Source organism: Rutidosis leptorrhynchoides, chromosome 10 (genome assembly GCF_046630445.1).
Source record: "Rutidosis leptorrhynchoides isolate AG116_Rl617_1_P2 chromosome 10, CSIRO_AGI_Rlap_v1, whole genome shotgun sequence".
In the NCBI taxonomy this organism is placed as follows: Eukaryota; Viridiplantae; Streptophyta; class Magnoliopsida; order Asterales; family Asteraceae; genus Rutidosis; species Rutidosis leptorrhynchoides.
Genome location: NC_092342.1, coordinates 267,924,172 through 268,212,529, shown reverse-complemented (window position 1 = coordinate 268,212,529; position 288,358 = coordinate 267,924,172). Strand labels below are relative to the sequence as shown.

Here is a 288,358-nt window from a genome sequence, read left to right as displayed (position 1 = left end):
GGTAAAATATCTGGCCTGCCTTTAAAAGTCCATCGAAGTCTGACTTCTTCATTCTTTAAACAACACACACACGCATACTGAACACATATAAACATAAATTTAATTACTCCATATTATCTTTTCGTATCAAATTAATTATTTAAGATATTATTATTATTATTATTATTAATACTAATATTATTATTATTATTATGAGTAAGATTTAGATTAATACCATTAATCTAAGAATTTGGAGTATTATCGGTATAAAATTTATACAAAATACTACGACGAGGTTCTGCTCAAATGTTCTCAAAACTGGTTTCATGAATGGGATAAGATTAAGGAGATTATGGGTCAAATTTATGAAAGTTATGGGTATGGATCGGGGGTTTTGCTCGTAAATTAAACTAGTGTTTGTCAACTCCGTTTTGTCCAAATGCTATCCTGCAATATTGAATCTCAATATTGATACGTGAGCACTCTAAACTTAACTTTTATTTACTTTTTGTATGTCCCTGACTAGTGCTCGAGAAATTAGAATTGTGTATATTTTTATATCTATTTTTGTTAAAATATATTTTTAGGATAGAATCTGAATTTGCTACTCATGCGGTTAAGATAAGGTATATGAATAATATGTTTTTGGAAAGGTGGCGAAAAACTATAAACTTTTCATTTAGATGTCGAATGGATTCGACGGATGGATTTGAAGTTATAGTCAATTGAACTTTTGTACAAATTATCAAAAATGAATATTTTAACATTACGTCGATGTTATAAATTTCTATTATTATTGATATTATGATTTTTATGGGAAAACTAATATTTTTATTAACAACTGTAAAATTATTATTTTAATTGTCATTGTTATTATTAAAACTATTAAATATTATTTTACTAAAAATATTATTTTTACGATTATTATGATTGTTGTTATTAATATTTCAAAGAAAATAATATTTTTATCAAAATTATAAGGTTATTATTTTTATTGTAATTAAAAATATTATTGATACTAAAACTATAAAATTATTATTAACAATAATATTAATATTAAAATTATTATTTAAAAATATTGTTTAAAAGTAAAAAGTATCTTTATATCAAAATTTGGTATAATTTTAAGATATTATAAAAGGAATTATATTATTATTTACCTTAATAAGTATTGTAAAAATATTTGAGGATATAAAACAGTGATATATAGTTATGTTTAGAATTTTTGGAAATCTTTTTGTGTCAAACGAATTTTTATTAACTTTTACATACTGGTCTCGAGCATTAGGATTGTGGAACACTGTAAATTGACTTTAGTTTGTTAATAAGTTATTAACCAATATATAAATATATAATTAATTAGGTTCGTGAATCGAAGGCCAACCTTATAAGTTATCAATGGTGTTATATGTATTTTTACTACAAAATACATTAGGTGAGTATATAGTCCCACTTTTAAACTCTAAATATTTCGGGATGAGAATACATGTATTTTATGTTTTACGATATGGACACAAGTAACTGAAAAATATATTCTACGTTGAGTTGTACCACTGGCATACTTCCCTGTAGCTTGGTAACTGTTATTTACAGCGGTATTGTAAACGCGAATCCTGTTGATAGATCTATCGGGCCTGACAACCCCAACCGGACTGGACGACCAGTAATCAACGGTTGCACAGTACTTCGTTTCGTGACTACACCTTGGTACGGTGTAGTAAGATTTCATAATAAAGGGAATATGCGACGTGATTAAATGTTAAGTATGGTTACCAAGTGCTCAACCACTTAGAATATTTTTATTAAAATGTTTATATATGAAATCTTGTGTTCCATTGTTATAACGCTGCTAGCATCAAACCTATATATCTCACCAACTTTATGTTGACGTTTTAAAGCATGTTATTCTCAGGTATGAATTAAGTCTTCCGCTGTGCATTAGCTCATGTTAAGGATACTACTTGGGACCTTTTAAGCCATGATACCAAGACGTTGCATTCGAGTCATTGGAGTTCAATAGAGAATATAAATAAGTAAATGACAGATTAGGTCATTTGGATATTATGAAATGTTAGACGAAAATGTCAAATATTGATGTAATGATAGTTTGCCTTTTAAGAATAAATGCAACGTTTGTAAAATGTATCATATAGAGGTCAAGTACCTCGCGATGTTATCAAATGTTATTGTATTCGTCCCTATGGATTGGGTCGGGTCGTCTCATGTGGTATCAGAGCGTTGGTCTTAGCGAACCAGGCCTTGCATTAGTGTGTCTAACTGGTAGTTGTTAGGATACATTAGTGAGTCTGGACTTTGACCGTATCTACCTGCTAAAAAGTTTTGCTTATCATTTCTAGTCGGAAACCATCTGCTTATCATCCTTAGGGAATTGCCTGCCTATCATTCTCTAGTATAGACACGTCTTACTGCATTTAGTGCATCGATAGTGTATAGACGAAATTCATATCTTAACGCATCTTAGATTTGCTTGACATATGCTGTAAATTCCTCTGAAGTCTATAAAATCTTTGGTAATATATATAGATATTCTATAAAGTTAGAATATCATATGACATCCGAAAATCATTTCACATCGAGGATCCTTTTCATCCATTAAATTGTTCTTTTGGCGACAAACCTGAAACACTTACCGACGAACCTGTTCGAAAAACCATTTCTTTTTCCCTTTTTTTTTTTTTTTTTTTGGATATCTCATCATAAATTACATACCATCTCATATTTCGAATCTTATACATCCTCTCGCTTCAATCGTCGATCATCCCGGTGTACAAGCATAAGTTAACAAACCTCGCGCTCGTGTGACGGCTATGGAAAATATGGTGCGACGGTTACAAACATCAGCAGCAGCCGCAACCGCGTTGTAAACCTCAACGTCATAAACTATACCTTGAGTATAGTCACCGTTCTATGTATCGTTCTATCTACTAAATTTTCGTTTGACATATCATTCTAAATCGATTACCTTCGCTTTACGTTTTACCTCATATATCTTCGTTCGACATGGCAATCATATAATCTCTAATGTTTTAGAGATCATGTAATCCGGTGCTAACGATAAAACAAATGAGTTTAATATCTTATTGACTCATTAAATCCATAATTACATCCGATGAAAATATATATGCAAGTATATTTTCATAAAGAATGTAATTAAAAATTCTCTCGTACAAACTGTTAATGATGAAAATATTTTAACGGGTGGGTAGTACCCGAGGAATATTTAGAATTCACATTAATAAGTTACACTGTACATCCTTTGAATCTGATTCAACGATTATCTATTATCCTACTTACAATCACCGATAATCGTATCCGCTCACCTCAGAATAACCATTTTCATTCAAATTTCATATTTGGATTTTTTTTTTTTTTTTTACCTATCAGAAACCAACAAGTGGCATAACGAAGAAAACATTGGATATGATAAAATTTGTTAGAAACAGACGAATTAACTAATTGAAATATTGTTAGGAATCCACGCTAACTGTTCCTAGCTAACTGTTCCCGGCTAACATTTAATTTATTGCAATTTACATTCTCGCAATTTTATTTATTGTCATTTAATTTTCGCACTGTACATACTGTCGGGACACATGTACGCAATATGTCGGATTAATTCTGAGACAACACGGTGCATGGGTCATGATATATATTTATTTATTTTACGCACTTTAAATAAACGGGACACGTATACAAGGTTTCGACTTATCATATTGACCCATCTATATATATATTTCGGAACAACCGTAGACACTCTATATGTGAAGAAGGGAGTTGGCTATACAGGGTCGGAGTTGATTCCAAAATATATATATACTTTGAGTTGTGATCGACACCGAGACCGGTACACGGGTCACGATACGTATTATTTAATTCGAATATTATATATATCTAACTTATATATGAGTCTATTGAACCATTGGACATTCGGGCTATTGAACTGCTAACTTTGGACAATTAAAATGAATTAAAATATTGATTATAATATATGAAACTAAACGATTCTTCAAGTTTGCCACTTGATTTCAACTTCAACCTCATTTGAACCTCGACAATTGCAATCCGCGTTCAAACCTTTCATGATTCTTGAAAACATCTCGATCGAGAAGTTGAACCAGCCGCACCTCGTCTATGGAAGAGAGATTCATGCATACAGTTATGCATCTGAAAAACTTTCGAAACCAAAGTTATAGTTAAATTATATCCGCGTCGAATTCCTTATCATTCATTGGCAAAAACAACCCTACAATTCCTTGTCAAGAAGCTAATTTTGTCACAGCTCCACTTCGATAAGATTACTCCTAGTATAACCTCAATATATATTCGTCATACTTTCGCCATCATTATCGGAGAACCTTTTATGTCCCATCATATTATCATCAGCGTTTAATCATCTAAAAATACAATTTTCCTGAAACCACCTCGGTTAGAAAACCAATGACCCAGATCCGTTAACTTTGAGAATGCTGACGAAGCAGCATGTCGTAGATGGTCTTAATGACCAAAAGGTTGATAATAAAAGGAGGAAGTGTTAGGAACGCTCGATAGAAAATTTGGTACTGAAAACCGGATTGAGCAAATCGTGAAGAAGACTCTGAACAAATTTCAAGGACTAAACTTGTACATAAAGAATCATGACGATTCTGTAACAAACACCTTGCTTCTGAATCTAAACCCTGACGAGTCAATCTTCATCATCATCCTTTGACATTAGAAAATTCCAAGATATTATCATATCTTTCATTATAAATATCCTCAATATTTCTGAAGATATTTTCACAACTATTCTTATTTGGGATCATTTATCTCTCCGTAACATCTGCGTTACAACATAAAAGAAACTGTGTTAGTTTCTAAGTTCCAAATAGGAATGTTTTGAAGTAGTGTTGGGAACTGATGCATGAATTAGTATAATATAATGAAACTTGATCAACTTCATTATATTACAGTAAGTCATGTTAAGTTTCTAATGGAATGTGATGATTCACGGTACCGTCATCATATGCCATGTTACACGGCTCTTACATTCTATCAAGTCTCCAAACATGTTAGAATATATCACCTTGATAGTTCTATTTTTCCAGAATACTCGAGTAATTTAACGAATTAAGATCGTGCCATTACAATTTCATTCTAAAACCAATAGCTAGGTTCAATCCAAATTTCCTACCTACGAATTTCGTACCATTGTTTGCTTGGCTCGAGGACGGGAAAAAGGAACAAAGGGACAAAAACCCAGAATAGAAATAGGAACATAAACCACAGCAAATAAAAGAGAGCATTAACTGTGAATGACAGTGATTTTAAGGGACAGGAGTAGGAACATCGGAATATAAGGGAAGATATAAAACTTAACAACAACCCTGAAACTACAAACCGTGCATATCAATACGTATTGCAACGTAAAGGCACGGAAGAATTAAAAACATTATAATTCCAAGGAAAGGATAAAAGAGAATAGATTCTTCTGGTGATAGATGAAAAAGAAGAATGAAAGATATGAAAGTTAGAAATATAACAAGGATTAGAATGGGATGGAACATATTAGCGAATGTCCTAAAGTAGGAACTAAAGAGAAAGAATAGAAGATGTAGGATATGAAAATAAGGAAACAAAGGAGGTAGTTTTATAGTGAAATATCCGACAAAGAAATCAAAACAGATTACCGCATTAAATCAAAGGAGATCCTGTTTTCTAAATCACCGAAGAACCAAATCTTATTACGTAAGATTTTCTTTAAATTCCTTAAATTCTGAAAATCAATCCTAATCACGTCATCGGTTAAAACGATACCATATTACTCATTTCACTCTCTTTTGTGATAGCTTCGCTCGTACGCTTCACATGATCGAAATGTTTTATCCATATCTATCAATAATGATAAAACTTCATTTTCACCTCATAATCGTCATGAAAACCTTTCCTATTGTTATTTATAACAACCTCTACCAAATTTCGGGGACGAAATTTCTTTAACGGGTGGGTACTGTAACGACCCGGAAATTTCTGACCAAAGTTAAACCTTAAACTTTATATGTTTCCGAAACGATAAGCAAAAACCCTAATGTTGAGCCTAGAAAGTCTGAAATCTATAATTGAATGACTAGTTATCCCTTTTGACCAAGCCTGACGATTCACGAACGTCTATGTGTTTATGTGTTATATATTTATTTAATGTTAATGATAACAAAGTATTAGATATAATAGGTTTCGATATAAGAATATTATATTTAACGGTGAGAGTAAAAGATAATAAGATTTTACAAATATCTGAATCTATCTTTGTCAAAATATTAACGAGTCGTTTCAATAAAATAAAGGTTTTAAACGTTACTCTAAAAGTCGTAATTTTCTTGAAACCTTTTGTTAAACGATAAATGTAACGGTCCGTGATTTTATAAAAACAAATATTTAATAAAACGTGTTCATTAAATATATATATATATATATATATTACAAAACAATATTAAACGTTTTCAATTTAAAAATATATTTTGACAAATAATTAAACTTTGATTTATACGAGTAAATGACCACAACATTCCAAAGGTTAAATTACATTTTTGGTGGAATTGTTTTTATATTTTAAATCTATTAATTTTGATAAAGGTACGTGTCATGAAATGAAAAGTGTCAGTTTTCTCTGTGTACGAAACCTTATTTGAAAAACCGGGACCGGGACATTAGTTAAGTGATAACGTAAAAAGTAATTTTGTAAAAATTATATTTTTACCATATACATAAATATTATATAATATATAATTAAATATATTAATTAAATATAATATATATATAATAATATAAACACATGTCGGTAGGATAAAACAAATGTGAGCTGGCAGACTTGATCATGCGACTCGCATGATATGAGAGGGGTAAAATATCTGGCCTGCCTTTAAAAGTCCATCGAAGTCTGACTTCTTCATTCTTTAAACAACACACACACGCATACTGAACACATATAAACATAAATTTAATTACTCCATATTATCTTTTCGTATCAAATTAATTATTTAAGATATTATTATTATTATTATTATTAATACTAATATTATTATTATTATTATGAGTAAGATTTAGATTAATACCATTAATCTAAGAATTTGGAGTATTATCGGTATAAAATTTATACAAAATACTACGACGAGGTTCTGCTCAAATGTTCTCAAAACTGGTTTCATGAATGGGATAAGATTAAGGAGATTATGGGTCAAATTTATGAAAGTTATGGGTATGGATCGGGGGTTTTGCTTGTAAATTAAACTAGTGTTTGTCAACTCCGTTTTGTCCAAATGCTATCCTGCAATATTGAATCTCAATATTGATACGTGAGCACTCTAAACTTAACTTTTATTTACTTTTTGTATGTCCCTGACTAGTGCTCGAGAAATTAGAATTGTGTATATTTTTATATCTATTTTTGTTAAAATATATTTTTAGGATAGAATCTGAATTTGCTACTCATGCGGTTAAGATAAGGTATATGAATAATATGTTTTTGGAAAGGTGGCGAAAAACTATAAACTTTTCATTTAGATGTCGAATGGATTCGACGGATGGATTTGAAGTTATAGTCAATTGAACTTTTGTACAAATTATCAAAAATGAATATTTTAACATTACGTCGATGTTATAAATTTCTATTATTATTGATATTATGATTTTTATGGGAAAACTAATATTTTTATTAACAACTGTAAAATTATTATTTTAATTGTCATTGTTATTATTAAAACTATTAAATATCATTTTACTAAAAATATTATTTTTACGATTATTATGATTGTTGTTATTAATATTTCAAAGAAAATAATATTTTTATCAAAATTATAAGGTTATTATTTTTATTGTAATTAAAAATATTATTGATACTAAAACTATAAAATTATTATTAACAATAATATTAATATTAAAATTATTATTTAAAAATATTGTTTAAAAGTAAAAAGTATCTTTATATCAAAATTTGGTATAATTTTAAGATATTATAAAAGGAATTATATTATTATTTACCTTAATAAGTATTGTAAAAATATTTGAGGATATAAAACAGTGATATATAGTTATGTTTAGAATTTTTGGAAATCTTTTTGTGTCAAACGAATTTTTATTAACTTTTACATACTGGTCTCGAGCATTAGGATTGTGGAACACTGTAAATTGACTTTAGTTTGTTAATAAGTTATTAACCAATATATAAATATATAATTAATTAGGTTCGTGAATCGAAGGCCAACCTTATAAGTTATCAATGGTGTTATATGTATTTTTACTACAAAATACATTAGGTGAGTATATAGTCCCACTTTTAAACTCTAAATATTTCGGGATGAGAATACATGTATTTTATGTTTTACGATATGGACACAAGTAACTGAAAAATATATTCTACGTTGAGTTGTACCACTGGCATACTTCCCTGTAGCTTGGTAACTGTTATTTACAGCGGTATTGTAAACGCGAATCCTGTTGATAGATCTATCGGGCCTGACAACCCCAACCGGACTGGACGACCAGTAATCAACGGTTGCACAGTACTTCGTTTCGTGACTACACCTTGGTACGGTGTAGTAAGATTTCATAATAAAGGGAATATGCGACGTGATTAAATGTTAAGTATGGTTACCAAGTGCTCAACCACTTAGAATATTTTTATTAAAATGTTTATATATGAAATCTTGTGTTCCATTGTTATAACGCTGCTAGCATCAAACCTATATATCTCACCAACTTTATGTTGACGTTTTAAAGCATGTTATTCTCAGGTATGAATTAAGTCTTCCGCTGTGCATTAGCTCATGTTAAGGATACTACTTGGGACCTTTTAAGCCATGATACCAAGACGTTGCATTCGAGTCATTGGAGTTCAATAGAGAATATAAATAAGTAAATGACAGATTAGGTCATTTGGATATTATGAAATGTTAGACGAAAATGTCAAATATTGATGTAATGATAGTTTGCCTTTTAAGAATAAATGCAATGTTTGTAAAATGTATCATATAGAGGTCAAGTACCTCGCGATGTTATCAAATGTTATTGTATTCGTCCCTATGGATTGGGTCGGGTCGTCTCATTTACCAACCCCTTCGGCTTTGCCTTTGTTTTTGAGTTACACTTGGACTTTTGTTTACCTTCAGAAAGATCATAATGTGCGGTGCAAGTTGATCTAGTATGTCCATATTCCAAGCAACGACTGCATTTTCTTTTAGATTTGAAATTGTCTTTGTCCTCTCCTTGGGACGGTATACGAGCAGTACTCTTCGGTCTACCCGATTGTCGCTTTGTAACCAATGGCGGTAGGACGGTTTGTAGGTGTCCTGGATCTATCCATTCAGAAATATGATCTAGCGGGTTAATATCTTCCATGTATGCCGACTTGTACGTTTCAGTGTGGAAATACTTCTGAACGTGTGTAGTAACGTTACGTAGGACAAAATACCTTGCTATTGCCATTACATGTCCACAGGGTATACCGAAAAACTGCCATTGTTTACATGTGCAAGTTTTATCTTGTAGATTGACTTTACCGCCTTTTTTCATATCCAATACCTCAAACTTAACTTGTGATATCGGTTTGACAGTCCAACTAATAGACTTACGATTTCTTTTACCAAGCTTACGCTCTGCATATGGTGTGACAGGTGTTGTTAAACCATCAGCAGTGTTTCGGTGTTCCCAAAACCATTCTTGAACTGAAGCTCTAAAGAATTCAAGAAGCATTGTAATCGGGAGTTTCCTCGCATGAACTGACAGTGCGTTCATTGACTCTGCACTATTAGAAGTTAGGTAAGCATACCGAACACGATCGGCATGATGTCTAGACCATCTGTTGAGGCCAACAGTAGTGAGTGTACGCGCACTGTCTGGGATACGTCGTGCTAGTATAGCATAGTGGTGATCAAAATCAGATTTTCTATACGCTTTGCACATTTTCCAGTAGTGCCACTCGTAACTTTTAACCCTTTTAGACACACTTTTGAGGTTTCCCAACAAATGTCTAGCACATAGTGCATGAAATACTTCTGGAAATACGTTTGATATGCCAGCAGCTATTGCAGGTGCCCTGTCAGATATAATGGTAAGATTAACAATACAACACCCCGAAGACTGTAGAGAGTCTCTTAGATTACCAAAAAACCATGTCCAATGATCGGTGGTCTCTCCTGCTCCAATACCGTAGGCTAATGGAAGGATTCCATTGTTAGCATCCATAGCGACAGCAATCAAGTTAGTCCCTAAGTAACGACTTTTTAAATGAGCCCCATCGACTATGATTACTGGTCGTGCATAGTTAACAAACGAACGTGTCTGCATATTAAAGTATTGAAACATTATTTTTAAATACGAGTTAAATTAATAAGCAAATAAAGAGAGCAATAAACATACCGCTGCACCAATGGACATGTAACTCATAACAAATCTGCCTTTGTTGTCCGTTCAAATGTTAGTTACACTACCTGGGTTAGACAATCTAAGATTATATAGATAATTAGGTAGTATTTGAAAGGAATCTTCAAGACTACCCCTCAACATCTCAATTGCGTAACATTTGGCTTTCCATGCTTGGTGGTATGATAGACTTATTTTAAATCGCGCCGACATATCAGTCCTTATATCATTCGGTCGATAGACACGACCTTCTTGTTTCATCACCTCTTTCAGTATATTACCTAGGACCTTCTTGTTGGCATGCTTATTGTTCGAAAGAATTTGGGTATTTGAGCACGTGTGTAGATCATTCAACTTCCGTACTTGAAAGTTGTTGCTATCTTGTATACACCTAGCAGTAATTTGCCATGAACAATTTGGTGATATGCATGTAGCTGTATACCTTGACTTGTCTGAGTACTTTGGTTTTATTTGGAACCCTTCAGTAACACACTTTGTACGTAATTGCATAAGAAAATCTTCCTTGTTTTCGAAAGTCTGATTCAATTTAACTAGATCTGAGGTTTCATATATTGTCATTGATCTAGGTTTCATTTCGGGTTGGGTGTTCGACAGTAACGGTGGCATGTTCTAAAATATATCATCTGGTTGGGGATTATACTTAATTGGCTGGTCATAAGTTTGTGTTTGGTCGACGTGTTCATCTTCGTATTCATCATCACTATCAGGAACATCATCCTCATCAACTATGTAGTTAGAAAAAGGGTGTTTTGTTGGTTTGATTGGATTCACATTTTCCATATCATCATGCTCAAATCCGCTTTGATCAGATGTAGGTAGGTCAACGATGTAAGGATCTTCATTACCTTCAAACGGTGGTTGTTTATCATTCAACAAATTGGTGTATTGTATTTGTTGGTTGATTTCATCTGTGGTTTGAGTTTGTAAGTTGAACTGATTTACAGATTGATTTTGTAGGTTCGAATTATTTGTGTATGGATGTGGTTGGTTGTACTGATCAGTGTATGGGTGGTGTAGGTTGAACTGATTGTTACTTTGGTGTTCTAGGTCGTACTGATTGATGGTTGACTGTTGTAGGTTGAACTGATTGATGGATGACTGTTGTTGGTTGAACTGATTATTGTATGGATGATGTAGGTTGAACTGATTATTGGATTGCTGAGGTAGGTTGAACTGATTATTGGATGGATGATTAAGGTTGTACTGATTATTGTAAGGATTTTGTAGGTTGAACTGATTATTGGTCGGATGTTGTAGGTTTAACCGATTATTGTATTGTTGTTGTAGGTTGAACTGATCATTAGGATTAGTAAGGTTTCGGCCTAAAACATGCATTGAATTCGTAATATCTTCTAGATACATGTGAACGGGTTGATTTGAGATGGCGAAATTCATAAAATCATTAAAATCATCTTCATCATCAGTGATATCCAAGACACAGTTATCGACAACGTATTTCATAGATATAACTAAATCTTGTGAAACATCGATTTTTTTTAACACATATTTTAACAAAAGCATACGATTTAAGGGTTTGTTTGGCGCGATTGTAAGTTTCAAAGGTACTCTGGGATAATTAAATGGCATATAAACTATATGATTATTGACATGTTCAAAATAACCTCCTGAACAAATATATATCTTTAACTTACTCATCACTATATATGTAAAGACATATAAAAGTAGGGATTACTCACCAATAAGTGATGACCTCAAACTGCGCAAAGAGTTAACTTCAACTACTAAGTTGTTGTGAATATGAATCTGGTGTGTTTGAATATCGATCAAGAGTTGGAATTTATTAAGTATGGGAATTACCTATTGGTCTATGATTACTTATAGAGTACAAATGGATAACACGAATAAAAGGATCTACCGTTATCCAATTAAATTCATGAAAGGTGGATTTCCTATCCGTAGCTAATAAGGATAAGAAATGTTATCTAAATGTGGGACCTAGGTTGCCTTTTTAATCATGAAAGTCCACTGTGGTCGACTACTTCATAGATTGTGGTCCACTAAGTCATTTTTATTAAGTGGTCGACCCACATTAGGGTCAACCACAGTGTATTTAAGCAGTGGTCGACCACATTTTACACCAGTGGTCGACCAGGCATTTGGTGACTGTCAAAAGATTACAGTGGAGCATGTTCAACCTGCTGACCTAATATGCCAACACAAACATTAGAGCTACCTTTTACAGTGGAGCCTGTTCAAAATACAATACCAACACAAACATTAGAGCTACCTTTTACGTACTTCAATTCGAGATCTAAAGAATGTCTTCCCCATCCTATGTCGGTATTCTAATGCAACCTTCGCAGTATCTTTCTCGAATGGGTAGGTTAGCTCACAAAATACACACTCCATGTTTATGCAAACCCATACACCACAGTCACTGTAATATCCTGACTGCTGAGGTGAGTCGATATACGTAAATGTAGATTTCATCGAGACGTGTGGTGGAGGAGTGTAGTTAATTGCCCTCAAAAACTCTGGCAGACACTTACCCAACTCGGAAACATAATAAGCGCGGTGGTCAATTGAGCTGTGCTTGACAAAAATATTGTAAATGACGACGGTGAAGTCCTTAAGATCAAGCAAAATAAGCACCCAGTGATCCGCATCTTCCAAACATGTTGGGAATAGGACCTACAATTAACGTTAGAAAGTTATACAGATAACTTTAATCTGAATGTATATGTCTATGTATATTTAAACTGTATATGTATATGTATTTGATATTGTAACCTTCTGACACTTCGACCAATGTGGGAAAGGGAGTCTCGATCCGTCTGCATAACAAGTAATATTGGGATTGGTGTAATTCGGGTCAAGTGTTACACCCGTTTTAAAAAACCACATCCACTTAATCATGTCGACCGGCATGATCGTACATCTTTGGCGGTCCTTTAGTGGCTGAAAATCCATTTGATCTAAACGGTAGCTCCACCACAACAACATAGATCCCTAACCATTAATATTCTGAAATTAACAACCACTTAGTCAATCTCAAGTTAGCGAAGTTAAATGTCGACCACTTTAATAATAAGTTTATAAAACACTTACAAAGTTATCTAAGTAACCGCCTTCAAATTTGTTGTAGATCCGCTCCCAAAACTCGTCAGTGATGAATATAAATCCGTCAGATAGGCCCCGAACAAATACCGATAAGCACTCGTAATGTAGAGTCATCATCTCTTCCGGTGTCTTAGGGCCGTCCAGATTCCTTTCATCATCATATAATGTGGAAGGGCCGGGATAGATAAGTCCAGACTTATGAATCAAATCGTCAATGATTTCTAGAATAACATTATCAGGCACTACCAGAGCACTCAGTCTCCCCGTCTTCTGTTGTTTTATCGGGATTTCTTTCTCTGGCATGTCAGGCTTTCTTTTAGCACCCTTTTTGATCATTTGTGACGGTGTAACGAAGGGTGACATCCTTGCCCGTGCAACCCGACGGTCCCTTTTGCTTCTCCTCATATAAACCGGTGAAGCAACCTTCACATTATTAAACATATCTTTCTTGGTTGTCTGAACTTCAACATCTGACACATATCCACCAATGAAACCACCATCATCCTGTCACAGAAACACACAGCAGTAAGTCGACCGAAGGTAAGATATGTAGTCGACCTTGACAAGGGTCGACTATAGTATAAATTTAATATAGTCGACCTAGATAATGGTCGACTACAATGTAAACATGGTGATAGTCGATCAAATGAAGGGTCGACTACTCATCTGCACACTGGACAGTTTATATAACTTACCAACTTGCATAAATGAATTATATAATAAGAAATTACCTGCTCTTGTTGACGGATATGTTGTTGTAGGTTTTGTATCATAGAATGGAGTTTTAAAATCATTGTCTTGTGGTAGTCTCTAGAAACATATAAACTCTGCACTATCTTTAGTGTCTCACGTGTAACACGGATGCCAGCCTTAACCCGATCACTCATCTCCTTAATCTCCTTGGCATGTTTGTTTTCCTGGTCATCTAATCTCTTTGTCAAATTCTTAATCATATTGGTCAACTCCTTCTTCGTCTCATCATCAAATTTCTTCGGAACAGCAACTTTCTTCACCGGTACTTTAGCATCGGGGTCCTTGAAATAGTTTACACTAGCAACCCACCACTCACACTTAACCTCTGTCTTGGTGGGCCTCAAACGATTGAGAGGTCATTCTTCGTCCGGGATATCATCCTGTCATACACATATTCATATACATATACATATACATATACATATACATATACATATACATATACATATACATATACATATACATATACATATACATATACATATACATATACATATACATATACATATACATATACAGATACATATACATATACATATACATATACATATACAGATACATATACATATACATATACATATACAGTTACATATACACATACAAATACAGTTACATATACCTATAGATATACACATACATATAAACATAACACATACATAAATATTTTGGTATAATTATACTCACCGGGAGTTGCATCAACTCAACATACTCATTCCAGCCCATGACTTTCTTCTTCCGTTTCCAGTGGATTCCACGAGGTATTCCTTCACTTTCCGGCTTGAAAGCATATGCTTCTATTCGGTGTTTGTATTCCTCCCATATCCACATCTACAAACAAAAACCAAATTTGGTTAAATATGAAACATGTTAATTGCTTAAAATTTATAAGTACGGATTACTACCTTAAACGCCCAAGTGAAGCCGTTCAAATGGTATGTCATTACCCCCTTCCGGGTTTTATCTGCTACCCTCTCTTTATAAGGTACTAACACGTGATGCAAACTATTGTAAAGTTTGGTCCATAAGAAAGAACCCCACGGATACTTGTTCATCAACTCAAAGTCCTCTAATAAAAGAAGCATGTCATCGTTTACGCTATCCCGCAACTGCTTCCCAAGGAAGCATAAGTTAATTATCAACGCAATGGCGACTATGACCTTATCCTTGTCAGTTCCTTTCAACTCATCTTTAAAAAAGGCGTCGTGAAACTCCGAAATATGACGTTGACCACTATGTCGTTTAATAAAAACACGAGATGAAACCAAGTGGTCAAAATCCGACCTCTCTTGACCTATCCTATCTATAAAAGATGTAACTGGACCAAACCGCATCCCGGTAACCAAGCAAAACTCACGTCTACCACACCTAATGACATGGTCTCAGGTAACTCGAAACCATAGCTCTTCTGGCTCCTCACATATTTCGCGTCCGTTGATTACAAACTTTTTCGGACGGTCAGTCTGATTCATTAATAAGCAATGTATGTATCCTGGATCATTGTCATCACACTTTATATCTAACCAATGACCGAAACACGTCTCTCTGAAAATCTTTGTCTGATCCGGAGTGAGTTTGTTCTTAATCTCCCTTATAAGAGACATCTTGCTTCGAATGGTGACCTTGGCCTCGAACCAAACCTGTAATCAGACAATGATAATGTCATTATACATAAATGTTAATATACATACACATACATACAGGTACATACAATTGAAAAGCAAATACACTATAGTCGACCTTCTTTTTGGTCGACTACAGTTTTATTCAACTATAGGCGACCCAAAATGGGGTCGACTATAGTGTATGTTTTTGGCAGTCGACCCTTTGAATGGTCGAGTATGCAAGTGATCTTCTGACCTAAGGCATCCCCATAACCATATACAGATATATACACTTTAGCAAAAACAATGGGAGAATTGTATATCTATAGTTACATATACATATACATTTACATATACATATACAATTATAGATACCTATCATATACTGACATGTACACACATAAAAATACATCCATACACAAATAGATATAAATACAGGGACCCATACATAGATATACATATATACACATATATACACATACAGATAAACTAACATATACATACAACAACGAAATAGGTTTTACCTCAATATCTGTCATCTTTGAAGGGAACTCTTGATTGAATCTAGGGACGAAATAGATACACTGACGATGGAATTAGGGTTTATCTACAAACTATTGAAGTGATCTCTTGATTGAATCGGCAATGAATGAGGGTTTATGAATCAGGGTTCGTAACTAGGGCTTGTGGAGCGAATTTTTGTTAGAGTTGAAATTTGAATTTTGTTATCCCAACTCGCTATTTCAGTGTCTTTTTGTATACTCGACCATCATTAAGGTCGCTCGTGTTTTTTGGGGTCGAATATAGTGGTCGACCGATAGCCAACAGAAATCGACCTTTCCAGTTATGAACGGTGGTCGACCACATTTAAATTTGGTGTGGTCGACTGGGTATATAGGTAGTCGACCCAACTGGTGGTCAACTTAATGGTGTAAATAGACAATTTTTTTTTCTAAAAGTGTATTTTGGAATAAAACTTTTTTAAAAATGTATTTTGGGGAATTTCCCAAAAAAAAAAGAGAGAAGGAAATGAGTGACCATCTAATGATCAAGTTATCAAAATACATTCATCATATCGTACACATGGGCTTTGGCCCGATTTTATTTTTCTTACATATTGGACATATAAAAGCTGAGCCCATTTATGCTTTTATGCCATACAACTATCTTTAGTCCAATAAAGATTTATGCCTGAATTGTTAACCCAATCTCCATGAGAAAAAAAATATAGTGTGCTCAACAAAGATTTATTTACTTCAAGAATTCCTCTTGTTTTTTGTGCACATGGAGAATTTGTCAATGATACATATGAAAAGCTTAATGAGATATCCCTGATTTTAAGTCCTTTTCGTATAAAACTTAATCGGTTGTTATCTAAATTCGTACTGGAATACATCATGCATTCAACATAATTAAGCCAATTTATAGGCTTAATATATTAGTGAATGTTATAATTCAGTAGGCTTATAACTACCTTTAGTGGTTTGATTCTTGATGTTATAATTCAGTAGGCTTATAACTACCTTTAGTGATTTGATTCTTGATTAAGAATACTAATAATGAAGTGTAAGAACAAAGATGATAATGGAGAGAAAGAAAGAAATACTTTGTAAGTGTGAGAAATGGTGCAAGTTTAATGCTTGCATTCATGGCTATTTATAGGAAAAATATCACAAGTTTAGGTAATACAATAATATTACTTTTGTGTATCAATAATTGACTATCCATTTATATATATATATATATATATTTATATATTATAACACTCCCCCTTAGATAGCAATTTTGTTTGTTGAAGATCAACTGTAAGTTACTGCCTCTTTAAAAACCTTGCTAAAGAAAACCCAGTGGGAAAAACTTTAGCTAAGGGAAAAAGAGTGCAGTATGGAGTTGACTCCCCCTCAAGTAGACATCGCTTCGGTTGTTACATCTTTTGAACATGTCTCATGCCAATGTTATGAACGTGTGTTCTGAAAATAGCAGTTGGAAGTGCTTCCGTGAAAAGATCAGCAGAGTTTTTACTGGATTAAACATATCTCATTTCAATCTCGTTGTCCTTAATGAGATTTTGAGTGTATGAGAAGAATCTAGGAGGTATGTGTTTGGTTCGGTCACTTTTGATATACCCTTCTTTCATCTGTGCTATGCAAGCTGCATTATCTTCATAGATAATTGTTGGACTTTTATCGCGTTCTAGTCCACAAGAATCAGTAATGATTTGTGTCATTGATCTCAACCAAAAACATTCCCGAGTAGCTTCATGTAATGCAATCACTTCGGCATGATTTGATGATGTAGCAACAAGTGTTTGTTTTTGAGAATGCCATGATATTGCAGTACCTCCATTTAGGAATACATATCCAGTTTGAGATTTAGCTTTATGTGGATTAGATAAATAACCTGCATTAGCATAACCAACCAAATCTTGTTTTGATTTGTTAGAATAAAATAATCCTAAATCAGTAGTTCCTCGAAGGTATCGAAATATGTGTTTGATCCCATTCCAGTGTCTTTTGGTAGGAGCAGAGCTGAACCTTGCCAACAAATTAACTGCAAAAGAAATGTCAGGTCTTGTACAATTTTTAAGATACATAAGAGCTCCAATTGCACTAAGATATGGTACTTCTGGTCCAAGAATATCTTCATGATCTTCACATGGACGAAATGGATCAATTTCAACATTGAGTGATCTAACAACCATAGGAGTACTTAATGGTTTTGCCTTGTCCATATTGAAACGTTTCAAAATCTTTTCAGTATATGTTGTTTGATGTACAAGTAAACCATTATGCATATGCTCAATTTGTAAACCAAGGCAATACTTGGTTTTTCCGAGATCTTTCATTTCAAATTCTTTCTTTAGAAGTTGAATGGCTTCATAGATCTCTTTATTTGTACCTATGATGTTAAGTTCATCAACATAAACAGCTATGATCACATATTCGGATGTTGTTTTCTTAATGAAAACACAAGGGCAAGTAAGGTTATTTGTATACCCTTTGCTTATCAAGTAATCACTTAATTGGTTATACCACATACGTCCCCGATTGTTTTAACCCATATAAAGATCTTTATAATTTAATCGAATACATTTCTTTGGGTTTTGCATTTGATGCTTCTGGTACCTTAAATCCTTCAGGTATCTTCATATATATATCACTATCAAGTGATCCATATAGGTAAGCAGTCACAACATCCATGAGATGCATTTCTAAATTTTTAGAAACTGCCAGGCTGATTAAGTACCTAAAAGTAATTGCATCCATAACAGGGGAATAAGTTTCTTCATAATCAATTCCCGGTCTTTAAGAAAAACCTTGAGCTACAAGTCTAGCTTTATACCTTGTAACTTCATTTTTCTCATTTCTTTTTCGGACAAAAATCCATCTGTATCCTATAGGTTTCACATCTTTAGGAGTGAGAATGATGGATCCGAAAACTTTTCTTTTATTGAGTGATTCTAATTCAGCTCATATTGCTTCTTTCCATTGAGCCCAATCATGTCTATTTTGACATTCAACCATAGATGTTGGTTCTGGATCATCATCATTATTCATGATGTCATATGCAACATTAAATGAAAATTTCTCATCAAGATTTTTCATTTCATTTCGGTTCCATAATATTTTTGAATATGCATAATTGATTGCAATTTCTGTATTGACATCATCAATCTCCTCTGCAGTAGGAGTACTGATTTGTGGTTTTTCTTGAACACTTTCATTTACTTCATTATCAGCTGATTTTCTTTTTCGAGGATTTTTATCCTTTGAACCAATTGGTCTTCCACGTTTCTAACGTGGCAAAGATTCATGAGTGACGTTATTGCCAGCTTTTGGAATTTCAATTCGAGCTGGAGTATTTACTACTAGTATATATGATTTTGTCACCGTTTTTGTATCTGTAAATGCATCAGGCAATTGATTTGCAAGTTCTTGTATATGCATTATCTTTTGAACTTCTGTCTCGCATTCTTTTGTGCGAGGATCAAGATACTTTAATTGAGGTTCACACCATGAAACATCATTTTCTTTATTTTTCATTTCTCCCCCTAATCTAGGGAACAATGTTTCATTAAAATGACAATCAGCAAAACGTGCTGTAAAAACGTCACCTGTCATAGGTTCAATATACCTTAATATTGAAGATGTTTCATATCCAACATATATTCCCAACCTCCTTTGTGGACCCATTTTTGTACGTTGTGGTGTCGCAATTGGAACATACACTGCACAACCAAATGTTCTAAGATAGGAAATATTTGGCTCTTGACCAAAAGCAAGTTGTAGGGGGGAATATTTATGACTTGCACTTGGTCTGATGCGAATCAATGCAGCATCATGTAAAATTGCATGACCTCATATAGATACAGGGAGTTTTGTTCTCATTATCAATGGTCTAGCGATTAACTGTAAATGTTTAATCAATGACTCGGCTAAACCATTTTGTGTATGCACATGAGCAACAGAATGTTCAACAATAATTCCTATAGACATGCAATAGTCATTAAATGCTTGAGATGTAAATTCACCAGCATTATCAAGTCTCACCCTTTTAATGGTGTAATCAGGAAAATGAGCTCTCAATTTAATAATTTGGGCAAGAAATTTTGCAAATGCCACATTACGGCTTGATAACAGACAAACATGAGACCATCTACTAGATGTGTCTATTAGAACCATGAAATATCTAAATGGTCCACATGGTGGATGAATTGGTCCACATATATCACCTTGAATTCTTTCAAGAAACATTGGTGATTCTTTCTCAACCTTAAGTGGTGAGGGTCTAGTTATCAATTTTCCAAGAGAGCAAGATGTACATGGAACCATTGTATCATGATGGATTTTTCCATCCTTTAGTGGATGTCCATGAGTACATTCAATAATCTTTTTCATCATTGTTGATCCTGGATGGCCTAATCTATTATGCCATAAACTGAATACACCAGGATCAATATATTTTTCGTTAACTACCATATGTATTTCTGGTACATTTATATGTGTATAATGTAATCCAGAACTAAGTCTTGGCAGTTTTTCAACCACATGACTCTTGTCAGTGATACTTAAATATTTCTCATTTTCTGTTGTCACTGACTGATAATCATACCCGTTAAGGTATATGTCGGAGAAACTCAATAAATTTCTGCTTGACTTGGGAGAAAATAAGGCATCATTTATTAAAAATTTTGTACCATTTGGTAGTATGAAATTTGCCTTTCCTATCCCTTTTATCAAGTTAGCAGGTCCTGATATTGTATGTATAGTTCCTTCCGTTGGTTTTAGATCAATAAAATATTTCTCGGATTTAAGTATAGTGTGTGTAGTTCCACTGTCTGCTATACAGAGATCTCCACCACTTGATTGATGTTGTATTCCAGCAATATTCATATTGAACTTCATATATAAGAAATAAATAGTGAGTACATTAATATTACACAATATTTTACACGCAAATAGATAGTACTGAAACATTTAGCAAACATAATGACAAAGACAGACGATATTAAATCGTTTATTTTTCGAAAGACACACAACTTAAACATTCAAGAAATCTTCATATAAATCAGATGGTTTCTCAGTTACTGTTGGATCGACGTTATCCACAAAGTTTACTTCCTTTTCTTTATCTTTCAGCGAATCCTGATACATCTTAACAAGATGTTTAGATGTTCGGAAAGTATTAGCCCAGTGGCCCATTCTACCACATCTGTAGCAAGATTCTTCAGAATTTTTAGAAGAATTTTCTTCAACATCTTGTTTAGTGGGCTTATTTTGTGGTTGATATTTATATTTTCGTGGATTATTATTTCTTTGACCACCACGGCCATGACCACGACCACGTCCTCGCCCATTACCATTACCATAAGGATGGTTTCTACCATAGTTATGGCTTTTGGCATGATGATGGTGATGGTTATTATAACCACGACCTTGCCCGCGTCCTTGTCCCTGTTTATAATTATTTGCAGTATTTGCTTCAGGGATTGCAAGTGTACCAGTAAGACGGGATTGCTGATTTTTCATTAATAGCTCATCATTTTGCTCTGCAACTAAGAGATATGAATTAAGTTCAGGATATGTTTTGAACTTTAGCATTCTCAAATTTCTTTGCACTGTGATGTTTGCAGCATTCATTGTGGAGAAAGTTTTCTCCATCATGTCTGCATCACTTATTTCATGTCCACAGAATTTAAGTTGTGAACATGTATTATACAGAGCTGAGCTTTATTCATTTACTTTCTTAAAGTCTTGGAACCTTAATGTTCTCCATTGTTCCATAGCAGCTGGAAGTAAAATTTCTCTTTGATTATTGAATCTGCTTTTGAGACCTTCCCATAAAACATGGGGATCTTCTACAGTCACATAATTATTTTGTAAGCATTCATCAATATGTTGATGAATAAAGCAACATGCCATTGCTTGTTCTTTTTTAGAACAAGTGTTGTTTTCATTTATCGCTTCAAGAATGCCCATTGATTTAAGATGCATTTTTACTTTTATAACCCATGGCATGTAGTTGTTTTCAGTTGATTCTAAAGGAGTAAATTTAAACTTTTCCAGATTCGACATTTTCTATTAAAACAAACAACATGGTAAATTATAGTCACTTTATATTCATAAGTATATAAACATTAAACATAAATTTAATATAACATAAATGATAAGTAGGTGACAGTGTCGACCATATGTAAGCAATCATTAATAAATGTTATATAACATAAATATAAATATTAGTAAACATAAATGATAATTAGGCGACAGTGTCGGCCATATAAATGTTAGATAATAGAAATATAAATGTTAGTAACATAAATGATAATTAGGCGACAGTGTCGGCCATATAAATGTTAGATAATTGAAATATAAATGTTAGTAACATAAATGATAATTAGACGACAGTGTCGACCATATATTATTCAGGTGGTATAACCGACCATATATCATTTAGGTGGCAGAGCCAACCATAATTAGTATTAAGATTATCGTGCTGATAACGTGTTATAATTCAGTAGGCTTATAACTACCTTTAGTGGTTTGATTCTTGATGTTATAATTCAGTAGGCTTATAACTACCTTTAGTGATTTGATTCTTGATTAAGAATACTAATAATGAAGTGTAAGAACAAAGATGATAATGGAGAGAAAGAAAGAAATACTTTGTAAGTGTGAGAAATGGTGCAAGTTTAATGCTTGCATTCATGGCTATTTATAGCAAAAATATCACAAGTTTAGGTAATACAATAATATTACTTTTGTGTATCAATAATTGACTATCCATTTATATATATATTTATATATTATAACAGTGAAAATTTTTATAAATTATATGTGAAGATTAATAACTTCCAACACAAGTTGGGCTAACCTTTGCATGATCTCCGCACATGGACCATCATTATTAAAAAAAAAAAAAAAAAAAAAAAAAAAACATTGCTTGTAATGCATACCACATGCAATATATTTAACTTGTACATTTTGTAATTCACAAATGACTAACCCAATTTAAATTATTAACCATTATTATTATTTACGTTACTGAAAAATATATGGATTTGAGGAATAGTCATTAGTTAAAACTTATAAAAGTTCAAGACAAAATTGCTGAAATGGTCCCCGTGGTTTGTACCAAAAAGCTGGTTTCGTCCCTAGGCTTTTTTTTGATGGATTTCGTCCCCGACTTATGTCCCTTCTGCTGGTTTGGTCCTTATTTTTGACGGTCGTCTGTTTTAGACGTTAAATGGAAGCACATGCCAAAAAACGTGATGGGTAATTTCGGAATTACATTTTAAGGGACCGTTTGAGAAGTTTTTAAACTTAAATGATATTAATAGCTTCACCTAACTCAATCGTTGTCTCTTTAAATTCAGATGCAAAATCCATCTTCTACCTCTCGCTATCTGAAAAAATCAACACAAATTCGTTCAATTTAGGGCTTCATTACTCACGTGTCTTCAAGATGGTTAATTGTTATTGTGGTTTGATAGCTGCACGCAAATGTTCCTGGACCGACAGAAACCCAGGTCGACATTTTTATTGTTGCCCAAATCAGGTAATTGATGAACTGAATAACGAATTGGATTTTTTTCTATGTTGTAGTGACCCGAACTTTTCCATGTTTATATATATTAATTGAGATTGATATTTACATGATTAAATGTTTCCAACATGTTAAGCAATCAAACTTGTTAAGACTTGATTAATTGAAATATGTTTCATATAGACAATTGACCACCCAAGTTGACCGGCGATTCACGAACGTTAAAACTTGTAAAAACGACATGACGATATATATATGGATATACATATGGTTAACATGAGATTATGATAAGTAAGTATCTCCATAAGTATATTAACAATGAGTTATATACATATAAACAAGACTACTAACTTAAGGATTTCGAAACGAGACATATATGTAACGATTATCGTTGTAACGACATTTAAATGTATATATATAATATTAAGATATATTAATATATCATAATATCATGATAATATAATAATTTAACATCTCATTAGATATAATAAACAATGGGTTAACAACATTAATTGAGATCGTTAACTTAAAGGTTTCAAAACAACACTTACATGTAACGAATAACGATGACTTAACGACTCAGTTAAAATGTATATACATGTAGTGTATTTAGATGTATTAAAATACTTTTGGAAGACTTCAAGACATATATCAAAACACTCATACTTAACGAAAATGGTTACAGTTACTTTCCCATTCTTTTCTTTCATCAAGAATTCTAGTCGTATTCTTACCCGTATTATACACAGCTTCAAAACGTACTTACTATGGGTATATACCAATAGGAACTAGCATGGGATTCCACTCTTGATTATGTCATGTATGACTAATCAATTTTAACTTCTACCATGAGCTAGTCAACTAACTAGAACTCCTTTTAACCCCACTCACCACTCACCAATTACCACTCATCATTCACTCCATTTCACTTCCAATTCTCTTTCTAATTCTCTCTCAACACACACACACACACTATTATGAACGTATTTTTCCAGTAGTTAATCATCATCTTCATCAAAAATCACTTCAAGAATCAAGCTATAATCATCATAGGAAGAACACTTCAAAAATCCCTTCAAGTTTACTAATTTACTTCCAAGCTTTCTAATCCATTCCAAGTAATCATCTAAGATCAAGAAACCTTTGTTATATACAGTAGGTTATCTTTCTTATTCAAGGTAATATTCATATTCAAACTTTGATTCAATTTCTATAACTATAAACTATCTTAATTCGAGTAAAAATCTTACTTGAACTTGTTTTTGTGTCATGATCCTACTTCAAGAACTTTCAAGCTATCCAAGATCCTTTGAAGCTAGATCATTTCTTGTCACTTCCAGTAGGTTTACCTACTAAACTTGAGGTAGTAATGATGTTCATAACATCATTCGATTCATATATATAAAACTATCTTATTCGAAGGTTTAAACTCGTAATCACTAGAACATAGTTTAGTTAATTCTAAACTTGTTCGCAAACAAAAGTTAATCCTTCTAACTTGACTTTTAAAATTAACTAAACACATGTTCTATATCTATATGATATGCTAACTTAATGATTTAAAACCTGGAAACACGAAAAACACCGTAAAACCGGATTTACGCCGTCGTAGTAACACCGCGGGCTGTTTTGGGTTAGTTAATTAAAAACTATGATAAACTTTGATTTAAAAGTTGTTATTCTGAGAAAATGATTTTTATTATGAACATGAAACTATATCCAAAAATTATGGTTAAACTAAAAGTGGAAGTATGTTTTCTAAAATGGTCATCTAGACGTCGTTCTTTCGACTGAAATGACTACCTTTACAAAAACAACTTGTAACTTATTTTTTCGACTATAAACCTATACTTTTTCTGTTTAGATTCATAAAATAGAGTTCAATATGAAACCATAGCAATTTGATTCACTCAAAACGGATTTAAAATGAAGAAGTTATGGGTAAAACAAGATTGAATAATTTTTCTCATTTTAGCTACGTGAAAATTGGTAACAAATCTATTCCAACCATAACTTAATCAACTTGTATTGTATATTATGTAATCTTGAGATACCATAGACACGTATACAATGTTTCGACCTATCATGTCGACACATCTATATATATTTCGGAACAACTATAGACACTCTATATGTGAATGTTGGAGTTAGCTATACAGGGTTGAGGTTGATTCCAAAATATATACAGTTTGAGTTGTGATCAATACTGAGATATGTATACACTGGGTCGTGGATTGATTCAAGATAATATTTATCGATTTATTTCTGTACATCTAACTGTGGACAACTAGTTGTAGGTTATTAACGAGGACAGCTGACTTAATAAACTTAAAACATCAAAATATATTAAAAGTGTTGTAAATATATTTTGAACATACTTTGATATATATGTATATATTGTTATAGGTTCGTGAATCAACCAGTGGCCAAGTCTTACTTCCCGACGAAGTAAAAATCTGTGAAAGTGAGTTATAGTCCCACTTTTAAAATCTAATATTTTTGGGATGAGAATACATGCAGGTTTTATAAATGATTTACAAAAAAGACACAAGTATGTGAAACTACATTCTATGGTTGAATTATCGAAATTGAATATGCCCCTTTTTATTAAGTCTGGTAATCTAAGAATTAGGGAACAGACACCCTAATTGACGCGAATCCTAAAGATAGATCTATTGGGCCTAACACACCCCATCCAAAGTACCGGATGCTTTAGTACTTCGAAATTTATATCATATCCGAAGGGTGTCCCGGAATGATAGGGATATTCTTATATATGCATCTTGTTAATGTCGGTTACCAGGTGTTCATCATATGAATGATTTTTATCTCTATGTATGGGATGTGTATTGAAATATGAAATCTTGTGGTCTATTATTATGATTTGATATATATAGGTTAAACCTATAACGCACCAACATTTTTGTTGACGTTTTAAACATGTTTATTCTCAGGTGATTATTAAGAGCTTCCGCTGTCGCATACTTAAATAAGGAAGAGATTTGGAGTAAATGCTTGTATGATATTGTGTAAAAACTGCATTCAAGAAACTTATTTTGTTGTAACATATTTGTATTGTAAACCATTATGTAATGGTCGTGTGTAAACAAGATATTTTAGATTATCATTATTTGATAATCTACGTAAAGCTTTTTAAACCTTTATTGATGAAATAAAGGTTATGGTTTGTTTTAAAATGAATGCAGTCTTTGAAAAACGTCTCATATAGAGGTCAAAACCTCGCAACGAAATCAATTAATATGGAACGTTTTTAATTAATAAGAACGGGACATTTCAGTTGGTATCCGAGCGTTGGTCTTAGAGAACCAGAATTTTGCATTAGTGTGTCTTATCTAGTTTGTTAGGATGCATTAGTGAGTCTGGACTTCGACCGTGTTTACTTGAAAAATGATTGCTTAACAAATTTTGTTGGAAACTATATATTTTTAACATGTGAATATTATGTGATATATTAATCTCTTAACGCGTTTGATATTATGTGATAGATGTCTACCTCTAGAACAAGTCCCATTGACTCACCTACTAATAATGAAGAGTCAAATGTAAATTGGAATGATTCGTGGACTGATTCACAAGTTCCCGAAGAGGAACCGGAAGAAGAGTCGGAACCGGAAGAAGAATCGGAACATGATGAAGAAATAGAACCGGTGGGGGGAAATAATAAAACGGTTAAGTAAAAGAAAATCCTCAACCAACCGACCAAGGTTAATTATGGTCAATGGTGTTTCCGCCAAGGAAGCAAAATATTGGGAGGATTACCAATTCTCCGATGAATCGGATTCCGACGAGAATTCCGATGATGTTATAGAAATTACCCCAACTGAATTTAAAAAGGCAAAAGAAAATAATAAGGGAAAGGGCATAAAAATAGAGAAATCTAATTCCAACCCCGATGAACTTTATATGTATCGTCAACCCCCGAAGTCCTTAAGTTGTAACAATGACCCGGGAACCTCTAAACCACCAGGTTTTTCTAAACCAATGTGGATAACGACGGCTCGTATTAGGGGAACATCATATATCCCTAGAAACTTGGCAAAACGAACCAAAACCGAAGAAGAAGAAACAAGCGAGTCGGAATAAGATAGTTGTATTTGTGTGGTGTAATATAAGTAATATAGTGTGCTTATGCTTTATGATATATGTAAAAATTGCTTGTATTAATAAGTATTTTTTTTATGAATCTAACTCTTGTCTATTTTACAGTATAAAAACACAAAATGGATAGACAACCCAATATTTTAAGAGACCTACCCGGAGACATGATTGATGAAATCTTGTCTAGAGTCGGTCAGAATTCTTCGGCACAACTATTTAAGGCGAGATCAGTTTGTAAGAAATTCGAAGAACGTTCCAAGAATGCCTTGGTTTATAAAAGGCTTTCGTTCGAAAGATGGGGGATATCACATTGGGAAATCCATAAGTTACGATGTGTTTACTTTGACGCATATATTGCGGGGAACCCAAATGCTATTTTATGCAATGGGTTAAGAAATTATTTTGACTCAATATATCCGAATATTGGACTTCGTGATTTAGAAAAAGCGGCTAACATGCAACATAAAGAAGCATGTTATGCTTACGGATTAGTAATGTTCGCTTCTCACCAAAGTGAGAACAAGAACATCGGGCTACAACTATTAAACAAAACGTTCCCACAAGTGACGGAGTCGGTAATTGGGGTAAGAAATGAGGTTTTTAGATTGTTACGGGACTGTTGGACATTACGTAACCCTCGTCCCTTTGACGACGTTACAACACGATGTCTTATCAACGGCCATAACGGTTATGTTCCACAAGACCAAGGATGGGAAGTAATCCTAGTAAAACCAGAATGCATGACTTGTTTCCGGACGTATGAATTACGTGTCTTTAGTGCCTTTGCTGAACGACTTGTGTACTAGCTAGAATTATCTTCACAACCATCTTGTATCAAATTTATTGTGTGCTATATTTCATGCTATATGTAAAATAAGCGGTATTGTAAGTTTGTAAAATATTGTGTAAAAGTTTGAACGCGAAATATTATTATAATCAGTTTTTCATATAGAATTGTAGTAGTTGAATTGTATATTAGCTACTAAGTATGAACTTAACGGGTAGGTACTACCCGAATTTAAACTTATAAAACGCTAATATGAAGAAAAAGCTTTTATAAATGAGTTCATATTATGCTACGAAATACTATTAACTACTCTTAATATTCTGTATGATTAACTTGTTCCATTTGACTATTTTGAAGGAAATGGCACCGACTACTCGACACACCGTGAATATGAATGAAGAGGAATTCCGTACTTTCTAGCTTCAAACATAGCCGCAGTACAGGCTGCGCTACATACCAACAATAACCTTGGATCTAGCAGTACAGGAAATCGTGTAGGATGCACCTACAAAGAATTCACTGCCTACAAACCTTTGGAATTTAATGGAACCGAAGGACCGATCGGATTGAAACGGTGGACCGAGAAGGTCGAATCGGTGTTTGCCATAAGTAAGTGTACTGAAGAGGACAAAGTGAAGTACGCTACGCATACCTTCACAGGTTCTACGTTAACATGGTGGAATACCTATCTAGAGCAAGTGGGACAAGACGATGCGTACGCACTACCGTGGTCAGTATTCAAGCACTTGATGAACGAGAAGTACCGTCCCAGAACCGAGGTCAATAAGCTCAAGACAGAACTTAGAGGGTTACGAACCCAAGGATTTGATATTACCACGTACGAAAGACGATTCACAGAATTGTGCCTATTGTGTCCGGGAGCATTCGAAGATGAGGAAGAGAAGATCGACGTGTTTGTGAAAGGATTACCGGAAAGAATCCAAGAAGATATAAGTTCACACGAGCCCGCCTCCATACAACAGGCATGTAGAATGGCTCACAAACTAGTGAACCAGATTGAAGAAAGAATTAAAGAACAGACTGCTGAAGAGGACAATGTGAAGCAAGTCAAAAGAAAGTGGGAGGAAAACGGTGATAAGAATCACCAATACAACAACAACAGCAATTACAAAAATAATCGCAATAATTATCCCAACAATCGCAACATCAATCGCAACTACAACAAATGGCCCAACAACAACAACAACAACAACAACAACAGCAACTACAACAATCATCCCAACAACAATAATAACCGTAACAACAACAACAATCAGAAGCAGCTATGCCAAAGGTGTGAAAAGTATCACTCGGGGTTCTGCACCAAATTTTGCAACAAGTGTAAAAGAAATGGTCATAGCGCGGCGAAGTGTGAGGTCTACGGACCAGGGGTTAATAGAGCGAAAGGAACAAATGGTGTCGGAACGAGTAATGGCGGAGCAAGTAGTGTCGGAGCAAGTTATGCCAATGTAGTTTGTTAAAAATGTGGAAAACTGGGCCACATTATTAGAAATTGCCCGAACCAGGAGAACATGAATGGACAAGGCCGCGGAAGAGTTTTCAATATTAATGCGGCAGAGGCACAGGAAGACCCGGAGCTTGTTACGGGTACGTTTCTTATTGACAATAAATCTGATTACGTTTTATTTGATTCGGGTGCGGATAGAAGCTATATGAGTAGAGATTTTTGTGCTAAATTAAGTTGTCCATTGACGCCTTTGGATAGTAAATTTTTACTCGAATTAGCAAATGGTAAATTAATTTCAGCAGATAATATATGTCGGAATCGAGAAATTAAACTGGTTAGCGAAACATTTAAGATTGATTTGATACCTGTAGAGTTAGGGAGTTTTGATGTGATAATCGGTATGGACTGGTTGAAAGAAGTGAAAGCAGAGATCGTTTGTTACAAAAATGCAATTCGCATTATACGAGAAAAAGGAAAACCCTTAATGGTGTACGGAGAAAAGGGCAACACGAAGCTACATCTTATTAGTAATTTGAAGGCACAAAAACTAATAAGAAAAGGTTGCTATGCTGTTCTAGCACACGTCAAAAAAGTACAAACTGAAGAAAAGAGCATCAATGATGTTCCCATTGCAAAAGAATTTCCCGATGTATTTCTGAAAGAATTACCGGGATTACCCCCACATCGATCCGTTGAATTTCAAATAGATCTTGTAACAGGAGCTGCACCAATAGCTCGTGCTCCTTACAGACTCGCACCCAGCGAGATGAAAGAACAACAATGCCAATTACAAGAACTTTTAGAGCATGGTTTCATTCGACCAAGCACATTACCGTGGGGAGCTCCTGTTTTGTTTGTCAAGAAGAAAGATGGTACATTCAGGTTGTGTATCGACTACCGAGAGTTGAACAAACTTACCATCAAGAACCGCTACCCACTACCGAGAATCACTTATTTGATCAACTACAAGGCTCGTCTGTTTATTCAAAGATTGACTTACATTTCGGGTATCATCAAATGCGGGTGAAAGAAGATGATATTCCAAAGACTGCTTTCAGAACTCGTTACGGTCATTACGAGTTTATGGTCATGCCGTTTGGTTTAACTAATGCACCAGCTGTGTGTAATGGACCTTATGAACCGAGTGTGTGGACCATACCTTGACAAGTTTGTCATTGTTTTCATTGATGACATACTTATTTACTCAAAGAATGACCAAGAACACGGTGAACATTTGAGAAAGGTGTTAGAAGTATTGAGGAAGGAAGAATTGTACGCTAAGTTTTCAAAGTGTGCATTTTGGTTGGAAGAAGTTCAATTCCTCGGTCACATAGTGAACAAAGAAGGTATTAAGGTGGATCCGGCAAAGATAGAAACTGTTGAAAAGTGGGAAACCCCGAAAACTCCGAAACACATACGCCAGTTTTTAGGACTAGCTGGTTACTACAGAAGGTTCATCCAAGACTTTTCCAGAATAGCAAAACCCTTGACTGCATTAACGCATAAAGGGAAGAAATTTGAATGGAATGATGAACAAGAGAAAGCGTTTCAGTTATTGAAGAAAAAGCTAACTACGGCACCGATATTGTCATTACTTGAAGGGAATGATGATTTTGTGATTTATTGTGATGCATCAAAGCAAGGTCTCGGTTGTGTATTAATGCAACGAACGAAGGTGATTGCTTATGCGTCTAGACAATTGAAGATTCACGAACAAAATTATACGACGCATGATTTGGAATTAGGCGCGGTTGTTTTTGCATTAAAGACTTGGAGGCACTACTTATATGGGGTCAAAAGTATTATATATACCGACCACAAAAGTCTTCAACACATATTTAATCAGAAACAACTAAATATGAGGCAGCGTAGGTGGATTGAATTATTGAATGATTACGACTTTGAGATTCGTTACCACCCGGAAAAGGCAAATGTGGTAGCCGATGCCTTGAGCAGGAAGGACAGAGAACCCATTCGAGTAAAATCTATGAATATAATGATTCATAATAACATTACTACTCAAATAAAGGAGGCGCAACAAGGAGTTTTAAAAGAGGGAAATTTAAAGGATGAAATACCCAAAGGATCGGAGAAGCATCTTAATATTCGGGAAGACGGAACCCGGTATAGGGCTGAAAGGATTTGGGTACCAAAATTTGGAGATATGAGAGAAATGGTACTTAGAGAAGCTCATAAAACCAGATACTCAATACATCCTGGAACGGGGAAGATGTACAAGGATCTCAAGAAACATTTTTGGTGGCTGGGTATGAAATCCGATGTTGCTAAATACGTAGGAGAATGTTTGACGTGTTCTAAGGTCAAAGCTGAGCATCAGAAACCATCAGGTCTACTTCAACAACCCGAAATCCCGGAATGGAAATGGGAAAACATTACCATGGATTTCATCACTAAATTGCCAAGGACTGCAAGTGGTTTTGATACTATTTGGGTAATAGTTGATCGTCTCACCAAATCAGCACACTTCCTACCAATAAGAGAAGATGACAAGATGGAGAAGTTAGCACGACTGTATTTGAAGGAAGTCATCTCCAGACATGGAATACCAATCTCTATTATCTCTGATAGGGATGGCAGATTTATTTCAAGATTCTGGCAGACATTACAGCAAGCATTAGGAACTCGTCTAGACATGAGTACTGCCTATCATCCACAAACTGATGGGCAGAGCGAAAGGACGATACAAACGCTTGAAGACATGCTACGAGCATGTGTTATTGATTTCGGAAACAGTTGGGATCGACATCTACCGTTAGCAGAATTTTCCTACAACAACAGCTACCATTCAAGCATTGAGATGGCGCCGTTTGAAGCACTTTATGGTAGAAAGTGCAGGTCTCCGATTTGTTGGAGTGCAGTGGGGGATAGACAGATTACGGGTCCGGAGATTATACAAGAAACTACCGAGAAGATCATCCAAATTCAACAACGGTTGAAAACCGCCGAAAGTCGACAAAAGAGCTACGCTGACATTAAAAGAAAAGATATAGAATTTGAAATTGGAGAGATGGTCATGCTTAAAGTTGCACCTTGGAAAGGCATTGTTCGATTTAGTAAATGAGAGAAATTAAATCCAAGGTATATTAGACCATTCAAGATTATTGATCGTGTCGGACCAGTAGCTTACCGACTTAAGTTACCTCAACAACTCGCGGCTGTACATAACACTTTCCACGTCTCGAATTTGAAAAAATGTTTTGCTAAAGAAGATCTCACTATTCCGTTAGATGAAATCCAAATCAACGAAAAACTTCAATTCATCGAAGAACCCGTCGAAATAATGGATCGTGAGGTTAAAAGACTTAAGCAAAACAAGATACCAATTGTTAAGGTTCGATGGAATGCTCGTAGAGGACCCGAGTTCACCTGGGAGCGTGAAGATCAGATGAAGAAGAAATACCCGCATCTATTTCCAGAAGATTCGTCAACACCTTTAACAACTTAAAATTTCGGGACGAAATTTATTTAACGGGTAGGTACTGTAGTGACCCGAACTTTTCCATGTTTATATATATTAATTGAGATTGATATTTACATGATTAAATGTTTCCAATAGGTTAAGCAATCAAACTTGTTAAGACTTGATTAATTGAAATATGTTTCATATAGACAATTGACCACCCAAGTTGACCGGCGATTCACGAACGTTAAAACTTGTAAAAACGACATGACGATATATATATGGATATACATATGGTGAACATGAGATTATGATAAGTAAGTATCTCCATAAGTATATTAACAATGAGTTATATACATATAAACAAGACTACTAACTTAAGGATTTCGAAACGAGACATATATGTAACGATTATTGTTGTAACGACATTTAAATGTATATATATCATATTAAGATATATTAATATATCATAATATCATAATAATATAATAATTTAACATCTCATTAGATATAATAAACAATGGGTTAACAACATTAATTGAGATCGTTAACTTAAAGGTTTCAAAACAACACTTACATGTAACGACTAACGATGACTTAACGACTCAGTTAAAATGTATATACATGTAGTGTATTTAGATATATAAAAATACTTTTGGAAGACTTCAAGACATATATCAAAACACTCATACTTAACGAAAATGGTTACAGTTACTTTCCCATTCTTTTCTTTCATCAAGAATTCTAGTCGTATTCTTACCCGTATTATACACAGCTTCAAAACATACTTACTATGGGTATATACCAATAGGAACTAGCATGGGATTCCACTCTTGATTATGTCATGTATGACTAATCAATTTTAACTTCTACCATGAGCTAGTCAACTAACTAGAACTCCTTTTAACCCCACTCACCACTCACCAATTACCACTCATCATTCACTCCATTTCACTTCCAATTCTCTTTCTAATTCTCTCTCAACACACACACACACTATTATGAACGTATTTTTCCAGTAGTTAATCATCATCTTCATCAAAAATCACATCAAGAATCAAGCTATAATCATCATAGGAAGAACACTTCAAGAACACTTCAAAAATCCCTTCAAGTTTACTAATTTACTTCCAAGCTTTCTAATCCATTCCAAGTAATCATATAAGATCAAGAAACCTTTGTTATATACAGTAGGTTATATTTCTTATTCAAGGTAACATTCATATTCAAACTTTGATTCAATTTCTATAACTATAAACTATCTTAATTCGAGTAAAAATCTTACTTGAACTTGTTTTTGTGTCATGATCCTACTTCAAGAACTTTCAAGCCATCCAAGATCCTTTGAAGCTAGATCATTTCTTGTCACTTCCAGTAGGTTTACCTACTAAACTTGAGGTAGTAATGATGTTCATAACATCATTCGATTCATATATATAAAACTATCTTATTCGAAGGTTTAAACTCGTAATCACTAGAACATAGTTTAGTTAATTCTAAACTTGTTCGCAAACAAAAGTTAATCCTTATAACTTGACTTTTAAAATTAACTAAACACATGTTCTATATCTATATGATATGCTAACTTAATGATTTAAAACCTGGAAACACGAAAAACACCGTAAAACCGGATTTACGCCGTCGTAGTAACACCGCGGGCTGTTTTGGGTTAGTTAATTAAAAACTATGATAAACTTTGATTTAAAAGTTGTTATTCTGAGAAAATGATTTTTATTATGAACATGAAACTATATCCAAAAATTATGGTTAAACTCAAAGTGGAAGTATGTTTTCTAAAATGGTCATCTAGACGTCGTTCTTTCGACTGAAATGACTACCTTTACAAAAATGACTTGTAACTTATTTTTCCGACTATAAACCTATACTTTTTCTGTTTAGATTCATAAAATAGAGTTCAATATGAAATCATAGCAATTTGATTCACTCAAAACGGATTTAAAATGAAGAAGTTATGGGTAAAACAAGATTGGATAATTTTTCTCATTTTAGCTACGTGAAAATTGATAACAAATCTATTCCAACCATAACTTAATCAATTTGTATTGTATATTATGTAATCTTGAGATACCATAGACACGTATACAATGTTTCGACCTATCATGTCGACACATCTATATATATTTCGGAACAACCATAGACACTCTATATGTGAATGTTGGAGTTAGCTATACAGGGTTGAGGTTGATTCCAAAATATATATAGTTTGAGTTGTGATCAATACTGAGATAGGTATACACTGGGTCGTGGATTGATTCAAGATAATATTTATCGATTTATTTCTGTACATCTAACTGTGGACAACTAGTTGTAGGTTATTAACGAGGACAGCTGACTTAATAAACTTAAAACATCAAAATATATTAAAAGTGTTGTAAATATATTTTGAACATACTTTGATATATATGTATATATTGTTATAGGTTCGTGAATCAACCAGTGGCCAAGTCTTACTTCCCGACGAAGTAAAAATCTGTGAAAGTGAGTTATAGTCCCACTTTTAAAATCTAATATTTTTGGGATGAGAATACATGCAGGTTTTATAAATGATTTACAAAAAAGACACAAGTATGTGAAACTACATTCTATGGTTGAATTATCGAAATCGAATATGCCCCTTTTTATTAAGTCTGGTAATCTAAGAATTAGGGAACAGACACCCTAATTGACGCGAATCCTAAAGATAGATCTATTGGGCCTAACAAACCCCATCCAAAGTACCGGATGCTTTAGTACTTCGAAATTTATATCATATCCGAAGGGTGTCCCGGAATGATGGGGATATTCTTATATATGCATCTTGTTAATGTCGGTTACCAGGTGTTCACCATATGAATGATTTTTATCTCTATGTATGGGATGTGTATTGAAATATGAAATCTTGTGGTCTATTATTATGATTTGATATATATAGGTTAAACCTATAACTCACCAACATTTTTGTTGACGTTTTAAGCATGTTTATTCTCAGGTGATTATTAAGAGCTTCCGCTGTCGCATACTTAAATAAGGACGAGATTTGGAGTCCATGCTTGTATGATATTGTGTAAAAACTGCATTCAAGAAACTTATTTTGTTGTAACATATTTGTATTGTAAACCATTATGTAATGGTCGTGTGTAAACAGGATATTTTAGATTATCATTATTTGATAATCTACGTAAAGCTTTTTAAACCTTTATTGATGAAATAAAGGTTATGGTTTGTTTTAAAATGAATACAGTCTTTGAAAAACGTCTCATATAGAGGTCAAAACCTCGCAACGAAATCAATTAATATGGAACGTTTTTAATCAATAAGAACGGGACATTTCATATGTTTTGTAGGTATTATTAATCGTTACATTTAATCAATTTTGGTCCTTTTGCTTCAGTCTTCAGATTGCCATTTTTTCTTGTGGTTTGACCCACCAATGGGTGCACGTGCTGTTGCAATCATTCCAGGATTATTGAACAGGATAAACAAGCTGGAGAAGATAGTTAAAACGTTGAAGATGATGTTGATGCTTAGTTGGTTTTTCTTTGCTGTTTATGTTGTGCTAAACTAGTAGGTTGTTGTTAGTCATTGTCTTGTAGTTTGGTTAGTAATTTTGTGGTAATTTATTGGTTAGGTTCAATGAAATGGTCATTGTATTTAGTTTTGGTTGTGTAACTCATTCTACTGTCTTTTGGTTCAATGTAATGTGCAATGAAATGGTCAAAAAAGAGTGTTTTGGTATTATGTAATGAAATGGTTCAATGTAATGTTCAAAGAAATGGTATCATAACAACTACTTTAACAAACCAACATCTAACATAAAACTACCATTACAATAAACCTGGAATAATTGGCAACATCAAACAACATGTCCAAAATACATGATCAATACACTGATAATCAAACAAGTTCACAAGACATTAATCAAACAAGTTCAAAAGACATAAACCACTACAAGTTCAAAAGACATAAACCATTACAAGTTCAAAAGACAATAAAAAACAAGACATCACCAACTACACAACATGCCCTTTCCCTTTCTTCTTGCTAGCAGCTTCACTTGACATCTTCCTTTTCTTCCCATCATTGCCATCATCTCCACAACCCCTTGAGTTATGCCCATACAATTCACACTTACCACATTGCACAGTCTTCCCTTTTCTTGTCAATTTCCCCCTGTTATTAGCATCTTCCTTCTCATCCATTAATTTCCTCCTTGATTTCTTAGGCCTGCCTGCAATCTTGATCTTTTTTGGTGGTAACAGTTTTACAGGTACTGAAGACTTCACCCACAACTCTCTCCCATTAACAGGTTGAATGCTAAAAGCATAGGCTTGTTTCCAAGTTTCTAGTCTATAAACACGATGAACCCAGTCTTCAACATGCCCTACTTCCATTGAATTCTCAGTCATGTTATATAAACATGCAACAACATGCTTACATGGCATGCCTGTTATCTCCCATTTTCTACAAGCACATGTCCTATTCTGCATATCCACCACAACTTGGTCACCATGAGGACCATTCACCTGATATTGCCCAGTACCATTCCACAATACACCACAACTGTTAGCTTCTCTCTTCACCACATCATATAACTTAGTAGTAGTAGGAGTTAAAGGTCCATCAATTTTGGCAGCCACATTCAACACATTAGGAATCCTTTTCATCAAATACTCTCTTATATACTCCAATGCAGTCACTATTGGCTTGTCCCTAGCATCACACCACCACTTATTTAAAACCTCACACATGTTGTTTAGCAAAACATCAGACACTGCCCTATGTGAGAAATGGCTTCTAGCCCAATGTTTTGGTGGAATGTCAACTATATATTTGTGACATCTTGCATCCAATTTTTTCATCTCCAACATAGCCCTTTCAAACTGTGGTACAGTTGTTGCCCTAACACAGTTCCACAAGTGATTTTTAAAAGCATGTCCTCTCCACCCTTTTGTCTTCATATTCTCATGAATATGTCTTAGACAAAATCGATGCTCAGCACAAGGAAATTGCTGTTGAATAGCAGGAAGGAGACCCTGTACATTCAAAAGCATATTGCACAATGTAATAATAGTACATCATATTAACATAAAAATTATTGACCAAATAAATCATACCTTTTGCCTGTCACTTATGAAAGTGAAGTTTGACATAGGTGTAATCTCCAAATCTTCAGCTGTAATACCCCGTTTTCCCGTACGTATCGAAAGGTACTTACTTAATCATTTGTACGTTTATAACTCGTTAGCTTATGCGTAAATGTATGAATATATGTGTATATATATATATATATATATATATACACATACATTTATGTATACTTGATAATGTGTGCATGTATAAGTTAAAACATGGGTTTGGTTAGCGTTAAGTCTTGTGAGACTATTGTTGAAGGCTAGGTGAATATAGGAAGCGGGTTTGGAATGTACAAATTAAATAAAATCGAAAATTGTTTAAGTTGGTCGAGCTGTTCAGATACAGCCTTAGGTCGCGACGCGACAATTGGGTCCGCGCCGCGACCTATCAAGCAAATCTGGATCAGAAGTTGGGTTAAAAGGGGTCGTTTTTCCTTCGATAAGTCGCGCCGCGACAAACGGGCCGCGCCGCGACATCTCTGCTGTTCTGACTCCGATTCCTACTCAATTTAAAAGGGTTTTAGGGGTAATTTGGTCTTTTTGCGTGTAGATCAGATTGGAGCATTAAATCACAGCCACTTATCCATTTATTTCATTTCCTTTTCTCTTTTCTTTCCAATTTCTCTCCCAAAACACAAAACCCACTTAGATTAATCTTGGGATTTGAATGTGAAGATTTGTGAATCAAACCTAGGAGCAAGAATTAAAGTTGTTCTCCTTGTTGTTAGCTACAAGAGGATAGTCTTGGTAAGTTCTAACTTTATGTTTTAAGTTTTAATTGGGTAATGGCTAGGGTTTTGGTTACTAGAGATTTGTAAGACCTATTTGGGGGTAAAATGGGTGAATTTGGGTTATGTTGTTGTAATAAAACCCTAATAGCCACAATCTAGGGTTTTAGCCTTGTGATTTAAGGTTGTAAGTGTCAAATGGTGTTGTTAGTCACTAATGCACTTTTAGATTTATGAAAGAAGTGTTAATGGGTAAGTTTGACTTGATTGTGAGTCTAAGTAATATAAAATGGGTCAAAATGTACTAGTTGACCTAATTAGATGAAATGGGTATGGATTACCCTAAGTTTGTGTTAATTGAAGTTAGTAGACTTTAATTCACTAGCCTTAGTGATTAAAGTCGAGTCTTGGCCATTTAAGGGCGGTTTTGGGTGTGGTTGAGTCATTTAATGCGAATTGGGTCATTAAATGCTCAAAGTGTAAGTAATGTGGTAAATGCCATTAGTTGTGTATTGAATGTGTACCTATGTATTAGGTACTTTTCTCGAGGTATACGGAAGCATTTAAATCACCACCGAAGTGTTAATGTGAGTGGAATTATTATATATGCATGTATATAATTTATTTGCTTGTGGTGTATGGGTTGAAGTTCGTTGTTGACGATACCATACCCTAGAGTATATTATGTTGTTGACGAGGGTTTAAAGTTCGCTGTTGACGATACCTCACACGTATGGACTTAAAGTTCGATGTTGACGATGCCATACGATTATTATAGTGACGTTGATGAGGGTTTAAAGTTTGTTGTTAACGATACCTCATATGTGGGTTTAAAGTTCGGTGTTGACGATACCACATTAATATAGGCGAATGGGATTTAAGTTCGATGTTGACGATACCATTCGTTGGGCTAGCCTTGAGATCTTGAGTACTATGGATGTTGTGAACATCATCGTTATACTTGTGTTGTAGCATATTGTATTGTTGTGTTATATGCTATTGTTATACTAGCCTTGTTATCGTGGTACTTAGCGTTATACATGTGAAAGGTATGCTAATTATGTAACTAGTATGTATGCAGATTTGGTAAGTGTTTGCATGTAAGTAAGTTATATATGTGTATGTATAATTGTTGCACTCACTAAGCCTTGCTTACCCTCTCGTTGTTTACCATTTTATAGGTTCCGGCTTGGACAAGGGTAAGGGCATACGGTTGGATTAGTTGTCTCCCGCTTATTTTGACAGGGGGTGCTTTTGGGTTAGCTTTTGAAGTTGTCCTAACGTTTTGGGTAGTTTAGCCCCAAACCATGCTCGAGTGTCATTTGGATTATAAACTATCATTGTAGTGGGTTGAACTTGTATTAAACTTAATTAATGGCCTTCGTGCCTTTTGCAAACATTTAAATTGTTGTACGTTTAAATGGAACTTGTGAAATGGTCTACATATTTAATTGGCGCGTAAATGTGTATTATAAAAAAAAAATTTATTGTATGGAATACGGGTTGGGTCGTTTCATCAGCTAATAATTTTAAAAACCATTCCCATGATGAAAAACACTCCTGCTCAACTATAGCATATGCTACTGGGTAAATACCATTGTTGCAATCTATACCAACAGCAGTCAACATGTGTCCAGTTGCAGGCTCCTTCATAAAAGCACCATCAACACCAAGCAAGTCTCTTCCAATTGTTTTAAAACCTTGTTTCAACACTCCTAAACAGATGTACACCCTTTTAAACACATGTGTTTTAGCTTTTGGATTATTATTCTCAGTTTGAACCCTCACAGTTGTTCCTGGGTTACACCTAACTAGCTCTTCAAGGTAATCCCTCAGATCTGCATACTGATCAATGTAATCACCTTTCAAAATTTGTTTTGCCTTACTCAGTGCCCTATAAGCCTTGAATTTAGAAACTTGTAACTCATGCTTTGCTTCCATTTGAGCCTTAACAGCTTTTGTTGGAAGGTTAGGGTTAGATGCTAACTGGTCAACCAATTGTTTAGAAAGGAAAGTATAGGTACAGTGCTTGTTAACCCTTGAATGCAAACATGTATGATGAGGTTTGTAGGTTTTTACTTGCCAAGTTTCTAGATTTGGGAGTTTAGATGTTTGAAGAACCCACTCACACTTTTTAGGTTTCCCCTCTTTATTGTCTGGTAGCTCACATGACTTTAAAGCGTCTTTATTATTTTTTTTTTTTATTCTCCACCCCACATGAGGTACTCTCTTCTGGACCACTTTTCAAACATTGACTAGTCTTATCCACTACTCCCAAACATATTGCTCTAACCCTTAATTTGTCATTCTTTTTAATAAACAAGTGCCTTCTAGTTTCTACTGCATGTACTCTGATTGCCTCTTTTACCTCTGCTGCACTTGAAAACTTTTGGCCCAACTGAAAACGAGTCTTTGTTAAATCTGTATTTTCTCTTTGTTGCTTTTTCAACTCCTTTATCTTCTTCCTCTTTACTGGATCATCCCCAAGATCGGCATCATCACCACTAGAAAACTCATCAAAGTCCATTATTTCTAAATCATCCCCCATTCCATCAGTGTTTTCAGTGACATCAGTGTTGATGGGCACCTTTGAAAACTTACACTTGAACTCTTTCATATCAACATGCACATCAACTACTTTGTGTGCTTCATCTTCCACCAAGTCATCCTCATTTTCCACCATCACATCCTCAGTTTCATCTTCCACCAAGTCATCCTCATCTTCCACCATCACATCCTCAGTTTCAGCTACTTTTTGTGCTTCATCTTCCACCAACACATCATCATTTTCATCTAAATTATCCCCAATTCCCTATTATCTACTTGAACATCATCACACATATGGTGCAATACATCTTCAGTTTCCTTATCATTCAATACTTCACTTTGTTGGGTGTTAACAAAATCATCTACTTGCTTCTGAGAACATTCACCATATTCTAATGCAAGATTCCTACATAAACTACCATGTTTTACATTGTGTTTTTTACTTGCACTTGGTTTTGAGACAACTGGAACATCTTCTTCAAGGTCTTCTACGATAATTTTTGGTCTACCTAATGGACTCAGCTGTGCATATACATTACTGAAATCATGTTCACTATACATCTATATTTCTTTATGATCAGTCACATACGACATCAAGTTCAAAACATCCTGGTCAATACCAAAATCTTGTAATCCATAATCCAAATGAGTATTAGGTTTCAAAAAGTGGAACAAAATCAAACTTCTACCATCGTACCCAAGTGACTCAATAATATCATTCATCATAATTACAGACCATGTATCAATGTCAATAAGATCAATATAAGTGACCCTACCATTGACGTATTCTCTTCCAGGCTTGTCTGTAAAATGACCCCCATGATGAAGCTTTATTGAGAAATAGTTCGGATACAAACCTGAAAGAGCAAAAAAAAAAATTCCATTAATTTCAATTTTTTTGAAAAAAAACGCTACTTTTACAGTAAATTAGGGCTAACAATGTAGACTAGATACATATTGTATACGTCAACAAGATCGTAATCTTCTCCTTCTTCTCTTATCCTGTAATAATCGTCAGACATTGTTGTTCGAATTAGGTTTTGAACCGATTTCACTGTAGGGGTTTTTTGTGTTCTAGGGTTTGTGAGTGTCGATTATTTGGTAGGAGTGTATAAAAGGTCCTTGAGGTTTGTTGTTACTCATTTAAGTTTAAAAGCTGCTCAAACGGTCCCTTAAAATGTAATTCCGAAATTACCCATCACGTTTTTGGCACGTGCTTCCATTTAACGTCTAAAACAGACGACCGTCAGAAATAAGGACCAAACCAGCATAAGGGACATAAGTTGGGGATGAAATCCATCAAAAAAAAGCCTAGGGACGAAACCAGCTTTTTGGTATAAACCACAGGGACCATTTCAGCAATTTTGTCAAAGTTCAAATGATAACAACATAGGAAGTTTGGGTCAAATTGGTTGTACATAGGACAAGCAAGTTAAATAATTAAGATCTAATTGTATGGGATTTGACCCAAACTTCCATATGTTGTTATCATTTGAACTTTCGTTGTACGTTACACACGACCACATTGAACTAACTTAGAAGTAAATCTTGCACGGATTAAGCTTTGAAATCAAGATAGTGGCTTATAATCATACAAGGTGGATCCACGTAGTTTTAGTGGTACATGCCAAATTTTTTAACGACAAAAATATTATATTAAAAACTAACAAGGAGTTTACATAAAAATCAAAAAAGTTTTGTAGCTACGGAGACCAATCTATTCTAGCTTTCTTGAATCTACTAAAATTAAAATCAAAAGAGTTAAAAGTAATACAAACAATAATATTACTTATCCTAAAATTTGACTAATTTTTCTCAAAAAGAAATGATTTTATTAATGGTGCTACGAAATAATCACATGAAATCTAATAATAACACGGAATCCTATTTTTCAATAATATTCCACGATTAATACAATTGACTGAATTTCTTGAACGGTTCCAAACAAATTGTGCTACCGGTTCAATAAAAGATTAACCCAATTTGTATGTTCATGATTTAAAATCTGTTAATTAGATCAAATGAAAATGAAATCGTATATGTTCATATAAAGTCAATGTACTTAATACCATGAAATGAATCATGCTACGGCTCACAATAACATTTAACATGTTGAATTGTTAAGTATCACATATATAATATATAATAATAATAATAATAAATAATAAATGATCATCTATTTATTTAATATCATGAAAAGAATCATGCTAAAGAAAACTAATTATATATATTTGATATAAAATAGTTTAAGCGTATGATTAGTCAATAGTCATAGTCAATAATAATAATAATATAAATCTTCAAGAGCATGAATTATAGCGCAAGACTTTGTAACGTAAACAATGATCATAATCATAATCATAATCAAAATCAGAATATATAATATAAAATTAGCATATCATATCATATATCATATAATATAATATTGGATTAAAAGCTTTAAAAAGTCTAGGCGTGATAAGCAATTGAAGATTTTGGTGATTAACCAATAAACCAGGCCATGTTAGGCTTCACATGAAATACTCCCACAACTTAACTAATACAACTTGCTAATCGTCATTCCCATCTATAAAATGTATTCATATCCATACTATAAATACAAGCATCCAACTAAATTTATACACATCATAACACAATTCTCATACAATTACATTTCCAAATGGGTATGATAAGTCTGCCTTGTTTAAAAGGCTGTTTTGCAGTCTATGTTGGTGAGATTCATAAAACTCGATTCGTCATCCCAATATCGTTCTTGCAACAACCTTTATTTCAAAGCCTGTTGCGCCAATCAGAAGAAGAGTTTGGGTTTAAACATTCAATGGGAGGTGTAACAATTTCTTGTCCTGAAGATGTATTTATCGACATTATTTCGAGATTATTAGTCTCGTGACATTATTATATATTACTCAATATAATAAATCAATAGAATATGGTTGTAGGTCATCTACACCTTGTATGAGAAATGTACCCGTTGTTGAAAAGGGTGGAAATTCTTGTAAACATGTGTGATCTTATATTTTCAATAGATTCACACATGAGTTTGTAAATGTGTTTATATAACGTTACAATAATTATTAATTTTTTTTTTATTTACTATTTTTTTGGTATGGAATGTTTGAATGTATAATAATGGTCATTTTTTCTTGTTTGAGTTTCTGTTATCAACAAGTCATGTGCGGTCAATCCTAGCCATGGTGGTAAAAGTCCCAGACTAGTCGGTATTTTGAAGTAGTCCGAATCGTCTCCGTATATTTGGTGATAGTTGTTGAACTTAAATTCAGTCAGTCGGAGTCAAATTTATTAGTTCAAAATCGGATTTATTCGGTCAAAATTGGTCAAATACAGTCAAAGTTGTCAGCGTCCGACTAGTTTCCGGTTAGTCTTCAACTTCGCCGATTAGTCCCTGTAAGGTCCCGCCTAAATAGTCCGCGAATGCCACCTGGATACTTAGGTTTCATATACATTTTACCTATGGGATTTTAATTAGATGGCACTGGATATAATATTAATAGGTGATTTGAAGTTTCCGGGCTGAATTTGAATGATTACCGTACAAGAAATTACAACTCTTTTGACACCAACCTAAAACAATCAGATGCCAAATTACAACCTACTTCAACGTTGCGTTACTAACCTCTGAGTGAAACAATCATATAAGGAGCTAATGAGTGAAACTGTTCAACTTACAAACTTATTTATAAGACAAGTTGCCACTTTGAATGGCGCGTTGTTAATTGCTTATTCCTTTACCCATGTTAACAATTGATATGCGGAAATATGTAATTGATTATTGATATTGGATGAATGTTTACTGATCTAATTAATAAATTAAAAGAAGATAAAAAGAGTACAAGAGACTTTAAACTTCAAGGACTACATTGTGACTAGATTGCTAGTTTGTACATGAGATGGCTAGACTATTTATACAAACAAGTGTTAACAGCTACTTCTAAATCTAGCATGGAGCCTTTCATGAAATGTAACCAAAAGAGAATCATCTCTATTTTGAGTATGCCTTGTTTCTTGTGGCTGCCATTATATCCGTTGCTAAGTAAGTTGACATGTAATCTCCCATTTATGGAAATGATGAGGATTACTTTTCTCTGATCCAAGGTTGAGTTACCATTTAAGGTAATATTCCTTTGACTTTAATATTTATACTTTAACACTCCCCCTCAAGTTGAATAGTGGGATTTCCACAATTCAACTTGCACAACACATCGTTGAGGAGTCTTCCGTTGACAAATTCCTGGGACTAGCTGCAAGCTAGTCATCAATCGTGTTTAGTCTATTCTCGACTTGAACTTCTTTGATTTTTCTCCCGACATGAACCCAATTCAATCTTGAATCTTCACTGGTTCACCTGGAGTATTCAACTTCCCGACATGAACCCAGTCCAACTTGGACCTTCACTGATTTGTCAAGAAATATTCAACTTTTCTAGACATGAACCCAGTCTAACTTGGACCTTGTTTGGTTCGCCTAGTATATTTAGATTCCAAACATGAACCCAGTTTATTTTTAAACCTTGTTTGGTTCGCTTGGAATATTTAAGTTTTCTTTTCCTGACATGAACCCAGTTCAACGTGACGTGAACCTTGTTTGGTTCGCCAGAAGTATTTAAGTTTCCCGTCATGAACCCAGCTCCACTTGAACCTTGTTTGGCTCGCCCGACATGAACCCAGTTCTATCTTGAACCTTGTTTGGCTCGCCTGATATGAACCCAGTTCAACATAAGCCTTGTTTGGTTCGTCCGGAGTGTTTTGCTTTATTCCGTTAGATGCGGTTGAAATGTCCCGTTCTTATTGATTAAAAACGTTCCATATTAATTGATTTCGTTGCGAGGTTTTGACCTCTATATGAGACGTTTTTCAAAGACTGCATTCATTTTTAAAACAAACCATAACCTTTATTTCATAAATAAAGGTTTAAAAAGCTTTACGTAGATTATCAAATAATGATAATCTAAAATATCCTGTTTACACACGACCATTACATAATGGTTTACAATACAAATATGTTACATCGAAATCAGTTTCTTGAATGCAGTTTTTATACAATATCATACAAACATGGACTCCAAATCTTGTCCTTATTTTAGTATGCAACAGCGGAAGCTCTTAGTATTCACCTGAGAATAAACATGCTTTAAACGTCAACAAAAATGTTGGTGAGTTATAGGTTTAACCTATATATATCAAATCGTAACAATAGACCACAAGATTTCATATTTCAATACACATCCCATACATAGAGATAAAAATCATTCATATGGTGAACACCTGGTAACCGACATTAACAAGATGCATATATAAGAATATCCCCATCATTCCGGGACACCCTTCGGATATGATATAAATTTCGAAGTACTAAAGCATCCGGTACTTTGGATGGGGTTTGTTAGGCCCAATAGATCTATCTTTAGGATTCACGTCAATTAGGGTGTCTGTTCCCTAATTCTTAGATTACCAGACTTAATAAAAAGGGGCATATTCGATTTCGATAATTCAACCATAGAATGTAGTTTCACGTACTTGTGTCTATTTTGTAAATCATTTATAAAACCTGCATGTATTCTCATCCCAAAAATATTAGATTTTAAAAGTGGGACTATAACTCACTTTCACAGATTTTTACTTCGTCGGGAAGTAAGACTTGGCCACTGGTTGATTCACGAACCTATAACAATATATACATATATATCAAAGTATGTTTAAAATATATTTACAACACTTTTAATATATTTTGATGTTTTAAGTTTATTAAGTCAGCTGTCCTCGTTAGTAACCTACAACTAGTTGTCCACAGTTAGATGTACAGAAATAAATCGATAAATATTATCTTGAATCAATCCACGACCCAGTGTATACGTATCTCAGTATTGATCACAACTCAAACTATATATATTTTAGAATCAACCTCAACCCTGTATAGCTAACTCCAACATTCACATATAGAGTGTCTATGGTTGTTCCGAAATATATATAGATGTGTCGACATGATAGGTCGAAACATTGTATACGTGTCTATGGTATCTCAAGATTACATAATATACAATACAAGTTAATTAAGTTATGGTTGGAATAGATTTGTTACCAATTTTCACGTAGCTAAAATGAGAAAAATTATCCAATCTTGTTTTACCCATAACTTCTTCATTTTAAATCCGTTTTGAGTGAATCAAATTGCTATGGTTTCATATTGAACTCTATTTTATGAATCTAAACAGAAAAGTATAGGTTTATAGTCGGAAAAATAAGTTACAAGTCATTTTTATAAAGGTAGTCATTTCAGTCGAAAGAACGACGTCTAGATGACCATTTTAGAAAACATACTTCCACTTTGAGTTTAACCATAATTTTTGGATATAGTTTCATGTTCATAATAAAAATCATTTTCTCAGAATAACAACTTTTAAATCAAAGTTTATCATAGTTTTTAATTAACTAACCCAAAACAGCCCGCGGTGTTATTACGACGGCGTAAATCCGGTTTTACGGTGTTTTTCGTGTTTCCAGGTTTTAAATCATTAAGTTAGCATATCATATAGATATAGAACATGTGTGTAGTTAATTTTAAAAGTCAAGTTAGAAGGATTAAATTTTGTTTGCGAACAAGTTTAGAATTAACTAAACTATGTTCTAGTGATTACAAGTTTAAACCTTCGAATAAGATAGTTTTATATATATGAATCGAATGATGTTATGAACATCATTACTACTTCAAGTTTAGTAGGTAAACCTACTGGAAGTGACAAGAAATGATCTAGCTTCAAAGGATCTTGGATGGCTTGAAAGTTCTTGAAGTAGGATCATGACACAAAAACAAGTTCAAGTAAGATTTTTACTCGAATTAAGATAGTTTATAGTTATAGAAATTGAATCAAAGTTTGAATATGAATATTACCTTGAATAAGAAAGATAACCTACTGTATATAACAAAGGTTTCTTGATCTTAGATGATTACTTGGAATGGATTAGAAAGCTTGGAAGTAAATTAGTAAACTTGAAGGGATTTTTGAAGTGTTCTTGAAGTGTTCTTCCTATGATGATTATAGCTTGATTCTTGAAGTGATTTTTGATGAAGATGATGATTAACTACTGGAAAAATATGTTCATAATAGTGTGTGTGTGTTGAGAGAGAATTAGAAAGAGAATTGGAAGTGAAAGGGAGTGAATGATGAGTGGTAATTGGTGAGTGGTGAGTGGGGTTAAAAGGAGTTCTAGTTAGTTGACTAGCTCATGGTAGAAGTTAAAATTGATTAGTCATACATGACATAATCAAGAGTGGAATCCCATGCTAGTTCCTATTGGTATATACTCATAGTAAGTACGTTTTGAAGCTGTGTATAATACGGGTAAGAATACGACTAGAATTCTTGATGAAAGAAAAGAATGGAAAAGTAACTGTAACCATTTTCGTTAAGTATGAGTGTTTTGATATATGTCTTGAAGTCTTCCAAAAGTATTTTAATACATCTAAATACACTACATGTATATACATTTTAACTGAGTCGTTAAGTCATCGTTAGTCGTTACATGTAAGTGTTGTTTTGAAACCTTTAAGTTAATGATCTCAATTAATGTTGTTAACCCATTGTTTATTATATCTAATGAGATGTTTAAATTATTATATTATCATGATATTATGATATATTAATATATCTTAATATGATATATATACATTTAAATGTCGTTACAACGATAATCGTTACATATATGTCTCGTTTCGAAATCCTTAAGTTAGTAGTCTTGTTTATATGTATATAACTCATTGTTAATATACTTATGGAGATACTTACTTATCATAATCTCATGTTAACCATATGTATATCCATATATATATCGTCATGTCGTTTTTACAAGTTTTAACGTTCGTGAATCGCCGGTCAACTTGGGTGGTCAATTGTCTATATGAAACATATTTCAATTAATCAAGTCTTAACAAGTTTGATTGCTTAACATGTTGGAAACATTTAATCATGTAAATATCAATCTCAATTAATAAATATAAACATGGAAAAGTTCGGGTCACTACAGTACCTACGCGTTAAATAAATTTCGTCCCGAAATTTTAAGCTGTTGAAGGTGTTGACGAATCTTCTGGAAATAGATGCGGGTATTTCTTCTTCATCTGATCTTCACGCTCCCAGGTGAACTCGGGTCCCCTACGACCATTCCATCAAACCTTAACAATTGGTATCTTGTTTTGCTTAAGTCTTTTAACCTCACGATCCATTATTTCGACGGGTTCTTCGATGAATTGGAGTTTTTCGTTGATTTGGATTTCATCTAACAGAATAGTGAGATCTTCTTTAGCAAAACATTTCTTCAAATTCGAGACGTGGAAAGTGTTATGTACAGCCACGAGTTGTTGAGGTAACTCAAGTCGGTAAGCTACTGGTCCGACACGATCAATAATCTTGAATGATCCAATATACCTTGGATTTAATTTCCCTCGTTTACCAAATCGAACAACGCCTTTCCAAGGTGCAACTTTAAGCATGACCATCTCTCCAATTTCAAATTCTATATCTTTTCTTTTAATGTCAGCGTAGCTCTTTTGTCGACTTTGGGCGGTTTTCAACCGTTGTTGAATTTGGATGATCTTCTCGGTAGTTTCTTGTATAATCTCCGGACCCGTAATCTGTCTATCCCCCACTTCACTCCAACAAATCGGAGACCTGCACTTTCTACCATAAAGTGCTTCAAACGGCGCCATCTCAATGCTTGAATGGTAGCTGTTGTTGTAGGAAAATTCTGCTAATGGTAGATGTCGATCCCAACTGTTTCCGAAATCAATAACACATGCTCGTAGCATGTCTTCAAGCGTTTGTATCGTGCTTTCGCTCTGCCCATCAGTTTGTGGATGATAGGCAGTACTCATGTCTAGACGAGTTCCTAATGCTTGCTGTAATGTCTGCCAGAATCTTGAAATAAATCTGCCATCCCTATCAGAGATAATAGAGATTGGTATTCCATGTCTGGAGATGACTTCCTTCAAATACAGTCGTGCTAACTTCTCCATCTTGTCATCTTCTCTTATTGGCAGGAAATGTGCTGATTTGGTGAGACGATCAACTATTACCCAAATAGTATCAAAACCACTTGCAGTCCTTGGCAATTTAGTGATGAAATCCATGGTAATGTTTTCCCATTTCCATTCCGGGATTTCGGGTTATTGAAGTAGACCTGATGGTTTCTGATGCTCAGCTTTGACCTTAGAACACGTCAAACATTCTCCTACGTATTTAGCAACATCGGCTTTCATACCCGGCCACCAAAAATATTTCCTGAGATCCTTGTACATCTTCCCCGTTCCAAGATGTATTGAGTATCTGGTTTTATGAGCTTCTCTAAGTACCATTTCTCTCATATCTCCAAATTTTGGTACCCAAATCCTTTCAGCCCTATATCGGGTTCCGTCTTCCCGAAATATTAAGATGTTTCTCCGATCCTTTGGGTATTTCATCCGTTAAATTTCCCTCTTTTAAAACTCCTTGTTGCGCCTCCTTTATTTGAGTAGTAAGGTTATTATGAATCATTATATTCATAGATTTTACTCGAATGGGTTCTCTGTCCTTCCTGCTCAAGGCATCGGCTACCACATTTGCCTTCCCCGGGTGGTAACGAATCTCAAAGTCGTAATCATTCAATAATTCAATCCACCTACGCTGCCTCATATTCAGTTGTTTCTGATTAAATATGTGTTGAAGACTTTTGTGGTCGGTATATATAATACTTTTGACCCCATATAAGTAGTGCCTCCAAGTCTTTAATGCAAAAACAACCGCGCCTAATTCCAAATCATGTGTCGTATAATTTTGTTCGTAAATCTTCAATTGTCTAGACGCATAAGCAATCACCTTCGTTCGTTGAATTAATACACAACCGAGACCTTGCTTTGATGCGTCACAATAAATCACAAAATCATCATTCCCTTCAGGCAATGACAATATAGGTGCCGTAGTTAGCTTTTTCTTCAATAACTGAAACGCTTTCTCTTGTTCATCATTCCATTCAAATTTCTTCCCTTTATGCGTTAATGCAGTCAAGGGTTTTGCTATTCTGGAAAAGTCTTGGATGAACCTTCTGTAGTAACCAGCTAGTCCTAAAAACTGGCGTATGTGTTTCGGAGTTTTCGGGGTTTCCCACTTTTCAACAGTTTCTATCTTTGCCGGATCCACCTTAATACCTTCTTTGTTCACTATGTGACCGAGGAATTGAACTTCTTCCAACCAAAATGCACACTTTGAAAACTTAGCGTACAATTCTTCCTTCCTCAATACTTCTAACACCTTTCTCAAATGTTCACCGTGTTCTTGGTCATTCTTTGAGTAAATAAGTATGTCATCAATGAAAACAATGACAAACTTGTCAAGGTATGGTCCACACACTCGGTTCATAAGGTTCATGAACACAGCTGGTGCATTAGTTAAACCAAACGGCATGACCATAAACTCGTAATGACCGTAACGTGTTCTGAAAGCAGTCTTTGGAATATCATCTTCTTTCACCCGCATTTGATGATACCCGGAACGTAAGTCAATCTTTGAATAAACAGACGAGCCTTGTAGTTGATCAAATAAGTCGTCGATTCTCGGTAGTGGGTAGCGGTTCTTGATGGTAAGTTTGTTCAACTCTCGGTAGTCGATACACAACCTGAATGTACCATCTTTCTTCTTGACAAACAAAACAGGAGCTCCCCACGGTGATGTGCTTGGTCGAATGAAACCACGCTCTAAAAGTTCTTGTAATTGGCTTTGCAGTTCTTTCATCTCGCTGGGTGCGAGTCTGTAAGGAGCACGAGCTATTGGTGCAGCTCCTGGTACAAGATCTATTTGAAATTCAACGGATCGCTGTGGGGGTAATCCCGGTAATTCTTTCGGAAATACATCGGGAAATTCTTTTGCAATGGGAACATCATTGATGCTCTTTTCTTCAGTTTGTACTTTCTCGATATGTGCTAGAACAGCATAGTAACCTTTTCTTATTAGTTTTTGTGCCTTCAAATTACTAATAATATGTAGCTTCGTGTTGCCCTTTTCTCCGTACACCATTAAGGGTTTTCCTTTTTCTCGTATAATGCGAATTGCATTTTTGTAACAAACGATCTCTGCTTTCACTTCTTTCAACCAGTCCATACCGATTATCACATCAAAACTCCCTAACTCTACTGGTATTAAATCAATCTTAAATGTTTCGCTAACCAGTTTAATTTCTCGATTCCGACATATATTATCTGCTGAAATTAATTTACCATTTGCTAATTCGAGTAAAAATTTACTATTCAAAGGCGTCAATGGACAACTTAATTTAGCACAAAAATCTCTACTCATATAGCTTCTATCCGCACCCGAATCAAATAAAACGTAAGCAGATTTATTGTCAATAAGAAACGTACCCGTAACAATCTCCGGGTCTTCCTGTGCCTCTGCCGCATTAATATTGAAAACTCTTCCGCGGCCTTGTCCATTCGTGTTCTCCTGGTTCGGGCAATTTCTAATAATGTGGCCCGGTTTTCCACATTTATAACAAACTACATTGGCATAACTTGCTCCGACACTACTTGCTCCGCCATTACTCGTTCCGACACCATTTGTTCCTTTCGTTCTATTAACCCCTGGTCCGTAGACCTCATACTTCGTCGCGCTATGACCATTTCTTTTACACTTGTTGCAAAATTTGGTGCAGAACCCCGAGTGATACTTTTCACACCTTTGGCATAGCTGCTTCTGATTGTTGTTGTTGTTGTTGTTGTTGTTGTGGTTATTATTGTTGTTGGGATGATTGTTGTAGTTGCTGTTGTTGTTGTTATTGTTGTTGGGCCGTTTGTTGTAGTTGCGATTGATGTTGCGATTGTTGGGATAATTGTTGCGATTATTGTTGTAATTGCTGCTGTTGTTGTATTGGTGATTCTTATCACCGTTTTCCTCCCACTTTCTTTTGACTTGCTTCACATTGGCCTCTTCAGCAGTCTGTTCTTTAATTCTTTCTTCAATCTGGTTCACTAGTTTGTGAGCCATTCTACATGCCTGTTGTATGGAGGCGGGCTCGTGTGAACTTATATCTTCTTGGATTCTTTCCGGTAATCCTTTCACAAACGCGTCGATCTTCTCTTCCTCATCTTCGAATGCTCCCGGACACAATAGGCACAATTCTATGAATCGTCTTTCATACGTGGTAATATCAAATCCTTGGGTTCGTAACCCTCTAAGTTCTGTCTTGAGCTTATTGATCTCGGTTCTGGGACGGTACTTCTCGTTCATCAAGTGCTTGAATGCTGACCACGGTAGTGCGTACGCATCATCTTGTCCCACTTGCTCTAGATAGGTATTCCACCATGTTAACGCAGAACCTGTGAAGGTATGCGTAGCGTACTTCACTTTGTCCTCTTCAGTACACTTACTTATGGCAAACACCGATTCGACCTTCTCGGTCCACCGTTTCAATCCGATCGGTCCTTCGGTTCCATCAAATTCCAAAGGTTTGCAGGCAGTGAATTCTTTGTAGGTCCATCCTACACGATTTCCTGTACTACCAGATCCAAGGTTATTGTTGGTATGTAGCGCAGCCTGTACTACGGCTATGTTTGAAGCTAGAAAAGTACGGAATTCCTCTTCATTCATATTCACGGTGTGTCGAGTAGTCGGTGCCATTTCCTTCAAAATAGTCAAATGGAACAAGTTAATCATACAGAATATTAAGAGTAGTTAATAGTATTTCGTAGCATAATATGAACTCATTTATAAAAGCTTTTTCTTCATATTAGCATTTTATAAGTTTAAATTCGGGTAGTACCTACCCGTTAAGTTCATACTTAGTAGCTAATATACAATTCAACTACTACAATTCTATATGAAAAACTGATTGTAATAATATTTCGCGTTCAAACTTTTATACAATATTTTACAAACTTACAATACCGCTTATTTTACATAAAGCATGAAATATAGCACACAATAACTTTGATACAAGATAGTTGTGAAGATAATTCTAGCTAGTACACAAGTCGTTCAGCAAAGGCAATAAAGACACGTAATTCATACGTCCAGAAACAAGTCATGCATTCTGGTTTTACTAGGACTACTTCCCATCCTTGGTCTTGTGGAACATAACCGTTATGGCCATTGATAAGACAGCGTGTTGTAACGTCGTCAAAGGGACGAGGGTTACGTAATGACCAACAGTCTCGTAATAACCTAAAAACCTCATTTCTTACCCCAATTACCGACTCCGTCACTTGTGGGAACGTTTTGTTTAATAGTTGTAGCCCGATGTTCTTGTTCTCACTTTGGTGAGAAGCGAACATTACTAACCCGTAAGCATAACATGCTTCTTTATGTTGCATGTTAGCCGCTTTTTCTAAATCACGAAGTCCTATATTCGAATATACTGAGTCAAAATAATTTCTTAACCCGTTGCGTAAAATAGCATTTGGGTTCCCCGCAATATATGCGTCAAAGTAAACACATCGTAACTTATGGATTTCCCAATGTGATATCCCCCATCTTTCGAACGAAAGCCTTTTATAAACCAAGGCATTCTTGGAACGTTCTTCGAATGTCTTACAAACTGATCTCGCCTTAAATAGTTGTGCCGAGGAATTCTGACCGACTCTAGACAAGATTTCATCAATCATGTCTCCGGGTAGGTCTCTTAAAATATTGGGTTGTCTATTCATTTTGTGTTTTTATACTGTAAAATAGACAAGAGTTAGATTCATAAAAAAAAAATACTTATTAATACAAGCAATTTTTACATATATCATAAAGCATAAGCACACTATATTACATATATTACACCACACGAATACAACTATCTTATTCCGACTCGCTCGTTTCTTCTTGTTCGGTTTTGGTTCGTTTTTCCAAGTTTCTAGGGATATATGATGTTCCCCTAATACGAGCCGTCGTTGTCCACATTGGTTTAGAAAAACCTGGTGGTTTAGAGGTTACCGGGTCATTGTTACAACTTAAGGACTTCGGGGGTTGACGATACATATAAAGTTCATCGGGGTTGGAATTAGATTTCTCTATTTTTATGCCCTTTCCCTTATTATTTTCTTTTGCCTTTTTAAATTCATTTGGGGTAATTTCTATAACATCATCGGAATTCTCGTCGGAATCCGATTCATCGGAGAATTGGTAATCCTCCCAATATTTTGCTTCCTTGGCGGAAACACCATTGACCATAATTAACCTTGGTCAGTTGGTTGAGGATTCTCTTTTACTTAACTGTTTTATTATTTCTCCCACCGGTTCTATTTTTTTTTCCGGTTCCGATTCTTCTTCCGGTTCCGATTCTTCTTCCGGTTCCGACTCTTCTTCTGGTTCCTCTTCGGGAACTTGTGAATCAGTCCACGAATCATTCCAATTTACATTTGACTCTTCATTATTATTAGGTGAGTCAATGGGACTTGTTCTAGAGGTAGACATCTATCACATAATATCAAACACGTTAAGAGATTAATATATCACATAATATTCATATGTTAAAAATATATAGTTTCCAACAAAAATGTTAAGCAATCATTTTTAAAGAAAATACGGTCGAAGTCCAGACTCACTAATGCATCCTAACAAACTCGATAAGACACACTAATGCAAATTTTCTGGTTCTCTAAGACCAACGCTCGGATACCAACTGAAATGTCCTGTTCTTATTGATTAAAAACGTTCCATATTAATTGATTTCGTTGCGAGGTTTTGACCTCTATATGAGACGTTTTTCAAAGACTGCATTCATTTTTAAAACAAACCATAACCTTTATTTCATAAATAAAGGTTTAAAAAGCTTTACGTAGATTATCAAATAATGATAATCTAAAATATCCTGTTTACACACGACCATTACATAATGGTTTACAATACAAATATGTTACATCGAAATCGGTTTCTTGAATGCAGTTTTTATACAATATCATACAAACATGGACTCCAAATCTTGTCCTTATTTTAGTATGCAACATCGAAAGCTCTTAGTATTCACCTGAGAATAAACATGCTTTAAACGTCAACAAAAATGTTGGTGAGTTATAGGTTTAACCTATATATATCAAATCGTAACAATAGACCACAAGATTTCATATTTCAATACACATCCCATACATAGAGATAAAAATCATTCATATGGTGAACACCTGGTAACCGACATTAACAAGATGCATATATAAGAATATCCCCATCATTCCGGGACACCCTTCGGATATGATATAAATTTTGAAGTACTAAAGCATCCGGTACTTTGGATGGGGTTTGTTAGGCCCAATAGATCTATCTTTAGGATTCACGTCAATTAGGGTGTCTGTTCCCTAATTCTTAGATTACCAGACTTAATAAAAAGGGGCATATTCGATTTCGATAATTCAACCATAGAATGTAGTTTCATGTACTTGTGTCTATTTTGTAAATCATTTATAAAACCTGCATGTATTCTCATCCCAAAAATATTAGATTTTAAAAGTGGGACTATAACTCACTTTCACAGATTTTTACTTCGTCGGGAAGTAAAACTTGGCCACTGGTTGATTCACGAACCTATAACAATATATACATATATATCAAAGTATGTTTAAAATATATTTGCAACACTTTTAATATATTTTGATGTTTTAAGTTTATTAAGTCAGCTGTCCTCGTTAGTAACCTACAACTAGTTGTCCACAGTTAGATGTACAGAAATAAATCGATAAATATTATCTTGAATCAATCCACGACCCAGTGTATACGTATCTCAGTATTGATCACAATTCAAACTATATATATTTTAGAATCAACCTCAACCCTGTATAGCTAACTCCAACATTCACATATAGAGTGTCTATGGTTGTTCCGAAATATATATAGATGTGTCGACATGATAGGTCGAAACATTGTATACGTGTCTATGGTATCTCAAGATTACATAATATACAATACAAGTTGATTAAGTTACGGTTGGAATAGATTTGTTACCAATTTTCACGTAGCTAAAATGAGAAAAATTATCCAATCTTGTTTTACCCATAACTTCTTCATTTTAAATCCGTTTTGAGTGAATCAAATTTCTATGGTTTCATATTGAACTCTATTTTATGAATCTAAATAGAAAAGTATAGGTTTATAGTCGGAAAAATAAGTTACAAGTCGTTTTTGTAAAGGTAGTCATTTCAGTCGAAAGAACGACGTCTAGATGACCATTTTAGAGAACATACTTCCACTTTGAGTTTAACCATAATTTTTGGATATAGTTTCATGTTCATAATAAAAATCATTTTCTCAGAATATCAACTTTTAAATCAAAGTTTATCATAGTTTTTAATTAACTAACCCAAAACAGCCCGCGGTGTTACTACGACGGCGTAAATCCGGTTTTACGGTGTTTTTCGTGTTTCCAGGTTTTAAATCATTAAGTTAGCATATCATATAGATATAGAACATGTGTGTAGTTAATTTTAAAAGTCAAGTTAGAAGGATTAACTTTTGTTTGCGAACAAGTTTAGAATTAACTAAACTATGTTCTAGTGATTACGAGTTTAAACCTTCGAATAAGATAGTTTTATATATATGAATCGAATGATGTTATGAACATCATTACTACCTCAAGTTTAGTAGGTAAACCTACTGGAAGTGACAAGAAATTATCTAGCTTCAAAGGATCTTGGATGGCTTGAAAGTTCTTGAAGTAGGATCATGACACAAAAACAAGTTCAAGTAAGATTTTTACTCGAATTAAGATAGTTTATAGTTATAGAAATTGAATCAAAGTTTGAATATGAATATTACCTTGAATAAGAAAGATAACCTACTATATATAACAAAGGTTTCTTGATCTTAGATGATTACTTGGAATGGATTAGAAAGCTTGGAAGTAAATTAGTAAACTTGAAGGGATTTTTGAAGTGTTCTTGAAGTGTTCTTCCTATGATGATTATAGCTTGATTCTTGAAGTGATTTTTGATGAAGATGATGATTAACTACTGGAAAAATACATTCATAATAGTATGTGTGTGTTGAGAGAGAATTAGAAAGAGAATTGGAAGTGAAATGGAGTGAATGATGAGTGGTAATTGGTGAGTGGTGAGTGGGGTTAAAAGGAGTTTTAGTTAGTTGACTAGCTCATGGTAGAAGTTAAAATTGATTAGTCATACATGACATAATCATGAGTGGACTCCCATGCTAGTTCCTATTGGTATATACTCATAGTAAGTACGTTTTGAAGCTGTGTATAATACGGGTAAGAATACGACTAGAATTCTTGATGAAAGAAAAGAATGGAAAAGTAACTGTAACCATTTTCGTTAAGTATGAGTGTTTTGATATATGTCTTGAAGTCTTCCAAAAGTATTTTAATACATCTAAATACACTACATGTATATACATTTTAACTGAGTCGTTAAGTCATCGTTAGTCGTTACATGTAAGTGTTGTTTTGAAACCTTTAAGTTAACGATCTCAATTAATGTTGTTAACCCATTGTTTATTATATCTAATGAGATGTTTAAATTATTATATTATCATGATATTATAATATATTAATATATCTTAATATGATATATATACATTTAAATGTCGTTACAACGATAATCGTTACATATATGTCTCGTTTCGAAATCCTTAAGTTAGTAGTCTTGTTTATATGTATATAACTCATTGTTAATATACTTATGGAGATACTTACTTATCATAATCTCATGTTAACCATATGTATATCCATATATATATCGTCATGTCGTTTTTACAAGTTTTAACGTTCGTGAATCGCCGGTCAACTTGGGTGGTCAATTGTCTATATGAAACATATTTCAATTAATCAAGTCTTAACAAGTTTGATTGCTTAACATGTTGGAAACATTTAATCTTGTAAATATCAATCTCAATTAATATATATAAACATGGAAAAGTTCGGGTCACTACAGCGGTAATCAACTCACGGTGTCGCTAGAATTAATCTCCCCCTCACCGTGTGTTGGATATGTACCGGAAACATCATAAAAGCAAGGATTAATTACATAACAAAATCACTCATAATCACATTTCTTTTCCACCAACTCACGATGATATTTAGAATTAAACTCCTCTCACTTGTGCGTTGAGAAATAATAATATTCGGGGGAAAAATTGGTCCATAATGTTTTTTTTCGTTTGTGGCCAACAACCCAAAATGGCCCCTCCCTCCTTTTACGTGAACAACATAGAAACTACACAAATTACTCCTTTTTTCAACAAAGTATGTGACCATCCTTTCTTTTTCAAAACAAAAACAACAGTTTTCAATCAATTGCCCATAAAGTAGGTCCACCCCACTCCTTTTCCTCTTGTTTTCTCGTGGGAGCATACCTTAGCTAAAAAATCAGTGGGTCTTTTAAATGAGAGTTAAAAGAAAAAATTGTCCATTTATTTTAAAATAATTTTCTTTTTATTCCATTAAAAAAAGAGTAAAAAATTGGACTAGAAAAACTATGACCAAATTGTCTCGGAAGGATACAACGAGGGAAGATTTTGTTTTGTAAATTAGTAAAGAGAATCTTTGACTATTCTTTTTTCTTTTTGACTTCACAGAAAAGTTTGTAAATCAATAAAACTATAATTTTTTTTTTGTATATGCAAAATATTTTGAAATACGGTGTAAAAATTTGTCCATTTAAAAATAATTTTGTGAACCTGACTCTTCAACATCACCAAGGAACATCCGACCAACTTTTTAACTTTATACCGAGTAATATTTAATTAAACTTTTGACTTTTTTTTTTTTTTATTTTTACATGAAAGCCTATATGATGGAGTCTTTTAACAATAGTGTAAGAGCATTCTCAACAATCATGTTAATGTAATGTCAATGTTTAGCCAATGTCATGTTAATGTTATGCACCTGATGGGAGTACATTGCCAATCTCTAGCCAATGTCATATTGTCTTTCATATTGTGAATCTCTAGCATTTTCATTCACGAGATTTTAGAGTTGAAGTGTATTTACTATTAATAGAAAAAGATTTGTTATTGGTTAGTGATGAGAAGTGGGTCCATGTTATGGTATGTCATGGTTGGGAGTAAATTGTGATGGGAAGGAAATGGTGATGTGGCGATGATATGGCAGTATGTTAATATGAAGAAGGCTGTCATGAATGGAAATGCTCACAAAGCAAGGGGTTTATCATCATTCCAACCTTTTCTTCCTTCGGTATCTTTCATCCCAAACCCACTTCTCCATAGATGATTAACAGTATGGTTCAATTAAACAAAAAAGGTACTGAGTTAAACACTGATCGATTGTTTTAATTCAGGGTTTGAGGGTTTTTCCCTCACCCATTTGGCCAATTTGAACATAATTTTTAAACATAACAAAGAGACCAGTCGTAAAGGGATTAAACAAGGGTTTATATTTTTTTTCATCCCAACCTTCTCCTCCCTAAAATCAGTCATGACAAAATTAGGGTTTGATTCAAACCCTAACCCTTTACTTTCTATCGACGATTTTCTAGATGAATATGAAATTAAAAGAACAAGTTTTGAGAAGAGAAGGGGTTGAGGTGTTAACCCCAAACCCTTTACCTGATTGCAGATTTTCGAAGCATTAAATTGAAGCATTTGTGGTGTCGTTGCGGGTAGCTTCATGGTTGCCGCCGACCACCGCTGCTGCTCCCTTCGTTGTCATTCAGGTTTTTTGATTTCTTTTCTCTTTTCGGTGCCAGGTAACCGCCTATGGTCGTCGTTAACTATTGATGGTTGGTGGTGGCCACCATTGTTGGTAGCCTCTTCGTTACCCACGGCTGCAAATCCAACCCTTTCTTTTTCTGAAACTGTAATATAATCACCTTGGCAACTACAACTATTGGTTGTTGTTGTATGGCCGATGATTTTAAGGCTTCACTTGCTGTTTTCAGTTGATTAATGAGTCAAGCTACAGTCTTTTTTGACATGGCAGCTTAATTTAAGGTAGATGATTGAAACTAAAAACGATTGTATTAATCCCTCGATCTACACCTTTAGCTCTGATACCATGTTAACAATCGATATGACGAAATATGTAATTGATTATTGATATTGGATGAATGTTTACGGATCTAATTAATAAATTAAAAGAAGATAAAAAGAGTACAAGAGACTTTAAACTTCAAGGACCACATTGTGACTAGATTGCTAGTTTGCACATGAGATGGCTATACTATTTATACAAACAAGTGTTAACAGCTACTTCTAAATTTAGCATGGAGCCTTTCATGAAATGTAAACAAAAGAGAATCATCTCTTGTAACACCCCGTTTTCTTCATACGTATCTTAAGGTACTTATTTAATCGTTAGAACGTTATAATTCGCTTGTTTATGTGATTAAACGATTTAGAGTGTTAACTTGATGTATGCGATATATATATATATATATATATATATATATATATATATATATATATATATATATATATATATATATATATATATACATATACATATATGTTTGAGAATGTATGCATGTATAAGTATATGCATGGGTTTTGATAGCGTTAAGTCATGTGAGACTTAAAGACGAAGTTTAAATGTATATAGGAAGCGTGAACGAGGTGTACAAGTCGAATAAATCGATAGTTGTGTTAAGTTGTCAAAATGGCCAGTTGTAGGCTATTGCCGCGCCGCGAGGTTCTTGGGCGCGCCGAGACAAATAAAGCAAATCAAATTCAGGAGTGGATTAAGACAGCTCGAAAAATCAGTTAATTGCCACGCCGTGACAAAATGGGTCGCGCCGCGACCCACTGGGTGAACTGGTTCCGATTTTGGCTTTTAAAAAGAGTGAATCAAGGGTATTTTCATCTTTTTGCATGTAGATCTGATTGAGACTTTAAGTCTCAGCCACTTATCTCATTTATTTCATTTCATTTCTCTTTTCTTTTGCTATTTTCTCTCAAAACACTAAACCCATTTAAATCCAAAGTGAGATTTGAGAGTGAAGATTTGAGATTTGATCTTTGGAGCAAGAAGTAAAGTTGTTCTCCTTGTTCATAGCTTTGACTTGATAGTGTTGGTAAGTCTTAACTCCATGTTTTAAGTTTTAGTTAATTTATGGCTAGGGTTTGGGCCATTTGAGACTTGTAAGACCCATTTGGGGAATTAATGGGTGAATTTGTGTTATAGTAATGTAAGGAAAACCCTAATGGCTATAATCTGGAGTTTGGTCATGAAAATTGGGATTTGTAAGTGTTAAAACTGTTGTTAGTCACTAATACACTTGTTTAATGATGAAAGATTTGTTAATGGGTTTAAGTTTGACCCATGTCAAAACCCGACCTTAACCATAAGGACGAATACAATAACATATGATTTCATCGCGAGGTATTGACCTCTATATGCAACATTTTTCAAAAACTGCATTCGTTTTTACAATACAAACCATAGCTTTTATTACAAATACAAGGTTTAAACAACTTAATAATGATTATCGTTTAGCAATAATCTTAGACTTACAAACTTTACATGTGATAATAACAATACGACCTCCAACATATTTTACATTACAAATCCTCCGATATGCAGTTTTATTTTTGACACAAATATGCATACTCAAGATCTTGCTTAAATTCAACATGTTGCAGCGGAAGCTTTTAGTTATCACCTGAGAATAAACATGCTTAAAACGTCAACATAAAGTTGGTGAGATATAGGTTTAATGCCGGCAACGTTATAAATATAGACCACAAGATTTCATATATAAACGTTTTAATAAAAATATTCTAAGTTGTTGAGCACTTGATAACCATACTTAACATTTAATCAACGTCGCATATTCCCTTTATTATGAAATCTTACTACACCGTACCAAGTGTAGTTACCGAAACGAAGTACTGTGCAACCGTTGAATACTGGTCGTCCAGTCCGGTTGGGGTTGTCAGGCCCGATAGATCTATCAACAGGATTCGCGTTTACAATACCTCATGTAAATAATAGTTACCAAGTTACAGGGAAGTATGCCAGTGGTACAACTCAACGTAGAATATATATTTTTAATCACTTGTGTCCATAACGTAAATCATAAAATGCATGTATTCTCATCCCGAAATATTTAGAGTTTAAAAGTGGGACTATATACTCACCTTTTCCTTGAAGGTATTTAACTCGACTTGGTCTCCGATAGATATCACGAACCTAACCATATATATAATATATCAACATATTTCCTTTTCAAGTAATCGTTACATATATATATATATATATATATACTTATAATACTTTTAATATTTTCTTAGTCCGTAGTTAGCAGTCTGTTGTTAATGGTCCATAATTAGTTGCTCAATAAAATAAATAAAGACCCCATCATATTCGTATTGATCAGAATTAATCTCGACCCATGGTACCATGTTGTCAAATGACGTGTTGCGTACATAAAGTACCGTGTTGTCAGATGACGTGTTGCGTACAATCATGAGGTCTTATGATTAATCTTCTCGTGTTGTTTACGGGTGGTCCTGGAATATATAAAATCAAATCATAAGTAAATATATATTAAATATTATGTTAATTAGCCAAGATATGATTAATCCGATTTTGTCATAATATGATATATTACAGGTTTTGAAGTGTTTTAAAAATCAAATTAGAAGGATCTATTTAGTTTGCGAACAGGTTTGAAATCATTCAAACTATGTTCTTGTTGTTAAAAATTTTATAACACAAAATAAGATAGCTATATAAATATGAATCGAATAAGATTATGAATAAGGTTACTACCTCAAGTTACTTGGATAAAGCTACTGGAAAAGATAGAAAATAATCTTGATCAAACTTTCTTATGATGATTATAGGTTGTTCATGAAGCTAGTTCTTCATGAGTATTTGCTGAGATTGTGAAGAACACTTAGAGTTCCTAAGAGTGTGTTTTTTTTTTGGTTAGAGAAAGATGGTTGTAAGAATGAAATGAAAAACCAAGGTGATGGTGATACTTATAGGACAGTCTGGTTGTTGAGGGAACAAGGACAAATTATTGTGTTGAATTTTTGAGTAATAATGTATGCTAGCTTACAAATAATATTCCCTCTTATCTAGGGCAGATCTAAAGCTGATAAGGATATTGATTTGATGTGTATTTACCAATAGTAAATACGTATGGATGATGGGTATGATACGGTAAAAGAAGCTCAAAATCGGGCTTTTATTTTGGGTCCAACCGGGCCAAAAATAAAATTTTAAGACATTTTTAATAAAGCAATGTTAGCCCAAAAAAAAATTTCCAAGCTGACCTGGCAGCTCGACCCCAGCCAGGGGCTCTGCCCCTTGGACCCCGCTTATCGGGGGCGCTGCCCCCGAACCCCCGTCATAATCAAGATAAGTTCAAACAAGTGTGCACTCCACACTTCCCCAAACTTGTTCGATATTTATCAAGATTATTTTGGTTACAAATTAATCCCGTTACACTTAAATCATATTGGTGACATAAATCACAACACATTATAGATTGTAAGTATATATGTCAAAGAACGTTACATATAGTTATCGTTTTGAAAACTTAAGTTAGTGGTCTCAAAGTATACTTATAACTCATTGTTGTTAGTTCACAATGAAATGTTAAACCATCCTTAAATCATGTTAAATATGTATAGATATGTACATATACATAATCGTATAATTATCGTGTGTTATATAGTTCGTGATATCATCGGTCAAATTGGACGGTCAAACGTTGTGTAAAACTCTTTTCAAAAATATAAGTCTCAACAGTTTGGATTGCTTATCATGTTGGTAAGGTTCAATTTATGTAAATATTAATCTCATAAGTATAGAACAATCGGAAAATTCTGGGTCGTTACAGTTGAAAGTCTATGGGTTAAAATGGGTCAAATGGGCAATTGTTGACCTAGTCGGGTGAGATAGGTATTAAATACTCTAAGTTTGTGTTAGTTGGAGTTAGTAGACTCTAATCACTAGCTTTTAGTGATTTATGACGAGTCATGGCCATAAATGGGCGGTTTTGAGTGGATGTGAGTCATTTAATGCATTAGGTCATTAAATGCTCATGAGTAAGTGTTGGTGGTAAATTCCACTAGTTTGTATGTTAATTAAATGCATAATGTGATAGGTGCATTACATTGAAGGTTGCGAGCTTAATTTCCTAGTTCACCAAAGACGATAAGGTGAGTGGAGTAATTATACGTATGTGTATATGGCGTATTTATTTGTGAATGTTATGGTATGAACCATCGAGCCGGTAGTGCCATAACATGGATGTGCCAAGTGTCAAAGTGTGAACCATCGAGCCGGTAGCACTATAAAATAAGGCGTGAACCATCGAGCCGGTAGCGCCGAAGTGTGAACCAAAGAGCCGGTATATAAAATCATGATGTGAACCATCGAGCCGGTAGCATCGAGTGTGAACCATCGAGCCGGTAGCACTATAAAACAAAGTGTGAACCACGAGCCGGTGGCACTATAAGAGAGTATGACTCAAATGCGTATGGTGTGAACCATCGAGCCGGTAGCACCATAGCGTTTATGGTTAACCATATCGGGGTTTGTTGATTGTTAGCATATTATATAAAGATTGTGTTGAGTATATGCTAATGCGGTTTTGTGATATTGTACAACTTGTTAGTATTACTAGTATGATGACTTGCTATTTGAGTTACAAGTTTGTATACGATATTGAAAGGATCCGAAACTAATCATCCGGACATCGTCCATATAGATTAAAAACGAATTACAATAGTTGATAACATCGCGAGGTACTTGACCTCTATATGATACATTTTACAAACGTTGCATTTATTTCTTAAAGGCAATCTATTATTACATCGAGAGTTGACATAATAGCCTAACATTTTATAACAACCAAATGATCTAATCTGCCATTTGCATAACAATAGTCTTTAATGAACTTCAATGACTCGAATGCAACGTCCTTGTATCATAGCTTAAATGGTCCCAAACAATATCCTTAATATGAGCTAATGCACAGCGGAAGACTTAATTCGTACCTGAGAATAACATGCTTTAAAACGTCAACATAAAGTTGGTGAGATATATAGGTTTGTTGCTAGCAGCGTTATAACAATGGACCACAAGATTTCGTATATAATCATTTCAATAAAAATATTCTAAGTGGTTGAGCACTTGGTAACCATACTTAACATTTAATCACGTCGCATATTCCCTTTAATATGAAATCTTACTACACCGTACCAAGGTGTAGTCGCAAAACGAAGTACTGTGCAACCGTTGAATACTGGTCGTCCAGTCCGGTTGGGGTTGTCAGGCCCGATAGATCTATCAACAGGATTCGCGTTTACAATACCGCTGTAAATATTAGTTACCAAGCTACAGGGAAGTATGCCAGTGGTACAACTCAACGTAGAATATATTTTTCAGTTACTTGTGTCCATAACGTAAATCATTTATAAAAACAGCGCATGTATTCTCAGCCCAAAAATATTTAGAGTTTAAAAGGGACTATATACTCACTGTTGTCTTGAAGATATGTAATTTGACTCGGTCTCCGATTGATATCACGAACCTATCCATATATAATATATCAATATGTTTTCATTTTTAAACAAACGTTATAAATATATACTTGTTATACTTTTAATACTTTGAATAATTCCTTAGTCCGTAGTTAGCAGTCCGATGTTAGTAATTCAATTTTAATGGTTCATTTTTAGATGTTTAATATACCCGCAATGAAATAAATAAAACCCCCAACGAAATCAATAAAACCCCATCGTATATGTGTTGGTCGAGATTAATCTTGACCCATGGTACCGGTGTTGTCAAATGACGTGTTGCGTACATAAAGTACCGGTGTTGTCAAATGACGTGTTGCGTACAATCATGGGATCTTATGATTAATCTTCTCGTGTTGTTTACGGGTGATCCTGAACCATATAAAATTGAATTATAAGTACATATATATAAAATATCATGTTATCTTAGAAATATGTGATTTATATAATTTTTTTCCAATTGATCCCGTAATTGAAATGATCTAGGATAACCAATTTTGTTTCGGTCATAGTTTCTTCGTTACAAATCCGTTTTCGTTGATTCAAATTGCCATCTTCTTGGATCGAGTTCTTCTTTAAGACTATGAACTGTAAATACCTTGGTTTGTATTCAAAATCATACGGCATAGGTGAGACTTTAGTGAAACATATGAAGTTAAACATTTTTGTTACAACAAAATCATTTAATGACCATTTTTCTAAAAATACTTATACTTTGAAAAACCAAGTTTTACCTTGTTAAATTAACATATACATAAGTTATATTACAGGTCTTGAAGTATTTTAAAAGTTAAGTTAGAAGGATCTATTTAGTTTGCAAACAAGTTTGAAAACATTCAAACTATGTTCTTGTTGTTAAACTTTTGTACCACAAAATAAGATAGCTATATATATATGAATCAAATAAGGTTATGAACATAGATTCTACCTCAAGTTCCTTGGATAAGATTGCTGTAAAAGAGGAGTAAGAAGCTAGAATCAAAAGGGTGTTGGAAGTGGATGAAAGATTGGAAGTAAGTTGGTGTTCTTGGAAGGTTTTCTTGAAGTGTTTTTGTATGATTTTCTTATGGTGTTTTAGTATGGTTTTTGAAGCTAGATCTTCTTGAAAACTTTGCTGAATTGATTAAGGGTTTTAAGGCTTCAAAGTATGTGTGTGTTTTGGCTAAAATATTGAAGTAAAATGAAACAAAAATGCTCATGTATTTATACTAAAAAAAACGTGTATAATGGGAGTATATGGACAAAATTTTCAAGTAATCATTTTATGTATCTAGTCCTAATTGCTTCCAAATACAATTACCTAGCCCTAAGGGCATGTACAATGGCTGGTTAGGTGGTGATTTGACATGTATTTACTATTAGTAAATACATATAGAAGCTATGTATGATACGAGTACAAATACTCTAGGTATACGTATAGAATTTTGTGAAAAATGGAATGAGGATTCAAATATAGCTATCTTTTGTGAATACACTTATATGGTTTTATGTATTTAAGTCTTTAAAAGTGATTAAATACATTACTTATACGATATATGTATAAACATTATAGGTTGTAAGTATTTATGTCAAATAACGTTACGTATAGTTATCGTTTTGAAAGCTTAAGTTAGTAGTTTCAAAATATACTTATAACTTATTGTTATTAATACAAAATGAGATATTTAAACATCCTTAAATCATGTTAAATATGTAAATATACATATATATACACAAACGTATAATTAACATATATTGTATAGTTCGTGATATCATCGGTCAAACTAGACGGTCAAACGTTGTGTAAAACTCTTTTCGAAAATATAAGTCTCAACAATTTGGATTGCTTATCATGTTGGTAAGGTTTAATTTATGTAAATATTAATCTTATAAGTATAGAAAGATTGAAAAGGTGCGGGTCAACTTTACGGTTTTTGCTTATCGTGTCGGAACCATATAGAGATTAGAGTTTAAATTTGGTCGGAAATTTCCGGGTCGTTACAGTACCCATCCGTTAAAGAAATTTCGTCCTCGAAATTTGGTAGAGGTTGTCATAAATAACCATAGGAATGTTTTCATGACGAATATGAGATGATAATGAAGTTTTATCATTATTGAGAGATATAGATAAAACGATTTGATCATTTGAAGCGTACGGGTGAAGCTATCATAAAATAGTGAAATGAGTAAATATGGAATCGTTTTTAATCGATGACGTGGTTTAGAATTGATTTCCGGGATTTAAGGGATTTAGGGAAAATCTTACGTAATAAGATTTGGTTCTTCGGCGATCAGAATCTTCTTTGATTTAATGCGGTAATCTGTTTCGATTTCTCTGTCGGATATTTCACTATAAATCCACTCCTTCGTTTCCTTATTTTTCACAACTCGCATCTTCTACTCTTTCTCCTTAATTCCTACTTTAAGGTATCCTTTGAAATGCTTCATCCCGTTCTGATTTTTGTTATACTTCTAACTTTTATATCTTTCATTCTTCTCTTCCATCTACCGCCAGAAGAATCTATTCACTTTTATGATTTTCTTGGAATTATAATGTTTCTAATTCTCCCGTGTCTTTACGTCGCCATACGTATTGATATACACGGTTTGTAGTTTCTGGGTGGTTGTTGGGTTTGATATCTTTCCTCATACTTCGATGCTCCTGCTTCTGTTTTCCATAATCATTGTCATCCATAGTTAATATTCTCTCCTATTTGCTGTGATCTATACCCCAATTTCTATTTTGGGACTTTGTCCCTTCGTTTCTTCTTCCCGTCCTTGAGTCAAGCGATCAATAGTTCGGAATTCGTAGGTATAAAATTTGGAATGAACCTAGCTTTTGGTTTTAGAATGAAATTGTAATGGCACGATCTTGATTCGTTAAATTACTCGAATATTCCGGAAAAATAGAACTATCAAGGTGATACGTTCTAATATGTTTGGAGACTTGATAGAATGTAAGAGCCGTGTAACATGGCACATGATGACGGTACTGTGAATCATCACATTCCATTAAAAACTTAACATGACTTACTGTAATATAATGAAGTTGATCAAGTTTCATTATATTATACTTATTCATGCATCAGTTCCCAACACTGCTTCAGAACATTCCTATTTTAAACTTGAAGGTTTTAGAACTTAGAAACTAACACAGTTTCTTTTATGTTGTAACGCAGATATTACGGAGAGATAAATATTCTCAGATAAGAATATTTGTGAAAATATCTCCAGAAATATGGAGAATATGTATAACGGAAGATATGAAGATATCTTATAATATCTAAGATAAGATGATGATGAAGAATATCATCGGGAAAGGTTTAGGATAAGGGGTAGGGTTTTTACTAATGGTTTCAGCAGGCACTGAATCGTTTGAATCCTTTGAAAGCAGATTCAGTTCTTGTGATTTATCTACATCCTCCTTCATACTTTGCTCAATCCATTTTCCAGTTCCAACTCTCCTCTTTTTCTAAGCTTTACCAACACAATGTACTTCATCATTAAACTTTTGACTGTTAAAGTCGTTTACAGTTTTTGCTGCTTCTTTAGCATTTCAAGAACTACTTCATAGTCCAGGATGTTTTTTTTTTTTTTTCAGATCTTCACATTCGAAATATGTAATTCTTAGGGGTAGTCGTTCTTGGTATAACTGGGAGAATTTCTACGAGATTTTCAAAATACTGATTGCGGATTTCGCCAAAGAGATAACGAGTTGCTGGTACGTCTGCTGATGATGTTGTGAAAAAGGTTCTCCGGTAACAACGGCGAAAGGTCAAAGTATAAATATCGAGATTATAATAGGAGTAGTCTCACTGAGAAGTCAAAGTGGAGCTGTGACAAACTTAGCTTCTTGAAAAGGAATTGTAGGGTTGTTCTTGCTAATAAATGGCAAAGGATTCAATACGTTATGTGTTAAATTATGAATTTGGGTTCGAGAGTTCTTCAGGTGTATAACTGTATGTATAAATCTTCATTCCGTAGGCGAGGTGCGGCGGGTTCAACTTCTCGGTCGAGGTGTTTTCAGGAATCATGAAAAGATTTAAATGAGGATTATAATTGTCGAAGTACAAATGAGGTTTAGGATGAAATCAAGTGGCAAACTTGAAGAATTGTTTAGTTTCATATGTTATAATCAACATTTTATTTCATTTTAATTGTCCAATGTTTCTTCTTTATGCCACTTGTTGGATTTGGATAGGTAAAAAAAAAATTCAAATATGAAATTTAAATGGAAATGGTTATTCTGGGGTGAACGGATACGTATATCGATGGTTGTAAGTAGAATAACAAATGACCGTTGAATCAGATTCAAGAATGTACAGTGTAACTTGTTAATGTGAATTCTAAATATTCCTTGGGTACTACCCACCCGTTAAAATATTTTCATCATTAACAGTTTGTACGAAAGAAATTTTTAATTACAATCTTTATGAAAATATATTTGCATATATATTTTCTTCGGATGTAACTATGAATTTAATGAGTCAATAAAATATTCAACTCATTTGATTTATCGTTATTACTAGATTACATAATCTCCAAAACATTAGAGATTACATAATCGTCATGTCGAACGAAGAACGATACGTAAAGAAGAGGTAATCGGTGTAGAATGATATGTAGAACAAAGATCATATTCGAAGTTCAGATGATGATGTTGAGGTACGTGGTGCGGATGTGATTGTTGGTGGTGGTAATGATACGGTTGGTGTTGATGCTGATGATGTCGTTGACGTCGATGATGCTACTGGTACTGAAGATTGCGAGGTTGATGTTGTTAACGGTACTGGTTATGCTGCTGGTGCTGCTGCTGGTGTTTGTAACCTTCGCACCGTGTTCTCCAAAGCCGTCACACGAGCGCGAAGTTCGTTAATTTCTGCTAGTACACCAGGATGATTGGCGGTTGGAGTGAGCGAATGAACAAGATCCGAAATATGGGATAGGATATAATCGTGACGAGATACTCGAGAAATGAGAGAGAAAATGGTTTCTCGAACAGGTTCGCCGGTAAGTGCTTCAGGTTCGTCGCCAATGGGGCAATTCGGTGGGTGAAAGGGATCACCTTCTTCTTGTCTCCAATAATTTAGTATACTACGAACCCATCCCCAATTCATCCAGAATAGATGATGAGAAATTGGTTGATCCATTCCAGTGACGCTGCCTTCGGAGCCCGAATGGAAATCCATATCAGCGTAGCTGTCGGAGTCGGAGGAATTCGAACTGGACGCGGAGTTCATCTTGTACAGTCGGGGAAATGAATTTTTGGTTTGGAATAGATTATAGGAGTTGGGTTTGGTACTCTTCAATACATAATTTACATATGTATATATATAATATCAAAATCCCATGAATTACGGAGAATCTTTGAAATACGTCAGACAATGTCTATAATAACAGATACGCTAGGATATGAATTTTGTCTATACACTATCGATGCACTAAGTGTAGTAAGACGTGTCTAGACTTAAGAATGATAAGCAGGAAGTTCCCTAAGAAAGATAAGCAGATGATTTCCGACTAGATATGATAAGCAAAACTTTTGACATGTAGACACGGTCAAAGTCCAGACTCACTAATGCATCCTAACAACTACCAGTTAGACACACTAATGCAAGGCCTGGTTCGCTAAGACCAACGCTCTGATACCAACTGAAAGGATCCGAAACTAATCATCCGGACATCGTCCATATAGATTAAAAACGAATTACAATAGTTGATAACATCGCGAGGTACTTGACCTCTATATGATACATTTTACAAACGTTGCATTTATTTCTTAAAGGCAATCTATTATTACATCGAGAGTTGACATAATAGCCTAACATTTTATAACAACCAAATGATCTAATCTGCCATTTGCATAACAATAGTCTTTAATGAACTTCAATGACTCGAATGCAACGTCCTTGTATCATAGCTTAAATGGTCCCAAACAATATCCTTAATATGAGCTAATGCACAGCGGAAGACTTAATTCGTACCTGAGAATAACATGCTTTAAAACGTCAACATAAAGTTGGTGAGATATATAGGTTTGTTGCTAGCAGCGTTATAACAATGGACCACAAGATTTCGTATATAATCATTTCAATAAAAATATTCTAAGTGGTTGAGCACTTGGTAACCATACTTAACATTTAATCACGTCGCATATTCCCTTTAATATGAAATCTTACTACACCGTACCAAGGTGTAGTCGCAAAACGAAGTACTGTGCAACCGTTGAATACTGGTCGTCCAGTCCGGTTGGGGTTGTCAGGCCCGATAGATCTATCAACAGGATTCGCGTTTACAATACCGCTGTAAATATTAGTTACCAAGCTACAGGGAAGTATGCCAGTGGTACAACTCAACGTAGAATATATTTTTCAGTTACTTGTGTCCATAACGTAAATCATTTATAAAAACAGCGCATGTATTCTCAGCCCAAAAATATTTAGAGTTTAAAAGGGACTATATACTCACTGTTGTCTTGAAGATATGTAATTTGACTCGGTCTCCGATTGATATCACGAACCTATCCATATATAATATATCAATATGTTTTCATTTTTAAACAAACGTTATAAATATATACTTGTTATACTTTTAATACTTTGAATAATTCCTTAGTCCGTAGTTAGCAGTCCGATGTTAGTAATTCAATTTTAATGGTTCATTTTTAGATGTTTAATATACCCGCAATGAAATAAATAAAACCCCCAACGAAATCAATAAAACCCCATCGTATATGTGTTGGTCGAGATTAATCTTGACCCATGGTACCGGTGTTGTCAAATGACGTGTTGCGTACATAAAGTACCGGTGTTGTCAAATGACGTGTTGCGTACAATCATGGGATCTTATGATTAATCTTCTCGTGTTGTTTACGGGTGATCCTGAACCATATAAAATTGAATTATAAGTACATATATATAAAATATCATGTTATCTTAGAAATATGTGATTTATATAATTTTTTTCCAATTGATCCCGTAATTGAAATGATCTAGGATAACCAATTTTGTTTCGGTCATAGTTTCTTCGTTACAAATCCGTTTTCGTTGATTCAAATTGCCATCTTCTTGGATCGAGTTCTTCTTTAAGACTATGAACTGTAAATACCTTGGTTTGTATTCAAAATCATACGGCATAGGTGAGACTTTAGTGAAACATATGAAGTTAAACATTTTTGTTACAACAAAATCATTTAATGACCATTTTTCTAAAAATACTTATACTTTGAAAAACCAAGTTTTACCTTGTTAAATTAACATATACATAAGTTATATTACAGGTCTTGAAGTATTTTAAAAGTTAAGTTAGAAGGATCTATTTAGTTTGCAAACAAGTTTGAAAACATTCAAACTATGTTCTTGTTGTTAAACTTTTGTACCACAAAATAAGATAGCTATATATATATGAATCAAATAAGGTTATGAACATAGATTCTACCTCAAGTTCCTTGGATAAGATTGCTGTAAAAGAGGAGTAAGAAGCTAGAATCAAAAGGGTGTTGGAAGTGGATGAAAGATTGGAAGTAAGTTGGTGTTCTTGGAAGGTTTTCTTGAAGTGTTTTTGTATGATTTTCTTATGGTGTTTTAGTATGGTTTTTGAAGCTAGATCTTCTTGAAAACTTTGCTGAATTGATTAAGGGTTTTAAGGCTTCAAAGTATGTGTGTGTTTTGGCTAAAATATTGAAGTAAAATGAAACAAAAATGCTCATGTATTTATACTAAAAAAAACGTGTATAATGGGAGTATATGGACAAAATTTTCAAGTAATCATTTTATGTATCTAGTCCTAATTGCTTCCAAATACAATTACCTAGCCCTAAGGGCATGTACAATGGCTGGTTAGGTGGTGATTTGACATGTATTTACTATTAGTAAATACATATAGAAGCTATGTATGATACGAGTACAAATACTCTAGGTATACGTATAGAATTTTGTGAAAAATGGAATGAGGATTCAAATATAGCTATCTTTTGTGAATACACTTATATGGTTTTATGTATTTAAGTCTTTAAAAGTGATTAAATACATTACTTATACGATATATGTATAAACATTATAGGTTGTAAGTATTTATGTCAAATAACGTTACGTATAGTTATCGTTTTGAAAGCTTAAGTTAGTAGTTTCAAAATATACTTATAACTTATTGTTATTAATACAAAATGAGATATTTAAACATCCTTAAATCATGTTAAATATGTAAATATACATATATATACACAAACGTATAATTAACATATATTGTATAGTTCGTGATATCATCGGTCAAACTAGACGGTCAAACGTTGTGTAAAACTCTTTTCGAAAATATAAGTCTCAACAATTTGGATTGCTTATCATGTTGGTAAGGTTTAATTTATGTAAATATTAATCTTATAAGTATAGAAAGATTGAAAAGGTGCGGGTCAACTTTACGGTTTTTGCTTATCGTGTCGGAACCATATAGAGATTAGAGTTTAAATTTGGTCGGAAATTTCCGGGTCGTTACAGATATTGTGTAAGTGGTTGCAAGTAAGTAGGTTATATATGTATATGTATAACTATTGCACTCACTAAGCTTTAGCTTACCCTCTCGTTGTTTACATTTTTAGGTGTGAACTCGGAGAAAGGAAAAGGGGTTATTGGGCATTAGATTCCCATGATGCGTGCTAGTTAAAGCTTTTGGAAGATGACCTAATGCTTTTGGGTAGTTTAGCCCGAAACCATGATCGGGTGTAGTTTGGATTAAAACTATCATTTCAAATGAGTCGAACTTGTATTACATTTGATTAATGGCCTTAGTGCCTTTTGTAAACATTAAACTTGTTGTACAATTTAATGGGTTGTATGGAATGGTTTATATCATTCCAATGGCACGTTAATGTTCGTTACGAAATAAAAAAAAATTATCCGGTTGAATACGGGTTGGGTTGTTTCAAGTGGTATCAGAGCATGGTCTAAGGGATTTAGGCGACTTGAGATAGGTGCCTAGACTTAGACTTTATTATGTATGCGCTTAATGCGGGACTTGTAGGAGACTGGTCGGACCGGGTGTGGTTAGTGCCTAGGTTATGTGATCTAACCTTGTACTAATTGTTTTGTGTTGTGTTTTTAAATCATCAAGCGAGATAGACGTTGTACTAGCGAGTTAATACGACCTGCTCGCATAACAATGATTAGCTACCATTGTTACGGGTTCAAGTCGTGTCAAGCAAGCGATGTACAACTATTGTTGAGCAAGATGGAGCGGTGTGGTATATTTATGACTTGTCCTTCGTTTCGTTGTTTAACCTATTCCGTTTTGTAGAATGAAGATGAGAAATGGTTATGATACCGAAAATGGAGGCCCGAGCGAGGACTCCGAGTTCACGGCCAAAGTTGAGGCCATCATTAAAAATCAAAGAGCGGAATTCCTTGAGGATGTCCGAAAGGTTTTCCAAGAATCGGTTGACGGGCAAGTAATCGAGTTAATAAACGAACGAATGAATGCCGCGATCGAAGAGGCATTAGAAGCTAGAAATATTCATCCTCGGGGCGAAGGGGGTGATGGAAATGGTGGATATGGGAGGCGAGACTTCCATTACAAAAATTTCAAGGATGCTCAACCTCCTATATTTAATGGAGTGAGAGATCCATTGAAAAGCACATGTTGGATCTCCGACATCGAGGGGGCTTTTCGTACCGCCGAATGTCCTCCCGAGAAGAAGACGAGATACGGTTCTAGTATGTTGCGTGAAGATGCTAAGTTGTGGTGGGACGATAAAATTAAGTTTTATGGTGAAGAGCAATGCATGAGCTTGACATGGAAAGAGTTTAAAAAGGCATTTTTCAAATCCGGGACGAGTTGCACAATTTGCGACAAGGCTCAATGGACTTGGTTACCCTCAAGTCGACCTTTTTGGCAAAGACTCGTTTTTGCCCGGAATATGTTGGCGATGATCACAAGTTGATGCTAGATTTTTATCGTACACTAAGCGGTGAGTTAAAGCGTAAGATTAGTCGGGGAATGGCTAAGTCTTTTGAGGAATTGTTTGAGTTAGCCCGGGGCTTCGAATCGAAAGTCCCAAAGCAAAGTGATTTCTCTTTCTCTAAGAGAAAATTTAAAGGTTCGAGTCATTCGAACTTTTCGAACAAAAAGAGCAAGAAGGGTTCCGAAAGTGCTAATAGCGTGAAGAAAGGTGGTTCTTTGAGCTATGGACCCACGTGTTTCAATTGTAATCAAAGGGGGCACTTGGCCCGTGATTGTACCAAGGCGCCGAGCAAACTTACTTGTTATAATTGTGGTAAAGAAGGGCACCGAAGGCCGGAATTTCCCGATTTGAACAACGATCATGTTAAACGCTTAGAAAAGGCGGCGGGTATGGCTAGGGGACACAATTATTTGATGACTAATGATGAGGCCAAGCAATCAAACGAAGTTGTCTCAGGTACTTTCATGGTTAACTCTAATCCGGCTAGGATACTATTTGATAGCGGTGCAAATTTATCGTTTGTGTCTCCGCGTTTTGTATCTAAGCTTGATAAACTGCTAGCTAAGTTAAGTCATCCGGTAGAAGTCGAAATAGCGGATGGTAAGGAGGTGCTAGGGTTTGATGTTTGTAACGATTGTGATATTGTGTTCGGTTCCGAAACGTTTAAAATTGATCTCATTTCGATGACTTTGGGTGAGTTTGATGTTGTCGTTGGTATGGATTGGCTCGATCGTTATAGAGCCGATATTAAATGCCATGAAAAGTCTATTAGGGTAAAGACCCCAAGTGGGGGAGAACTAATTATTCATGGCGAGAGACGGAGAAGACTTGCGCCGATATGCACTTTTGCACGGGCACGTCGTTTTCTTAATAGTGGTGGTATGGCTTTTCTTACCCATGTAGTTGATACTCGTGAAGAGCCACCATCCATTCATGAAATTCCGGTGGTTAGTGAATTCGAAGACGTTTTTCCGGACGAATTACCGGGTGTTCCGGCGGAAAGACAAGTTGAAATTTGCATTGAGTTGGTTCCGGGTGCTACTCCCATTGCTAAAACTCCTTATCGTTTAGCGCCAACCGAAATGCAAGAATTGTTAAATCAAACCCAAGAGTTACTTGAGAAGGGTTTTATTCAACCGAGTGCTTCGCCATGGGGCGCTCCGGTTTTATTCGTGAAAAAGAAGGACGGTAGTATGCGGATGTGCATCGATTATCGGGAGTTGAATAAAGTGACGATAAAGAATCGTTATCTATTGCCTCAGATTGACGATTTGTTTGACCAACTCCAAGGTGAAACCTATTTCTCTAAGATCGACCTACGGTCCGGCTATCACCAAATGCGGGTCCGTGAGGAAGATATTGAGAAAACGGCCTTTCGAACTCGTTATGGGCATTTTGAGTTTCTAGTTATGCCTTTTGGTCTTACGAATGCACATGCGGCATTCATGGATCTTATGAACCGAGCATGCCAACCTATGTTGGACAAGTCGGTAATTGTGTTCATTGACGACATACTTGTCTATTCGAAGAGTATGAAAGAACATGAACATCATTTGCGTGGTGTGTTGAAGACGTTGCGGAAGGAGAAGTTGTATGCAAAATTCTCCAAAGGTGAATTTTGGCAAAGGGAAGTTCAATTCCTTGGCCATATTGTGAACAAAGATGGTATTCAAGTAGATCCGGGGAAGATTGAGACGGTGAAAAGTTGGGAACGACTGACTACGCCTACGAAAATTCGAAGTTTTCTCGGATTGGCCGGTTATTACCGTCTGTTTATCCAAGACTTTTCTAAGATCACCTCTCCATTGACGAAGTTGACGAGGAAGAATGCGAGATTTAATTGGGAAAACGAGCAAGAAATTGCTTTTCAATTATTAAAAGAGAAGTTTTGTCAAGCTCCGGTGTTAGTGTTGCCAGAAGGTGTAGAAGACATGACGGTCTATTGTGATGCTTCATTAAATGGGCTCGGTTGTGTTCTAATGCAAAGAGGTAAAGTCATCGCTTACGCCTCTCGACAATTAAAGGAACACGAAACGACATATCCGACTCATGATCTTGAGTTGGTGGCGGTGGTACACGCGTTGAAAATTTGGCGCCATTACTTGTATGGTGTCAAGTGTACGATTTATTCGGATCACAAGAGCTTAAAACATCTTTTTGATCAACGAGATTTGAATTATCGTTAACGTAGATGGATGGATGTGGTAAAAGACTATGATTGTGAAATACTTTATCATCCGGGTAAAGCGAACGTGTTCGCGGATGTGTTGAGTCGAAAGAGTCAATATCCGGCAATATGAGTAGGATCGTTACGCATGATTATTATGAACGATTTCCTTGTAAAGCTCGGTGAGATTCAAATTGAAGCTTATGTTAATAATAAGCATGAAGAACGAATCGTGGGACAAACGGAGTCTATTACCTTAGGTCCGCATGGTTTGTTATCCTTTCAAGGACGGGTGTGGGTGCCTAAAATGGGTGATAATCGGCGAGTGCTACTTGATGAAGTGCATAAGTCAAAGTATTCCATTCACCCGGGCGCGACGAAAATGTATCTTGATTTGAGGAAAGAGTGATAATGCTAAAAACGAATATATATTTCATAGCATTATCCTACAAGAAAGACAAGATTTTGGTTGCAATTGTTCTATTTACAAGTGATATTCGTTTAAATAATAAAAGGTGAAGACAAAAGACATATTCGACAATTTGAAGACGCAAATGACCAAAACGCTAAAAAGTACAAAGTACAATCCACGAGGTTCAATTTATTGATGAGAAACGTCTAAAAGTTACAAGAGTACGAGCCGCAAAATGCAAAGTACAAGATATTAAATAGTACGAAAGGAGGTTCGAAAATCTGAAACCGGGACATGAACCAACTTTCAACGCACGACGCAACGGAGCGAAAATTACAAGTCAACTATGCACATAAATATAATATAATATATAAATAATTCTTAAAATTATATATATATATATATATATATATATATATATATATATATATATATATATATATATATATATATATATATATATATATATATATATTTAATAAAACCGTCGGCAACAAGAAAACAAGCGAATGTGAGCTGTCCCAAGGGGCCATGCGATTGCATGGCCAGTAAGCACAAAATCCATGCGATCGCATGGATCACTGTAGCAGTTCACATTCTATAAATTGCAACGTTTTCGGCCGATTTATGTACTCCTTTATCTATCTCTCACTCTTCTCAATTTATATTTATATTTATATTTTAATTATAATTTTAATTTTAAGTTAATAATAATAAGGTTATAGTGGCGAATGTTTTAAGTTTGTAAGTCGAAATTCTGTTCGTATAACGCTACGCTATTATTAATCATTGCAAGTTATGTTCAACCTTTTTAAATTAATGTCTCGTAGCTAAGTTATTATTATGCTTATTTAAATCGAAGTAATCGTGATGTTGGGCTAAATATTAAAGATTGGGTAATTGGGTTTTGGACCATAATTGGGGTTTGGACAAAAGACCGACACTTGTAGAAATTGGACTATGGACTATTAATGGGCTTTATATTTATTTAACTGAATGATAGTTCATTAATTTAATATAGAGATTTACAATTTGACGTATCTATAAATAACCATATACACTCGATCGGACACGATGGGCGGGATATTTATAAATACTAATAATCGTTCATTTAACCGGACACGGGAATGGATTAATAGTCAATGGACTCATTAAAACAGGGGTGAATTATGTACAAGGATACTTGGCGTAATTGTTAACAAAGTATTAAGACCTTGTTACAGTTTAAGTCCCCAATTAGTTGGAATATTTGACTTCGGATATAATGATAATTTGACGAGGACACTCGCACTTTATATTTATGACTGATGGACTGTTATGGACAAAAACCAGATGGACATATCAAATAAACCAGGACAAAGGACAATTAACCCATGGTAATAAATTAAAATCAACACGTCGAACATCATGATTACGGAAGTTTAAATAAGCATAATTCCTTTATTTTATATCTTATCGCACTTTTAATTATCGTACTTTTTAATTATCGCAATTTTATTTACTGTCATTTTATTTATCGCACTTTTATCGCAATTTTATTTATCGTCATTTACTTTACGCTTTAAATTAAGTTATATATATATATATATATATATATATATATATATATATATATATATATATATATATATATATATATATATATATATATATATATATATATATATATATTTACATTAGGTTTTAATTGCGACTTAAGACATAAAATCGACAAACCGGTCATTAAACGGTAAAAACCCCCTTTTATAATAATAATACTGCTTATATATATATATATATATATATATATATATATATATATATATACTTTTATATTTTTACAATTATATGTTAAAATAATTATAGCGTTAAACTTGTTTACTGTATCCCTGTGGAACGAACCGGACTTACTAAAAACTACACTACTGTACGATTAGTTACACTGTCTATAAGTGTTGTAGCAAGGTTTAGGTATATCCACTCTATAAATAAATAAATAACTTGTGTAAAATTGTATCGTATTTAATAGTATTTTGTAATAAAAATATAACTATTCCGTATACGCTGCTGCACACATCAAAGAGTATTGGTGGCCGGGCATGAAACGTGATGTTGTTAAATATGTTGAACAATGCGTCACGTGTTTGCAAGTTAAAGCGGAACACCAAAAGCTGTATGGTACATTACAACCTTTGGAAATCCCGAAATAGAAATGGGAGTACATTACCATGGATTTCATCACAAAGTTACCAAGGACGGCGAGAACCCAAATTGACTCGATTTGGGTAATAGTTGATCGATTGACGAAGAGTGCCTTGTTTCTTCCCATTTGGGAACCGATATCATCGGAGACTTTAGCTAAGTTGTTTATCAAGGAAGTGATATCAAGGCATGGGGTTCCTATATCTATTATTTCGGATCCAGATACTCGTTTCACATCTCGGTTTTGGGAAAAGTTTCATGAAGATATGGGTACACAATTGAAATTGAGCACGGCGTACCATCCTCAAACGGACGGTCAAACCAAACGTACGAATCAAACATTGGAGGATATGTTACGGGCGTGTATTATTGAAACGACCCACCAAAGTACACTTGACGACCATTGTTATCTTGGTCCCACAGCTTGATCATAACTCTATATGAATTTGATAAATAACCTTGCATTCTTTATTTAAAAATGATTTCCTATAAAGGAAACCTACCAAAATATGTAAGTTTAGAAAAATCATACATTATTACTTAACCAAAAGTTGACTAAAACAAAGTCAACAACATCCACTATTAAATGTATCAAAATAGAATGCAAGTTAATGTTTAACAAAAGCTGTCATCATAAATATGCAGACTCTCTAAGCACAGCGGAAGCAATCAATCAAGAACCTGAGAATAAAACAAGCGAGTAACTGTCAACAAAAATGTTGAGTGAATTATAGGTTTAATATTGCAAACAATATTTAATTTAAACCATAAAAATTTATGTTTGAAAACATAAAAACTCCTTTTTGGACCACAAAATTATATGCTAGAAAACATATAAAAACATTATTCCATTTTCCGTGAGCCACCTGGTAACCACTTAACCATTTATTTACCCTTGCCATACACAATAAATAATATACACCGAACAAGTGTATCTTCAACTAAATACGAAGTACTAAACATTCCGATTATAAATTGCTAGCGCGACTAGCTCGAAATGGGGTTGTCAAACCCGATAGATCTATCCGTAGGATTCACGTTCACCAGTAGAGACCAGAGATTACAGTTACCAGACTAGGGAATATTTTCGTTCAACTCACAATGAATAACTTAAACCAATTTCCACTTGTGTCCAATATGAAACATAAAATGCATGTATTCTCATCCCAAAAGATATAAAACAGAAAAATGGGACTATAACTCACCTTAAAGCAAATGAAGTAACCAAACAAAAAGCGAACATCAAACGAAGTAAAGTGATCAAGAATGATCACAATACCGACCTATAAATAAAGCAGGTCGATATAAATAACTAACTTAGGTCAAGTCTTAGTATGACAGCTATAGTACTTGTTGAAAGTAAACATAGAACAACACTTAACATGCATCGGTTTGATCAGAACAGCGTACGGACACACACTTTCTATTTTTAGAAAGTTTCTATTTGAGCAGGTTTCCATTTTTGGAAAGTTTCTATTTTTGGAAAGTTTCTATTTTAGGAAAGTTTCTATTTTAGGAAAGTTTCTATTTTTGAAAAGTTTCTATTTTTAGAAAGTTTCCAAATTTAGAAAGTTTCCATATTTAGAAAGTTGCTATTTTTGGAAAGTTTATAAGTTAGGAAAGTTTCCTTAATTAGAAGTCAACAAAAGTCAACTGAAAGTCAAAGTCAACCGAAAGTCAACTCAAAAGTCAACCTTGGTCAAACATAGTCAACATTAATTTTAAAAGTGTAAGTTATATTAATAATATAGGTTATAATGTTAATTAAAGTCATATATGTATAATTATGTCATAACATAAGTTTAATTAAATTATATTGAATTATTAAAGTTAACATAAGTTTAAATGATATAATTAATATAACATAAGTATTTAATTAAGTAATTAAATATTAATCATAATATAAGTATTATTAATTAATAATAAATTTTAAATCATATCATAAGTATTATTAATTAATAATGAATTATTAATCATATCATAAGTTTCTAATTATAATTATTAAATCATAAATATCTAATAATTAAATTATAATTAAATAATAACTAAGCCTTATAATAATTAAATAATTAATTAATCCTTATTATAAGTCTTATTATAATAATCTCATAATATAAGTTTAATACTTACCATAAGTATTTTTCATTAATAATAAAATTTTCATTAATCATAAGTTTGATTAAATGTTTAATTAAATCATAATTAATTAATAAATGATATAATAAATATATATATCATAAGTCTTAAATTAAATAATTACTTTTTATATCATAAGTAATTTATTAATGATGAAAATCATTATTTATATCATAAGTCATAATTAATAAGCATAAGTTTTAATGAAAAGTTCATCGGGTCATAACTTGAGTCCCGGGAATCAGTTTTCGGCGAGCCTTATATATATTTTCGCCTAAACATGAAAGGATCCGTTCATATACATTATAAATGATTCACAATAGTTGATTACATCGTGAGGTATTTGATCTCTATATGATACGTTTTACAAACATTGCATTCGTTTTTAAAAGACAAACTTTCTTTACATCAAAAATTGACGGCATGCATACCATTTCATATTACATCCAACTATAATTGACTTAATATTAATCTTGATGAACTCAACGACTCAAATGCAATGTCTTTCAAAGTATGTCATGAATGACTCCAAGTAATATCCTTAAAATGAGCTAATGCACAGCGGAAGATTTCTTTAATACCTGAGAATAAACATGCTTTAAAGTGTCAACCAAAAGGTTGGTGAGTTCATTAGTTTATCATAATCAATCATTTCCGTAATAGTAATAGACCACAAGATTTCAGTTTCTATAAATATCCGTACACTCGCGAGTGTATAAAAGTATTCTATAAGTTGTAGGCACCCGGTAACAAGCCTTAACGTTCATGTTTTACCCTCTGAAGTACACCAGATCAGGTGTGTTTAAAATAACCTCGAAGTACTAAAGCATCCCATAGTCAGGATGGGGTTTGTCAGGCCCAATAGATTTATAAAACATTTTATAAAATTTTTCTACATTGAGGTGTAACAAAAATATTTAAAGATACAACTCAGATTATAATTCGTAATTCATAATCCATACTAAATAGCATATAATAATCAATGCTAAACAGCATATAATAATCAATAGTCCTATTCCACAACCTGAGGTGTAACCAAAAATATTTGTTGATACAACTCAACATAGAATTTATTTTTGACATAACTATTTAGTAAATCAAAAAGTTCATTTATTTATCCCAAAAACATTTAAAGAGTTTTAAAAATGGGATCAAATGAAACTCACGCAAAATCAGTTTTAGTATTTGTATTCATTTCATAAAACAGTTATAAAACAGTGCATGTATTCTCAGCCCAAAAATGTAAATTGCAAAGCAATTAAAAAGGGAGTAATGAAACTCACCATACTGTATTTCGTAGTAAAAATACATATAACGTCATTTAACAAGTGCAAGGTTGGCCTCGGATTCACAAACCTATATTAATTATATATATTTATATGTTGGTCAATATTTGTCTAACAATTTTTGGTCAAGTCATAGTGTACCACAATCCTAATGCTCGAGACTAATATGCAAAAGTCAACAAAAGTCAACTTAACCCAAAATGACTTCTAAAATTTATACGTGTTTATTATATAACTTAACTATAGTCATTTTATATATTTAAATATATTTATTAGATTTTATAATAATAAAAGTCATTTATTAATAAAAATTTATATTAACGTTTATATATGATAAAATATACTTTTATATATCTTAAGTAGTAAAATTTATAAAGTTCACTTAATATCGTAAAACTATAGTGGTAAGTATTATTAATGTAATTATATTACGCGTGGTGAAAAATATCTTTGTATCCCCTATTTATTTGATAAAATAATATTGATCATAATAATAATAAGTAAAAGTTGTATTATTTTGTAATAATAATTATTATTATTCTAAAAAAAATAACAATATTTATATTTACTAAAAATGTTATTATGATAAAATGATAATACTAACATAATAGTAATAATGATATTTTATAATAACAATGATATTTCTATTAAAATAATAACGACGATAGTAATAATAATCATTTTAACAATAATACTAAAATTCAGTTGACTATAACTTCTAATCCGTTCATCGAAACCATTCGATATCTAAATGAAAAGTTCTTAATTTTTCGCTAGCTTTCCAGTGACATGCATATCATATACCCTATCTCAGTAGCATATGTATCTAATTCAGGATTCAACAAACCTATCTAAGGACAATATCGAATGTACAAGCATGCATAATCCTATATACTCGAGCACTAGTCAGGGATACACTTTTGAAATATAAAAGTTAAGTTATGAGTGCTCACGTATCAATATTGAGATTCAATATTGCAGGAAAGTACGTAGACGAAACGAAAATGATAAACGTTAGGTTGACCTCACGAGCAATACCATCGATCAATACCCATAACCTCCATAGCTATAATCCATAATTTCCTTAGCTCTATCCCGTTTGAAAACTAATTTTAAAATCGTCTGAATATAACTCCGTCGTAGTATTTTATGTATACTAATAATATCTTGAAATAATACAAAAAAATATATATATGTGTAATTCGATTGAGAGAGTTTAGAGAAATATATTTTCAAGTTTCTATGAAATAATAAAACCTATTGAATTCTATTTATAATAGATTTTTGAATTATTAAAGTGAATTATTAAAGTATGAATTATTAAAGTGAATTATTAAAGTATGAATTATTAAAGTGAATAATTAAAGTGAATTATTAAAGTATGAATTATTAAAGTGAATTATTAAAGTATGAATTATTAAAATGAATTATTAAAGTATGAATTATTAAAGTTAAAGTAAAGTAAAAGTAAAGTAAAGGTAAAGTTAAAGTATAGTAAAAGTATAAAACTATGTACGTATAATACGCGTATAAATATATATAATATTAATTTAAATCGTTATATATATTTGATAAAATAAAATATAAATATCGTTATTTTATCATACTAGTTAAGTAATGAGTGGTCAAAAAGAATAGATTTCTTAAATCACAGTGGACCTCATAACATAGGCCCGTAATCATATCATAATGTATCTGATAATTCAATCATTTGATATTATCTCTTAATTCTGTCAATAAATATATCGAAATAAATACGTTCATGTAAAGTATCATATATCTAATACTTTGTTAATGTTTTCAGTTAATATTATATATTATATATACATATCTATATACACATAATTGTTCGTGAATCGTCGAACACGGTCAAAGGATAATTGATTACATGAATGTAGTTCCAAACTTTTTGAGATTCAACATTACAAATTCTGCTTATCGTGTCAGAAACATATAAAGGTTAAGTTTAAATTTGGTCGGAAATTTTCGGATCGTCACAGTACCTACCCGTTAAAGAAATTTCTTCCCGAAATTTGATCGAGGTCGTCATGGCTAACTATAAAAATGTTTTCATGATGAATATGAGTTGATAAATAGAGTTTTATCATCATTGAGTAATATAGATAAAACAATTTGATTACGCGAAGAGTATAAGTGAAGCTATCGCAAGAGAGTGAAATGAGTAAACGTATATTTATTTAAACCGATGACGTAGTTATGATTGATTTCCAGAATTCATTGGATTTAAAGAAAATCTTTGCAATAAGATTTGGTTCTTCGGCGATTAAGAAAATCATGACCTTCTTTGATTAAATGCGATAATCTGTCTCGATTTCTCTGTCTGATATTTTACTATAAATCCACCCCCTTCGTTTCTTTATTTCCACAGCTCACACCTTCTAGTCTTTCTCCCTAATTCATACTTTAAAGCATTCGTTAATATGCTTCATCCAGTATTGATTCTTGATATACTCTTAACTTTCATATCTGTCATTCTTCTTTTTCATCTACCACCGGAGGAAGTTATTTTCTTCTACCATTACCTTGGGGTTATTGTGTTTTTCATTCTCCTGTGTCTTTATATTGCTATACGCATTGATATACACGGTTTGTAATTTCGAGGTTGTTATCGGGCTTTATATTTTCCATTATATTTCGGAGCTTCATGCTTTCATTTTCTCTTCCCAGCCTTAAGTCAAGCGGATAATGGTCCAGAATTCGTAGATATGAATTTTTGGATGGACATAGTTAATGTTCCAAGAAGAAAATCGTAATGGCACGATCTTAATTTGGTAACTTACCAGAATATCTAAAAATATAGAGCTATCAAGATGATATGTTCTTAATATGTTTGGAAATTGGGTAGAATGTAAGAGTCGTGTAAATAGTACATGATGACGGTATGTTCTATGAATCATCACGTTCCATTAGAAACTCAGCATGACTTACTGTAATATAATCACGTTGATCAAGTGTCATTATATTATACTAACTCATGTTTCAGTTCCCAACACTGCTTTAAAAACATTCCTATTTTAAATTCGAATTTTTTTTTTCTTCAGAATTTAGAAACTAACACAGTTTCTTTTTATGTTGTAACGCAGATATTGTGAAGAGATAAAAGATTTCGGATAAGAATAGTTGTGAAAATATCTTCAGGGATATCGAAGATATTTATAATAAAAGATACGATAATATCTTAGAATTCTTAACATAGATGGATGATGAAGAAGATTTGTCTGTGAAGGTTTAGAATAAGAAGTAAGGTGTTTGCTAACGATTTCAGTAGATACTGAAACATTTTGATCCTTTGAAGGCAGGTTTAGTCTTTGTGATTTATCCACAGCCTCCTTCATGGTCTGCTCAATCCATTTTCCAGTTTTAAACCTTCTTTTTTTCTCAACTTTACCACCATACTATTCTTTATCATCAAACTTTTGACTGTTAAAGTCGTTTACAGTTTTTGCTGCTTCATCAGCATTTTTCCAATTTCGGAGAACTAGTTCATAGTTTGGGATGTTTTTCAGAAAATTCACATTCGAAGTATGTAAGTCTAGGAGATAGACGTTATATGTATACATATAACTTTTAACGTAAAATTTTCGCGAAATTCAAAATACTGATTACTAATTCCCAGTAGTTGGTGTGACAATTATTGTTACAGGATGTAGGTGAGTACATGATGGGGTTTTAATGAATAAGTATAGTAGATTTTCGGAGAGGCTCAAGTCGAAGGTTAATGAAGTTGTTGATAAGTTTACTGCTAATGTGACGAGATATGAAAGGTTCCCTGGTAACCATGATGAAGGGTTTATTCGTATAAACAAATGAAGGTAATTTGCTGGAGCTGTGACAAAACTGTCTATTTTGGAAAGACATTGAAAAATTATATTTGATAATAAATATCAAAGGATCTGACATGGATACATGTTAAACTATAACTTTGGTTTCGAGAGCTTTTCAGGTGCATGACAGTGGGTAATGTGTGGTTGGATAATCATCTCGCATATCTTTAGGAATTTCGAAGTGTTTGAACACATATTGTAATTGTTAATATACATATGATGTTCTAAGATTTTGAATGATACAAATATTTTTGTGAGTTCCATGAATAGAAATGAGGTTCTAGGTCAGTTTTGAAGTCAAAATATAGTTTTGAAAGATGTAGGAATCTAAGAGTGATGATTTCGGTTATATCTTGAATCGAATTCTGAGATTTTAAAATCAGAATATGTAATTAGATTTTGAATGAGTATGGTTGTTTTGATTTCTATAAAAGAATGTATATTGTTGTGAAAGTAGGGAGTATAATGGATGACTTGCTGAATCAGATTCGAAGAATGTAACATATTAATTGTGAATTTATATATCTCTCGGGTATTACCTACCCGTTAAAAAAAAATTCACAATTAATATTTTGTACAAAAGAATTTTTTTACAGTCTTTATGGAAATATATATGTGTATATTTCTTCAGATGTAATATAGATTTAATGAGTTAATATTAAATTAAACTCATTTAATTTATGGTTAAGGCTAGGATAGATAATTTCTAAACTTTAGAAATTACATAATCGCCGTAGAATGTTTCCCCAATGAAGTTATGAATCAATACTTAATCGTTGGTGTATTCCTTGGTATCTACATGGCGTATGACGTCGATGCTCGTGGGACAGATTGTGAAGTTGAGGTTTGCGATGCGGTTGTTGTTGGTGGTGGTAATGGTACTGTTAATGTTGTTGATGGTGGTACTGGTTATGCTGATGGTGCTGCTGCTGGTGTTTGTAACCTTTGCACCATATTCTCCAAAGCCACTACCCGAGCGCGAAGCTCGTTGACTTCTTCTATTACACCGGGGTGATTGTCGGTTCGGACGAGCGGATAAATAAGATCTAGAATTTGGTGTAGTATATAATCATGACGAGATACTCTAGAAATGAGAGAGAAAATGGTGTTTCGGACAGGTTCGCCAGTAAGTGCTTCAGGTTCATTGCCAAGAGGGCAATGTGGTGGATGAAAGGGATCACCTTCTTCTTGTCTCCAATGGTTAAGTAGATTACGAACCCATCCCCAATTCATCCAGAATAGATGATGGCTAATTGGTTGATCCATTTCGGTCACGCTGCTTTCGGAGCTCATGTGGAAATCCATATCGGCATAGCTGTCGGAATTCGAGGAACTCAAACTGGTTGAGGGATCCATCTTGTATGATCAGGGAAAGAATTTTTTTGTATGAAATAGATTGTAGAATTTAGATTTGGTATTCTTCAATACATAATTTACATATGTATATATAATACCAAAATCCCATAAATTACGGAGGAATCTTTGAAAGATGTCAGTCAAAGTTCATAGTAACAGATATGCTAAGATAAGAATTCGTCTATACACTATTATGCAATAAATGTAGGAAAACGCGTCTAGACTTAAGAATGATAAGCAGGTGATTTCCTAAGGGTGGTAAGTAGATGATTTCAGACTAAAAATGATAAGCAAAACTTTTGACATGCAGACACGGTCGAAGTCCAGACTCACTGATGCATCTTAACAAGTATCAGTTAGACACACTAATGCAAGACCTGGTTCGCTAAGACCACCGCTCTGATACCAACTGAAAGGATCCGTTCATATACATTATAAACGATTCACAATAGTTGATTACATCGCGAGGTATTTGACCTCTATATGATACGTTTTACAAACATTGCATTCGTTTTTAAAAGACAAACTTTCTTTACATCAAAAATTGACGGCATGCATACCATTTCATATTACATCTAACTATAATTGACTTAATATTAATCTTGATGAACTCAACGACTCGAATGCAATGTCTTTCAAAGTATGTCATGAATGACTCCAAGTAATATCCTTAAAATGAGCTAATGCACAGCGAAAGATTTCTTTAATACCTGAGAATAAACATGCTTTAAAGTGTCAACCAAAAGGTTGGTGAGTTCATTAGTTTATCATAATCAATCATTTCCGTAATAGTAATAGACCACAAGATTTTAGTTTCTATAAATATCCGTACACTCGCGAGTGTATAAAAGTATTCTATAAGTTGTAGGCACCCGGTAACAAGCCTTAACGTTCATATTTTAAACTCTGAAGTACACCAGATCAGGTGTGTTTAAAATAACCTCGAAGTACTAAAGCATCCCATAGTCAGGATGGGGTTTGTCAGGCCCAATAGATTTATAAAACATTTTATAAAATTTTTCTACATTGAGGTGTAACAAAAATATTTAAAGATACAACTCAGATTATAATTTGTAATTCATAATCCATGCTAAACAGCATATAATAATCCATGCTAAACAGCATATAATAATCAATAGTCCTATTCCACAACCTGAGGTGTAACCAAAAATATTTGTTGATACAACTCAACATAGAATTTATTTTTGACATAACTATTTAGTAAATCAAAAAGTTCATTTATTTATCCCAAAAACATTTAAAGAGTTTTAAAAATGGGATCAAATGAAACTCACGCAAAATCAGTTTTAGTATTTGTATTCATTTCATAAAACAGTTATAAAACAGCGCATGTATTCTCAGCCCAAAAATGTAAATTGCAAAGCAATTAAAAAGGGAGTAATGAAACTCACCATACTGTATTTCGTAGTAAAAATACATATAACGTCATTTAACAAGTGCAAGGTTGGCCTCGGATTCACAAACCTATATTAATTATATATATTTATATGTTGGTCAATATTTGTCTAACAATTTTTGGTCAAGTCATAGTGTACCACAATCCTAATGCTCGAGACTAATATGCAAAAGTCAACAAAAGTCAACTTAACCCAAAATGACTTCTAAAATTTATACGTGTTTATTATATAACTTAACTATAGTCATTTTATATATTTAAATATATTTATTAGATTTTATAATAATAAAAGTCATTTATTAATAAAAATTTATATTAACGTTTATATATGATAAAATATACTTTTATATATCTTAAGTAGTAAAATTTATAAAGTTCACTTAATATCGTAAAACTATAGTGGTAAGTATTATTAATGTAATTATATTACGCGTGGTGAAAAATATCTTTGTATCCCCTATTTATTTGATAAAATAATATTGATCATAATAATAATAAGTAAAAGTTGTATTATTTTGTAATAATAATTATTATTATTCTAAAAAAAATAACAATATTTATATTTACTAAAAATGTTATTATGATAAAATGATAATACTAACATAATAGTAATAATGATATTTTATAATAACAATGATATTTCTATTAAAATAATAACGACGATAGTAATAATAATCATTTTAACAATAATACTAAAATTCAGTTGACTATAACTTCTAATCCGTTCATCGAAACTATTCGATATCTAAATGAAAAGTTCTTAATTTTTCGCTAGCTTTCCAATGACATGCATATCATATACCCTATCTCAGCAGCATATGTATCTAATTCAGGATTCAACAAACCTATCTAAGGACAATATCAAATGTACAAGCATGCATAATCCTATATACTCGAGCACTAGTCAGGGATACACTATTGAAATATAAAAGTTAAGTTATGAGTGCTCACGTATCAATATTGAGATTCAATATTGCAGGAAAGTACGTAGACGAAACGAAAATGATAAACGTTAGGTTGACCTCACGAGCAATACCCTCGATCAATACCCATAACCTCCATCGCTATAATCCATAATTTCCTTAGCTCTATCCCGTTTGAAAACTTATTTTAAAATCGTTTGAATATAACTCCGTCGTAGTATTTTATGTATACTAATAATATCTTGAAATAATACAAAAAAAATATATATATGTGTAATTCGATTGAGAGAGTTTAGAGAAATATATTTTCAAGTTTCTATGAAATAATAAAACCTATTGAATTCTATTTATAATAGATTTTTGAATTATTAAAGTGAATTATTAAAGTATGAATTATTAAAGTGAATTATTAAAGTATGAATTATTAAAGTGAATTATTAAAGTATGAATTATTAAAGTGAATTATTAAAGTGAATTATTAAAGTATGAATTATTAAAGTGAATTATTAAAGTATGAATTATTAAAGTGAATTATTAAAGTATGAATTATTAAAGTTAAAGTAAAGTAAAAGTAAAGTAAAGGTAAAGTTAAAGTATAGTAAAAGTATAAAACTATGTACGTATAATACGCGTATAAATATATATAATATTAATTTAAATTGTTATATATATTTGATAAAATAAAATATAAATATCGTTATTTTATCATACTAGTTAAGTAATGAGTGGTCAAAAAGAATAGATTTCTTAAATCACAGTGGACCTCATAACATAGGCCCGTAATCATATCATAATGTATCTGATAATTCAATCATTTGATATTATCTCTTAATTCTGTCAATAAATATATCGAAACAAATACGTTCATGTAAAGTATCATATATCTAATACTTTGTTAATGTTTTCAGTTAATATTATATATTATATATACATATCTATATACACATAATTGTTCGTGAATCGTCAAACACGGTCAAAGGATAATTGATTACATGAATGTAGTTCCAAACTTTTTGAGATTCAACATTACAAATTCTGCTTATCGTGTCGGAAACATATAAAGGTTAAGTTTAAATTTGGTCGGAAATTTTCGGGTCGTCACAGTACCTACCCGTTAAAGAAATTTCTTCCCGAAATTTGATCGAGGTCGTCATGGCTAACTATAAAAATGTTTTCATGACGAATATGAGTTGATAAATAGAGTTTTATCATCATTGAGTAATATAGATAAAATAATTTGATTACGCGAAGAGTATAAGTGAAGCTATCGCAAGAGAGTGAAATGAGTAAACGTATATTTATTTTAACCGATGACGTAGTTATGATTGATTTCCAGAATTCATTGGATTTAAAGAAAATCTTTGCAATAAGATTTGGTTCTTCGGCGATTAAGAAAATCATGACCTTCTTTGATTAAATGCGATAATCTGTCTCGATTTCTCTGTCTGATATTTTACTATAAATCCACCCCCTTCGTTTCTTTATTTCCACAGCTCACACCTTCTAGTCTTTCTCCCTAATTCATACTTTAAAGCATTCGTTAATATGCTTCATCCAGTATTGATTCTTGATATACTCTTAACTTTCATATCTGTCATTCTTCTTTTTCATCTACCACCGGAGGAAGTTATTTTCTTCTACCATTACCTTGGGGTTATTGTGTTTTTCATTCTCCCGTGTCTTTATATTGCTATACGCATTGATATACACGGTTTGTAATTTCGAGGTTGTTATCGGGCTTTATATTTTCCATTATATTTCGGAGCTTCATGCTTTCATTTTCTCTTCCCAGCCTTAAGTCAAGCGGATAATGGTCCAGAATTCGTAGATATGAATTTTTGGATGAACATAGTTAATGTTCCAAGAAGAAAATCGTAATGGCACGATCTTAATTTGGTAACTTACCAGAATATCTGAAAATATAGAGCTATCAAGATGATATGTTCTTAATATGTTTGGAAATTGGGTAGAATGTAAGAGTCGTGTAAATAGTACATGATGACGGTATGTTCTATGAATCATCACGTTCGATTAGAAACTCAGCATGACTTACTGTAATATAATCACGTTGATCAAGTATCATTATATTATACTAACTCATGTTTCAGTTCCCAACACTGCTTTAAAAACATTCCTATTTTAAATTCGAATTTTTTTTTTCTTCAGAATTTAGAAACTAACACAGTTTCTTTTTATGTTGTAACGCAGATATTGTGAAGAGATAAAAGATTTCGGAAAAGAATATTTGTGAAAATATCTTCAGGAATATCGAAGATATTTATAATAAAAGATACGATAATATCTTAGAATTCTTAACATAGATGGATGATGAAGAAGATTTGTCTGTGAAGGTTTAGAATAAGAAGTAAGGTGTTTGCTAACGATTTCAGTAGATACTGAAACATTTGGATCCTTTGAAGGCAGGTTTAGTCTTTGTGATTTATCCACAGCCTCCTTCATGGTCTGCTCAATCCATTTTCCAGTTTTAAACCTTCTCTTTTTCTCAGCTTTACCACCATACTATTCTTTATCATCAAACTTTTGACTGTTAAAGTCGTTTACAGTTTTTGCTGCTTCATCAGCATTTTTCCAATTTCGGAGAACTAGTTCATAGTTTGGGATGTTTTTCAGAAAATTCACATTCGAAGTATGTAAGTCTAGGAGATAGACGTTATATGTATACATATAACTTTTAACGTAAAATTGTCTCGAAATTCAAAATACTGATTGCTAATTCCCAGTAGTTGGTGTGACAATTATTGTTACAGGATGTAGGTGAGTACATGATGGGGTTTTAATGAATAAGTATAGTGGATTTTCGGAGAGGCTTAAGTCGAAGGTTAATGAAGTTGTTGATAAGTTTACTGCTAATGTGACGAGATATGAAAGGTTCCCCGGTAACCATGATGAAGGGTTTATTCGTATAAACAAATGAAGGTGATTTGCTGGAGCTGTGACAAAACTGTCTATTTTGGAAAGACATTGAAAAATTATATTTGATAATAAATATCAAAGGATCTGACATGGATACATGTTAAACTATAACTTTGGTTTCGAGAGCTTTTCAGGTGCATGACAGTGGGTAATGTGTGGTTGGATAATCATCTCGCATATCTTTAGGAATTTCGAAGTGTTTGAACACATATTGTAATTGTTAATATACATATGATGTTCTAAGATTTTGAATGATACAAATATTTTTGTGAGTTCCATGAATAGAAATGAGGTTCTAGGTCAGTTTTGAAGTCAAAGTATAGTTTTGAAAGATGTAGGAATCTAAGAGTGATGATTTCGGTTATATCTTGAATCGAATTCTGAGATTTTAAAATCAGAATATGTAATTAGATTTTGAATGAGTATGGTTGTTTTGATTTCTATAAAAGAATGTATATTGTTGTGAAAGTAGGGAGTATAATGGATGACTTGCTGAATCAGATTCGAAGAATGTAACATATTAATTGTGAATTTATATATCTCTCGGGTATTACCTACCCGTTAAAAAAAAATTCACAAATAATATTTTGTACAAAAGAATTTTTTTACAGTCTTTATGGAAATATATATGTGTATATTTCTTCAGATGTAATATAGATTTAATGAGTTAATATTAAATTAAACTCATTTGATTTATGGTTAAGGCTAGGATAGATAATTTCTAAACTTTAGAAATTACATAATCGCCGTAGAATGTTTCCTCAATGAAGTTATGAATCAATACTTAATCGTTGTGGTATTCCTTAGTATCTACATGGCGTATGACGTCGATGCTCGTGGGACAGATTGTGAAGTTGAGGTTTGCGATGCGGTTGTTGTTGGTGGTGGTAATGGTACTGTTGATGTTGTTGATGGTGGTACTAGTTATGCTGCTGGTGCTGCTGCTGGTGTTTGTAACCTTTGCACCATATTCTCCAAAGCCACTACCCGAGCGCGAAGCTCGTTGACTTCTTCTATTACACCGGGGTGATTGTCGGTTCGGACGAGCGGATAAATAAGATCTAGAATTTGGTGTAGTATATAATCATGACGAGATACTCTAGAAATGAGAGAGAAAATGGTGTTTCGGACAGGTTCGCCAGTAAGTGCTTCAGGTTCATTGCCAAGAGGGCAATGTGGTGGATGAAAGGGATCACCTTCTTCTTGTCTCCAATGGTTAAGTAGATTACGAACCCATCCCCAATTCATCCAGAATAGATGATGGCTAATTGGTTGATCCATTTCGGTCACGCTGCTTTCGGAGCTCATGTGGAAATCCATATCGGCATAGCTGTCGGAATCCGAGGAACTCAAACTGGTTGAGGGATCCATCTTGTATGATCAGGGAAAGAATTTTTTTGTATGAAATAGATTGTAGAATTTAGATTTGGTATTCTTCAATACATAATTTACATATGTATATATAATACCAAAATCCCATAAATTACGGAGGAATCTTTGAAAGATGTCAGTCAAAGTTCACAGTAACAGATATGCTAAGATAAGAATTCGTCTATACACTATTATGCAATAAATGTAGGAAAACGCGTCTAGACTTAAGAATGATAAGCAGGTGATTTCCTAAGGGTGGTAAGTAGATGATTTCAGACTAAAAATGATAAGCAAAACTTTTGACATGCAGACACGGTCGAAGTCCAGACTCACTGATGCATCTTAACAAGTATCAGTTAGACACACTATTGCAAGACCTGGTTCGCTAAGACCACCGCTCTGATACCAACTGAAAGGATCCGTTCATATACATTATAAACGATTCACAATAGTTGATTACATCGCGAGGTATTTGACCTCTATATGATACGTTTTACAAACATTGCATTCGTTTTTAAAAGACAAACTTTCTTTACATCAAAAATTGACGGCATGCATACCATTTCATATTACATCCAACTATAATTGACTTAATATTAATCTTGATGAACTCAACGACTCGAATGCAACGTCTTTCAAAGTATGTCATGAATGACTCCAAGTAATATCCTTAAAATGAGCTCATGCACAGCGGAAGATTTCTTTAATACCTGAGAATAAACATGCTTTAAAGTGTCAACCAAAAGGTTGGTGAGTTCATTAGTTTATCATAATCAATCATTTCCGTAATAGTAATAGACCACAAGATTTCAGTTTCTATAAATATCCGTACACTCGCGAGTGTATAAAAGTATTCTATAAGTTGTAGGCACCCGGTAACAAGCCTTAACGTTCATGTTTTACCCTCTGAAGTACACCAGATCAGGTGTGTTTAAAATAACCTCGAAGTACTAAAGCATCCCATAGTCAGGATGGGGTTTGTCAGGCCCAATAGATTTATAAAACATTTTATAAAAATTTTCTACATTGAGGTGTAACAAAAATATTTAAAGATACAACTCAGATTATAATTTGTAATTCATAATCCATGCTAAACAGCATATAATAATCCATGCTAAACAGCATATAATAATCAATAGTCCTATTCCACAACCTGAGGTGTAACCAAAAATATTTGTTGATACAACTCAACATAGAATTTATTTTTGACATAACTATTTAGTAAATCAAAAAGTTCATTTATTTATCCTAAAAACATTTAAAGAGTTTTAAAAATGGGATCAAATGAAACTCACGCAAAATCAATTTTAGTATTTGTATTCATTTCATAAAACAGTTATAAAACAGCGCATGTATTCTCAGCCTAAAAATGTAAATTGCAAAGCAATTAAAAAGGGAGTAATGAAACTCACCATACTGTATTTCGTAGTAAAAATACATATAACGTCATTTAACAAGTGCAAGGTTGGCCTCGGATTCACAAACCTATATTAATTATATATATTTATATGTTGGTCAATATTTGTCTAACAATTTTTGGTCAAGTCATAGTATACCACAATCCTAATGCTCGAGACTAATATGCAAAAGTCAACAAAAGTCAACTTAACCCAAAATGACTTCTAAAATTTATACGTGTTTATTATATAACTTAACTATAGTCATTTTATATATTTAAATATATTTATTAGATTTTATAATAATAAAAGTCATTTATTAATAAAAATTTATATTAACGTTTATATATGATAAAATATACTTTTATATATCTTAAGTAGTAAAATTTATAAAGTTCACTTAATATCGTAAAACTATAGTGGTAAGTATTATTAATGTAATTATATTACGCGTGGTGAAAAATATCTTTGTATCCCCTATTTATTTGATAAAATAATATTGATCATAATAATAATAAGTAAAAGTTGTATTATTTTGTAATAATAATTATTATTATTCTAAAAAAATAACAATATTTATATTTACTAAAAATGTTATTATGATAAAATGATAATACTAACATAATAGTAATAATGATATTTTATAATAACAATGATATTTCTATTAAAATAATAACGACGATAGTAATAATAATCATTTTAACAATAATACTAAAATTCAGTTGACTATAACTTCTAATCCGTTCATCGAAACCATTCGATATCTAAATGAAAAGTTCTTAATTTTTTGCTAGCTTTCCAATGACATGCATATCATATACCCTATCTCAGTAGCATATGTATCTAATTCAGGATTCAACAAACCTATCTAAGGACAATATCGAATGTACAAGCATGCATAATCCTATATACTCGAGCACTAGTCAGGGATACACTATTGAAATATAAAAGTTAAGTTATGAGTGCTCACGTATCAATATTGAGATTCAATATTGCAGGAAAGTACGTAGACGAAACGAAAATGATAAACGTTAGGTTGACCTCACGAGCAATACCCTCGATCAATACCCATAACCTCCATAGCTATAATCCATAATTTCCTTAGCTCTATCCTGTTTGAAAATTTATTTTAAAATCGTCTGAATATAACTCCGTCGTAGTATTTTATGTATACTAATAATATCTTGAAATAATACAAAAAATATATATATATATATATGTGTAATTCGATTGAGAGAGTTTAGAGAAATATATTTTCATGTTTCTATGAAATAATAAAACCTATTGAATTCTATTTATAATAGATTTTTGAATTATTAAAGTGAATTATTAAAGTATGAATTATTAAAGTGAATTATTAAAGTATGAATTATTAAAGTGAATTATTAAAGTATGAATTATTAAAGTGAATTATTAAAGTGAATTATTAAAGTATGAATTATTAAAGTGAATTATTAAAGTATGAATTATTAAAGTGAATTATTAAAGTATGAATTATTAAAGTTAAAGTAAAGTAAAAGTAAAGTAAAGGTAAAGTTAAAGTATAGTAAAAGTATAAAACTATGTACGTATAATACGCGTATAAATATATATAATATTAATTTAAATTGTTATATATATTTGATAAAATAAAATATAAATATCGTTATTTTATCATACTAGTTAAGTAATGAGTGGTCAAAAAGAATAGATTTCTTAAATCACAGTGGACCTCATAACATAGGCCCGTAATCATATCATAATGTATCTGATAATTCAATCATTTGATATTATCTCTTAATTCTGTCAATAAATATATCGAAACAAATACGTTCATGTAAAGTATCATATATCTAATACTTTGTTAATGTTTTCAGTTAATATTATATATTATATATACATATCTATATACACATAATTGTTCGTGAATCGTCGAACACGGTCAAAGGATAATTGATTACATGAATGTAGTTCCAAACTTTTTGAGATTCAACATTACAAATTCTGCTTATCGTGTCGGAAACATATAAAGGTTAAGTTTAAATTTGGTCGGAAATTTTCGGGTCGTCACAAAACAACCCACCCGAAACATTAGTGTGCTCAAGAACATCCCAAGAACAGCCAACAAGTCGTGAATTACAGCCCTAAATCAACTTGTAGCTTTAATCCGTTCAAAAACATGTTTTAGTCATAACGGGTGATCCGTGGCTTGGATTTCGATGACCCGAACATGAAAATTCATCCCATCATCAATACTAACACACTAGTACACCCTAAAGACTCTAAAAATGATCACAAAGTCGGACACCATCTGCTCATACATGCTTTTACATTTTAATTTCATCAAAACCCTAAATCGGGCATAACTTTTGATCCGAAACTCAAAACAACATGAATCCAAAGCCTAAAATTATAGTGTTGATGAGAGAAACTCATATATACATTTTATTTAACCAAAAAAATCTGTTAAATTTACTGATTTTAAACAAATAGCTGCTGTCCACTTTTAATCATACCGAAAACATAGTAAATCGAGCAATTCTACGCATAATAACAACAATACAATCACATACAAGTACTATAACATCATCATACACAAAAAAATCAGTAAAAATAATTGAAATTGAAAAATCTAGGGTTAGAGTTTATACCATAATCAAAAATCAAGAAGAAGGATGTTGAAGATCGCGAGATGGAGAACCCGTATGTGCAATTTATCTTTATAGATGATGAATAATTGATATGTTGATGAAGAAAACCAAAAATGATGATGATGGGGCTATAGGGGTCGTTCAATATGAGAGGAGAGGAGAAGAAGCCTTTAGGTTTTGATTAAAATGAAAGTAGTAGTGAATTTTTGACTAAAAAGGCACTAGTATGCAAAAATTGCACCAAACACCCCTCCCTTTAAGGAGTTCGACCGAAGTATAGCATGGGGGTGCGCCCCATTAGCCCAAATTTGATAAATGTCCAATAGCTTGTGGCCCGAATGCCCGAACGAAGCCCAAAACGCGAAAACACGACTACGCGATTGAAAAATTCGGAGAGATAACAAATACGCGATGAAAAATATATATAAACACTATATATAAATATATGACATTAAAATATCATATTTAAAATATTTAGGACTTAAAAATCCCAAAAGCTCAACCGTTGGTTGGAAAACCGAAAAGTTTTGCCGGATAGAAATTCGCGATACGTAGAAGCGTATAACTTAAGATATGAATAAAACTATTCATTTAACACATAATAATTAATATATTATTACAAAAATAATATAGGTCATAGAAATGACGTGGCACGAATAACAATTAACGGTCGTTAAATAATTAACGGTAAAAGATAACGGAAAAAGTAGGGTCGTTACAATTATCGATTTCGGTGGTAGTTGGGATGAGCACTTACCCTTGGTGGAATTCTCATACAATAATAGCTATCATGCTAGTATTGGAATGCCACCGTACGAGATGCTTTATGGGCGTAGGTGTCGAACCCCGATTTGTTGGGGTGAAGTGGGTCAAAGAGAAATCGGGAGTACCGATTTGGTTTTAGAGACGAATAGTAAGATCGATATGATTCGGGCTCATTTGAAAAGGCTCAAGATACACAAAAGTCGTATGCCGATAAACGAAGGTGACCGATTGAGTTTCTAGAAGGCGACATGGTGATGCTTAAAGTTTCGCCATGGAAGGGTGTTATACGGTTTCGAAAATGACGAAAGTTAGCTCCTCAGTTTATTGGTCCATTGTAGATTTTAGCTCATGTTGGTGAAGTTGTGTACCTTTTGGAATTACCCGAAGAGCTTGCAGAGATCCATAATACATTTCATGTTTCCCATCTCCGTAAGTGTCTTGCGGATGATTCCTCATAGGTACCATTAGACGAGATTGAGCTAAACAACAAGTTAGAGTATGTTGAGAAGTCGATTGCTATACTCGATGAAAATGTAAAGAGGTTGAGACATAAAGAAGTGAAAACTTTTAAAGTTCAATGGAGTCGTAGTAAGGGTTCCGAGTTTACGTGGGAACCCGAAGAGTTTGTATTGGTGTATCTTCCGGCTTGTCATGCGGCTTGGATCGCGAGGACGCGCTCCGATTCAAGTGGGGGAGAGTTGTAACACCCCGTTTTCTTCATACGTGTCTTAAGGTACTTATTTAATCGTTAGAACGTTATAATTCGCTTGTTTATGTGATTAAACGATTTAGAGTGTTAACTTGATGTATGAGATATATATATATATATATATATATATATATATATATATATATATATATATATATATATATATATATATATATATATATATATATATATATATGTTTGAGAATGTATGCATGTATAAGTATATGCATGGGTTTTGATAGCGTTAAGTCATGTGAGACTTAAAGACGAAGTTTAAACGTATATAGGAAGCGTGAACGAGGTGTACAAGTCAAATAAATTGATAGTTGTGTTAAGTTGTCAAAATGGCCAGTTGTAGGCTATTGCCGCGCCGCGAGGTTCTTGGGCGCGCCGCAACAAATAAAGCAAATCAAAGTCAGGAGTGGATTAAGACAGCTCGAAAAATCAGTTAATTGCCGCGCCGCGACAAAAGGGGTCGCGCCGCGACCCACTGGGTGAACTGGTTCCGATTTTCACTTTTAAAAAGAGTGAATCAAGGGTATTATCATCTTTTCGCGTGTAGATCTGATTGAGACTTTAAGTCTCAGCCACTTATCTCATTTATTTCATTTCATTTCTCTTTTCTTTTGCTATTTTCTCAAAACACTAAACCCATTTAAATCCAAAGTGAGATTTGAGAGTGAAGATTTGAGATTTGATCTTTGGAGCAAGAAGTAAAGTTGTTATCCTTGTTCATAGCTACGACTTGATAGTGTTGGTAAGTCTTAACTCCATGTTTTAAGTTTTAGTTAATTTATGGCTAGGGTTTGGGCCATTTGAGACTTGTAAGACCCATTTGGGGAATTAATGGGTGAATTTGTGTTATATTGATGTAAGGAAAACCCTAATGGCTATAATCTAGGGTTTGATCATGAAAAATGGGATTAGTAAGTGTTAAAAGTGTTGTTAGTCACTAATACACTTGTTTAATGATGAAAGATTTGTTAATGGGTTTAAGTTTGACCAAAGTTGAAAGTCTATGGGTTAAGATGGGTCAAATGGGCAATTGTTGACCTAGTCGGGTGAGATGGGTATGAAATACTCTAAGTTTGTGTTAGTTGGAGTTAGTAGACTCTAATCACTAGCTTTTAGTGATTTATGACTAGTCATGGCCATAAATAGGCGGTTTTTGGTGGATGTGAGTCATTTAATGCATTAGGTCATTAAATGCTCAAGAGTAAGTGTTGGTGGTTAATTCCACTAGTTTGTATGTTAATTAAATGCATAATGTGATGGTGCATTGCATTGAAGGTTGCGAGCTTGATTTCCTAGTTCACCAAAGATGATAAGGTGAGTGGAGTAATTATACGTATGTGTATATGGCGTATTTATTTGTGAATGTTATGGTATGAACCATCGAGCCGGTAGTGCCATAACATGGATGTGCCAAGTGTCAAAGTGTGAACCATCGAGCTGGTAGCACTATAAAATAAGGCGTGAACCATCGAGCCGGTAGCGCCGAAGTGTGAACCAAAGAGCCGGTAGCACTATAAAATCATGATGAGAACCATCGAGCCGGTAGCATCGAGTGCGAACCATCGAGCCGGTAGCACTATAAAACAAAGTGTGAACCACGAGCCGGTAGCACTATAAAAGAGTATGACTCAAATGCGTATGGTGTGAACCATCTAGCCGGTAGCACCATAGCGTTTATGGTTAACCATATGGGGGTTTGTTGATTGTTAGCATATTATATATAGATTGTGTTGAGTATATGCTAATGCAGTTTTGTTCTTCGCCAAGAGGTGAATTCGGTTGATGGAAAGGATCATCTTCTTTTTGTCTCCAATGATTAAATAGACTACGAACCCATCAGATGAATTGGTTAATTCATTCTGGTGACACTGCTTTCGAAGCTTAGGTGAAACTCCATATCAGAATAGCTGTCGGAATTCGATGAATTCGAACTGGTTGAGGGATTCATCTCGTACGATCAGATGAAGGATTTTCGATAAGAAATAGATTATAGGATGTAGATTAGTACCCTGCAATACATAGTTTACATATGCATATATAATACTAAAATCCCATGAGTTACGGAGAAATCTACGGAAGCTGTCAGGCAAAGGTAACAATAATAGATACGCTAAGATATGAATTTATCTATACACTGACTATGCAATAGAGGCAATAAGATGTGTCTAGACTTTAGATGATAAGCAAATAATTTTCGACACTAAATGATAAGCAAAACTTTTGATATGCAGACACGGTCGAAGTCCAGACTCACTAATGCATCTAAACAACTACTAGTTAGACACACTAATGCAAGACCTGGTTCGCTATGACCACCGCTCTGATACCAACTGTGAAGACTCGTCCTAATCCATCCGGACGAATTCCATATCGATTATAAACGATTCCCAACAGTTGATTACATCGCGAGGTACTTGACCTCTATATGATACATTTTACAAACATTGCATTCGTTTTTAAAAGACAAACTTTCGTTTACATCGACAGTTGACAGACATGCATACCATTTCATGATATATCCAAATATAATTGACTTAATAATTATCTTGATGAACTCAATGACTCGAATGCAACGTCTTTTGAAATATGTCATGAATGACTCCAAGTAATATCTCTAAGATGAGCAAATGCACAGCGAAAGATTTCTTTCATACCTGAGAATAAACATGCTTTAAAGTGTCAACCAAAAGGTTGGTGAGTTCATTAGTTAAATAGAAATAATCATTCCATAATTTTAATAGACCACAAGATTTCATATTTTCATTTCTCATAAACATACGTCCCATGCATAGAGACAAAAATATCATTCATATGGATTGAACACCTGGTAACTGACATTCACAATATGCATATAAGAATATCCCCATCATTCCGGGATCCTCCTTCGGACATGATATAAATTTCGAAGTACTAAAGCATCCGGTACTTTGGATGGGGCTTGTTGTGCCCGATAGATCTATCTTTAGAGTTCGCGTCAATTAGGGTGTCTGTTCCCTAATTCTTAGATTACCAGACTTAATAAAAAAGGGCATATTCGATTTCGATAATTCAACCATATAATGTAATTTTGATTACTTGTGTCTATTTCGTAAAACAGTTATAAAAGCAGCGCATGTATTCTCAGTCCCAAAAATTATATATTGCAAAAGCATTTAAAAAGGGAGTAATGAAACTCACCATACTGTATTTTGTAGTAAAAATACATATAACGTCATTTAACAAGTGTAGGGTTGACCTCTGATTCACGAACCTATATCAATTATATATATTAACACATTGAAATATTAATCAACTAAGTATATATATATTCTGTAATATATATACATTAACATCCTTATATATAACTATATTAATCCTTATAATTTGCTATAATACATATATGATATATATACTTTAATAAATGTTATATTAATATGAATAATGTTATATTAGTTAATACATTAAAAATCTAATATTAATATATATTTTTATATAAATATCTTTTGTTTGTAAAAGTAATAATAATAATGATAATAATAATAATAATAATAATAATAATAATAATAATAATAATAATAATAATAATAATAATAATAATAATAATAATAATAATAATAATAATAAAAATAATAATAATCAGGTTTGAAAATAATAATAATAATAATAATAATAATAATAATAATAATAATAATAATAATAATAATAATAATAATAATAATAATAATAATAATAATAATAATAATGATAGTTTTTAATATTAATAAAAATGATAATTAATCTTAAACATAATAACGATAGAATTAATAATAATGTTAATAATAATAATAATAAAGATAATAATAGTAATAACAATACTTAATAATATTAATGATAATAATAATGATAATAATAATAATATCAAATAATACCTTAGGAGCATTGAAAATAAATTAAAATGTCCAATACGAGACTCGAACCCGTGACCTCCTGCCCACTCACAAACACTCTAAGCCATTCCTCCATTTCCATTTTTCCTAAATTATATTATACCCAATTATCTTTAACCCGTTTTATTTCGGCCCAACTGGACATCATTAAATTTTCAGCCCAACAGGAAATAAATCTTGGCTTATTCGATTACAGCAAGTCCATAAACAAACCCCTATAATATCACGGCCCAAATTGATATATCTGTCATAACCCGTCCTTAACCATAAGAACGTGTTAGATAACGTATGATTTCATTGCGAGGTATTGACCTCTATATGCGACATTTTTAAAAGAACAACTGCATATATTTTACATTACAAACCATAATTCTTATTTTGATACAAGCTTTAGACAAAATAAAGATGATTATCGTTTAGCGATAATCTTAGACTTACAAACTTTACATGTGATGATAACAATACGATTTCTAGCATATTTTACATTACAAATCCTCCGATATGCAGTTTTATTTTTGACACAAATATGCATACTCAAGATCTTGTTTAAATTCAACATGTTGCAGCGGAAGCTTCTAATTATCACCTGAGAATAGACATGTTTAAAACGTCAACATAAAGTTGGTGAGATATAGGTTTAATGCCGGCAGCAATATATATATAGACCACAAGATTTCATATATAAACGTTTTTAATAAAAATATTCTAAGTGATTGAGCACTTGGTAACCATACTTAACATTTAATCACGTCGCATATTCCCTTTATTATGAAATCTTACTACACCGTACCAAGTGTAGTCACGAAACGAAGTACTGTGCAACCGTTGAATACTGGTCGTCCAGTCCGGTTGGGGTTGTCAGGCCCGATAGATCTATCAACAGGATTCGCGTTTACAATACCGCTGTAAATAACAGTTACCAAGCTACAGGGAAGTATGCCAGTGGTACAACTCAACGTAGAATATATTTTTCAGTTACTTGTGTCCATAACGTAAAACATAAAATACATGTATTCTCATCCCGAAATACTTAGAGTTTAAAAGTGGGACTATATACTCACTTTCGTCTTGAAGATATGTAATTTCGACTTGGTCTCCGATTGATATCACGAACCTATCCATATATAGTTTATCAATATATTTCTATTTTAAACAATCGTCACATATATATACTTTTTATACTTTTAATAGTTTTAATAATTTCTTAGTCCGTAGTTAGCAGTCCGATGTTAGTAATTCAATTTTAATGGTTCATTTTTAGGTGTTTAATAAACCCCCAATGAAATAAATAAAAACCCCCATCGTATATGTATTGGTCGAGATTAATCTTGACCCATGGTACCGGTGTTGTCAAATGACGTGTTGCGTACATAAAGTACCGGTGTTGTCAAATGACGTGTTGCGTACAATCATGGGATCTTATGATTAATCTTCTCGTATTGTTTACGGGTGATCCTGAACCATATAAAATTAAATTATGAGTACATATATATAAAATATCATGTTATTTTAAAAAGATGTGATTTATTTAATTTTCTCCAATTATTTTCGTAGCCAAACTAGTCTTAGATATCCGATCTCGTTTTGGTCATAGTTTCTTCGTTACAACTCCGTTTTCGTTGATTCAACTTGCCACTTCCTTGGATCGAGTCCCTCTTTAAGACTATGAACTGTAAATACCTTATTTTGTATTCGAAATCACAGGTCATAGGTCAAACTTTAGTGAAACTTATGAAGTTAATCATTTTCCATCATGTAAACAACCTTAAATGATTATTTTTCTAAAAATACTTATACTTTGAGTTAAATCATGAAATTTTTATGTGTTATCATATTCATAGTAAAAATCATTTTTCCAGAAAATAAACCTCCAATTCAATGTTTAAGATGGTTTTTAATTATCCAACCCAAAACAGCCCCCGGTTGCACTCCGACGTCGTAAAAACAGTTTTTAAGGTGTTCTTTGAAAAACCAAGTTATACCTTGTTAAATTAGCATATTTTTAAGTTATATTACAGGTCTTGAAGTATTTTAAAAGTTAAGTTATAAGGATCTATTTAGTTTGCAAACAAGTTTGAAAACATTCAAACTATGTTCTTGTTGTTAAAATTTTATACCACAAAATAAGATAGCTATATATATATATGAATCGAATAAGGTTATGAACATAGTTACTACCTCAAGTTCCTTGGACAAGGTTGCTGTAAAAGAGGAGTAAAAAGCTAGAACCAAAAGGGTGATGGAATTGAATGAAAGATTGGAAGTAAGTTTGTGTTCTTGGAAGGATTTCTTGAAGTGTTTTTGTAAGGTTTTCTTATGAGGTTTAAGTGTTGTTTTTGAAGCTAAATGATGGGGAAAATGCTTAGAGATGATCAAGTATGAAGTTAAGAGTATTTTGAGAGAGAAATGGAAGTGTAAGTATGAGAAAATGGGGTGAAGAAATGGTGTGCATGCATAAAAACGTTTTTAGGTTATAAAGGAAAAAAAAAATACCTAACTTTGTTTTCTTGCTAAATAATTCATGCTACTTGACAAATGGTTGGTTCCACATGTTTCTTAATCATTTAAGGCTGCTAAGGAGCAGATTTTTATTGGTATATACCAATAGTAAATACATCTAGAAGCTGCGTATGATACGGGTACATATACCCTAGGTATACGTATAGAAATCTTTGAGAAAACGGAACGAGGATTCAAATATAGCTATCTTTTGTAAATATACTTATATTGTTTTATGTATTTAAGTCTTTAAAAGTGATTAAATACATTACTTATACGATATATGTATAAACATTATAGGTCATAAGTATTTAAGTCAAATAACGTTACGTATGGTTATCGTTTTGAAAACTTAAGTTAGTAGTTTCAAAATATACTTATAACTTATTGTTATTAATACAAAATGAGATATTAAAACATTCTTAGATCATGTTAAATATGTATATATACATATATATACACAAACGTATAATTATCATATATTGTATAGTTCGTGATATCATCGGTCAAACTAGACGGTCAAACGTTGTGTAAAACTCTTTTCGAAAACATAAGTCTCAACAATTTGGATTGCTTATCATGTTGGTAAGGTTTAATTCATATAAATATTAATCTTATAAGTATAGAACGATCGAAAAAGTGCGGGTCATTACAGTACCTACCCGTTAAATAAATTTCGTCCCGAAATTTTAAAATTGTACCTATTTTGCGTCATCGAAAAACAAGTGTGGATATTTTTGTTTCATTTGATCCTCTCGTTCCCAAGTAAACTCGGGACCCCTTCGAGCATTCCAACAAACCTTAACGATCGGTATGTTGCTCTGCTTGAGCCGTTTAACTTCACGATCCATGATTTCGATTGGTTCTTCGATGAATTGTAGTTTCTCGTCGACATGAATTTCTTCAAGAGGAATGGTGAGATCTTCCTTTGCAAGACACTTCTTAAGGTTTGAGACGTGAAATGTATTATGTACTCCGGCGAGTTGTTGTGGTAACTCGAGTCGATAAGCTACCGGTCCAATGCGTTCGATAATCTTGAACGGGCCTACATATCTTCGGTTCAGTTTACCCCTTTTTCCGAAGCGTATTACACCTTTCCACGGTGACACCTTTAACATAACCATGTCACCGATCTGAAACTCTAATGGTTTCCTTCGAACATCGGCGTAGCTCTTTTGGCGACTACGGGCTGTTTTCAATCTCTCCTTGATTTGTACTATCTTCTCAGTCGTTTCGTGTATGATCTCGGGACCAGTTAATTGTCGATCTCCTACTTCATTCCAGCAAATAGGAGATCTACACTTCCTTCCGTACAATGCTTCGAATGGCGCAGCTTTAATGCTCGCATGATAACTATTATTATACGAGAATTCTGCTAATGGTAGATATTTATCCCATCCGTTTCCAAAATCGATCACACATGCCCTGAGCATGTCTTCAAGAGTCTGAATCGTTCTTTCACTCTGCCCGTCGGTTTGCGGATGATACGCGGTACTCATATCCAAACGAGTTCCTAGGGCCTCCTGTAGTGATTGCCAGAACTTTGATGTAAATCTACTATCACGATCGGATATAATGGAAATAGGTATTCCATGCCTTGAAACAACTTCCTTTATATACAATCGTAATAGTTTCTCCATTCTATCCGTTTCCTTTATAGGCAAGAAATGTGCAGACTTGGTGAGACGATCAACAATCACCCAAATGGTGTCGTATCCCCAGGCAGTCTTTGGTAACTTCGTGATGAAATCCATGGTAATACCATCCCATTTCCATTCTGGGATTTCTGGTTGTTGAAGTAACCCTGACGGCTTCTGGTGTTCTGCTTTGACCTTGGAACAAGTTAAACACTCCCCAACATATGTTGCAACGTCTGTCTTTAAGTTAGGCCACCAATAATGCGTCTTAAGATCTTGATACATCTTTCCGACTCCATGATGTATTGAGTATCTTGTCTTATGTGCCTCGTTCAATATCAACTTCCTTAATCCACCCAACTTCGGTACCCAAATACGGTTTGCAAAATATCGAATTCTATCTTCCCGTATAACGAGTTGCTTCTCATACTTCTTCATTATTTCATTTCCTATATTTTCTTTAGTAAGTGCTTCTCGTTGAACTTCTTTGATTTGTGAGTTGAGATTCATGCGAATTTTTATGTTCATCGCTCGTACTCGAATTGGTTCTCGTTCCTTTCTGCTTAGAGCGTCGGCCACCACGTTCGCTTTCCCGGGATGATAACGAATTTCACAATCATAGTCATTTATTAACTCAACCCACCTACGTTGCCTCATGTTCAGCTGTTTTTGATCGAAAATATGTTGAAGGCTTTTATGATCAGTAAACACAGTGCATTTAACCCCATACAAGTAGTGTCTCCATATCTTCAATGCAAACACGACTGCTCCCAGTTCTAGATCATGCGTCGTATAATTCCGCTCGTGAATCTTCAATTGTCGGGATGCGTATGCAATAACTTTCTTCCGTTGCATAAGAACGCAACCAAAACCTTGTCGCGAAGCGTCACAATATATTTCAAAATCATCGCTCCCTTCTGGTAACGATAAAATAGGCGCCGTAGTCAACTTCTTTTTCAGTAACTGAAATGCACTCTCCTGCTCAGAAGTCCATTCATATTTCTTCCCTTTTTGCGTTAACGCTGTCAACGGCTTAGCTATTCGGGAAAAATCTTGAATAAACCTTCTATAATAACCGGCTAAACCCAAAAATTGGCGTATCTGCATTGGTGTCTTAGGAGTCTCCCATTTTTCAATGGCTTCAATTTTTGCTGGATCAACCTGAATTCCTTTGCTACTAACAACGTGGCCAAGAAATTGCACTTCTTTCAACCAGAAAGCACATTTAGAAAATTTAGCATATAGCTGTTCTTTTCTTAACAACTCTAATATCAACCTTAAATGCTGCTCATGCTCTTGCTCACTCTTGGAATAGATAAGAATATCATCAATGAAAACGATAACAAACTTATCTAGATATGGACTACAAACTCGATTCATGCGGTCAATGAATACAGCTGGCGCATTCGTCAATCCAAACGGCATGACCAAAAATTCGTAATGACCGTAGCTTGTCCGAAAAGCAGTTTTCGGTATATCTTCTTCTTTGACACGTAATTGATGATAGCCCGATCTTAGGTCAATTTTCGAGTACACACATGATCCTTGGAGTTGATCAAATAAGTCGTCAATTCTCGGTAGTGGATACCGATTCTTGATAGTTAACTTATTTAATTCACGATAATCTATACACATTCGGAAAGATCCGTCTTTCTTCTTGACGAATAAAATTGGAGCTCCCCACGGTGAAGTACTTGGTCGTATGAATCCACGATCCAGTAATTCTTTTAACTGACTCTGAAGTTCTTTTAACTCGGACGGTGCAAGTCTATATGGAGCACGAGCCACTGGTGCAGCTCCTGGTACTAAATCTATTTGAAATTCTACAGATCTAAATGGAGGTAATCCCGGCAACTCTTCCGGAAATACTTCAGGAAAATCTCTTGCCACAGGCACGTCATTGATGCACTTCTCTTTTTCTTTCTTTTCGACTTTATTAACATGTGCTAAGATAGCATAGCACCCTTTCTTCAAGCACTTTTGAGCTTTCAAATAACTAATGAGTTTTAGCTTTGAGTTACCCTTCTCTCCATAAATCATTACTGGCGTTTTATCCTTACGAGGAATGCGAATTGCCTTCTTGGCGCACACAACTTCAGCTCCTATTTTGGACATCCAGTCCATGCCGACTATTACATCAAAACTTCCTAATTCTACGGGTATCAAGTCAATTTTAAACGTTTCTCCGGCTAAATTTATTTTACAATCACGACAAATTTTATCGGCTTTAATTAGTTTACCATTAGCTAACTCAATCATGTACTTAGCATCTAGAGGTAATGATGAACAATTCAATTTAGCGTGAAAGTCTCTACACACGTAACTTCTATCAGTACCAGTATCAAATATAATAGATGCGGATAAGTTATTAATGGTAAACGTACCCGTAACAAGCTCCGGGTCTTCACATGCCTCTCTAGTATTAATAACAAATGCTCTCCCACGTGCAGGTCCGATATTCTTCTCTGGATTCGGGCACTGGCTTTTATAGTGACCTTGTTTTCCACACCCAAAACAAGTAATGGTAGCCAAAGCAGTTCTATTTGCATTGGTGGTAGGAGTCTTGGTACCATTTGTATTTGTAACGAGAGCCCTACAATCTTCAGCAAGATGACCCTTTTGATTACATTTGTTGCATACCACATTACAGTAACCAGAGTGATGTTTGTGGCATCGGTTGCATAAAGGATTTTGTCCTTTATAACCAAAGCTTAAACCACTACCCGCACCTTGCGTGTTTTCTTGTTTCTTAAAAGATTGTTGTTGGTTACCTCGATCATAATTTCCATTCCACTTTCTTTTGTTACCTGATACCTTCACATCAGTATTGGATACTTTCTTATCCATGATGACCTGATCCATTAGCTCGTTTGCCATAGTTATAGCTTCATGAATTGTCTTAGGTTTCGATGCTGTAACATTTGCCTTGACCTTTTTGGGCAAACCATCTTTGTACATTTCAATCTTCCGTTCTTCGGTTGGGACCAATTCAGGACATAGCAAAACTAATTCCATGAATCGCTGATTGTAGTTGGTGATTTCAGTACCAATAACCTTCAGACTTCGTAACTCATCTTCCAACTTCCTAACCTCGTTCCTTGGACAATATTCGTTGATTAACATTGTTTTGAATTCTTCCCACGGAGTATCATAAGCTACATCTCCTCCTACAGCCTTCACATAATTTTTCCACCACGTGAGTGCACTATCTTGTAAAGTGCACGATGCATACTTGGTCATGTCCTTTTCAACACAACCACTGATTTTAAACACAGTCTCCATCTTTTCTATCCACCGGGTTAAACCGATCGGTCCTTCTGTTCCACTGAATGATGAGGGCTTGCAAGCTTGAAAAGTTTTGTAAGTGCACCCCACACGAGGATTTGGGTTAACTGCAGCACCTCTTGCAGCCTTGACCCATAACATTCTGTCGTTCACTCGCTGATTGATGAGTTCCTGGATTTCTTGTTCCGTCATTCGGTTTAATCGCGCCATATTCTTCTATAAGAATGAAAAGAAAATAATTATTCACATGGAATATTATAGATGTAGTGTATATTTACAGTACATTATAGCTTATTAATAATATGAACCAGGTATTATTATAAAAGTCTTTTCTTCTTATTAGCGTTTTATAATTATATCTAGGGTATTACCTACCCGTTAATGTCCATACTTAATAGCTTAGTACAGAATCAATTACTACCATCTAAATAATACTTAACCATGGAAAATTATTGCATTTCACACTTCACTATTTTACATATGCTTATCTTACATCGAACATTAAGCAAACCACACTAATAATATTATACAAAACATTATATGATCCCATGGTTTAATACGGCAGCGTATCGTTTGGTCTATTTTCTAGGACGTTTAGGTTCAAAGAATCGCTTAACGCTTATCCTGGCTGTCTGCCTATATTTTGGCTGTGGGACTGAAGAACTGGATGCCGGAATAGAACGAATAGGAATAGCGGGAATAGGGGTGGTAGTGTCTAGTGGAGTTGGTGCCACATCATCCTTACTAAACTCGGGATTTGAATTTTCTAATTCATTAGCCTTTCGTTTCTTTCCTAGTTCGAACTCGTCTTTTGTAATTTCCTGTATTTCTTCCTCGGGTTCACTTTCCTCCTCGGGTTCACTTTCCTCCTCGGGTTCACTTTCCGGGTTCTCTATAGTCGGTTCATCCGGAATTTGTGAGTCTTCCCCAAAGATATTATTTTCGTCATCGGATAGGTTAATGACTGGAACACCATCTGAAGATTCTGGTTCGGAGTCGCTGAATGTGATAACAAGTTTTGAGCCCGACATCTATCACACAACAACTAACCCATTAGTACTACATAATATTTACATATAAATTTTAACCAACAATGATAAGCAATGGTTTTTAAATCAGACCCGGTCAAAGTCCAGACTTACTAATGTATCCTAACGACTTCTCGGTTAGACACACTAATGTAAACCTGGTTCGCTAAGACCACCGCTCTGATACCACATGTCATAACCCGTCCTTAACCATAAGAACGTGTTAGATAACGTATGATTTCATTGCGAGGTATTGACCTCTATATGCGACATTTTTAAAAGAACAACTGCATATATTTTACATTACAAACCATAATTCTTATTTTGATACAAGCTTTAGACAAAATAAAGATGATTATCGTTTAGCGATAATCTTAGACTTACAAACTTTACATGTGATGATAACAATACGATTTCTAGCAAATTTTACATTACAAATCCTCCGATATGCAGTTTTATTTTTGACACAAATATGCATACTCAAGATCTTGTTTAAATTCAACATGTTGCAGCGGAAGCTTCTAATTATCACCTGAGAATAGACATGTTTAAAACGTCAACATAAAGTTGGTGAGATATAGGTTTAATGCCGGCAGCAATATATATATAGACCACAAGATTTCATATATAAACGTTTTTAATAAAAATATTCTAAGTGATTGAGCACTTGGTAACCATACTTAACATTTAATCACGTCGCATATTCCCTTTATTATGAAATCTTACTACACCGTACCAAGTGTAGTCACGAAACGAAGTACTGTGCAACCGTTGAATACTGGTCGTCCAGTCCGGTTGGGGTTGTCAGGCCCGATAGATCTATCAACAGGATTCGCGTTTACAATACCGCTGTAAATAACAGTTACCAAGCTACAGGGAAGTATGCCAGTGGTACAACTCAACGTAGAATATATTTTTCAGTTACTTGTGTCCATAACGTAAAACATAAAATACATGTATTCTCATCCCGAAATACTTAGAGTTTAAAAGTGGGACTATATACTCACTTTCGTCTTGAAGATATGTAATTTCGACTTGGTCTCCGATTGATATCACGAACCTATCCATATATAGTTTATCAATATATTTCTATTTTAAACAATCGTCACATATATATACTTTTTATACTTTTAATAGTTTTAATAATTTCTTAGTCCGTAGTTAGCAGTCCGATGTTAGTAATTCAATTTTAATGGTTCATTTTTAGGTGTTTAATAAACCCCCAATGAAATAAATAAAAACCCCCATCGTATATGTATTGGTCGAGATTAATCTTGACCCATGGTACCGGTGTTGTCAAATGACGTGTTGCGTACATAAAGTACCGGTGTTGTCAAATGACGTGTTGCGTACAATCATGGGATCTTATGATTAATCTTCTCGTATTATTTACGGGTGATCCTGAACCATATAAAATTAAATTATGAGTACATATATATAAAATATCATGTTATTTTAAAAAGATGTGATTTATTTAATTTTCTCCAATTATTTTCGTAGCCAAACTAGTCTTAGATATCCGATCTCGTTTTGGTCATAGTTTCTTCGTTACAACTCCGTTTTCGTTGATTCAACTTGCCACTTCCTTGGATCGAGTCCCTCTTTAAGACTATGAACTGTAAATACCTTATTTTGTATTCGAAATCACAGGTCATAGGTCAAACTTTAGTGAAACTTATGAAGTTAATCATTTTCCATCATGTAAACAACCTTAAATGATTATTTTTCTAAAAATACTTATACTTTGAGTTAAATCATGAAATTTTTATGTGTTATCATATTCATAGTAAAAATCATTTTTCCAGAAAATAAACCTCCAATTCAATGTTTAAGATGGTTTTTAATTATCCAACCCAAAACAGCCCCCGGTTGCACTCCGACGTCGTAAAAACAGTTTTTAAGGTGTTCTTTGAAAAACCAAGTTATACCTTGTTAAATTAGCATATTTTTAAGTTATATTACAGGTCTTGAAGTATTTTAAAAGTTAAGTTATAAGGATCTATTTAGTTTGCAAACAAGTTTGAAAACATTCAAACTATGTTCTTGTTGTTAAAATTTTATACCACAAAATAAGATAGCTATATATATATGAATCGAATAAGGTTATGAACATAGTTACTACCTCAAGTTCCTTGGACAAGGTTGCTGTAAAAGAGGAGTAAAAAGCTAGAACCAAAAGGGTGATGGAATTGAATGAAAGATTGGAAGTAAGTTTGTGTTCTTGGAAGGATTTCTTGAAGTGTTTTTGTAAGATTTTCTTATGAGGTTTAAGTGTTGTTTTTGAAGCTAAATGATGGGGAAAATGCTTAGAGATGATCAAGTATGAAGTTAAGAGTATTTTGAGAGAGAAATGGAAGTGTAAGTATGAGAAAATGGGGTGAAGAAATGGTGTGCATGCATAAAAACGTTTTTAGGTTATAAAGGAAAAAAAAAATACCTAACTTTGTTTTCTTGCTAAATAATTCATGCTACTTGACAAATGGTTGGTTCCACATGTTTCTTAATCATTTAAGGCTGCTAAGGAGCAGATTTTTATTGGTATATACCAATAGTAAATACATCTAGAAGCTGCGTATGATACGGGTACATATACCCTAGGTATACGTATAGAAATCTTTGAGAAAACGGAACGAGGATTCAAATATAGCTATCTTTTGTAAATATACTTATATTGTTTTATGTATTTAAGTCTTTAAAAGTGATTAAATACATTACTTATACGATATATGTATAAACATTATAGGTCATAAGTATTTAAGTCAAATAACGTTACGTATGGTTATCGTTTTGAAAACTTAAGTTAGTAGTTTCAAAATATACTTATAACTTATTGTTATTAATACAAAATGAGATATTAAAACATTCTTAGATCATGTTAAATATGTATATATACATATATATACACAAACGTATAATTATCATATATTGTATAGTTCGTGATATCATCGGTCAAACGTTGTGTAAAACTCTTTTCGAAAACATAAGTCTCAACAATTTGGATTGCTTATCATGTTGGTAAGGTTTAATTTATATAAATATTAATCTTATAAGTATAGAACGATCGAAAAAGTGCGGGTCATTACAATATCCCATAAACTGATTTTCACATAAAAAAAATACTAGTGGCCGTAAACAATAATAACAAATGGCGTCTTCTTTTCATTGTCTGAACTCATCCATCATTTATCAAGTAACATAACAATATTGCTTTTTATTCCTCATCACCATGATCATATCGTTATCATTTAATGTGGACCGTGATATTCCATTAAATTAATGCAAACCTCTTATCATTTGATTAATCACTTTATAAAACCCAAAACAAAAGATTTTGTTATAAGCCTACCAAAACATGGTGGATCCCATAACAGTCTGATCTAAAACGATTTCATGGCCCCAAATGAAATATTGTAATGGCAATTTACAATAAACAACGATTGTGGAAAATAGGATCCAACTTTGTGTCTGTGTCTCCAACTTGATCGATCACCATGTCCTACGAGCAATATATTAAATCCAATAACAATTGTTTATGTTTTCTGTAGACCTCCTCGCCACATCAAAACATTGCAGCAATAATATCTTATATATTTAAACTTAAAGGAATCCTAGGCGACCCATTATTGTATCCTTTTTCGTCATCATTTTTGCTTTCCATGTCACTACCATAATTTTCGAATTAGGTGATGTTATTATAATCCTACACCAATTGATATTGTCGGCCCTCACAATTCTTATTGTAATCCTATTTAAACGACCCAAACTAATAATCTAGATCACATATGACCCAATAATAAGGAATGGTATATGGTCCATATTATTGTTTTTGATAAAAAGCATAAACCGAGAAAAAAAAATATCTACTCACCTTATCATGTGGGGTTATTTTGATTGGAACATGTCGGCCATAAAGAAAAGAAAAGGAGGTTTCAAATCATTGACCTTAACATCTATCAAGATAAAATGGAACAAAAGTGTGTATCAAGAGGATTAAACCATAACCGGAAGCAAGAATTTGATTAATGAGGTTTCAGTTTGAAAAACAGAAGCAGCAGGTAATGTATAAAATAGAAGTATATAGTATTAGCTTCGAAAGGTTTCTTTGTCGAAATTGATAAGAACAATGGCCTTCAGATAACAGCAGTAGATTCATATGGTTTCGATGGTTGTTGATGGCGTATAATATTCGAATGAAAATAACAACAGTAATTGGTTTTGGCGAGTTCATGATGTTGGAGTTGTGAGATTTTAAAATCCAAACAGATAACAGAAAAAAGATTAAACGTGAATGGTGTGTCGTGTTGTGATGCTTACCTTCATTCAGGAATAGAATAATAGTAGGAATATGGAGGTTTTGGTGGTTCTTTTTTTTGTTCGGGCAAAAACAAAAAAAAAATAAAAATTATAAGCACATGTAGTGCAGCAGTGGCTATCGTGGAGCTGCAAAACAAAAACAGTAGGCACAAGATAATAGTCGCAGGTTTTATATGGTTCGATCAGTGGATGTAGCAGTGGTTGTAAGCATTTTTGGTTGAGGTTTGTTTTTGTGGTTTCGGCTGTAAAACAGTAGAAACAAAGGATGAGAGGTGGTGTCAGTTTACAAAGTTTGTAGATGATAATATGTATCATATTTCATGTAGGAACATGGATATTATATCATATAAATATGATATGTGATATAGTGGGTGAAGGGAACAAAAGCAAGCAGTATTAATACGTGATTGATTGACAAAATGTAAAGTAATCTCCTTTCTTTTAATATGTCGATATATATATATGATTATAATATAAAAAATTTTTGAAGGAAAACAATTGATTCGGTTGATTGCAGAGAGAAAGAGGGAAAGTAATAAGTTATGGTGGGTTCCTTATAACTCATATGTTTAATTAATAATGGAGTCTCTTTCCTTGATATATGATAATACAGCTCACAAATTTAACAGTCCGTGATTACATTTTGTTTTTAATATATTGACACTTCCATCATGGATAGTTGTGACAAAAACACAAGTCAGATAGTGGAGACAGGAATAACAACTCCGATGATATGTAACTGATTGAATGAGTAATTCTTTATTTTATCTATGTTATCTTTATTATTAATAATTAATAAATATATGTATATGATTAATAATAATAATGATACTGTTAATAATATTAATAATAATAATAATAATAATAATAATAATCATAATAATAATAATCATAATAATAATAATCATAATAACAGTAATAATAATGTTAATAACAATGATAATAATTATTAATAATAATGTTAATAATGATATTAATAATAATAATATTAAATAAATAATTTAATATTAATACATAATTATTTTTAACAACAATTTCATACAATATATTAATATCGTTTTAAGTTATTATATATATATATATATATATATATATATATATATATATATATATATATATATATATATATATATATATATATATATATATATATGTATGTATATATATATATATATATACATATCTGCTTACAATTAGCTGTTCGTGAATCGTCGGGAACAGTCGAAGGTTAAATGCTTGTATGAAAACAATTCAAATATTTTGAGACTCAATATTATAGACTTTGCTTATCGTGTCAAAATTATATAAAGATTAAGTTTAAATTTGATCAAAAATTTCCGGGTCGTCACAGTACCTACCCGTTAAAGAAATTTCGTCCCGAAATTTGAGTGAGGTGGTCATGGCTAACAATAAAAATGTTTTCATGACGAATATGAGTTGATAAATAGAGTTTTATCATTGTAGATAAAATGATTCGATTATGTGAAGCGTACGAGTGAAGCTGTCACAAAAGAACGAAATGAGAAAATGAAGTCTTGTCATATCTTTTGACGTAGACATGATTTATTTCTGGAATTTAAGGGATTCAACAGAAAATCTTGAAAATCTATAAGATCTGATTCTTCGAGATTTAAGGAGATTAGGATCTCTTTAATTCAATGCAGTCATCTATCTCGATTGCTCTGTCGGATATTTCTATTTTAAATTAACTTCTTCTGTTTCCATTATTTTTACCAATTCTATACTTTTCTTTCTTATTTCATATTTCCAAAGATTTTGAAAATGCTTAATCCAGTTCTGATCCTTGTTCTTATTCTGACTATCGTATCTGTCATTCTTCTTTTTCAATTACCACCGGAGGAATCTATTCACTTCAATTATTACCTTGGGGTTATAGTATTTCTAATTCTCCCGTGTCTTTATACGGCTATACGCATTGATGTACACGGTTTGTAATTTCTGTGTTGTTGTCGAGTTTTATATCTTCCCTTACGTTTCGGAGCTCTTTGCCTTTTTATTCTCTTCTCGACCTCTAGTGAAGCGAGTAATGGTCCAGAATTCATAAGTATGGAGTTTCGAATGATTATAATATAATAAGAAGAAAGGAACGGTAATAGCATGAATTGTTTTGTCAAATTACCAGAATCGCTGAGAATAGAACTATCAAGAATATATTTTCTTGATATGTTTAGAGGTTGAATAGAATGAAAGAGTTATGTAACATTACACATGATGAGGGTGAGATCTGTGAACCATCATCACATTCCATTAGAAATTCAGCATGACTTACTGTAATATAATCACGTTGGCCGGGCATCATTATATTATACTAACCCATGCTTCAATTCCCAACACTTCTCCGCAATTCTTTCATAATTTATACTTAGATTTTACAGAAGTTTTCAATATAATGGAATACAGAAAACACAAAGAGGTAGATAATTTCGGACAAGAATATTTATGAAAATATCCTCAGAAATATCGAAGATATTTATGATGATATTTTGGAATTTCTAAGTTCGAAGGTTGATGAAAAAAAATTTTTCGCAAGATTTTAATAAGACTTCAGAGCAAGATATTCTCTAAAGATTTCATCGGATCCAGAATTACTTGGATTCTTTGAATATAGGGTTTGGTCCTTGTATTTTTCCTTGGTTTCCTTCATGGTTAGCTCAATCCGTTTTTCAGTACCAAATTTTCTATCGAGTGTTCCCAACACTCCATTCTTTATCATTAAACTCTTGACCATTTAGGTCATCTACAATTTTACTGTTTCCTCTGCATTTAATGCAGCCATATCTGAATCGTTGGTTATCAATCCGAGGTGGTTTCAGGAGAATTGTGGTTTTAGATGATTAAACGCTCATGGTAATATGGTGGAATATAAAAGGTTCTCCGGTAACAATAAAAGGGCACGCATATATATCAAGGTTTTAATAAGGTCGTTTCGAACGAAAAGTAGAAATTAACTTGCTGGAGCAGTGACAAAATTGGCTAATTTGAAAAGAAATTGCATTGTTATTTTCGGAAATAACAATGCCAAAGGAGCTAGCACAGATATGTGTTAAACGGTTACTCAGGTTCTAAGTGTTTTCAGGTGCATAACTATATGCATAAATCTTTTCTTCCGTAGATGCAGTGCGGTTGATTCATCCACTCAATTGAGGTGTTTTCAAGAATCATGAAAGGTTTGAACGCAGATTGTAATCGTCAAGGTATAATGAGATTTAAGATGAAATCAAGTGGATGTAAGTAGGATAGTGAATGTTCGTTGAATCGGATTCGAAGAATGTACAGTATAACTTATTAATGTGAAATCTAATTATTCTTCGGGCATTACCTACCCGTTAAAATATTTTCACCATTAACGGTTTGTACAAAAGAATTTTTAATTACAATCTTTATGAAAACATATATACGTATATATTTTCTTCAGATGTAATCATGGATTTAATGAGTTAATATGATATTAAACTCATTTGGTTTACGTTTAGAACTAGAGTACATAATCTCTAAAACATTAGAGGTTACATAACCATCATGTTGAACGAAGATAAATGATGTAGAACGTCATGTAGAACGATGATTATTCTCGAGGTACGTAATGAGATGTTGAGGCATGTGATGTTGAAACTTGGGTTGTTGGTGGTACTGTTGATGCCGGTGATGTTGCTGAAGCTGGTAAGTTTTGCACCATATTCTCCAAATTTATTTTTCGAGCGCGAAGTTTGTTGACTTCTTCTATTATTCCGGGATGATTGTCGGTTGGAACGAGCGAATGAATAAGGTTTAAAATTCTGAGATATTATGTAATCATGACAAGATATTTGAGAAATGAGGGTGAAAATGATATTTCGGACTGGTTCACCGGTAAGTGCTTCAGGTTCTTCGCCAAGAGGTGAATTCGGTTGATGGAAAGGATCATCTTCTTTTTGTCTCCAATGATTAAGTAGACTACGAACCCATCAGATGAATTGGTTAATTCATTCTGGTGACACTGCTTTCGGAGCTTAGGTGAAACTCCATATCGGAATAGCTGTCAGAATTCGATGAATTCAAACTGGTTAAGGGATTCATCTCGTATGATCAGATGAAGGATTTTCGATAAGAAATAGATTATAGGATGTAGATTAGTACCCTGCAATACATAGTTTACATATGCATATATAATACTAAAATCCCATGAGTTACGGAGAAATCTACGGAAGCTGTCAGGCAAAGGTAACAATAATAGATATGCTAAGATATGAATTTATCTATACACTGTCTATGCAATAGAGGCAATAAGACGTGTCTAGACTTTAGATGATAAGCAAATAATTTTCGACACTAAATGATAAGCAAAACTTTTGATATGCAGACACGGTCGAAGTCCAGACTCACTAATGCATCTAAACAACTACTAGTTAGACACACTAATGCAAGACCTGGTTCGCTATGACCACCGCTCTGATACCAACTATGAAGACCCGTCCTAATCCATCCGGACGAAGTCCATATCGATTATAAACGATTCCCAACAGTTGATTACATCGCGAGGTACTTGACCTCTATATGATACATTTTACAAACATTGCATTCGTTTTTAAAAGACAAACTTTCGTTTACATCGACAGTTTACAGACATGCATACCATTTCATGATATATCCAAATATAATTGACTTAATAAGTATCTTGATGAACTCAATGACTCGAATGCAACGTCTTTTGAAATATGTCATGAATGACTCCAAGTAATATCTCTAAGATGAGCAAATGTACAGCGGAAGATTTCTTTCATACCTGAGAATAAACATGCTTTAAAGTGTCAACCAAAAGGTTGGTGAGTTCATTAGTTTAACAGAAATAATCATTCCATAATTTTAATAGACCACAAGATTTCATATTTTCATTTCTCATAAACATACGTCCCATGCATAGAGACAAAAATATCATTCATATGGATTGAACACCTGGTAACCGACATTCACAATATGCATATAAGAATATCCCCATCATTCCGGGATCCTCCTTCGGACATGATATAAATTTCGAAGTACTAAAGCATCCGGTACTTTGGATGGGGCTTGTTGTGCCCGATAGATCTATCTTTAGAGTTCGCGTCAATTAGGGTGTCTGTTCCCTAATTCTTAGATTACCAGACTTAATAAAAAGGGGCATATTTGATTTCGATAATTCAACCATATAATGTAATTTCGATTACTTGTGTCTATTTCGTAAAACAGTTATAAAAGCAGCGCATGTATTCTCAGTCCCAAATATATATATTGCAAAAGCATTTAAAAAGGGAGTAATGAAACTCACCATACTGTATTTTGTAGTAAAAATACATATAACGTCATTTAACAAGTGTAGGGTTGACCTCTGATTCACGAACCTATATCAATTATATATATTAACACATTGAAATATTAATCAACTAAGTATATATATATTCTGTAATATATATACATTAATATCCTTATATATAATTATATTAATCCTTATAATTTGCTATAATACTTATATGATATATATACTTTAATAAATGTTATATTAATATGAATAATGTTATATTAGTTAATACATTAAAAATCTAATATTAATATATATTTTTATATAAATATCTTTTGTTTGTAAAAGTAATAATAATAATGATGATAATAATAATAATAATAATAATAATAATAATAATAATAATAATAATAATAATAATAATAATAATAATAATAATAATAATAATAATAAATATAATAATAATAATAATAATAATAATCAGGTTTGAAAATAATAATAATAATAATAATAATAATAATAATAATAATAATAATAATAATAATAATAATAATAATGATAGTTTTTAATATTAATGAAAATGATAATTAATCTTAAACATAATAACAATAGAATTAATAATAATGTTAATAATAATAATAAAGATAATAATAGTAATAACAATACTTAATAATATTAATGATAATAATAATGATAATAATAATAATATCAAATAATACCTTAGGAGCATTAAAAAGAAATAAACTGTCCAATACGAGACTCGAACCCGCGACCTCCTACCCACTCACAAACACTCTAAGCCATTCCTCCATTTCCATTTTTCCTAAATTATATTATACCCAATTATCTTTAACCCATTTTATTTCGGCCCAACTGGACATCATTAAATTTTCAGCCCAACAGGAAATAAATCTTGGCTTATTCGATTACAGCAAGTCCATAAACAAACCCCTATAATATCACGGCCCAAATTGATATATCCCATAAACTGATTTTCGCATAAAAAAAATACTAGTGGCCGTAAACAATAATAACAAATGGCGTCTTCTTTTCATTGTCTGAACTCATCCATCATTTATCAAGTAACATAACAATATTGCTTTTTATTCCTCATCACCATGATCATATCGTTATCATTTAATGTGGACCGTGATATTCCATTAAATTAATGCAAACCTCTTATCATTTGATTAATCACTTTATAAAACCCAAAACAAAAGATTTTGTTATAAGCCTACCAAAACATGGTGGATCCCATAACAGTCTGATCTAAAACGATTTCATGGCCCCAAATGAAATATTGTATTGGCAATTTACAATAAACAACGATTGTGGAAAATAGGATCCAACTTTGTGTCTGTGTCTCCAACTTGATCGATCACCATGTCCTACGAGCAATATATTAAATCCAATAACAATTGTTTATGTTTTCTGTAGACCTCCTCGCCACATCAAAACATTGCAGCAATAATATCTTATATATTTAAACTTAAAGGAATCCTAGGCGACCCATTATTGTATCCTTTTTCGTCATCATTTTTGCTTTCCATGTCACTACCATAATTTTCGAATTAGGTGATGTTATTATAATCCTACACTAATTGATATTGTCGGCCCTCACAATTCTTATTGTAATCCTATATAAACGACCCAAACTAATAATCTAGATCACATATGACCCAATAATAAGGAATGGTATATGGTCCATATTATTGTTTTTGATAAAAAGCATAAACCGAGAAAAAAAAATATCTACTCACCTTATCATGTGGGGTTATTTTGATTGGAACATGTCGGCCATAAAGAAAAGAAAAGGAGGTTTCAAATCATTGACCTTAACATCTATCAAGATAAAATGGAACAAAAGTGTGTATCAAGAGGATTAAACCATAACCGGAAGCAAGAATTTGATTAATGAGGTTTCAGTTTGAAAAACAGAAGCAGCAGGTAATGTATAAAACAGAAGTATATAGTATTAGCTTCGAAGGGTTTCTTTGTTGAAATTGATAAGAACAATGGCCTTCAGATAACAGTAGTAGATTCATATGGTTTCGATGGTTGTTGATGGCGTATAATATTCGAATGAAAATAACAACAGTAATTGGTTTTGGCGAGTTCATGATGTTGGAGTTGTGAGATTTTAAAATCCTAACAGAAAAGAGAAAAAAGATTAAACGTGAATGGTGTGTCGTGTTGTGATGCTTACCTTCATTCAGGAATAGAATAATAGTAGGAATATGGAGGTTTTGGTGGTTCTTTTTTTTGTTCGGGCAAAAACAAAAAAAAAAAAAAATTATAAGCACATGTAGTGCAGCAGTGGCTATCGTGGAGCTGCAAAACAAAAACAGTAGGCATAAGATAATAGTCGCAGGTTTTATGTGGTTCGATCAGTGGGTGTAGCAGTGGTTGTAAGCATTTTTGGTTGAGGTTTGTTTTTGTGGTTTCGGCTGTAAAACAGTAGCAACAAAGGATGAGAGGTGGTGTCAGTTTACAAAGTTTGTAGATGATAATATGTATCATATTTCATGTAGGAACATGGATATTATATCATATAAATATGATATGTGATATAGTGGGTGAAGGGAACAAAAGCAAACAGTATTAATATGTGATTGATTGACAAAATGTAAAGTAATCTCCTTTCTTTTAATATGTCAATATATATATATATATATATATATATATATATATATATATATATATATATATATATATATATATATATATATATATGATTATAATATAAAAAAGTTATGAAGGAAAACAATTGATTCGGTTGATTGCAGAGAGAAAGAGGGAAAGTAATAAGTTATGGTGGGTTCCTTATAACTCATAGGTTTAATTAATAATGGAGTCTCTTTCCTTGATATATGATAATACAGCTCACAAATTTAACAGTCCGTGATTACATTTTGTTTTTAATATATTGACACTTCCATCATGGATAGTTGTGACAAAAACACAAGTAAGATAGTGGAGACAGGAATAACAACTCCGATGATATGTAACTGATTGAACGAGTAATTCTTTATTTTATCTATGTTATCTTTATTATTAATAATTAATAAATATATGTATATGATTAATAATAATAATGATACTGTTAATAATAATAATAATAATAATAATAATAATAATAATAATAATAATAATAATAATAATAATAATAATAATAATAATAATAATAATAATAATAATAATAATCATAATCATAATCATAATAATAATAATCATAATAACAGTAATTATAATGTTAATAACAATGATAATAATTAATAATAATTATTAATAATAATGTTAATAATGATATTAATAATAATAATATTAAATAAATAATTTAATATTAATACATAATTATTTTTAACAACAATTTCATACAATATATTAATATCGTTTTAAGTTATTATATATATATATATATATATATATATATATATATATATATATATATATATATATATACATATCTGCTTACAATTAGCTGTTCGTGAATCGTCTGGAACAGTCGAAGGTTAAATGCTTGTATGAAAACAGTTCAAATATTTTGAGACTCAATATTATAGACTTTGCTTATCGTGTCGAAATTATATAAAGATTAAGTTTAAATTTGATCAAAAATTTCCGGGTCGTCACATTAGATTCCCATGATGCGTGTTAGTTAATGCTTTTGGAAGATGACCTAATGCTTTTGGGTAGTTTAGCCCCAAACCATATTCGGGTGTAGTTTAGATTAAAACTATCATTTCAAATGGGTCGAACTTGTATTACATTTGATTAATGGCCTTAGTGCCTTTTGTAAACATTAAACTTGTTGTACATTTTAATGGGTTGTATGAAATGGTTTATATCATTCCAATGGCACGTTAATGTTCGTTACTAAATAATAATAAAAATTATCCGGTTGAATACAGGTTGGGTTGTTTCATCTCTATTTTGAGTATGCCTTGTTTCTTGTGGCTGCCATTATACCCGTTGCTAAGTAAGTTGACATGTAATCTCCCATTTATGGAAATGATGAGGATTAGTTTTCTCTAATCCAAGGTTGAGTTACCATTTAAGGTAATATTCCTTTGACTTTAATATTTATACTTTAACAACCCAAATGATTGCCACTGCGAATATCATGTTGCTGATTTTTTTACCCAAATGCAATGAAACGACCACGACTCATGACCGAAAAACGACATTTTTTTATTTGTGTTGAAGCGATGCGGCGCATCATCAGCACAATGCGATGCATCCTCAATTTTCTGCCCACTTTCAGTCATATTTGACAAATCTCGACCCGTTTCAATTATCCATTTTGACACCAACAATAAATGATACTAATACCATATGTTTTAACTTTAAATACTATATTTCATAACTGTTACATGAACATGACGCTAGCACCAACAACGGCTGATGTTATGCGAGGTGTATATAAAATAGTTTATATTTTACTAGGAAAAACTATTAAATACGATACAATTTTACACAAGATATTTATTTATTTATAGAATGGATATACTTAAACCTTGCTACAACACTTATAGGCAGTGTACCTAATCGTACAGTAGTGTAGTTTTTAGTAAGTCCGGTTCGTTCCACAGGGAAATCTTTAAACAAAGTTCAACGCTATATTAGTTTACTTTTATAAAAATACAAATATATATATAAGTAATATTATTATTATAAAGGGGGGTTTTTACCGTTTAATGACAAGTTTGTCGATTTTAAAACTTTAGTCGCAGTTAAAACCTAATGTAAAATATAAAATAAATACAAGACTTAAATTAAAGCATAAAGTAAATAACGATAATGAAATTGCAATAATTAAAAAGTACGATAATTAAAAGTGCGATTAAAAAACAATAAATAAAAGTGCGATAATTAGAAGTGCAATTAAATATAAAATAAAGGAAATTAAATATGAAATAAAAGAATTATGCTTATTTAAACTTCTGTAATCATGATGTTTGACGTGTTGATTTTAGTTTTATGCCCATGGGTTAATTGTCCTTTGTCCTGGATTATTCAATATGTCCATCTGGTTTTTGTCCATAACAGTCCATCAGTCATAAATATAAAGTGCGAGTGTCCTCGTCAAATTATTATTATACCCGAAGTTAAATATTCCAACTAATTGGGGATTCGAATTGTAACAAGGTTTTAATACTTTGTTTAATGAATACACCAGGTTATCGACTGCGTGTAAACCAAGGTTTTACTACTTTGTTAACAATTACACCAATTACCCTTGAATGTAATTTCACCCCTATTTTAATTATTCTAGTGGCTATTAATCCATTCCCGTGTCTGGTTAAATGAACGATTATTCGTACATATAAATACCCCGCCCATCGTGTCCGATCGAGTGTATATGGTAATTTATAGGGACGCCCAATTGTAAATCTTTATATTAACATTAACAAACTTTCATTTAGTTAAACAAATATAAAGCCCATTAATAGCCCATAGTCTAATTTCCACAAGTGTCGTTCTTTTGTCCAAACCCCAATTATGGTACAAAGCCCAATTACCCAATTTTAGTAATTAGCCCAACATCATGATTAATTCGTTTTAAATAAGCATAATAATAACTTAGCTACGAGACATTAATATAAAAAGGTTGAACATAACTTACAATGATAAAAAATAGCGTAGCGTTACACGGACAGAATTTCGACTTACACCTTTACAACATTCGCTAACATACCCTTATTATTAGGATTTAAAATTAAAATAAAAATTAAAATATAAATTATATATATATATTACGTATATATTGAGAGAGAGATAGAAATAGAATATGAAATTTGATCAGAATTCGGTTTGCTTTATAGCCAGAGTAGAATTTTGGGGCTCCGCGACTCGCGGCAAAAACCCCTTCAAACTCCGCGAGTCGCGGAGGATGTATTTACAGCTCACACCCTTGGAGTTTCTCTGCCGACGGTTTTATATATATAAATATAATATATATATAATTAATATAATTAATTATATATTATATTATATTTATATACATAGTTAACTTGTAATTTTTAGTCCGTTGCGTCGAGCGTTAAGAGTTGACTCTGGTCCCGGTTCCGGATTTTCGAACGTCCTTGCGTACAATTTTATATTTTGTACTTTGCGTTTTGAATCTTGTACTCTTGTAATTTCGAGACGTTTCTTATCAATAATTGGAACCTTTTTGATTGTCTTTTGTACTTTTGAGCTTTTTGGTCGTTTGCGTCTTCAAATCGTCGAATCTGTCTTTTGTCTTCACCTTTTATTATTTAAACGAATATCACTTGTAAATAGAACATTTGCAACTAAAAGCTTGTCTTTCTTGAGGAATAATGTTATGAAATATATGTTCGTTTTTAGCATTATCAAATATTCCCACACTTGAGCGTTGCTTGTCCTCAAGCAATATTGTCTTGAAATACTAGAATCACTTCTTTATTCTTCACACTTTGTACATCAGTGATTTCTATACGGCGGTATAAACAATGGTAGTAACGATATGGTTTACAGTCCCACATGACTATAAAAATTTAGATCCATTAAGGAAATTGGATCTTTATGAAAACATTTGATCATTTGAAAATTAAATCTAGTTTTTTACCCTAGATAAGTTTTCCGGAATAACCCTTTACCGGTGTTTGCAAAATATTTTTGTGGGTTTGGTGGGTTTCAGATTTGAAAATTTTAGCTCAAAACTTGCGGTTTTGTGTCACCCACTTGCTAACCTTGTATTTGGAAAGCAACACGTCCAGTTTACTTGTTCCGTATATTACCTTTCGGCAAACTACCGTCCGGTTGTAAAGGAAAGCGTTGAACAAGCAACTGTTAAGGCAATGTCCCGTGACATGCTTTTGATTATGGTCTATAACGTGTCGGACGCAATTACTATCCTTGGTAGGAGCAATAGTAAAGCTCACCCTTATAATTTGTCGGTTTGGCACAAAGTCCTGTCTTTGACCATGTTATGCAACCACCGTTCTTACGGTTGACACCCGATTTAGTTCAGTTGACCTAATGAATTCCAGGTGAATTCCTAGGATTTTACGTTCAATGGTAATGAACGCATTGAAAATAGGGTTTTCAGAAAACAAATCGGTTTGTAGTTTTGATCAAAATATTTTCTCGTTTAAGCTCGAGTTTAGATATCATTGAATTCCATGAGTTTGAATTCTCAATCTTTAAGGTCAATCTCTAGGATTGAGTAATATCAGTCTTAAAAGCTGATTTTTAATCTTTAAGGAGATTATCCTTTCTGGGGATCTGATTCATTAGTCTTATCCAGCTAATTTGCATGGTGCCCCCCCATTGTACGAGATAAATCCTTCTCATGGTTAGGATAAATCTAACCACTTGGCGACCCTGTTTAATGCTGAGGTCCGTGGATTTCCTGCTGATTTTAGTGATGACTTTTCTAGATTTTTCGTCAACCTACAGCTGGTCTGGACGACAACTTCATGACCTAAATCAAGAAGCGCGTGTCTTTTTCGGAAGACTTTACTTCCTTTTAATGATGGAATTGATTCATCGTGTAGATCCATCTTTTCTTTTCTTTCATTGGGTAAAACAGTTTAGTTTAGTCCAAAGCAAAAGTATTTTCAGTTATTTGTTACAGATATATGTGACATATGTTTAAGATAACTTGGTAAATTTTCCCACACTTGGCTTTTATTTTCCTTTTTATCGTCCTCTATTCCATTTTAAATGAATTTTGACATTTTAGTTTGTTTCTCAATTTATGTCCTTTCCGAGGTAACAATAATTTCGGTGTTAAAACCTAGTTTTATCGTTCATAAATATGTATAAACATGATTTTGAATTCATTTAATTGAAAATTTTGAAAAATTTTACTAGAATTGGGTAGTCAGTATATAAGACTAGGGCTGTTCTTTTTTATCAGAGAGCACTAGATTCTAATACAACTACTGCTTTACTAGTATTTTTAATGGTAACCAAGTGTATAAAGTAAAAAATGTTAAAATCCGAAAGAATTTAACCCCTTCCCACACTTAAGATCTGGCAATGCCCTCATTTGCAAGAAATCAGTAACAATTTAAATTATTGAGGGTTATTTGTGTGAAAATGATTAAATTTTTACCAAAGTTTCCAAATATATTGGCGTTTGTTTGCTGAATGATAAATGGTGCACATCATTTGTTCATTCCGTCTTGTTGTTATTTCACATATATTTTGCATCTTGTCGTCAAAATTACTTGCTTTTGCTGAACTTAATGCCAGTCTTTGAAAATGCGTTGTTTTACCCTGTTGTGTACATAAGATAAACTGCAAACATATATACATATTTTTGAAGTTTGGTATATTACCCCACATTCAAAAATTATTAAAATCTAAGAATAAAAGTTAGATAATTATAAAAATGATTACAATATTAACAAAAATATTAAATGTATCAATAATTACAAATTACAAAAAAAAAAAAAAAAATAAGTAAACTAAGGATGATATTGGTACCAATAGGGGTTCCAGGCATAACCATAAGTGCTATAGAATGCTTCGGTAGGGTCATACGTAGGATATGGTGGCTGCATCTCTATAGACCAAGGAGGGAAGACGGGTTTCGGTGTAGGAATATAGTTTCTACCTATGTGTTGGCAATGAGCTATGATCTGGTTCTGATGAACTTGCCAATCTTCAAATGCTCTCTGTCTAGCATTTTCGTATTCCTGAGAAGCTATAAACCTATGCATTTCTTGCATCTCATTCCCCCCTCCTACATTACCTTGCTGCTGGTTTCTCTCCACCTGTGGATGTCTACCATGGTATCGTACTGCGGCGTTATTTTGCCTCTTCAAAACTTTCGCACCATGGTATACATTTAAACCTATAGTGTCGCGGGGTTCCGGCTCTTCTAGTAATAATCCCCCCCGACTTATGTCCACACCGAGATATTCACCAATAAAAGTAATAAAAATACCACCTCCTATTATGCTATGTGGTCGCATCCCCCGAACCATAGCTGATAAATAATAACCCACACAATATGGTATACTTACAGCGCTCTGTGGGTCTCGAATACACATATGGTAAAACAAATCTTGTTCATTTACCTTTTCTTTGTTTTTACCCCTTTGTGTAATCGAATTAGCTAAAAACCTATGTATTACTCTTAATTCGGCTCTATCTATATCCAAATAAGAGTAGTTTCCCCCTTTGAAAAGGTGATGGCTTGTCATTTGACTCCACACACCGTGTGTATCAAAATTCTCATCTATCTTTCTACCGTTTAGTATCAATCCTCTACAATCGGCAGACGCTAACTCCTCAGGCGTATATATACGTAAAGCCTGAGCCATGTCCAGTAAAGACATGTGGCGCATCGAACCGCCTAACAAAAATCTAATAAAAGAACGATCGGTTAAACTAGCTACCCGATCATTCAATTCTATACTACATAACAACTCTTCACACCATACTTTATATACAGGTCTGCGTATGGTGAATAAACATATCCAGTCATTAAAAGAAGAATTACCATACCTCTGTACAAGTAATTCCCTAATTGGCCCGGCCAATTCTACAGCTTCTAAGGGTCCCCATTCTATGACCCTCGGTACCTCAACAACCTTGGAATGAAGAGTATGCAAACCCCGTTGATATTTTGGATAATCTATCCAAAGTCTGTCAAATCTCAGGTTCGGGTGCAACTCTTCCAAATGCATATCGGAAAAGGTCATGACTGGATGAGGTACATCCTGCTTGTAGTAGTTATCTACCTCCTGTTGTTCCAAATTCTCAGCAGGAGCATTGCGGGCTTGGGATGAAGATTCACCCCTTTCATTCTGCAAAACACATCAAACACAAATTTTGTGCATCCAAATATGCATTAGTGTCAGCAAAATCATCAATCAAAATAATTACAATGACATTATCAATTTATATCAAACTTAAGCTTATTTTCACATTTTTATCAAATCTACACTTTTTCAAATAAGCATATACGAAAATTTTCGCCAAGTTCATAAGCATTCAACTCAAATAACATGTCAAAATAATCATTACTAGCAATCAAACAAGTCTCAAATGGCATTATCTTTCAAAAATCAAGTTCATGAATTTTAGACTTGAAAAAGTCCACTTTAATTCTCAAAATCATGTTTAGGCTCAAAGTTTGGATCATTTAACTACCTAGACATGTTACACTACTCAATTTAGCAACAATTCATGACAAAAATCGGCCATAACCTGTTTATATCAAAAAGCCCCAAATTTGCTCAAGAACACAAACCCTAGATTATTCAAAATTTGAAGTTTAAGGCTTCTAATCATGTTAAACAGCATCAATCTAGGTTATACAAGCATAATACATAAACAATTTAAGTCTAATTACACTAAAAAGCATTAAAATCAAATTGGGGAAAAAAATAGCTCAAGAACACCTAATTTCGAATTAAATGGTGTTTAGGTGTAGAAATTTACCGTTTTTCTTGAGTAATTCTTAGATAGCATCCTTCTCAACATGATTTTAGCAAAAAATTTGGTGATTAACGGTTAAAAATTGGGGTTTTTGGGTGGTTTTTCGGGGTTTTTCGCAGCAGAATTCGAGTTGTTTTTGTGTGGTGGAGTGTAATGATCGTGCAGCTCTTTTATTTTTTTTCTGGGTTTTTATCCCTCCGCGAGTCGCGGGGATTTACCCTCCAAACTCCGCGACTCGCGGAGTTTGGTAATTTTTGTTTTTTTTTTTTTATAATCATTAACTTTTGAAAACAATTAAGAAATTAATTTTAAAATTTTGTTTCCCTTGTTATTTAGGACGAGGTCGTTTCGGATCGATGTCCTAGTCCGTCCCTCGACAAAATTTTAAAATTTGTCTTTTTGTAGCGATTGTTTTAAAAGCTAAGATTTTTGGGTTTTTTAAATTTTTTTTGGCATACTTTAAATCAATAAGATTAAAAATAATGATAATAAAAGTTCTCGTCCCTCCCTCGGGTAAAGCAATTTCGGTTCAAAGACCTAGTCTTCAACTTACGACGAATTTTAAAAATCATATTCTTAACTTAATGAGATAAAGTAAATTTTTGTTTTTAAATTCACACAACTTAAATATAAAATTCAAAATTATTAAAAATTCAAAATTAAAAATTCACACCAAACTTAAAATTTGAAATGCATACAATTAAAATTTCATATTTTAAAAATTAAAAATTCACACCAAACTTAATTTTTTAAAAATTCATATTATAAATTCATACCAAATTTATATTAATTTTTCAAATATTTACAATTTTAAATATATTGTTTTTACAAAGTTTACAATATTAATTTAAGATTTAAATATTAATTTTAAAAACATGGTAAAAATAAAATTAAAAATCTTTTTTTTTTTTTTTTTCACTTTAATCAATCAAATATTATCAAAAATATGCGCCCCTCTTTTCGGTAAAGTAATTTCGGTTCCAAGACCTAATTTAACTCTTGACGAATTTTTGAAATATTTTGGGTTGATTGTTTAAAGATATTTATACCTTAAGAATAAACGTTAAATTTCGCAGTGATGTAATAAATTTTTGAATGATATCAATAATTTCGGTCGCCAAACCTAATTTTATTTAATACCAATTTAATACTTTTTAGCGAACAAATTAGCGTTTATTATCAAAAGGTTAAAAATAAAAATAAAAACTGTACAGACATACCTGTGAAATAGATTTCTTAGTTATATGATCTATTCCATTCATAAGATAGTCGGTTTAATTGATTTTCCATGGCTGCATAGGCGTAACCTCGAGCATTCAGTGTCTTTTCTTCTAAACATATGAACGGTCCGTCTCTGCATAAAGTAACAAATTCGGTATTTGAATAGGTTTGATTATTTGAACATTTACCTCCATGTGACCATTTTCCGCATTTGTGACATCTTTCTAGGTGTCGTGCTCTTCTTTTTGCTGCGGATTTTGATTTTCCTTTACCAAATTGTAAATTATTATCTTCGCATCTGGATTCTTTTCTAACTCCGTCCATTCTTTCTCTGATTACTGATACTAATTCGCTCGGTAGTATGTCATTATTACGTTTAGTGATCAAAGCGTGTAGCATTAGACCATGGTTTAGTTCACAGGCAGTCTTCATTTTGTAAAAACCTAAAAAAAATAAAAATTCAGAATGGGGGGAGAAGACTAGTTCTTTAGGGTCTGCTAGGGAAAGACCATACGTGTTCCATTTTCGAGAACTACACGAAAACAGACAATCTAACTCTAACAGAAATACATATTATCCTTTAAAGACTTGATTCTCCCCACACTTAGTTAGCTGTGGTATCGAAATTGTGATTAACTTCGTTGTCGACTTCCATCGGACCATGTATGTAATGTTTAACTCTGTGACCATTAACTTTAAATTCTATCCCATTTGAATTTATTAATTCTATCGTTCCGTATGGGAAAACTCTTTTGACTATGAATGGTCCAGACCATCTTGATTTCAATTTTCCAGAAAATAGCTTGAATCGTGAATTGAAAAGAAGAACTCTGTCTCCTTCTTTAAATTCTTTTGAACTTCTGATTCTTTTATCATGCCATTTCTTCGTTCTTTCTTTATAGATTAACGAATTTTCGTATGCTTCATGTCTTAATTCTTCTAATTCGTTTAGTTGACTTAATCGTAGACGTCCGGCTTCATGTAAATCAAGATTACATGTCTTCAAAGCCCAAAATGCTTTGTGTTCAATTTCTACTGGAAGATGACATGCTTTTCCATAAACAAGTCTAAAAGGTGTGGTTCCAATTGGAGTTTTGTAGGCTGTTCTAAAAGCCCAGAGTGCATCCTCCAATTTAATGGACCATTCCTTCGGATTTGATCCTACGGTTTTCTCTAGAATACGTTTTAAAGCTCGGTTGGTATTTTCAACTTGTCCACTTGTTTGTGGATGATATGCGGTGGAGATTTTATGAGTTACTCCATATCTTTTAAGAACTTTCTCAAGTTGATTATTACAGAAATGAGTACCCCGATCACTTATTAAAGCTTTCGGTGTTCCAAACCTTGCAAAAAGACGTTTTAAAAAGTTAACTACAACTCGTGCATCGTTAGTTGGGAGAGCTTGTGCTTCCGCCCATTTAGATACATAATCAATGGCTACGAGTATATATAGATTATTATGAGATTTTGGAAATGGACCCATAAAGTCAATACCCCAAATGTCAAATACTTCACATACTTGGATGACATTTTGTGGCATTTCATCACGTTGACTTATTTTTCCGGCCCTTTGACATGCATCACAGGATTTGCAAAGAAGGTGTGCGTCTTTGTAAATTGTAGGCCAATAGAATCCAGCTTCATAAACTTTTCTTGCTGTTAGTTGAGGCCCATAATGCCCTCCTGTTGGTCCTGTGTAACAATGGTTTAAAATTTTACTAGCTTCATCTCCAAATACACATCGGCGTATTATTCCATCGGGACAACTTTTAAACAAATGTGGATCTTCCCAGAAATAGTGTTTTATATCACTGAAGAATTTCTTTCGTCTTTGGTACGATAATCCTTTTTCAAGGAATCCACAAACTAAGTAGTTTGCATAGTCTGCAAACCATGGAATTTCTTTATAATCTATCTTCAATAGATATTCATCAGGAAAGTTGTCTTGTATGGCCGATTCATTCAGAACTTCTAATTCGGGATTTTCAAGACGAGAAAGATGATCAGCGGCGAGATTTTCTGCTCCTCTTTTATCTCGGATTTCAATATCAAACTCTTGTAAGAGTAAGATCCAACGGATTAATCTTGGTTTAGCATCTTGTTTTGAAAATAGGTATCTAAGAGCAGAATGGTCGGTATAGACCACCGTTTTTGCTAAAACGAGATATGATCGGAATTTGTCAAAAGCAAAGACAATAGCAAGGAGTTCTTTTTCAGTAGTTGTATAGTTCGTTTGTGCTCCTTGTAACGTCTTACTAGCATAGTATATAGGTTGAAATCGTTTTTCAATCCTTTGTCCTAAAACGGCTCCCATTGCAAAATCACTTGCATCGCACATTAGTTCAAATGGTAGATTCCAATTTGGTGTTATCATGATTGGTGCATTAGTGAGTTTTTCTTTAAGAATATTAAAAGATTTGATACATTCATCTGAAAAGATGAATGGCGCATCCTTTTCTAGGAGTTTATTCATAGGAGTGGCAATTTTAGAAAAATCTTTTATGAAACGTCGGTAAAAACCGGCATGCCCTAGCAAACTCCTAACTCCTCTAACATTGGTGGGATATGGAAGTTTAGCAATTACATCTACTTTAGCTCTATCCACTTCAATTCCTTCTTTTGAAATGGCATTACGATGCCTTCTTTAACCATGAAATGGCATTTCTCCCAATTAAGTACTAGATTTGATTTTTCGCATCTAATTAGCATTCGTTCCAGATTAACTAGACATGATTTAAATGTATCACCGAAGACTGAAAAGTCATCCATGAAAACTTCCATGCATTCTTCTATCATGTCATGAAAAATCGCCATCATACACCTTTGAAAGGTTGCAGGGGCGTTGCAAAGTCCAAATGGCATGCGTTTGTAAGCAAAAGTACCATAAGGGCACGTGAATGTGGTTTTCTCTTGATCTTCGGGTGCTATTGGAATTTGAAAATATCCGGAAAATCCATCTAGAAAACAATAGTAACTATTTCCGGCTAATCTTTCCAACATTTGATCTATGAAAGGTAAGGGAAAGTGATCTTTTCTGGTGGCGTCATTTAATTTTCTATAATCAATACATACACGCCATCCTGTTACAGTCCTAGTAGGAATAAGCTCATTTTTCTCATTTATAATGACAGTCATGCCACTCTTCTTAGGTACGCATTGAACTGGGCTTACCCATGGACTATCAGAAATTGGATATATCAAACCTGCATCTAGCAGTTTAATAATTTCCTTTTTAACAACATCTTGCATATTAGGATTTAGTCTTCGTTGACGTTGCACATACGTTTTATGACCTTCTTCCATAAGGATTTTATGTGTGCAATACGAAGGACTTATTCCTTTAATATCATGAATTTTCCATGCAATGGCTGGTTTATGAGCTTTCAACACAGAAATGAGTTGTGTTTTCTCATTTTCAGTAAGAGAAGACGATATTATTACAGGTAATTCAGATTCACCATGTAAATAAGCGTATTCCAAATGGTTTGGAAGTGGCTTTAACTCTAATTTCGGAGGTTCTTCTATTGATGATTTATATCGATATCTGTCTTCTTCTTTTAGAATTTGAATTTCTTCTGTTGTTGGTTCATATCCATTAGCTATAAGTGTAGCTAACATTTCAGCTTCATCAATTGGTTCATTACCTTCTCCTAAAGAACATTCTCCTGTTCCTTGTAATTCTGGAAATTCTTCTAACAATTCTGCATGTGCATCTATAGTTTGAATATAATAACATGTATCATCTGCAGATTGCGGTTGTTGCATTGCTCTATCAACTGAAAAGGTAACACTCTCATCCTCTATACTTAGGGTCAGTTTCTTACCGAACACGTCTATCATTGCTTTAGCCGTGTTTAAGAATGGTCTTCCTAATATGAGAGGAACTTGAGAATCTTCTTCCATGTCCAAAACAACAAAATCTACTGGAAATACTAAAGTACCAACTTTAACTAGCATGTTCTCCATTATCCCTCTAGGATATTTTATTGATCTATCGGCTAGTTGTATGCTTATTCTGGTTGGTTTCAATTCTCGAAGGTCTAGTTTAGCGTATAGTGAATACGGCATTAGATTTATACTAGCACCTAAGTCTGCCAATGCTTCTATTGAACTAAGACTACCCAGAAAACATGGAATTGTGAAACTTCCTGGATCAGATAATTTTTCTGGTATCTTATTCAACAGCACTGCTGAACAATTTGCATTCATAGTGACAGCCGAGAGTTCTTCCATTTTCTTTCTATTTGTGATTAGATCTTTCAAGAATTTAGCATATCTAGGCATTCCTGAAATCACATCAATGAAAGGAAGATTTACATTTATCTGTTTAAACATATCCAAGAATTTGGATTGCTCGGCTTCAAGTTTCTCTTTCTTCATTTTACTCGGATAAGGAAGTGGTGGTTGGTATGGTTTAACATAAGGTTTATCCTTAACTGTGTTATCTTCATTAACCTTTTCAACTACCGGTTCTTTTTCCTTATCTTGATCAGGTTGTGGTTCTTGTGGAGTAGGAATAGTTTCATCAGAAGTTACAGGTTTTTCAGGTGGTTTAAGTGTTGTACCACTTCTTGTGGTAATAGCTTTAGCTGTTTCATTTCGTGGGTTAGCATTTGTATCACTAGGTAGACTTCCCGGTTTTCTTTCACCTATTAATCTTGCTAGGTTACTCACTTCTTGTTCCAGATTTTGAATAGAAGCTTGTTGATTTCTAAATGCTTGAGCATTTTGTTCATTAGTTTGTTTTTGAGATGTGAAAAACTGCGTTTGAGTTTCAACTAGCTTCGTCATCATATCTTCTAAATTCGGCTTTTTATCATCGGTTTGTTGTGGTGGTTTGTTTTGAAAATTCGGTCTTTGCTGATTGTAAGTATTATTGGATACTTGTTGATTGCTAGGACCTTGTTGGTTGTTGTATGGAATATTTCGGTTATAATTCTGGTTTTGATTGTAAATTGGTCTTGGCGGTTGATAATTATTCTGATAATTATTTCCAGGCCTTTGGTTTATGTATGAAATATTCTCTCTTTGTTCCATTGTTAATTCAATACTGAGACAATCTTTTGTCAAATGTGGTCCTCCACACTGCTCACAACTAATTCGTATTGAGTGAATATCCTTAGTCATCTTTTCCATTCGTCTCTCCACAGCATCTATCTTTGCGGAAATGGAATCTAAGTCATGGCTAGAATCGGCTCGAGCTGCTTTAGATGATCTAATGATATCTTTTTCTTGGTGCCACTCATGTGAGTGGGAAGCAGTGTTATCAATAATTTTGTAAGCATCAGTTTCGGTTTTCTTCATAATAGAACCACCAGCTGCTATATCTATGTCTTTTCTTGTAGTGATGTCGCATCCTTGGTAGAATATTTGTACTATTTGACAGGTGTCTAAACCATGTTGCGGACATCCTCTTAACAACTTTCCATATCTTGTCCACGCCTCATATAGAGTTTCATTTGGTTTCTGTGTGAACGTAACAATTTCTGCTTGAAGTCTTACGGCTTTAGATGCAGGAAAGAATTGTTTAAGAAATTTGTCAACTAAAACATCCCATGTATCAATCGCCCCTTCAGGTAACGATTCCAACCAATCTTTGGCTTCTCCCTTTAAAGTCCAGGGAAATAACATGAGATATATCTGTTCATCCTCCACTTCTCGGATTTTAAATAGTGTGCAGATCCTATTAAAGGTACGTAGATGTTCATTTGGATCTTCCTTCGGCGCACCACTAAACTGGCATTGATTAGTCACCATGTGTAGAATTTGTCCTTTGATTTCATAATCTGGCACATTAATGTCTGGATGAGTAATTGCGTGACCTTGGCCAGTGCGTTTAGCTCTCATTCGGTCTTCCATACTTAAAGGTTCCAGATTCTCCATAATTGAATTTGTTGAATCGGTATCACTAGATGCTTCAGATTTAATGGTTCGTTCCTCAACAATCTCTGTTTGAATGATTGGTGGTTCCGGAGGAAAGTTTAGTGGTTCAGGATCTATGAACCGTTCCTGAATATTTTCCGGATTCTCAATTGTGAGGTTGGGTTCAAAAAATGGATTATCGGAAATTTGAACTGAAGTACTTGGTTGACTGGATGACGATTCTAAAGAAAAATCAACGGCGGTTATATTCGCTAAATGTCTTGATCTAGTTACAGGTGGTGAACGTACAAAAGGTGATGAACGTCTTGCTCGGTGCATTCACTGAATATCCTATTAGTTTTAAAAAGGAAAGAAAAATTATAATAAGTTATCCAATCAATAGACTTTTCTGATTTTGCCCACGTTTCGAATAGCCAAAAGATGCAGCAGAGGGGCAGGATTCGTTTGGTCTCAATATAATTGAGGACTGTTTGGCTCCAATAACCCGGTCCACGTACAAATCCAACTATTACTACGAACCAGAAAATTTTGATGTCTATTAATTTAACCACTCAAAATAAATTTTCGTAATTTTAAGAAATTTAGATAAGAAGTAGAAAAAATTCTAAGTCCTAAAACTAGAATAGCGAGAAATAAGAAAGAAAAAGAGTTCGTCGCAAAAGGTCGAAAAAGAAAAAGTGATTGAAAAATAAAAGGTGACGGAAAAATAAAAGAAACTTAAAAATACTTAACTAACCTAACCTTATTACTACAACTAACTTAAAATTATAATCGCAAATTGATATTACTAATTGGAATGATAATTGATACATAGTAAAAGGTCTAAAAATATTAAAGCTTACAGGAAAAACTAAATCCCAAATGGAAATAACTTAAAAAGAAACTAAAACTTAAAAAGGCGTCGCAAAATTCTAAAGCACCTAAATCTTAGTCTAAAGAAAAAGCACTTAAGGAATTCTACGGCAAAGCCTAAAAATCTAGGAGTAAAAATAACTATAGCAAAAACTAAGTTTAAAATTAAATATGAGCTAAAAATACAAAAATTACGCTTCAACGATTAAAAAGGGACAAAATATAAAAATATACAAAAAGTTGTACAAAGTACAATTTTAATAAAAATATTATTTTTATATTATTTATTTTATAAAACTATTAATTTTACAATTTTAATAAAACTAATTAAACAAAATACATAAATTAAATAAAAAGTAAAAATAAAACTAAAACTAAAACTAATAATAATAATAATAATAATAATAATAATTAGGTAATAATAATAATAATAATTAATTAAAATAACCCGTAATTAATGCAGTTTTAGGGTTTCTGTTCGCGTGTCAGAAAGGCTCCGCGACTTGCGGTATTCAAGGCTTCAAACCCCGCGACTCGCGGGGTTCAGAAATTCAGTTGACAGCTTAGAATTTTTACGCGTTTTTCTTTATTTTTTTTTTTTTATGTTTTCTGTTTTTTTAAATAAATAAAAGATTTTAAAATAAAACTTATATTTTTATAAACTAAAATAGAAATAAAGAAACTTATAAAACTTAAATATTTAACAAAATCTTAAAAATACTTATATTTTTTTTTTCTTTTTATATTTTTAAAACGTATTTTTACAAAAACGAATTTTAATAAAAGTAAACTAAAAAATCTTTTTTTTTTTTTATTATTAGCGTTGCGCTTCCGGCTTTTAAGATAGATTCCCCGGCAGCGGCGCCAAAAATACTTGATGTTATGCGAGGTGTATATAAAATAGTTTATATTTTACTAGGAAAAACTATTAAATACGATACAATTTTACACAAGATATTTATTTATTTATAGAATGGATATACTTAAACCTTGCTACAACACTTATAGGCAGTGTACCTAATCGTACAGTAGTGTAGTTTTTAGTAAGTCCGGTTCGTTCCACAGGGAAATCTTTAAACAAAGTTCAACGCTATATTAGTTTACTTTTATAAAAATACAAATATATATATAAGTAATATTATTATTATAAAGGGGGGTTTTTACCGTTTAATGACCAGTTTGTCGATTTTAAAACTTTAGTCGCAGTTAAAACCTAATGTAAAATATAAAATAAATACAAGACTTAAATTAAAGCATAAAGTAAATAACGATAATGAAATTGCAATAATTAAAAAGTACGATAATTAAAAGTGCGATTAAATAACAATAAATAAAAGTGCGATAATTAGAAGTGCAATTAAATATAAAATAAAGGAAATTAAATATGAAATAAAAGAATTATGCTTATTTAAACTTCCGTAATCATGATGTTTGACGTGTTGATTTTAGTTTTATGCCCATGGGTTAATTGTCCTTTGTCCTGGATTATTCAATATGTCCATCTGGTTTTTGTCCATAACAGTCCATCAGTCATAAATATAAAGTGCGAGTGTCCTCGTCAAATTATTATTATACCTGAAGTTAAATATTCCAACTAATTGGGGATTCGAATTGTAACAAGGTTTTAATACTTTGTTTAATGAATACACCAGGTTATCGACTGCGTGTAAACCAAGGTTTTACTACTTTGTTAACAATTACACCAATTACCCTTGAATGTAATTTCACCCCTGTTTTAATTATTCTAGTGGCTATTAATCCATTCCCGTGTCTGGTTAAATGAACGATTATTCGTACATATAAATACCCCGCCCATCGTGTCCGATCGAGTGTATATGGTAATTTATAGGGACGCCCAATTGTAAATCTTTATATTAACATTAACAAACTTTCATTTAGTTAAACAAATATAAAGCCCATTAATAGCCCATAGTCTAATTTCCACAAGTGTCGTTCTTTTGTCCAAACCCCAATTATGGTACAAAGCCCAATTACCCAATTTTAGTAATTAGCCCAACATCATGATTAATTCGTTTTAAATAAGCATAATAATAACTTAGCTACGAGACATTAATATAAAAAGGTTGAACATAACTTACAATGATAAAAAATAGCGTAGCGTTACACGGACAGAATTTCGACTTACACCTTTACAACATTCGCTAACATACCCTTATTATTAGGATTTAAAATTAAAATAAAAATTAAAATATAAATTATATATATATTACGTATATATTGAGAGAGAGATAGAAATAGAATATGAAATTTGATCAGAATTCGGTTTGCTTTATAGCCAGAGTAGAATTTTGGGGCTCCGCGACTCGCGGCAAAAACCCCTTCAAACTCCGCGAGTCGCGGAGGATGTATTTACAGCTCACACCCTTGGAGTTTCTCTGCCGACGGTTTTATATATATAAATATAATATATATATATAATTAATATAATTAATTATATATTATATTATATTTATATACATAGTTAACTTGTAATTTTTAGTCCGTTGCGTCGAGCGTTAAGAGTTGACTCTGGTCCCGGTTCCGGATTTTCGAACGTCCTTGCGTACAATTTTATATTTTGTACTTTGCGTTTTGAATCTTGTACTCTTGTAATTTCGAGACGTTTCTTATCAATAATTGGAACCTTTTTGATTGTCTTTTGTACTTTTGAGCTTTTTGGTCGTTTGCGTCTTCAAATCGTCGAATCTGTCTTTTGTCTTCACCTTTTATTATTTAAACGAATATCACTTGTAAATAGAACATTTGCAACTAAAAGCTTGTCTTTCTTGAGGAATAATGTTATGAAATATATGTTCGTTTTTAGCATTATCAACGGCCCGTTATTAAAAGAGGTAATTTTGACCCATTACAAGTTATCGACTCATAATTAGCGCATATCAAAAGCATGGGTCCATGGATAGTTCTACACAATCAAAAACTACAAGCCATCCACAAATCAAATCCAAAAGCTAACAATTGCATCATTACCATGGATTTCATTACTAAATTCCCAAGGACTGCAAGTGGTTATGATACTATTTGGGTAATAGTTAATCATCTCACCAAGTCAGCACACTTTCTGTCAATAAGAGAAGATGACAAGATGGAGAAGTTAGCACGACTGTATTTGAAGGAAGTCGTCTCCAGACATGGAATACCAATCTCTATTATCTCTGATAGGGATGGCAGATTTTTTTCAAGATTCTGGCAGACATTACAGCAAGCATTAGGAACTCGTCTAGACATGAGTACTGCCTATCATCCACAAACTGATGGGTAGAGTGAAAGGATGATACAAATGCTTGAAGACATGCTACGATCATGTGTTATTGATTTCGGAAACAGTTGGGATCGACATCTACCGTTAGCAGAATTTTCCTATAACAACAGCTATGTAACGACCCGGAAATTACCGACCAAATTTAAACTTTATTCTTTATATGTCTCCGACACGATAAGCAAAAACCCTAATGTTGAGTCTAGAAAGTCTGAAATCTATATTTGGATAATTAGTTACCCTTTTGACCATGCCTGACGATTCACGAACAACTAGTTGTAAATAGATACATATATATTTATATATATATATATATATATATATATATATATATATATATATATATATATATATATATACAATAATAATTTAAAATATTATTTGTTATAATATATGATTAAATTTTAGGAAATAAATAAAATATTTTTACATTGTTAAGCCTAAATATTGGTACACCGTACATACAAATTGGAACAAAAATTAAATAATTATTGACCCCTTTTGAGCAGGTTTCAAACAATTAATGAGTGAAATGATTAAATACATTTAATCTAAAAATTTGGAATTTTTAGGAACACTTTCACACGTCAACTGTTTAGCAATGGACACGACGTAGCACTCCGTGATGTAAAAAAAATAAAAATAATAATAATAATATCTGAAGTCGGTAGGATACTTACAACTAAGTATCACGAGAATTACTATTTCAAATTAGTTGCTTTTTCTTTTCATTTTACTGTGTATAATTGAATATATGTAATTATGCTATCCATCTCATCTCTTATTATATATACATTACGTATGCATACTAGATAGAGATATATATAGACATATTCCCTCATTTATTTTTGTAAATCACCACCACTACAACCCATTTACTAGATACATAGATTTGAGAATTCACAACCTTTCATCTCATCACCTTCTTTGAGCTTCCACCACACCCATTTGCATATTTATACTTCTGTATGTATTGGACGAAAACAACCCTTATAGCCGTTATTTTGGTACGTTTTCTGTTTCAGCTCAAAACCCATCACCACCATCGACCACCTCGTCGACACCCAATCTTCCATCACCTACAAGAACCACCACCGTCTCTCTCTTAATCATATTCGATGAATCAATCAACAAACAACATCGGGTCATCACCTTCTCGTTCAACATATACAACCACCATGGTGTCACCATCTCTTTTCTTTGCTTCTGCTTCTAATTAACATCCTTTGAAACCACCACAAACGGCTACCACCTCCCATCACCGACGAACCATCGAGTACCTTCGTTTTCTTTTATTTTCGGATCATCCCACACCATCACTATTATCGTTTTTCCATCACTTTCTTAAGCAACCATCACCACCTCCGGCCCCCATAACCACCTTGCACCACCACGAACCACCACCTCCACCATAACCGCCACTCACCTCACCAACCTTCTCCTGTTTTGTTACGATACAAGAACACCCACCACCACCCGCAATATTTTTTTTCTTTCCTTTTCTTTCTTATTCTGTTCATCCCCATCGTGGTATACAGTGCATATCCGAATTTTTTTTTATTTATTTAAGATAAATGATTAATGATAATCTTAAAAAGGTGATGGGTACAAATAATAAAGAAGGAGGACACAGTGTTTTGTTTTCTTTTATTTGATTGATAAAGAAATGTGGGACAACATAGATGATCAATATTACAAAATTCAACCGTTGAATTATGGATTTTAATAAGGCTGTTGGGTTGTGCATTATAAACCGAATGGATAAGATTAAACTGGGCCGAGACCCTTTAAATACTCTATATTGGGTCATTAGGTTTATTGGGCCGAAATTTTATTCTTGTTGTTGGGCCGAGGGTTGAGGTATACACGATGAAGTCACATGAAATATTCGGGTATACGTTTTCAATATCATTGCAAAATAAATATGTATATGATGAAGTATTGGTGATGAATAAGATGGTGATGATGACAGATTAAGTAATTAAATGTACTATTTAACACAAGAAAGTAACAAGTGGAGGAGTGGTCTAGGAAGTAAATGAGTAGCGGGAGGTCGTAGGTTCGAGTCCCGGCTTGGGCGATTTGTTATCTTTTTGAGCCTTTAAGGTTCGTGAAATCGAAGGCCAACCTTGCACATGTTAAATGATGTTATATGTATTTTTACTACAAAATACATTAGGTGAGTATATAGTCCCTTTTAAACTCTAAATATTTTTGGGCTGAGAATACATGCGCTACTTTTATACATGATTTACGTTATGGACACAAGTGACAAAAATATATATTCTACGTTGAGTTGTACCACTGGCATATTTCCCTGTAGCTTGGTAACTACAATTTACATGGATATTGTAAACGCGAATCCTGTTGATAGATCTATCTGGCCTGACAACCCCAACCGGACTGGACGACCAGTATTTAACGGTTGCACAGTACTTCGTTTCGTTACTACACTTGGTACGGTGTAGGGAGATTTCATAATAAAGGGAATATACGACGTTGATTAAATGTTAAGTATGGTTACCAAGTGCTCAACAACTTAGAATATTTTTATTAAAATGTTTACATATGAAATCTTGTGGTCCATAGTTATAACGCTGCTAGCATCAAACCTATATATCTCACCAACTTTATGTTGACGTTTTAAAGCATGTTTATTCTCAGGTACGTATAGAATCTTCCGCTGTGCATTTGCTCATGTTAAGGACATTACTTGGAGTCGATCATCGCAATGGAACCAAATGTTGATGATTTCGTCCAGGGGATAAGGACGGGTCCTCACAGGTGGTATCAGAGCGGTGGTCTTAGCGAACCAGGCCTTGCATTAGTGTGTCTGACTAGTAGTTGTTAGGATACATTAGTGAGTCTGGAATTTGACCGTGCCTACATGTCAAAAAGTTTTGCTTATCATTTCTAGTCGGAAACCATCTGCTTATCATCCTTAGGGAATTGCCTGCTTATCATTCATAAGTCTAGACACGTCTTACTGCAGTTACTGCATCGATAGTGTATAGACAAAATTCATATCTTAGCGTATCTGATAATTCCTATCTTAGCGCATCTGTAGATTTGCCTGACATATGCCGTAAATTCCTCCGTAGCCTACAAAATCTTTAGTACTATATACATAGATATTCTATGAAGTTAGAATATCATCCTATATTCGAAAATCATTTCACGACGAAGATCCTTTCCACCCACCGAATTGCTCTTTTGTCGATGAACCTGAAGCGCTTACCGGCGAACCTGTTTGAGAAACCATTTTCTCTCCCCTTTTCTGAGTACCTCGTCACGAATACATATTTCATCCTCTCGCTCCAACCGCCAATCATCCAGATGTACTAGCAAAAGTTAACGAACTTCGCGCTCGCGTGACGGCTTTGGAGAACATGATGCGAAGGTTGCAAACACCAGCAGCAGCACCAGCAGCATAATTCGTATCACCGTCATCAACGCCAACAGTACCCTCATCACCCTTAACCACAACCGCGTCGTAAACCGCAACATTACAATCTGTACCTCGGATATCAACATCACACGCCTCAATATTACCATCTGTACTTTGAGTATGATCTTCGTTCTACATATCGTTCTACATCGATTATCTTCGCTTTACGTATCATCCTACCTCATTTATCTTCGCTCGACATGACAATTATGTAATCTCTAATGCTTTAGAGATTATGTAATCTAGTATTAACGATAAACCAAATGAGTTTAATATCTTATTGACTCATTAAATCTATGATTACATCTGAAGAAAATATATATGCAAGTATATTTTCATAAGGATTGTAATTTAAAAATCCTTTCGTACAAACTGTTGATGATGAAAAATATTTTAACGGGTAGGTAGTACCCGAGGAATATTTAGATTTCACATTAACAAGTTACATTGTACATTCTTCGAATCTGATTCAACGGTCATCTATTATCCTATTTACAATCACCGATATACGTATCCGTTCACCACAGAATAACCATTTCCGTTCAAATTTCATATTTGGATTTTGACCTATCATAATCCAACAAGTGGCATAATGAAGAAAACATTAGACAAATTAAAAATTTGTTAGAAACAAACGGATTAACTAATTGAAATATTGTTAAGATTCCACGCTAACTGTTCCTAGCTAACTGTTCCCAGCTAACTGATTAACATTTAATTTATCGCAATTTACATTCTTGCAATTTTATTTATTGTTATTTAATTTCTGCACTTTACATACCGTCGGGACACATGTACAACAATACGTCGGATTAATTCTGAGACAACACGTTGTATAATGGGTCATGATATATATTTATTTATTTTACGCACTTTAAATAACGGGACACGTATACAAGGTTTCGACCTATCATATCGACCCATCTATATATATATTTCGGAACGACCATAGACACTCTATAGTTGGCTATACAGGGTTGAGGTGGATTCCAAAATATATATATACTTTGAGTTGTGATCGACACTGAGACCGGTACACGGGTCACGATAAGTATTAATTAATTCGGATATTATATATTTAATTTATATATGAATTCATTGGACTATTGGACTATCGGACTATTGGACTGCTAACTTTGGACAATTAAAATGAATTAAAATGTTGATTATAACATATGAAACTAAACAATTCTTCAAGCTTGCCACTTGATTTCATCTTAAACCTCATTTGTACTTCGACAGTCACAATTCATGATTCTTGAAAACACCTCAATTGAGAGGTTGAACCAACCGCACCTCATCTCTGGAAGAAAAGATCATTGCATAAAATTTATGCACCTGAAAACTCTCGAAAACTGAGTAAACGTTTAACCCATATCTGTGTTAGCTCCTTTGGCGCTGTTATTATCAAAAATAACTTTGCAGTTCCTCTCCAAAGTAGTCAATTTTGTCACAGCTCCACTTCGACTTCTCAGTAAGATTACTCTTAGTATAACCTCGATATATATACGTTGTTCTTTCGCCATTATTACCGGAGAACCTTTTATATCCCATCATATTACCATCAGCGTTTAATCATCTAAAAATACAATTCTCCTGAAACCATCTTGGTTTGATAACCGATGACCCAGATCCGATAACTTTGAAAATGCTGACGAAGCAGCAGGTTGTAGATGGTCTTAATGACCAAAAGTTGATGGTAAAAGAAGGAAGTGTTAGGAACGCTCGATAGAAAATTTGGTACTAAAAACCGGATTGAGCAAACCGTGAAGGAGACTCTGAACAAATTTCAAGGACTAAACTTGTACATAAAGAATCATGACGATTCTGTAGCAAACACCTTGCTTCTGAATCTAAACCCTTGCGGGTCAATCTTCATCATCATCCTTCGACATTAGAAATTCCAAGATATTATCATATCTTTCATTATAAATATCCTCAATATTTCTGAAGATACTTTCACAACTATCCTTATCTGAAATCATTTATTCCTCCGTAATATCTGCGTTACAATATAAAAGAAACTGTGTTAGTTTCTAAGTTCTAAAACCTTCGAGTTTAAAATAGGAATGTTCTGAAGCAGTGTTGGGAACTGATGCATGAATTAGTATAATATAATGAAACTTGATCAACTTCATTATATTACAGTAAGTCATGTTGAGTTTCTAATGGAATGTGATGATTCACAGTACCATCATCATATGTCATGTTACACGGCTCTTAAATTCTATTCAATCTCCAAACATATTAGGAACATATCCTCTTGATAGTTCTATCTTTTCCAGGATATTCTGGTAATTTGGTAAATCAAAATTTTGCCATTACCATTTCTTTCTGAGAACATTAAATATGTTCATTTCGAATTTCATACCTACGAATTCCGGATAATTGCTCGCTTGACTGGAGGACGGGAAGAAGAAACGAAGGGACAAAGCCCCGAAATAGAAATTGGGGTATAAATCGCAGCAAATAAAAGAAAGCATTAACTGTGGATGACAATGATTGTGGAAGACAGAAGTAGAGACATCGAAGTATAAGGGAAGATATAAAACTCAATAACAAACCCGAAATTACAAACCGTGTATATCAATACGTATTGCAACGTAAAGACACGGGAGAATTAAAAACATTATATTCCAAGAAAATGATAGAAGTAAATAGATTCTTCTGACGGCAGATGAAAGAGAAGAATAAAAGATATGAAAATTAGAAGTATAACAAGAATCAAAACGGGAGGGAGCATATTGGCGAATGTCTTAAAGTGGGAATTAAGGAGAAAGAGTAGAAGATGTAGGTTGTGGAAAATAAGGAAAACGAAGGAGTGGATTTATAGTGAAGTATCCGACAGAGAAATCGAAACAGATTGCCGCATTAAATCAAAGAAGATCCTGATCGCCGAAGAACCAAATCTTGTTACGTAAATTTTTCTTTAAATCCCTTAAATCCCGGAAATCAATAGTAGCCACGTTATCGATTAAAACAATTCCATATTTACTCATTTCACTCTTTTGTGATAGCTTCACTCGTGCGCTTCACATGACTGAATCGTTTTATCTATATCTTTCAATAATGATAAAACTCCATTATTATCTCATATTTGTCATGAAAACATTCATATTGTTACCCATGACGACCTCTATCAAATTTCGGGGACGAAATTTCTTTAACGGGTGGGTACTGTAACGACCCGGAAATTACCGACCAAATTTAAACTTTATTCTTTATATGTCTCCGACACGATAAGCAAAAACCCTAATGTTGAGTCTAGAAAGTCTGAAATCTATATTTGGATAATTAGTTACCCTTTTGACCATGCCTGACGATTCACGAACAACTAGTTGTAAATAGATACATATATATTTAAATATATATATATATATATATATATATATATATATATATATATATACAATAATAATTTAAAATATTATTTGTTATAATATATGATTAAATTTTAGGAAATAAATAAAATATTTTTACATTGTTAAGCCTAAATATTGGTACACCGTACATACAAATTGGAACAAAAATTAAATAATTATTGACCCCTTTTGAGCAGGTTTCAAACAATTAATGAGTGAAATGATTAAATACATTTAATCTAAAAATTTGGAATTTTTAGGAACACTTTCACACGTCAACTGTTTAGCAATGGACACGACGTAGCACTCCGTGATGTAAAAAAAATAAAAATAATAATAATAATATCTGAAGTCGGTAGGATACTTACAACTAAGTATCACGAGAATTACTATTTCAAATTAGTTGCTTTTTCTTTTCATTTTACTGTGTATAATTGAATATATGTAATTATGCTATCCATCTCATCTCTTATTATATATACATTACGTATGCATACTAGATAGAGATATATATAGACATATTCCCTCATTTATTTTTGTAAATCACCACCACTACAACCCATTTACTAGATACATAGATTTGAGAATTCACAACCTTTCATCTCATCACCTTCTTTGAGCTTCCACCACACCCATTTGCATATTTATACTTCTGTATGTATTGGACGAAAACAACCCTTATAGCCGTTATTTTGGTACGTTTTCTGTTTCAGCTCAAAACCCATCACCACCATCGACCACCTCGTCGACACCCAATCTTCCATCACCTACAAGAACCACCACCGTCTCTCTCTTAATCATATTCGATGAATCAATCAACAAACAACATCGGGTCATCACCTTCTCGTTCAACATATACAACCACCATGGTGTCACCATCTCTTTTCTTTGCTTCTGCTTCTAATTAACATCCTTTGAAACCACCACAAACGGCTACCACCTCCCATCACCGACGAACCATCGAGTACCTTCGTTTTCTTTTATTTTCGGATCATCCCACACCATCACTATTATCGTTTTTCCATCACTTTCTTAAGCAACCATCACCACCTCCGGCCCCCATAACCACCTTGCACCACCACGAACCACCACCTCCACCATAACCGCCACTCACCTCACCAACCTTCTCCTGTTTTGTTACGATACAAGAACACCCACCACCACCCGCAATATTTTTTTTCTTTCCTTTTCTTTCTTATTCTGTTCATCCCCATCGTGGTATACAGTGCATATCCGAATTTTTTTTTATTTATTTAAGATAAATGATTAATGATAATCTTAAAAAGGTGATGGGTACAAATAATAAAGAAGGAGGACACAGTGTTTTGTTTTCTTTTATTTGATTGATAAAGAAATGTGGGACAACATAGATGATCAATATTACAAAATTCAACCGTCGAATTATGGATTTTAATAAGGCTGTTGGGTTGTGCATTATAAACCGAATGGATAAGATTAAACTGGGCCGAGACCCTTTAAATACTCTATATTGGGTCATTAGGTTTATTGGGCCGAAATTTTATTCTTGTTGTTGGGCCGAGGGTTGAGGTATACACGATGAAGTCACATGAAATATTCGGGTATACGTTTTCAATATCATTGCAAAATAAATATGTATATGATGAAGTATTGGTGATGAATAAGATGGTGATGATGACAGATTAAGTAATTAAATGTACTATTTAACACAAGAAAGTAACAAGTGGAGGAGTGGTCTAGGAAGTAAATTAGTAGCGGGAGGTCGTAGGTTCGAGTCCCGGCTTGGGCGATTTGTTATCTTTTTGAGCCTTTAAGGTTCGTGAAATCGAAGGCCAACCTTGCACATGTTAAATGATGTTATATGTATTTTTACTACAAAATACATTAGGTGAGTATATAGTCCCTTTTAAACTCTAAATATTTTTGGGCTGAGAATACATGCGCTACTTTTATACATGATTTACGTTATGGACACAAGTGACAAAAATATATATTCTACGTTGAGTTGTACCACTGGCATATTTCCCTGTAGCTTGGTAACTACAATTTACATGGGTATTGTAAACGCGAATCCTGTTGATAGATCTATCGGGCCTGACAACCCCAACCGGACTGGACGACCAGTATTTAACGGTTGCACAGTACTTCGTTTCGTTACTACACTTGGTACGGTGTAGGGAGATTTCATAATAAATGGAATATGCGACGTTGATTAAATGTTAAGTATGGTTACCAAGTGCTCAACAACTTAGAATATTTTTATTAAAATGTTTACATATGAAATCTTGTGGTCCATAGTTATAACGCTGCTAGCATCAAACCTATATATCTCACCAACTTTATGTTGACGTTTTAAAGCATGTTTATTCTCAGGTACGTATAGAATCTTCCGCTGTGCATTTGCTCATGTTAAGAACATTACTTGGAGTCGATCATCGCAATGGAACCAAATGTTGATGATTTCGTCCAGGGGATAAGGACGGGTCCTCACAAGGTATCATTCAAGCATTGAGATGGCGCCGTTTGAAGCACTTTATGGTAGAAAGTGTAGGTCTCCGATTTGTTGGAGTGAAGTAGGGGATAGACAGATTACGAGTCCGGAGATAATACAAGAAACTACCGAGAAGATCATCCAAATTCAACAACGGTTGAAAACCGCCCAAAGTCGACAAAAGAGCTACGCCGACATTAAAAGAAAAGACATAGAATTTGAAATTAGAGAGATGGTCATGCTTAAGGTTGCACCTTGGAAAGGTGTTGTTCGATTTGGTAAATGAGGGAAATTAAATCCAAGGTATATTGGACCATTCAAGATTATTGATCGTGTCGAACCAGTAGCTTACCGACTTGAGTTACCTCAACAACTTGCGAATGTACATAACACTTTCCATGTCTTGAATTTGAAGAAATGTTTTGCTAAAGAAGATCTCACTATTCCGTTGGACGAAATCCAAATCAATGAAAAACTTCAATTCATTGAAGAACTCGTCGAAATAATGGATCGTGAGTTTAAGAGACTTAAACAAAACAAGATACCGATTGTTAAGGTTCGATGGAATGCTCGTAGAGGACCCGAGTTCACCTGGGAGCGTGAAGATCAGATGAAGAAGAAATACCCGCATTTATTTCCAGAAGATACGTCAACACCTCCAACTGCTTAAAATTTCGGGACGAAATTTATTTAACGGGTAGGTACTGTAGTGACCCGAACTTTTCCATGTTTATATATATATTAAATGAAATTGTTATTTACATGATTAAGTGTTTCCAACATGTTAAGCAATCAAACTTGTTAAGACTTGATTAATTGAAATAGGTTTCATATAGACAATTGACCACCCAAGTTGACCGGTGATTCACGAACGTTAAAACTTGTAAAAACTATATGATGACATATATATGGATATATATATATATATATATATATATAGTTAGCATGATATTATGATAAGTAAACATATCATTAAGTATATTAACAATGAACTACATATGTAAAAGCAAGACTACTAACTTAATGATTTTGAAACGAGACATATATGTAACGATTATCGTTGTAACGACATTTAATGTATATATATCATATTAAGAGATATTCATACATCATATTATCATGATAATATAATAATTTAAAATCTCATTTGATATTATAAACATTGGGTTAACAACATTTAACAAGATCGTTAACCTAAAGGTTTCAAAACAACACTTACATGTAACGACTAACGATGACTTAACGACTCAGTTAAAATGTATATACATGTAGTGTTTTAATATGTATTCATACACTTTTAAAAGAATTCAATACACTTATCAAAATAATTCTACTTAACAAAAATGCTTACAATTACATCCTCGTTCAGTTTCATCAACAATTCTACTCGTATGCACCATTATTCGTACTCGTACAATACACAGCTTTTATATGTATGTACTATTACTACAATGATCAGCTCTTAGCAACCCATGTGAGTCACCTAACACATGTGGGAACCATTATTTGGCAACTAGCATGAAATATCTCATAAAATTACAAAAATATGAGTAATCATTCATGACTTATTTACATGAAAACAAAATTACATATCCTTTATATCTAATCCATACATCAACGACCAAAAACACCTAAAAACACTTTCATTCTTCAATTTTCTTCATCTAATTAATCTCTCTCAAGTTATATCTTCAAGTTCTAAGTGTTCTTCATAAATTCTACAAGTTCTAGTTTCATAAAATCAAGAATACTTCTAAGTTTGCTAGCTTACTTCCAATCTTGTAGAGTGATCATCCAACCTCAAGAAATCTTTCTTATTTATAGTAAAATATCTTTTTAATACAAGGTAATACTCATATTCAAACTTTGATTCAATTTCTATAACTATAACAATCTTATTTCGAGTGGAAATCTTACTTGAACTTGTTTTTCGTGTCATGATTCTGCTTCAAGAACTTTCAAGCCATCCAAGGATCCTTTGAAGCTAGATCCATTTTTCTCATTTTCAGTAGCTTTATCCAGAAAAATTGAGGTAGTAATGATGTTCATAACATCATTCGATTCATACATATAAAGCTATCTTATTCGAAGGTTTAAACTTGTAATCACTAGAACATAGTTTAGTTAATTCTAAACTTGTTCGCAAACAAAAGTTAATCCTTCTAACTTGACTTTTAAAATCAACTAAACACATGTTCTATATCTATATGATATGCTAACTTAATGATTTAAAACCTAGAAACACGAAGAACACTGTAAAACCGAACATACGCCGTCGTAGTAACACCTCGGGCTGTTTTGAGTTAGTTAATTAAAAACTATGATAAACTTTGATTTAAAAGTTGTTCTTCTGGAAAAATGATTTTTCTTATGAAAATGAAACTATATCCAAAAATCATGGTTAAACTCAAAGTGGAAGTATGTTTTCTAAAATGGTCATCTAGACGTCGTTCTTTCGACTGAAATGACTACCTTTACAAAAACGACTTGTAACTTATATTTCTGACTATAAACCTATACTTTTGCTGTTTATATTCATAAAATAGAGTTCAATATGAAACCATAGCAATTTGATTCACTCAAAACGGATTTAAAATGAAGAAGTTATGGGTAAAACAAGATTGGATAATTTTTCTTGTTGTAGCAACGTGAAAATTGGTAACAAATCTATATTAATCATATCCTAGCTAACTTATATTGTATTATACATGTATTCTAATATATTATATAATCTTGGGATACCATAGACACGTATGCAAATGTTTTGACATATCATATCGACCCATGTGTATATATTATTTGGAACAACCATAGACACTCTATATGCAGTAATGAGGGAGTTAGCTATACAGGGTTGAGGTTGATTCCAAAAATATATATACTTTGAGTTGTGATCTAGCCTAAGACGTGTATACACTGGGTCGTGGATTGATTCAAGATAATATATATCAATTTTTTTTCTGTACATCTAACGTTGGACAACTAGTTGTAGGTTACTAACGAGGACAGCTGACTTAATAAACTTAAAATATCAAAATGTATTAAAAGTGTTGTAAATATATTTTGAATATACTTTGATATATATGTACATATTTGTTATAGGTTCGTGAATCGACCAGTGGCCAAGTCTTACTTCCCGACGAAGTAAAAATCTGTGAAAGTGAGTTATAGTCCCACTTTTAAAATCTAATATTTTTAGGATGAGAATACATGCAGGTTTTATAAATGATTTACAAAATAGACACAAGTACGTGAAACTACATTCTATGGTTGAATTATCGAAATCGAATATGTCCCTTTTTATTAAGTCTGGTAATCTAAGAATTAGGGAACAGACACCCTAATTGACGTGAATCCTAAAGATAGATCTATTGGGCCTAACAAACCCCATCCAAAGTACCGGATGCTTTAGTACTTCGAAATTTATATCATATCCGAAGGGTGTCCCGGAATGATGGGGATATTCTTATATATGCATCTTGTTAATGTTGGTTACCAGGTGTTCACCATATGAATGATTTTATCTCTATGTATGGGATGCGTATTGAAATATGAAATCTTGTGGTCTATTGTTACGATTTGATATATATAGGTTAAACCTATAACTCATCAACATTTTTGTTGACGTTTAAAGCATGTTTATTCTCAGGTGAATACTAAGAGCTTCCGCTGTTGCATACTAAAATAAGGGCAAGATTTGGAGTCCATGCTTGTATGATATTATGTAAAACTGCATTCAAGAAACTTATTTTTGATGTAATATATTCTTATTGTAAACCATTATGTAATGGTCGTGTGTAAACTGTATATTTTAGATTATCATTATTTGATAATCTACGTAATGCTTTTTAAACCTTTATAGATAAAATAAAGGTTATGGTTGTTTTAAAAATGAATGCAGTCTTTGAAAAACGTCTCATATAGAGGTCAAAACCTCGCAACGAAATCAACTAATATGAAACGTTTATAATCAATATGAACGGGACATTTCAAAAATGGGGCATTTAATGCATTTAAGTCATTAAAATGCACATAAGTGAAATTGTTGGTATTTAGTCCAACTAGTTTTTGTGAGTTGATTGAAGTACTTATTATATTAGGTACTTTGCTTTGAAGCTTGCGGAAGTATAAAACCGTCACCGAATCGTTAAAGGTAAGTGGAATGATTATATGCATATGTATGTAATGTATTTCTTTGTATGCAATGGTATGAACCAAAGAGCCGGTAGTGCCATAGTATGTGCGAGCGTGCTATGATGTGAACCAAAGAGCCGATAGCGTCATAGTACGTGTGTTATAGTGTGAACCAAAGAGCCGGTATCGCTATAGCACGATTTGTTAGGGTGTGAACCAAAGAGCCGGTAGCACCTTAGCGTTGTTAGAGTGTGAACCAAAGAGCCAGTAGCACTCTAGCGTGTCTTATCGAGTTTGTTAGGATGCATTAGTGAGTCTGGACTTCGACCGTGTTTACTTGAAAAATGATTGCTTAACAAATTTTGTTGGAAACTATATATTTTAACATGTGAATATTATGTGATATATTAATCTCTTAACGTGTTTGATATTATGTGATAGATGTCTACCTCTAGAACAAGTCCCATTGACTCACCTAATAATAATGAAGATCAAATTTAAATTGGAATGATTCGTGGACTGATTCACAAGTTCCCGAAGAGAAACCGGAAGAAGATTCGGAACCGGAAGAAGAATCGGAACCGGAAGAAGAATCGGAACTGGAAAAAGAAATAGAACCAGTGGGAGAAATAATAAAACGGTTAAGTAGAAGAAAATCCTCAACCAACAGACCAAAGTTAATTATGGTCAATGGTGTTTCCGCCAAGGAAGCAAAGTATTGGGAGGATTACCAATTCTCCGATGAATCGGATCCCGACAAGGATTCCGATGATGTTATAGAAATTACCCCAACACAATTTAATAAGGCAAAAGAGAACAATAAGGGAAAGGGCATAAAAATAGAGAAATTTGATTCCAAACCCGATGAACTTTATATGTATCGTGAACACCCGTATTTCTTAAGTTGTGACAATAACCCGGGAACCTCTAAACCACCAGGTTTTTCTAAACCAATGTGGAAAACGACGGCTCGTATTAGGGGAACATCATATATCCCTAGAAACTTGGCAAAACGAACCAAAACCAAAGAAGAAGAAACGAGCGAGTTGGAATAAGATAGTTGTATTCGTGTGGTGTAATATATGTAATATAGTGTGCTTATGCTTTATGATATATGTAAAAATTGCTTGTATTAATAAGTATTTTTTTCTGAATCTAACTCTTGTCTATTTTACAGTATAAAAATACAAAATGGATAGACAACCCAATATTTTAAGAGACCTACCCGGAGACATGATTGATGAAATCTTGTCTAGAGTCGGTCAGAATTCCTCGGCACAACTATTTAAGGCGAGATCAGTTTGTAAGACATTCGAAGAACGTTCCAAGAATGCCTTGGTTTATAAAAGGCTTTCGTTCGAAAGATGGGGGATATCACATTGGGAAATCCATAAGTTACGATGTGTTTACTTTGACGCATATATTGCGGGGAACCCAAATGCTATTTTACGCAACGGGTTAAGAAATTATTTTGACTCAATATATCCGAATATAGGACTTCGTGATTTAGAAAAAGCGGCTAACATGCAACATAAAGAAGCATGTTATGCTTACGGGTTAGTAATGTTCGCTTCTCACCAAAGTGAGAACAAGAACATCGGGCTACAACTATTAAACAAAACGTTCCCACAAGTGACGGACTCAGTAGTTGGGGTGAGAAACAAGGTTTTTAGATTGTTACGGGACTGTTGGACATTACGTAACCCTTGTCCCTTTGATGACGTTACAACACGCTGTCTTATCAACGGCCATAACAGTTATGTTCCACAAGACCAAGGATGGGAAGTAGTCCTAGTAAAACCAGAATGCATGACTTGTTTCTGGACGTATGAATTACGTGTCTTTATTGCCTTTGCTGAACGACTTGTGTACTAGCTAGAATTATCTTCACAACTATCTTGTATCAAAGTTATTGTGTGCTATATTTCATGTTATATGTAAAATAAGCGGTATTGTAAGTTTGTAAAATATTGTGAAAAAGTTTGAACGCGAAATATTATTATAATCAGTTTTTCATATAGAATTGTAGTAGTTGAATTGTATATTAGCTACTAAGTATGAACTTAACGGGTAGGTACTACCCGAATTTAAACTTATAAAACGCTAATATGAAGAAAAAGCTTTTATAAATGAGTTCATATTATGCTACGAGATACTATTGACTACTCTTAATATACTGTATGATTAACTTGTTTCATTTGACTATTTGAAGGAAATGGCACCGACTACTCGACAAACCATGAATATGAGCGAAGAGGAATTTCGTACCTTTCTTGCTGCAAACATAGCTGCAGTACAGGCTGCGCTACATACCAACAATAACTCCGAATCTAGCAATGCAGCTAACGGCGCAAGAAATCGTGTAGGATGCACCTACAAAGAATTCACTGCCTGTAAACCTTTGGAATTTGATGGGACCGAAGGACCGATCGGATTGAAATGGTGGACCGAGAAGGTCGAATCGGTGTTTGCCATAAGTAAGTGTACTGAAGAGGACAAAGTGAAGTACGCTATGCATACCTTCACAGGTACTGCGTTAACATGGTGGAATACCTATCTAGAGCAAGTGGGACAAGATGATGCTTACGCACTACCGTGGTCAGCATTTAAGCACTTGATGAACGAGAAGTACCGTCCCAGAACCGAGGTCAATAAGCTCAAGACAGAACTTAGAGGGTTACGAACCCAAGGATTTGATATTACCACGTACGAAAGACGATTCACAGAATTGTGCCTATTGTGTCCGAGAGCGTTCGAAGTTGAGGAAGAGAAGATCGAAGCGTTTGTGAAAGGATTACCGGAAAGAATCCAAGAAGATATAAGTTCACACGAGCCCTCCTCCATACAACAGGCATGTAGAATGGCTCACAAACTAGTGAACCAGATTGAGGAAAGAATTAAAGAACAGGCGGCTGAAGAGGCCAATGTGAAGCAAGTCAAAAGAAAGTGGGAGGAAAACGGGGATAAGAATCACCAATACAACAACAACAGCAATTACAACAATAATCGCAACAACTATCCCAACAATCGCAACATCAATCGCAACTACAACAAACGGCCCAACAACAACAACAACAACAACAACAACAACAACAACAACAACAACAACAACAACAACAACAACAACAGCAACTACAACAATCATTCCAACAACAATAACAATCGCAACAACAACAATAATCAGAAGCAGTTATGCCAAAGGTGTGAAAAGTATCACTCGGGGTTCTGCACCAAATTTTGCAACAAGTGTAAAAGAAATGGTCATAGCGCGGCGAAGTGTGAGGTCTACGGACCAGGGGTTAACAGAACGAAAGGAACAAATGGTATCGGAACGAGTAATGGCAGAGCAAGTAGTGTCGGAGCAAGGTATGCCAATGTAGTTTGTTATAAATGTGGAAAACCGGGCCACATTATTAGAAATTTCCTGAACCAGGAGAACACAAATGGACAAGGCCGCGGAAGAGTTTTCAATATTAATGCGGCAGAGGCATAGGAAGACCCGGAGCTTGTTACGGGTACGTTTCTTATTGACAATAAATCAGCTTACGTTTTATTTGATTCGGGTGAGGATAGAAGCTATATGAGTAGAGATTTTTGTGCTAAATTAAGTTGTCCATTGACGCCGTTAGATAGTAAATTTTTACTCGAATTAGCAAACGGTAAATTAATTTCAGCAGATTATATATGCCGAAATCGAGAAATTAAACTGGGTAGCGAAATATTTAAGATTGATTTGATACCAGTAGAGTTAGGAAGTTTTAATGTAATAGTTGGCATGGACTGGCTGAAGAAGGTGAAAGCAGAGATCGTATGTTATAAAAATGCAATTCGCATTGTACGAGAAGAAGGAGAACCCTTAGTGGTGTACGGAGAAAAGAGCAACACGAAGCTACATCTTATTAGTAATTTGAAGGCACAAAAACTAATAAGAAAAGGTTGTTATGCTGTTATAGCACACGTCAAGAAAGTACAAACTGAAGAAAAGAGCATCAATGATGTTCCCGTCGCAAAAGAATTTCCCGATGTATTTCCGAAAGAATTACCGGGACTACCTCCACATTGATCTGTTGAATTTCAAATAGATCTTGTACCAGGAGCTGCACCAATAGCTCGTGCTCCTTATAGACTCGCACCCAGTGAGATGAAAGAACTGCAAAGCCAACTGCAAGAACTATTAGAACGTGGTTTCATTCGACCAAGCACATCACCATGGGGAGCTCCTGTTTTGTTTGTCAAGAAGAAGGATGGTACATTTAGGTTATGTATTGACTACATAGAGTTGAACAAACTTACCATCAAAAACCGTTATCCACTGCCGAGAATTGACGACTTATTTGATCAACTACAAGGCTCGTCGGTTTATTCGAAGATCAATTTACGTTCTGGATATCATCAAATGCGAGTAAAGGAGGATGATATTCCAAAAACTGCTTTTAGGACGCGTTATGGTCATTACGAGTTTATGGTTATGCCGTTTGGATTGACTAACACATAAGCTGTGTTCATGGACCTTATGAACCGAGTGTGTGGGCCATATCTTGATAAGTTTGTCATTGTTTTCATCGATGACATACTTATTTACTCAAAGAATGATCAAGAGCACGAAGAACATTTGAGAAAAGTGCTAGAAGTATTGAGGAAAGAAAAACTGTACGCTAAATTTTCAAAGTGTGCATTTTGGTTGGAAGAAGTTCAATTCCTCGGTCACATAGTGAACAAAGAAGGTATCCAGGTGGACCCGGCAAAGATCGAAACCGTTGAAAAGTGGAAAACCCCAAAAACTCCGAAGTATATACATCAATTTTTAGGATTGGCTGGTTACTACAGAAGATTCATCCAAGATTTCTTCAAAATAGCAAAACCCTTGACTGCATTAACGCATAAAGGGAAGAAATTTGAATGGAAGGATGAACAAGAGAAGATGTTTCAATTATTGAAGAAAAAGCTAACTACGGCACCTATATTGTCATTGCCTGAAGGGAATGATGATTTTGTGATTTATTGTGACGCATCAAAGCAAGGTCTCGGTTGTATATTAATGCAACGAATGAAGGTGATTGCTTATGCTTCTAGACAATTGAAGATTTACAAGCAAAATTATACGACGCATGATTTGGAATTAGGCGCGGTTGTTTTTGCATTAAAGACTTGGAGGCACTACTTATATGGGGTCAAAAGTATTATATATACCGACCACAAAAGTCTTCAACATATATTTAATCAGAAACAACTGAATATGAGGCAGCGTAGGTGGATTGAATTATTGAATGATTACGACTTTGAGATTCGTTACCACCCGGGGAAGGCAAATGTGATAGCCGACGCCTTAAACAGAAAGGACAGAGAACCCATTCGAGTAAAATCTATGAATATAATGATTCACACTAACCTTACTACTCAAATAAAGGAGGCGCAACAAGGAGTTTTAAAAGAGGGAAATTTAAAGGATGAAATACCCAAAGGATCGGAGAAGCATCTTAATATTCGGGAAGATGGAACCCGGTATAGGGCTGAAAGAATTTGGGTACCAAAATTTAGAGATATGAGAGAAATGGTACTTAGAGAAGCTCATAAAACTAGATACTCAATACATCCTGGAACGGGGAAGATGTACAAGGATCTTAAGAAACATTTTTGGTGGCCAGGTATGAAAGCCGATATTGCTAAATATGTAGGAGAATGTTTGACGTGTTCTAAGGTCCTGAACATCAGAAACCATCAGGTCTACTACAACAACCTAAAATCCCGGAATGGAAATGGGAAAACATTACTATGGATTTCATTACTAAATTGCCAAGGACTGCAAGTGGTTATGATACTATTTGGGTAATAGTTGATCGTCTCACCAAGTCAGCACACTTCCTGTCAATAAGAGAAGATGACAAGATGGAGAAGTTAGCAAGACTGTATTTGAAGGAAGTCGTCTCCAGACATGAAATACCAATCTCTATTATCTCTGATAGGGATGGCAGATTTATTTCAAGATTCTGGCAGACATTACAGCAAGCATTAGGAACTCATCTAGACATGAGTACTGCCTATCATCCACAAACTAATGGGCAGAGCGAAAGGACGATACAAACGCTTGAAGACATGCTACGAACATGTGTTATTGATTTCGGAAACAGTTGGGATCGACATCTACCGTTAGCAGAATTTTCCTACAACAACAGCTATCATTCAAGCATTGAGATGGCGCCGTTTGAAGCACTTTATGGTAGAAAGTGCAGGTCTCCGATTTGTTGGAGTGAAGTAGGGGATAGACAGATTACGGGTCCAGAGATAATACAAGAAACTACCGAGAAGATCATCCAAATTCAACAACGGTTGAAAACCGCCCAAAGTCGACAAAAGAGCTACGCCGACATTAAAAGAAAAGACATAGAATTTGAAATTGGAGAGATGGTCATGCTTAAGGTTGCACATTGGAAAGGTGTTGTTCGATTTGGTAAACGAGGGAAATAAAATCCAAGGTATATTGGACCATCCAAGATTATTGATCGTGTCGGACCAGTAGCTTACCGACTTGAGTTACCTCAACAACTTGCGAATGTACATAACACTTTCCACGTCTCAAATTTGAAGAAATATTTTGCTAAAGAAGATCTCACTATTCCGTTGGATGAAATCCAAATCAATGAAAAACTTCAATTCATTGAAGAACCCGTCGAAATAATGGATCGTGAGGTTAAGAGACTTAAACAAAACAAGATACCGATTGTTAAGGTTCGATGGAATGCTCGTAGAGGACCCGAGTTCACCTGGGAGCGTGAAGATCAGATGAAGAAGAAATACCCGCATTTATTTCCAGAAGATACGTCAACACCTCCAACTGCTTAAAATTTCGGGACGAAATTTATTTAACGGGTAGGTACTGTAGTGACCCGAACTTTTCCATGTTTATATATATATTAAATGAAATTGTTATTTACATGATTAAGTGTTTCCAACATGTTAAGCAATCAAACTTGTTAAGACTTGATTAATTGAAATAGGTTTCATATAGACAATTGACCACCCAAGTTGACCGGTGATTCACGAACGTTAAAACTTGTAAAAACTATATGATGACATATATAAGGATATATATATATATATAGTTAACATGATATTATGATAAGTAAACATATCATTAAATATATTAACAATGAACTACATATGTAAAAGCAAGACTACTAACTTAATGATTTTGAAACGAGACATATATGTAACGATTATGGTTGTAACGACATTTAATGTATATATATCATATAAGAGATATTCATACATCATATTATCATGATAATATAATAATTTAAAATCTCATTTGATATTATAAACATTGGGTTAACAACATTTAACAAGATCGTTAACCTAAAGGTTTCAAAACAACACTTACATGTAACGACTAACGATGACTTAACGACTCAGTTAACATGTATATACATGTAGTGTTTTAATATGTATTCATACACTTTTAAAAGACTTCAATACACTTATCAAAATACTTATACTTAACAAAAATGCTTACAATTACATCCTCGTTCAGTTTCATCAACAATTCTACTCGTATGCACCCGTATTCGTACTCGTACAATACACAGCTTTTAGATGTATGTACTATTGGTATATACACTCCAATGATCAGCTCTTACCAGCTCATGTGAGTCACCTAACACATGTGGGAACCATCATTTGGCAACTAGCATGAAATATCTCATAAAATTACAAAAATATGAGTAATCATTCATGACTTATTTACATGAAAACCAAATTACATATCCTTTATATCTAACCCATACACCAACGACCAAAAACACCTACAAATACTTTCATTCTTCAATTTTCTTCATCTAATTAATCTCTCTCAAGTTTTATCTTCAAGTTCTAAGTGTTCTTCATAAATTCTACAAGTTCTAGTTTCATAAAATCAAGAATACTTTCAAGTTTGCTAGCTTACTTCCAATCTTGTAGAGTGATCATCCAACCTCAAGAAATCTTTCTTATTTACAGTAAGATATCTTTCTAATACAAGGTAATACTCATATTCAAACTTTGATTCAATTTCTATAACTATAACAATCTTATTTCGAGTGGAAATCTTACTTGAACTTGTTTTTCGTGTCATGATTCTGCTTCAAGAACTTTCAAGCCATTCAAGGATCCTTTAAAGCTAGATCCATTTTTCTCATTTCCAGTAGCTTTATCCAGAAATCTTGAGGTAGTAATGATGTTCATAACATCATTCGATTCATACATATAAAGCTATCTTATTCGAAGGTTTAAACTTGTAATCACTAGAACATAGTTTAGTTAATTCTAAACTTGTTCGCAAACAAAAGTTAATCCTTCTAACTTGACTTTTAAAATCAACTAAACACATGTTCTATATCTATATTATATGCTAAATTAATGATTTAAAACCTGGAAACACGAAGAACACTGTAAAACCGGACATACGCCGTCGTAGTAACACCGCGGGCTGTTTTGGGTTAGTTAATTAAAAACTATGATAAACTTTGATTTAAAAGTTGTTCTTCTGGGAAAATGATTTTTCTTATGAACATGAAACTATATCCAAAAATCATGGTTAAACTCAAAGTGGAAGTATGTTTTCTAAAATGGTCATCTAGGCGTCGTTCTTTCGACTGAAATGACTACCTTTACAAAAACAACTTGTAACTTATATTTCCGACTATAAACCTATAATTTTGCTATTTAGATTCATAAAATAGAGTTCAATATGAAAGCATAGAAATTTGATTCACTCAAAACGGATTTAAAATGAAGAAGTTATGGGTAAAACAAGATTGGATAATTTTTCTTGTTGTAACAACGTGAAAATTGGTAACAAATCTATATTAATCATATCCTAGCTAACTTATATTGTATTATACATATATTCTAATATATTATGTAATCTTGGGATACCATAGACACGTATGCAAATGTTTTGACATATCATATCGACCCATGTGTATATATTATTTGGAACAACCATAGACACTCTATATGCAGTAATGAGGGAGTTAGCTATACAGGGTTGAGGTTGATTCCAAAAATATATATACTTTGAGTTGTGATCTAGCCTGAGACGTGTATACACTGGGTCGTGGATTGATTCAAGATAATATATATCAATTTTTTTTCTGTACATCTAACGTTGGACAACTAGTTGTAGGTTACTAACGAGGACAGCTGACTTAATAAACTTAAAACATCAAAATGTATTAAAAGTGTTGTAAATATATTTTGAATATACTTTGATATATATGTACATATTTGTTATAGGTTCGTGAATCGACCAGTGGCCAAGTCTTACTTCCCGACGAAGTAAAAATCTGTGAAAGTGAGTTATAGTCCCACTTTTAAAATATAATATTTTTGGGATGAGAATACATGCAGGTTTTATAAATGATTTACAAAATAGACACAAGTACGTGAACCTACATTCTGTGGTTGAATTATTGAAATCGAATATGCCCCTTTTTATTAAGTCTGGTAATCTAAGAATTAGGAAACAGATACCCTAATTGACGCGAATCCTAAAGATAGATCTATTGGGCCTAACAAACCCCATCCAAAGTACCGGATGCTTTAGTACTTCGAAATTTATATCATATCCGAAGGGTGTCCCGGAATGATGGGGATATTCTTATATATGCATCTTGTTAATGTCGGTTACCAGGTGTTCACCATATGAATGATTTTTATCTCTATGTATGGGATGCGTATTGAAATATGAAATCTTTTGGTCTATTGTTACGATTTGATATATATAGGTTAAACCTATAACTCACCAACATTTTTATTGACGTTTAAAGCATGTTTATTCTCAGGTGAATACTAAGAGCTTCCGCTGTTGCATACTAAAATAAGGACAAGATTTGGAGTCCATGCTTGTATGATATTATGTAAAACTGCATTCAAGAAACTTATTTTTGATGTAATATATTCTTATTGTAAACCATTATGTAATGGTCGTGTGTAAACGGTATATTTTAGATTATCATTATTTGATAATCTACGTAATGCTTTTTAAACCTTTATAGATAAAATAAAGGTTATAGTTGTTTTAAAAATGAATGCAGTCTTTGAAAAACGTCTCATATAGAGGTCAAAACCTCGCAACGAAATCAACTAATATGGAACGTTTATAATCAATATGAACGGGACATTTCAAAAATGGGGCATTTAATGCATTTAAGTCATTAAAATACACATAAGTGAAATTGTTGGTATTTAGTCCAACTAGTTTTTGTGAGTTGATTGAAGTACTTATTATATTAGGTACTTTGATTTGAAGCTTGCGAAAGTATAAAACCGTCACCGAATCGTTAAAGGTGACTGGAATGATTATATGCATATGTATGTAATATATTTATTTGTATGCTATGGTATGAACCAAAGAGCCGGTAGTGCCATAGTATGTGCGAGCGTGCTATGATGTGAACCAAAGAGCCGGTAGCGTCATAGTACGTGTGTTATAGTGTGAACCAAAGAGCCGGTATCGCTATAGCACGATTTGTAAGGGTGTGAACCAAAGAGCCGGTAGCACCTTAGCGTTGTTAGAGTGTGAACCAAAGATCCAGTAGCACTCTAGCGTTAGTATGACTCAAGTTGTGATGTGAACCAAAGAGCCGGTAGCATCATGACAAATGCGTATGGTGTGAACCAAAGAGCCGGTAGCACCATGACGCGAGAATGGTTAACCATGGTTGTGTATTGTTTTGTAGCATATTATATTATGTCGATTATATGTTATTGATTACGCTAGTAGCGGTTTGTTGGAGATTATTAGCTTTGTACTTGAGATGGTATGCTAATTGTATTGCTAGCGTGTATGCGGTAAATGTGTAAGTGATTGCAAGTAGGTATATTATATATATATGGGTATAATTATTGCATTCACTAAGCTTTGCTTACCCTCTTGTTGTTTATCTTTTTTTATAGGCTCCGGCGTTGACAAGGGTAAGGGCCTTCGATTGGACTAGAGATCCCGCTTGTTGTTTAGGGGACGCTTTTGGGATGTGATAGCTTTTGGAGTTTGACCGAGATTTGGGTAGTTTAACCCCAAACACCATGCTCATAGTGTCGTTTGGAATTTAAACTAGTGTGGTCGAACTCGAACTTTTGTATGAAACTCGTAAAACGGCCGATGTGGGCCCCGTTTTGTAAAACTCATTTTATTATTGAATTTTGTGAGTTTTAACCATTATAACATGTTATGAAAAGCGTTTCATCTAAATATGTCGGGAAGTGAGAGATCTTTAATTGAAAATTGACAAAACCGGACATAACTGAATTTGGGCCTGTGCGCGCCGCGCACCCTTAGGTGGTGCGCGTGGCGCACTCTTCGGAAATAAAAAAAATAAAATTTTTATTTACACGTGTTCGATTGTATATTGGGTTGGGTTGTTACAAGTGGTATCAGAGCATGGTCTAAGGGATTTAGGCAACTTGAGATAGGTGCCTAGACTTAGATTTATTTGTATATGCGCTTTATGCGGGACTTGTAGGAGACGGGTCGGACCGGGAGTTGATTAGTGCTTAGGTTTATGTGAACTAACCTTGCGCTAATTATTTTGTGTTGTGTTAGCAATCATCAAGCAAGATAGACGTTGTACTAGCAAGGTAATGAGACGTACTCGCATAACAATAATTAGCTACCATTGTTACGAGTTCAAATCGTGTCAAACAAGTGATGTACGACGATTGTTGAGCAAGATGGGGTATTGTGGTGTATATGTATATACATATGTGTTAAGTTTTCTCGTTCGTTGCTTAACCTTTTCCGTTTTATAGTATGAAGACGAGAAACAGACCCGAGACCAATGAAGGGGGTTCGAGCGAGGATGTTGAGTTTACGGCCAAGGTTGAGGCCATTATGCAAAGGCGTCATGAGGCGTTATTAGAGGATGGTAAGAAGATGTTCTTGGATTCAATTGACGAACAAGTAGTCAATCTAGACAAGGAACAAGTTAAGATTGTTCTTAAAGAGGATAACGCGAGAAGACGAGACTTCCACTATAAAAACTTCAAAGATGCTCAACCTCCCACCTTTTAAGGTGAACGAGACCCACTCAAGAGTGCTCGATGGATCTCCGATATGGAGGGGGCTTTCCGTACTAGTGAGTGCCCTCTCGATAAAAAGACGAGGTTTGGTAGTAGCATGATGAGGGGTGATGCCAAGTTGTGGTGGGACGCGAAAATCCGACTTTATGGCGAAGAACAAAGTATGAGTTTGACGTGGGACGAGTTTAAAGAAGAATTTTTCAAGGAGTACCGAACTTCGGCCGATCTTTCAAAGCTTAAGGACGAGTTACGTACTTTAAGGCAAGGGTCAATGGATTTGAACACTCTTAAGTCCACTTTCTTATCAAAGACCCAATTTTAGTCGGAGTATGACGGGAACGATCACTTGTTGAAAGAAGATTTCTACCGAACCTTGAATGATAACTATCAAGAAAGGATTAGTAGGAATTCGGTGAAGACTTTTGATGAGCTATTTGATATCGCTAAGGGTTTTGAGTCGCTTGCTCCAAGAAAGAGTGACTTCACCTTTGATAAACGAAAATTTGAAGCTACTAGCCACTCGAACAAGAAGAACAAGAGTGTGACCGAGAGCGTCGGTAGTGTGAAAAAGGGGGCTTCTAAGAGTTTTGGGCCCACGTGCTACAATTGTGGTCGACAAGGGCACTTGGCCCGTGATTGTACGAACTCATCTTCCAACAAAATCGTTTGTTTTAATTGTAACAAAGAGGGGCACAAGAGGCCGGAGTGTCCCGAATTGCGCAACGATAATGTTAAACGGCTAGAGAAGACGGTGGGTACGGCTATGGGTCGCAATTATTTGATGACCAATGAGGAAGCCAAGCAATCTAGCGAAGTTGTCTCAGGTACTTTCATGGTTAATTCCAATCCGGCAAGGATACTCTTTGATAGTGGTGCAAACTTGTCGTTTGTGTCACCAAAATTTGTGCCCAAACTTAATAAACCATTAGATAAGTTAAGTCTTCCGGTAGAATTTGAAATAGCGGATGGCAAGACGGTGCTAGTGGTTGATGTGTGTAAAAATTGTAATGTTGTGTTTGGTGTCAAAAACTTTAAAATCGATCTCATCCCGATGACTTTGGGTGATTTTGATATCGTTGTTGGTATGGATTGGCTCGATCATAATAGAGCCGATATTGCATGCCATGAAAAATCTATTCGATTGAAGACCCCTAGTGGGGGAGAGTTAATTATTCATGGCGATAAATAAAGAAGACTTGTGCCGATATGCACTTTTGCACGGGCATGTCGTTTTCTTGTTGGTGGTGGCATGGCTTTTCTTGCCCATGTTGTTGATACTCGTGATGAGCCACCACCCATTCGTGAAATTCTGGTGGTGAGTGAATTTGAAGACGTTTTTTCGGATGAGTTACCGGGTGTTCCGGCGGAAAGACAAGTTGAATTTCGCATTGAGTTGGTTCCGGGGGCTACCCCCATTGCTAAAACTCCTTATCGTTTAGCGCCGATGGAAATGCAAGAGTTGTTAAATCAAACCCAAGAGCTACTTGAAAAGGGTTTTATCCGACCGAGTGCTTCGCCATGGGGCGCTCCGGTTTTATTCGTGAAGAAGAAGGATGGTTGTATGCGGATGTGCATCGATTATCTGGAGTTGAACAAAGTGACGATCAAGAATCGTTATCCATTGCCTAGGATTGACGATTTGTTTGACCAACTCCAAGGTGCAACGTATTTCTCAAAAATTGACCTACGGTTCGGCTATCACCAAATGCGGGTCCGTGAGGAAGATATCGAGAAAATGGCTTTTCGAACGCATTATGGGAATTTTGAATTCGTAGTTATGCCTTTTGGTCTTACGAATGCACCGGCGGCATTCATGGATCTTACGAACCGAGTGTGCCAACCTATGTTGGACAAGTCGATAATTGTGTTCATCGACGACATACTTGTCTATTCGAAGAGTATGAAGGAACATGAACATCATTTGCGAAGTGTGTTAAAGACGTTGCGGAAGGAGAAGTTGGATGCTAAATTTTCCAAATGTGAATTTTGGCTAAGGGAAGTTCAATTCCTTGGCCACATTGTGAACGAAAATGGTATTCAAGTAGATCCGGGGAAGATAGAGACGGTAAAGAGTTGGGGACGACCGACTACGCCTACGAAAATCCGAAGTTTTCTCGGATTGGCCGGTTATTATCGTCGGTTTATCCAAGACTTTTCTAAGATCGCTTCTCCATTGACAAAATTGACGAGAAAGAACGCGAGATTTAATTGGGAGAACGAGCACGAAATTGCTTTTCAATTGTTAAAAAAGAAGTTGTGTCAAACTCCGGTGCTAGTTTTGCCGGAAGGGGTGGAAGACATGACGGTCTATTGTGATGCTTCTTTAAATGGGCTCGGTTTTGTTCTAATACAACGGGGTAAATTCATCGCTTATGCCTCTCGACAATTAAAGGAACACGAAATGAGATATCCGACTCATGATCTTGAGTTGGCGGCGGTTGTGCATGCGTTGAAAATTTGGTGCCATTACTTGTATGGTGTCAAGTGTACGATTTATTCGGATCACAAGAGTTTGAAACATCTTTTCGATCAAAGAGATTTGAATTATCAGCAACGTAGGTGGATGGATGTGATAAAAGACTATGACTGTGAGATACTTTATCATTCGGGCAAGGCGAATGTGGTCGCGGATGCGTTAAGTCGAAAGAGTCATCACCCGGCGTTACAATTTGGATTGTTACGTATGATTATTACTAACGATTTTCTTGAAAAACTTGGTGTGATTCAAATAGAGGCTTACGTTCACAACAAGCATGCGGAACGAATTGTGGGGCAATCAGAGTTCATTACTATGGGCTCGCATGGTTTGTGTCTTTTCAAGGAAGAGTGTGGGTGCCTAAGATGGGTGATTATCGACAAGTGCTACTTGATGAAGCACATTAGTCAAAGTATTCCATTCATCCGGGCGCGACGAAAATGTATCTTGACTTAAGGAAAGATTATTAGTGGCCGGGCATGAAACGTGATGTTGTAATGTATGTTGAGCAATGCGTCACGTGTTTTCAAGTTAAGGCAGAGCACCAAAAGCCGTATGGTAAGTTACAACCGTTAGAAATCCCGAAATGGAAATGGGAGCACATTACCATGGATTTCATCACAAAGTTACCTAAAATGGCGAGAACCCAATTCTATTCGATATGGGTAATAGTTGATCGATTGACGAAGAGTGCCTTGTTTCTTCCCATTCGGGAAGCGATATCGTCGAAGACCTTGGCTAAGTTGTTTATCAAGGAAGTCATCTCTCGACACACGGAGTTCCTATATCTATTATTTCGGATCGAGATACCCGATTCACATCTCGATTTTGGGAAAAGTTTCATGAAGATATGGGCACACAATTGAAATTGAGCACGGCATATCATCCTCAGATGGACGGTCAAACCGAACGTACGAATCAAACATTGAAGGATATGCTACGGACGTGCATTATTGATTTCGGTGGTAGTTGGGATGACCACTTACCTTTGGTGGAGTTCTCGTACAATAATAGTTATCATACTAGTATCGGGATACCACCTTATGAGATGCTTTATGGACGAAGATGTCGAACTCCGATTTGTTGGGGTGAAATTGGTCAAGAGGAAATTGGGAGTACCGATTTGGTTTTAGAGATGAATAGCAAGATTGATATGATTCGGGCTCATTTGAAAAAGGCTCAAGATAGACAAAAGTCGTATGCCGACAAACGTAGGCGAATGATCGAATTTCAAGAAGGTGACATGGTGATGCTTAAGGTTTCGCATTGGAAGGGTATTATTCGGTTTCGAAAGCGGGGGAAGTTAGCTCCTCAGTTTATTGGACCATTTAAGGTTTTAGCTCGTGTCGGTGAAGTCGCGTATCGTTTGAAATTACCCGAAGAGCTTGCGGGGATCCATAATACATTTCATGTTTCCCATCTCCGTAAGTGTCTTGCGGATGATTCATCGTGGGTACCATTAGACGAGATTGAGCTAAACAATAAGTAAGAGTATATTGAGGAGCCGATTGCCATACTCGATGAGAAGGTCAAAAGGTTGAGACATAAAGAGGTTAGGACTTTTAAAGTTCAATAGCATCGTAGTAAAGGTTCCGAGTTTACTTGGGAGCCCGAATAATTTGTGTTGGTTTATTTTCCCTCTTGTCATGCAGCTTGGATCGCGAGGATGTGCTCCGATTCAAGTGGGGGAGAGTTGTAAGACCCTAATCTTCATTATACAGCAGTGTAAATAGAGTACATAAAGTGTGGGTTTGATTGTGCAGTTAAACAGAAGTCAGAGACGGATCTGAGCTAGGTGTGCTCAGTGCACCCTTAATAGTGCGCGTGGCGCACTAACACTGTAGCCGTGTTTCTGCTCTTTTATTCAGATATTTTGATGGGTATTTTGGTAATTGCACTTGTGGACGAGTTAAAGGCCAGTTGGTCAGTTTGTGGAGTATCATTAACTCCATTATCAACAACCTTATCCTCTTCACTTAAATTTTAGAGAGAGAGTGTGATTCTTGAGTGAGAAAGCTTAAATCCAAGAGGAAGAAGTTATTCTCGGACCAAATTGCGGGTATTAAAGTTGTTCATCTCCTCTCTAGCTCCGTTGTGGTTGTAGTGGTATGTTCTAACTTTAATTTCCTTACTTTGATTTTGTGTAACGGTTAGGGTTTGGGTAAATGAAGAACATAAAACCCATATTTGGTATTTTGGGTATTCTTGGGTAAGATGGAGTCATGAAGACTCAATGGTGACTAACCTAGGGTTTCAAAATGTTAAGTGATGTTTATGAGTTCTAATTGGTTAGTTAATCACTAGCACACCTAGTTAATTAGTAAATGGGTGTTAGATGGGTTAGTAGATAACCCGAAATGGGTGTGCTGGCTTTAAATTAGTCAAAGGGCTAATGATTGACCTAATTGGGAAAAATGGGTATGAAATGCCCTAATTGTGTAATGGTTAGTGTTGTTGGACCTTAATCACTAGCTTTTAAGTGATTAATGATGGTCTTGACCCTTAAAGGGCGGTTTTGGTGAAAATGGGGCATTTAATGCATTTAAGTCATTAAAATGCACATAAGTGAAATTGTTGGTATTTAGTCCAACTAGTTTTTGTGAGTTGATTGAAGTACTTATTATATTAGGTACTTTGCTTTAAAGCTTGCGGAAGTATAAAATTGTCACTGAATCGTTAAAGGTGAGTGGAATGATTATATGCATATGTATGTAATGTAATTATTTGTATGCTATGGTATGAACCAAAGAGCCGGTAGTGCCATAGTATGTGCGAGCGTGCTATAATGTGAACCAAAGAGCCGGTAGCGTCATAGTACGTGTGTTATAGTGTGAACCAAAGAGCCGGTAGCGCTATAGCACGATTTGTTAGGGTGTAAACCAAAGAGCCGGTAGCACCTTAGCGTTGTTAGAGTGTGAACCAAAGAGCCGGTAGCACTCTAGCGTGAATATGACTCGAGTTGTGATGTGAACCAAAGAGCAGCTGGTAGCACCTTAGCGTTGTTAGAGTGTGAACCAAAGAGCCGGTAGCACTCTAGCGTGAGTATGACTCGAGTTGTGATGTGAACCAAAGAGCCGGTAGCATCATGACAAATGCGTATGGTGTGAACTAAAGAGCCGGTAGCACCATGACGCGAGAATGGTTAACCATGGTTGTGTATTGTTTTGTAGCATATTATATTATGTCGATTATATGTTATTGATTATACTAGTAGCGGTTTGTTGGAGATTATTAGCTTTGTACTTAAGATGGTATGCTAATTGTATTGCTAGCGTGTATGCGGTAAATGTGTAAGTGATTGCAAGTAGGTATATTATATATATATATATATATATATATATATATATATATATATATATATATATATATATATATATATATATATATATATGGGTATAATTATTGCATTCACTAAGCTTTGCTTACCCTCTCGTTGTTTATCTTTTTTTTATAGGCTCCGGCGTTGACAAGGGTAAGGGCCTTCGATTGGACTAGAGATCCCGCTTGTTGTTTAGGGGACGCTTTTGGGATGTGATAGCTTTTGGAGATTGACCGAGATTTGGGTAGTTTAACCCTAAACACCATGCTCATAGTGTCATTTAGAATTTAAACTAGTGTAATCGAACTCGAACTTTTGTATGAAACTCGTAAAACGGCCGATGTGGGCCCCATTTTGTAAAACTCATTTTATTATTGAATTTTGTGAGTTTTAACCATTATAACATGTTGTGAAATGCGTTTCGTCTAAATATGTCGGGAAGTGGGAGATCTTTAATTGAAAATTGACAAAACCGGACAGAACTGAATTTGGGTCTGTGCGCGCCGCGCACCCCTAGGTGGTGCGCGTGGCGCACTCTTCGGAAATAAAAAAAATAATTATTTACACGTGTTTGATTGTATATTGGGTTGGGTTGTTACATTTATCGCGTATTGTTGCTGTGTTTCTGTCTCTGAAGTTGAAGATGAAATCTGTAACGATTCGCTGGAGCAGGTGTTGAAGTAAAATCAAGGTAATTATTTCAATGAATTAGGTTTTTATTTGGGGTTTTAAGTACTTTTTCATATCTTGTAATTTTGTAACATTATGACGTTCAGAACCTACCTTGATGTGCAGTTAAAAAAATGAATTGACTGAAATTAACACCATTCTATATATTTATTTAGAGTTTGATATAAAACTTTGATAAATTAATCTCAATATTTGTAATTATTAACTAATAATTAAACCGTATAGATATAATATTGTTAAATTTTAGTTTTTAATTGTTAATAAATACAAATTCGACTTTAAAAATTATAAAAATAATTTTTCATCAGATTTTGATACAAAATACTAATTACCATTAATATAAAAAGTATGAATTACAGATAAAAAGATAAAAAAATTGAATTAAAAAGTTGAGGGACTCGGATTGTAATTTTGTGTATAAACGAAGGACCAACGAAGCAAAAAAGTCAAAGAAAAGAGTAAAAATATGATTTTACCCTCACATGCAGGGCACATGTCAAAGGTTAACGGCCAATTTAGACGGAAGTTATACGGAGGGACTCGGATTGCAAAATTTTACAATTTTAAGGACTCGAAAATCCAAAAAAAAATCGAGGGACTCGGATTGCAATTTCGTGTATAATTGAAGGGCCAACGGAGCAAAAAAGTCAAATTGAAATGATTCATATTTACATTTTCTACCCTGCTCAACTTAACATTTTGCACCCTTGCATAGTCATTTTTCTATCAAAGTAAGTTAACTAACACCAAACAATAATAAAATACAACAAACAACAACGAAAATCAATCCCACAAAAATGAAGTTTTTGTTTTAATAGCGTATTAGATGATATTATAACATTTTAATAATATCCATTGGATATCCACTAACCCGCTTAATTCACTAAATATGAATATGGATGGATAACAAGAAATGATATGAATATGGATATGAATAAACAAAAATTAAATGAATATGAATATGGATACACCGTCCCCCACTTCTATATTCGATCAATTGGAATCCCGTGTATACATTGGTTACTTGGACACATTCATAGAGGACTTCCTTTTAAATACACACGACTTAACAAGAAACAATGCCAAGTAACGCAGCTTCCTGGTACATTTCAAAAACACTTTTCCTCTCCGTACGAAAGAAAGTTTTCTCAGATCTAGGGTTTTCCTTTTTACTCACCGCCGCCATCTCCGGCCACCGGCCCTCTCACCAGTGGTCCGGTTTTTCTCCTTTTTTCCTGTCATTTTCGTACCTTCTGTTATGGGTCTAACATGGCACATGTGCATAGCACATGACTGTAACCCAAATAACATAATAGCTCAGTCCACTAGTATTAATAGAGGTTCTTACCATTTGTATTAGCTAGCTATTGATTTGTATTGTGTGTGTAACACATCCTTCTCCCTCTAATCTCTGTAATATCTTGAACTATCATTTGGTTATTATCAATATAGTTCAATTTTATTCAATCTTCAAGACTGATTCTTCATTCGACGTCTTCAAGTTGTTTCGAGAGCTTCTTCGATTCATATGAATTCAAGAAGTTCATAACAATTGGTATCAGAGCCACTTTCTTGGCACAATTTCAGCAGTAGTAGATCAAGTTCTTGAGGCCTTGGTTTTGATTTCACTAAATGCAAGTTACAGGTTAAAATTGAACAATTTCGTTTGAAGATTGAAGAAATTGATGAAAATTAAATGCTTGGAGGAAATATTTCTCTGTGATTTCTATGTAATTCGACAAGTGTTGGTAAAGGTTCATCAAAAATCTTGGCAATTTAACTAAGTGTGAGTGGTAGTATACTGAGAATTACAGTTGGTTCCTTCAAAGCTCTAGAAGAATGGTGATCGTATGGTTTAGTCCTCCATTAAAGCCCAAATTCTATTCAGATTCTGTTTGGCCCATGTTCCAAATTTAAGTTTACTTAACCTAATTCCTTTTCTTTGATCCAAACTTCAACAGTTCAACGTACGTTCTTATAGGTCAGACTTAAACCATTTCACCCCTCAATTCCACTTTACTCTTAAATTCTGTTATAGATTCTGCTATAGCTAAATGTTTTCTCTGAACCTTTTGCTTGGTAACCATTGGTGATGAATTTTATCTGTTCTGTAAACCAAACTGTTGCTAGCATTTCTTGGTAATTTTCTTCGTAAGTTCTGCACTTAAGGTGTTTGATAAAATGCTAAGTAACAATTTCCCTAAACAAGTTGGAACCGTTCAAGAATATTACGAAAGGTTTAATTCCTGGTTCAAAAAGACAGATTTAAAGGAATTGTACGTCATTGGTATCTTCGTTTGTGGGTTGCATTCTGAAATTAAGAATGGTGTTAGCATATTTAAACCCAAAACCCTTCGTGATGCGTATGTTTTAGCTACACTACAAGAAGATACAATTGCAATTATTAAAAGAAGAAATGCATCTGCTACTGACTTTGTGAATGCACCACAAGTTAATTCTCAGCAGGCCTTGACTACTACATCATATACCAACGCAAAAGGGAACTATAAAGTGTTTCCAAAAAGAAGTCAGTTAACACAAGAAGGGTTAGAAGAAAAACTTACGAAAAACTTGTGCCTAATATTGTGATGAAGGGTATACGCCCGGACATAAATGTAGTGGACAAAGCTATGCATTAGAAGTATTGGGTAAAAACGAGTGCGATGTGCAACGTGGTGATGGGAAAGTAAAACAGAAACCAGAAGTGATGGTCGAAAATCAGAATGACGACAAGAAATTCGTACCACACCTTTCTTTGAACGCTTTACATGGTACCAATGCATACCAAACAATGAGAGTTATCGGACGTGTTCAACAACAACCGGTGCACATTTTGATTGATTCGAGTAGCACACACAATTTCTTGGATCTAAGCACCGCGAAACAATTTGGTTGCCAACTTAATTCGATTGAACCGATGCAAGTGGTCGTACCCGGGGGCAATAAAATTCCAACAAGTAGTGAATGTGAAGGATTTGAGTGGAAACTAAATGGTGAACTTTTCGCTAGCAACATGGTGATCATACCCCTTACTAGCTGTGATATTGTATTGGGACTCGAATGGTTAAAGACCTTAGGAGACACGCTATGGAAGTTTGACGAACCTAAAATGTCGTTCACTCATAAAGGTCGATGGTTGGAATTAAGGGGTACACGAAAATCAATGATGCACTGGGTTGTGGGAAAGGAGGTGACCAAAAGCTTAGGCCAACAACAAGTGCAGTTAAATGCATTACAAGGTGATGGTAACTGTACAAAGAAAGCTACAACAAGTTGTCCAAAAAAGAATGATAAGAAAACAAATGGAGAAAGAGCTAAGATCAGAAGTGACCTTGGTGTTAATGTTGTTTCTCACATTATGGCAATGACGTATGAAATGTACATTGATAAAACGGTGCAATTGGCGGAAAATTTAATTCATGCTCAAAATACATTGTTTCAGGCTGGGGACAATTTCAGTACCCCAACAATTCCTTTGAGCTCACATAAAAGCGATAAAGATAATATCAGAAGAAAAGTTGGAATCCAGGGGCGATTCAAGAGGAACTTAATGATGTATTTGTGGCCCAAATGAAAGTAATACTACTAATTACAAATTACAAAAATAATAATAATAATAATAATAATAATAATAATAATAATAATAATAATAATAATAATAATAATAATAATAATAATAATAATAATAATAATAGTAATACTACTAATTACAAAAATGATATTTATTCTAATATTAGTGAAAATAATAATAGCTTGTATTATTTTTATAGTAACAATAATAATAACCCTAATCACAATTATAATAATATTAGTAGTCCTAATTTAATAATAAGAATAATATTAATAATACCTGTAGTGATAATAATAATAATTAGAATCATAATAATGGTAATAGTACTAAAATGATACAATTTATAATAGTCTTACTTATAAAATATATTGATGATAAATAATGTTCCTAATACATATAGTTATAGTTATGATATTGGTAATAATTATAATACTAACTATATCAATAATAATAATAATCCTAAATATTAATACTTTGTAATAATAATAATAATAACAATAACAATAATAACAATAATAACAATAACAATAACAATAACAACAATCATGGTAATAACTATAATAAAAATAATAATAATAATAATAACAATAATAATAATAATAATAATAATAATAATAATAATAATAATAATAATAATAATAATAATAATAATAATAATAATAATAATAATAATAATAATAATAATAATAATAATAATAAGGAAAACTACCTTATAAATCAGCCCAAAAAAATAATGACTCCACCAAGGCTCGAACCCGAGACCTCTCGAATACTCCCTAACACTCTAAACCATTCATCTATCACAGCTTTCTAGTTATAATACACAACCGAATTATATATAATCTGTTTTAAATCTGTTTTAGTTTTCACCTTCATCTTCTTCATAAACTAGTCGATCTGTGAACTCCAAAAATTAGAATAACGAATTTGTAATATCGTTTAGGACTTGTAAACGATCATAGGACTATAAAGGGTGTTTTTGATAATCAAGGAAAATGAAAAAAAAAATAAAAGAATCACTGCCACTGCAGCTTACGGTTTAAAAAAAAATTTAAATATTGATTACGATTTTGGAAGTGTTATAGACACAGTTTATAACACGAAATATGTTTTAAATCAATCTTACAAACATTCCCAAACCTCAATTGACTCAGAAACATAAACATGATTTCGAATTTCTTTAAGAACACAATAGTTTGACTTTTTGAAGATAAACTTCGACTCCAAAATTTGTACTCGATATTGAAAATTGGAACGTGTAAATTTGCAGATAGTTTGACTAAACGATTCCTAACAAAACTGTATTTATGGATTTTGAAATGGTTTTCGAATTTGACTTTTGGCAATAAAGTTACAAGAACAGAGTGTGTTCATGTGTTCTTTATGTTTTTTGATAAAGTTTACGAAATTTAACAGTTGTAATCTTGTATATGTGATTTAGTGGATAGTTTTAGGTCGACTAGTATCCTTTATTACTGAATTGGATTGGTTATACATATAATTGCTGGTTGACAGACTAATTTATCAGAAAAATAAAAAATAGTATATAACAAAAATTAGACAATGACATCAAACTGATTTTTGGATTACTCTGGTGATTGAACTCGTAATTTGTACTGGGTTTGGAGACATAAATCAATTTAGACATAGTATGAAAGTTACAGGTAACAAATTTGTGATTTCTTTACAAGTTTATAATATTTTTAGAATTATTATTAATAATTAATATGTTATTAATAATAAAAATACTAATTAATAATAATTATATTAATACTAATACATATTAATATAAATACAAATACTAAAAATAATAATAATAGTAATACTAATATAAATGATAAAAACAAAATATTGTATTATTTTCTAGTGCTCATAATTATAATAATGATAATAATAATAATTCATAAAAATAATAATAATAATTCTTAATGAAAATGGTAACCATAATATTTATTAATATTAATCATATAATTAAAATTATAACTTTTCTACTAGTTATAATAATAATGATATTAACAACACAAATGTAACAATTTCGATTTAATATTATTATTTTTTTTGATATTAATATTAATAACAATAATGAAGGTAATAATAATCATATAATAATTATAATTAAACTTGTATTTACATTTGATATCACAATCTTATTAGTTATATAATATTTAATATTTATAACATATATTTAGTATTTAATATCTATACCTTACAATATATATATATATATATATATATATATATATATATATATATATATATATATATATATATATATATATACAATAATAATCATAATAACAATCTATTTAATAATATTATTGATAATGTTACTTAATAATAATAATAATAATACTAATAATGATAATAGTATTAAAATAATACTTACATTCAGTTTATAATTAAGTTTACTATTTATTATAATATCTTTTAACTATATCATTTTATTGAATCCTTACTATTTATTAATTACATATATATTTATTACAATATTACATATGTATAGATTTAATATATAATTACATATTTATTTGTACATCGATGTTCGTGAATCGTCGGGAATGGTCAAGGGTTAAATGATTCCATATAATAGTTCAAAAATTTTGAGACTCGGTCTAACAGACTTTGCTTATCGTGTCAGAATCTTATAAAGATCAAGTTTAGATTTGGTCGGAAATTCCCGGGTCATCACAGTACCTACCCGTTAAAGAAATTTCGTCCCAAAATTTGAGTGAGGTCGTCATGGCTAACAATAAATATGTTTTTCTGACGAATATGAGCTGATAAATAGAGTTTTATCAATATTGAATAATACAGATAAAATAATTCGATTATTCGAAGAACACGAATGAAGCTATCACAAAAGAGTGAAATGAATAAATGAAATTTCGTTTTAACTTTTGACGTTGTCTTGGTTGAATTTAGAAAATAAGGTGCATCTTAACCTTTGACGTGGTCACGTTTGAATTCCGGAATTCAAGAGATTTAAAGGAAATCTTCGAAATCTAAAATATTTGATTCTTCGGCGAAAAAGGAAAATTAAGATCTCTAAAATTAAATACGGTGATCTGCCTTGATTACTCTGTCTGATATTTTCATTATAAATTAAGCTCTTCCGTTCACTTATTTTCACCATTTCTATACAATCCCTAAATTTAAAAAAATATGAAAATGCTTAATCCAATTCTAAACCCTGATATTTTCCTAATTATCATTTCTGTCATCCTTATTTTAAATCTTCCACCAGAAAATTTGTTTACTCCTACTATTACCTTGGGGTAATACTATTCTTAATTATACCATGTCTTTATATTGTTATTCGTATTAATATCCATGGTTTGTAATTTCCAAGTTGTTGTTTGAGTTTTATAGCTTCCTTTATATTTCAATGTCTCTGCTTCTGTCCTTCTGTAATCATTGACATCCACAGTTAATACTCTCTATAATTTACTGTGAATTATACTCTCATTTATTTCTGATCGTCATTCTTTTTGTTTTCTCTTCCTGACTTTAAATCAAGCGACTAATGGTCCAAAATTCGTAATTATGGAGTTTCGAAAGAACTTAATGTTCTAAACAAGAAAGAACGAAGTCACACGATTTGATTTGTCAAATTACCCGAATCACTGAGAATAGAACTATCAAGAATATATTCTCTTGATATGTTCAAAAGTTAAGCAGAATGAAAGAGTTATGTAACATGACACACGATGACGTTATAGTCTGTGAATCATCATGTTTCATTAGAAACTCAGCATGACTTACTGTAATATAATCACGTTGATCAAGTGTCATTATATTATACTAACTCATGCTTCAGTTCCCAACACTACTTCAAATACATTCATACTTTAAATCCGAATTTTAAAGAAATTTAGAAACTAAAATGGTTTCCTTTATGATGTAATATAGATAGCAGGAAGAGATATATAATTTCGGACGAGAATATTTATGAAAATATCCTCAGAAATATCGAAGATATTGATGATGATATTTTGGAATATCTAAGTTTGATGGTTGATGAAGAAAGATTTTTCACAAGGTTTTAACATGACCTCGGAGCAAGATATTCCCAAAAAATTTCATCGAATCCAGAATTACCTGGATCCTTTGAATATAGGGTTTGACCCTTGTATTTGTCCTTGGTCTCCTTCATGGGTAGCTCAATCTGTTTTTCAGTACCAAATTTTCTATCGAGCGTTCCCAACACTCTCTTCTTTATCATCAAACTTTTGACCGTTTTAACTATCTACATTTTTTTTGTTTCCTTTGCATTTAATGCTACGATATCTGAATCATCGGTTATCATTCCGAAGTGGTTTCAAGAGAATTGTGTTTTTAGATGATTAAACGCTGATGGTAACATGATGGAATATGAAAGGTTCCCCGGTAACAATAAAAGAGCACGCATATATAACAAAATTATAATAAGGTTGTTTCGTACGAAAAGTCGAAGTTGTCTTGCTGGAGCTGTGACAAAATTGGCTATTTTGAAGAAGAACTGCAAGGTTATTTTGGGTAATAATAACAATAAAGAAATTAGCACAGTTATGTGTTAAACGTTTACTCAGTTTCCGAGTGTTTTTCAAGTGCATAACTATATGCATCAATCTTTTCTTCCGTAGACGAAGTGTGGTTGGTTCATCCTATCGATTTAGGTGTTTTCAAGAATCATGAAAGGTTTGAACGCAGATTGTAATCGTCAAGATACAAATGTGGTTTAAGGTGAAATCAAGTGGCAAACTTGAAGAATTGTTTAGTTTCATATGTTATAGTCAATATTTTAATTCATTTTAATTGTCCAATGTTATTAGTCCACAGTCGATAGTCCACATTTGACAGTCCAATAATTCATATATAATTTAATATATAATATTCGAATTAATTAATACATATCGTGACCCGTGTACATGTCTCAGACTCGATCACAACTCAAAGTATATATATTATTATAGAATCAACCTCAACCCTGTATAGAGAACTCGATCATTACTGCATATAGAGTGTCTATGGTTATTCTAAATAATATATATATATGCGTCGATATGATATGTCAAAACCTTGTACACGTGTCCCGATATTTATAATGCGTAAAAATAAATATAATTAACAGAAATTAAATGACGATAAATAAAGTGCGTAAAGTAAATAACAGAAATTAAATGACGGTAAATAAAATTGCAAGAATTTAAATTGCGATAAATAAATTGCGATAAATAAAATGTAATCAGTTAGCTAGGAACAATTAGCTAGGAATAGTTAGCGTGGATTCTTAACACAATTTCTCATAGTTAATTAGTCTGTTTCTAACAAATTTTATTTTGTCATATGTTTTCTTCATTATGCCACTTGTTGGATTCTGATAGGTCAAAATCCGAATATGAAATTGAATAAAAATGGTTATTCTGCGGTGAACGGATACGTATATTGGTGGTTGTAAGTAAGATAGTAAATGACTGTTGAATCAGATTCGAAGAATGTACAGTGTAACTTATTAATGCGAAATCTAAATATTCCTCGGGTATTACCTACCCGTTAAAATATTTTCACCATTAACAGTTTGTACAATAAAAATTTTAATTACAATCTTTATGAAAACATATATACATATATATTTTCTTCAAACGTAATTATGGATTTAATGAGTCAATGTGATATTAAACTCATCAGATTTACGGCTAGAACTAGAGTACATAATCTCTAAAATATTAGAGATTACATAATCACCATGAAGGACGAAGATAGTTTATGTAGAACGATTCGTAAAACGATTCGTAGAACGATGATTATGCTTGAGGTATAGATTGCGAGGTTGAGACGTGTGATGATGTTGTTGTTGTTGGTACTCCTTGGTATCCATGGTGCGTATGACGTTGATGTTCGAGGTATAGATTAAGATGTTGAGGTGTGGGATGTGGATGTTGATGTTGGTGGTGGTGATGGTACTGTTGACATTGGTGGTGGTACTGGTTATGCTGCTGGTGCTGCTGCTGGTGTTTGTAACCTTCACACCATATTCTCTAAAGCCACCACCCGAGCGCGAAGCTCGTTGACTTCTTCTATTACACCGGGGTGATTTTCGGTTTGGACTAGCGGATAAATATAATCTAGAATTTGGTATAGTATATAATCGTGGCGAGATACTCTGGAAATGAGAGAAAAGATGGTGTTTCGAACAGGTTCACCGGTAAGTGCTTCAGGTTCTTTGCCAATAGGGCAATGTGGCGGATGGAAAGGATCACCTTCTTCTTGTCTCCAATGATTGAGGAGGCTATGAACCCATCCCTAATTCATCTAGAATAGATGATGACTGATTGGTTGATCCATTCCGGTCACACTGCTTTCGGAGCTTGAGTGGGATTCCATTTCGGAATCCGAGTGACTTGAACTAATGACGAATTCCATTTCGTACGATTGAATAAAGAATTTTTAAATATGAAATGATTTTCTGGCTAACGGATGGTATTCTTAATTACATAGAATATCCATATATATAGAACAAAAGGTTTCGTAGATTACAGAGGAATTTACGGGATACGCCAGGTAAGGTTTACAGTAACAGATATGCTAAGATATGAATCTTGTCTATACATTATTCATGCAATCAATACAGCAAGACGTGTCTAGACTAAGAATGATAAGCAGATAATTTTTGACACAAAATGATAAGCAAAACTTTTTGACATGCAGACCAGGTCGAAGTCCAGACTCACTAATGCATCCTAACGACTACGAGTTAGACACACTAATGCAAGACCTGGTTCGCTACGACCACCGCTCTGATACTAACTGTGAAGACCCGTCCTAATTCATCCAGACGAAGTCCACATCGATTATAAATGATTCACAACAGTTGATTACATCGCGAGGTTCTTGACCTCTATATGATACATTTTACAAACATTGCATTCGTTTTTAAAAGACAAACTTTCATTTACGTTGAAAGTTGACGACATGCATACCATTTCATAATATATCTAAACTATAAATGACTTAATAATAATCTTGATGAACTCAACGACTCGAATGCAACGTCTTTTGTAATATGTCATGAATGACTCCAAGTAATGTCTCTAAAATGAGCAAATGCACAGCGGAAGATTTCTTTCATACCTGAGAATAAACATGCTTTCAAGTGTCAACCAAAAGGTTGGTGAGTTCATTAGTTTATCATAAATAATCATTTCATAATTTTAATAGACCACAAGATTTCATATTTCCATTTCTCATAAACATACGTCCCATGCATAGAGACAAAAATATCATTCATATGGATTGAACACCTGGTAACCGACATTCACAATTTGTATATAAGAATATCCCCATCATTCCGGGATCCTCCTTCGGACAAGATATAAATTTCGAAGTACTAAAGCATCCGGTACTTTGGATGGGGCTTGTTTGGCCCGATAGATCTATCTTTAGGATTTGCGTCAATTAGGGTGTCTGTTCCCTAATTCTTAGATTACCAGACTTAATAAAAAGGGGCATATTCGATTTCGATAATTCAACCATATAATGTAGTTTCGTTTACTTGTGTCTATTTTGTAAAATATTTATAAAAGCAGCGCATGTATTCTCAGTCCCAAAAATATATATTGCAAAAGCATTTAAAAAGAGAGTAATGAAACTCACGCATATAAATATTGTAAAACAGTTAATAAAGCATTTGCATGTATTCTCAGCCCAAAAATGTAAAGAGTAAAAAGGGCAAATGAAACTCACGGTAATGTATTTTGTAGTAAAAATACATATAACGACATTGAACAAGTGTACACGAACCTATATCAATTGTATATATATATATTAATACACATAATCGTAATCGAACAAGTTTATGTATTATTATTAATTGTTACTTTAGTAACTTGTACGTTTCATTAGTAATTAAATTAACTATATTTATTTTTCATATACATTAAATAGGTAATGACTATTTATTACAAAAATATTAATATGGTTATGCTTTATGTTAATAATATATATTTTTTTATATAGAAAGCTTTATTTGATATATTAATAATAATAATAATAATAACTTTATTCAAATGATAATATTAATAATAATAATCATATTGCTAATAATGATACTTTTGTTTAATAATAATAATAATAATAATAATAATAATAATAATAATAATAATAATAATAATAATAATAATACTAATTACAAAAATGATATTAATTCTAATATTAGTGAAAATAATAATAGCTTGTATTATTTTTATAGTAACAATAATAATAACCCTAATCACAATCATAATAATATTAGTAGTCCTAATTTAATAATAAGAATAATATTAATAATACGTGTAGTGATAATAATAATAATTAGAATCATAATAATGGTAATAGTACTAAAATGATACAATTTATAATAGTCTTACTTATAAAATATATTGATGATAAATAATGTTCCTAATACATATAGTTATAGTTATGATATTGGTAATAATTATAATACTAACTATATCAATAATAATAATAATAATAATCCTAAATATTAATACTTTGTAATAATAATAATAACAATAACAATAATAACAATAACAATAAAAACAATCATGGTAATAACTATAATAATAATAAAAATAATAATAATAATAATAATAATAATAATAATAATAATAATAATAATAATAATAATAATAATAATAATAATAATAATAATAATAATAATAATAATAATAATAATAATAATAATAATAATAATAATAATAATAAGGAAAACTACCTTATAAATCGGCCCAAAAAAATAATGACTCCACCAAGGCTCGAACCCGAGACCTCTCGAATACTCCCTAGCACTCTAAACCATTCATCTATCACAGCTTTCTTATTATAATACACAACCGAATTATATATAATCTGTTTTAAATCTGTTTTAGTTTTCACCTTCATCTTCTTCATAAACTAGTCGATCTGTGAACTCCAAAAATTAGAATAATGAATTTGTAATATCGTTTAGGACTTGTAAACGATCATAGGACTATAAAGGGTGTTTTTGATAATCAAGGAAAACGAAAAAAAACAAAAGAATCACTGCCACTGCAGCTTATGGTTTTTAAAAAAAAATTTAAATATTGATTACGATTTTGGAAGTGTTATAGACACTGGTTATAACACGAAATATGTTTTAAATCAATCTTAGAAACATTCCCAAACCTCAATTGACTCAGAAACATAAACATGATTTCGAATTTCTTCAAGAACACAATAGTTTGACTTTTTGAAGATAAACTTTGACTCCAAAATTTGTACTCGATATTGAAAATTGGAACGTGTAAATTTGCAGATAGTTTGATTAAACGATTCCTAACAAAATTGTATTTATGGATTTTGAAATGGTTTTCGAATTTGACTTTTGGCAATAAAGTTACAAGAACAGAGTGTGTTCATGTGTTCTTTATGTTTTTTGATAAAGTTTACGAAATTTAACAGTTGTAATCTTGTATATGTGATTTAGTGGATAGTTTTAGGTCGACTAGTATCCTTTATTACTGAATTGGATTGGTTATACATATAATTGCTGGTTGACAGACTAATTTATCAGAAAAATAAAAAATAGTATATAACAAAAATTAGACAATGACATCAAACTGATTTTTGGATTACTCTGGTGATTGAACTCGTGATTTGTACTGGGTTTGGAGACATAAATCAATTTAGATATAGTATGAAAGTTACAGGTAACAAATTTGTGATTTCTTTACAAGTTTATAATATTTTTATAATTATTATTAATGATTAATATGTTATTAATAATAAAAATACTAATTAATAATAATTATATTAATACTAATACAGATTAATATAAATACAAATACTAAAAATAATAATAATAGTAATACTAATATAAATGATAAAAACAAAATATTGTATTATTTTCTAGTGCTCATAATTATAATAATGATAATAATAATAATTCATAACAATAATAATAATAATTCTTAATGAAAATGGTAACCATAATATTTATTAATATTAATCATATAATTAAAATTATAACTTTTCTACTAGTTATAATAATAATGATATTAACAACACAAATGTAACAATTTCGATTTAATAATTTTTTTTTGATATTAATATTAATAACAATAATGAATGTAATAATAATCATATAATAATTATAATTAAACTTGTATTTACATTTGATATCACAATCTTATTAGTTATATAATATTTAATAGGTATAACATATATTTAGTATTTAATATCTATACCTTACAATATATATATATATATATATATATATATATATATATATATATATATATATATATATATATATATATATATATATATATATATATATATATATATATATATATATATATATATATATATATGTATACAATAATAATCATAATAACAATCTATTTAATAATATTATTGATAATGTTACTTAATAATAATACTAATAATGATAATAGTATTAATATAATACTTACATTCAGTTTATAATTAAGTTTACTATTTATTATAATATCTTTTAATTATATCATTTTATTGAATCCTTACTATTTATTAATTACATATATATTTATTACAATATTACATATGTATAGATTTAATATATAATTACATATTTATTTGTACATCGATGTTCGTGAATCGTCGGGAATGGTCAAGGGTTAAATGATTCCATATAATAGTTCAAAAATTTTGAGACTCGGTCTAACAGACTTTGCTTATCGTGTCAGAATCTTATAAAGATCAAGTTTAAATTTGGTCGGAAATTCCCGGGTCATCACACTTACCATTTGTATTAGCTAGCTATTGATTTGTATTGTGTGTGTAACACATCCTTCTCCCTCTAATCTATGTAATATCTTGAACTATCATTTGGTTATTATCAATATAGTTCAATTTGATTCAATCTTCAAGACTGATTCTTCATTCGACGTCTTCAAGTTGTTTCGAGAGCTTCTTCGATTCATATGAATTCAAGAAGTTCATAACACCTTCTCCTTCCTTTCTTCCCGTTCATCTTCCTTTTTTCGCTTGATTTTCTTGTTTACCGGCGACTTCCCTCTTTTCTTTTGCCGTACGCAGGCGGCAAATGCTCTAGGCATTATGTGCTCCGGCGATCCTTAAGGTGAGTGCCGATCACTGTGTTTATCTAGTCGGGTTTGATGGGCGCTTTTGTGCTTTTCCTGTTCATCGGAGACATCTACCGGGTTCTCCTCTTCCAGTAAAGTGCAGGTGACGAATTCCATCGGTTGGGGTTCTGTGGTCTGCTGTGGTGACCACGGTGGTAAGTTTATTGTTTTTGTTTGGTTTCCGACTATCTTTGGGCTGAGAATAGGTTGGGTGGTGGATCTGGTATTTAATGTAGGCCTTAAATTCTATATATAGTTTGAAGAACACCAAATAATGTAAAGTTTAATTACGATGTCAAATTAGTTTGAAGAAAAACAATTGATATATCTGAAATTACAGCAAACAGAACCATCAGTTCTCAGTCCCCTCTTGAACTCTGAATCTCTTATTATCCGTGTACCTGATTATTAATACATTCAAATTTTTAAACATGCATAAGTTGATACCACCCAGCTTAAAAGTTTACAAGGTAGTAATACAATAGATATTATTTGTGCTTTCTGCATCAACTACATTCTAGACTACTGAGCTGCTACTAAACCAAATAAATACGTGTTTGCAAACCTGTACATGTACAGATCTAATATTACATATCATTGTCGGTAAAAGCTCAACATGATCTATATATATATATATATATATATATATATATATATATATATATATATAGAGAGAGAGAGAGAGAGAGAGAGAGGGGCAGGATCAATGGTTAAGTAACCAATTGGGGGGAAGCGGAGGAAGCAATTTTTTTTTTCTTCATTTTTTAGAAAAACTTTGTTCACGAACATTATAGATTGGTTGAAAATATGAACATTTAATAAAGACAATTTGTGATAAATGTTTTTATTTTGGCGGGAAAACGCTCGAAAAAGTAATATACAACAATTATCGTGTTTTTTGAGCGTATGTTGAGGTTTTAGATATTAGGGTTTATATGGTTTAGATATTAGGGTTTAGAAATTTAGGGTTTAGGGTTTAGATTTAGGATTTAGATTAGGTTTTTAACACGAACGGTTTAGATTTTAGGGTTTGGGGTTTTGGGTTTAGGGACTAAACCCAAAACACCAAACCCTAAACTCTAAATCGGGCTAAATTTTACTTCACAAAACATGAAGAAGAAAAAAACGTTAACATATTTCACGATCAATATTATCTTGAATGTTATTTTTGTCGATCGTTTTCCTGCCTAAATAATAACATTCATCACGAAGTGTCTTTTTTAAATGTTCATATTTCCGTGTGATCTTGATGTGTGAAAAAAAATTCCAAAAAAAACGAATTTTTTTTTGTTTCCCCCCGCTTCCCCCTGATTGGTTACTTACCCATTGATGTGAGCGTACAAGGTAGCACACCTAACATATTCCGTTCTTGTGAGACATTTTTGTATAAAAGCACGAAACTCATCCCAATAATAACACACGCTTTATTTTTCTAATATTGAAAAACAATATTAAAGGACCTAGAAAAGTAAAAGCCTTATTACCAAATAATATCCTCATCTTCATCAAAATCTGTATGAATGAGAGGAAGTATCTTGTAGTGGGTGTTTCACCTATGTAAAAGATAGTGATGAGCCTTGATTTCTCATGATTCAAGATCACGAGGAATATGTTTCTCGTTTAATCTTTTTCTTCACCATCGGTTTGCTCATAAATTTTCTACATCACAAGTCAGACATTAAATCATATCTATGATACGCCGGTTTTCCCTCCACCATTTCGCATACTTGATCACTAAATATCTTTCATGATTTTTGGTCAAAACAAACTTGATCTCACCATTAAAGGGATGTTGTGTGAAATTTAGGGGTATATTCACAAGCCTCTTTTTTCGTATTAATAAGATTAAATATTACTAGTTGATTATTATTTCCTAACAACCTAAAAACGATTGTACTGCCGCACATATCATAAATTAGCCAGTTGTCACAATCGCCGACTAATGGCCTATCATCACCCTAATGTCACAATCGTAAATTAGCCAGTTAGTAATGGTGATGACTGGATATTGTACGATATGTGCAACAATAATATATTTTTTGAGTTGGAAGGAAACAATCGTTATATGGTAATCTTTATTTATGTTAATGCGAGAAAGAGAGTTGTGAATCCACCCAAAAATTTCCGGCAAAATCCCTTTGATAGTAGGTCTAATCTTTGTTTTAACAAAAAATCACGAAAGATGTATAATGATCAGGTGTCCGAAAATGGTGGAGGAACAACTGGCGTATCATGAAATATGATTCAATATCTGACTTGTGTCGAAGAGTACTTCTAGTACAAGCTAATGGTGAAGAAACGAGAAACATAATCCATAAGGTCTTGAACCAAAGAGGAATCGAGGCTCTGCACATTTACATGGGTAGGTGAAATACCCGCTTCAAGATACTTCATCATACAGATTTGTATGAAGATGAGGATATTGATTGCCAAAATGGCTTTTACTTTTCGGGTCCTTTAATGTTATTTTTCGATATTGGTAAAATGAAGAGTGTGATTATCGGGATGGGTTCTCTGTTTCATACAAAATAAACCTCACAGGAACGAAGTATGTTCGGTGTGCCACCTTACATGCACACATGATAATTTTTGATTAAAGTAATTTTGGAAGTTTCTTAATGAAGGAGTTTAGAGACGTGTTATTTATCAGTATCTTGTTTAATGATCATAATAATGGTGCATGTACAGGTACAATTATGGTAATTGGCTCGACCAAGTCAAGGTTTTCGCATTAGTGGGTGGAATGAGGAATTGTAATACGTTAATCTGTTGGTGGTTGCTTACCAGCTCAATTATTAAGGGGTAGAAGACCTTGACCTTTATAATCCAATATCTGAACAAAACGAGTGTATTGTAAATTCTTATATTAACGAGATCATATTGCATTATCCAACTACTTCTCATCCTATATTCCACTTGTAAAATCTTTCGAGGTTGCAGATTTTGTCGTTGCTACTCTTTGCTCTACTGCTTGGTTTGGTTGGCCTTCTTCGGCCTTCTTCCTTGCCCAACCTGAAATATTTTTAGTGATGGATGGTAACGGTAAATGTCTATATATACACATGTTTATGTATACGTATTAATTACAAGGGCCACTGTATATTGGATTGGGCTGCGGGGATGTATATACTTTACTATATAGTGTATATATATTATATATTATATTATATAATATTATATATATATATATATATATATATATATATATATATATATATATATATATATATATATATATATATATATATATATATATATATATGTATGTACTATATATATACTATATATATATATATATATATATATATACTATATATATTTTAATTAATATATATGAAAAACTATATAATTGGTTAGTTCTCATGGTTCTCACGACTCTTTTTTTATATGTTCTCATTTCAACTTAACACTATGTGAAAAACTATATATATTGTTATAATTCAGTAGGCTTATAACTACCTTTAGTGGTTTGATTCTTGATGTTATAATTCAGTAGGCTTATAACTACCTTTAGTGATTTGATTCTTGATTTAGAATACTAATAATGAAGTGTAAGAACAAAGATGATAATGGAGAGAAAGAAAGAAACACTTTGTAAGTGTGAGAAATGGTGCAAGTTTAATGCTTGCATTCATGAGTATTTATAGCCTAAAATCTCAATATAAAAATACATACTTTGTGTACCAAAATTGACTATATGTATACACCAAAATTGACTATCCATATCTATATTATTATTATTATTATAACACTCCCCCTTGGATAGCAATTTTATTTTGTTGAAGATCAACTATAAATTACTGCCTCGTTAAAAACCTTGCTAAAGAAAACCCAGTGGGAAAAAACTTTAGCTAAGGGAAAAAGAGTGCAGCATGGAGTTGACTCCCCCTCAAGTAGACATCGCTTCAGCTGTTACATCTTTTGAACATGTCTCATGCCAATGTTATGAACGTGTGTTCTGAAAATAGCAGTTGGAAGTGCTTTCGTGAAAAGATCAGCAGAGTTTTTGCTAGATTGCACATATCTCATTTCAATCTGGTTGTCCTTAATGAGATTTTGAGTGTATGAGAAGAATCTAGGTGGTATGTGTTTTGTTCGGTCACTTTTGATATACCCTTCTTTCATCTGTGCTATGCAAGCTGCATTATCTTCATAGATAGTTGTTGGACTTTTATCGCGTTCTAGTCCACAAGAATCAGTAATGAGTTGTGTCATTGATCTCAACCAAAAACATTCTCGAGTAGCTTCATGTAATGCAATCACTTCGGCATGATTTGACGATGTAGCAACAAGTGTTTGTTTTTGAGAACGCCATGATATTGCAGTACCTCCATTTAGGAATACATATCCAGTTTGAGATTTAGCTTTATGTGGATCAGATAAATAACCTGCATCTGCATAACCAACCAAATCTTGTTTTGATTCGTTAGAATAAAATAATCCTAAATCAGTAGTTCCTCGAAGGTATCGAAATATGTGTTTGATCCCATTCCAGTGTCTTTTGGTAGGAGCAGAGCTGAACCTTGCCAACAAATTAACTGCAAAAGAAATGTCAGGTCTTGTACAATTTGTAAGATACATAAGAGCTCCAATTGCACTAAGATATGGTACTTCTGGTCCAAGAATGTCTTCTTGATCTTCACATTGACGAAATGGATCAGTTTCAACATTGAGTGATCTAACAACCATAGGAGTACTTAATGGTTTTGCCTTGTCCATATTGAAACGTTTCAAAATCTTTTCAGTATATGTTGTTTGATGTACAAGTAAACCATTAGGCATATGCTCAATTTGTAAACCAAGGCAATACTTGGTTTTTCCGAGATCTTTCATTTCAAATTCTTTCTTTAGAAGTTGATTGGCTTCATAGATCTCTTTATTTGTACCTATGATGTTAAGATCATCAACATAAACAGCTATGATCACATATCCGGATGTTGTTTTCTTAATGAAAACACAAGGGCAAGTAAGGTTATTTGTATACCCTTTGCTTATCAAGTAATCACTTAATCGGTTATACCACATACGTCCCGATTGTTTTAACCCATATAAAGATCTTTGTAATTTAATCGAATACATTTCTTTGGGTTTTGCATTTGATGCTTCTGGTACCTTAAATCCTTCAGGTATCTTCATATATATATCACTATCAAGTGATCCATATAGGTAAGCAGTCACAACATCCATGAGATGCATTTCTAAATTTTTAGAAACTGCCAGACTGATTAAGTACCTAAAAGTAATTGCATCCATAACAGGAGAATAAGTTTCTTCATAATCAATTCCCGGTCTTTGAGAAAAACCTTGAGCTACAAGTCTAGCTTTATACCTTGTAACTTCATTTTTCTCATTTCTTTTTCGGACAAAAATCCATCTGTATCCTACAGGTTTCACATCTTTAGGAGTGAGAATGATGGATCCGAAAACTTTTCTTTTATTGAGTGATTCTAATTCAGCTCGTATTGCTTCTTTCCATTGAGCCCAATCATGTCTATTTTGACATTCAACCATAGATGTTGGTTCTGGATCATCATCATTATTCATGATGTCATATGCAACATTAAATGAAAATTTCTCATCAAGATTTTTCATTTCATTTCGGTTCCATAATATTTTTGAATATGCATAATTGATTGCAATTTCTGTATTGACATCATCAATCTCCTCTGCAGTAGGAGTACTGATTTGTGGTTCTTCTTGAACACTTTCTTTTACTTCATTATCAGCTGATTTTCTTTTTCGAGGATTTTTATCCTTTGAACCGATTGGTCTTCCACGTTTCTGACGTGGCAAAGATTCATGAGTGACGTTATTGCCAGCTTTTGGAATTTCAATTCGAGCTGGAGTATTTACTGCTGGTATATATGATTTTGTCACCGTTTTTGTATCTGTAAATGCATCAGGCAATTGATTTGCAAGTTCTTGTATATGCATTATCTTTTGAACTTCTGTCTCGCATTCTTTTGTGCGAGGATCAAGATACTTTAATTGAGGTTCACACCATGAAACATCATTTTCTTTGTTTTTCATTTCTCCCCCTAATCTAGGGAACAATGTTTCATTAAAATGACAATCAGCAAAACGTGCTGTAAAAACGTCACCTGTCATAGGTTCAATATACCTTAATATTGAAGATGTTTCATATCCAACATATATTCCCAACCTCCTTTGAGGACCCATTTTTGTACGTTGTGGTGTCGCAATTGGAACATACACTGCACAACCAAATGTTCTAAGATGGGAAATATTTGGCTCTTGACCAAAAGCAAGTTGTAGGGGGGAATATTTATGACTTGCACTTGGTCTGATGCGAATCAATGCAGCAGCATGTAAAATTGCATGACCCCATATAGATACAGGGAGTTTTGTTCTCATTATCAATGGTCTAGCGATTAACTGTAAACGTTTAATCAATGACTCGGCTAAACCATTTTGTGTATGCACATGAGCAACAGAATGTTCAACAACAATTCCTATAGACATGCAATAGTCATTAAATGCTTGAGATGTAAATTCACCAGCATTATCAAGTCTCACCCTTTTAATGGTGTAATCAGGAAAATGAGCTCTCAATTTAATAATTTGGGCAAGAAATTTTGCAAATGCCACATTACGGCTTGATAACAGACAAACATGAGACCATCTGCTAGATGCGTCTATTAGAACCATGAAATATCTAAATGGTCCACATGGTGGATGAATTGGTCCACATATATCACCTTGAATTCTTTCAAGAAACATTGGTGATTCTTTCTCAACCTTAAGTGGTGAGGGTCTAGTTATCAATTTTCCAAGAGAGCAAGATGTACATGGAACCATTGTATCATGATGGATTTTTCTATCCTTTAGTGGATGTCCATGAGTACATTCAATAATCCTTTTCATCATTGTTGATCCTGGATGGCCTAATCTGTTATGCCATAAACTGAATACACCAGGATCAATATATTTTTCGTTAACTACCATATGTATTTCTGGTACATTTATATGTGTATAATGTAATCCAGAACTAAGTCTTGGCAGTTTTTCAACCACATGACTCTTGTCAGTGATACTTAAATATTTCTCATTTTCTGTTGTCACTGACTGATAATCATACCCGTTAAGGTATATGTCGGAGAAACTCAATAAATTTCTGCTTGACTTGGGAGAAAATAAGGCATCATTTATTAAAAATTTTGTACCATTTGGTAGTATGAAATTTGCCTTTCCTATCCCTTTTATCAAGTTAGCAGGTCCTGATATTGTATGTATAGTTCCTTCCGTTGGTTTTAGATCAATAAAATATTTCTCGGATTTAAGTATAGTGTGTGTAGTTCCACTGTCTGCTATACAGAGATCTCCACCACTTGATTGATGTTGTATTCCAGCAAAATTCATATTGAACTTCATATATAAGAAATAAATAGTGAGTACATTAATATTACACAATATTTTAAACGCAAATAGATAGTACTGAAACATTTAGCAAACATAATGACAAAGACAGACGATATTAAATCGTTTATTTTTCAAAAGACACACAACTTAAACATTCAAGAAATCTTCATATAAATCAGATGGTTTCTCAGTGACTGTTGGATCAATATTATCCACAAAATTTACTTCCTTTTCTTTACCTTTCAGCGAATCCTGATACATCTTAACAAGATGTTTAGATGTTCGGCAAGTATTAGCCCAGTGGCCCATTCTACCACATCTGTAGCAAGATTCTTCAGAATTTTTAGAAGAATTTTCTTCAACATCTTGTTTAATGGGCTTGTTTTGTGGTTGATATTTATATTTTCGTGGATTACTATTTCTTTGACCACCACGGCCACGACCACGACCACGTCCACGCCCATTACCATTACCATAAGGATGGTTTCTACCATAGTTATGGCTTTTGGCATGATGATGGTGATGGTTATTATAACCACGACCTTGCTCGCGTCCTGGTCCCTGTTTATAATTATTTGCAGTATTTGCTTCAGGGATTGCAAGTGTACCAGTAGGACGGGATTGCTGATTTTTCATTAATAGCTTATCATTTTGCTCTGCAACTAAGAGATATGAATTAAGTTCAGGATATGTTTTGAACTTTAGCATTCTCAAATTTCTTTGCACTGTGATGTTTGCAGCATTCATTGTGGAGAAAGTTTTCTCCGTCATGTCTGCATCACTAATTTCATGTCCACAGAATTTAAGTTGTGAACATGTATTATACAGAGCTGAGCTGTATTCATTTACTTTCTTAAAGTCTTGGAACCTTAATGTTCTCCATTGTTCCATTGCAGCTGGAAGTAAAATTTTTCTTTGATTATTGAATCTGCTTTTGAGACCTTCCCATAAAACATGGGGATCTTCTACAGTCACATAATTATTTTGTAAGCATTCATCAATATGTTGATGAATAAAGCAACATGCCGTAGCTTGTTCTTTTTCAGAACAAGTGTTGTTTTCATTTATGGTTTCAAGAATGCCCATTGATTTAAGATGCATTTTTACTTTTATAACCCATGGCATGTAGTTGTTTCCAGTTGATTCTAAAGGAGTAAATTTAAGCTTTTCCAGATTCGACATTTTCTATTATCAAAAATTAAAACAAACATCATGATAAATTAGAGTCAATTTATATTCATAAGTATATAAACATTAAACATAAATTTAATATAACATAAATGATAAGTAGGTGACAGTGTCGACCATGTGTAAGCAATCATAAATAAATGTTATATAACAAAAATATAAATATTAGTAAACATAAATGAAAATTTGGCGACAGTGTCGACCATATATTTTTTCAGGTGGTATAACCGACCTATATCATTCTGGTGGTATAACCGACCATATATCATTTTGGTGGTATAACCGACCATATATCATTTTGGTGGTATAACCGACCATATATCATTTTGGTGGCAGAGCCAACCATATTTAGTATTAAGATTATCGTGCTGATAACGTGTTATAATTCAGTAGGCTTATAACTACCTTTAGTGGTTTGATTCTTGATGTTATAATTCAGTAGGCTTATAACTACCTTTAGTGGTTTGATTCTTGATGTTATAATTCAGTAGGCTTATAACTACCTTTAGTGATTTGATTCTTGATTTAGAATACTAATAATGAAGTGTAAGAACAAAGATGATAATGGAGAGAAAGAAAGAAACACTTTGTAAGTGTGAGAAATGGTGCAAGTTTAATGCTTGCATTCATGAGTATTTATAGCCTAAAATCTCAATATAAAAATACATACTTTGTGTACCAAAATTGACTATATGTATACACCAAAATTGACTATCCATATCTATATTATTATTATTATTATTATAACATATATTAATATGTGTTGTTGGAGGTTTTATTAAATTCTTTTGTGTAGGGTAAAATAATCGATAGCCGGATAAATCACTGAATCGTGGTATCACTTTCTGAAAGTAATTATTCGACCCTTATAGCATGGGTTACACGAATATCACTTTGGGATAAGACAGAGATTAAATTCTTGTTTTGGCAGAAACAAGAATTCCTTTTGCAGAAGAATATTTTGGTGTTCGTAACTTGTGTTTCTACTCATGCATATTGGTTAATATATTTATATACACCCTTATCATGAAAGAGTCTTTTATTAAAATCAATTGGCCGATTGATTAATAAAAGTATCTTCTATAATATTCAAAAGTGGTTACAGGAAGAATATTTCTATAAACAAATATTATCGCTTCCATCATTAAAGTAAAAGTTGTTACTTTTACAATAAACAAATATTATATTTTACAACTATCAAAGCATGAGTGATCACTTTATAATAAACAAGTATTATTCCTTCAATCACTAAAGCAAAAGTGGGTGCAAGAATAATTCTTCAGTAATCACTCAAAATTGTGTTAAGTGTTTTCTTACTGCTGTCTCTTAAGAACCAGCACTGCAAAAGGACCAGCAGCGCAAAAATCAGCAAACAGGACCAGCAGCGCAAAAGTCAGCATACAGGACCAGCAGCGCAGAGGAACCAGCAAACAGGACCAGCTGCGCAGAACAACCAGCACAGGGACCAGCTGCGCAGAACAACCAGCACAGGGACCAGCTGCGCAGAACAACCAGCACAGGGACCAGCAATGCAGAACAACCAACACAAGGACCAGCAATGCAGAACAACCAGTACAAGGACCAGCAATGCAGAACAACCAGCACAAAACACTTAGCCAAATTTCAGCTTACTAAGAAAACTTAGTACTGAAAACACTTAGTCAAATTTTAGGTAGACCAAGTCATGATAGTAAATAATGGAAAACCACTTTTGGGTTCGGGTAATCTATCACTTAATGGGTGTACACTCCGTACCTCCAAACCCATTAACAAGTGTAGATTAAAACCCAAAATTACACTAAATTTACAACAATCCTCCCCAATTTAGTGCAATTCGTTTCATGAGAATTAAACAAATTAAAACAAAACTCATGCATAAATGAAAATATCTTGAAGATTGAATTTTCACCTTAGTACATTACACATTCCAAATATTCGAGAATCTGGGTGTTCTAAGAATTGAACCCTTCAACCCATTTGAATAACTGAAAATAACATACACATAAGTTTTCAAATACTCTAAAGCTATCCTGACACTTTACAAGCCATGTGTCCATATCCATTCATGAATGTATCTAAAGCAAAAGTCCAAGCTTTGTTGAAGCGGCAAAACTTCACATTCACATAGGTAGTTTATTTCAGTCATGCACCTGCTATTGCACTTTTTCAAATAAACCATTAAGAAGCTAAACTTCATCCTCACCTTCAACAGGTCCGAGTACATACCTTACCTTGGGATGATACAAAATTTTGTACTCCAAATTTCTAAGTATAAGCCTTCCACATTGAATTCAACTTCTAATTTTTCATCAGAAGGGAATTGGGTATCTTATAATTAGAAATTTATGTAGACTTTAAACCCATCCCCACAGCAGACTTGTTCACCAAGTCTCTTGCCAATCCCTTCGTCAAGTGATCAGCTAAATTCTGTTGTGACCTTACGAACACTATAGAAATCACCCCATTCATGATGAGTTCACGAATCATGCTATGTCTGACACCTAAGTGTCTAGACTTTCCATTGTACATCTGGCTATAAGCCTTTGCCAATGTCGCAGCACTATCACAATGGATAGACATGGGTGCTATAGGTTTAGGCCATAATGGTATCTCATGGATCAAGTTTCTAAGCCATTCTGCTTCTTTACCAGCAGCAGCTAAAGCAACAAACTCAGATTCCATCGTTGAGTTGGTAATCCATGTCTGCTTCTTAGAAGCCCATGAAATAGCACCTCCCCCAAGCAAGAACACCCAACCACTCGTTGAAGAATGATCTTCAATATTGGTTATCCAACTCGCATCAGAATATCCTTCTATTACCGAAGGAAACCCATTATAAGATAAACTATAGTCCATAGTTTTCTTCAAGTACTTCAGTACCCGCCTAATTGCTTGCCAGTGATGAGTACTAGGATTACTAGTATATCTACTCAGTTTTCCCACAGCAAAAGCAATATCCGGCCTTGTACAAGTCATGGCGTACATCAAACAGCCAATCACCTGAGAATACTCAAGTTGTGATACAGCTTCACCTTGATTAGGCATAAGCTTCTCACTTGGATCAACAGGGGTACTCACAGGATTACATTCAAAGCAATTGAACTTTTTCAACACCTTCTCAATATAATGAGATTGACAAATCGAAATTCCTTTGCTTTCACGTTTGATCCTAATGCCAAGGATAACGTCAGCCTCCCCCATATCTTTCATGGAGAATTTTGATGACAAAAATTCTTTTGTTAAATCAACCTGACTTTGGTCAGTCCCAAAGATTAACATGTCATCAACATATAGACAAATTATAACTCCTTTACCAGAATCATCAAATTTACTATATACACATTTATCTGCTTGGTTTAATTTAAAACCACTAGATAAAATTACTTCATCAAACTTTTGATGCCATTGCTTAGGTGCTTGTTTCAAACCATATAAGGATTTCACAAGTTTGCACACCTTGCCTTCATTTCCTGGCATGACAAAGCCCTGAGGTTGGTTCATATAAACCTCCTCATCCAATTCACCATTCAAGAATGCTGTCTTCACATCCATCTGGTGAATAACTAGATTGTGAATCGTAGCCAAAGCAATCAGCAGTCTAATGGTAGTGATACGTGCCACGGGAGCATAAGTATCAAAATAGTCAATTCCAGACTTTTGTCTAAAGCCTTGAATGACTAACCTTGCCTTGAACTTTTCAATAGTTCCATCAACCTTCATCTTCTTTTTGAAAATCCATTTGCAACCCAAAGGTTTGCAACCAGGAGGTAGATCAGCTAACACCCAAGTGTTATTGCCCATGATAGAATCTATCTCATCATTAATTGCCTCTTTCCAGAATGCAACATCCTGAGACCTCATTGCTTCATCATATGTTTTAGGATCATCATCAACATTGAAACAATACGAATATTGGGTAGAAACATCATCCCTAGAACCTTCAACTAAGTATAGTTGAAAATCTGGTCCAAATGATTTAGGTTTCCTTTTTCTTTTGCTTTTCCGAAGCTCAAGTGACTGATCAACGGCCTTTTCAGAGACTTCATCATTACAATCCTTATTGATTCCATTGTTACTTGGAATCATATCCTTTGGTCTAGGTATAGATGAAAATCGATTTTCATCAAAGATTGCATCCCTTGAATCAATCACGGAATTGATTGAGACAAACTCATTAGGCTCTATTACATAGAACCTATATGCCTTGGAATGTTCAACATATCCAACAAATATGCAATCTATACCTCTTTCACCTAAACTTTTCTTCTTGGGATCAGGTAGTCTTACAACCGCCCTACAGCCCCATACCCGAAGATAATTCAAGTTAGGTTTCCTTTTATTCCAAAGTTCATAAGGTGTAATCTTATTTCTTTTGTTAGGAACTCTATTAAGCAAATAACAAGCTGTTAACATAGCTTCCCCCCAAAATCCTTCACTTAAACCCGAATAGGATAACATGGAATTAACCATTTCCTTAAGGACCCTATTCTTCCTTTCAGATATACCATTTTGTTGTGGAGTATAAGGAGCTGTGGTCTCATGGATAATACCAACGGATTGGAAATACGATTGGTCAATGTATTCACCTCCCCTATCTGTTCTAAGTCTTTTAATCAAAGCCTTTTGTTGTAATTCTACTTCAGTTTTAAATATTTTAAATTTATCTAATGCTTCATCCTTAGTATGTAACAAATAAACATAGCAAAATCTAGAAGCATCATCAATAAAAGTCACAAAATATTTCTTGTTCCCTAAAGTAGGAGTAGCATGCAAATCACATAAATCACTATGTATTAATTCCAAAATTTCAGTATCACGATGTACATTTTGAAATGGTTTCTTAGTGATCTTTGTTAACATACACGTTTTACACTTTTCATTGTTCATGTCAAAAGCCGGTATTAATCCATCTTTAGACATATCTTGCATTCTTTTAAAGTGTATATGTCCTAGTCTAGCATGCCAAAGTGTAGAATTATTTATGCTAGAAGTAGATATAAAAGCAAAATTAACATTCAAGTGATTAATGTTAAGTCTAAACATTCTATTGCATAAATAACCAAAACCAACAAACATACCATGTTTTGACAAAACAAACTTATCAGATTCAATCACTTGTTTATAACCACAACAATTTAACACACTACTGGAAATCAAATTTTTTCTTATTTGTGGTACATGCAAAACATCAAACAAACAAATAGTTTTTCCAGAACTAAAACACAAATCCACACTTCCACGTCCATGAACAGAGGCTGTTGACTCATTTCCCATATGAAGAATTGATCCATCAGTCACGGACTCGTAAGTCTTGAACCAAAATCTATCCTTGCATACATGGGTGGTGGCTCCCGAGTCAACCCACCACGCGACATCATCATCCTGCACAAAATAAGCCTCAGATATATATGAAACATAATAATTCTCATTTGAATTATTAAATATATTATGACCTTTCGAGTTGTGGTTGTTTAAACCATTTCCCGAACCGCTTGTGCTAGATCCTTTGGCATTATTATTACCAAAAATAACCTTGCAATCCTTTTTCATGTGTCCAGTTTTACCACACTTCCAACAAGTCAATTTAGACTTCTTGTTCAGAATAGCCTTGTTATAACCTTGATGTTTACGTTTGCCCTTTTTGTCATTATTACTAGTGAACTTTTTATGTTCCACCATATTGACAACAGACGTACCAGCAACTTCGTTGCTCTTTGGCTTGTCATTATCCTGCAACCTGAGGGATTCCTCAATACGCAGATGACTACCCAACTCAACAAGAGTTAACTCCTCCTTCTTATGTTTCAAAGAATGTTTAAATTCTTTCCAAGATGGAGGTAGTTTATCAATTATGCTTGAGACTTGAATAGACTCATCCATGTTCATCTTATGTTGTGTGAATTGACCAAGTATATGAATGAGCTCATTGTATTGTTCCAAGACCGGTCTAGAATCGACCATCTTGTAATTATTAAAATTACTCACAAGGAACTTTTTACTAGAAGCATCCTCAGACATATACTTGGTTTCTAAACAGTCCCATAGTTCTTTAGAAGATTCAACATTTAGGTAAATATCAAAAAGGGAATCAGCCATACCATTGAGGATTAAACCTCTAGCGATGTAGTCATCGTTCTCCCACTTGCACCTTTTCCGAATTTGTTCAATAGTGGCATCATCACCATGATCTTCAGGAATTGGTGTGCTGAGTACGTACACCACACTCATGCTGCTCAGAAAGAAGTGCATCTTCTTTTGCCATCTCCTAAAATCAATTCCCTCAAACTTATCAAGTTTGGAGAAATTCGCCGTCATGTGTTTCATCGTAGCCGCCATCGATTATAACAAATAATTACTTTCGATTGTTGGAGGTTTTATTAATTTCTTTCGTGTAGGGTAAAATAATCGATAGCCGGATAAATCACTGAATCGTGGTATCACTTTCCGAAAGTAATTATTCGACCCTTATAGCATGGGTTACACGAATATCACTTTGGGATAAGACAGAGATTAAATTCTTGTTTTGGCAGAAACAAGAATTCCTTTTGCAGAAGAATATTTTGGTGTTCGTAACTTGTGTTTCTACTCATGCATATTGGTTAATATATTTATATACACCCTTATCATGAAAGAGTCTTTTATTAAAATCAATTGGCCGATTGATTAATAAAAGTATCTTCTATAATATTCAAAAGTGGTTACAGGAAGAATATTTCTATAAACAAATATTATCACTTCCATCATTAAAGTAAAAGTTGTTACTTTTACAATAAACAAATATTATATTTTACAACTATCAAAGCATGAGTGATCACTTTATAATAAACAAGTATTATTCCTTCAATCACTAAAGCAAAAGTGGGTGCAAGAATAATTCTTCAGTAATCACTCAAAATTGTGTTAAGTGTTTTCTTACTGCTGTCTCTTAAGAACCAGCACTGCAAAAGGACCAGCAGCGCAAAAATCAGCAAACAGGACCAGCAGCGCAAAAGTCAGCATACAGGACCAGCAGCGCAGAGGAACCAGCAAACAGGACCAGCTGCGCAGAACAACCAGCACAGGGACCAGCTGCGCAGAACAACCAGCACAGGGACCAGCTGCGCAGAACAACCAGCACAGGGACCAGCTGCGCAGAACAACCAGCACAGGGACCAGCAATGCATAACAACCAACACAAGGACCAGCAATGCAGAACAACCAGTACAAGGACCAGCAATGCAGAACAACCAGCACAAAACACTTAGCCAAATTTCAGCTTACTAAGAAAACTTAGTACTGAAAACACTTAGTCAAATTTTAGGTAGACCAAGTCATGATAGTAAATAATGGAAAACCACTTTTGGGTTCGGGTAATCTATCACTTAATGGGTGTACACTCCGTACCTCCAAACCCATTAACAAGTGTAGATTAAAACCCAAAATTACACTAAATTTACAACATGTGTTTGTGCGTAAGTAGAGGGAGGAAATTGGTTGAAGCATTAACTTCATGTCAGTCGAAGGAATTTGATATAGAAAGATAAGTGATGTGCTTATAGCTGATCTTTATTATGATATCCTCCTTAAGACTAACTGTCTTTGGTTGATCTTTTTAATTTTATTCATCACTGGAAATGATTGTCTTGGTGTTTCAATGCCTTTTCCATGACTCTTAATTTGACATAACAGCTAAATCAACAAAAGAAAAGTATGAAACAAGCCTGACACAACCCGATACGAAACTACCTTATTGAACTAGCTATCTAGTCTTACGTAAAGCGATGATGTTAGCATTAGTGTAGAAGGTCTCGTCGAGGATCGAGAACCTAAGCTACATGTGAATTGCAAAGTTTTTTCAAAATTACCACTTCGGTCATTCTCATTTGGGTGGTAAGTAAGATTTCCTTCTATGTTTTTTAAAAATTACTTAAACATACTATGTTTTATTGCGCATTCTTACATTGACTAATCCGATTGTTACTGATATATTTTTAAATTTTTTTGTACACATAGCTTTGCTGTTTAAACCATTGAAATAGTTTTAAAGAATTCTTATAAGCGATTAAATCATTCGAAGTTCTTGAAGGAGATCTTCACCCGCTGCGCTTTCGCCACCCGGAAGCCGTTGAGCGGTTTCTCCGTTTTTGATATATTTTAATCGATCGATCATTTGTTTTCTTTAAAACTATTTCAATAGCTTCAAGAACAGCTGGGTCGCGGCTCAGACATATAAACAACAAAGCCATGCCTTCAAAATTTTTTTAAAAAATATTAATAATTATTGGATTAGTTCATGTAAGAAAGCTTAAAAAGACATAGTAAGTTTATGTAATTCTTTAAAAACATATAAGGTAATTTTACATACCAGCCAAATGAGAATGCAGTGGTGATCTTGAAAAACTTTGCAACTCTTACGTAGCCTAGGTTAGCGATCGTCGATAAGACCTTACACGCTATTGCTAACAGCATCGCTCTACGTAAGACTAGATTGCTAGTTGGAGAAGGTAGTTTCGTATCGGAGAAGGTAGTTTCGTATCCGGCCGGAAGTATCAAAGCACACTTACATCAGGTAGGTGTAATGGTCTGAAATTTTTGACCATGTTTACCACCATGATTGGGAGTCTTTGTGATATTGACAAGCTCATTTACATCTTAAAATTAGTGCAACATAATCCCTTGATTTATAGATATTATAATCTCTTGATTTATGGGATATTTCCAAGAATAGAAAATAGAGATTGTAGGATCTCCTTTATATCTAGCATTTAATGTTTTACGGAGTATTAGAACTAGCATTTTTGTTTTACTAGGCTAGCATTTAATATTTCTTATTAGACTAGCTATCTAGACTAGCATTTAATACTCTTTACCTTTTTCCTTGTATTTAAACCCATGTATGTGATTCATAATAAATCAGTCGAACACATTTTCAGTTTTACATTGTTCTTACATTTAGTTTACTTAACTTTCATTCACAGCAAGATATTTTATTTATCTTACTACAAAGAATGGACTTGGGAATTTTTGTCAACTATCGATCGAGCTTAATGATTGATATTCCCACAAACAAATATCACTCACTGATATGAGTTTTAAGCGGGGTTTAGATTGTTGAAGGCCCAGTTTACAGCATTCTTATGGCCAGAATTAATATTATGATCAAGGAGGCGGCACTTCACATGACCATCAACAACATCATAATGATTTACCTCATTCTCCTTCCTATCATAGCAGCAGCCCCTACCCATGGTGACATTGCTGCTCTTTATATAAAGAAATGAGGTGATCCTTACACCATGATTTATTAGTCATATACTACACTTTTTTAAAATGTTGTAATCATTTTTAAAATGTTATATAAAGAAATGAGGTGATCCTTACACTACTAAACATGTTTCAAAGTGTTACAGTGCAATTTTTTTTAAAATGGAGTATTGTGAGAAAGATCAACAGTTAGACGGGATTTGGTCTAAACTTCCAGATGTTGTAATATTTGAACTTCTTTTATTTTACGTTATGCACAAACACGTATGCCATGTGATTTACATTAACAAAACTCCCAAATTTCTATCACTATATGAAAAATGTTATGCTACGCGTCACATTAACTTTTCAATCCATCACATTCTTGATTCATATGTAAGAATTGTTATTATAATTTAAATGTGGAGTTTATAAGCATCTCATTAAAGTTTAATGACAAACGATCCTTGGATCAAATTAACTGTATAATTGATTATGTATAGTTTGAACACAACACTAATAAACATTTGTAACATAAAACAATAATCATATAATATAATTTAAAATTTGTTTTTCGTATAAATTTTATATTGGATTGAAAGCTTTAAATATATATATACAGCCCAAAAAGTCTAGGCATGATCAGCAAGTGAAAGTTTTGGCGATTAGAGTGCTCGTATCGGTACCGCCGTTGTTACCGTTCTTGAGCCCGTGGTTGCATCACACCGATACTAGCACTCCGCCGTTGGATCCGCGGTTGTACCCCGTACTCCACTTTTTCGTTGATCGACATTTTGAATCACGGATATAAGTGAACGTTTGAGTGTTTAAACGGTAACAAATTTTGAACTTCAACTTTCCAGGCTATATATACATGTATATGAACACAACACACTCAAACACAAACACAACACACACACTGTCTCGTTCACTAAATATATAAACACAAACACTGTCGCGTTCGATCAAAATAACACACACTCAAACATAAACACACAATGGCGCGTTTAACTGTTTCGATGGATGTTTGGTACGGGGGACAACTAAGCGAAGATTAGAAGATGTATCTGGACGGGCAGTGCAAGTCGTTCGAGTCACTCAATATCACCTACTGGGACACGGGGCATTTGTTCGACTACATACGCGAACATGTTGACTTCGAGGCCTCGGATTTTGCTTGGTGTGATCCATAAACTGATAAGTTTGAGTTTATCACGACCGAAAAAGAATGGCATGAAATTGTCGGGAGAGTCTTACTCAAATGCAACCGAATCGAGTTGTATTGTATTGGTATTTGGATCCGACAATTCAACACCCGACCTCATCCTCACTACCCGCACAACAGTAGCAATGAGGGTTACGTGAGTGACGACGCCATCGGGTCGTATTGAACTTGTTTTTTTTTAGGACTTTGTAATCGTTTTTTTTTTTTTTTTTTTTTAAGGACTATGTAATGTTTTATTTTTATTTTTTAAGACTTTGTAATGTTTTTTTTTTTAATTTTTAGGACTTTGTAATGTTTTTTTTTTTTTTTTTTTTGTATTTTTTTGGATTTTGTAATATTTTTTTTATTAATAAAATATTTATTTTTAGGATTTTAAATGTTATATATAAGTTAAAAATATAAAGTTTAATATAAAAAAATAGAAATGGGACCAAGTGATGGGTACATCATGAATGTTAGCACTTTAGTGGTTGGTTAGTGATAGGAAGTAAGTGCTGATGTGACAGTCATTTATCCCATGACGGACCGTCAAGATTAAGAGAGCTCCTAACCAATAAGTCATGCCATGTTAGGCTTCCACATGAAACACTCCCACAAATTAACCAATACAACTTGCTAGTCATTCCCATCTATAAAATGTGTTCATATCCATACTATAAATATATAAATACAAGCATCCAACTAAATTTATACACATCATAACACAATGTTCATGCAATTACATTTCCAAATGTAATTGCCAAAATTACATTTCCAAATGGGAACCAACTATCCCAAGTGCCAAAAGGATGCTTTGCCGTCTATGTTGGTGAGATTCATAAAGGCATTGCCTTCCTTTTTAATCGGTTACCATCTTGGCCAGGTACACAAAAATCATTTTTTGAGCTAACTTATGGCCAAAAGCCAAATGTAAGCTATTTTAGGGTGTTTGGTTCTATTTGTTATGTTCATGTTCCAAAAGCTAACCGAACCAAACTTGACCCAAAAGCTCGAAAGTGTATTTTTATTGGTTATGATTCTCACAGAAAAGGTTGGAGGTGTATTGATCAAGAAACAAAGAAGTTTACCACTTCAAGAGATGTGGTATTTGATGAAGTGTCTTCTCAATTTTCTGAATCAAGCAAAAATGGTGAAGAAAATAGAGATTACAAATTTATGTTTCCTAGCTTCGACACTCAAGAAGAAAGTGAGAATGATGGTGTTTCTCAAACTCAAGAAGAGACACCTAGTGAAGAAGTACCAACTCAAGTTAGAAGATCAACAAGAGAAAAAAGACAACCAAGACATCTAAGTGACTATGAGGTGAACACAGTCACAACTTGTTTCTTTTCAGGTGGCTTAACCGAAGAAGCAACATGTTATGAAGAAGCTAAAGATTCTCCGGATTGGAGAAAAGCAATGCAAGAGGAGATTGATGCATTGGAAAAGAATGAAACTTGGGAGCTTGTCAAGAAACCGGAAGCATGTAAACCGGTTACTTGCAAATGGGTCTACCGTTTGAAGAAGAACTCGGATGGAACCATTAATAGGTTCAAGGCTCGGTTGGTGGTTCGTGAGTTTTGTCAAAGTTTAAGTGATGATCTGGGGGAGATTGGATGTTTTCTTGGTTCGGTTAATAGCATTACCTTCCTTTTTAATCGGTTACCATCTTGGCCAGGTACACAAAAATCATTTTTTGAGCTAACTTATGGCCAAAAGCCAAATGTAAGCTATTTTAGGGTGTTTGGTTCTATTTGTTATGTTCATGTTCCAAAAGCTAACCGAACCAAACTTGACCCAAAAGCTCGAAAGTGTATTTTTATTGGTTATGATTCTCACAGGAAAGGTTGGAGGTATATTGATCAAGAAACAAAGAAGTTTACCACTTCAAGAGATGTGGTATTTGATGAAGTGTCTTCTCAATTTTCTGAATCAAGCAAAAATGGTGAAGAAAATAGAGATTACAAATTTATGTTTCCTAGCTTCGACACTCAAGAAGAAAGTGAGAATGATGGTGTTTCTCAAACTCAAGAAGAGACACCTAGTGAAGAAGTACCAACTCAAGTTAGAAGATCAACAAGAGAAAAAAGACAACCAAGACATCTAAGTGACTATGAGGTGAACACAGTCACAACTTGTTTCTTTTCAGGTGGCTTAACCGAAGAATCAACATGTTATGAAGAAGCTAAAGATTCTCCGGATTGGAGAAAAGCAATGCAAGAGGAGATTGATGCATTGGAAAAGAATGAAACTTGGGAGCTTGTCAAGAAACCGGAAGTATGTAAACCGGTTACTTGCAAATGGGTCTACCGTTTGAAGAAGAACTCGGATGGAACCATTAATAGGTTCAAGGCTCGGTTGGTGGTTCGTGACTTTTATCAAAGTTTAAGTGATGATCTGGGGGAGATTGGATGTTTTCTTGGTTCGGTTAATAGCATTACCTTCCTTTTTAATCGGTTACCATCTTGGCCAGGTACACAAAAATTATTTTTTGAGCTAACTTATGGCCAAAAGCCAAATGTAAGCTATTTTAGGGTGTTTGGTTCTATTTGTTATGTTCATGTTCCAAAAGCTAACCGAACCAAACTTGACCCAAAAGCTCGAAAGTGTATTTTTATTGGTTATGATTCTCACAGGAAAGGTTGGAGGTGTATTGATCAAGAAACAAAGAAGTTTACCACTTCAAGAGATGTGGTATTTGATGAAGTGTCTTCTCAATTTTCTTAATCAAGCAAAAATGGTGAAGAAAATAGAGATTACAAATTTATGTTTCCTAGCTTCGACACTCAAGAAGAAAGTGAGAATGATGGTGTTTCTCAAACTCAAGAAGAGACACCTAGTGAAGAAGTACCAACTCAAGTTAGAAGATCAACAAGAGAAAAAAGACAACCAAGACATCTAAGTGACTATGAGGTGAACACAGTCACAACTTGTTTTTTTTCAGGTGGCTTAATGAAAGGACCCGTCCTAATCCACCTGGACGAAGTCATCAACATTTGGTCCCATTGCGATGATGGGCTCCAAGTAATGTCCTTATATTGAGCAAATGCACAGCGGAAGACTTAATTCGTACCTGAGAATAAACATGCTTTAAAGTGTCAACCAAAAGGTTGGTGAGTTCATAGGCTTATCATAACAATCATTTCAATATGTTAATAGACCACAAGATTTCATAATCATAAACATAATACACTAGCAAATGTATGTAAAGCATTCTAAGTGGTTGAGCACTTGGTAACCATACTTAACATTTAATCAACGTCGCATATTCCCTTTATTATGAAATCTCACTACACCGTACCAAGTGTAGTCACCAAAACGAAGTACTGTGCAACCGTTGAATACTGGTCGTCCAGTCCGGTTGGGGTTGTCAGGCCCGATAGATCTATCAACAGGATTCGCGTTTACAATACCCATGTAAATAGTAGTTACCAAGCTACAGGGAAATATGCCAGTGGTACAACTCAACGTAGAATATATTTTTAAGTACTTGTGTCTATTTTGTAAACATTTATAAAAGCAGCACATGTATTCTCAGCCCAAAAATATATATTGCAAAAGCAATTAAAAAGGGAGCAAATGAAACTCACTTTTGCCTTGAAGGTATTTAATTCGACTTGGTCTCCGATAGATATCACGAACCTAACCATATATATAATATATCAACATATTTTCTTTTTAAGTAATCGTTACATATATATATATATATATATATATATATATATATATATATATATATATATATATATATATATATATATATATATATATATATATACTTTTAATACTTTTAATATTTTCTTAGTCCGTAGTTAGCAGTCCGATGTTAGAGGTCCACAATTAGTTGCTTAAATAAAATAAATAAAGACCCCATCGTATTCGTATTGATCAGAATTAATCTCGACCCATGGTACCATGTTGTCAAATGACGTGTTGCGTACAATCATGAGGTCTTATGATTAATCTTCTCGTGTTGTTTACGGGTGGTCCTGAAATATATAAAATCAAATCATAAGTAATTATATATAAAATATCATATTAATTAGAAAAGATATGATTAATTTACTTTTTCTCCAAATATTTTCGTAGCTAAACTAGCTTCGGATACTCAATCTTGTTTTAGTCGTAGTTTCTTCATTACAACTCCGTTTTTATTGGTTCAACTTGCCACTTCCTTGGATCGAGTCAAATTTTAAGAATATGAACTGAAAATACCTTAATTTGTATTCGAAATCATAGGTTATAGGTCAAACTTTGGTGAAACTTATGAAAGTGATCATTTTCCATCATAAAAACAACATTTAATGATCATTTTTCTAAAAATACTTACACTTTGAGTTAAACCATAAAATTTTTATGTGTTAACATATTCATAAGAAATATCATTTTTCCAGAACATGAACTTCCAATTCAAAGTTCAAGATGGTTTTTAATTATCCAACCCAAAACAGCCCCCGGTTGCACTCCGACGACGTAGATTCAGTTTTAAGATGTTCTTTGTAAAACCAAGTTATATCTTGTTAGGTTAGCATATCATTATGATATATTACAGGTCTTGAAGTGTTTTAAAATTCAAGTTAGAAGGATCTATTTAGTTTGCGAACAACTTTGAAATCATTCAAACTATGTTCTTGTTGTTAAAATTTTATACCACAAAATAAGATAGCTATATGAATATGAATTGAATAAGATTATGAACAAGGTTACTACCTCAATTTACTTAGATAAAGTTACTGCAAAAGATAAGAAATAATCTTGAAATCAAAGAGTGGTGGAGTTACATCAAAAGGTTGGAAGTAAACTTCTTCAAATGGGTGGTTATTTTGATATGTTCTTGAAAGAGTTTTCTTATGGTGTTTAAGGCTTGTAATTGAAGCTAAATGATGGGGAAAATGCTTGGAGATGATCAAGTATGAAGTTAGGAGTATTTTGAGAGAGAAATGAGGGTGTAGGTATGAGAAAATGGAGTGAAGAAATGGTGTTCATTTATAAAAACATTTTTAGTTTATAAAGAAAGAAAAGGATTCATAATTTTGTTTTCTTACTAATAATTCATACTACTTGACAAATTCTAGTTACCTCATATCTAGGGCAGTAATAATGTTGATTATGATGTTGATTTTATGTGTATATACCAATAGTAAATAAGTATAGAAGCTGGGTATGATACGGGTACATATACCCTAGATATACGTATAGAAATCTTGAGAAAACGGAATGAGAATTCAAATATAGCTATCTTTTGTGAATATACTTATATTGTTTTATGTATTTAAGTCCTTAAAAAGTGATTAAATACATTATATATACGATACATGTATAAGCATTATAGATTATAAGTATATATATCAAAGAATGTTACGTATAGTTATCGTTTTGAAAACTTAAGTTAGTAGTTTCAAAATATACTTATAACTCATTGTCATTAGTACACAATGAGATGTTAAACCATCCTTAGATCATGTTAAATATATATAAATACATATATATACACAAATGTATAATTATCGTATGTTATATAGTTCGTGATATCATCGATCATATTGGACGGTCAAACGTTGTGTAAAACTCTTTTCAAAAACACAAGTCTCAACAATTTAGATTGATTATCATGTTGGTATGGTTTAATTTATGTAAATATTAATCTCATAAGTATAATTTGGTCAGAAAATTCCGAGTCATTACAGTACCTACCCGTTAAAGAAATTTCGTCCCCGAAATTTGATAGAGGTTGTTATGGATAACAATAAGAAGGTTTTCATGACAAATATAAGGTGATAATGGAGTTTTATCATCATTGAGTAATGTAGATAAAACGATTCGATTATGCGAAGAATATAAATGAGACTATCGTAAAAGAGTGACATGAGTAAAATATATTCGTCTTAACCGATGACGTAGTTATGATTGATTTCCGGGATTTAAGGGATTTAAAGAGAATCTTACGTAATAAGATTTAGTTCTTTGGTGATTAAGGAAATCATGATCTTCTTTGATTATATGCAATAATCTGTTTCGATTGCTCTGTCAGATATTTCACTATAAATTCACCCCTTCGTTTCCTTATTTTCCACGACTCACACCTTCTATTCTTTCTCCCTTGATTCTTACTTTAAAGCATTCATCAATATGCTCCATCCAGTCCTGATTCTTGATATAATCCTAACTTTTATATCTGTCATTCTTCCTTTTCATCTACCACCAGAAGAATCTATTTACTTCTACTATACTCTTGTGTTTATAGTGTTTCTAATTCTCCCGTGTCTCTATATTGCTATCTGCATCGATATACACGGTTTGTAATTTCGGGGTTATTATCGAAGTTTATATTCTTCATTATTTTTTGGAGCTTTATGCTTTCGTTTTCTCTTCCCGACTTCGAGTCAAGCGAGTAATGGTCCGGAATTCGTAGATATGAAATTCAGAATGAACATAGCTAATGCTCTAAGAAGAAAATGGTAATAGAACGATTTTGATTTGTTAAATTACGAGAATACCCTGGAGAAAACCGAGTCATCCAGAAAAATATTCTCTTGATATGTTTAGAGATTAGATAGAATGTAAGAGTCGTGTAAATGGCACATAATGACGGTACTGTGAATCATCATGCTTCATTAGAAACTCAACATGACTTACTGTAATATAATGACGTTGATCAAGTGTCATTATATTATACTAATCCATGCTTCAGTTCCCAACACTACTTCAAAACATTCATATTTTAAACTCGAAGGTTTCAGAATTTAGAAACTAACACAGTTTCTTTTATGTTGCAGATATTACGGAGAGATAAATGATCTCAGATAAGAATAGTTGTGAAAATATCGCCAGAAATATAGAGGATATTTATAATAGAACATACGATAATATCTTAGAATTTCTAATATCAATGGATGATGAAGAAGATTTGTCTGTGAAGGTTTAGAATGAGAAATAAGATGTTTGCTAACGATTTCAGCAGGCACAGAATCATTTGAATTCTTTGAAGGCAAACTTATTCTTTGTGATTTGTCCACAGCTTTCTTCATAGTTTCACATAATCCGCTTTTCGGTACTAAATTTTCTATCGAGCGTTCCTAACACTCCTTTCTTTATCATCAAACTTTTGGCCATTAAGATCATCTACAACATGCTGCTTCGTCAGCATTTTCAAAGTTAACTGATCTGGGTCATCGGTTATCAAACCGAGGTAGTTTCAGGAGAATTGTGTTTTTAGAATGATTAATCGCTGATGGTAATATTGTGGAATATAAAAGGTTCCCAGTAACAATAAAGAGTACGCATATATATCGCAGTTATAATAAAGTTGTTTCGAATGAAAAGTCGGAGTTGACTTGCTGGAGATGTGACAAAATTAGCTACTTTGGAAAGGGATTGCAAAACGATCTTCGGTAATAACAATGTCAAAGGAACTAGAAAAGATACGTGTCAAACGTTTACTCAGTTTCCGAGGATTTTTCAGGTGCATAACTATATGCATCAATCTTTTCTTCCGTAGATGAAGTGCGGTTTGTTTATCCTCTCGATTGAGGTGTTTTTAAGAATCATGATAGATTTGAACGCTAATTGTAATCGTCGAGATACAATGAGGTTTAAGATGAAATCAAGTGGCAATCTTGAAGAAATGTTTAGTTTCATATGTTATAATCAATATTTTAATTCATTTTAATTGTCCAATGTCATTAGTCCACAGTCGATAGTCCACAGTAACAGTCCAATAATTCATATATAGTTTAATATATAATATACGAATTAATTAATACGTGTCGTGACCCGTATACCTCTCAGACTCGATCACAACTCAAACTATATATATTATTGTAGAATCAACCTCAACCCTGTATAGAGAACTCGATCATTACTGCATATAGAGTGTCTATGGTGATTCCAAATAATATATATAGATGCGTCGATATGATATGTCAAAACATTGTATACGTGTCCCGATATTTAAAGTGCGTAAAATAATTACAGAAATTAAATGACGATAAATAAAAATGCGATAATTAAATTGCGATAAATAAACTGCGATAAATAAAATGTAATCAGTTAGCTAGGAACAGTTAGCTGGAACAGTTAGCGTGGATTCTTAACAAAATTTTTCATAGTTAATTTGTTTGTTTCTAACAGATTTTATTTTGTCATATGTTTTCTTCATATGCCACTTGTTGGATTCTGGAAAGTCAAAATCCAAATATGAAATTGAATGAAAATGGTTATTCTGCGGTGAACGGATACGTATATCGGTGGTTGTAAGTAGGATAGTAAATGACTGTTGAATCAGCTTCGACGAATGTACAATGTAACTTATTAAGATGAAATCTAATTATTCCTCGGGTATTACCTACCCGTTAAAAAAAAAAATTTCACCATTAATATTTTGCACAAAAGAACTTTTAATTACAACCTTTATAAAAACATATATACATATATATTTTCTTCAGATGAAATCATGAATTTAATGAGTTAATATGATATTAATCTCATTTGCTTTTCGGTTTGAGCTAGAATAAGAAATCTCTAAAACTTTTTGAAACCACATATTCTTCGCAGAATATCAATGAAGTTATGGATCAATACTTTATCGTTCATTATTGTTGGTACTCCTTGGTATCTATGGTGCGTATGATGTTGATGTTTGTGGGACAGATTATGATGTTGAGACGTGTGATGCGGATGTTGTTTGTTAGTGGTGATGATGGTATTGTTGATGTTATTGATGGTGGTGATGATTATGCTGCTGGTGCTGCTTCTGGTGTTTGCAACCTTCGCACCATGTTCTCCAAAGCCTTCACGCGAGCGCGAAGTTCGTTAACTTCTGCTAGTACACCGGGATGATTGGCGGTTGGAGCAAACGAATGAACAAGATTTGTAATATGGGATAGTATATAATCGTGACGAGATACTCTAGAAATGAGAGAGAAAATGGTGTTTCGAATAGGTTCGCCGGTAAGTGCTTCAGGTTCATCGCCAAGAGGGCAATTTGGTGGATGGAATGGATTACCTTCTTCTTGTCTCCAGTGATTTAGTATATTACGAACCCATCCCCAATTCATCCAGAATAGATGATGGGAAATTGGTTGATTCATTCCGGTGACGCTGCTTTTGGAGCCCGAATGGAAATCCATATCGGCATAACTGTCGGAATCTGAAGAATTCGAACTAGATGCGGAATCCATCTTGTATAATGGGGAAAATGAATTTTTGGTATGGAATTGATTATAGGAGTTAGATTTGGTACTCTTCAATACATAATTTACATATGTATATATAATACCAAAATCCCGTAAATTACGGAGAATCTTTGAAAAGATATCAGTCAAAGTTCGCAATAACATATATGCTAAGATAAGAATTCGTCTATACACTATCAATGCAGTAAATGCAGTAAAACGTGTCTAGACTTATGAATGATAAGCAGGTAATTTCCTAAGGATGATAAGCAGATGATTTCCGACTAGAAATGATAAGCAAAACTTTTGACATGTAGACACGGTCGAAGTCCAGACTCATTAATTCATCCTAACAACTACTAGTTAGACACACTAATGCAAGTCCTGGTTCGCTACGACCACCGCTCTGATACCAACTGAAAGGACCCGCCCTAATCCACCTGGACGAAGTCATCAACATTTGGTCCCATTGCGATGATGGGCTCCAAGTAATGTCCTTATATTGAGCAAATGCACAGCGAAAGACTTAATTCGTACCTGAGAATAAACATGCTTTAAAGTGTCAACCAAAAGGTTGGTGAGTTCATAGGCTTATCATAACAATCATTTCAATATGTTAATAGACCACAAGATTTCATAATCATAAACATAATACACTAGCAAATGTATGTAAAGCATTCTAAGTGGTTGAGCACTTGGTAACCATACTTAACATTTAATCAACGTCGCATATTCCCTTTATTATGAAATCTCACTACACCGTACCAAGTGTAGTCACCAAAACGAAGTACTGTGCAACCGTTGAATACTGGTCGTCCAGTCCGGTTGGGGTTGTCAGGCCCGATAGATCTATCAACAGGATTCGCGTTTACAATACCCATGTAAATAGTAGTTACCAAGCTACAGGGAAATATGCCAGTGGTACAACTCAACGTAGAATATATTTTTAAGTACTTGTGTCTATTTTGTAAACATTTATAAAAGCAGCACATGTATTCTCAGCCCAAAAATATATATTGCAAAAGCAATTAAAAAGGGAGCAAATGAAACTCACTTTTGCCTTGAAGGTATTTAATTCGACTTGGTCTCCGATAGATATCACGAACCTAACCATATATATAATATATCAACATATTTTCTTTTTAAGTAATCGTTATATATATACTTTTAATACTTTTAATATTTTCTTAGTCCGTAGTTAGCAGTCCGATGTTAGAGGTCCACAATTAGTTGCTTAAATAAAATAAATAAAGACCCCATCGTATTCGTATTGATCAGAATTAATCTCGACCCATGGTACCATGTTGTCAAATGACGTGTTGCGTACATAAAGTACCGTGTTGTCAAATGACGTGTTGCGTACAATCATGAGGTCTTATGATTAATCTTCTCGTGTTGTTTACGGGTGGTCCTGAAATATATAAAATCAAATCATAAGTAATTATATATAAAATATCATATTAATTAGAAAAGATATGATTAATTTATTTTTTCTCCAAATATTTTCGTAGCTAAACTAGCTTCGGATACCCAATCTTGTTTTAGTCGTAGTTTCTTCATTACAACTCCGTTTTTATTGGATCAACTTGCCACTTCCTTGGATCGAGTCAAATTTTAAGAATATGAACTGAAAATACCTTAATTTGTATTCGAAATCATAGGTTATAGGTCAAACTTTGGTGAAACTTATGAAAGTGATCATTTTCCATCATAAAAACAACATTTAATGATCATTTTTCTAAAAATACTTACACTTTGAGTTAAACCATAAAATTTTTATGTGTTAACATATTCATAAGAAATATCATTTTTCCAGAACATGAACTTCCAATTCAAAGTTCAAGATGGTTTTTAATTATCCAACCCAAAACAGCCCCCGGTTGCACTCCGACGACGTAGATTCAGTTTTAAGATGTTCTTTGTAAAACCAAGTTATATCTTGTTAGGTTAGCATATCATTATGATATATTACAGGTCTTGAAGTGTTTTAAAAGTCAAGTTAGAAGGATCTATTTAGTTTGCGAACAACTTTGAAATCATTCAAACTATGTTCTTGTTGTTAAAATTTTATACCACAAAATAAGATAGCTATATGAATATGAATTGAATAAGATTATGAACAAGGTTACTACCTCAAGTTACTTGGATAAAGTTACTGCAAAAGATAAGAAATAATCGTGAAATCAAAGAGTGGTGGAGTTAGATCAAAAGGTTGGAAGTAAACTTCTTCAAATGGGTGGTTATTTTGATATGTTCTTGAAAGAGTTTTCTTATGGTGTTTAAGGCTTGTAATTGAAGCTAAATGATGGGGAAAATGCTTGGAGATGATCAAGTATGAAGTTAGGAGTATTTTGAAAGAGAAATGAGGGTGTAGGTATGAGAAAATGGAGTGAATAAATGGTGTTCATTTATAAAAACATTTTTAGTTTATAAAGAAAGAAAAGGATTCATAATTTTGTTTTCTTACTAAAAATTCATACTACTTGACAAATTCTAGTTACCTCATATCTAGGGCAGTAATAATGTTGATTATGATGTTGATTTTATGTGTATATACCAATAGTAAATACGTATAGAAGCTGGGTATGATACGGGTACATATACCCTAGATATACGTATAGAAATCTTGAGAAAACGGAATGAGAATTCAAATATAGCTATATTTTGTGAATATACTTATATTGTTTTATGTATTTAAGTCCTTAAAAAGTGATTAAATACATTATATATACGATACATGTATAAGCATTATAGATTATAAGTATATATATCAAAGAATGTTACGTATAGTTATCGTTTTGAAAACTTAAGTTAGTAGTTTCAAAATATACTTATAACTCATTGTCATTAGTACACAATGAGATGTTAAACCATCCTTAGATCATGTTAAATATATATTAATACATATATATACACAAATGTATAATTATCGTATGTTATATAGTTCGTGATATCATCGGTCATATTGGACGGTCAAACGTTGTGTAAAACTCTTTTCAAAAACACAAGTCTCAACAATTTAGATTGATTATCATGTTGGTATGGTTTAATTTATGTAAATATTAATCTCATAAGTATAATTTGGTCAGAAAATTCCGAGTCATTACACTTAACCTAAGAACCAACATGTTATGAAGAAGCTAAAGATTCTCCGGATTGGAGAAAAGCAATGCAAGAGGAGATTGATGCATTGGAAAAGAATGAAACTTGGGAGCTTGTCAAGAAACCGGAAGCATGTAAACCGGTTACTTGCAAATGGGTCTACCGTTTGAAGAAGAACTCGGATGGAACCATTAATAGGTTCAAGGCTCGGTTGGTGGTTCGTGACTTTTGTCAAAGTTTAAGTGATGATCTGGGGGAGATTGGATGTTTTCTTGGTTCGGTTAATAGCATTACCTTCCTTTTTAATCGGTTACCATCTTGGCCAGGTACACAAAAATCATTTTTTGAGCTAACTTATGGCCAAAAGCCAAATGTAAGCTATTTTAGGGTGTTTGGTTCTATTTGTTATGTTCATGTTCCAAAAGCTAACCGAACCAAACTTGACCCAAAAGCTCGAAAGTGTATTTTTATTGGTTATGATTCTCACAGGAAAGGTTGGAGGTGTATTGATCAAGAAACAAAGAAGTTTACCACTTCAAGAGATGTGGTATTTGATGAAGTGTCTTCTCAATTTTCTCAATCAAGCAAAAATGGTGAAGAAAATAGAGATTAAAAATTTATGTTTCCTAGCTTCGACACTCAAGAAGAAAGTGAGAATGATGGTGTTTCTCAAACTCAAGAAGAGACACCTAGTGAAGAAGTACCAACTCAAGTTAGAAGATCAACAAGAGAAAAAAGACAACCAAGACATCTAAGTGACTTTGAGGTGAACACAGTCACAACTTGTTTCTTTTCAGGTGGCTTAACCGAAGAACCAACATGTTATGAAGAAGCTAAAGATTCTCTGGATTGGAGAAAAGCAATGCAAGAGGAGATTGATGCATTAGAAAAGAATGAAACTTGGGAGCTTGTCAAGAAACCGGAAGCATGTAAACCGGTTACTTGCAAATGGGTCTACCGTTTGAAGAAGAACTCGGATGGAACCATTAATAGGTTCAAGGCTCGGTTGGTGGTTCGTGACTTTTATCAAAGTTTAAGTGATGATCTGGGGGAGATTGGATGTTTTCTTGGTTCGGTTAATAGCATTACCTTCCTTTTTAATCGGTTACAAACTTGGCCAGGTACACAAAAATCATTTTTTGAGCCAACTTATGGCCAAAAGCCAAATGTAAACTATTTTAGGGTGTTTGGTTCTATTTGTTATGTTCATGTTCCAAAAGCTAACCGAACCAAACTTGACCCAAAAGCTCGAAAGTGTATTTTTATTGGTTATGATTCTCACAGGAAAGGTTGAAGGTGTATTGATCAAGAAACAAAGAAGTTTACCACTTCAAGAGATGTGGTATTTGATGAAGTGTCTTCTCAATTTTCTGAATCAAGCAAAAATGGTGAAGAAAATAGAGATTACAAATTTATGTTTCCTAGCTTCGACACTCAAGAAGAAAGTGAGAATGATGGTGTTTCTCAAACTCAAGAAGAGACACCTAGTGAAGAAGTACCAACTCAAGTTAGAAGATCAACAAGAGAAAAAAGACTACCAAGACATCTAAGTGACTATGAGGTGAACACAGTCACAACTTGTTTCTTTTCAGGTGGCTTAACCGAAGAACCAACATGTTATGAAGAAGCTAAAGATTATCTGGATTGGAGAAAAGCAATGCAAGAGGAGATTGATGCATTGGAAAAGAATGAAACTTGGGAGCTTGTCAAGAAACCGGAAGCATGTAAACCGGTTACTTGCAAATGGGTCTACCGTTTGAAGAAGAACTCGGATGGAACCATTAATAGGTTCAAGGCTCGGTTGGTGGTTCGTGACTTTTATCAAAGTTTAAGTGATGATCTGGGGGAGATTGGATGTTTTCTTGGTTCGGTTAATAGCATTACCTTCCTTTTTAATCGGTTACCATCTTGGCCAGGTACACAAAAATCATTTTTTGAGCTAACTTATGGCCAAAAGCCAAATGTAAGCTATTTTAGGGTGTTTGGTTCTATTTGTTATGTTCATGTTCTAAAAGCTAACCGAACCAAACTTGACCCAAAAGCTCGAAAGTGTATTTTTATTGGTTATGATTCTCACAGGAAAGGTTGGAGGTGTATTGATCAAGAAATAAAGAAGTTTACCACTTCAAGAGATGTGGTATTTGATGAAGTGTCTTCTCAATTTTCTGAATCAAGCAAAAATGGTGAAGAAAATAGAGATTAAAAATTTATGTTTCCTAGCTTCGACACTCAAGAAGAAAGTGAGAATGATGGTGTTTCTCAAACTCAAGAAGAGACACCTAGTGAAGAAGTACCAACTCAAGTTAGAAGATCAACAAGAGAAAAAAGACAACCAAGATATCTAAGTGACTATGAGGTGAACACAGTCACAACTTGTTTCTTTTCAGGTGGCTTAACCGAAGAACCAACATGTTATGAAGAAGCTAAAGATTCTCCGGATTGGAGAAAAGCAATGCAAGAGGAGATTGATGCATTGGAAAAGAATGAAACTTGGGAGCTTGTCAAGAAACCGGAAGCATGTAAACCGGTTACTTGCAAATGGGTCTACCGTTTGAAGAAGAACTTGGATGGAACCATTAATAGGTTCAAGGCTCGGTTGGTGGTTCGTGACTTTTATCAAAGTTTAAGTGATGATCTGGGGGAGATTGGATGTTTTCTTGGTTCGGTTAATAGCATTACCTTCCTTTTTAATCGGTTACCATCTTGGCCAGGTACACAAAAATCATTTTTTGAGCTAACTTATGGCCAAAAGCCAAATGTAAGCTATTTTAGGGTGTTTGGTTCTATTTGTTATGTTCATGTTCCAAAAGCTAACCGAACCAAACTTGACCCAAAAGCTCGAAAGTGTATTTTTACTGGTTATGATTCTCACAGGAAAGGTTGGAGGTGTATTGATCAAGAAACAAAGAAGTTTACCACTTCAAGAGATGTGGTATTTGATGAAGTGTCTTCTCAATTTTCTGAATCAAGCAAAAATGGTGAAGAAGATAGAGATTACAAATTTATGTTTTCTAGCTTCGACACTCAAGAAGAAAGTGAGAATGATGGTGTTTCTCAAACTCAAGAAGAGACACCTAGTGAAGAAGTACCAACTCAAGTTAGAAGATCAACAAGAGAAAAAAGACAACCAAGACATCTAAGTGACTATGAGGTGAACACAGTCACAACTTGTTTCTTTTCAGGTGGCTTAACCGAAGAACCAACATGTTATGAAGAAGCTAAAGATTCTCCGGATTGGAGAAAAGCAATGCAAGAGGAGATTGATGCATTGGAAAAGAATGAAACTTGGGAGCTTGTCAAGAAACCGGAAGCATGTAAACCGGTTACTTGCAAATGGATCTACCGTTTGAAGAAGAACTCGGATGGAACCATTAATAGGTTCAAGGCTCGGTTGGTGGTTCGTGACTTTTGTCAAAGTTATGGGCTTAATTATGAGGAAACTTTTAGCCCCGTGGCTAAAATGGTAACGGTGAGAACAATAATCTCACTAGCGGCTTACAAAGGGTGAAAATTGTGGCAACTTGATGTGAAGAATGCTTTTCTATATGGAGAGCTTGATCGTGAGGTGTTCATGGAATAACCTATTGGGTTCATTTCAAATCAATTTCTAGAATATGTGTGCCGATTAAAGAAAGCTCTTTATGGCTTGAAACAAGCTCCGAGAGCTTGGTAAGGTTGCACAATACCTTTTCTTTTGTGGTTTTAAGATTTCTGATGCGGATTCTAGTTTGTTTGTTAAAGAAGAATCAGGTTTCCATGTTTTAGTGTTATTATATGTTGATGACATGATTATCACCGGAGGAAACGAGTCAGAAATCTCTCGTTTAAGTGATGATCTTTCGGTTCATTTTGAAATGAAGAATCTGGGGGAGATTGGATGTTTTCTTGGCTTGGAAGTTGATAAATTAGAAAACGGGTACTTTATCTCTCAAAGGGGTTATGCAAGAAGTCTCTTGGAACGTTTCAACATGGGGGAGTCAAAGCCTATGACTACTCCAATGGAACCAAACCTCAAAATGAAGAAAGATCAAGGAAAAGAGCTCAAAGATGTGAAGTTGTTCCGACAAATGGTTGGAAGTTTGATCTATCTAACCATCACAAGGCCGGAAATTGCTTACTCGGTTGGCATTGTTTCACAATTTATGCAATGTCCAACTAATGTTCATCTTGATGCAGCAAAAAGGATCCTTTGTTATGTGAAAGGATCAATAGGCCACGGTTTGTGGTATAAGAAATGTGATAATGTTTTGTTAAAAGGTTTCGTGGATGCAGATTGGATGGGAGGTGTAAATGATCGCCATTCAACTTTTGGTTACTGTTTTAACATTTGTTCCGCTGTTATTTCATGGTGTAGCAAGAAGCAAGATGTTGTTGCTTTGTCTAGCACGGAAGCGGAATACATAGCTGCAACAATGGCGGCTCAAGAATGTACTTGGTTAAGAAGATTGATTGGTGACATACTTGAAAAAGTAGATTATGTTGTAATGTGACAACGAAAGTGCAATCAAGCTTGCTTCGAATCCTGTGTTTCATACCCGTACTAAGCATATAGAAATGAGATATCATTTTATTCGTGAAAAGGTTATTAGCGGGGAGATCGAGTTAGCAAACATAAGGACAAATGCTCAAGTAGCCGACATCTTTACTAAAGCTCTAATGAAAACCAAGTTCATGGAATTTCGAGAAGCGTTGGGGATTTTTGATCGAGAGTTTACACTAAGGGGGAGTGTTAAAATTAGTGGAACATAATTCCTTGATTTATGGGATATTATAATCCCTTGATTTATGGGATATTTCCAAGGATGGAAAATAGAGATTGTAGGATCTCCTTTATATCTAGCATTTAATGTTTTACGGAGTATTAGACTAGCATGTTTGTTTTATTAGGCTAGCATTTAATATTTCTTATTAGACTAGCTATCTAGACTAGCATTTAATACTCTTTACCTTTTTCCTTGTATTTAAACCCATGTATGTGATTTATAATAAATCAGTCGAACACATTTTCAGTTTTACATTGTTCTTACATTTAGTTTACTTAACTTTCATTCACAGCAAGATATTTTATTTATCTTACTACAAAGAATGGACTTGGGAATTTTTGTCAACTATCGATCGAGCTTAATGATTGATATTCCCACAAACAAATATCACTCACTGATATGAGTTTTAAGCGGGGTTTAGATTGTTGAAGGCCCAGTTTACAGCATTCTTATGGCCAGAATTAATATTATGATCAAGGAGGCGGCACTTCACATGACCATCAACAACATCATAATGATTCACCTCATTCTCCTTCCTATCATAGCAGCAGCCCCTACCCATGGTGACATTGCCGCTCTTTATATAAAGAAATGAGGTGATCCTTACACCATGATTTATTAGTCATATACTACACTTTTTTAAAATGTTGTAATCATTTTTAAAATGTTATATAAAGAAATGAGGTGATCCTTACACTACTAAACATGTTTCAAAGTGTTACAGTGCAATTTTTTTTTTTAAAATGGAGTATTGTGAGAAAGATCAACAGTTAGACGGGATTTGGTCTAAACTTCCAGATGTTGTAATCATTTGAACTTCTTTTATTTTACGTTATGCACAAACACGTAAATACAGATACTACTATTCGTGTATGTTCAATCAAGAGTTTATAGTTTTAGGGTTGTATAGCGCATGTATTTTATACACACTTAAATACTTTAAAGATCATAATTTATAATTAATCCACAAATGATAAAAGAAGTTCAAATGTGATATATATTAACAAGTCAGACTTAAATACTTAACGTATGCCATGTGATTTACATTAACAAAACTCCCAAATTTCTATCACTATATGAAAAATGTTATGCTACGCGTCACATTAACTTTTCAATCCATCACATTCTTGATTCATATGTAAGAATTGTTATTATAATTTAAATGTGGAGTTTATAAGCATCTCATTAAAGTTTAATGACAAATGATCCTTGGATCAAATTAACTGTATAATTGATTATGTATAGTTTGAACACAACACTAATAAACATTTGTAACATAAAACAATAATCATATAATATAATTTAAAATTTGTTTTTCGTATAAATTTTATATTGGATTGAAAGCTTTAAATATATATATACAGCCCAAAAAGTCTAGGCATGATCAGCAAGTGAAAGTTTTGGCGATTAGAGTGCTCGTATTGGTACCGCCGTTGGTAGCGTTCTTGAGCCCGTGATTGCATCACACCGATACTAGCACTCCGTCGTTGGATCCACGGTTGTACCCCGTACTCCACTTTTTCGTTGATCGACATTTTGAATCACGGATATAAGTGAACGTTTGAGTTTTTAAACGGTAACAAATTTTGAACTTCAACTTTCCAGGCTATGTGTCCAGGCTATATATACATGTATATGAACACAACACACTCAAACACAAACACAACACACACACTGTCTCGTTCACTAAATATATAAACACAAACACTGTCTCGTTCGATCAAAAAAACACACACTCAAACATAAACACACAATGGCGCTTTTAACTGTTTCGATGGATGTTTGGTACGGGGGACAACTAAGCGAAGATTAGAAGATGTATCTGGACGGGCAGTGCAAGTCGTTCGAGTCACTCAATATCACCTACTGGGACACGGGGCATTTGTTCGACTACATACGCGAACATGTTGACTTCGAGGCCTCGGATTTTGCTTGGTGTGATCCATAAACCGATAAGTTTGAGTTTATCACGACCGAAAAAGAATGGCATGAAATTGTCGGGAGAGTCTTACTCAAATGCAACCGAATCGAGTTGTATTGTATTGGTATTTGGATCCGACAATTCAACACCCCGACCTCATCCTCACTACCCGCACAACAGTAGCAATGAGGGTTACGTGAGTGACGACGCGATCGGGTCGTATTGAACTTGTTTTTTTTTAGGACTTTGTAATCGTTTTTTTTTTTTTTTAAATTTTAGAACTTTGTAATGGGCATTTTTTTTTTTTTTTTTTAGGACTATGTAATGTTTTATTTTTATTTTTTAAGACTTTGTAATGTTTTTTTTTTTAATTTTTAGGACTTTGTAATGTTTTTTTTTTTTTTTTTTGTATTTTTTTGGATTTTGTAATATTTTTTTTATTAATAAAATATTTATTTTTAGGATTTTAAATGTTATATATAAGTTAAAAATATAAAGTTTAATATAAAAAAATAGAAATGGGACCAAGTGATGGGTACATCATGAATGTTAGCACTTTAGTGGTTGGTTAGTGATAGGAAGTAAGTGCTGATGTGGCAGTCAGTTATCCCATGATGGACCGTCAAGATTAAGAGAGCTCTTAACCAATAAGTCATGCCATGTTAGGCTTCCACATGAAACATTCCCACAAATTAACCAATACAACTTGCTAGTCATTCCCCATCTATAAAATGTGTTCATATCCATACTATAAATATATAAATACAAGCATCCAACTAAATTTATACACATCATAACACAATGTTCATGCAATTACATTTCCAAATGTAATTGCCAAAATTACATTTCCAAATGGGAACCAACTATCCCAAGTGCCAAAAGGATGCTTTGCCGTCTATGTTGGTGAGATTCATAAAGGCAGTGCCAAAATTACATTTCCAAATGGGAGCCAACTATCCCAAGTGCCAAAAGGATGCTTTGCAGTCTATGTTGGTGAGATTCATAAAACTCGATTTGTCATCCCAATGTCGTTCTTGCAACAATCTTTGTTTCAAAGCTTGTTGCGCCAATCAGAAGAAGAGTTTGGGTTTAAACATTCAATGGGAGGTGTATGAAGGTTTGAGTGTATAATAAAGGTCATTTTTGAGGTTTGACTTTCTGTTATTCTAAAGTCATATGCGGTCCATCCTAGCCATGGTTACCGGCTAGTCCCCGACTAGTCGGGATTTTGAAGTTGTCCGACTAGTCTCCGACTTAATCTATATATTCGGTCAAAGTTGTTAAAGTCAAATTTAGTCGGTCAAAGTCAATTACTAGTTCAAAGTCGGATTTATTCAGTCAAATACATGCACAACTGGTCAACGTCCGACTAATATCAAACTTGGCCAATTAGTACCTACAAGAGACCCACTGACTAGTCCAGACTAACTAGCAACTTTTACTAGCATTAATAAACTTAAAATGTTCACATATAATAGGATATAAATGACAATATCATACATACATAAAATCAAATAAATATATACGCAAATACGAGTAACATTTAAGAGTTGTAATTGTATTTTCTTGTACAGTAATCATTCAAATTCAGCCCAGACATTACAAAATCACTCTATGATATTATTATATCCAGTGGCATCTGATTAAGGTCCCATTGGTAAACTGTATATAAAACCTAAGTACCAAAACTGTACCTATGGGATATAAACCATGATTATGATGTTAAAGGTTGCATTCACATGATTGTAACTTCCTCATGTTTTATACCAATCAGATGCCAAATTACCAACCTACTTCAGCATTGCGTTACTAACCAACCTCTGAGTGAAACTGTTTTAACTTACAAACTTATTCATAAGACAAGATGCCACTTCGAATATCACGCTGTTGATTGCTGATTCCTTTACCCAAACGATTTCCATTTCGAATATCACGTTGCTGATTGCTGATTCCTTTACCCAAACGTGAGTTGGATGAACCAAAATCTGTTGGTTTTCCAGCAGCATAAGGAGATGAAAGTTTGGGTGAAAGCCACTTCTTGACAACAACTCCATTAATTCTAATCTTTCCAAATGACTCGTTTCCTATGTACGAAATCCTTAGCCTTCTTAATAATGCTGAAATATGCTGGGTAACTCTGTTCATCATATATAGAGAATTAAATGCCATCCTGTCATCAATATCAAAAACTCAAGATATGATATACTCACCTTCCTGCAACGTTTATTGTTTTATCACCAATTGGAGCCTTGATTTGTGTCTTCACTACAGGCAACAAGATGCTTATGTTGGGCAGTTTCACACCTGAAAATTAGTTTTTTTAAACAGATAGTTTCAATTCAATTATTTCGTTTAAGTATTTATTATTAAGAAACTAGATAAATATGAACTGAAAGCATCAAGTAATTACCAGCAGCTAGCCGATGCTTAAGACCCTTCAAGACTGTCAAGAAGTAAACCTGAAGAATATGATACAATCAAAATTCAAATGAGGATGACCCGATGAACACAAAATAAAACACGTGTATACACCTTTATAACGGATTTAAAGTTCTTAAATAGCAGTCTTAGAATATATGAAAGGCTTACCTCAGCTGTATACATTGGTAATTTTGTAACATCCACAACTATAGGACTTTCTTTTAAAGACACACCAGGAACAATCCCAAGTGAAGCAGCTTCCTGAAGTGAGAACGGGGATTTAAGAGAACATTTAATAATAAAATAAAAATAAAAAGACAGAAATAAAATGAAACTGAGGAACTAATTGAATGGAAACCTCAAGAAGAGAAAAGGCACGAGAGTCATATTCACCAAAGCCATCGATCAGAGACACAAGATTCGATCCTTTTGTTGTTTCGGATATTACACCCAGATTCTCTATCAGTCGGGTTTTTAAAGATGAATCCTGAGGGAGCCGTAAACATCCTAGTACTTGTGACAGTTCTTCTATTGATGGAACAACACCAGCATTTAATGTTTCTCTATACACCATCAATACCAAATTCGTCCTTCAAAAAAAGTAGAAATAAATATAAATACAACCATGAAAGCATGACCTGCGGTTTTAATGAACATACTCCAAGTAACTAATTTAGAGTATTTTCTATCATAATACGCATAACAGAATATTAAAAGAAATAGAGTTTACACGAAGTTTACCATTCACTGTCTATTAGTAATCGTCCTGAGTCAAAAGACAAAATGGGCTCACCAACCATACAAGCTTTCTCAAATCTCCGGTAACACAAAGCTTCAAGATCAAACATTAGAGAGAATTAATTAAAATACTACTAATTTATCTAAATGATAGTCAATATATCAGGTGACCTAATAACCAAATAATTGATGAACAATAGAAGTGAAAACTTAATAGTAAACACACTGGCTTACCAATTAAACACCTGCACATTACATGATTTGGGGAGATTCCATCTTTTTTAGCTTGAGAAAGGAGCATAAGACCAACTTCTAAATCATCCTTTCTGTATTATATTTGCAAAATCACAAGGGTTAAATAAACAGATTCATGAAGATGTAATGAAAACTAGTTGGTAACTTTGAAAGTTTTTAGGAATTACTTTTCACTTGCCACCAATAAAATGGAGTATGTGATAGAGTTTGGGCGTAAGCCTAACTTTTTCATTTCTGACAGAATTTCAACTGCCTTGGGCAGTTCATCTCCATCACCTGCAGCATGATATATTATAAATTCAATGGTCTCTGTATAATGAGAAGCTACAAAATTCACTAGTATAACTTAATTTAGGAAAAATATATGATCCTACAGTAAATGAGCAAGAGTAACAAGATATGATAAGAAGGTAAACAAAATGAATTGCATATTTCGATATAAGAATTTTTTAACCTAGGGCTCTATATGAACATAGATGCTTGAAAGCATAGATAGTTAGATAGCATTATGAACATATTTACCAATGCTTATAAACCGGTAGAAACAACATAAAATAATCTTTACACAAAAAAATGAGAGAGTTATCTACACAAAATTGCAATTAGACTATCAGCACTCCCATAGTTGCATACCCCTTCTTTTTCTTTCACAAGACATTATTTTTATTATTATTATTATTATATTTTACTTTGTTTAGTTGACTTAAATTGCTATTAGAATGTAACAGTTATTTATAACAATATATTCTTACAACAAAAAATCATCATAAAAATTAAGGCAAATCTGTGAAACTGATGTCACAATCTATTCATAGGTTAAGAAGTTAAAGTCAGGAAATCATAATGGCTAGTTATTATTTAACTATTAATTTTTGTTAATCAACTATGAACATTTTAGGAACATCTATTATCAAAAATTAATGCATATTCTATAAATTTATCGTTACTGGAACACACACAAACATGACCATCACTTAAAGATTCACGATGAAACCACTAAAGTTATAACAAGGTAATCTAGATTATAATTACATTAAAAATAAAACAAAACTAATCAAGCTTATACGAAAATATAATTGTCACCAAATACAAAATTTAAGATTTTAAGATAGATCATTCTTAGTAGTTGATCATTATAAAAAAAAAAAATTCATGTTTAAGGAAAATCATCAAAATATGTCCTCATCTTTTGAAGTGTTGGATCAGTTGATCAAATTTCGGTCTATCAGTCACATAAATATATCAAAGTATATCAGATCTTGAACCAGACTGGCCTAACTACAACTTCATTCACATTCATATGATAGATACATGTGGGAACTCAGAAACAAAATACACTTACACAAGGCAGTAATTAACGCATTCATCATCGACACTACTGGTTTCATCCTCATCTTTATGACATATTCATATAGTTCCAGTGCCTTCTTCCAGTTTTTTGCCTGGGCATATGATTTGACAATTATTTCAATAAAAGTTAGGATATAGATTCGAAGATCAAAACGAGTATATGTATAAGCAAGAATTGCTGCATCAAGTTTGAAGTTTTGATAACATAAGGGTAATCGAATAGAGATTTGATACGATTAAAACATACATTGCTACATGCTCCCATTAATGAGCTATATGACATAATTCCCACATCAATTCCCTTATTCTTGGCTTCTTGTAGAATTTCAAATGATGCATCCAGCTTCCCCGCATGCCCTGCCACATCTATCAATGCACTGAAAAACAACTGCAAGAAAAAGATTTTTTTCAGTATAAATTGCTTTTGAGTTAAGCAGCATAATGACATCAAGTACACCTAATGCATACTATGCTGTTGCATATACATATTTCAAGAAATATTAGACCTCCTAATATCATTATATTTCAACGTGACGGATATATGTAACGACTTAGAGAGATATATCACCTCATCAGGGACAACCTCTTTTTTGGTCATATCATTAAAAATACTGCATGCAAACTCCCAATCACCATTTGCACTGCAACTGTTAACAGCAATGGTGTAAACTTCTGGAGTACCCTTGATTTTATATTCTTCAATCATACCATATATCTCTCTCGCCCTTTCCATCTACATGGGAAAAAAATTACTAACAAAAAATATATCAAAAATATATAAATAAAAATTAAAATTGTCTAACCTGACCAGCATTCACACATGCTTTCATCAAGGCTCCAACTGTGACATGATCAGGGTCTACAGGATGTGTCTCAGATCTCATTTCTGCTAACACGTCAAATGCACGATCTACGGCTCCAGATTCGCCACATGCACTGATAAGCGCATTGAATACAATTCGGTCTGGCTTCACATTCTACTGCATGCATGTACAAACCAACTCTATAAGGTGACAGATGAAACTTACTAGATTATATACCTGGCAATTGAGATCCATACTCTCAAATTTGGGTCAAATTGGGTCAATTGGGCCTTGTGAATGAGTCAAATGGGTTGAGCATAACAAGATTCATCCGTAAATCATTAATGAAAGCATTAATGGTTATATCAATAATTATGTATATTAATATTTTCTTATATATATAATAAGTATAAATATAAATATAAATATTAATAATAACTAAAACAATATAATAAATGTAAAAGTATATGACCTGTTTGGACCTATTTGACCCATTTGACCCATTACGACCTGTTACCCAAACTGACCCAACTTCACCCGTTTGGACTCGTTTAAAATTTTTACCTGTTTGACCCATGACCCATTTCAACCCAAAATCATTTTGACCCGTTACCCAAACTGACCCAACCTGACCCGTTTGCCAGGTATACTAGATTATAAAAGATATTATATATTTTGGTAAAGAGGGAAAATGTTGTTTACATACCTTTGACCTCATAATACCATAGGCACCAAATGCTTTGGCAACTTGTCCAGCTTTGGCACAACCATCAATAAGTGCACCATATGTATGAACATTTGGTTCCACCCCAAAGTTGACCATTTCATGAAAAACCTATAATAAGTATAACACGAAGATTTATACAAAACTAGTATGTGACTATTAGATAAGTAAATATTCCTATGTGAACATAACATGAGCTGACTTCAAATTTTATCTTCTTATGTTAGATGAAATAGCTGAAAAATATAAACTGAAAAGAAAAGAAAACATACCTTAAACATAGTATCAACCTTTTTACTCCTAGCACAAGTTACTATTAGAGTAGTGTATAGTTTACAATCAGCTTTTAATCCAGATTTCCGGACACGCTGCACAACCTCAAAAGCTCCTAAAATACAAAATACTAAAAAAGTTGAAAGATGGTAACACTACAACTATGTGTGCTACATGTAACATATATATCACTAATTTTTCAATGTTCAATTGAACTTCCACAAAGTTATATAAAAGCCTTACCATCTAAATCAGGAGAGAATGCACACACAGACATAAGCATATTGAATGTGCTCAAGGTCGGATTTGGTATGAGATTGATAAAACGGAATGCTTCTTTAACAGCTTTTTGGCTTCTACACACGCTAAGAAATCCCATATGGTAAACCTAAAAACAAAAATGTTTTGTAGTGTTATAAGTCAAAATAATGAAAGCCGACAACTGAAACCAATAGAAAATTGATTAAATCAAGTAATGTTTAAAAGAGGCAGCCTTACATTATTCATGTCTAACAAACCTTTTCTCTCCAGATATTCAAGCTTTTCTAAGCTGTCAGTTAACCTAAAGTAGAAAAAAATGAACTTTACATCAACCTCGAATTCAAGTGAATAATATCTTATTAAGGAATTGATAAGTGAAATACTTGCGACATTAAAACTCCAAACTAATTGATTCTTTTTATTATTATTTTAATGAAAGTATAAAGTATGAAATATGACAATGGCATTACCTTCCCTCTTTGAGAAAGCGATGGTAAGCACGTAACTGCTGTGAAGCATAAGTTTGGGTGCTTTCTTGTTTCTTTTTCTCTGATACTGGGAACAAAGTTTTAAAGTCATCCTTAGTCAACATTGACCTCTCTTTGTCACTACGAGACCCTCCTTTTTTCCAAAAATCATTTCTTCCATTAAACGGACCACTTTCTGGATTCCCATTGGGTAACTTAGCCTCAAACTTTTCTGGTAAATGTATTTAACAGTCATGTCAATTCAGAGAATTATAGAACAACTTAAAACATAGATCAAAAGGGGAATATTTATGGCCACTAACTAAGTAAGCCAAAAGAAACACAAACATAATTGCTAAACATAACCTGCAGCATGAAGAAAATCCTTTGCAGAAAATCTTTCACTTTGAAATATGGAACCGCCCACTGATGAAGAAAAGCCGTTACTTCCAAAAGATGAAATCTCAGGCATTGATTTCGTGCTACCAAGGCTTTCCATGGAATTCATTGCATATTCATTTGCCTCATAGAATGAGTGCAACCTGTTGTGGTTGTACTTCTTAGGCGTAAAACTGTACCTACTAACATCGAGTTCTTTAGTAAGCACATAGTTTTTCTCTTCAATTACATCAACTCCCACCACATTACTTTTTGCAGTAACAGACGCAGCAATCAACTCAGGTTCCACCATTAGCTTAGGACTCTGAGAGTAATGCTCTGTTTTATGTTCTTCATCGAAAGAAACAACACTTCTTTCTGCGGTAGGAATACATAGTACATTGCCAGATTCGAGAATCACGCTAAGTAATTCTTGGGATGTTGATTCATGTACTCTAGGATGTTTTTCAAAAGATGATTGAACCTCATGTGATGCTGAAGATTCTGTAATGCTAGAACCAATGGTACCAGAACCAGTAGAGGCTGATGTGCCAGCTGGTATAGGTTCTTCATCCAACAAGACTGTTTGATGATGATGCACTGGTCCTGTTTCATCATTGCTAATGTCTTTAACTTTCCCCAGTATATCTTTGTTACCCACATCAGAATTCTCACCCAGGAGACTACCATTTAATGAGTGTTCACCATTAAACGTATGACTTAGTATACTTGACCCTTGATGGTGGTCCGTACGATCAAGTGGCTTGAGTGTCTGCAAAATGAGATAAACATCACAAACTGGCTGAAGTAAACAGATATGGTTTACAATCATACACTTTTTTCTTTTAAGAGAGCTAAAAGAAACAAAGAAAATAAACAGCAACATTGTGTTCCAGTGCTAATTAGGATACTTGCACTACACATAAACTTTATATTCTTTTACCTTCCAGAGTTCTCATTTATCTAGAATAGCAGAAAGAACAGTTAAATTTGAAGTTTATATATAAAAAGGACATCAAACATATATGCTGCAGCATAAATCGATAGAGATATATGATATGATGAACATTTAATGATACCATACAATACCGGCTCTACCTCTGTTCCAATAACAATACTAATTTTAAGTTACTACTCCTATAACCAAACGTATTTGATATATTTTACCACTTGTAATCATCAAATTTTACACAAAACTAATAACTAACCAAATCAAACTATAGTGTTGATATGTATCTCCCACAGCTCAGTTCGTTTGTTTATGATCATTATACTCAATTAGTAGTATCAAATTCAGCTCAATTACCTTTTTCGATTCATCAACACGCTTTTTATTCGAGTAATTGAAGTAAAACACAGTAAGAGCTGAAACAGCAACAAACGACACCACTACAACAATCGCTTGTGGACCTAAAGCCGCAGATGTTGTATGAACAAACCTCCTCTTATTAGTTCTAACCGATTGACTATGAAATTGAACTCCAAAACCTAACCCTAACCCTAACCAGCAGCATTTTCTCCGGCTAGCAGGATGACGGAATTCGGTGCCTAGAAACTGCGGCCGTAACGAGATGATCGGAGAAATGCAAGAAGAGAATGATGGCGGTGATAATTGATGTTGATTAGGTTTTAGAATGAAAAAGGTGTTTACATCCATTCGAGATGGATATGAATATGGATATGATATGATGAAACTGTTGCTGTTTCTTTTGTTTTTCGTTTTTTGGATAGAGAAGAGGGAGGGAGGGAGGGAGTGAGTGTGTTAAAATCGACGTTGGTTATCAATCCGTTAGTGTGTGCGCTGACGTGTCATTGGTGGTTAATATTGAGGGAGGAAAGCGCAATCATTTAGTTGTTATCTCCAAAAATAACCCGCCCTCGCACAATTTATTTATGTAAAAAGTAATCACTCAATAAATAAAGACGCCATGAAAATCAAATTTTCATGGTTTTAGAACATGTTCGGAGTTCAATTTAGGCTTTAAGCACATAATTAAATTTTTTACATAATTAAATTGTTGTGTTGTTGTAATCACTCGTCCGACTATTTAATATTTACAGAGTATTAAATACAATTTTCTTTTTAAATTGTCAAAATATACCATTCATCCTCCCATTGACAAAAACACAAAAGACGATCGAACCAATTTTGTCTGAACTCATTGAATCACGTTCGAACTCCTTTTATTCTTCGATAACCAATGAAATGTGTACGACCTTATTCGTCGAGTTCAAACTAATTTTTACTCTAACTCGGTCTAAACAATCAGTTCAAACAGTCATTTCAAACAATTGAGTTCAAACAACTAACTCGGTTTGAATGAATGAGTTCGAATAAATTGTTATTCTAACTCAACAATTAACAAAGTACATCATTCATTCGAACCATTTTTTGTTCGAACTCGGCATACGAGCATGTTCTTTCGATGTCCGGTAAAATGTTTGAGGAATGGCAAGGAACCTAGTTTTGTGGTGTTTGTAAACTCAACTTGTGTTGTAGTGTTGCTTAATTGGGGGGTTATTGGTACCATCACCACAATGCCACCAACAAACACCACCATAATTAATAGTTACCTGCACATATTCGCTAATTCATCACCGACACATTAAATCTGAAAATTCGTCACCGGCACATCAAATTTGTAAGTGTTTGAAGGAAATAGATGAAGATTGCAAATAGAAAAATGGATGGTACAAGTGATATTTCATGTGGTACAAGTTTTTGTCAAGAAAAATATGATATGTTTAAAATACCAAAATTACCCTCATGTTATTGATATCATGTTTAACAAAAGAATTGGGCTCTCCATGCAACCATTGTATACAACAGGGATTCTCTAAGTAAAAAAGGCAGTGATATTACCAAATTTATAATTGATAGATCCACATGAGTGTACTAATACACCCTTAAGTGATAGTTTACACAAGTTTTATGCTCGAATTTATTTGTGAGTAGTTTGGGAAGATTGCATCAAGAGTTGGATCTATCAATTACTCCGTATAGATTTAGAAATATCATCTTCCAAGCCAAGAAAAATCTTCTGAATTATTTCACAATTTCGTCTAAGAAAAATAATACTCCGTAGCTCAGAGTTATGTTCATTGAATCTTTATTGGTGGATAACTCGACCTCTTCAATAAACTCTTAAAAAATTAAGATGCCGGAAATGATTCAATAAACCCTTAAAAAAAACCCGAAGTCAAATGGGAAGGGGAAAAGAAAATCCTACGAATTGAATTGCTCAAACAACCTACAATTATCAAAACATTTGCACACTAACAATAATTAGTGGTTACAAATTCACCATTTTAATAGCATGGCATTACCTTTTTTTTTAAGTCACCAGTTTATTTTCTTACCAGATTGGTTCACTAAATTATAAAAAAAATTTATTTGTTTGAATACAAATTCAACATTTTTGGTTTCTAATTAGATGTTAATTAAGTTAGAGTAAATCACGTGTTTTGAGATTTTGGGCACAACTGAAACAAGATCATATATTAGCAGCCTATTTAATTACTGGGTCCTGACTGATTTGTAAGTTTGCAATCACTTGCTTATAAATAAAAATTACTAACTTTATATCTGTTACAATGCTAGTGTAAACAATGATTTCACCTAGCCATATTCTGCACCTTCACAAATTTACAATGTTACTTTTGAAAGAAGACAATAAACTTTAACTACGACACAACACGAGAAGATACTCTGAAATCCTTGTGACTTCACGATACTTTATAACTAAACTTTATTTTTAAGCTTAAACAGTTCAACCATGGCACTCAAAACATCCAAAAAAATCATGTCTGAAACCATCAACATGAAAATGATTACTTGGAATGATCTTTGTGTAGATGTAAAAAACGACGCAAGCGATAGTAGGCCCAACCCAAAACTGTTGGGGTGCAAACCTATCCTACATATGAGGGTGACAAAAACAAATGTATGTATATAAGTCTAAGGGTAAGTCCCTCTAATACCAATTGGTTTTAGAAAAGGATGGACTCTTGGGCTTATATTACAGGACATTGTGTTTGGGCTATGCGATCTCACAACTGGTATCAGAGCACAAAGTTTCGTTAAGGGAACGATGGCGGAAGACGGAAAGTTAGAATCGACCGATTCGATGGGAGAGACTTTGGCTTTTGGAAGATGCAAATTGAAGATTACTTGTATCAAAAGAAGCTACATCAACCTCTGTTAGAGACCAAGCCCGAAAGCATGAGCGATGCCGATTGGACGCTTTTGGATCGTCAAGCTTTGGGTGCGATTCGTCTTTCACTTGCTAAGAACGTTGCATACAACGTTGTGAATGAGAAGACGACGTTTGTGATGTGCGGAAAGTGGTATATGAATTGTTGTATAAAATAATATGGAAAAATACCGATTAGAGATTGCTACACACTAACAGGCAGTGTACCCGATCGTGTAGTAGTATAGTAACTGGTTTAGTTCCGTGTATCGTTCCAAGGACAGTTGTATTAGTCAAACTAGAATTATAAACTATATTATGATTAACTAAGTAAATGAAGCTTAAAGGTACAAGTTTTATGTTTTGGTGGCTATTTAACGATTTAGCCAAATCAGATAAGGTTAAATGTAAAAACAATATTTTTGGTCTTTTAAGTTTATAAGATGAAAATAAGTGCAAAGAAAGCAAGTAAGATAGTTTTGATATCAATTTAAGGAAAAATGCTCATCTAGACTTTTTACCCTCGATGTTGAATGTTATTTAGGATTAAGACTGGATTGATTGGTTATGCACGAGAACTAATTGATCGGTTTACCAAGAGTAGTCTTGAGTAAACACTCAAATGGGATTACAAGACGCAAGTGATGTTCTTGTCATCTAAGACCTCCTATTTGTATTCAACTAATTCAACTAGTCTAAAGACTTGAAGAATGATCAAGTCAATGGTGTGTTGATCATGATCCACTCCTATGTCAACTTATGATTTAGCCTAGTTCATTCCCTTGGTTCGGTTAAATGCTCAATTCACCCAACCCAAGTAATCAATTTAGGGTGGTAATAAGATCCCTATAAACGTCACTAGATAAGGCAAATTACTAACACCTATTAGTTATATGGAATCGAGTAATGAAAATATGTATAACATAATCTAGGGAATTGATCGTTCACCTATATAACTACACATATCAATTAGGCTATCCGAAAGTGTCTACAAGAGTCGTTCTTACATTCCTATGTAAGCTGACCATTTGAACTCAACTTATCCCTTTTGCTAAAAGATGGATAAACACATGTCACTAGGTGTAAATCAATACATTAATTTAACAAGATGATGTTTCTTAATCAAATGAACATATCAATTAGTTGAATCGAAAGGATTAAACTTTAACAAGAATGGTTCTTGTATTCAAACATTAAACTATCGTGCATAATAACAATCAATCAAAAGTAAACATTCAACATCTCGGTTATTTATCTAGACAAACATTATAGAGTTTAGCCAACAATCATAATTACAAACAAAATAACAATCAACTGATAAGTAGAATTCATTGTTGGAGAACAAGAAAACAACCTACTAGAGAATGAATCTTGGATGGAGAAGGTTTTGATCTTTGAAGACTTGATGTTGAGCCTCTTCCAAGAGCTTGGAGTTCACCAAATTTGCTCCCAAAATCGTCTCTGTAACCTCTGGTTTCGTATGTGATAAAACAGTTCCTCAATCAGTAGCTTTTAAAGTGGAGAAAGTAGGTCAGAAAGTCAAAAGTGGCTGAAACCTACTTCTGGACGGCGTCCTAAAGGCTGGACGGCGTCCCGTTGTAAAGAGCTAGACGGCGTCCCAAAGGCTGGACGGCGTCCCGTTGTGAAGAGCTAGACGGCGTCCCAATTCCCCGGACGGCATCCAAGAATAAAGCGCTGGACGGCGTCCCAAAGCCCCGGACGGCGTCCAAGTGTAAAGAAAGCTACTGTTTCGTTTTGTTTTCAGTCTTCTTTCATTTGGACGAAGCCTAACACATTTGAAGCTTTGTTTTACCATTTTAGAGCACTAAATAGACCTTAACTCGTATCGGGATCAACCAAGGTCATAAATCATCAAAACTCTTTATAAATCACTCTCCGATACAAATTTACATATCTTGGCCTATCACTTGTAGAAAACACCTTCATTATCCTTGATTCTATAGCATTTTTACACGATATTGCGATAGATATATATGATGTTATTGAGCAATATCAAAACACCCCACACTTAAACCTTGCTTGTCCTCAAGCAATTCTTTCTTTACAAAGTAGAACAATATCAAACACAATCACACAATATAGATTAAAAACATTACATAAATCACTCGAAGCACACGATACACACACGTTGATATGAAACGCAACTCACGCTATATGAAACACACGCTTTAAGTATAACACACCTTTATTGTAATCACACTCACGCTATGTACACAATGGAAACACACACACACATTTTTGGGAGATTAGAGCCAAGTATCCGAAAAATTTGATCCTACGGAAATCAGGACCTTATGAAAACGTTTTATGTTTTTGAAAATATTATGCTAGTTTTAATACTAGGCACGTTTTCCGATTTTTTCGGATTTTCTGAATTTTGAAAAAATGAGTGCGGGTTTCCCGCTATTGGTCAAGCCAATCCCTCCCACGGTACCTAACATCACAAGATGTTGGTAAGAAAATAATGTGCTTAGGAGGATACACATTACGTCCGGATATCATTGACAATTATGAGATAATCATCTAATCCGTTAAATCAATCATGAAGATTGAGGTTCATCAGTCTTAAAAGCTGATATCTTACCTTTCAGGAGGTTATCCTTCCGGGAATCTGATAAATCACTAACATTTTGTGTATGCATGGTTCCTCCCGTTTTACTAGTAAATCTCCCTCATTGAGACAAACTTTGACTACCAGTTTCCCTGTTTGACGTTGAGGCCTGGTAGATTTCCAGTCGATGTTAGTAATGACTTTTCAAGATTTTTCGTCACCCTACAACTGGTCTGGACTACATCTTCTGAATTGAATCAGTAAGTGTGTCATTCGGAAGACTTTACTTCCTTGAGGATGGAATAGATACATCCTATTGGTCATATCAAGTGGTCGGACGCAACATTGTCCTTGTTAAGAGAAACAATGAGGATCGCCCTTAGGGTTTTTGATCTGGCGCGAGATCCGGTTTCCGACCACGCTATACAATCACCGCTCTCTCACGGTTTACACTCGTTTTGGTACAAGTGACCTACAAGTTAGATTTACTAAACTAGTAGGATTTTCATCCAAATAATTGAATGATAGTGCAACTTCAAAAACTATTAATAATTTAAAACATAAATCAACATTTATTTTCTAGATTTTAAGACCACAATGTGTGTAACATGGTTTTTGGACATTTAAGGCTACTTGAAAATTTTAAAATTTTTAAATAAATGCCTTAATTTTAGTAAAACGAGTTCCCGATAAATTTCTATTCCCCACCCCACACTTGAGATCATGCATGTAACATCCCGCCTTTTTCCGTTTACTTTTCCGTTATACTAATATAAAGTCCGTTATATGTTTATAACATCTCTCGTTGATATGCGTTTTAAATTATCTCGTTTAGGTAATTCCCGCACCCGAGCGAAAGTTGAGGGACTAAACTTGACAAGGGATCAAACCCTTGACTAGGTCAAAGGGTCAACCCCTTTCACCCATTCATTTCCACCTCCACCTCTCTCTCTTTCTCTCTAGCAAGAACACACACACCCAATTTCCTTTCTCATTCATTCATCATCTAAATCCGGATTAGGGAGCTAGCAACCAAATAAATTACATATTCGTGATCCTCTCTTCATCCTCTTCATTTTGGTACCAACTTCATCTCATTTGGGTAACTTTCTAAAATCACTAGATTTTGTGTTCTTGATGTTTTTAACTTATAAAAGTGTTAATTAGTGTCTATGGCTCAAGTCTAACATGAATATATGATTTATATGCTCGATCTCGTTGTTTTAGTGTAACTAGCATGAACTTGAATTTTGGTGTGTTGTTCTTGAATTTTGGATGATCATATGTTGTTAAATGTTGAAAGTTGATGTTTTAAAAGTGTTACTAGCATCATTAGCTTCATGTTGATATATAGATTGATCAAAGAAACTTCAAAAACGTGATTATTGATTTTGGTGTTGCTTGACTAGGGTTTGCTAGTTCTTGAAATGAATTTTTGGATGCTTGAATGCCATGGAATGTTAATTGTTAGTGATTAGTTGTAATGTATGCTTCATTACCTTCAAAACGGCATATCATATGTGTAAATTGGATTCCCGGAACTTAAAATGCATATTGATGAACTTGAGGCTTTGAAATGAGCGTTTATTGATCACATGACGAGAATTCGATTGTTGTAAATGATGTTTTTGTTTGAGGATTTGTGTTTAGTTGTGTTCCTTGTCAAAAGAGCTTTCCAACGGTATAAGATACGTCTTCTGATTGTTTGCGGTTTGCGTTTTGCGTTTGTTTGAAGTTTTGACCAAGACTTGAACCTTGAAAACGACCTGACACCAGACCATGTGTTATGTCGCGGCGCGACACCCCTTGCCGCGGCGCGACATAACACTTGTCCAGATTCTGTCCAACTTTTCCATTTTATCAAAAATGTTTGGCATACTACGGACCTCCGATTCACATGAAACTTGTTCTAACATGTTCATATATGATTAAAAACCTCAGAAAAATAGTTCGGAACCCGACCCGAACGTGTTGACTTTCGTTGACTTTGACCGACCAAAGTTTGACTTTTAATCAAACTTAACCAAATATTTGTGCAATCGTTCTAACATGTTTTTATACTTGTACCTTGCATGAAACATGACAATTTGATTCACATGCTATTATGATCGAGTCTTAACGAGCCATAGGACTAATTGAACATCTTTGACCTATCGTGTTTACCGTTATTGATACAACCTATATGTTTAGGTCAAGACTAGCTTTGTCTTTGCACGCGTTTACTTGTTGAAGTACTTTACTACTCGTGCACTCAAGGTGAGATCATAGTCCCACTTTTACTCTTTTTGAACTTATATTGGGATGAGAAAACATAAACGATTCTTTTGAACTAAGTGAACACAAGAACGGGAAAACAAACATTCTACATACGAGTTTAGAACAAAATCCTCAATTCGATTATCATTAGTTACACTTGCCGGGTGTAAGCGAGAACTTATGTTATATGGCCATATGGGTTGACAACCCTCATCCTTGACGGTTCGCTACCGTCTACGGATGAAATATATTTTCGAGAATCAGTGTTTGTTCTAGCACTAAGTGATGGGGTATACAATGGAAGGAATGTTAAGCTTTGATAATTGGGTGCTCGTGAAACAAACTTTTGGAATGTATTACTATTATTTCATTGATGCAAATCTTGTGGTTCACTTGTACTTACTTACTTAAACCTATGATTTCACCAACGTTTTCGTTGACAGATTTCTATGTTTTTCTCAGGTCCTTGAACGATACATGATACATGCTTCCGCTCATTATTTGATACTTGCATTGGATGTCGAGTATATGTGCATTTCATGGAGCGTCTTTTGACTTTACTTTAAACCGTGTCGCCTAGATTTCATTCGTATTATAACGTTGTAACTTAACTATTGGTTGAACAATTCTTGTAAACTTTGGGAACAATCTTTATTTTGAAATGAAGGCGACATATTTTGGTCAAACTTTGTCTTAAAGACTTATGACCACGTAACGGGACCTAAGTAGACGGCGCCGTCAAACATGATTTGGTCGGGTCGTTACAGATGGTATCAGAGCGTTGGTTGTAGGGATTTAGAGTTCATTAGTGCCAACCCCGAGTCATAGGGTACATTGGTGAGTCTAGACTACAACCGGCATATAGACTTGAAGTAGGAATTACTTGACTACTTGTGCATTTATACTCGAACGTTTCTACTCATATCTACTCCTAGTTCATCTTAATCTCACGTTGTTTAATTTGATTGACGCGCCACCTTGACTATATGAAATGATGTCGAATGCACATATGAATCAGGGTAATATAATTTCCGGGATTATATTACGGTGACTCGTATGAACGTTCCGACATTATGACATAAAGAATTTAAGGCGAGTCGAGAAAAAAAAAAAAAAAAAAAAAAAAAAAAAAAAAAAAAACTTCTCTTTATCTTTATTCTATATCACGGTTAGTATTATTGAGAATACTAATCAATGATATTCTTGTGTCTTGAAGGAACAATGGCTCCTCGTCGTGTACGCCGCAATGAAACTCCCGAACAAGCTCTCGAACGGATGATAGCTACCGCCGTAGATGCGGCCATGGCCGGTCACTCATCCAACAACAATAATAATAACAACCACAACAACAACAACAACAATGGAGCCGGAAACTCAAACGAGGGATGCTCCTATAAAGCTTTCATGGGGTGCAAACCTCACACTTTTGATGGAACCGGGGGACCGGTCGTGCTCACCCGATGGTTTGAGCAAACGGAAGCCGTCTTTAGCATAAGCGGTTGTCGGGACCAAGACAGGGTCAAATACTCCACTCACACTTTCTCCGGAATTGCTCTAACATGGTGGAACACCTATGTTCAATCGGTGGGTACCGATGAGGCTCATGCCCTCTCTTGGGCCGATCTAAAGGAAAAGATGATTGTTGAATATTTTCCGCGCGAAGAAACCCGAAAGCTTGAGGAAGAACTAAGAGCTTTGAAAGCGGTCGGAAACGATCTTAAAGCTTATAATCAACGCTTCGCCGAACTATCCTTGATGTGTCCTAATCTTGTTAACCCCGAATCTCAAAGGATTGAGCTCTACATGCTCGGTCTTCCAAAAAGCATCAAACAAGGGGTGATGTCATCCAAACCCACTACTCATCAAGCCGCTATGAACATGGCTCGCCAACTAATTGAAACGGTTGACGAAATCGTAGTTTCGGCACCTAAGGCCGAGGATAAATCGGGCGGCAACAAAAGAAAGTGGGAACCCTCCCAATCAAGCAACAACAACTTTGCTAAGAAGCCTTACACCTCCGACGGCAAGAAAGGTTATGCCGGGAACCTACCTCTTTGCAACAAATGCAACAAACATCACTTTGGCGAATGTAGTAAGTTAATTTGCCACCGGTGCCAAGGAATTGGTCATAAGGCCAACGATTGTAAAAGTGCCACTCCCGTCGCTCGAAAATGGCCCAATGCACCAAGGACGGGCACTTGTTATGAATGTGGCCAAACGGGCCATTATAGAAATGCATGCCCGAAGAGGAAAGATAACACCAATACGCGCGGCCGAGCTTTCAACATCAACACCGAGGAAGCCCGGGATGACACTGAACTAGTCACGGGTACGTTTCTTCTCAACAATTCTTATGTCTCTTGCTTATTCGATTCGGGTGCCGATAAATGCTTTGTATCCAAGACTTTGACTCATTCTTTTAGCACTCCACCTCTTCCATTAGATACCACTTATACCATTGAAGTAGCTAACGGAAAACTATTAAGTGCCGACACATATTACCGGGGGTGTACGTTAAACATTTTGGGTAAGGAATTTGAAATTGACTTGATACCCATGGAACTAGGAAGCTTTGATGTAATAATCGGTATGAATTGGTTAGTCAAAACGAAATCTCACATTCTTTGTGATCTTAACGCAATCCGAATTCCTATCGAGAATGGTGAACCTTTGATTGTTTATGGCGATAAGAGTTGCACCAGACTCAACCTCGTTTCGTGCCTTAAAGTTAGAAAACTACTCCGTAAGGGTTGTTTTGCGATCCTTGCCCACGTTAAGAGAGTCGAGTCCGATGAGAAGCATATCGATGATGTGCCAATTGTTAGTGACTTTTCCGATGTATTTCCCGACGAATTGCCGGGTCTTCCGCCTCATCGACCGGTTGAATTCCAAATCGATCTTATCCCGGGAGCCGCACCCGTAGCACGTGCACCATATAGACTCGCTCCATCTGAAATGCAAGAATTGCAAAGTCAAATTCAAGAACTACTTGATCGAGGTTTTATCCAACCTAGCCATTCACTTTGGGGCGCTCCGATTTTATTTGTTAAAAAGAAAGACGGATCCCTACGAATGTGCATTGATTATCGTGAACTAAATAAATTGACGGTTAAGAACCGATATCCTCTTCCTCGCATCGATGACCTCTTTGATCAACTACAAGGGTCTTGTGTATATTCGAAAATCGATCTCCGCTCGGGTTATCATCAATTAAGGGTTAAGGGGGAAGATGTCTCCAAAACCGCTTTCCGGACTCGTTATGGTAGTTATGAATTCCTTGTCATGCCATTTGGTCTCACTAACGCACCAGCGGTGTTCATGGATCTTATGAACCGCGTGTGCAAACCGTATCTCGATAAATTCGTTATTGTGTTCATCGATGATATATTGATCTATTCTAAAAATGAAGAAGAGCACGAACAACATCTCCGACTTGTGCTTGAACTTCTAAGACAAGAACAACTCTATGCCAAATTCTCCAAGTGTGAATTTTGGTTAAAGGAAGTTCAATTTCTGGGTCATGTTGTAAGTGACCAAGGTATTAAAGTCGATCCATCGAAAATCGAAGCCATTAGTAAATGGGAAACTCCTACTACTCCTACTCACATTCGTCAATTTTTGGGTCTCGCCGGGTACTATCGTAGATTCATCGAAAATTTCTCTTTGGTTGCACGTCCTCTAACCGCATTGACTCACAAGGGAAAGAAATTCATTTGGGCGACCGAACATGAATCCGCATTCCAAATCTTGAAAACGAAGCTAACCACCGCTCCTATCTTGTCACTTCCCGAAGGCAATGATGACTTTGTTGTATATTGCGATGCCTCAAAACATGGTTTTGGGTGTGTATTGATGCAACGAACGAAAGTCATTGCTTATGCTTCTCGACAACTCAAAATTCATGAACGAAACTATACGACACATGATCTCGAACTCGGAGCCGTCGTCTTTGCACTTAAAATGTGGAGACACTATCTTTATGGAACCAAGAGTACTATCTTTACCGACCACAAAAGTCTCCAACACATTTTCGATCAAAAGCAACTAAACATGAGACAACGACGGTGGATTGAAACTTTGAACGATTACGATTGCGAGCTCCGTTACCATCCCGGGAAGGCAAACGTAGTAGCCGATGCCTTAAGTCGAAAAGAAAGAGCGGTGCCTCTCCGTGTCCGAGCTTTAAACATCACCATTCACACCAACCTTAATAGCCAAATTCGGGTAGCCCAAGATGAGGCTCTCAAGGATGAAAACATCTCTCTCGAACACTTGAACGTCCTCACCTCTCGATTCGAAGTTAAAGAAACCGGACTCCGATATTTCGCCGGAAGAATTTGGGTGCCTAGTTATGGGGATCTACGAAGCCTTATTTTAGATGAAGCCCATAAGTCACGATACTCGATTCACCCCGGTGCCAATAAGATGTACCACGACCTTAAACAATTATATTGGTGGCCGAACATCAAAAGGGACGTAGCTACTTATGTTTCCAAGTGTTTGACATGTTCCAAAGTCAAAGCCGAACACCAAAGACCGTCCGGACTACTTCAACAACCCGAGATCCCGCAATGGAAGTGGGAAAGGATAACGATGGATTTTATCACCAAGCTACCAAAAACGACGGGCGGTTATGATACCATTTGGGTTATTGTTGACCGTCTCACCAAATCCGCACACTTCCTTGCCATGAAAGAAACGGACAAAATGGAGAAACTTGCACAACTTTACATTAAGGAGATCGTAGCCCGACACGGTGTACCTTTATCGATTATCTCCGACCGAGATGGCCGTTTCGTTTCTAGATTTTGGCGTACATTGCAAGAAGCGTTGGGAACGCGTTTAGACATGAGCACCGCATATCATCCTCAAACCGATGGACAAAGCGAACGTACAATTCAAACCTTAGAGGACATGTTACGAGCTTGCGTGGTTGATTTCGGAAAAGCTTGGGACAAGCACTTACCTCTCGCCGAGTTCTCTTACAACAATAGTTATCACGCGAGTATTAAAGCCGCACCTTTTGAAGCGCTATATGGCCGCAAATGTCGTTCACCTCTTTGTTGGGCCGAGGTAGGCGAGGTGCAAATCACCGGACCCGAACTCATTCACGAAACCACCGAGAAAATCGTTCAAATCCGAGATAGGCTTAGAACGGCCCGAAGTCGTCAAAAGAGCTATACCGACAAACGACGCAACGATCTCGAATTTCAAGTCGGTGACCGAGTAATGTTAAAAGTCGCACCTTGGAAGGGTGTAATCCGTTTTGGGAAACGCGGGAAGCTAAATCCGCGGTATATTGGTCCTTTCGAAATCTTGGAGCGTATTGGAACCGTTGCTTATCGTTTAGATCTTCCGCCTCAATTGAACTCCGTTCATCCTACCTTCCATGTATCTAACTTGAAAAAGTGTCTTGCCGAACCCGATATCGTCATCCCTCTCGAAGAACTTACTATTGATGACAAACTTCATTTTGTGGAGGAACCGGTTGAAATTGTGGACACCTCCGTCAAGACATTGAAACAAAGCCGAATTCCGATTGTCAAGGTTCATTGGAATGCCAAAAGAGGACCCGAGTTTACTTGGGAAAGACAAGATCAAATGCAAAGGAAGTATCCTCATCTATTCGTGAATTCGGAAACGCAAGATCTCGAGGAAGAAACAACGACTACTACGCCTACTTAAATTTCGGGACGAAATTTCTTTTAAGGAGTAGGTAATGTAACATCCCGCCTTTTTCCGTTTACTTTTCCGTTATACTAATATAAAGTCCGTTATATGTTTATAACATCTCTCGTTGATATGCGTTTTAAATTATCTCGTTTAGGTAATTCCCGCACCCGAGCGAAAGTTGAGGGACTAAACTTGACAAGGGATCAAACCCTTGACTAGGTCAAAGGGTCAACCCCTTTCACCCATTCATTTCCACCTCCACCTCTCTCTCTTTCTCTCTAGCAAGAACACACACACCCAATTTCCTTTCTCATTCATTCATCATCTAAATCCGGATTAGGGAGCTAGCAACCAAATAAATTACATATTCGTGATCCTCTCTTCATCCTCTTCATTTTGGTACCAACTTCATCTCATTTGGGTAACTTTCTAAAATCACTAGATTTTGTGTTCTTGATGTTTTTAACTTATAAAAGTGTTAATTAGTGTCTATGGCTCAAGTCTAACATGAATATATGATTTATATGCTCGATCTCGTTGTTTTAGTGTAACTAGCATGAACTTGAATTTTGGTGTGTTGTTCTTGAATTTTGGATGATCATATGTTGTTAGATGTTGAAAGTTGATGTTTTAAAAGTGTTACTAGCATCATTAGCTTCATGTTGATATATAGATTGATCAAAGAAACTTCAAAAACGTGATTATTGATTTTGGTGTTGCTTGACTAGGGTTTGCTAGTTCTTGAAATGAATTTTTGGATGCTTGAATGCCATGGAATGTTAATTGTTAGTGATTAGTTGTAATGTATGCTTCATTACCTTCAAAACGGCATATCATATGTGTAAATTGGATTCCCGGAACTTAAAATGCATATTGATGAACTTGAGGCTTTGAAATGAGCGTTTATTGATCACATGACGAGAATTCGATTGTTGTAAATGATGTTTTTGTTTGAGGATTTGTGTTTAGTTGTGTTCCTTGTCAAAAGAGCTTTCCAACGGTATAAGATACGTCTTCTAATTGTTTGCGGTTTGCGTTTTGCGTTTGTTTGAAGTTTTGACCAAGACTTGAACCTTGAAAACGACCTGACACCAGACCATGTGTTATGTCGCGGCGCGACACCCCTTGCCGCGGCGCGACATAACACTTGTCCAGATTCTGTCCAACTTTTCCATTTTATCAAAAATGTTTGGCATACTACGGACCTCCGATTCACATGAAACTTGTTCTAACATGTTCATATATGATTAAAAACCTCAGAAAAATAGTTCGGAACCCGACCCGAACGTGTTGACTTTCGTTGACTTTGACCGACCAAAGTTTGACTTTTAATCAAACTTAACCAAATATTTGTGCAATCGTTCTAACATGTTTTTATACTTGTACCTTGCATGAAACATGACAATTTGATTCACATGCTATTATGATCGAGTCTTAACGAGCCATAGGACTAATTGAACATCTTTGACCTATCGTGTTTACCGTTATTGATACAACCTATATGTTTAGGTCAAGACTAGCTTTGTCTTTGCACGCGTTTACTTGTTGAAGTACTTTACTACTCGTGCACTCAAGGTGAGATCATAGTCCCACTTTTACTCTTTTTGAACTTATATTGGGATGAGAAAACATAAACGATTCTTTTGAACTAAGTGAACACAAGAACGGGAAAACAAACATTCTACATACGAGTTTAGAACAAAATCCTCAATTCGATTATCATTAGTTACACTTGCCGGGTGTAAGCGAGAACTTATGTTATATGGCCATATGGGTTGACAACCCTCATCCTTGACGGTTCGCTACCGTCTACGGATGAAATATATTTTCGAGAATCAGTGTTTGTTCTAGCACTAAGTGATGGGGTATACAATGGAAGGAATGTTAAGCTTTGATAATTGGGTGCTCGTGAAACAAACTTTTGGAATGTATTACTATTATTTCATTGATGCAAATCTTGTGGTTCACTTGTACTTACTTACTTAAACCTATGATTTCACCAACGTTTTCGTTGACAGATTTCTATGTTTTTCTCAGGTCCTTGAACGATACATGATACATGCTTCCGCTCATTATTTGATACTTGCATTGGATGTCGAGTATATGTGCATTTCATGGAGCGTCTTTTGACTTTACTTTAAACCGTGTCGCCTAGATTTCATTCGTATTATAACGTTGTAACTTAACTATTGGTTGAACAATTCTTGTAAACTTTGGGAACAATCTTTATTTTGAAATGAAGGCGACATATTTTGGTCAAACTTTGTCTTAAAGACTTATGACCACGTAACGGGACCTAAGTAGACGGCGCCGTCAAACATGATTTGGTCGGGTCGTTACAATGCAAGGCCCTCATTGCATGAAATCAGAAAAAGGATTAATTTTAGAGGGCAAAGTGATAGGGTGATTGTAGAAATTTTCAAAATTTTTTTTTTTTAACCTGCAAGTCGTGGAACATGTAGACGGATGCCGCTGAACTTACTGCCAGCATAAGAGCATCGTCCATTCCGTGATTATCATCATACACACATCACAATATCAAATGTTGCTGAACTTAATGTCGGTCTTTGAAGTTAAATCACGCTGCACAAAAAAAAAACCACACAAATAATTCTAAAAATAATGGTGTTTTGTCAACCACACCCATTATCAATCCACACAATTAGTCAATTATTACAAACCAAATATTGTCTAAAAACACACCACACAAATTAAATAGTCTGAAAACAGTGTACAAAATGATCAAAGGCACGCAGGCCTTAACTGGATTAGTTACCATATGGCCAAAAGTAGTTTCCCGAACCATCTCTGTAAGGGCGTCCTTGCGGGAATTCCTGATCAAATCGGTTCCTAGCATCCTGCATCGCAGCGTTATTATCATAAATCGGGTGAGGAGGAGGTGGGTGTTGAGGATCCGTGTAATATTGAGGTGTCAGTCGTGTCGTCCCATAGTACTGCTCGGGGTTGGAATAAAACAACTCTGAGTTATGGTTATTCCAATCAATACCATAACTCATCCATCCCTGATCGTGCACTTGAGCAATCTGTCGTTGCTCTATTCGCTGCTGACTATCCCACATTCGGTCGTTGTGTGTCCTTTGCTCACTCGAACTCAACCTCATATTATTAACACTACTAATCAAATTATCCCAACTAGATTGGGACGGATGCCAAGGACCCTGATCACCAACGCTCGTTTGCGCCCCCATTTCTGCTTCCTCCTCTACCTGCTGTTCTTGCTGCACGCCACTACCACTCGCGCCACCTGCGCTACCTGCCACAAAAGGTACCAAATTCCCATTTGCATCCTTCATGAGAATATCAACGTTGATATAAGAAATTTTCTTTAATGGTTTCATGACGTTAGTACACTCCATCAATCGGCTGAAATCTATGTCGAAGCGACGAGCAATCCTCGTGATATAGTGGCCTCCAAGAAGTGGCTTTTCTCTCCGTGTCTCGGTAGCGATGGCCAGAAAATAGTTTCCTATCAACCCAGGAATATCAGTATAGCAACCTCGTTTTATTTGATCCATTATCCATAGATCCAATGTTTTAACCTTTTCGTTGCCTTCGACTCTCGCATTGAAAGTGCATGCGATGAGTCGATGAAGAAGTCTATCATCCCGGGATGCAATCTCATTATACCTGTGTCTGCTTGATCTGAACGGTGTAGATGCATTCGGCCCACAAATTCTTCGCCAATAAGCAATCTCATTAAAGGGCTCTCGACCAACGTAATCCGAACCCCGCAAGTAATCACCCAATTGGTTGTCGGTAAGTTCCTCAAAAATCCCCAACACTCTACACAACTCAAATTTGCTTATCCCTCTATTTTCGCCCCCTAATCGAAACCGAAGAAAATCATTCGACAAATAATCCCGAACATTATTAAACCGTACAGTTGAGTAAAATTCTTTTAACAACACCAGAAAAATTGGTTCGCAGATGCTAAAAACGTGCTCCCATGCGTAGGTAACGATCATATCGTAGGGAATGGCTAGCAAACGGAAAACATGTTGGTGCATATTTGCCTCATCCAATGGGCCCCAAATAAAGTACCACGTTGCATTTATGGGCCTACTGTTTATCCTCTCAAATGTTTCTGCGTAATAGTTGTCGTTTTGAACCTGTGTCAACCAAACTCGAGGATCATTTAGATCCTCCTCTTCTTCGTCACCAGATGATGAAGATGAATGTTGTTGCGGTGGTGGTGGTGGTGGAACCAAACCTGAAGTCCTCCCTCTTTTTGGTTGTCCTCTTCTGCTAGATTGTCCCTGCAAAACATAATAACACCAAACCAAAAGAACATAGAAACCGTTGTGTTAATGTTAGCTAAAAACATAACCGAGTAGCAAGAGAACCTAATCATTCCATACAAAGTTCATAAGTATTATGATTCATTTAAACAAAAGCGTATGTTCACCATTTTTAACCAAAGTCAACCAAAGTTAACATAAACCCGCTAATACACTTTCAAAAATGAAAATCGCAACTTCACAATTTAGCATCAACTTAGGATTCAAGCATGTTGCGTTCATAGGTCATAACATTTAAACTTGCATTCTAATGATATTCATTACAAATCATAACATAAATTTTCACAATTTTAGCTCAAAAGGACCATTATACGTCATACATTATAGCAACCCATACCATCAATCTACTTCAACAGGCTCACACAAATGAAAATCAAGCATACATGTTTCATAAGTTCATTTCAATTCAAAAATATGCTAAAAATTCAAGAACATTCAAATTATGACCCGGCCAAATTGACATCTATATCACCAACACAATTAAACACTTCACAAGCTTCATTAACATCATACACAAACTCAATATCATGAATTAATCACCCTAAATTCGGATTCAATTATCACAAACCCTAGAATCATGAGCATACCCTTAAAAACATGTAATCTTTGCAAAATCAACACAATATGGGTAATTAAACAAGTAAGGCATGTTAATCTAAACATGAATCATGAAAATCAAACACCCCACACTTATCCTTCACCAATTTATACATATAAACATACAATTCAAGTAATTGAGAAAGAAAAATGTGAAAATGAAGTAACCATACCCTAGAAAACATGATTGGAGCTTGGATTTAGTAGAAGAAAACGCGAATTTGAGGTAGGAAATTAGGGTTTTTTTAAGTGGGTTCATGTTTGGCAGAGAGAACTTGATAAAAAATGTTTTTTGTGGTTGAGAAATGGGGTGGATAGGGTATAAAACGCGTATATTTTTTTCTGAGTCAGGTACTTTGGACGGCGTCCAGGATATAGGACGGCGTCCAAGTTTATGAAGTGGGACAGCGTCTGCATTTTGGGACGGCGTCCAGGATTTAAAAGGGGGACGGCGTCCAGGGATTTGGGACGGAGTCCCAATGAACTAAAACTTACTGACTTCAATTTTCGACACTCGCCAGTTTTAAGTCCAAACGTAAATCATTTTGCATAACACTAAAAATTATCGTACACACAATTCAAAATATTTACATTTGTGAACCACTTTTTAACGAGCCGTTCACCCAACTCGTCCCCATTTCGATTTACGCTTTGTTCTTGAAGTTGAGGCTAACCTCATCTTCGATTTCTAGGGGACCATCAACATAATGCTTGACCCGGTGGCCATTTACCTTAAACGTTTCACCTTTTGCATTCGTTAACTCCACCGTTCCATATGGAAAAGCCTTGTTAACAACAAATGGTCCCATCCATCGGGACTTGAGTTTTCCAGGGAAAAGTTAAAATCGTGAGTTAAATAGCAAAACACGATCACCCTCTTTAAAATCTTTCAGATTCCTAAGACGGTTGTCGTGCCAAACTTTTGTCTTTTCTTTGTATATGAGCGAGTTTTCATAGGCATTTTGTCTCAACTCATCCAACTCATTAAGTTGGTTTAAACGAAGGTTTCCCGCTTTTTCAAGATCGAGATTACATGTCTTAAGAGCCCAATGTGATTTGTGCTCTATCTCCAAAGGGATATGACATGCCTTCCCATAGACTAGGCGGTAAGGTGTGGTTCCAATAGGAGTTTTGTGGGCAGTTCTAAACGCCTACAAAGCATCGTCAAGCTTCGTTGACCACACCTTAGGATTTGATCCAACCGTTTTCTCAAGGATCCTTTTTAGTGCCCGATTTGTATTTTCAACTTGCCCACTTGTTTGTGGGTGATAAGATGTAGAAATTTTATGGGTTACCCCATATCGTTTCAACACCTTTTCTAATTGGGTGTTGCAAAAATGGGTATCACGGTCACTAATTAATGCTTTCGGGGTACCAAATCGGGCAAAGAGCTCTTTAAGAAAAATTACAACAACTCGTGCATCGTTTGTGGGGAGAGCCTTTGCTTCAGCCCATTTTGACACGTAGTCAACTGCAACGAGTATGTATTGGTTGGAATTAGATTTTGGGAATGGTCCCATGAAATCAATGCCCCAAATATCGAAAACCTCACAAACTTGGATTATGTTTTGAGGCATTTCGTCTCTTTGATTAATTTTTCCTGCCCTTTGGCAAGAATCGCATGATTTACAAATTTGGTGGGCATCCTTAAAGATGGTAGGCCAATAAAAACCGGCCTCATAGACTTTTCTCCTCGTGATTTGGGGTCCGAAATGTCCACCAGTGGGACCAAGATGACATTGGAGAAGAATTTGATTGCATTCTTTCCCGGAGACACAACGACGGATTATCCCATCGGGACACCGTTTAAAGAGATACGGGTTTTCCCAAAAATAGTATTTTATGTCACTGAAAAATTTCTTTCATTTTTTATGTGACATACCGGTTTCTAGGAATCCACCCGCAAGATAGTTGGCTATGTCTACAAACCATGGATCATCAATTTTCTCAATTTTCATGAGATTTTCATCAGGAAAATTATCTTGAATAACGGTCTCATGGAGAACCTCAAGATTCGGGTTCTCAAGTCGAGAAAGGTGATCGGCGGCTAGCTTTTCGGCCCCCTTTTTGTCTTTAATATCAATGTCGAATTCTTGCAAAAGCAAGACCCAACGTATTAACCGGGGTTTAGCATCTTGCTTAGCAAGCAAGTACTTTAATGCCGAATGGTCTGTATAGACAAACGTCTTTGCTAATACCAAATAGGATCGAAATTTATCAAACGAAAAGACGATTGCCAGGAGTTCCTTCTCGGTGGTAGTGTAATTAAGTTGGGCTCCTTGCAATGTCTTACTAGCATAATAAATGGGCTTGAAATGTTTTTCAATTCTTTGCCCCAAGACTGCACCAATAGCAAAGTCACTAGCGTCACACATAAGTTCGAATGAAATTGACCAATTCGGAGATATGAGAATGGGTGATTGTGTGAGTTTTGCTTTAAAGAGGTTAAAGGCGTTAAGACACTCGTATGTAAAGACAAATGGAGCGTCTTTCTCAAGAAGTTTGTTCATCGGGGTTGCAATTTTGGAAAAATCTTTAATGAACCGCCGGTAAAAACCTGCGTGCCCCAGAAAACTTCTTACACCTTTCACATTTGACGGTGGTGGTAATTTAGCTATAACTTCCACTTTAGCTCTGTCCACCTCCAGTCCTGCAGAGGAAATTTTATGACCTAAAACAATGCCCTCTCTTACCATAAAATGGCATTTTTCCCAGTTAAGCACAAGATTAGATTCTTCACACCTAATCAACATACGCTCAAGATTATTAAGACATGAGTCAAAAGAATCACCAAAGACTGAAAAGTCATCCATGAATACTTCCATAAAGTCTTCGATCATATCATGAAAAATAGCTACCATACACCTTTGGAAGGTAGCAGGAGCATTGCATAAGCCAAAGGGCATACGTCGGTAAGAGAAAGTACCATAAGGGCATGTAAAGGTGGTTTTCCCTTGGTCCTCGGGTGCTATAGGGATTTAGAAATATCCCGAGAAACCGTCAAGAAAACAATAAAAGTTCTTTCCTGCCAACCTTTCCAACATTTGATCAATGTAAGGAAGGGAAAAATGGTCTTTTCGGGTAGCATCATTTAATTTTCTATAATCAATGCATACCCTCCAACCCGTGATAGTCCTGGTGGAAATTAATTGGTCGTCTTCTGATAATGCTAAAAACGAACATATATTTCATAGCATTATTCCCCAAGAAAGACAAGATTTTAGTTGGTATTGTTCGATTTACAAGCAATATTCGTTTAAATATTAAAAAGTGAAGACAAAAGACAGATTCGACAAATTGAAGACAAAAAGGTCCAAAGAGCTAAAAAGTACAAGATACAACTAAAAAGGTTCAAAATATTGATGAGGAACGTCTCAAAATGACAAGAGTACAAGTTACAAGACGCAAAGTACACGATATAAAATAATACGCGAAGACGTCCGAAAATCCGGAACCGGGACCTGAGCCAAGAAGAAACGCCCGACGCAACGGACCAAAAATATCTAGTCTACTATGCACAAGAATATAATATAATATATATATAATTATATATAATTATATATTATATATATTATTATTATTATATTACGTCGGCAAGAAGAAAACAAAGCAATTTGGCTGGATCCAGGGTGGCCATGCGACTCGCATGGCCAGAGGCACAAATCCATGCGAGTCGCATGGAGTGAAAATGTTGGTCAGGTCCTATATAAAGCCAGTTTTCTGCCGAGTTTGATACACATAATTTTAATCTCTCTCAATATATACGATATATATATATATAATTTATATTTTAATTTTAATTTTAATTATAATTCTAATAATAAGGGTATGTTAGCGAATGTTGTAAGGGTGTAAGTCGAAATTCTGTCCGTGTAACGCTACGCTATTTTTAATCATTGTAAGTTATGTTCAACCTTTTTATATTAATGTCTCGTAGCTAAGTTATTATTATGCTTATTTAAAACGAAGTAATCATGATGTTGGGCTAATTACTAAAATTGGGTAATTGGGCTTTGTACCATAATTGGGGTTTGGATAAAAGAACGACACTTGTGGAAACTAGACTATGGGCTATTAATGGGCTTTATATTTGTTTAACTAAATGAAAGTTTGTTAATGTTAATATAAAGATTTACAATTGGGCGTCCCTATAAATTACCATATACACTCGATCGGACACGATGGGTGGGGTATTTATATGTACGAATAATCGTTCATTTAACCGGACACGGGAATGGATTAATAGCCACTAGAATAATTAAAACAGGGGTGAAATTACATTCAAGGGTAATTGGTGTAATTGTTAACAAAGTAGTAAAACCTTGGTTTACACGCAGTCGATAACCTGATGTATTCATCAAACAAAGTATTAAAACCTTGTTACAATTCGAATCCCCAATTAGTTGGAATATTTAACTTCGGGTATAATAATAATTTGACAAGGACACTTGCAATTTATATTTATGACTGATGGACTGTTATGGACAAAAACCAGACGGACATATTAAATAATCCAGGACAAAGGACAATTAACCCATGGGCATAAAACTAAAATCAACACGTCAAACATCATGATTACGGAAGTTTAAATAAGCATAATTCTTTTATTTCATATTTAATTTCCTTTATTTTATATTTAATTGCACTTCTAATTATCGCACTTTTATTTATTGTTATTTTATTTTATCGCACTTTTAATTATCGTACTTTTTAATTATCGCAATTTTATTTTATCACATTTTTATTATTCGCAATTTCATTATCGTTATTTACTTTACGCTTTAATTTTAGTCTTGTATTTATATTTTACATTAGGTTTTAACTGCGACTAAAGTTTTAAAATCGACAAATCGGTCATTAAACGGTAAAAACCCCCCTTTATAACAATAATATTACTTATATATATATTTGTATTTTTATAAAAGTAAACTAATATAGCGTTGAGCTTTGTTTAAAGATTTCCCTATGGAACGAACCGGACTTACTAAAAACTACACTACTGTATGATTAGGTACACTGCCTATAAGTGTTGTAGCAAGGTTTAAGTATATCCATTCTATAAATAAATAAATATCTTGTGTAAAATTGTATCGTATTTAATAGTATTTCCTAGTAAAATATAAGCTATTTTATATACACCTCGCTTCACATCATCTTCATTGGTGATAACGGTCATGCCACCCTTTTTGGGTACACACTGGACCGGACTCACCCAAGGACTATCCGAAATTGGATAAATAAGACCTGCATCTAGGAGTTTGACAATCTCCTTTTTAATAACTTCCTTCATATTAGGGTTCAGTCGCCTTTGTCTTTGTACACATGGTTTATAGTTATCTTCCATTAATATTTTATGCGTACAATAAGAGGGACTTATACCCTTGATGTCATGAATTTTCCATGCTAGAGCCGGTTTATGGGCTTTTAACATGGAAACAAGCTTAGACTTCTCACTTACAGAGAGTTCGGATGAAATGATAACCGGAAGAGTAGAACCCTCTTGAAGGTAAGCATATTCCAAGTGTTTTGGAAGTGGCTTGAGTTCTAAAACGGGGGGTTCTTCAATCGATGTTTTACATCGGTATTCATTTCCCAAATCCAACTTTCTGTACTCTTCATCATTTGGCTCATAACCGTTAGCCATCAAGGTGGTCAACATCTCCACTTCTTCCACCATATTCTCTTCATCACCTTCCGCAAAAATGCATTCTCCCGTACCTTGCAATTCTGGAAATTCCTGCAACAATTCCGAATATGTGTCTACGGTTTGCAAATAATAACATTGATCATCAGTAGATTCGGGGTATTGCAGGGCATGGTCAACGGAAAAGGTAACCTTCATATCCTCAATACTAAGGGTCAATTTCTGCCCATGAACATCTATCATAGCTCTAGCAGTATTGAGGAAAGGTCGACCTAATATAAGAGGCACACGTGTATCCTCCTCCATGTCCAAAATTACAAAATCAGCCGGAAATACTAAGGTACCTACTTTTACCAACAGAGCTGTCTGCTAGTTGAATTACCATTCGGGTTGGTTTTAGTACCCCGGGGTTTAGCTTAACATATAATGAATAAGGCATTAAATTTATGCTAGCCCCTAAATCCGCTAATGCTTTAATGCATTCCAAATCTCCAAGGAGACATGGTATGGTAAAACTTCCAGGATCTGCTAACTTTTTTGGTATTTTGTTCATCAAGGTTGCTGAACAATTAGCATTCATGGTGACTGATGAAAGTTCCTCCATTTTCTTCCGATTAGTAAGTAAGTCTTTTAAAAACTTAGCATACTTGGGCATACCTGGGATTACATCAATGAAAGGCATATTTATGTTAATTTGTTTAAACATATCTAGGAATTTCGACCTTTCGGCCTCTAACCTTTCTTTTTTTTGATTTCTTGGGTATGGGAGCGGTGGTTGATATGGTTTCACTACGGGTTTTTTCCGTTCTTCCTTTTCAACCACTTGTTCCGGCTCCTTAACCGGTTCATCATTTTGGTTCAACGGAACACTGAAATCAGAATTTTCGGGCATTTTTGGAGCATCGTATGCTAAACCACTCCGTGTGGTAATAACATTGGGGTGCTCATTTTGGGGGTTCTTATTGGTATCGCCCGGTAAACTTCCTGGTTTTCTCTCACTAAGTAAACTAGCTAACCCACTCATTTGCTTCTCCAAGTTCTGTATTGAGGCTTGTTGGTTTCTAAACTGGTGTTCGTTTTTCTCGTTGGTTTGGTTTATGTTTGTGACAAGCTGAGTTTGTGATGCAATTAACTTTTCCAACATACTCTCCAAATTTGACTTTTTCTCTTCCTGTTGGGGTTTTTGATAAAAATTCGGAGTTTGTTGTTGGTACCCGCTACTTGACCCTTGTTGGTAATTGGAATTTTGACCTTGAGGGTTGTAGGGGTTGTTGAAGTTCCGGTTAAACTGGGCTCTTCCTTGAAATTGATTATTATTTCTTTGGCTTATGAAAGCCACTTCTTCTTTTTGAGCCATAGTTAAACCGGCATCACAATCTTTTCCTAAATGGAGTCCACCACAGTATTCACAACCTACTTTCATACTATGAATTTTCTTGGTGATTTTGTCCATGTTTCGAGCAACACCATCTATTTTCACACTTAGGGAACTAAGGTCATCATAAGCACCGGCGCTTTGGACTTGAGCATTACGAGTAATTGGTTGTTCTTGATGCCACTCATGAGAATAATCGACTACCTTCTCGATTATCTCATAAGCTTCTTGCTCAGTTTTGTCCATGAGTGAACCTCCGGACGCTTGATCAATGGAAATTCGGGTTGCAACATCACAACCCTTGTAAAAGATTTGGACTTTTTGGAAGGTATCCAAACCATGGTTCGGACATCCTCTTAGCATTTTGGAAAATCGATTCCATGCTTCGTACAAGGTTTTCATCGGCTTTTGACAGAATTGGGTAATTTCGTGTTGGAGTCTCGCGGACTTAGAAGCTGGAAAATATTTCTTAAGAAATTTTTCCAACATACCATCCCAAGTTTCTATCGTAGCCTCGACCAATGAATCTAACCAACTTCGTGCTTCCCCGTGGAGTGTCCATGGGAAAAGTCTTAAAAATATGGCCTGGTCAGTGTCTGGTTTAAGTTTGAAAAGAAGACATATCTCTTGAAAGAGACGAATATGTTCGTTTGCATCTTCATTTGGACCACCACTAAATTGACACCTGTTATTAATCATTTGAAGAATAGGTCCTTTTATTTCAAAATTTACCTCACCAGTGGGCGGAGTAATAGCACTACCTTGGCCGGTTCGGGTTGCTTTCATCTTAGCCGCCATTGATTGTCTTGGTACCAACGGTCTTTCTCCTTTCATTTCAAAATTTGGGGGTTGAACGGGTTTACCAAAATCTGAATATCGAGGCTTGGTTATACTTGATTCTGAATCAAAAGTTTCTTGCTTTGATGAAGATTCAAAAAGTTCAAGTACTTCTTTTGGAATTCTACCAAGCTTTCTATCAGGTTCCGTAAACGGTGTAAGTAATGGAGATTCTGAACTTCGGGTATGTGGCATATGCAACCTATAATCTGTCAATCACACAACTAACAAAAACTATTAAACATACTGATTCTACAAGATTATTCAAAGACTATTAATAATTTAAAATAATTAAGAAACTACTTAATCACAAATTAGTTAATAATTCTATTTTGACACAAAACTGTCCCCGGCAGCGGCGCCAAAAACTTGATGTGCGGAAAGTGGTATATGAATTGTTGTATAAAATAATATGGAAAAATACCGATTAGAGATTGCTACACACTAACGGGCAGTGTACCCGATCGTGTAGTAGTATAGTAACTGGTTTAGTTCCGTGTATCGTTCCAAGGACAGTTGTATTAGTCAAACTAGAATTATAAACTATATTATGATTAACTAAGTAAATGAAGCTTAAAGGTACAAGTTTTATGTTTTGGTGGCTATTTAACGATTTGGCCAAATCAGATAAGGTTAAATGTAAAAACAATATTTTTGATCTTTTAAGTTTATAAGATGAAAATAAGTGCAAAGAAAGCAAGTAAGATAGTTTTGATATCAATTTAAGGAAAAATGCTCATCTAGACTTTTTACCCTCGATGTTGAATGTTATTTAGGATTAAGACTGGATTGATTGGTTATGCATGAGAACTAATTGATCGGTTTACCAAGAGTAGTCTTGAGTAAACACTCAAACGGGATTACAAGACGTAAGTGAAGTTCTTGTCATCTAAGACCTCCTATTTGTATTCAACTAATTCAACTAGTCTAAAGACTTGAAGAATGATCAAGTCAATGGTGTATTGATCATGATCCACTCCTATGTCAACTTATGATTTAGCCTAGTTCATTCCCTTGGTCCGGTTAAATGCTCAATTCACCCAACCCAAGTAATCAATTTAGGGTGGTAATAAGATCCCTATAAACGTCACTAGATAAGGCAAATTACTAACACCTATTAGTCATATGGAATCGAGTAATGAAAATATGTATAACATAATCTAGGGAATTGATCGTTCACCTATATAACTACACATATCAATTAGGCTATCCGAAAGTGTCTACAAGAGTCGTTCTTACATTCCTATGTAAGCTGACCTTTTGAACTCAACTTATCCCTTTTGGTAAAAGATGGATAAACACATGTCACTAGGTGTAAATCAATACATTAATTTAATAAGATGATGTTTCTTAATCAAATGAACATATCAATTAGTTGAATCGAAAGGATTAAACTTTAACAAGAATGGTTCTTGTATTCAAACATTAAACTATCGTGCATAATAACAATCAATCAAAAGTAAACATTCAACATCTCGGTTATTTATCTAGACAAACATTATAGAGTTTAGCCAACAATCATAATTACAAACAAAATAACAATCAACTGATAAGTAGAATTCATTGTTGGAGAACAAGAAAACAACCTACTAGAGAATGAATCTTGGATGGAGAAGGTTTTGATCTTTGAAGACTTGATGTTGAGCCTCTTCCAAGAGCTTGGAGTTCACCAAATTTGCTCCCAAAATCGTCTCTGTAACCTCTGGTTTCGTATGTGATAAAACAGTTCCTCAATCAGTAGCTTTTAAAGTGGAGAAAGTAGGTCAGAAAGTCAAAAGTGGCTGAAACCTACTTCTGGACGGCGTCCTAAAGGCTGGACGGCGTCCCGTTGTAAAGAGCTAGACGGCGTCCCAAAGGCTGGACGGCGTCCCGTTGTGAAGAGCTAGACGGAGTCCCAATTCCCCGGACGGCATCCAAGAATAAAGCGCTGGACGGCGTCCCAAAGCCCCAGACGGCGTCCAAGTGTAAATAAAGCTACTGTTTCGTTTTGTTTTCAATCTTCTTTCATTTGGACGAAGTCTAACACATTTGAAGCTTTGTTTTACCATTTTAGAGCACTAAATAGACCTTAACTCGTATCGGGATCAACCAAGGTCATAAATCATCAAAACTCTTTATAAATCACTCTCCGATACAAATTTGCATATCTTGGCCTATCACTTGTAGAAAACACCTTCATTATCCTTGATTCTAGAGCATTTTTACACGATATTGCGATAGATATATATGATGTTATTGAGCAATATCAGTTTGCTTGCTTGAAAGCACTCTCTAACATGTATGAGAAACCTACCGCTTTTAATAAGGTTTTTCTCATGCGTCAATTGTTCAATACAAAGATGAAGGAAGGTACGAGTGTAACGGTTCATATCAATGAATTTAATAATATCGTTTCAAGGCTTGAATCGGTAGAGATTAAGTTTGATGATGAACTAAAAGCACTAATCTTGCTTTCATCATTACCGAAAAGTTGGTCCGGTACGGTTACCGCGGTTAGTAGCTCTACAGGAACTACTAAGCTAGCGTTTGAAGCAATAAGGGATTTGATTCTTGGTGAAGATACTCGTAGGAGAAACTCGGGGGAAGCGACATCCGGTTCTTTGTTAAGTACCGACAACCGTGGTAGGAAATTTGATCGCGGTGAGAAGAAGGGTAGAAAGAAGTCTAAGAATAGGTATCCATCGAAAGATAGAAGTGAAGCTGTTTGTTGGGGTTGCAATCAAAAAGGACACTTTCAAAGGAATTGTAAAAATGGTCCGGCGAAAGGTGTGAACTTGACCGAGGAAGAAAGTGATGATGCACTTTTATGTAGTGTTGAAAATTCTATGGAGTCTTGGATTTTGGATTCGGGAGCTTCGTTTCATGCTACTCATGTCAAAAGCATGATGAAGAATTTTCGTTCATATCAAGGCAAGGTGAGATTAGCGGACGACAAATAACTCAATATAGAGGGCATTGGAGATGTTGTATTGAAGACTACTCTTGGCTCTAATTGGACCTTGAAAAACGTAAGGTACATTCCTAAATTAAAAAGGAAACTTATTTCGGTTGGTCAATTAGATGATGAAGGTAATGCGGTTACTTTTGAAAACCGCCAATGGAAGGTGGTTAAGGGTAGTTGTGTCGTGGCTCGTGGACATAAAAGGGGAACTCTTTATATGGTTGAAGTGTTTGATGAAGACACGGTGGTTGCTACGGTTAATGTTGAGTCCGAATCAACTCTATGGCACCGAAGACTCGGGCATATGAGTGAGAAGGGTATGAAGATGCTTGTTTCGAGTTGGAGAATTCCAGATTTGAAAAAGGTAGAACTTGGATTTTGCGACCATGTGTATATGGGAAGCAAAAGAAGGTGACTTTTGGGAAATCGGGAAATGCTCCTAAGTTGGAGAAATTGGAACTTGTTCATACGGATGTGTTTGGTCCAACCAATGTAGAATCACATGGAGGTTCTCGCTATTATGTCACCTTCATTGACGACTCCACTCAAAAGGTATGGGTTTATTTTCTTAAAGCTAAATCTGATGTATTTAATACATTTGTGAAGTGAAAAGCTATGGTAGAAAATGAGACTAACTTGAAGTCAAGTGCTTGAAGTCGGATAATGGAGGAGAATATGGTAGTCTTGAGTTTAAAGACCATTGTGCAAAGCTCGGTATTAGAATATTGAAAACGGTACCGGAGACACCGCAACACAATGGGGTCGCCGAACGTATGAATCGTACGTTAAATGAAAGGGCTAAGAGTATGAGACTACATGCCGGTTTGCCTAAGATGTTTTGGGCAGATGCGGTTAACATGGCGGCTTATTTGATAAATAGGGGACCCTCAACACCGTTGGGTTTCCGAATTCCCGAAGAAGAATGGCAAGGTAAGAAGGTGAGTTATGGTCACCTTAGGATCTTTGGGTGTAATGCATATGTGAAGACCAAAGATGCGGATAAAGACAAGCTTGAAGCTAAGTCAAAGAAGTGTATTTTCATAGGGTACGGGTTAGATGAAATGGGTTAGCGTTGTTGGGATAACGAGGCTAGAAAAGTGATTCGTTCTCGTGATGTTACCTTTGATGAAGATTCGGTTTATGGCAAACCGGAAACGGGGAGTCCTAAACCGGGTCATGTTACTTTTGACGATGTTTCTATTGATGATCTTGCAGGTTCTAGTGGGAGTACAGGTAACAATGAATTGCCAATTAACGGTGAGGCGTCAGAAAATGCTAATGATGGAAATGATTCGGAAAGTGGTGATGATTCTGAACATAGTGCGAGTTCTAGTGATTAGGAGGACACAAATGAAACCGGCCCAACCATTTCGGTTGTTCCTACACTAAGACGCTCGACTAGAGTGCCCAAACCTAATCCTAGGTATTCTCCATCAGCAAACTACTTGCTCTATACCGAGAATGGTGAATCCGAAAGTTACTTTGAGGCAAGGAAGACAAAAGAATCTATACAATGGGAGCTTGCCATGAAAGAAGAGATGGGGTCACTTGAGAAGAATAAAACTTGGTCACTAGTGAAGTTACCTCATGATAAAATTGCGTTGCAAAGTAAATGGGTGTATCGAATCAAGAATGAGTTGGATGGCAAGAAAACGTACAAGGCTCGTTTGGTGGTTAAAGGCTTTCAACAAAAGAAAGGAGTTGACTACCAAGAGATATTTTCACCGGTGGTGAAGATGACTACTATTCGTTTGGTACTTTCTATGGTTTCATCCGAGGACTTACATCTAGAGCAACTAGATGTGAAGACCGCATTCTTACATGGTAACCTTGATGAAGAGATCTATATGAGGCAACCCGAGGGCTTTGAGGTAAAGGGTAAAGAGAAGTGGGTTTATAAGCTAAAGAAAAGTTTATATGGATTGAAGCAAGCACCTCGGCAATGGTACTTGAAGTTTGACAAGTTTATGAAGAAGATTGGTTTCTTAAGATGTGAAGCGGATCACTGTTGCTACTTGAAGAAATTCAAGTCTTCATACATAATCTTATTGTTGTATGTTGATGACATGTTACTTGCAGGTTCCAACATGTCAGAAATCAACAAGTTGAAGGGATTACTTTCCCATGAGTTCGAGATGAAAGATCTTGGTGGTGCTAGGCAAATACTTGGCATGAGTATTGTGCATGATCGTGTGAAAGGTACTCTATACTTGTCTCAATCCAAATATATTGAGAAAGTAGTAGAGAGGTTTAATATGGAGAATTCAAAGGCTCGTTCTATGCCTTTGGGTAGCACAATTAAGTTATCGAAAAGTCAATCACCAAAAACGGTAAAAGACAAAACGGATATGGAAAAGGTTCCATATGCATCGGTCGTGGGTAGTATTATGTATGCCATGGTTTGTACAAGACCCGATATTGCTCAAGCAGTGGGAGTTGTAAGTTGTTATATGTCTAATCCGGGGAAAGAGCATTGGGAAGCGGTCAAATGGTTGCTTCGTTATTTGAAAGGTACTTCTAATATGGGATTGTGCTTCTCTAAAAGCAATGTCATACTTAGGGGTTATGCGGATGCTGATTTGGGTGGATGTGACGATTCGGGGAAAAGCACTGCGGGTTATGTTTTCACAATAGGGAAGACGGCGGTTAGTTGGATGTCTCAACTACAAAAGAGTGTTGCTTTATCAACCACCGAAGCTGAATATATGGCTATTGCAGAAGCTTCTAAAGAGCTTGTTTGGTTGAAAAACTTCTTAGGTGAGTTGGGTAAAAGACAAGACTATTGCGTCTTGAATTGTGATAATCAAAGTGCGGTTCATCTTGGGAAGAATCCGGTGTTTCATAGTCGTACGAAACACATCAATATAAGGTATCATTTTATTCGACAACATATAAATGATGGTACTTTATTATTGGAGAAAATCCTTGGTACGAAGAATCCTGCTGATATGTTTACTAAGGTTGTTACGACGGAGAAATTGAGGTTTTGCATTACCTCAATTGGTCTTCAAATGAATTGATAAGAGAAGACCCCAACTAGAGAATTAGAGAGTTAATGTTTCAATTCTAACAAGTAGTGTTGAAGACCTTGTATCGAAAGTCTGCTCATCCGAAGTATGTATTGAGTGTGCGTGTCCCAAATGGAGTTTGGCGGTATAATGGTGGTTTAACGTTCTTGGTTAGATCGTTGATATTTTGGGTTGACGAAGGTTGGGTTTGTTCAAAGTCTCCAAGTGGGAGATTGTTGAAGATATGGAGAACTTTAAACAATTAGAGGGAAGATTCCAGAAAACTCACACGAAGCTTCCACGAAGTTGTTAGGAAACTCACATGTAGCTTCCACGAAGTTGTGAGAAAATTCACATGTAGCTTCCACGAAGCTGTCAGGAAACTCACATGTAGCCTCCATGAAGCTGTCAGGAAACTCACATGAAATTTCAAGAAATTGTTTTTAGCTTACTCCTTAAATCATTCTATAAATAGACCCTCTTGTAACTCATTGTAAACACACCACAAATATTCAGTAAATACATTCTCTAGTTGGTCTGTGGACTAAAGCAATCACAACAATTGAATATAACCACGTTATCTCTTGTGTCGATTTACATTTTTTGCACTTATAATCTTTCGTTCATTAAGTGGGTTAGTAATCTTATAGAATTACTATCGGTGAGTGATCTTGTTGAATCACTTGCGTTGTTTTGGGTCCTAATATCCTTACAAATGGTATCAGATCTAGGCTATAGCCCGATGTGGTGAACAACGCAGTGGTGGCGCACCCCTAAGCGCACGGTGCGACATGGCACACCCCTCAGTTTGCCAACGATAATGGAGCCATGGTGCCTTATATCGAAAGTCTTCCTTCCCAAGGCGTGGAAGTGCGGCGTGTCCCGATGGTGAAAGAAAAGTGAAAGAAAGAGATCGGCGGTATAAGAGGCGTGTCCCGGTAGTGAAAGAAAAGTGAAAGAAAAGAGACCGGTGATATAAGATGGCGGGAGTATCGTTGAAGGGGAGGCTCGGTGATGTGGTCTTCGGTTTGAGGGGAGGATTGTTGGGGTGCAAACCTATCCCACATAGGAGGGAGACAAAAATAAATGTATGTATATAAGTCTAAGTGTAAGTCCCTCTAATACCAATTGGTTTTAGAAAATGATGGACTCTTGGGCTTATATTGCAGGACATTGTGTTTGGGCTATGCGATCTTACAAAAACACCCAATGCTCGTTCCATAGATGACCTCCTCTAATAATAGCTGGTCCAAAACATCTTGATGGGTTCATTCCTGCACCGACATAACCTTTTTTTCCTGTCACGCTAGTCGAAACAAAAACCAGAAGCGCCATAATAACTCCAACAATCGAGAGCACAACAATATGGCCTAAAGCCGTCGCTTGTCTATAGTCAAATGCTAACCAAAGAGAAGCAAATAGAAGAATAAATGTACATACTATCTCTAGCCAAAAAGCTTGGCTTGTTTCAATCCCACTAGCAACAGGCCCGTTTGGGCCTGGTACAATAACCGTTAGGGTGCACCCACCTAGTGAAAAAGCTTTTGATATATCTTTGCTCACAACGGCTTGTAGTAATAGTGCGCCGAGTAAACCACCAACACATTGTGCAAATATGTAAATGAAGGCTCGAGAAAGCGAAATTAGTCCAACAAGAGATGCTGAAAATGTTATGACTGGGTTCATATGCCCCCCTGAGATTGGGCACACTGCTATGAGAAGGATGGTGAGTGTGATGCTGATAAGGATCGAAAGTAAAAGGTTGGGAGTCTCGATATTTGAATTAATTGATGAAATGGCTATAGTATCGATCATGAATACTAAAACAGTTGTTCCAAGTAACTCTCCAACGGACGCCCGCCACACCTAATCATCTATATATAACTAAATTTTGACTCCCATTGCCATAAATTAGTCCATTAATTTCATTCATTTACTTATGATTTTTTACCCACCATAAACACTTTTATGAATAATTTAACTCTTGATTTTTATATATCTATTATATTATCTATATCTATATATAACTAAATTTTAACTCCCATTGCCATAAATTAGTCCATTAATTTCATTCATTTACTTATGATTTTTTACCCACCATAAACACTTTTATGAATAATTTAACTATTGATTTTTATATATCTGTTATATTAAGTATGGTGTATTAAATGTATTTACATCATAAAAGAAACTATGAATTACCTCATAGTAATATATCATTTATTAATAGCTAAGGTACATAAATTGTGATATCATATATTAATAAACTAACTTAAGTTACATAATATTGAAGCCTAATAATTACTTTATATTTTACATTTAAGTTTCGCGATTAAACTACTATATGCACGTTTATATTTCTATTATTACATTTAGTGACAAAAATATTTGAATATACTTAATGATATCTATATATTTATATATCTATAAAAAGTGACTCCTAGAAAAGTAAATATGGTTAATAAATGAAGAGTGTAAATTTAATTATCAATATGTCTATGTCTATATATATATATATATATATATATATATATATATATATATATATATATATATATATATATATATATATATATATATTTAATTTTACTCTAATTCAAAAATATATTTTTATTTTTAACTATATTTAAGGTAGATATATATTTATATTCATATAAAAGTAAGACTTATCCTTTCAATTTCTTGCATTTATAGGTTTTAACGCATGTAAGAATTTGAAACACTTTATAACTCATGCATTCTAATTAGCAATACTAAATTCAATTGAAAAAACTTATTATTAAAAATGATCTTTTCATATTCTTCGTAAAGTGCTAAATATATACCATTAACTACATTCAGTTAAGGGCAAGTGTTATCTATAAATACTACGGTTAATTTCATTTTCACATGCATCAACTATACGATTCAACCATATCAATCTTCATCTTAATAAGCGACTATTTGAATAGTTTTCGGGGTTTTTTTCAATTAAGCATATATTGAGGTAATTTTGAGTTGTCAATTCATCTTAATATAGAATCTCTTTAGTGTATTCACAAGTGTAGTGATATTTTTTTATTATATTATTTTCCATCATTCTGATTTATTCGTGTAGATGCTAAGAGTTCATGAATGTTTAACTGTTTTATGAATTCTTTTAGTTTTGATCTTAGTTGGTACTATAATTAAAATGTTTCATAATATACATAACTATAATTATTCTAGCTTTATTAATATTTATATTGTTATGTCAAAAGTATACCATAATTGGTATACATGTCACTATAATTATTATTTATATAGTTATGCGTGATTAGAAAAAATTAAGTAACTCATCTTACGTTCTTTTTCCTAATTCTCAAAATGCATATTTTATCTAGAATCATTGTTAGATTTAATTATGCCTAACTATTTATCCAAACACCGTTATCATTTTAATGGAGTACTTCCTAATATTAATATCTTACTCTCAAGTCAAAAATGCATGTTTAATTAAAGGTTAAATGCTATGAGTAAGTATGTTACAAATATTGTCTACAATATATAAAACAAATTATCATAGTTGTAATATCAATTGCCATAATGTAAATCGTATTTAACTCATGACCATACAAGTTCACTTGACGATATTTAAAGAAGTTTAGGTTTAACTTGACCATAGGTATGTGTAGTTTCAATAAATTAAATCGTTTGATAATGTCATACCCTATACTAATGGAATACTAAGAATGAGCATGTATACTACATAAAATCAATTAACTACTAATCGGTCATGGAATTTTAATCGACAATTTTTAATGATATTTAGGTTTAGTAGCTTATAACTCATGACCATGCATATTAATCATCCGCTTTACCAAAATTGCATTGAACATATTATATATGTTTCATCTTAAATTGAATATATTTGTTCTTTTAAAAAACTTTACTTTCTTATTTCTACACCACTATGTCCTGAAAGTAAATTGAATCTCCAAATGACATAAGATGCTAATAGAGGTTTAAAATGTCAAAAATTGACGTTTTAAAATATAAACTCAAAGATACTTAATTTTAAACAAAGCATTCAAAGCAATAAAATGGACCTTCATTTCAGTTCATATATAGTGCTACACAAATTCCCTTGAATCTACAAGTATTGAACATAAGTTTTTTATTTAATCACATAGATGTAGGATTAAGATACACTTACAGGAAAATTTAATAAATTATTTAATATAAAAAGATTTTAATAGTTGTCCATGAAGTATTGCATTTAAGAAATTTATTTATAAAATTTAGGTCTAACTAAGAATTATATATTTTACATAACTCGGTATAAATTTAAACTTTATATATGTGTATACAACACTTATTTCATACCCTAACCAACACAAGTACTTTAAAAACATATGACTGTTAACACTTAAATCGAATAGAATTATATGTTTATGTAAATTTTGAAATGTCAAATGGTGTTGTTGATATTAAACACAAAATTATTTTATTTTATTGGTGTGTGTAAAATGAGAATGAAATTTTAGTAGCAAATTGAACAATTTGAAATGTCAAATGATTTTGTGTGGTTATATACGTTTGAAATTGGTTTTAGAATTCATAATGGCCTAACTGTTGGTGTTGTGCTTACAAACTGCTTCCATGTCCACGGATAGTGTATGCATTGCAACTTTAAAATGATGGAAGAAGTTCATCTACATATTAACATCATGGACCTCATTTAGGAACATTAGCTGGCTCGATTATGCAACCATCAAAACATGAACATCAAAATATTAATATTTGGGACAAGCCGTGCAACGCACGGGCTTTGCATACTAGTTAATTTTAATAAATCACTAGTAACAAAATATAATTTGTAATTAAGACATAAGTTATGAATTAGTAGTTACATTCAAGGAATAAAGATCATTCACACCCAACCTATCTCTCAAAGTAAGAGACTTTTCTTGGTGTTCATTATCATCTTGCCATGGCTCTGTTCTGCAAAAAACAAACATGGAGTGTAATGACTAGATTTTCCTATAAAGAAATTAGTATGTTAAGGTAGATAATGTGGAGAAAAATGGGACTGGCCTGGTGTGGGTGGGGGTTGAAATGGGTTGGATTCTAGTACTCCCACCTGCAGAAAAGCCTTCTTCATCAGCAAGTACCACTTCCATTATTAATTATGAGTTGATAAATATTACAAACTGAAGGAGTTTATATACACGTACAAGCCTCATAAATGTCAACCTTGGATCATCTATAGGTGTACTTTCTTGCTTTTATATATATATATATATATATATATATATATATATATATATATATATATATATATATATATATTGAAAGGATCATAAGCGAACTTTCGATAGGAGCGAACCCAGAGAACCAAAGCAAAAAACAAAAGCCGCTATGAAGAACGACGAACATGAATTCAATTCATTAATTTAAAGCGTTTTAGATGATGATTCCAACATAAAAGTTGCTTAAAAGGTTGCATCTAATGCTCGTCAATTGTCAATTTAAGCTGAAACATCATATAGATTATGAATTTGAATCATGAAGAAATTATCGACTTTTTTTTCCCAAACCTTTGACTCGCGAATTCGAGGTCGAATCTAATAGTTAGAATCTAAAACTTTGCAGATAGATTCACGGGATGAATCCTAACATATCTGCTTTTTTAAATTTTGGTCATAAACTTTATTTTGTGAGATGCAACTCCCATATGCACCTAATATAACTACTACTTCTTAAGTAAGTGCATATGATAGATGAACTGAATCTGCTCAACTCAATCTACAAAAGATTCTCAATCTGTAACAGATTGAGCTCAATCTGTGAACTTACTGAACTCAATATGTGTTCAGTTTGTGTCACGTAAATTAAAAAATAATATTTAAAAAAAAAATCTTTTTTACATACTGAGATTTAGTCTGTCCACACAGACTGAGGTTTAGACCCTTGTTGTTCTCTGGATCCTCATCACAAGTAGTTTAGAATTTTTCTTTTTATTTATTTATTTTTTTAAGCTTGTGTATTTCTCAATTATGAAGTTATCATGATAGATATTTATTAGATAGTATAGATAATTATAATTATATAGATATAAAGAAACTATGTAAGAAAAGTAACTTTCTTTAAACATCAAGATTTAATGGAGAAAAATTTAGGATCAAAATTTATTATGACTATCATTTTTTATATTTAACACTATTTCAAACAACTTAATTAAAATAATAACCATAACCAAGTACTATTATTTTAATGACACAAAGTTACCGCCGGTTTCATCTTTCCAAGATAGATAAAACAAATGTTTTAAATATTCTCCTTGGTTATTGGTAGAAAACAATGAAAGGAGAATGTTTCCATTCTGTTTCGTTTTGTAGGCCAAAGAAAAAATGTAACAAGAGTTTGTTTTTTTTCATCTAGCATCGCAAGCTAAGAAAGGGAACTGTATTTTTTTATACGACTGTAACATTGATACGGAGTATATAAGACCATATTTAATGGTGATAACGTGATAAAGTATTATGAAGGTTTTTGTTATGTATAATGATGTAATAATTGTGATAATTTGATGATGTGATGACGTTTGTAATGATGATGAGGTAATAGAGTGTGATAGAGAGTAAGTTCTACCGTTTTTATTTTATTTTTCATTTTTCTTTGAATTAATTTATTATTATTATTTTTATTTGATTATATACAAATATAATAATTCATTTCTTTATAAAATTAAAGACATATAAAATATTAAAGCATCCTAAAAGTTTAAAATTACAATACTCAAAACGTCATAAAAATAAAAAATTACAATTATTAAAACTTCCTAAAATTAAAGCAACAAGAACAACAACAAAAACTCAATCCTACAAAAGTGGGTTACGAACTTACGGGAGAGGTAAGATGTAGACAATATTTCTCTTACCATAGAATAAAGAGAAAAGTCATATCTTCACCCAAAGTAGAACACCCTAAGAGTAGAAAAACTTATCCCTCTCAATGTTCCTAAAAATAAAAAGTTACGATAATAAAAAGTCTTAAAAATTAAAAAAGAAATGAAAAAAAAAGTAATAATACGATTACATAAACAAATCTAATATTTTCAAATCAAGTTCAAACTCACGTACTCTGACTAAAGACTACTCGATTCGGAAAAGATTCCCATCTGACTCGGATCACCTAAGGAATAGTCAAACTTTATAAGATACAACTCAATTCGAGAAAAGCGAATCTTGATTCGTTCTTTTTGAGCATCTCATCTGTTATCCCCAAAGAGAAACGTAAATTCTATCTTGTCTTAGTCGAAATACACAATGTTCGAATATTCGAACGGTATTTCTTCTTGGAAGAAATTTTACAACTTTGATAAATCGAAGTCCGCAACATCGAAATCATCAAATAATTTTTTTCTTCTCCGCTAGTATATGACTTCCAGTCATACCCTACTTTAACCCTGTAATGTACGTTCATTGAAAACAAAATCAGACCCATCGAGTTTAAGTGTGTGAAATGGTTGATAAAATGTAGAGAAGATGAAAAATTGTAGAAAATGTGTGTAAAAGTGCTTGAGTTATGTGGTATGTGTTAAAGAATATAAACCCGTGACCATTACTTTATTATTGATCGGCTATTTATAAAGTACAAATGCGAACCCTAGAAACCCTACACCCACAAACGGGTCGGGCCTAACCTATACACTCTAACACTACCCCGCAGTCCGAACGGCGAAATCGCGAAAGTTCGGACTGGATCAAAACAATAAACATTAAATAAAGAAATAAAAGATATTTTTTTTTCTTATTTGTTGCACCAAATAAACTGATTTCGCTAATATCCTTGCGTCTTGCTTGACTGCGTTTCCTTTTTCGTAACGTTTTTTTTTTATACGTCGTGGTTTGCTTTGCCTAAGGATTGAGCAGGACTTGGGCAGAGAACTTTGTCAACAATACCAATTTTCTTCAATGCTGCAAACAAGAATTTTGACTACAATATATTCATTTTTTTCGAGGTTTGGAACCTAGTCAAGCTAGGCGGCTCAGCCTCACGCCGATTATTATTGTAGGTAACTTAATAAGAAAAGAAAAATTGTTTGCTAAATCAGAGACAAAAATAAATAAAAAATTAACAATACGATGAGGCCGTGATAAATAAATATGAAGAAAATATTTAAGAGGCTTTTTTTTTTTTTTTTTTTTTTTTGGCAAAAAACATTGGAATTAAAATAAACTCAATATTTCACCAAAACAGTGAAGAATTGACACATTACAATACACTCAAGATGGGCTTACAAAGAGATACCCACTTGAATTACATGAAACAAAAAACTTTAGAGGAATACATAAACAGAAGCCAAAAACATCAAGCCTACAACAAATACATGATCAGAAGCCATAGACATTTTTAAGCAAATACCTAAGGTTGATTCGACCATAAATAGAATTGAACGCTCTCGCACACTTTCACGTTGACAAGTCATTGAAAACCATTAAACTTATCCTCTCCACACTTTGTGTGTCCATACCATTGAAACATCAGTGAACCTTGCCTACGTACAAAAAAGGCATCCACTACTGTTTTGTTGTGTAAAACCACTACGCTTCCTTTGTCCTTATTCCCTATTCACGTATTGTTTCACGTTGCAATCTTCATTGTTTGGATTTGTTCGGGCGTTCGCTACTATCGAACATGCCCTCAAGAAATCCCCTGAACTCCTCCCTTTCTTTCGGATTCTTCTTTGGATTTAAAATCTTGCCATTAACCTTGATAGGTTTTATAGCAAGACCTAAACCTTGCTGCTCTTCTTCGATTGCATCATGATCGTCAAGTTCTTGTTCTGTTGAATCCGAATCCACCACCTCAGCTAATTCTCTAGCCTTTTCTTTATTCTTTTTTTGGCTCTTTGGAGGTCTACGAAGTGGCAAACAACTCGCGTCTTTCTTATTTAAAACCTTAGATTTCCGCGCGTTCTTTTTATACATAGCACAAGTTGATCTACAATCCAAAGTTGGGCAACGAAGCAGGTCTTGTTTTTCATGGGAATGGCAAGCAGAATGAAAAAAGCTGGGATTATCCACTGGACTCTTGCCCGTATTATTTGCACATGTTCTGACTTCGTTGGCTATAAGAGGCTTTTGTTTAGAGTAGAGATGAAGTGAGCGATTAATTGATATTGCTTTGTTTTGCAAGATGGAAATCTCAGGATAGAACACAAGCGGTGGTCAAAAAAAAAAAAAAAAAAAAAAAAACAAAACAAAACAAAAGAATATAAGATGACCTAAGGCTGCGTGATGCTTGTTGTGAAATACAAGAAGTAGAAAAGAATGATAAAACTAATGGCAGCCTTTATGAAATAAGCTACAGACGAATTTTGCAAGGCTGCATTTTTTTTCTTTTTCTTTTGAGTGACGACATATATAGTCTGGTAGGGTTTTTTTTTTTTTTTTGTTGACTTGATTTTGACGGGTGGTTTAAAGGCGGCTTGTGGCGGCCGATTAGGTCTCGGGATCAAACCCGCTCTAATACCATGTTAAAGAATATAAACCCATGACCATTACTTTATTATTGATCGGCTATTTAAAAAGCACAAATGCAAACCCTAGAAACCCTACACCCACAAATGGGTCGGGCCTAACCTATACACTCTAAGAGTATGTACACGTAAAATTTATTAATAAATTAAAATTAATTATAATTTAAAAAATCATACGCTCCTCCATTACCGTTGTTATTTATTTTTATTTTTTTATCAACAAATGAAAAGGCTTAGCAACGAATAGGAACCCGCCACGTCATTCATCACACACCAAAATTTCCTGTAATGCTCACCATCGTGTTGGACGAATTTGATATCATCGCGCTACGTTGGTGTCGCTATGGTGGTGTAATGGTAAAAAATGTTGATGTCGACGGCGTTAAATATGGTCTAATATAAGCCGGTCTTATATATCGTTTTAGATAACATAAACAAGACGTTTTGATGATGTCACAATCAATCAAGTTTTGTAAAAATCAAACAAAAACATTATTCTATAATCTCAATTTATGTTATTTTTATTATTGAAAATAGAACATTCAATATAGCAGTTAATTAATTAATTATTATTTGTAACAATTTTTTTTAATTAAAAATAGTTCACTGAAAGAAAGACATAATAAACAATCAACAAATATTATTGAAAGAGAGTAATTCTGGAATAAAGGGATTAAGAGATAACGATATTAATATGTTTAGGCCGACAACATTACAAATTTTAATTAATAGCATCAACATCAACATCTATTTTTAATCAACTTCTAATACTTTAACTGATTGAAATTTTCAGAACGTTTAATAAAATAATGTAAGTATAATAAAATGCTGAAAGTATAAAATAAAATGAAAATATAAATCATAAACTTAAAACATTTGTTATTAATCTTAAAGATAAATATGATTATGACGTTTTTTTATACATTAGTAAGAAAGTCAAAATAATATAGTACTACATAATATTTTGCAATAAAACCAGTGTATTGTAGTTCACCATCATAAAGTCGTCTTATTAATTTTGAAGACTCTGTTCAAAATATAAAATAGACTCTCATACAAATTAAACATTTTAATATACATAAATTTGATTTTATTGAAAGTAATCAACAAACAAAAAATTCTTAAAAAATCGTATGAAAGTGTTTTATTTTCAAATAGTTGCCATATTATTATCTTTAAACTATTCCGTAAATAAAAACGATAATTCCTAACATTTTTGAAAACAATGTTGTTTAAACTCTTTCTAGTTAATATTCTTCGATATATCATTATCAATTGTTATCAACGTCAATTAATTAAATTATCAATTGAGCATTGAAGGCGTGTACATAAGTTACAATTTAATGCATTCTTAATTAATGAGATTTGTACATATCTTTTGTGTCTTCTTTATATTTAAGTTGGTCTGCAACTTTTATTTGATTGAGAAAATTGTTTTAGAATCAATATATAATTCCATTTCAGTATTAAAAGAATAATATGTGGGTTATTAAAAAATGTTGGGTAGTTACGGTTGGCTGTGTGAGAGATTTCGCGCTTGCTGACTTCAGTTCATGTAAGGACATTCTCCGAAGTTTGGTGATCTTGGTGGCAGTTACGGTAACATTTCAATTGATTATTTACTGATTGGCATACAAATTCTCTGTGACATGTTTCAATATTTCAGTGTATTGATTAGTTGTATTCAAGTGTGTTTCATGTTATGCAGTTCTCGAGCAGATGTGATATATGTCATTTAACGCCCCACATCATATCTCTTTATTCTTTATATAATATGTGTTTTCAGGAAGAAAAAAAATGTTAAGCCCTTTCAAAATTTTAGATTATGTGCGATTGTCTACACTCACACACCTTTTACAACGCCCATTTCACATTATCACAATTTTATAGTCAAAAAGTATGTATGTACGTAAAATTATATACTCTATTAAGGGCTTGTTTACCTTCTTTCTCATTAAGTCACAATATGAATATTGATGGTTATATGGATATAGATGATTGTATGGATAATGTTGAGTATGGAAAATTCTTGTTTACCTTTTATTTGAATAAATTGCTTATTGAAGCAAAATGACAGTTTTAGCCCTTGAGTTATCTTTTACCTCATACCATACAAAGAAAGAACATTGTTGCTGCAACTTTTAAATCATAATTTTATAAATATTTTGAATAAATAAGAAATTTATATAACCAAACGTAACTAAAAAAATATATCGATATAGAAGATAAAATTTAAAATAAAAAATAACAAGGCCTGATAACACAAATCTGGAGTTCAAGTCTCATTGTATCAATATACGATTTGACCGCATCTATGACAAATAGTCAAAACTCCTGGAGTTCAAGATCGATCATGAATTCATAGATGTTACTGTACTTTATTCAACTTTTTCAAGAGTTCAAGAAACCCGCATAAAAAACCCAATTGAGCTTAAACCTAAATTCATTCAGAATCACATTTATTTCATCATATACAAGCTAAAATCAAGATCTCGAGAAACCCACATATAATCCAGAAAATACAAAACTCCCAATTGATCTCAAGTTCATATTCATACAAAATCACGTTGATTGCAAGATTAAAGATATCAAATTTCGGGTTTTATAGAAACCCAAATACAATGTACAAGTAATTGGTTGTATTGATGCTTATGGTTTTCATGGCAATTATCGGAGCAAGATGGAGGAAGAATCTAGACTAGAAATTTCATTTAGTGGTGGGCATTACATGTTTTCTTGGTGGAAATTAAAGAAAAAAAATGAAAGAGAGAGAAGATAAAAAGGAAAAATAATTGAGGGTAGCAGTGGAAAGAAAGTGGCCATATGGGGACAAGTGGGGTTTTTCACCTGACCCAGAAATCTTTTCGCTCATCATTTTATTTTTATTAAGCCCCAAGTAAACAAGATTTAAAATGACCGAATAATCACTCTATTCAACTCAGCTCAAAAAGTTGCAAGTAAACAGGCCCTAAGTTTGTAGTGTGCATGATGACTACGCAATTTTTGCCAAGTTTTTTGATATTAAATGTTCCAAAGCAACTCAATATGAAAAGGGTAAACAATGATTTGTGTTAACAAGTAAGTGCCGATCTTATCAAGAAAAAACAAGAACTTTTGTAAAACCATAGAGTTTTCATCAAAGACTAATGGACCCGTCAAAATACACAAAACAGAAGAACCCCAAAAACGCCTCGCAACTAGAAAAATATACAAATAATCACTAACCTAAAAAGCAACCAAACTAACAAAAACAACTTTCAATGAGCGGGCCGAAACACCAAATGACCAAAAACCACAACCAAGCCACCTATGAGAACAAATAAAAATAAAGCAACCAAACACGAGCCAACATGCCAAAAAAGAAAGAAAATATACAACCCAACCAAATTCAAAACCAAACAAACAGCCTAAACTTACAAAAAAAAAACAAAAACAAAAAACTAGCTAGCTAACGAAGAGCTTATTCGCCACCTTGGACGCTTTCCTGCTTCTTGTCTCAGGCTTGTGAAGTTTTCCTACGGCTTGCTCGAACCGCACCGGTTTGCCCGATCTAGAGGCAAAGGAGTAAACCTCATGATAGGAGTGAGTAGCCACGCACAGAAGTCCCTGACACTGACACCATATCATCAAGAGAAGATGGGCCCACATTCAAACCAAATTTGGGATCAACATTAAAGAACACCTTGAGCCATGATTTAAAAGCACACTCGTCATCCTCATAACGAAAAAAGAACGACCCATTACAATCGAATTTCTTCTTTTTTCTTTTGAAACATCCGAACCCCTATAGCTCCAAATTTGCCTAACCCCGAAGAACTCGCCAAAGAAGAGTTAAGATTACGAACATTATTCCACTCCTTGAAATCATCTTGAACCTAAATTGACTCTTTGCCAAAACAGGGCTCGTCACCAGCAACACAGCTCGGTTCGAAGCTGGAACCAATTCCGATGAAAAAAACATCTTCATATATATGAACAAAAGGGAAGGTATCGCCTACCTCATTCACCCAATAAATGTCGATGTTAATTTTTTTTTTTTTACAAGCAAACATTAATCATAAAAATGTGAGCTTTCTCCATCAGAACAATTTAGGTAAGACTAACGACGGGTAACAACTCATAATGTATCTATTAAATCAATTTCTAAGTGCTACCGAGAGCATATCAAGCAAGCCATTTTAAGATAAATGTGCTCAAAAAGGTTCTGCAGTTCACAAAGCATATAACTAAGCCACTGATGATAAACTGCACCATAAACCATAAAAGCACAAAAGCACACCATTCTTGCACGGAGACTTAATTTCTTACCAATAACTTTGCCCAAATATACTCCAAATCTGTTTCCAATAACCAAGTAAGACGAGTTGTATTGGAGGGGATACTGTAGAGACCCGTCCTAATCCATCCGGACGAAGTCCATATCGATTATAAATGATTCATAACAGTTGATTACATCGCAAGGTACTTGACCTCTATATGATACATTTTACAAATATTGCATTCGTTTTTGAAAAGACAATCTTTCATTACATCGAAAGTTGACAACATGCATACCATTTCGTAATATATCTTACTATAATTGACTTAATAATAATCTTAATGAACTCAACGACTCGAATGCAACGTCTTTTGAAATATGTCATGAATGACTCCAAGTAATATCTCTAAGATGAGCAAATGCACAGCGGAAGATTTCTTTCTTACCTGAGAATAAACATGTTTTAAAGTGTCAACCAAAAGATTGGTGAGTTCATTAGTTTAGCATAAATAATCATTTCATAATTTTAATAGACCACAAGATTTCATATTTCCATTTATCATAAGCATACGTCCCATGCATAGAGACAAAAATATCATTCATATGGATTGAACACCTGGTAACCGACATTCACAATATGTATATAAGAATATCCCCATCATTCCGGGATCCTCCTTCGGACATGATATAAATTTCGAAGTACTAAAGCATCCGGTACTTTGGATGGGGCTTGTTGGGCCCGATAGATCTATCTTTAGGATTCGCGTCAATTAGGGTGTCTGTTCCCTAATTCTTAGATTACCAGACTAAAAAGGGGCATATTCGGTTTAATAATTCAACCATAGAATGTAGTTTCAATTACTTGTGTCTATTTCGTAAAACAATTATAAAAATTGTGCATGTATTCTCAGCCCAAAAATATAAAGGGTAAAAAGGTAAATGAAACTCACAATATTGTATTTTGTAGTAAAAATACATATGACGGCATTTGAACAATACAGGGTTGGCCTCGGATTCACGAACCTATATCAATTGTATATCCACTAAAACATATAATGGAAATCACATAATTTCTTTTATTATCTATATAATATATATGTGTTTGTAGTTTATATAATTTTTATACTAAATTCTATTAAAACATATACTTTATTAATATTTATTATATCTTAACTTATATGTTATATATGTTACTTTGAAATAATTATTATTTAACCATTTAGTCATTTTAAAATATATATATATATATATCTATATATATATATATATATATATATATATATATATATATATATATATATATATATATATATATATATATATATATATATATATATATATATATATATATATATATATATATATATATATGTTTAGTGTTATATCTAAAATAAATAGTTTGTTATATGTAAGTATAATATTAATAGATTTGATACATATAGATATGTGAAATATTAATATAATTATAATATATGTAATAAGCATATTTTATGTACAAAATATTTATTTGTTTAAAATGATAATCCTGATAATAATGATTTTCTAATATTAATAATAGTTTTGTTAATAATGATAATACTAATAATAATAATGATATTATTAACAATAACACGTATGTTTAATAATAATAATAATAATAATAATAATAATAATAATAATAATAATAATAATAATAATAATAATAATAATAATAGTTACAAAAGTGATACTAATACTAATATTAATGAAAATAATAATAACTTGTATTATTTTAATAATAATAATAATTAATAATCCTAATCATAATTATAATCATAATAATCATAAGTGATAATTTTTATAGTAATACTTGTATTAGTAATAATAAGTGTTCTTAAAAATAATCATAATCATAATAATAATAACAATACTAATAATAATATAAATTTTAAAAATGAAAACTACCTTCAAAAAGGGTTTCTAAAAAGAAAGGCCTTAGACGAGGCTCGAACCCGAGACCTCTCGGTTATACATAACACCATCAACCATTCCTCCATCCCTTGTTTTTCTGATCTATATTACATCTAAAATGTATTTAACCCATTATTCATACTTATCATCTTCTTCACCATCTTTCTTACATCATTTCACCCATGGAACTTCGTAAATCAGAATAACGAATTTTGGGGTTTCATTTAGGACTTGTAAACATCATGGAACTTTGAAAAGGATGTTTTTAAATAAAAAAAATTAAAAAAATGGAAAACACAGCTTCTGCTGTTCGCTACTTTTGTTTAAAAAAAAATTTGATTTTTGCATTCTGGTTCGTTTTAGATAAAAGTTTCTAC

At 33.8% G+C, this 288,358-nt stretch overlaps 3 protein-coding genes across 4 annotated transcripts; all 3 read right to left on the bottom strand.

The window, feature by feature from the left end:
- Positions 1-6,922: 6,922 nt before the first annotated feature.
- Positions 6,923-11,019, bottom strand: LOC139871027 (uncharacterized). The gene is made up of 3 exons (XM_071858778.1): positions 10,657-11,019; positions 9,135-10,311; positions 6,923-6,951 (listed from the first exon to the last, which is right to left on the bottom strand). The coding sequence occupies exons 1-3, from the start codon at positions 11,017-11,019 to the stop codon at positions 6,923-6,925; spliced, it is 1,569 nt and encodes a 522-aa protein (XP_071714879.1).
- Positions 11,020-45,714: 34,695 nt separating this feature from the next.
- On the bottom strand, positions 45,715-240,594 carry LOC139871618 (pentatricopeptide repeat-containing protein MRL1, chloroplastic). Of its 2 annotated transcripts, XM_071859337.1 has the most exons (20): positions 240,181-240,594; positions 238,863-239,646; positions 238,500-238,728; positions 238,267-238,330; positions 238,012-238,156; positions 237,768-237,883; positions 237,478-237,606; positions 236,772-236,945; positions 236,537-236,701; positions 236,216-236,356; positions 235,961-236,060; positions 234,786-234,894; positions 234,598-234,689; positions 234,367-234,457; positions 233,984-234,215; positions 233,794-233,886; positions 233,615-233,663; positions 233,415-233,508; positions 233,023-233,341; positions 45,715-45,727 (listed from the first exon to the last, which is right to left on the bottom strand). In XM_071859337.1, exons 1-19 carry the CDS (start codon positions 240,529-240,531, stop codon positions 233,053-233,055), a joined length of 3,447 nt encoding a protein of 1,148 aa, XP_071715438.1. In that variant the 5' UTR covers positions 240,532-240,594; the 3' UTR covers positions 45,715-45,727; positions 233,023-233,052. The 2 variants fall into 2 exon arrangements, with proteins under 2 accessions (XP_071715438.1, XP_071715437.1); XM_071859336.1 differs by lacking the exon at positions 45,715-45,727 and having other exon boundaries at positions 232,704-233,341.
- Positions 240,595-242,644: 2,050 nt separating this feature from the next.
- LOC139871026 (uncharacterized) lies at positions 242,645-277,430 on the bottom strand. The gene is made up of 4 exons (XM_071858777.1): positions 277,345-277,430; positions 277,161-277,251; positions 273,494-274,155; positions 242,645-242,786 (listed from the first exon to the last, which is right to left on the bottom strand). Exons 1-4 carry the CDS (start codon positions 277,428-277,430, stop codon positions 242,645-242,647), a joined length of 981 nt encoding a protein of 326 aa, XP_071714878.1.
- Between the last annotated feature and the right edge of the window lie 10,928 nt (positions 277,431-288,358).

What these genes read in the sequence shown, in the direction of transcription:
- LOC139871027 (XM_071858778.1), bottom strand. Translation starts at nt 11,019, where the DNA reads ATGCCACCGTTACTGTCGAACACCCAACCCGAAATGAAACCTAGATCA. An exon ending in TAGGTAATATACTGAAAGAG is followed by an intron (nt 10,312 to 10,656) that starts GTGATGAAACAA and finishes TTTAATATGCAG; the next exon opens with ACACGTTCGTTTGTTAACTA. An exon ending in ACATTATGATCTTTCTGAAG is followed by an intron (nt 6,952 to 9,134) that starts GTAAACAAAAGT and finishes ATATGTGTTCAG; the next exon opens with TATGCGTGTGTGTGTTGTTT.
- LOC139871618 (XM_071859337.1), bottom strand. Translation starts at nt 240,531, where the DNA reads ATGGATGTAAACACCTTTTTCATTCTAAAACCTAATCAACATCAATTA. An exon ending in GGATTTTCTTCATGCTGCAG is followed by an intron (nt 238,729 to 238,862) that starts GTTATGTTTAGC and finishes TACATTTACCAG; the next exon opens with AAAAGTTTGAGGCTAAGTTA. An exon ending in AGGTTGATACTATGTTTAAG is followed by an intron (nt 237,607 to 237,767) that starts GTATGTTTTCTT and finishes TACTTATTATAG; the next exon opens with GTTTTTCATGAAATGGTCAA.
- LOC139871026 (XM_071858777.1), bottom strand. Translation starts at nt 277,430, where the DNA reads ATGGAAGTGGTACTTGCTGATGAAGAAGGCTTTTCTGCAGGTGGGAGT. An exon ending in TCAACCCCCACCCACACCAG is followed by an intron (nt 277,252 to 277,344) that starts GCCAGTCCCATT and finishes TGTTTTTTGCAG; the next exon opens with AACAGAGCCATGGCAAGATG. An exon ending in ATGATCTTTATTCCTTGAAT is followed by an intron (nt 274,156 to 277,160) that starts GTAACTACTAAT and finishes ATAGATGATTAG; the next exon opens with GTGTGGCGGGCGTCCGTTGG.